The sequence below is a fragment of the Saccopteryx leptura genome, chromosome 9 (assembly GCF_036850995.1).
Source record: "Saccopteryx leptura isolate mSacLep1 chromosome 9, mSacLep1_pri_phased_curated, whole genome shotgun sequence".
Taxonomy (NCBI): domain Eukaryota; kingdom Metazoa; phylum Chordata; class Mammalia; order Chiroptera; family Emballonuridae; genus Saccopteryx; species Saccopteryx leptura.
Window position 1 is genome coordinate 27165339 of NC_089511.1, and position 288358 is coordinate 27453696.

Here is a 288358-nt window from a genome sequence, read left to right on the forward strand (position 1 = left end):
TACATTTGTCACTCTGGGAGAAACCGTGCCAGTGACAGTGGCAACGGGTATAAATTTCACGCCTTCCAAAGAATATTAGATATTTAATTAGATCTTGAAAACCCTCCCCTATTCACTTAGTACCTTAAGGGTCTCCAGGTCCTCTTCTGAGGCTGATAATTAAAGGAAGAACTCCCCCCCACCCCCGCCCAAGTCTGCTGTATTTCTCTGGGGCTCAGAAAATGCGCAGCAGTCAACACAGGCTGCAGACTGGCCTGGCTGAGGTAGGCGCAAGAAGGAACAAAGGACATTTAAGTGCCACCATTGGCCCACAAATAAATTCCCAAGCTAACTGTCCATTTATTTATTCAAGAAAAAAATAATGATTCCCCCCAAAAAGTATACCTCCTAATCCCCAGAACCTGCGAATATGTTAAATTACATAGCCAAGGGGAAATAAGGTTATAGACGGAATAAAAAGTGTGAAGCTGAGCCCTGGCCTGTTAGTTCAGTCAGTTAAAAGCGTCGTCCTGAAATAACAAGGTGCGGGTTCAATCCCCGGTCAGAGCACACAGGGAAGCAGCCAATGAATGCCCGACCGAGTGAAACAAGTGAATGCTTCCCTTCTCCCTCTCCTTTCTCTCCCTTCTTCTCTCTACCTCTAAAAAAAAAAAGTAAATAAATAAAAATTAAAAAAAAAAAACCCAGCCAGATAGCTCAATTGGTGGAGCATCGTCCCAGAGCACGGATGTTACTGGTTCAATTCCCTGGTCAGGGCATATACAGAAGCAGCTTCTCTTCCTGCCTCACTCAAAAATAAATAAATAAATAAATAAATAAATAAATAAATAAATAAATAAATAAAAGAGAGAGATTGCTGACTTTAAAATAGTGAGATCAGCCTGGATTATCCAGGTGCACCCCGCAGAACCATGAGGTCCTCGCAAGTGGAGGAGGAGGCAGGAGAGCCAATGGGAGACACTCTGAAACAACGGCACCCAGAGATGCAGCACCGCGGCTTCTGACGATGGACAAAGGGGCCATGAGCCCGAGTGCAGGCGGCCTCTGCGGATGGAGGTGACAGGAACAGGGAGGGGGTTCTCCCCCAGAGCCACAGCCTCCTGAGCCCGCCTGTGACACCTTAATTCCGGCCCAGAACTTTTGTCCTTCTGACCCCTGCCACTGTAAGGTAATCAATGGGTGTTGTTTTCAGCCACAAAGGTGTGGCAATTTGTTACAGCAGCCATGGGAACCGATACAAGTACCTCCTGGGGGTGTACTTCACAGCTCAGTGCTCAGTACGGGGGCCCACAACAGTGATGAGACGGCCACCACCTTCATCCTCACGCAGTCCTTCCTCTGGTGGTACAGGGGGCAACACACATCATCACAGGCTGTAACGTGGGCAACGAAGAAAAACCACAGAGCGGCGGACAGAGAGTCTAACAGAATGGGGGTGGGGGACATAGATGGGATTGAAGGGAGGCATTCCTGTGAATGTGATGTCTCAGTCTAGAGAAAGAGCAGGCATTGGGGGGAGAAAATTCCAGCCTGAGGGGACAACTTGTGCAAAGGCCCTGAGGTGGGAAAGAGCTTGGCACATTCCAGGCACTGGGAGGAAACGAATGAGGTTGGAGAACAACAGGCCAAAGAAGGAAAAGCAGGAGATGACATTAATGAGCTAAGAAAGGGCCCAGCATTCTGGGTCTTAAAGGCCTCAGTGCCCGTTTGGAGTATCTGCAAAGAGGTCTGGGTTTAAAGGATTCTGAATAGAAGACTGGCGTGTGATTCATGTTTATAAGGACCCCTTCTGTTGCTGTGCAGAGGAATGGATTAAGATGGAATGACACAGGGGCACCAGGCTTTTGTTATTTATTCTCCATGTAAGGAGGTGACAATGGTTTAGACTTGGCTAACAGCTACGGAGATGGAGATGGGGATGGAGATGTAGAAGTAGATGGAGAGGAAGAGGGAGATGGAGATGATGGAGATGGAGATGATGGAGATGGAGAAGGAGATGGGGATGGAGATGTAGAAGGAGATGGAGATGATGGAGATGGAGATGATGGAGATGGAGAAGGAGATGGAGATGGAGAAGGAGAAGGAAATGGAGATGATGGAGATGATGGAGATGATGGAGATAATGGAGATGAAGATGATGGAGATGATGGAGAAGGAGATGATGGAGATGATGGAGAAGGAGATGATGGAGATGATGGAGAAGGAGAGGATGGAGATGATGGAGAAGGAGAGGATGGAGATGATGGAGAAGGAGAGGATGGAGATGATGGAGAAGGAGAGGATGGAGATGGAGATGGAGATGGAGATGGGCAGGCTCAAGACAGACGTTGAGAATAGAACCCAGACTTGCTGGTGAGCTACATGTGAGAAGGCATGGATAAGAAAAGTATAGCACCTTTCTTGGTGCTTGTTTCTATGGCTACAGCTATTGCTTTCTCAAGCAAGAGGGAGATAAGAGGTGGGGTGTATCTTTCTCTACACACTCGTCACTTCTTGCATGTGTATTCATTCATTCAACAAATATTTACCGAATACTGACTATGCACCATGTTGTTTTAGGTATCGGGGACATGGCAGTAAACCCCATAAAAAGCCCTTCTCCCTTGGTGTTCAAAGTCTAGTGGGTTCCATAGACAGTGTACAGATAAGTGTAAAAATGTATAGTGACATTTCAGGAAGTCAGGCTATAAAAAAATAAATCAAAGAATTGGCACTTTCAATGCAAATTCTGGCTAACTCATAGAAACCATGAGTTCGTTATTGAGCCTCATTAGGAAATTGAGATGTTAATTGTGGGGTTAAGGTCATCGGTAAAAACTGCAACAGGAGTTGAGGCAGCTACCTCTTTTTCTGTCAAAAAGGGTTCCATGGTGAATCTTGAATTGGGCCCTGGAGGATGCCTTTATTTTTGATAGAAGAAAAGGAGAGGACAGAAAGAAGAGTAAGAATAAAAGTGGAGGGGAGAGGGAGGGGAAAAAATGGGAAGAACACAACCAGGTGTCAATGTACCCCAGACTTTTCTGACCTAATCACTGATGACCAGACCACACTTTCTCAGTGACATACAAGTACCGATTTCCGATTTCCTCATTTCAAGACAAAGAAAGAATTGAGCAGGAGGTCCAATCAGGCTAAGAAATTACTTTAACAAACATGTCTGAACTATATAAATTTTGCAGAATATTTAAATCTAGAACTCTCCAACAAAATTAAATTTCCTTTTTATTCTGATATTACTGAAACTGGTAAGACCAGACAATCACTGCTTCCCAAACTGGAGGCTTACCAGCCCAAAACAATAACTGTTGTCATATAGCTAAAGCCTTTTGAAATTTCTCCGTGCTAAAAACGGAAAACTAGCAAAATGCGGAGCACATCACAAACACAGAAGATGTCAGAGTTTGGGCTTCTTGAGGGCAGGGCAGTGCAGGTGACGATGTAATAATATCGGTCAGTCCATATATTTGAGCAATAAATTAGTAAAACAATGAAGTGTTACTGTATAACTAATGGATACAAAAGTCACCTGTTCCTTGAAGCAATGCCTGTGACATGGAGTTGAGTGAAAATGTTTGCCATCTATATACAGATCAGGGAAAAGACTTATGAAATAATTGAACATTCATTAAGCAGCTACAACTAAGTATGGGACACTATGTCAGATGAAGATAAGTCAAGATATATATCATGGTAGAACTTTTATTTTTTGAGAGATTTCTATATTCGAGAGAGATGGAAAAAAAAGTAATACATGAAAATGATCATGGTGACCGATGGTGATATAAAGGAAGACGAGGAGGAGAAGGAGAATATCCACCATTTTTTGAGGTCTTACTACTTGTTTAGAATTCATTTACATTGTTTCATATTTATCATCCCATCTTATCCCTAAACCACCCTATCATAAAACCACTAGTTTTATCCATTCATACAGATGAGAAAACAGAGAGGGTAAGTAACTTGCCCAAAGTCACACAGCCTATATAACTGCAGAACTGGGGTACAAATGCCTATAGCCCAACCTCAAAACTCGTGTTTTATGCTGCTTGCCTACCTGTCAGGTAATGAGAAGGCACTTGATCTGCAGAGAAAGTATTAGTGAGTGTGAACTTCAGCCTTATATTTCATACATTCCTTATATTAAATACATGAAAAGTCACCCTATCAAATTGTACACAAAGATTCCTGCTCTCTAGCAGGAAGGGGAAGGAACAAGCACTTTTTTTCAGGGGTTGTAATTAGCAACATCACAACCATGTGGAGAGAGAATGACTTTAATGACATCATAGTTCCAGCCCCCACTGTTAAAACAAGAACCAACTCAAACGTCAGCCATCAAAGATGCAGATTTTGTTATCCAACTGTAGAAATTATATTTTTGAAAACAAATGATCTGGAGAAAAGTTCATGATGACCTGAATGTTTAGTGATAAAAATCAGGATACAAAACCATATATATTATTTACCCTATGCCAATTTTACATAGTAAAAAACCTTTTAGGCATATATGAGTTAAAATGTATTTTTAAAAACTATAGAAATCACTGTGGTGATTTCTTTGTGATAATATTTGGGGTTATTTCTATTTTTACCTTTAATTATCTTCTATTCTCCAAGTTTTCTATGTAGTTACAGTATTTATTGGGAAAAAGTTTAATTTCAAAATCTACACACAAATCTACAGGAATTATTAGAAATTAAATAGAAATGATACTGATATTATAAACAGATTATTTCTAAACATATAGAAGTCCATAAGATATACTGAAAAATAATCTAGAAATAGCAAGGATAATTATACTATTTCTTCTTGATTCATTAAGTCTAATCTATAACTTCATTAATATGATGAAAGACTATTTTCCTAGCCCAGGAGAGTGTGAAATAGACTTTTCTCCTCTAGATGAATGACCTTTACCTGGAGTCAGAGACTCAAATACAGTGGGGAAAAAACACAAACACACTTTAAGGCTTCCTCTAATTTTTCCAGAAATCTTGTATGAAAGAGAAGAGACAGATCTTAGCAGAAGGGGAAACAAGTTATTTAATTATATAAACAAGTTATATAATTTCTCACCACTTCAGAAAGAATCACATGTGCCAGAGGAAGGAGGGGAACTTTGGACCTTGGTTGGATGAACACCAACTCCCATGGCTGGAGGGGTCACCCACATCACCCCCTCCTTCATCCTAATGAAGCAGGATGGATTAGGTCATCATGATTCATGACTCCTGCATATTACCTAACGAACACTTAGAATATATTCTGTCTTTCAAGATGAGTGAAAAGGTGTATTTGTGGAAGTAAAGATGGTTCCTTGCCCTGGCTAGTTGGCTCAGTGGTAGAGCATCAGCCTGGCGTGCAGGAGTCCCGGGTTTGACTCCCGGCCAGGGCACACAGGAGAAGCACCCATCTGCTTCTCCACCCCTCCCCCTCTTCTTCCTCTCTGTCTCTCTCTTCCCCTCCCGCAGCCAAGGCTCCACTGGAGCAAAGTTGACCCGGGTGCTGAGGATGGCTCTGTGGCCTCTGCCCCAGGTGTTAGAATGGCTCTGTGGCCTCTGCCTCAGGTGCTAGAATGGCTCTGGTTGCAACAGAGCGACGCCCCAGATGGGCAGAGCATCGCCCCCTGGTGGGCATGCCGGGTAGATCCCGGTCGGGCGCATGCAGGAATCTGTCTGACTGCCTCCCCATTTCCAGCTTCAGAAAAATAAAAAAAAAAAAAAAAAAAAAAAAAAAAAAGATGGTTCCTTTTTTTTTTTTTAGATGTTTGAGATGTAGGTAAATAAAAACATTTTACTCTCATCTTTGTCTCACTTGTACTGATGACTATCTTAAGACAAATGGCAAGGAATGCTCAGCTTCGATATCTGGAGTAGTGGGGAATGGTGGTGACTGTGGCTAACTCGAGGAGCAGCATCCAGCTAACTAGTACCATGTTCTAATCTCAAATGCTATCTGTAACAGAATTACCTGGGAATCTCTTTAAAATTAAAGTCCCTGAACCACAAAACCAAACATTCCATTCACTTGGTCTAGAGCAGAGTTCTGAGATCTGTATTTTAATAATTGCCGTAGACCAGTACTATCTAATGAAAATATGTGCACCACAACTGTAAGCCACATACATAACTTGATGTTTTCTGGTAGCCAGATTTTTATAAGTAAAAAGAAATGGCAAAAATTAATTTTAATGTATTTCCTTCTATTATTTCAACATGTAATTATTATTAATAAAATTATTAATTTTTTTTCTACTAAGTCTTCAAAATGTGGAGTGCATTATACACTCCCAGTGGACCTCAGTTCACAGTAGCCATGTTTCAAGTGCTCTGTTGTTACTATTGCAAGAGAGTTCTCTTTTACGTTCAGTTCTGTGTCATACTTTCGTTGATGTCCATTGCTTGAGCATAAGCTGCTTGTCTGAGTCTGTTGGAGCTGCTGTAACATAATACCACACACTGGGGGGAATATAAGCAACAGCAGTTTATTTCTCAAAGTTCTGGAGGCTGGAGGTCCCAGGTCAGGGTGCCAGGGGTCCTGTTCCCTGTAGACCTCTCATTGTGTCTGTCCTCACAAGGTGGAAGGGCTGGTGAACTCCGTGGGGTCTTTTTTTTTTTTTTTTTTGTATCTTTCTGAAGCTGGAAACGGGGAGAGACAGTCAGACTCCCGCATGTGCCCGACCGGGATCCACCTGGCACGCCCACCAGAGACGATGCTCTGCCCACCAGGGGGCGATGCTCCGCCCCTCTGGGGCATCGCTCCACCGCGACCAGAGCCACTCTAGCGCCCGGGGCAGAGGCCAAGGAGCCATCCCCAGTGCCTGGGCCATCTTTGCTCCAATGGAGCCTTGGCTGCGGGAGGGGAAGAGAGAGACAGAGAGGAAGGGGGGGGGGTGGAGAAGCAAATGGGCGCTTCTCCTATGTGCCCTGGCCGGGAATCGAACCTGGGTCCCGTGGGGTCTCTTTTATAAGAGCACTAATCCCATTCATGAGGGCACTGCCCTCATGACTTAAAATGCCCCACTTCCTAATACCAACACATGAGATTTTAGGCTTTCAACATATAAATGGGGGGGGGGGCAGATGACACAAATTCAAACCATAGCAGTGCTCAGAACTAAACAATGTATTTGGCCACTATCACTTGCTCCAACCATCCCCCAGCAGACTGGAATAGGAGACCCAGGTCCCAATCCCGTCTCTGCCTTCCGTGAACTCCCATGACCTTGGACAAGTAGCCACTTCACCAGTCAAGACCACAATTTCCTCACCTATATGCAAATCACTTGAATGAGAAGCACTCTGAGACCCTTCTTTGAAATTCAGTAGTGCTAACGAATGGATTATCTGCCCTTTGGTCCCAAGAGAAGAGCATTTTTCTTTTCTTCCTTCCTTTGTTTTGCGATTCTTAGAGAGTTAAAGGTCCTCCATTGAGCACAGAGGACCTGCCAGCCCTTCCCATAGCCAACCAGGTATTCCTGGCTCTGTGAGGCTATGTGCAAGTGAGTCATCGCCAACCTCGAAGGCAGTCCTACCTGACAGAACCACCACACAGAAGAAATGCTACCCTCAACCTCATGCCCAATTACGGGCAAACTGATGACTTCCTGTATGCAAATAATTTAACCTTCTGGTATTAAGACAAGTGAGACACTGGTGAGATAACAAAAACCCCTAAATCTCAGTTGTTGAAACCAGGACAAGAGTTTATTTTTCTCTCATGCAACTGTGGGGGATCAGAGCTAGTCACCTCAAAATGTGCCTCTGTGGTGTGCAAATTGTATCGAGCTAAGAACAACGTTAGCTGTGGGCGCAAGAGAAACTTCTGACCCTCCCGTGACTACCTGGGATAACTTAACTTAGGGACCTTGCCCATAATGGGATATTAAATAGATAACCTATTTTGACTTGTTTGTAGGGAAGGAAAAACTTCTATTTACTAAATTCGTGTTCTCATCATTCTGCCATGACCCTTGGAAGCCCCAGAGGTACATTACCTCATCCCTAGCTCATGACCCTGCCTGCACACGAAGTGACCATACCTGTGTATATATTAAATTTGGTGTTTTGCTCTTGTGAACCTGTCTCATGTCTCTGATTATCAGACCAGCTGAAAGAACCTGGGGAGTAGAGGAATTTCTCCTCCTCCAGACAACCCATCCAATATGGGTTGATGCTGTCTGTTGTGGGTTGAATTATGTGCCCCCCCCAATTCATATGTTGAAGTCCTAACCCCCTATATCTCAGAATGAGACTTTATTTCAAAGTAAGGTTGTCATAGATATAATTAGTTCAGATGAGGTCAACTGGAGTAGGTGAGTCCCTAATCCAGTACGATTGGGTATCCTCATCAAAAGGGGAAGTTTGGAGACAGGCATGCAGAAGAGGAGAGAGTCCTGTGAGGATGAAGGCAGATTGTCATGGCGCTTCTACCAGCCAAAAGCCACCAAAGATGGCCAGCAAACCACCAGAAGCTGGGTGAGATTCTTCCTCATAGCCCTCAGAAGGCACCAACCCCGACATCATCTTGATCTTACACGTCTAGCCTCCAGAACTGAGACAATTCATTTCTGTTATTTGTTTACAGTGGCCCCAGCACACTACATGCTGCCCCTCAGGAGCCCGAGATAATGCAGACTTTACTGTCCTGGGCCCTGGCCATTTTGCTTAGTGGTAAAGTGCCAGCCCAGCATGTGGATGTCCCGGGTTCAATTCTCAGTCAAGGCACACAGGAGAAGTGACCATTTGCTTCTCTACTCTTTTGTCTCCTTTCTTTCTTTTTCTTTCTCTCTCTCTCCCTCTCTCTCTCTCTCTCTTCCCCTCCTGTAGCCATGGCTTAATTGATTCCAGCACATTGGCCCCAGGTGCTAAGGATGGCTCTGCAGAGACTCTGCCTCAGGTGCTAAAAATAGCTTGGTTGTGAGCATGGTCCCAGATGGGCAGAGCATCGGCCCCAGATGGGAACTGCCAGGTGGATCCCAGTCGGGGCACATGTGGGAGTCTGTCTCTCTACCTTTCCTCCTCTCACTTGGAAAAAGAAAAAAAGTAGTATACCAGGGAAGGGCTGCCAGGGGCTCCTCTGTGCTTTGGCCCAGAAGTGACACAGGCCACTTCTAGTTAGTGGCTGTTGGCCAGCACTAGTGCTATAGGTCCTAACTGCAAGTCCAGGAAATACAGAAAATGTTTGGTAAGCGTCACCCTTCCCAATAGGGACCCTCCCCAGAGAGCAAATTACTTTCTTGAGTAAAAGAACGCTATGCTGGTAGAACTACAGTCATTCCAGCCCTCCTCTTTGTAAGTTCCAGGGATTGAGCTGAGGTATGAAGGTACTGAGGGACCCAGGAGTCAGAGTCTGCACAGGTTTCAGTTCATTTCAGATGATGATCATCGTCGAACTGTCTTAATTACAACTGGCTATCGAGAGCATCACACTGAGACAGACTCGGGTCTGGGTGAGTTGGGAGGTCGATGAATATCAATTATAATGGGGAATGAGGAAAGAGAGAGAGAGTCTGTATACCATGCACGTGGCCCTCCGCTTCTAGGGGAGCAGGCACGGATAAGGAGACAATGTTTGTGTCTGGGTTGGCAGAGCAAGGAGGTCAGAATGCCTGATTCTCGGCCTCAGTCCCAAAGAACGTGATGAAGTCCTCCCCCAGACAGGTGCACCCCTTTATGGTGTTCAGGCTGCTTTATTGCGTTCTGTCATCTGGTATTCTCAACATTCTTGGAAGGCACACATTTTAGATAAGGGGGGGGGGGAGATTGCTTCACAGAGTTTAAAAGATTTTCCTGAAGTCATGCAGTAATAGTGGCTTATAAAACCTGCATCAGAGCCTACATTTCTCAGAGCTCCTGCCAGGGGTCCCCTCCATAACCCCGGGACAGAGGTTAGTGTCATTGCTGATCAACAAACCTCCTGGTCTCTGTTGCATAAAGACTGTTGAAACAGGAGAAGGAAACACTTCATTCAGCAGTGCATTAGTAAGCTACACTCTTCAACCAAGTACTGTGTAGGAAGTTCTTAAAGCGATTTAAATAGAGTAGGTTGCCATTATTTCTTTTGACCTTAGGACTCACCTGATCCTGCTGGTTCTGAAGGGTACCTGGTGAAAGCGCTTTTGTTCTGATATACCTGGGGTTCACCATTAAAAAGGAGGCCAGAGACGCACTGCTCCAGAATTCAACAGAGGTCCACATAGGAACGTAACCACTGAAACTCCATTTCTTCAACCTTTCTTTCTCCTTTCTGTCTGTCCCCTCCCTCCTTTAATCCTTAAGCCCTTAGGGCATCAGATTCTAGTAGGCATCAATCTATCTTAAGAACAAAGCCTCAGGTCAGTTGCCCACAGAAACAAGAGTGGTCAAGCAAACAATAATACAGTGACTTCAGTTGTGTTTCGGCCCCAGGCCCACAGAAGCTAACCCTACTGACCACATCTTCACAGAACCAGACAAAACAATGCCATGGCTGACATCAGGACCCAGTACAATAACAACTGCTCCTTACCCTCGCCCAGACAATCAGTAAGGTCCACACCCCCAACGCCTGTAGCCACCAGGATGAATGATTTTTCCCTGTATACCCAACGACCCCCTGGAAGCCAGCAGGGAGCCACATCTTTGAGCACTAGCTCACCTGGGACTCCGGGCTTGGTGCTACTTCCTCGACTAGCAACCCCTCACTTTCCTGGCTGCCAACTCCTGTTCCCACTTGGTTGGGCTCCGATGCACACAGGCAAACGACCCCCTTCATCCCGGAACAGAAAACACACACAGAAGCTCCACGCTTTGAGATGTGCAGGTAACACGATCAGGTAGATCAGGTAACACGTCCCTCCTGAAAACGCTGGCTTGAGAAGCTTCCCTCACGGGCAGCTCAGGGAAGATGGTTAAAGTGGTCCCTTTTAAGATGACCTTTCTAAATGCAAAACGATGACATCCCAGCGCCTCTGCCTCGCTGAGTTCTGGGAAATACTCAGAAAGTATCTGTGGGTCCTGAGAGAGAGGCTGGTACATAATTGCTAACTATGACCACTTCTGCAGGTCACACTGACATGCTTAGCTCCCAGCAGGCTGACGATATCAGACGTCTGCTCCTATTCGGGTGGGTCTGTGCAGCTGGCCACCTGCCTCTTTCTGCTCAGAGAGGATGGAGATTAGTGTTCCAGGCTTGCGCCTGCCGCTTCCATGGGCCATTTATCATATCAAAGCCCATTCCGTTCGGCGGTGGACCAGCCTGACCAAATCAGGTAGACAGGGTTCCTGGAGGAACCAACAGCTGTTGGAGAAGCAAGCACTCACACCACACACAGCCTCCGTGCAGCCACTGCCTCAGAATCACGGCTTTCAAAAATACGGCTGCTAAGAGGCGGCTTAAGGGGAGCATCGTCAGGGGACTGCCTCTAATGCCCATGACAGTTTGAAATGGAGGCTTACAACCCCAATTCTTTGATATGGTGGGAGAAGCCCTGCGATTCTGGCTCTCCTCCCCCAGCCCTTCCCAGCCTGCAGGGTGACCGACAGAGTGCTAAATGCATTCCAAGCAGTATTTCATTTATTCCTCAAAACAGCACCCCTTCGACAGGTGTATCTCTTACTGCCATCTTCCAGATGAGGAAACTGTGGTTCAGAGAGGTGAAGTGACCTGCCCAGGGTCACACAGCTAGAAAGGGACAGAACTTCCTGAATCTAAACACTCCCCATTCTTACGGGTCACATTATCACGGGCCATACACTGTGCTTGGGTCTGGGGATAGTTAAAGAAAAAGTTATCCTGATATGTGTTAGAATGGTAAGGAATTGGTTCAGGACTATTGCAACAGTGTCCAAACTATCCCACGAGGGGAGAGAGGTCGGGCTCAGCGGCAAATACAGTAAAGAAGCCTGGGATTGAGAGCCATTCAGCAGTGTGGAGGGTCAGTGGGTGAAAAATTACTGAGGGAAGCATCTAGGGGGATTCTCGCGGAAGGCAGGTAAGGACTTACATATCAAAGGGGAGGGGTGAGGAACTTGATTACTATCAAGGGTGAGTAGGATCCTCACTAAACGGACTTAGCAGGATGTTAGGTAAAACTGGGCTTGGAAAGCCAAAAAAGGACAAGGATCAAGATTGAGGCTTCATAGAAGAGAGGGCTGTGGGAAGCGTGACTACAGTTTGGTCAAGGAGAGTCTTTGCCAGGATACTGAAGTGAACAAAATAGGCAACTCCTACCCTCACGGTGTGAAGAGTCTAGAGTCAAAGTGACAGTCTCACCGTCTGTGGTGTGACAGCTGTCCATCCTGGGACCCTCTCTAGGGTTTTCTCTCCTCTCATCATTACGTGACCAGGATGGTAGGGGGTGAAGTTAGTGGTAGTGGAGAGGGGAAGGGATGAGAGAGGGCAGGGCAGCTCCCCAGGCGAGGTGAGTATCAGGACCTGCACAGCGTGATCCATTCAGCCCTGGAGAGAGTGGGAGGCGGCCAGCCTAGGGCTGCGTTTTGGTCTCAGCTCCCCATATCCCTTGGTGTCTGACCCTTTCTTCCTGGCTGTCTTGTCCCGGGTATGTCTTCGAACTCTGATGTACCACTGAGATTTGGATAGCACCCTAACTTGCTCTTCTCTGATAGTTTTCTACAAGAGCAGGGAGACTGGGGAGACCATTTCCTGCTTGGTTATACTGGGTCTTTCTCAGTCCTACATTCTGTGGTCCAGAGAAACCCACATCCCAGCCCGGTAGCGCAAGCACACACACAGTGCACACGCCTGCATGTTCACTCATTCAGCCAACACTTAACGAGCGCCTAGCATATGAGAGGACTTGTGCTAAGTGCTAGCAAGACGCAGAGCTGAATGAGACATTCATTCGCAAGTCCGGCAGCCAGCACCGTTCACAGTTTGTGTTCAGACGACTATATAGGAAATCACGATAGAGGCCGAGTCTCAAAAAGCATTATTATAGAAGAATATAAACATGGCTACCCTTTAGGGAATACTCACTCTAGGCCCACAGTTGTTCTAGGGATTTGATGTACATTAGCAATACCCAACAATCCTAAGAGGTAAATCCTATTACTGGGCTCCTTTTAAAAGGAGGCTTAGGGAGATTATCTTGTCTAAAGCCAGAGCGATGAAGCCGCGAAGCCGGGACTGGAACACCAAGCTGGTCCACCTCACAAAGGAGAACGCACTGTGGACGGGCGGCACCCTCTACCGCAGCGCTGTGCGAACAGGTAACTCCCGCTGGGCACTCAGAGCTGAGCAGCTCATCTCCACCCGGGGATTAGAAAAGCACGAAAGCCTATTCAGTATGATCACGAAGCAGAAACAGACAATGCCTGAACTTAGCAGACGCCAGGGAACCGGAGCCATGACTGGCAGCGGTCGAGTCCTCAAACGCTGACATTGTGCTAGAAAAATAGGTCTCTTTTCTCTGATGCAACACTTCTCAGGCCTCACTGCGCACACAGAGCTCACCCGGAAGTCTTGGTAAAACTCAGGCTCTGATTCTGTGGGTGTGGGATGGGGCTGGAGACTCTGCACACCTGACGAGCTCCCAGGTGAGGCCGAGGCGGTCCATCTGCAGACCGCATCTGGGCGAAGAAGGCTCTGGGGCAGTGGTTCTCAGAGAGCGGCTCTAGGAATGGCAGCAGCAGCAGCATCGCTGTTAGAAATGCAAACTGGCCTGACCAGGAGGTGGCGCAGTGCATAGAGCGTCAGACTGGGATGTGGAAGGACCCAGGTTCGAGACCCCGAGGTCGCCAGCTTGAGTGCAGACTCATCTGGTTTGAGCAAAGCTCACCAGATTGGACCCAAAGTCGCTGGCTCAAGCAAGGGGTTGCTTGGTCTGCTGAAGGCCCACGGTCAAAGCACATATGAGAAAGCAATCAATGAACAACTAAGGTGTAGCAACATGCAATGAAAAACTAATGATTGATGCTTCTCATCTCTCTCCATTCCTGTCTGTCTGTCCCTGTCTATCCCTCTCTCTGACTCACTCTCTGTCTCTGTGTCTCTGTAATAAATAAATAAATAGAAATGCAAACTGTCCGCCTCACCCCAGACCAACGGGATCAGAATCTCTGGATGCGGCCCAGCAATCTGTGTTTAGTAAGATCTCCAGTGACAAGGATGCGTTCTGAAGATACACAGCATATACAGGCTTCGTACCACGGGGTGGATTTATGGTGAAATATACACGTGCTGTAAGAAATATTTCCAGGATCTACATGTAACTACAACAACATAATAGAAATGAAAACTGCTTTCATGTGTAGAAAAACATCTCACTCTAATTAACACGATCTCAGTATTTGGTAGATGGAAGGTTATAATTTCGCAGTAAGAGTACAGACACACTTATTATCATAATTTTATGAGCCTTGAGTTTAATTTCGATGGAAATTGAGATGTTTGCTTCCACTGTATCAAATTTGCCTCTGGGTCTTGGGAATTAAGATAGGTTTATCATAAGTAAATAGAAATTTTCAGCCGTTTGTTTTCTCTTTATGCTCACATTATGTGTCCAGCATGGAGTGTGTGTATGTGTATGTGTATGTGTATGTATGTGTATGTGTATGTGTATGTGTGTGTATGTGTATGTGTGTATGTGTATGTGTATGTGTGTATGTGTATGTATGTGTATGTGTATGTGTGTATGTGTATGTGTATATGTGTGTATGTGTATGTGTATATGTGTGTATGTGTATATGTGTTTATGTGTATGTGTGTGTATGTGTATGTGTATGTGTGTGTATGTGTATGTGTGTATGTGTATGTGTATGTGTATGTATGTGTGTATGTGTATGTGTGTGTATGTGAATGTGTATGTGTATGTGTATGTATGTGTATGTAAATGTGTATGTGTATGTGTATGTGTATGTGAATGTGTATGTGTATGTATGTGTATGTAAATGTGTATGTGTATGTGTATGTGTATGTGTATGGCAGTGGTTCTCAACCTTTCTAATGCCATGACCCCGCAATACAGTTCCTCATGTTGCGGTGACCCCAGACCAAAAAATAATTTTGGTGGCTACTTCATAACTGTAATTTTGCTACAGTTATGATTCGGAATGTAAATACCTGATATGCATTATGTATTTCCGATAGCTTTAGGCGACCCCTGTGTTTTGGTCATTCAACCCCCGCCGGGGTCGCAACCCACAGGTTGAGAACTGCTGGTGTATGTATATGTGTATGTGTATGTGTATGTGTATGTGTATGTGTATGTGTATGTGGTGGGGGTAGGGAGGAGTGCTCTGGTCTACCTACTCACTCAGGACCCCAGGCTAAGAGAGCTCTACCTTCATGGGACACAGCTATCTCAACCTATGGCTGCAAGATACTGGTGCAGGGTGGAAACTGAAGACTTAGCTGAGGCTCTTTCACGCTCTCACCTGGAAGCGATGCATATCACTTCCACTCACATTTCATTGGCCAGATGAGTCTTGTGACTCTGCCTAGCTGCAAGGGAAGCTGGAAGAACGGTCCCCTACATGTCCAGGAAAAAAAGAGAACTAAAAATTGATGAATAATAGTAGTATTCCACATGAAGCTGAAATATGTTGCATTTGAATCCCTCATAAGCATCATAAGTTATAAAAATGGTCAACAATCAACAATAAGATCTCTATAAATCAGCATGTGTGACACTGCCATTTAGGAGTAATTTGTTATGTGCCAGACACTGACTATTCTATTTTACGTATATCATCTCAACTGGTGCTAAAGTAGCCTATGAGGTAGTCAGACCCGTTATTTATTTAGTCAGCATAAAACGCTAGTCAGGCTAAGGCAGGATTTGAACCCAGTTCCATCTGACTCCAGAGAACTCAGACCCAACCCCTAGACAGTACTCCTGGGTAAATAAATCTTCCATTTCTTGAAAGCTCTCTCCAGTGACACATCGCCTTTCTGTGGTCTACAGAGTGATTTAAATCAGATGCTAGGAGGAATGAACCCCTGAGGACCTTCCTTAGTGTACTAGAACGAGTCCAGGATGATGCCCAGTTAGGGCTTTTTACAGCCAGGTCCTAGCACAGCCTGAAATCTCAGATGCTGATCTACTCTCTCACATTCTCTCTGTCCTTCTGACAGGGACAGGGGGCCTGGTTTTCTCCAGCAGCTAGAAGAGCCCATCATCTGTGGACACAACATAAAGAAAATACAAGTGGGAAACAGCAGGATGTGGACGTGGAATAAAAAAGAGAAAAAACTTCCTGTTTTCTTCTACCTAGAAGTTCAAAGACAAAACGTGCAGCGAATATCTTGCCACCTTGCCCTCAGCTTCTGGTTCAATTTCCTCCCTTTCCCATGTCAATGATTCATGTTCTCCAGTCATTTTTAGCTTTAATATCAGGCCAACCACCCAAGCCGTTGTTTTAATAGGTAGAGTGTGCATTACAAATAAAGGACATCTTAGGGTATATAGATACACACACACACACACACATATGTATTATATGTATATATCATGTGACTATCAAGTGGACACTTACAAAAATAAAACCGGTATGTTGACATTGGAGGAAATGATTTTAATTCCTATCCTAGCTCCAGCTATAGCTGCCCTATGACAGCAGCTGTGTGTATCTGCTGCCTGCCTCAGCACACTCACCTGCCCGAGGAAAGAAGAGTAGCTCAGCCTGGGAGGGTGGTTATGAGGATTAATGAAGCCCCATCACGAAAAGCAATAAGCACACTTTCCTCCACCGCCTCACACACAGGCCGTCGGCATAACGGGTGGGGAAAAACTGATGTGACTGTGGCAGGAGGCTAGGAAAAAAAAAAAAAAAACTAGACTCCCTGGGGCTGCCGTGTGGAGGGTGAGATAGGGAATACATTTTTACCCACATGAAACAGGACATACATTTTAATCCCTACACAAGATCGGAAAAGGACTCTCATTGTTGAAACTGTAAACATCTCATTTTCCATGAGGCTATACAATTAGGCCAGTTAGCTGCCCAGAGTCTATTTGGAGAACAAAATGTACATTTAACTATGAAGAAAGACAAACACCGTTAATGGTGGAAGAAACACGTTCCGCCTTTTACCCCCGCTTCTGAAGCACATCTGTATTCTGAATGACAAAGCAGAAAGGAAAAGCAGTCTGGCGGCCCATGTCCTTTCCCAGAAAGATGACTCACCTCTCCAGTGAATGTCCCGGGGAGACATGTTTATGAGGATGGCACGCTCTGGGAGCCTCTCATCGTGCATGCTTGATGCTATGTATTTTGCTTCCGTTAGATAAACCGAAGCAAGTTCATTCTATGTGCACAATCTCTGTAAAAAATTTCGTAAAGGCAGATAATGCCCATATCGTGTGTACGTATATGTATCAGTGAATGTGCTGTGGGTGGTAACCCAGCCAGAATTCCAGAAAATAGACTGTGGCCACAGCTCACACTGCCTCGTCCTCAGTGGAGAACCCCGCACTCTCCAGAGCTGTGGAGGTGCCCCCGACATCTCGCCCCCGCCACTGGGAGTTGCTCCAGAAAGCCAGACAGTCCTCCCCTCTGGCTCTCTCCATGGAAGCGCCACAGTGGGTCTCAGTAGTCTCATCTCCTGCCACTAGGCCCCCCCTTTCTTTAATCAAAGCCAGCTTGCACATGACAATTCCACGTGCTTTTATTCTGCTGGGGCTCACCTCGAATGAACATCACCTCCCCACCAGCCCAGCAAAATCCTTCCTCTTCTTCAAAGCCCAGTAGGAATGTTTTTCCATATCTCTATTCAGTCCAAAAAAAATATGTATTGATTACCCAGGTGCTGAGGCCAGAGCAGATGCTTTGCTCCCCTCCTCCCGGAGCTCAGATTTTAGTGGCGGGAGGCAGAGAATTAGGGAGAAGAACTAACTGTGTATTAATTAGACCATCTAGTGATGAGTGCTATGAAGAACAATAAAGCAGGTGACGGGAAGAAGGAATGACAGTATTTTGGACACCATTTGGGGCAGCATCATCAGGCTTCCCCATAAGATTTTCCTTTAGCCCCGGGAGAAAATAATTCACCCTTTCCCCATATGCCTACCCATGGCTCTCTTGTAGCAACATGTGTCGAAGTGCCTTGAACAAAACACCAACCAGTTCAGATCAATGTCAGCGGGGATTATGGCAACAAAAAGAACTCTGTGACCAAGGTCATCAGAGGAGAGTGGGGCTAAACAAAGTTTGGAAACTTTGCCATGTTAACGGATCGTGTATCTGTGAGAGGCGGTATGGAATACAGCCTTCTCAAAGTGTGTTTGACATCAGCGCCCTCCCACAGGGCACGTCACAGGTCTAAGCTTGCTTGGAACACATTTTGGGAAATACTGTATTTCCCCTTCCACAATATTAACTCTTTAAAGACAAGTATGGCATCCAATCACTGTGTCCAGCATTTGGCTCAACACAACTCATGCCATGTAGTAGGCACAAACAAATAAGTCCTTTTGTCGTTAACAGCATATTGTCTTAGGTAAATATCAATATGAAGGCCTGTTTCACACCCCTCCTGCCGTGATGGGAGGTAGGACAAGAGTGGGTGCCTACCGGGGGTAATGTGAGCTTACTTTTTTTAAAAAAAGAAAAGAATTACTGACACTTGCTTCTAGCCTCTATTCCCCAAAAATACCTGGAAAGAAGGCTCTGAGAATTTTTTTCCCAAAGCATGTGTTTATCCTGGAAGATGCTGTCTGTCCCCTTTATGGAGGTCTTGAGCTGCTATTTCCAGGAAGTTTACAGGACGGAAGGGAACTGAGAAACTGCAACACTACCTGTGCCAATAGGGTAGCCCTTAGCCACATTTAAGTACCTAAAAGTAAATAAATTTTTTCTTTTTTACAGGGACAGAGAGAGAGTCAGAGAGAGGGATAGATAGGGACAGACAGACAGGAACGGAGAGAGAGAGATGAGAATCAATCATCAGTTCTTCGTTGCTAGGCCTTAGTTGTTCGTTGATTGCTTTCTCATATGTGCCTTGACCGTGGGGCTACAGCAGACTGAGTAACCCCTTGCTCAAGCCAGCGACCTTGGGTCCAAGCTGGTGAGCTTTTTTGCTCAAGCCAGATGAGCCCGTGCTCAAGCTGGCGACCTCAGGGTCTCAAACCTGGGTCTTCCGCATTCCAGTCTGACGCTCTATCCACTGCACCACTGCCTGGTCAGGCAAAAGTAAATAAAATTTAAACTTTAGTCCCTCAGTCACACTAGCCACATTTCAGGCGCCCAGACTCCATATTTGGTCAGGGCCACTGGGTTAGAAAGCACAGACATAGAAAATTTCCACCGCTGCAGAAAGTTCTATTGGACAGTGTTGTAAGAAGTACAGTCCTCCACCATCAGGTCTGAACTTGCTCCATGACAGCCCACATTGCTTCTGGCTCTCACAAAAGACTTCAAGCAATGACCAATGCCCACCTCTTCCCCTCCACAAGAGTATTGTGTGGCCATCTTCAGACAGACAGCCACAGGAGAGCCCAGAGGCTAGCAGCAAATGGACAGCATCCTTCTCAAAGGGTATGTCCATCTGATTCTCTGCCCGCCTGGTAGTATTTACTACCCCAGATACACCAGGAGGCTGCACACCACAGTATAACCCTGGAAGCAGAGCACAGGTGGCCTGGCTTTCCTTGCGGTGCAAACAAGGGGTTGAGTAAGTTGCCACGCCAGGTAAGTGGCGGAGTCCGGATTTGGGGAGGGACGTGAGTTTCTACCTCCCCTCACTAATCCACAAAAGCAAGAGTTGAACCAGGGTTGATTGTGAGTTCCTGGTGGGCAGACCCAAAGTCAGGGTGGGGACACAGGGGATAAATCCCCGTAGAGCAGAGTTTGTGCTTTTATCACAGACGCTGAACTTCCCTGTGCGCTGGAAAAATCTCAAGCCAATTTCACAATTAATTTATGAGCTAATTGAGACCAGACTGTGTTTCATTGTACAGCATAGTTACACCATTACACACATTCTAGGCTGAGCCTTCTTTGAGATGACAAATTTCCCAGCACGGTTGTTATTGGTAATTAAACCTACCAGAACGTTCCATGCCACAGAGCTTCCATGACAGTAAAGGAATCAGACATCACTCATCTTCAGCTCATTTATAAAGGTGCACAGAAATGAGGACCGACAATGGTATGAAATATGTGAACGATGTGTACCCATCGGTTTGTGTCAGTTTTGGGCAGGCCTCGCTCATGGAAACTCAGAGATTTAAGAGATCCTAATACACAAGCATTTATTTGTTTTATTGCTACACAATAAAAATTAAACATGGATGAAAACACCACGAATGACTTTGAAAAATCACATTTGCAGCGCCCAGCTGTAAATTCCCAGCAATTTACATTTTTGAAATCCAGGGTGGCTCTATAAGCATCTTCCCTCTAATCTGTGTCTAACCGTTAGTTCTCAGTCTGCACCTGCTACCAGACATTAAGGTCTGTGTCAGGTCATGACTTCCTGGCTAAACTGTCTATCTAGACTTCCTGGGCCTGGTTGATTTCCACTCTCTTAATTTTTCAGATTCAAGTTTCTTTTCTTTCCCCCACTCCCCACCCCTTCAAAGCGGGGACATACCAAAATCACCCAAGGGTCTGGCTGCAAATGCCGCTGCTTCGGGCCCATCTGCGTCAGCTGCCCTGAGGCTGTGGCCCAAGAACTTACATGTACAATCAGCCCACAGGAGATGCCTGTGCAGACGGAAGTCACTCAGCGCCACATGCGACACCAATTCTCTCCAGAGCGGGAATCAACTGTCCTGCCTCTTTAATAGCTCTAACATCCAATTCCATGCCAACAACGGGGATCAGTAGACCGTGCTGACCCAAACTCACACACGTTCTTTTCTTTTTAAAATGAGTCTTTAAAAAACTGAACAAACCACAACAAAAACAAAAGCCACTTTCTGTAGGGTCTAGCCACTGTTTTCTACAGAGCAGGCCACTTCCCTTCCCTGGAGCCTCCCCTGAGATGGACCTGCCCGGGTTGCCAACTCTCAAGACCAGAAAGAAAGATTGTTCCAATGCTAACAGGAATGGTGCCTCCTGGCACTGGTGGCCACCATCTTCTCTTTCTTCTAGGACAAGGAAGTAGCTTATGTCCTCAACACCAAATGTCTCTCTCTGGAGCACTTAAACCAGTGTGTTTGACCTCTACATCAGAATCACCTAGAAGAATCACCAGCTCAGAAACGCATGGTCCTAGGTCCACCCTGAGGTGAGTACCCGCGAGGTGGGGTGTGCAGCACTGAGTTGTCCGTGCACCCTGGATGATTTTGATGCTAAGGACCCTGACCCACTCATAAAGAAATTCCTGTTTAAACCCAGGCCTCAAAGAACTCCCTCAACTTTCACTTCTCAAAACATGGGAAGGCTATGCCTCCTCAGCTCTCTTTGGCAGGAGGAGGGCGGGGAGTAGACAGAGATGAATGCTCAGCCCAGCAATTATAACCATTATGCTCTGATGGACACGGTATTTAATATAAAATTCTTCCCCTGAGACTACCCTCCAAGAGCTTAGAGACTTTCTTGCAAATTGAGGAAGGAATAGAAGAAACTCACATTTCTTAGGGAAATAATGCTAAGTGCTAAATATAGGCAGTCCTGGAGTTATAAACATTGGTTCTGTATATTTGAAATGTTTAAATAGGCCTTGGCAAGTTGGCTCACCAGTAGAGCGTTGGCCTGGCGTGTGAAAGTCCCAGGTTTGATTTCTGGTCGTGGCACACAGGAGAAGGCCCATCTGCTTCTCCACCCCCCCCCCTCTCTTCTCTTTTTCTCTCTTCCTCTCTCTCTCTCTCCCTCCTGTAGCCAGGGCTTGAATGAGCAAGTTGGCCTGGGGCACTGAGGATGGCTCCAAGGCCTCACCTCAGGCATGAAAATAGCTTGGTTGCTGAGCAACAGAGCTGCAGCCGATGATGGGCAGAACATCAGCCCCAGACGGGAGTTGCTGCGTGGATCCTGGTCAGGGCGCATGTGGCAGTCTGTCTCTCCATCTCCCTGCCTCTCACTTCTTAAAAAAAAAAAAAAAGAAAGAAAATGTTTAAATAGTTATATGCACAGAAAAGTAAAAATAAATACCAGTAGTATGCTAAGACAAACATCTGTCTAAGTTGCATTTAATAGGCAAATGTACCTGTTCCAACTTACATACAAATTCAACTTAAGAACAAACCTACAGAACCTATCTCGCTCATAACCGGGCACTGCCTCTACTCCGTATTATCTCCATAGCCTATCTAGACCTCACTGTCTGCTTCCAGGAAGAATTAATTGCTTGCCTGCTGCTCCTCGCTCCACAGAGCACTTAGCCCCCTTCCTGGATTAGAGCATTTATCTGGCATTAAAGCTAATTGTTTGTTGTAGGTCTTTTCCCCTGACATTCTCTGCTCTCAGAGACTGGCTGGAGCTTCTTTATTCCTGTAGCACCCGCTTGGCCATACGGTACCACTCAAATAAAGGTTCCAGGAGGGTGACCTAATCCACAGTCCACCTGGAGCTGATCCTTTGAGAGCACCGCACACTGAGGTGCGGGCTTTGCCTGCCGCCCTGGACCTGTCCATAGCTTTGTTTCTCTTAATACATTTTCTAGAATTATATCACTACCGACAAATCTGTATACAAAAGCTACAGAGACAAGTCATTTACCCTAAAGACACTGCCCATTAACCTTGAAGCCTGTGTTGTTTTGCAGGTTTGGAGATGTACACACACGTGTACATGTATGTATATTATATATATAATCTTATTATGATGCATTTCACCTTGTGAAGTTCCCTGTGCTATGACTTCCAGCCTTACAAAACCCATGAAAAACAAGCTTTTTTTTTTTTTTTTTTTTTTTTGGTATTTTTCTGAAGTTGGAAATGGGGAGGCAGTGAGACAGACTCCCATATGTAACCAACCAGGATCCACCAAGCATGCCCACCAGGGGGCGATGCTCTGCCCATCTGGGGTGTTGCTCTGTTGGACCAGAGCCATCCTTCCGCCTGAGGCAGAGGCCATGGAGCCATCCTCAGTGCCAGGGCCAACTTTGCTCCAATGGAGCCACGGCTGCGGGAGGGGAAGAAAAACGAGCATTTTTTATAGCACTCTTTCTGATCTTGAAAGAAGGTGCTGCGCATTCAGCCTTGGTACACGGCAAAGCATCTCGAACCTGCTTTTTATATTAAGACCGTCCCCTGCTATACTCTGACTTTCTGATGTCGGGAGTACAGTATGGGGGCTTTTCAGAAGGTTTAAAGCATCTTTTTCTGGTTCCTTGAGTCCAGAGTTTCAGAAGAGCCCCCTAATTGGCTTCAGTCTCTCCCTATTTCCAATTCATTCACCTTGATTCCACAGAGATTTTCCTGCAAACCCAGACCATTTATTCCTCCCTTTAGGAAGAAAGTCAACTTCCATCTTGCTGTGGCTTCCAAAGCCTTTTCACCAGTTTCCAGGGCTCTGCTCTGCAAAATGCCCTTTTTGTTCCAGCTAAGTCATACTCTCTGCCCCTCTAAACAAGGCTCTTCACTCATGCCTGGCTTCTAATGTTCCCTCTGCCCAGAATGCTGTCTCCCCTTCTTTGGCCTCCTGAAATCCCACCTTATCCCTCACAACCTACCAGAGAGACAGCTGCAGCCAATGCATAGGACCAATTCCTGGTTCCACAATTCACCCGCTATGTGACCATGGACAAGGCACTAGACTACGCAGAGCCTTGGTTTGCTTATCTTCCAATCGAGGATTCAATCAGAGGATGTCTGAAGGAAGAGAATAATCAAATCCCCAGACAATGATTTTCAGTTCCCCATTCAACCCTCTGAACTGCTCTCCCTTCCCTCCTCATTCAGAACTGGGAACACACTGTGCTTTACTAGACCTGAGTCCTGTTTATTACCATCCCAGTAGACTAAAAGGCTTTAAATTAAAGGTCAAGGGGTGGCATCTCAGACATGCCTAGCACAGAGCAAGCTTGCAGTGGATATTGGATGATGGGTTCATTTATCTCCTTCTCAAATTTATAATCAGACCCATACAATTCACAGAGCAGTTCCTTCTGAGAGGTGATGTCAAAATAAATGAACTCAGAGGTCAGAATGATCTAACCTTGAACCCTAGCTATGTGAACCTAAGCAAGACATTTTTTTTATTTCCTAACCTGGAAAGTGAGGACAATACTGCCTCTGTGAAGATAACCCTACTTCGTGGGGTTGCTCAGAGGATTAAGTGTACTAATGTGGGTGAGGTGCCATCACTGTTATTATTAGGATGGCATCAAGCTTTTGGTTTGGGCTCTCTCGGCTGTGGAAGACTCATCACATAAACATCTTAGTTCATGGTTTTTAGACGCCTTGGGAACTGTGGCCCATGCCCCACAACCCAGGGCCACACTGTGAGTTTCACAGGCCCTAGGCAATTTTGGTTTTATAGATCCCTTCCTCCATAAAGTAAAAATGATGAAATAAATTCTATTTTATGACCGCATTGGTATAAAGATGAATGCAATCCCAGCTGGATTTATTATTTTATATCGCTTATTATTATATTCATTTTCTTCTGATTTTAAAAGTAATTAAAATTAAAGCATTATTGTGGGTCCCAGGCATTGCTCCTCCTGTACGGGGTAGAGACATCAGCCTGGCCTTAAGTCTCTGAAATCTGTCCCCCTTCAGTGTCAGCTTGATCAAGGCTCCCTCTCACCACCTCGTCCGGAACCACTCCTCTGGGGTCCTTGCACAAACTTGTCCTTCTTCCTAGAACTCTCTCCCCTGCCCCCTGGCCTTGCTTACCTTCCACACATACCTGAGAGCAGTGGCTGTAAGCATCACAATCTCCTAGGCACGGATCACTGGGCCTTACCCCCAGTTTCTGATCCAGCAGCTCTGGGAGGGTACTCAAGAGTCTGTATTTTAACAGCACCCAGGTGCTGCTGACGCTGATGCTGCTGGCCCTGAACTCCACCTGGAGAACAGCTGTTTGGGAGTTCTGCGCCGTTTCTATTCTTTCTGATACGCCTTCCCTGAGCAGATCTGGTCACGTTTACCCTCGGGTGCTCTCCAAGGAATAAAGGCCTCTGATTTATGTAGTTTTTTTATTCCTGTCTCTCTTTCTCTCTCCCATTTGCTAGCTGTGGAATCTGCACCCTGCACTTAGCAGGTGTTCAGCAAATGCGTGTTGCGGGCTGTTCAGAAAAGGTGAACCAACTTAATCTCCTAGCAACAGTGAATGGGAGTGTCAGAATCCTCTCAACTCACCAGCACTGCATTTTTCACTTCTCTTTCATTTGTTTTACAATTGTCAATTTCAAAATTCCTCATATGCCTGCTGTTTTAGGTGCAGAGCAAGGTGCTGGAAAGAAACTGCTTCGCGGGACCCGGAAGGCTGGGACTTACGCCAGGCCAGCCCCGTTCTCACGGGTCGTCCCGCCCCGATTCTCCTCCTACGGCGCCAGGCCCCTCCCATTTCTCCTGGGCCCCGCCCATTCTGTCTCGGCCATAGGCCCCGCCTCTCTCTCCTCCGGCTCATTGCCATTCTGCGCATGCCCATCCGGGCTGATCTCCTGCGAGAAGTCTCTAACTGGAAACAAACTTTCTCTGGAACAATGTCGCGACCCTGTCCTCCGGAGCCAGTCAGGTAAAGCCTTCCGCGACCCTGGCACACTGTGCCCATCTTTGATCCGGGCAGGGCCAAACAGATCACAGGCAGCCGGTCGCCGGGGCTTTTTGCCTGCGATTGTTTTTGCTGAGCCCGCGTCCGGTGCACTCATCTTCTTGGTCGGTCGCCCGCAGTGTCCGGGGACCTCTGCACCTTCTCCGGCCCAAGACAGAACCGGACTTTGGCCATCTTGAGTTCACCCATTATCATGGGTTTACTTCCACGTTCCCCAAGGTCAAAGCGTTTCCCCCTGACCTGCTGGCTTTCTTCTGCTCCAGACGTCTCCAGAGTTTGAACTCAGGAACCGCGAGCCCGCACCAGGCAACCCAGGGTTGAAGTCCCCGGGTGGCTACTTCCAGCGAGGCCCTTAGGGCGCTAGGTTACATAACTTCTCTGGGCCCGGACCAGATAACGCTCTCTGGGCCTGCCGGGCTGTTGAGAGGATGAAAAGAGAAAATCAAGGCTGAGAGCGTGGGGTAAGCCCATGCTTACAACAGGGTGGCTGCTACTGTTGGTGGAGTTTTTATAATGGTCATTACAAGGATCAGTCCCTAAGGTGGACAGACACGTTTTCTGCAGACTTTGCATCTGCGGGACTCTTCAAATAGTTGTGGGGGCCTCTGAGAAGCCGCACCAGGTCAAGTCCATGTTGACTGGGTGGACCAGTTTCCTCTTCTAGATGCAGGCTGTGTGCTTGGGATGTGCCCTGAAGTTGGGGGGGGGGGCGCATCCGGTGATTCTCCAGGAGCCTTTGACAGGTCATTGCCATCGTCCTCCCACTTTTAGTGAGCATTCTGCCGTGTAGAAAGAGGCAAAAAAATAGCAAATACCTCCTGCAAAAATAACCGCCCATTTAATGGTGGCGACATCTATGACATTGTCACCATTCATAGGCTGCTAGCTGAGAACCAGCCACAGTATATGAATTATGTCATTAAATCCTCACAAATATTTTCAAACCTGTCACAAGTGATGAAAGGAGGGCTCAGGGGTCATTCCTAAACAGTTTGAAACCAATTCTAGCTGACTTAAACATCTGATTTTGCCCACTATGCAAAACGGCCTTTCCCATGGAAAAATTAAAATTAAACTGTTAGTTTATTGGGTTGTCAATAACAAAGTGCCACAAACTGGCTGGCTTAAAAAACAAAAATTTGTTCTCTCACAGTTTCTGGCAGCATCACATCCAGCCCCTGCCTCTGTCTTCACATGGCCTTGTTCTCTGTGTGTATCTATCTCCCTGCATCCTTTCCTCTGTTTAGAAGGGTAGCAGTCACTGGAATTAGGGCCCACCCTAAATCCAGGATGATTTCATCTTAAATCCTAAATTACATGTACAAAAATCCCACTTCCAAGTAAAGTCACATTTTGAAGTTTTGGGGGGATACTGTTTAATCCACTATGCAAACCACCAACAAAATACAGCTTTCAAAATGAACAAAACAAATTCACAGTCATGGATTCGGGGACCATTTGTGGTCATAAATCTGAATAGTTGTATATTATCAGCTAATACTTTTCATGGTGTGTTCCCCTGGTCTGTAGCACCACCATCACCTGGGAGTTTGATATTCAGGCAAATGCTCAGGCCCCACCCCGAACGAATGGAGTCACAGTTTTGGGGTGGGCCCAGCAATCTGTGTTGTAGCAAGCCCTCAGGGTGATTCCATTGCTGCTAGAGTTTGGGAACCACTGTCAGAATACAGTTGGATATTTGATAACAAATGGAATGCCTGATAACATGACAAAAGGGCCAGATTAAGAGAAAGTCCTTAACTTTACAATGGTTGAAATTTACAGTGACTTACTCAAGGAACATGTCCTACCTGAATCTAATTATGTCTTTCAGCAGTTAACTATTGCATTGTTAAAAAATATATTTTACCATAATTTAAACTCAATTTAGTTTTCAAGTGAACTTGTTTACTAATTCCTACGTCTCACCTATGGGGGATATCTCCCAAGACCCCCAGTAGATGCCTGAAACCGCAGAGAGTACCAAACCATATATACACTATGTTTTTTCTATACATACATACCTATGGAAAAGTTTAATTATAAATTAGGCAGAATAAGAGATTAGCAACAATAACTAATAATGAAATAGAACAATTATAATAACATACTATAATAAAACTTAAGTGAGTGTTTTCTCTCTCAACATACCATATTGTATTATACCGGGGTCCTCGGGTTATGACAGTCTCGACATACGACGTTTAGAGTTTATGATGCTCACTCATAAAAACTTTAAAAAATTGAGACGTGAGTGTTTCAGCTTACGCCGTTAGCGTCATACTTGGGGACTACATGGGCAAACTAGTTTGGTTGCATGTGGCGGAAGAATTTACAGTATTCTTTTTCTGTGGCTTAGTTGTGTTTTTATGTTCTAGATTATGATCTTACAACTGTGTGAGGATAGGTAAGTGACTTAGGCTAGGGCGTGTTTTGACTTACACCAAAATTTGGGTTATGTCACTGTCGTAGGAACAGAACTGTGTCATAACCTGAAGACCCCTATACTCACCTTTTCCTGTAAATGAGCATTTTATGGCTTCTCTTTGGCATATCCAAATTTCCAGCATCACAGCTCTTGTGCTTTGGGGCCATTGTTAAGTAAAGTAAGGGTGACATGAACACAAGCACCACAATACTGCAACAGTCCATCTGATCACCAAGAAGGCTACTAAGTGACTAACGGGCAGGGAGCATATACAGCCTGGATGACCTGGATACTGGGGTGATTCACGTCCCGGGTGGGATGGAGTTGGACAGGGCAAGATTTCATCATGCTTCTCAGAACGCCGCGCAGACTTTAAAATTTGTGAATTGTGTATTTCTGGAATTTTTCATTTAATATTATTGGACTGAGGTTGACCGTGGGTAATTGAACCTGTGAAAAGTGAAACTGCAGATAAGGGGGGACTGCTGTAGATTTTTGCCTCATTTTATCTTGCCCCAAATCATGCCATTTGGCTATTATAATTTCTGCCCTGTTATTGAAAAGTACACCGAGACCCAGAAATGGTAAACCTCAAGATACACAACCAAGCAGAAACAGAGGCAGGACAAGGAGATGCTTACCATAACTCTGGTACTACAATGTTTGGTTTTCTTCCTTTTTAGAAACAGTTTGATAGATGATGCTAAGGCCAGCTTAAAAAAGCATGATGTTGGGACCAAATATTCTCACTTGCCGTCTAATAAATATTCCATCCTTATACCATTGTTGGCTAAAGAAGGAAAACTTCATCTGTTGTTCACCCTCCGGTCAGAGAAGGTAGGTGACAAAAAGTTCTGCCATTAAAGCCTCAGAACAATTGAAAACCCCACAGAATTTTGTCACTTGCACACATTTTGGGGCCAAAGATTCCCAAATGGACTTTCAATATTGTGATGTCAAGGGGCCACTGGGTAACATGGCATATTTTGGAGAAGTTTTAGAAAGTGGAAGTAAGTCATTTAAAATACTTTTAGGCCAGGGTTTTTAACCTTGGTGCCATTGGCATTTGAGCTGGATAATTCCTTATGGTGGGAGTTGCCCTGTGCATTATGGGATGAATGTTTAGTGCCATCCCTTGCCTCTACCCACCCGACGCCAGTAACACACACACAAACACCTTTGTGACAACCACAAATGTCTCCAGAGATTGACTCCTGTCCTGGCAGGAATGGGAAGGGGGCAATTGTGCCACTGTTTTAGACAAATCCCACCCCAGGTATAATGTGAAAATTTGGGAGCAGAGAGGTTAACATTCTGGGCCCTGAGACTGGCTGCCCACGTTTGAATGCAGACTCCTTGCCAGCTGTGTGACTTTATCCTATTTGGTTACCCTCTCTGTGCTGCAGTCTCTTCACTTGTAAAATGAGGACAAAATTTTAATACCTGTTTAATAGGGCTGCTGTGAGGATTTCACAGAATAATAAATGTAAAGCCCCTAAAACAGCCAAAGCACTTGGCAAGGATTTGGTAAGTTTTAGCAGTCATCAACATTAGTGCCATTAGCGGACAGGGCCTGAGGCTTTAACATAAACCGTTCAAGCCCTGGCCAGTTGGCTCAGTGGTAGAGTGTCTGCCCAGCATGTGGAAGTCCTGGGCCCACAGCCATTGGCTGCATTGGAGCAAGTTGCCCCAGGGGATAAATTGGCTCTGGTTGCAACAGAGCAAGGTCCCCAGATGGGCAGAGCATCGCCACCTAGTGGGCATGCTGGGTGGATCCTGGTCGGGCGCATGTGGGAGTCTGGCTCTGCCTCCCCGCTTCTCACTTGAGGAAGACAATTTGACTTTGGGTGATGGGTATGCAACATAATCAGATGTCAAAATAACCTGGAGATGTTTTCTCTGAACATATGTACCCTGATTTATCAATGTCACCCCATTAAAATTAATAATAATAATAAAAAAGAAAAATTTAAAAAAAAAAGATAAACTGTTCAACTTTAAAGAAATGTTGGGCTGGGATGGAGTTCCTTAGGTACCATCACTGTCACTTACTGGTAGGGGCACTTCTGAGGAGAAGTTGGGAAGCAGTTAATCCAAGCACCAAAAAGAAAATGGGCATTAGAAAGGGTCTTTCTAAGCAGAATAACAAAAAGTATCTCCATGGGGGAAGAAAACCAAGCTGAGAAATCAGCGGAAGTTTTGTGGATTTGAGGTTAGACTTGTGTAGATTTCTTTCCTGTCTGGGTCAGATGATGACAACCCAGTTTCCAAGGGGAGATACTTAACTCGGAACCAAGGAACTGGGGTCTGTTCCCAGCTGTGCCAAAAAGCACGGGAGCAGCACCTTATTTTTTGAATGATCAGACAAACAATAATGTAGAAAATCAAGACCACAGTGGGCCTCTGGTCTCTGCCTAGAATACCTTTGCCTATTGATTATTAAGTGAGATTATTTTAGACCATAAATTCTGATATGCAAAGGTCACTTTTTATTTTAAGTATTTAAATCTAAATCACACTCTCCGAGCCTATCTGGCTGGGGGGGGGGGGCGGCGGCGAGAAATTCCCTTGGGCTTACCTGAGCTTGGCCCCTCCCTGGAGTCACTGAAGCTGGGGTCCATGATTTTCTCTAGGGAGACCGAGAAGGGAGCACGTGTCACCAGTCCCTCCTGCTTAAGGGTGGGCTCTCCTGCTAGCTCTGGGAACTGGAGCAAAGTGCTTCATCTCTGAGCCCCAGTTTCTTATTCCTAAAATGGGTCTGAAGACAGAGCCTAATGTTATGAGGGTAAAGGACAGCACTCTCCTCTCCATAGGCCCCCTCTTCTCTACTCCCTCTTCCCTCTCCCCTTCTCCCTCTCTCCCCTTCTCCCCCTCTCCTCTCCCTCCTCTCCCTTTAATTCTCCCTCTCCTCTGTTCCCTGCTCTCTATGGCTTGAAATAGGCAAGAGGAAATTCAAGACAAACGCATAGATGGAAGTCTTAGGAAATTTGGTTGCAACCTCATTTGGCTTTGAATAGAATCCCATATGGTTTTGCTTAATAAAAACTGTTACGATATTTACCAAAAAAAAAAAAAAAAAAGATTGAACACTTCTGTCCTTAGATAGGGCCCTTTCTGGTACTGACAGTTTTGTGAATAATCATGAACAGGTCTATTTTCTTTAAAACTACATGGCATTTTCTTCCAAGTATTTAAAATAGTCATTAAAGCAGGTCTGTCTTTCTGTCAAGCCGGGTGCGTCCCTGCAGGTGCCTCTGTCGCGGATGCCCTGCTGCTGAATGTGCTGACGCTCTGCAGTGAGTTCTCAAGAGGTGCTGCCACGTTACGTCTAGTGCTTACGCAGTTGGGAGGTGAATGGTCAAGACAATAGAAGCACGTCCATCAACCTGGCTTTCACCTACTCTTATAACTATAATTGATGTGAAGATGTGGGAGGTTTCTGCGCAGTGTAGCAATTCCTGCCTTGTTACTGATCTTAAAATTTTTTTTTTTGTTGTTCTGATGTATTAGCAGAGAGGAACTTTAATGTGTTTTCTTTCACATTTTTATAAAGCTTGCTCAAATGGGCCTTTAAACTGTAGGATATTACAAAATTTATCACAGCATCGACTTTATTCTTACATGGATATTTTGGCCCTGGTGCTAAAAGTGCCTTACACAGCCCCTTGATTTAGCTTTTCAATATCGAGAATTGAACTTCCAAGTTCTCATTATTGGCCCTGCAGAAGAGAGAGAGGGATGGAGGGCCTGTGCTTCTCTATCCCCTGCCCAAGATGAGAGAGAAATCATTCTAAAGACAGATATAAAAAAGGAGAAAATATTTAGGACGCTACAGACGGAGACACAGACAGTTCTCCAGAAGTCAGGAAGTCATGGGATCAAGGACGTAGGGGGACGGGGCAATGCTGGGAAGGAGAGGCCCCTGCTCCTTTCCTCGTGTGCAAAGGCACGGAGGTGTTAACACAGGGCAGTGCTGATGGTGCCTCTGACCACAGTTTCTGTGTGCCATCATAGTGCATGTATGGTGTGCTGATTAAAGGCATGCTGTAGAATTAAATCCTGGTTTACATTCCAGCTCCACTACTCACCCCTGTGTGAACCTGGTCAGGTTATTTAATCTCTTTGAGCCTTAGTTCCCTTATCTAAAGGTGGAAATAATAATAACAACATTGTAGTAGCCTGTATGTCCATCCAAGGAAAGACAGATAAACAAACTGATATATACATACTGCGGAAAACTAGTCAGCCACAAAAAGGAAAGGGGTGCTGATCCATGGTATGATGTGGGAGAACTTCAAAGACACAATGACGCCTGGCCTGTAGTGAAGCAGCGGATAGAGCAGGGGTCCCCAAACTATGCCCACAAGCCACATGGCGGCCCTCTGAGGCCATTTATCCGGCCCCCGCCGCACTTCCGGAAGGGGCACCTCTTTCATTGGTGGTCAGTGAGAGGAGCACAGGATGTGGATGCCGCAAAGCACGCGTCGCTCACATACAGTACTACTTCCGGTGACGCAGGACACACGCGTCACGGCTCCAGAAGCACGTCATATCACTTGTTACGACTAGCAGTGACAAATATGGAACCGGACATTGACCATCTCATTAGCCAAAAGCAGGCCCATAGTTCCCATCGAAATACTGGTCAGTTTGTTGATTTAAATTTACTTGTTCTTTATTTTAAATATTGTATTTGTTCCCTTTTTTTTTTTTTAACTTTAAAATAAGATATGTGCAGTGTGCATAGGGATTTGTTCATAGTTTTTTTTATAGTCTGGCCCTCCAACAGTCTGAGGGACAGTGAACTGGCCCCCTGTGTAAAAAGTTTGGGGACACCTGGGATAGAGCATCGACCTAGAACACTGAGGTCCCAGGTTTGAAACCCTGGGCTTACCCAACCAAGGCACATACGAGAAGCAATCAATGAACGACTAAAGTGAAGCAACTATAAGTTGATACTTCTTGTTCCACCCACCCCCATAAAATCGATAAATAAAAGACTTTTTAAAAAACGATGCTAAGTGAAAGAAGCATTCACCAGAGGTCACACGTCATACAACCCCATTCACAGGGAATACGCAGGATAGGTAACTCCACGGTGACAGAAAGTGAGGGCAGGGAGATGAGAGGAATGGGTGCTGCTCAGTGGTACAGAGTGTCCTTTAGCGGGGATGAAAATGTTCTGGAACGAGATAGCGGTAATTGTACAACACTGCGAATGCATTAAATGTCACTGATTTGTTCATTTTAATTTTATGTTCTGAATTTCACCTCAATTGAAAAAAAAATAAAGAACAGCTTATGAAACTATCTGATAAAGTCAGTGAAAACAAAGTCCGTGTGAAGCAACACGTCCAGAACATGGTAAGCACTCATGGTCTCCGCTATGGCAAGGATGGTCTTCGCACAGACTAGACATTCAGTGATGACTTGTTGAGTGAGCAGACGGGTTCCAAAGTTGGAATCACTCTCAGTGCCGCTCCGTTCTTTCCCTGTGCAGCTAAGACGGTCACCTGGAGAAGTGTGCTTCCCCGGAGGCAAGGGGGAACCGACAGATGCGGACAGTGTGGCCACGGCCCTCCGGGAAGCCCAGGAGGAAGTGGGGCTCTGTCCTGAGCAAGTGGAGGTCGTCTGCCGCCTGGTGCCGTGTCTGCTGGATGTAAAGGTTGGAGTGGAACTGGGTTTCTTAGCGTCATGAGCTCCCAGTGTGGCCACTCTTCCAGATGGCCAAACGGGACCCTTAAGAGTGCTGTACAGAGAGTGGTTTTGTGTGGACTTTGCCTCTTATGGGCCACGTGGCCTTGGCAAAGCCCTGTTCTTGGCTGGGCCCCTCTTTCTCCATCCGGAAATGAAAGGGGAACTCCATCGATGGATTTCAAACTGGGTGCTATGGACTCCTATAGATGCTTCTATACCAAACCCCAGGCCTCCTCCTCTAAATTCCCAGTAGAATCTTTCACTGAACAGCACCCTGCACTTACTTGCAAGCAGTTGTGATTGTAAATATGTAGAAATCCTCCCACATATAAACATATGTGTCCTTGTCTATACTGATAGGAAAAGTTATCTGTTGCATTTTTTTTTTTGAGGGTTGCATAGAATCCCATTATATGCCTATACTCATACTTGATCGACCCTAAATGTCCATCATCTGAGGAGTTGTAACTTTAGAGTTTGGGACTATTGTAAATAATGCTTCGGTCTCGTGCAGTAGGCTCTCACTGAACATTGCCGATAGGTTCTGTAAGTTTAAGCAAAACAATGTATAATGAAACCACTTTTATCAATTATATTGAGGAAGTTCCTACAGCCTCTCATTCAATGTTATAATGAAATGATGTTATCAGAGGACCTGATGTATTTTATCTTTTCTCACAGGTAGGGATTTGTCATTCAGACATGCTTACACAAATACAATTGCCAAGTGAGAGGGGCCACATTTTTATAAAGCCAAATTGCCATTCCAAAATATTTTACCTACTGATGTTCACACAATAATTTCAGGGTTATTTCACAGATGCCACCCAAGGTAGGACATCATGTAGGACATGAGGGGCATAAGGTTTACATATGTGGTGAGTTCTTTCCCCTTCCTGACCCCCCCCCTGTGCACTGACTGCTTTGGCTGTTGTCTTAGTTCACGTGGAAGTGGTATGGCTTTAGCACTGGCAACAATATCTATTCACTTCTTAATTTGGGTATTTTGTTTTCTGCTTTTAGGGAAATACATTGGTAACAGCAGTTGTAGGGTTTATAGACCACAACTTCCAGGCCCAGCCTAATCCCGATGAAGTCAAGGATGTGTTCCTGGTGCCGCTGGACTATTTCCTGCATCCACTTGCCTACCACCAGAATTATCTGACACAATCTGGTCATCCCTTTATTATGCATTGCTTTGAGTACACAAACCCAGAGGATGGTGTGACTTACTATATCAGAGGACTAACTGCAAAATACGCTCTGTTGGTTGCTTTAATTATTTTGGGACAAAAACCCACCTTTGAGGTTGAATTTAATCTCGATGATCTAATATCGTCCTCTGAAGAATCCTTCCTGAAGCTTTATAAACATGCAACAAGCAAGTTGTGATTTATGAAACCAGCATCCAAAATAACTATCTAAGCGGCTTTGGCGTGTGCTTATCCGCAGAACAACAATCATGCCAGCTGGTGGAATTTGACAGGTGCGAATATTTTTCCCTGCAATACGAAGATAAAAACCTGGCCTGGTTTTTGGTTGCCCTCCATTATCTGAAAAAGCAAAAAGTCTTTCAAAAGTGGAAAATGTGTTTATAGTATTGCATCATTGCGCCCTCGATACCTTAACACCATTTCTCTTGCGCATTGCAAGGAAAAGTATCTGGCACACAGTAGGCACTTAAATAAATATTTGTTGAATATATGAACATGTGACATTAATCTTATTTGTAAGAGGTACTATCTCTTTCTGTCTGATGTACATGTGACAGGAACCTCTGGCCAGCCTTCGAAATCTATTGTCCCTTTCTTCCAGGGAAGGAGGATTGAAGCTGAGTCCAAAGCTCCCACATAGAAACAAGCATTACCTGGGGCCCCTTGTCATTAATGCATCGTGGCTCCGGAACTTAGTTAAGGCCAATGAGAGGTGAATGAAAGTTGACTTTGCAGGTCATCTCCAATTTAAAGATAAGCCAGCTTCCCTGGATTCCTTTTCCCCTGTCCATGAGCTGCAACATGGATTTATCTGCAACCCCAGATTTGACCATACAGGGGACGACCGTCCTTGGGGGAATGGCAGAACCAAAAGGTGGCAAGAGCTTGGATCTCTGAATGACTCTGTGGAGCAGAGCAACCTGCCACCCTGGGCTGTTCATGGTGGAGTTGGGGCTATTACCTGGGAGAGAATAAAATTCTGCCACTCTAATTTGTTATGTTTCTGCCACTCTTAATTTGGAGTCACTGCTTGAGCAGAGCTATAACCTTAAATAATATACCATAACTCTTAAAAATGGCAAGATGGATAGTCACCCAGACTTGAGGTGTTTACCGCAGTTAGAATTTAGGAAGAGCTGTGACATTTTAATACATGGGCTCTGAGATAGGCACAGGATGCTCTTGGATGTTGGTGGGGTTTGGCTGACATCCAGAGCAGCTGAAATGAAGGAATACGAGAGGCCCATGTGCCTGCCAATCAGGACAAATACCACTATCTACCTCCAGATGATGAGAGCAGGGAAACACCAATTCCTGGTATCAGCCCCACATCAAGTCAGAAGGACAATCGTTCTGAATTGCACACCTTGAGATCCACCATTTCTTACCTGGGCATCTGCATATGTCCTGTTTTATACTGAACAGGGATTTTTTAGTTTAGTTATGGTCTTAGCCATCCTGCACAAGGTCAGGGAAGCAGGTAAGTAAAGCAACATAACCTCAATTGTTTGATGGCAACTGCCCGTCTTCTTGACTTGCTTAATTTTTAGAAAGCCAAACCATATTTAATAGACTTTTTGAATGCTGAAAACATGGTCCCCGCATTAAACCCATCAATCAGCCATTCAACTGCCCACTGCTGCTGACTTTTTATTTTCTGAGAGTTGGCAGAGGAAAATATCCGTTCTGTTGTTTTATACCCATAAGTGTTGAAATGGCACAAGTCTGGCTCCAACCATGAGAGCAGATGTTGGTAAGGTCCCCCATTAACCCCCGGTTCTGTAACCGGGGCTGCATGAACATGCCTGAAGTGTTTCTGAACAATTATAGAGGCATTTGCAAATGTGTACTTACCGTCTGACAGCAGTGTAATTGCCAGGTAGGTTTGTTGACCTCTCGGGCAGTGCAGGAAGTCGCCTTTCTGAACTGTGTTTGTGAACTCCACAGACCTGCCTGGTGTCTAAGAGGACTTGGCCCAGCTGAAGTCTACCATCTGAATGACACTTGTGGCCACTCAACTGAAGGTGCTAAATATTTAGTGATGGAGGTACTGTCCTCCCCTCCCCCCCCCTGTCCCCCGCCTCCTGTCGCTTTTTTTAGTAGTGTATTTTACGACATCTATGTTCAAGGTTCTAGTTAAACATCCTTTGGTGAAAAGGTAAAGAAGTCTATCCAATCTGGCTCAAATAAAAGAAACAGTGATTGGCCGAGTACTGATCTCAGGGAATCTACCAAAACTACAGCAAATCGGGCTCAGGAAGCATAGCCACGGGGGTGTGACCACAACAGCACAAGCTTGTGAACCTTCTTCACTTTTGCCTCCAGTCATATTGTGACAGTAACCATCTTTTGGGTCAGCTGATGCGAACATAGAAAGGCCACAGCTCAGTAATTCAGTTCCCAGTTTCTTGGAGACAGCTTCACTTGGCCTAGTTTGGTCACCTGACAGGTTTCCAGTAACCTGCAGACATGTTCGAAGGGCAGGGGTCAGAGTCAGGACCCCAAAGGCGGACATCGCCCTAAGTCACCTGAGCCCACAGGCTGTGGGTCGGAGCATTTCTGAAATCAGATGCAAGTCCCAGAACATCTATTCTCTCCAGGCCCTGAAGCCTGCGAACCTCCGTGGACCCTGCCATCCAGAAAGCCCAGCTCTGTCTCCTTTGCATCCCGCGGCTTTGGTAAACAGGTGGTTAAGACCCCCAAGTCTGGAGTCAGAATGCCTAGACTTGAACCCCAGCTGCAGCATCGACCCACTCAGGGACCTTAAGCAAGTTACTCATCGTCCACAGGCCTCAGTTCCCTCTTCTGTAATGGGGGAGAAATAAACTTTTCCTATTAGGGATGTTCAGAGGATTGAAGGGGCTAATACACGCGACTCCGTTAAGCACACCCACATGCTCATAGCAGTTTCTGGGAAGTAATAAGGGCTCAGTGACCTGTGAGCTAGTAGTTACATCATTACTAGAACTGTGGCTTTTATTATAACAACATAATAAGCACCGTCATTTCTCTAGTTCAGAACATCCCTATTTTTCTGAACAGAAGTTCCCAGATCCTTGTTCACGGTGAGCACCCTCAGCATCTCAGTAATATTTTTCACAGCACAACTGGGCCAAAGGAAACACCGAATTTTTTTATGTTGTTATAGCCAAACAATTTACTAAGTGTTTATGTCCTACTAACTTGGTAGTCATTTGAAAATATACTGTATGGACACAAAAATACTTATATACTTCAATTTTTTTTTTTTTTTTTTTGTATTTTTCTGAAGTTGGAAACTGGGAGGCAGTCAGACAGACTCCCGCATGTGCCCGACCGGATCCACCCACCATGCCGCGCCACTCTGTTGCGACCAGAGCCATCCTAGCGCCTGAGGCAGAGGCCATGGAGCCATCCCCAGCACCAGGCCCACTTTGCTTCAATGGAGCCTCAGCTGCGGGAGGGGAAGAGAGAGACATAGAGGAAGGAGAGGGGGAAGGGTGGAGAAGCAGATGGGCGCTTCTCCTGTGTGCTCTGGCCGGGAATCAAACCCGGGACTCCCGCACTCCAGGCCGACGCTCTACCACTGAGCCAACTGGCCAGGGCCTATACTTCAATCTTAACCAATTGCCCATTAGTCGGGGACCCCAGTTGGGCACACGAGGAAATGGAAGATTCAGATACAGTCATTTGATCGGGATAAACAAACACATAGTCAGAGAGAAGAGGGACACGTCCCCAGATCTGGGACTCAGGGAAGACACCACAGAGGAGGTGGTGGCTAAGCTGAACCCTGACAGGTAGGATATGTCACCCCAGGTGAGAAGGATGGTGGTCATCTCAACGGGGACTCTGACACCCCTGCTCCTTTGCTTTCGTGATTTCATTTAACCCTCACAACAAATCTCTGCAGTGAGTACTGTTAGTGTTCCCATTTTTAGATAGGAGAACTTGCGGATCAAAGAAGTTAAATATTTGCCCATGGTCACACAGTTCGTAAACAGCAGAGCCAACATGTGAACCCACATGTATGAGCTCCGAAGCCCGTGCTCTCTCTACTACAGCCGCTTACTCCAAGGTGAGGCGTATTTCGTAGGCAGAGAGGCAAGGACAGAGGTTAAATTCGTGTTTCCTTTGCATCACCACCGGCGGAAGGACAAGAACTACAAACTCAATAAATGAAAGAGGGGGCAGTGCTTATTCTTACCCTCGTCATGTCCTTCAGCTTAATCAGCTGGTGCTGCATGCACACAGTGAAATGAGTAATTAGCTAGGATGACTTTAATTGAAGTGGAACATACCCATTAATAAATGAAAGTGCTGGCACACTTGTTAATTTAACAACTCCGTTCACAGTGCCAGCTTTCCAGTTCAAGAACTGAGACGGGCAACTATTCCTTATCCTTTAGACAAGATAATTACATATATATAATTCAGGTCTTTTTCTGGTTTCCAGTTCGTTTCTTATCTAAGACTAGCACAAGGTGTTTGTTTGTTTTGTTTCGTTTGTAAGTGAGAGGAGGGGAGATAGAGAGACAGACTCCTGCATATGCCCCGACCGGGATCCACCTGGCAACCCCTGTCTGGGGACAATGCTCAAATCAATTGAGTTATTTTTAGTGCCTGAGGCTGATGCTGGGACCAACCAAGCTATCCTCAGCACCCAGGTGGATGCTCAAACCAATCGAGCCACTGCTGCAGGAGGGGAAGAAGAAGAGAAAGGAGACACAGATGGTAAAAGAAGCAGATGGTCACTCCTCTTCTGTTCCTTGACGAGGAAATCAAACCAGGACATCCATGCACTGGGTCGAAGCTTTATCTGCTGAGTCAATTGGCCAGTGTCTAACACAAGGTTTTGTAAAAATCACTGGAGTGATCGCCCCCGGTCCAGCAATCTTTGATGTGGCATACTTGGGGGTCCTTAATGAGGGTCTCTGTGTATCCTCCATTCAGAATTCTTGACTCCCCCACCATGACCCCTCAGCCACATCCCTGTGCTTTCCCTCTGCTGAACACTACTCAGACGTGGAGTCAATTCCTATACGCTCTCTTCTTCAGCCAGTCCTGCTCAACAGCATGTACACTGTTTCACTGCCCCCCTTTGCATACCTATTTAATATACGTACAATTTTGTGCTTAGTCCAGCCACAGTTCTGAAAGGGACATAGCATAAGACCCCTTAGTCCAACTTGCCCTGACCTACGGTGAATGAATGAACCAGGGGTCAATGGCCAACCCATTAAATTAGCATCTAATTTAATTGTCAGTAATCTATAACTTGTACAGTCTACTTAAATAACTGAGCTTAGTCTATTAGATTTTCCAAAGAATTCGAACTATGCCAGAAGCTAATAGATGCTTGGGAACTATGTATTTTGGCCAAGGGCATGCTGATGAGTAAGTCCAAGAAGCCGGAGTTTCAAGATTAGTGGGCCAGTGATTGGTGGAAGCGTGTATTTGATTTCGGCAGTAGTTGTTTTGTCAGAGACGCCACCAGATCCAACTGGAAGAAGAACTATCCTAAAGCAACTTAAAGAACCTTTTTAAAGTTTCATACACAAGTCCATAAATTTTTATTTTATAGGTGTAGCCTTGGTCTGATACTCTCTTGACTAGAACTTTGATTTTTCATTTTATATCTTTAAAACTTTATTCCTTACACCTTCGTGATTGTTAATAGCACTTCAGTTTCCTTTTTTCTCTCTATTTTTTACTCATTTCCCATGTGAATCTTGAAGTTTTCCTTCTGGTTATTTTGTTCTAACTTCTTAATTCACTTGTGTTTCCTTGTTAATTTGTGAACAGATTCTGCTCTGGGCTCAGCCTGGAGTTTTTCCTTCTAAACCTGCTGCATCCAACGAAGCCCATAAAGCAATCCGAGAAGTTACCCACATTTTTTTTTCCTGACTATAAATCCGTAGGGCCTGACATCAGATCAAATAATAAACTAAAGGTAGTTTTGCTAGAACTCCTAACCTGTTATAAACATATTTCACTCTATCTTAGTGCCTTGTAGTGAATTGAATAGTTGTCCCCAAAAGATATGTCCAATTCTGAATCCATAGTACCGTATTTCCCCATGTATAAGATGCTCCCATGGGCCCTGGCCGGTTGGCTCAGCGGTAGAGCATCGGCCTGGCATGTGGGGGACCCGGGTTCGATTCCCGGCCAGGGCACATAGGAGAGGCGCCCATTTGCCTCTCCACCCCCCCTCCTTCCTCTCTGTCTCTCTCTTCCCCTCCCGCAGCCAAGGCTCCGTTGGAGCAAAGATGGCCCGGGCGCTGGGGATGGCTCCTTGGCCTCTGCCCCAGGCGCTGGAGTGGCTCTGGTCGCGGCAGAGCGACGCCCCGGAGGGGCAGAGTATCGCCCCCTGGTGGGCAGAGCGTCGCCCCTGGTGGGCGTGCCGGGTGGATCCCGGTCGGGCGCATGCGGGAGTCTGTCTGACTGTCTCTCCCCATTTCCAGCTTAAAAAAAAAAGATGCTCCCATGTATAAGACGCACCTTAATTTTGGGGTCCAAAATTTGAAAACAAATGTATTACATAAAGTTATTGAACTCAAGCTTTGTTCAGCATAAAATTCATACAACTCCTTATCTGTGCAAAAGAACGGGAAATGCAAGTAAAAAAAAAATCTACAACCACTATATAAGACACACTGTTGGGCAGATAAAATATATTATGCTCACTTTGTTAAAGATGGCGCTGCCCACATGGAAGCCCGTCACCCAGGTGATATAAATGTGTGTTGGGGGCGGGCTGTAGGCAGGCTGGATCCTTATAGCCTGGGACTTGGTTTTAGGACTAAGCCTTACCCACCCTTTTTGATGTGGAGTGGTGCAATCCCATCATGCCTCAGATAAGTGACTTTGTATTAGAGACTTCCCTATTTTGTATATTGGATTAAAGGTTTTGATTTCGCCCTGGCTGGTTGGCTCAGTGGTAGAGCATTGGCCTGGCGTGCGGAGGTCCCGGGTTCGATTCCCAGCCAGGGCACACAAGAGAGGCGCCCATCTGCTTCTCCACCCCTCCCCCTCTCCTTCCTCTCTGTCTCTCTCTTCCCCTCCCGCAGCCGAGGCTCCATTGGAGCAAAAGATGGCCCAGGCACTGAGCATCACCCCCTGGTGGGTGTGCCGGGTGGATCCCAGTCAGGCGCATGCGGGAGTCTGTCTGACTGCCTCCCCGTTTCCAGCTTCAGAAAAAATACACACACACACACACACACACAAAAAAGGTTTTGATTTCTACACTATAAAATGGGGGCAGACCAGGAGCTTGCTCTCTCTTGGTTCCTGAGATTAGCATTAGAGAGGAGAGCAGAGAAAGGCCACGTGGAGGAGGCCAGGAGAAGCAGCCAAGATGGTTGAGTGCTGAAGGAAAAGCCAGTTTGTGCAGAGTTCGTGCAGGGAGAAGGAAGGAGATGGGGAACAGAATTGAATAAGTCTGGTGAGCTAGAAACCTTTGATTCTAGGAAACTCGGATAAGTCAGTAGTTTTGTGAGCTCTGAATGAGTGGGTTTTGGAGCCCAGTGTGTGTTTTACTTGCATGCAGGGTGCAAGCTAGGATTAAAGATGATGGCCCACCAGTTTTTGGCTTCACTGTTTCATTACCATCTGTCCGAATCCAATGCGAACCTGCATAGGCCAGGCTGCTGTGATGGTGGCTGGAGATACTGGCTTTACACACACCTAGTTTTTAGACCCCCAATTTTTTGAAAAAAGGTGCATCTTATACATGGGGAAATACAGTACTTGTGAATGTGACTTGATTCGGGAAGCGGGTCTTTGTAGACATAATTAGGGATCTTGAAATGAAATCCTCCTGGATTTACCGTGGGCCTTAAACCCAATGATTGGATTTATCAATGCGTATGAAATGATAAGGATTTGCCCCCTTCTCAGTGAAAGAGGAAGAGAACTGGCATGGAGACACAGGGAAGAGGCTGTGTGGAAAGAGGGGTGGAGCTTAGAATGAGGCTGCCCTGGGCAGGGAACTCCCTGAGCCACCAGAGGCTGTGAGAGGCGCGGAAGGCTCCTCCCCTGGAGACAACACCTTGACTTTGGACTCCTGGCCTCCAGAACTGCTAAGGAATACATTTCTGTAGTTTAAAGCCACCACATCTGTGATAATTTGTGACACCAGCCCTAGGACCCTCCCCCACCTCTGAACCCACCCCTTCTTTGAGCACTAGCTCTCTCCCCTCTGTCTCAGGATTCAGATGGAAGCAGCTCCCTGTGGACGGTCCAGGAGCTGGCACCAGCCCAAGCCCAGTTACTCGGGTTGATTCCCCCAGTAACTCGTTTGCACTGAGGATCGAGCAGTGCCAGCGTCTGTCTGCCTGCTCCCTGAGCACATCCTTGGGCGTTCTCACCAGAGAGCCTCGTTGCTAGCCCTTAACACCCACAAGGGCAGGGACTGTAGACCTTGTTGGCATTCCCAGGGCCTGGCACTGTCTAGCATGCAGCGCTTACCACACCGTTCCTGATCTCAGTAGTTTGACCCAGAGATCTGAGTTGTCCTTGACACTCACCCTCACCTCTGTAGCAGGCACAGTCAGCGTCAGCCCATATCCCTCCGGCTCCGCCATTGCATTGAGCTCCAGTCCACTTCCAACAGCCAGTTCTTACATCTCTGTTCCTAAAGAACTTTTCTAGATCCCCAGTAGGCAGGTCAGAAGTGCCCCCTTAGCAGCCCTTAACCACTGACGAGTGGAATTGGGTATATCGGTAGCACGGCTCCTTGCCCCTCGGGAGGGATAATCCTAAGGTATCATCACTTCTTCACTGGCTCCCAGAATGAGCTGAGCTTCAGCTGCCCGCTCTGGTAGCTGGCTTAATACCTCACTTTCAGAGGCTGCCTTCCCACTTCCGTACTAATGTGCCCTATACATTTCAATATATTACTTAATCTTTGTCTCAGAGTTTGTTTCTAGGTAAGCCCAAACTAAGATACTCCTATACCCAAACTGTCACCAAATCTTATTAAATCTACTTTCCAAATATCTGTCAAATCTATTCTCCTTATCTCTAGTGACATGAACTTAGTTTAAGCCCTCACAGACTTCTGCAAAATATCTATCTGGTAACCACTGCTCCATGTCATTTCCTGCAAGTTATAGTTATTTTTTCAACATTTAAATGTGATATTTTCCTTGAGACACCCAGATGGCTTCCCATTGCTTTTATGAGGAAGTCTAATGAAGCGTGTAAGCTCGGTGTTCTGGCTCCTGTCTGTGCCTCCCCGTTCATCCCTCTCCGATAATGCTGGCCCTGGTTCAGTTCATGGACGTCACAGGACTCTTGCACAAGCTGATCCCTCAATCTGGAAGGATTTCCCACTTGCCTTTGCCTATTGTTAACTCTTACTCATCATTCAGGCCTTAGCTTCTCAGGAAAGCCTCCTCTGGCATCTTAATTAGGTCAGTTCCCCTGGTTACATATAAGTTCTCTTGTTACCATTTACTTCTCTTTCATAACTCCTCTCACTGTTACAATATTATATCCCTTTGTCTGATTCTTCGACTGATGCTCCCCTCCTCCTCTAGACTCTGAACTCTACAATGGAGAAATCATGTCTCAATTTTGGTCCATCAGTGTACCCCAAGCACTTACTGCAGTGCTTGGCGAAAAGTAGATACTCAGTAGGTAGTTATTAAGTGAAAAAATAAAGAGAAATAAGTAAAAATAGCCAATTCAGTGAGCAAAGAAAAAATTCAGTCTCTTCCCAACAGTCTACCTGACAAATGTCAATCTAAGGTGGCCAACCTTGTTGTTAGTCGTCTCCCATTTACTGCATAAAGTGTATAAAGTGCCCTACCAAAAGTGAACATGAATGAACAGCTCCTGTCTTTAATCGATTTTTGCCTTGTGACTTAGTTATTTCCATCCCCAGCTGTCTTGATAAACTCCTCCAGGACAAGAATTAGACCCTCTTCACTCTTCTATCCTCAATGCGGGTCATATGTTTAGGGCCCATGCCCCTTCACATCCAGAATAACTTGACTTGAATCCCCATAGTAATTCCAGGACAAAGCTCAATTTTCTCCTAAGATTTATTCAAATGCTTAAGGGCTTACATTCCTTCTAATCACCTCTGGTTCAATTTCCAGCTTCAATGAATCTTAGTTCTACATTCTGCCCATTAACCCAAGTGTCAACCCAAATGCAGGATGGAACCTGCTTCTTGTTTTTCCCAAGACTGTCCTTTATATAAATCACAAAGTCACTTTAGTTGGAGACATAGGGCTGTCAGCCAGGTAAACTTATGCCACAACATGAGGGAGCAAAACAAAATTTGAAAAAAGAAAAAAAAAGAAAAGAAACACCCAAAATGTGGATATTGTGTTCTCTTGTTCTTTTTTTTTTTTTTTTTACAGAGACAGGGAGTGAGTCGGAGAGAGGGATAGACAGGGACAGACAGACAGGAACAGAGAGAGATGAGAAGCATCAATCATTAGTTTTCCATTGAGCATTGCAACACCTTAGTTGTTCATTGATTGCTTTCTCATATGTGCCTTGACCGCGGGCCTTCAGCAGGCCGAGAGTAACCCCTTGCTGGAGCCAGTGACATTGGGTTCAAGCTGGTGGGCTTTTGCTTAAACCAGATGAGCCTGAGCTCAAGCTGGCGACCTCGGGGTCTCAAACCTGGGTCCTCTGCATCCCAGTCCAACGCTCTATCCACTGCGCCACCGCCTGGTCAGGCTGTGTTCTCTTGTTCTTAAAAGTGTTCTGTCCCCTTCTGCCCAATCAGGCGCCAGGCTGATGCTGCATTCGTCAGTACTCTTACCCACCCCTGTCTCTTCTCTGTTTGCTTGCAAACCCAAGTGGCTCTCATTTCTTTTGCAGAAGGCTTGTCTCTTCCTGTTTGACTCCTTGCCTCTCCTGCCCCCTGGGACTCACCTTCCACATCAAATAAGCCTAGCAGTGAGGTTTTCTAAATAAGAGGACTTTATCTATACACGGTACATTGATTCTAATCATACTTTTCCTCACTCCACTGCGTCTTTTTTTTTTTTTCCTGTAATGAAATGACAGGGTTAAGTGAGGACAGCCCTATAGCAAAACCCATGGGCGCTAGATTGGAAAAGACACATTTATGCGGAAACACGTTTGATGTATAAAGGCGTCGATCTCCTCAGGAGATAGATGAGCCCGAGAAAGGGTGACGGGAGTGGATGATACGATCAGAGGTTGGACGTGAAGTAAGAGGCTGCATGGAGCAGTGGGCGGGGGAAGCGAGGAATGAACAGCGAGGATCAGGCTGAAGTGATCAGGTGAAACAGGGTAGGAGGAGAGGAGTCGACACTAGAGGAGTAGTCAGGGCAACTTTTAGAAGAAGGGTAGTGAGAGGAACAACCTCGAAACAAACAAAGATGATATCGGGTCTCCAGCCAAGGCAAGGGGGCATTGGCCCTGGCATCGCCCATCCGTATGTACGTGACCCCGGAGGTACCATTCAGTCTTCCTGGACCTCGGCTTCCTCATGTGTAGGGCAGATTTGAACTAAGTGCTCTCTACATAACTTCTACTTCTGAAACCTCTACTCTAGACTTTCTCCAGTCGTATTTGAACATATACAGGTATGTAAACAGTTTTGCTTAATGGTTCACAAAGGAAAAATCGGGACTGTGGACAAGAAAAGAATGGCCTGTTTGTCTACTGTTTGAAGCTAGCAGCATGCAGAGAGTTCCTTATGCAAAAATACCATTTGGGGGAGATTAATTAAAAATTCTGACATTCAGAACAGGGATTTGGGACAGGAATGTACGAGTACAGCACTCTGGGTAGAATTAGACAGGCATTTAGACATTGAACCTTATTAGGTATATAGTTAGGCATTAAGAAGGGGACATTTGGAGCCAATATTCCAAACCCCAGTGCCGGTTGTCTTTGTGTGTTTTGTTTGAATTATTGCATGTTTAATAGGATTTAGCTACAGTGCCTCTGCTTAACAATCTGTTTCCTTGGCAATGCAATCCTCAGTGGGGCAAAGGCCATATGGAAAACATGGGTCATTTTGTAATTTAGTAAGTGAGATGAAAGGAATAGAATTTAATTCAATGCACATCGTTGTATCTTCCCTGCACACACAGTAAGGAAAACAGCGGCCAACGTCGCTGGCATTCAATAAATGGAAGGTACTATTTTTACTCTTAGAAGAAAAATCCACAATATGCTCTGTTTTATAATAGATGCCCAAACATGCTATTTTTCCAAAAAAAAAAAAAATGATTATCAGACAAAATATTCTTCTCAGTAGTTCCATTGGTATTATCCTTCATTCTGTTTATTTTTCTCCTGCATCCTTCACTTGCATTTCATAAATAAGTCTTATTCACTTAGCATCCAATTCATACTCCAAATTCATCCATTTCCTCCCATTTCCCATGGGACACATGGTCCCAGCCACTATCCTCTCCCAGCTAGACCTACAATAACCTCCTGTTTGGTCTCCCCCTCATTGCTACTCTTGCCCTCGACACTCTATCCTTCACTTAACATCTTGAATGATCTTTTGAAAATAAGAGTAACACCACGTCACTTCTTGGCTTCAAACCTTCTAGTACCTTTCAAGTAATGAAGTTCGACCTTCTTTCCTCGGTGACAAAATTAACACACTCTGGACCCTGCCTACCTCTGACCCTTCTCACTCTGGGCCACTTTTCTGGCTTCATTCGTGAACTGAAATGTACATGATCTTCCTGTCCTTCCTGAAACGTTCCAAGACCATCCCCCCCATGATAGAACTTTCACATGAGCTGTCCCCTCTCCCTGGAATGGGTTTCATCTTGGTTTTTGCACAACTGGCTCCAGTTTTTATTTCTTTATCAATTCTTATTCTTTCCTGGGTGAGTCCTACCACATGATGCTTTAGTACACACCCATATTTTCATTTTCTGCACACCTCCTCTATATCTGATATTTTTATGATTTTATTTATTTATATGTATTTGTTATTTTCTTCCCCTCTTCCACCAGAACATAAGCTCTAGGAGTGTGGAGACTTTTTATTACATTTTCTTTTCTGCCAGGAACTTAATAAATAAATCTTGAAGAGATGAATGAATTACTTTTGTTGGAAACTAAATGGTCAGGTCATTTTTCTACAGAGAAGTAGATCAACACAATAATGAAATCATATCAAAGATTAGGTAAAAAGATACTCCCAAGCACTTCAATATTTATTTTTATTATTTTTTACTATTGACAATTTGTTTCATTAAGAGATAATTTTGTAACCATTTATGTGTTTTAATTATGGTTTATAATTGCTACTGTTTTTCTTTTTGAAAAATGTCTGATTTACTCCATCTAATTATCCTGGCTCCATATGTGCATACATCAGGAAAAAAAAAAAACAGGACCAGCCTAGTCACCCAACAACTTGCAAACCATTTAAATAAATTATAGTAAATCATAGAAAAGTACATATGGTCAATTATAGAAACGAATATTCACAGAAATATTTTAAAAAGTCTCTTCTTGGAAAGGAGGTTAAGATTATGACTATCTTTTACAACAAAAAACCTTGAATGACTATAAAATATAAGGAATGCTTCAAGTAGAATGAGAGAGTTATCCCCTCCCCCCCAAAATAAAACAAAAACCTAATCCCTAAGTTTAAAAAATACAGAAAATAAAAATTTAAATTCCAAAACCAAGACTTCCAGCCAAAGAACTCAGCTGGGTGATGACATAAAGGTGACCTTTGGTGCGTCTCTGGTGGCACTGGCTTGGCTGGTGACTAAGCATGCCAGCCCCAGCGTGGGGCAGCATCAATGACTTTGAGACCATCTCTGCTTCTGCTTCCTCTCCTGCTCACCCCTGCATGCCCTGCAATAGCATCCTTCTTCACCCCAGCCTATTACATTCAAGCACCTGCCTTACAAACTGGTCATGTGCAGAGAAGAAGTGTGAGAAGGTTATTCAACGTGAGGAAGATCCGTGAGGCTGTGACCGCTCCCTCTCTTGGGCACCTATTTTTATCAATTAATTCACGCATCGGTGCTGAGTCATGTTCTGAAAAAGTAAATGAAAACGTGCCAGGGTCCGGCTATGTGCTGGCATATCAGAACTTGGGGGCGGGGGGGGGGCACTGCAAACAAGTTGCCAGGAGAACCACACGGGCTCCAGGAGAAGCTCAACCTGAAAGGCGGAAAGGAAAGGCTCAGAGAGCAGGAGGAGGCCGGGCAAAGGAACCAGAGAGAATTCATTTGAATTTTTGAAAAGGGCAATCGTGCTACAAGATGAACAGTACTGTGTGGTGTCTCCCCGGCCCTGTGAGCGGGGCACAACGTGGGGAGCCTCAGAGAAGAAAGCATGAGCCTTCAGAGATCTGCCCTTTAGGGAGGGACCTCCAGGGGCTCTGAAGTTCTCGTTGCTCCCCTGTCTTCAACAATGGGGTGTGCAGCTATCCCCAGACCATCCCCTAAGATTAGCTCACCAAGATGGGGAAAAACACTTTGTTACCATGCGAAGTTTCAAGGCCGCTCGACAATCACAAGCGTCTTGAAGACATGGGTTTAAATCAGGGGTCCCCAAACTTTTTACACAGGGGGCCAGTTCACTGTCCCTCAGACCGTTGGAGGGCCGGACTATAAAAAAAACTATGAACAAATCCCTATGCATACTGCACATATCTTATTTTAAAGTAAAAAAAAAAAAAAGGAACAAATACAATATTTAAAATAAAGAACAAGTAAATTTAAATCAACAAACTGACCAGTATTTCAATGGGAACAATGGACCTGCTTTTGGCTAATGAGATGGTCAATGTGCTCCTCTCACTGACCACCAATGAAAGAGGTGCCCCTTCCGGAAGTGCGGCGGGGGCCGGATAAATGGCCTCAGGGGGCTGCATGTGGCCCGCGGGCTGTAGTTTGGGGACCCCTGGTTTAAATAACGGCCAGGTATGGGTATTTAGAAAAAAAAAAAAAACATAACTGAAAAAGAGCCTGAGACTTCACACACAGAAGACACTTGCTTCTCATTCTGCATATATGTATACATTTTTTTTGTGTGTAAGAGAGACAAAGAGACAGACAGGAAGGGAAAGAGATGAGAAGCATCAACTCATAATTGCGTCACTTTGGTTGTTCATTGATTGCTTCTCATATGTGCCTTGATGGTGGGGGGGGGGTAGAAGGGGGTGACTCACACTGAGCCAGTGACCCGTTGCTCAAGCCAGCGACCTTGGGTACAAGCCAGTGAACATGGGATCATATCTATGATCCCACGCTCAAGCCAGCAACCTCAGGGTTTTTCAAACCTGGATCCTCAGTGTCCCAGGCCAACACTGTATCTGCTGCACCACCATCAGTCAGGCTCATTCCACAGATTTCTAATATGAAACCAGGAGCCAGATCCATCCACAGGATGTATAGATTTTGAAAACCTTCATTCCTCCTTCCACACTGATTAGGCAACTCTTTCCCTGTGGCCTCCTTTTCCACCAACTCCTACTGGAAACAAATAGGTGGGTCAAGGACCCAAATAACAAATACAATGGACAATTATGTGTATTTACAGAGCGCTTTCACACGGTGGCTTGTTTAGTCCTTACCATCCCATGTGCAAGCCTGGAACAGCTGGATAGTGCAAGTAAGATGATTTGGTGAGGTTCAGGGGTTGCCCAAGAACACAAGGCTACTTAAGTGAGGAGTGCTACTGCGGAACCTATGTTCCCATTCCACCTGCGTCAAATTTCCCGTGAAGGACGAAAAGGAGAGAAAGCAGGGACATTACTGCAGGACTCGGCGGTAGCCACGCACTGATCTTCCCAGCACGTGTTCCCCTCTCCCTTGGCCATCCGTCATTCGTGGACTTCCTGGCCCCATGTGTCCATAAAATTACGTTTTGCTTAAGCCAGTCTGAATTGGGTGTCAGTCGTTGCCAACCAAAGGGATTCTAATTTCAAATACCAATGCCTTCGACTTTCCCCCATCACTCCTATTGTGGTTCCTGCCAGATCCCAGGGCTATTTTTTCCTGCCAGGGATCAGTTCAGAAGACCCTTAGGAGTGATACTAAGAAAAAAACTCTGAGCAGATGACAAAGTGGAAATAGACTGCCAAAGAATTCTGTCCTTTCCTGCCTCAACTCCAGGCAATATGATAAGATTCCTTCATTTTGCTTTCCAGCTAATCACACATCAGGAGGGAGGCTCTGAGGAAGCTTCCTGTTCAGGGCATCAGTGTTCACAGGGCACACAGCACTCAAACGACTGCTTCTGCTCTGCTGGCTGGGGGAAAATAAAGCTGTGTTTCTAGGACCAAGCTCACTAAATTAATTCTCTTGGCTGTAATAACTCAGACTCCAGGAATAGCTAAAAATAAACAAAGTAGATTATCTTAATTCTGCTCATATTTTGCAGTTAATTTTTCTATACTATAAAATTCTTTCTCCAACTCTGCAGGTGAATCTTGGCTATATTCATGAGAAATGAACCATGCTGTTTATCATTTATTTCTCAAATTATCCTCAGTGACTCTCAGGTTTGATCAATAAAATTAAATCATTAAGGGGCTGACCTATTAAAAAAGCAATTCCAAAACCCTTGGGTTATAGAATTCTTTCCTTAGGTTTAAAGCCCAAAGGAAAGAACCCACTCCCTCCTGCCAGCACTTCCACACAAGGAATCACTCTGTTCACGTACAGAGTGCCTATGGCTGTCTGTTCCTACTCCATGAAGTATTGCCATAGAAACCTGTGACCTGCAAAATATTAACTCTTGACCCTTAAAAGAACCCTGGCCAAAATGCTCCTCCAGCACTTTCCTATTTAACCTTCATGTAGACCAGGGGTCCCCAAACTACGGCTCGCGGGCCGCATGCGGCCCCCTGAGGCCGTTTATCCGGCCCCCGCTGCACTTTCGGAAGGGGCACCTCTTTCATTGGTGGAAAGTGAGAGTACTGTATGTGGTGGTGCCACAAAGTGTGGCGTCGCTCACGTACAGTACTACTTCCAGTGACGTGGGAGGCACGCGTCATGACTCTGGAAGCACGTCACATCACTTGTTACAGCTAGCAGTGACAAATATGGAACCGGACATTGACCATCTCATTAGCCAAAAGCAGGCCCATAGTTCCCATTGAAATACTGGTCAGTTTGTTGATTTAAATTTACTTGTTCTTTATTTTAAATATTGTATTTGTTCCCGTTTTGTTTTTTTACTTTAAAATAAGATATGTGCAGTGTGCATAGAGATTTGTTCATAGTTTTTTTTATAGTCCAGCCCTCCAACGGTCTGAGGGACAGTGAACTGGCCCCCTGTGTAAAAAGTTTGGGGGCCCTGGCCAGTTGGCTCAGCGGTAGAGCGTCGGCCTGGTGTGCGGGGGACCCGGGTTCGATTCCCGGCCAGGGCACATAGGAGAAGCGCCCATTTGCTTCTCCACCCACCCCCCTTCCTTCCTCTCTGTCTCTCTCTTCCCCTCCTGCAGCCAAGGCTCCATTGGAGCAAAGATGGCCCAGGCGCTGGGGATGGCTCCTTGGCCTCTGCCCCAGGCGCTAGAGTGGCTCTGGTCGCGGCAGAGCGACACCCCGGAGGGGCAGAGCATCACCCCCTGGTGGGCAGAGCATCGCCCCTGGTGGGCATGCCGGGTGGATCCGGTCGGGCGCATGCGGGAGTCTGTCTGACTGTCTCTCCCCGTTTCCAGCTTCAGAAAAGTACAAAAAGAAAAAAAAATAAAATAAAATAAAATAAAATGAAAAGTTTGGGGACCCCTGATGTAGACTGTCAGGTAAGTTGATGCTATTTCCATTCCCTCTTTACAGATAAATAAATGGAGGCCCAGACAGGACAGAGTAACCTCCCCAAGTAAAGTTGGGGCTCAATCCACTTCTTTTTTTTTTTTTTTTTTTTTTCTTTTTTCATTTTTCTGAAGCTGGAAACAGGGAGAGACAGTCAGACAGACTCCCGCATGCGCCTGACCGGGATCCACCCTGCACGCCCACCAGAGGGCGACGCTCTGCCCACCAGGAGGCGATGCTCTGCCCATCCTGGGCGTCGCCATGCTGCGACCAGAGCCACTCTAGTGCCTGAGGCAGAGGCCACAGAGCCATCCCCAGCGCCCGGGCCATCTTTGCTCCAATGGAGCCTTGGCTGCGGGAGGGGAAGAGAGAGACAGAGAGGAAAGCGCGGCGGAGGGGTGGAAAAGCAAATGGGCGCTTCTCCTATGTGCCCTGGCCGGGAATCGAACCCGGGTCCTCCGCATGCTAGGCTGACGCTCTACCGCTGAGCCAACCGGCCAGGGCTCAATCCACTTCTAATGGTAGGACTTAGGATAAATGGTAACAATTCATTATTCTTAATGAATTCATAATGCTGCCTCCCTAATGCCTATGATACAATTCTCTTTCCTCACTGCTAGTTCCCTCTACAATCTATAAAATCTGCTGCCCAGGCAAGAAGAGTAGCCTTGAGAACTGGGCTAGGAGCCTCTGAAAGGTGGAGTGAGGGGGTGGGTGCAGGAGAAGTGAGAGGGAAGGGCTTTGTGCATCATGCAAATATCAGGTCAAAGGTGTCAACACAAAATTAAGAAATCTCTGCCCAAACTTACTCTCTTCTTTCTCCTCCTATCCTCTGATGTTCTTGAAAATTTTAAGAAAAATTCTAGAATTTTCCTCTATGTTTTATGCCACAGAACAACACAACACACAAAAAACCTTGCTGATGCAGGACTTGGTCGTTCAGAACTCATAGGTACTCTGGCAACCACGTAGCTTAGGTCATCCTGTTCCGTTCGGGACCATAAAACTAATAACGCATAAAGACCAACAACAGATAGCACGGCTATTGGAAGGCATCCGTCATTTTCCTGACAGCTTGAGAACAACAGGAGCTTCGTGTAGTTTAGTTCTGATCGTCCTCACCACCTTCAGCACCAGTATAACCATTCCCATCATGAGAAGACCTGTTAGGTTCGGGTCCAGGGCCCCTTATCAAAACCTCAATTAGCCAGGAGAAACTTCAAGCAATTTGGCTGCAGGGTAGTTCACGTAGCTCTCATCCCATCACCCATCCAAACACGCTGTTGCTTAGTGATCAACCCTCACCCCACCCCAGGGTTCCCCGTTAAGGCTAGCCACCTAGCTAATACAGTGTATCCGTAAAGTCATGGTGCACTTTTGACTGGTCACAGGAAAGCAACAAAAGATGATAGAAAGTGAAATCTGCACCAAATAAAAGAAAAACTCTCCCAGTTTCATACCTATTCAGTGCAGTTCTATGTGGGCTCACGCACAGATTTTTAAGGGCTCCTTAGCTAGCTATCCCGTATAGCCTCTATAGACTTGTCACTGACTGATGGCCTACCAGAACGGGGTTTCTCCACCAAACTGCCGGTTTCCTTCAACTGCTTATCCCACCGAGTAATGGTATTAAACGCGCCGATATTCACATTGCACTTTGGTCATGGATTTGAATTTAGCGAGCCACAGAACACACTGAACTTTCTTCTGTACCATCCACATCTCGACTGGCATGGCTGTGGGCTGCTCTGCTGTATACACGGTGTTATGTCATCATCTGCGCATGCATGCATGCTGCCGTAACATCCTACAGAAACTGGGAGGGTTTTCCTTTTATTTGGTGCAGATTTCACATTTCTATCGTCTTTTGTTGCTTTCCTGTGACCGGTCAAAAGTGCACTATGGCCCTGGCCGGTTGGCTCAGCGGTAGAGCGTCGGCCTAGCGTGCGGAGGACCCGGGTTCGATTCCCGGCCAGGGCACACAGGAGAAGCGCTCATTTGCTTCTCCACCCCTCCGCCGCGCTTTCCTCTCTGTCTCTCTCTTCCCCTCCCGCAGCCAAGGCTCCATTGGAGCAAAGATGGCCCGGGCGCTGGGGATGGCTCTGTGGCCTCTGCCTCAGGCGCTAGAGTGGCTCTGGTCGCAACATGGCGATGCCCAGGATGGGCAGAGCATCGCCCCCTGGTGGGCAGAGCATTGCCCCTGGTGGGCGTGCCGGGTGGATCCCGGTCGGGCGCATGCGGGAGTCTGTCTGACTGTCTCTCCCTGTTTCCAGCTTCAGAAAAAAAAAAAAAAAAAAAATGAAAAAAAAAAAAAAAAAAAAGTGCACAATGGGCCCTGGCCAGTTGGCTCAGCGGTAGAGCGTCGGCCAGGCGTGCGGGGGACCCGGGTTCGATTCCCGGCCAGGGCACATAGGAGAAGCGCCCATTTGCTTCTCCACCACCCCCCCTCCTTCCTCTCTGTCTCTCTCTTCCCCTCCCGCAGCCAAGGCTCCATTGGAGCAAAGATGGCCCGGGCGCTGGGGATGGCTCTTTGGCCTCTGCCTCAGGTGCTAGACTGGCTCTGGTTGCAACAGAGCGATGCCCCAGAGGGGCAGAGCATCGCCCCCTGGTGGGCAGAGCGTCGCCCCTGGTGGGCGTGCCGGGTGGATCCCTGTCGGGCGCATGCAGAAGTCTGTCTGACTGTCTCTCCCCGTTTCCAGCTTCAGAAAAATACAAAAAAAAAAAGAAAGAAAGAAAGAAAAAACAAAAGTGCACTATGACTTTACGGACACACTGTACTGTTCACAATGTTAGAGGCTTGAATCCCCAGACGCTCGGTGCTGACACCACTCGGGTCTCAAAAACGCATCTGTCCCAATAAAGTATTTATTTAAACGCAGATGCCCCAATAAAGTATTTTATCCCCATGTTTCTCCTGCTTCCTTCTCGGCGTGACCTAACAGGACCCATCAGAGCCACAGACCAGGTGTGGGTTGTAACGGACATGGTCTTCCCCCAGTGGCTGCTGTCTGGCTCCTGATGCCACTGCTGTCCATTCTAGTTTTGAATCTGCACTTTCTCTTCTTATTTTATCCCCGCTCCTGCCCCTCAGACTTGCTAACTGCCCTTGGCTTCCCTGCTAGAACTCTCTGGGAGCCTTTCTCAGTCTCCCTTCTCCTGGCCCACCTCTCCTGCTGCCCTGTACCCCTCCACCTCTCAGCCTCAGGCTCTGACCCTCACTCAACATTTGGACTGTCAGTTCACCTAAAAGGATGCCCTGGCGAAAGCTCACTCCTTCTCAGCCTGGGTCTTGGCAAGCCCAGGGTCAATCCTTGGCAATACGAGGATATGTCATCAGGGGATTTGAAGATGTCCACTAAGGTGGACCCCAGACATGACAGGAAAACAGAAAGATACTGCTCCCCGCAAAGCCCCGTAGCACACGCATATGGCTGATGATCAAGAGAAGACGCTGGCGGAAAGCAGGGGGGAAACCACTGACTCTGGAGTCAGATCATTCTGGCTCATCACACCTGACCCCTTGCTGGTGCAGCCAAAGCCCTTCAACCCTGCGAGACGCCACGCCCATATCCGCCAAAGCAGCATGAAGGTGCTACTCTTCGGGGTAGTTGGAAGTGATGAAGACAATAAAAGTGCCGACCAAGGCACTGGGGCATCACTGGTCACACACCCAGCCCAGGGCCATCACTACACAGACTCCCGCCCATCAGATTTTTGTCTCTAAAACTATGTGCTCATAGCCCTGGCCGGTTGGCTCAGTGGTAGAGCGTCGGCCTGGCGTGCAGAAGTCCCGGGTTCGATTCCCAGCCAGGGCACACAGGAGAAGCGCCCATCTGCTTCTCTACCCCCCCCCTCCTTCCTCTCTGTCTCTCTCTTCCCCTCCCACAGCCAAGGCTCCATTGGAGCAAAGATGGCCCGGGCGCTGGGGATGGCTCTGTGGCCTCTGCCCCAGGCGCTAGAGTGGCTCTGGTCGCAACAGGGCAACGTACCGGAGGGGCAGAGCATCGCCCCCTGGTGGGCAGAGCATCGCCCCCTGGTGGGCAGAGCGTCGCCCCCTGGTGGGCGTGCCGGGTGGATCCCGGTCGGGCGCATGCGGGAGTCTGTCTGACTGTCTCTCCCCGTTTCCAGCTTCAGAGAAATACCCCCCCAAAAATAAATAAATAAAATAAAATAAAATAAAACTATGTGCTCATAACTGCCTCTCTAAAACTCTTCAGTTTGATCAGTCCACCAGTGTCCACCCCACTGCTCTCTAGTCCATTGCTCCTCAGAGCCTGGTTCCTGGGCAAGCCACATGCTCCTCCCTCGGGCGCTTGTGAGAAACTCAGACTCTCAGACCCTTCCCGACCCTGTGGGCCAGACTCTGCGCTCCCCCCCGGGAAACATTCCCGGTGGCCCTGGTGCCTGCTGAAGTTTGAGAAGCAGCGCTCTGTTTCACTCGTCCTCTCTAATTACATCTGTAATGTGTGTTCTCTCATACACGCTAGCTGGTGTATTAGGTTTCTATGGCTGCTGTAACAAATGATCACACATTTAGTGCCTTCAAACCACACAAGTCTATTCTCTTGAACTTCCGGGGGCCAGAAGTCCACGAGCAGTTTCCTGAGTTGAAACCGAAGTGTCGGCAGGACCCTGCTCCCTCCAGGGGCTCTCGGCGAGAAGCTGTTCTGTGGCTTTTTCCAGCTTTTAGAACAGTGTTCCTTGGCTGTGGCTCTTTTCCCTGTGTTCAAACAGAGCAGCGTGGCATCCTGTTTCCGTCTCCACGCTGCTTTGTGTCTCTCCCTCTGTCACCTCTTATAAGGACACTTGTGATTATTATATAAGACCCAGCAGAGAATCCAGGATCCTCTCCGGATTATAATGTGAAGATTCTTAACTTAATCACATATTCAAGGTTTCTTTTGCCATATACGTTCATATTCACAGGTCCCAGGGGTGAGGGTGTGGATATTTCAGGGGGCCATCATATAGCCTACTAACCCTGGGTCTCTAATTTGGCACTCCGTAGGTCTTTTAATAAAGGTTGGTTGACATTTTTATTTACTTGCTGGATGTCCAAATTAGTATATGCCCACCTGGAGATGCCTTTATGGAGACAGGCAACGAAATAAATTGACTATAATTTACCATAATTATTTATGAACGTGTCCCTTAGGCTCACAAGTTTTCAATGGAAAAAGTAATTAACCTTGAAGGGGTCACAAAGGAAGTGAACTGTGCCCTGAAAAATGAATGGAAATTCAGCAGGTGTCTGAGCTAGGGAGAGACATTCCAAGCAGAGGGAAAGCATTTTGAACAGCACAGAGACACACACACAAAGCCTATTCGGGGTTGTAGCTATGAGTGGAAACGGAGTGTAAGTATGAAGCCAGGAGATCAGAGGGTAAAGCAAAGGGCGTCAGGAAGGATCATGTTAGGGACGGTTTTGAAGGCTTCATTCAGGAAATTCATGTCTATCTTGTAGGTAACGGGCAATTATGGAAGGGCTAGAATCGGGAGATGGACAAGGGCATGGTGGAAGAAAGGTCAATCTGCTGACAGTGCGGAAGCTCTTTTGCAAAAGGTAGGCACACTAAATCAACACTTCAGTTCACAGTTAGGTGTTTGATAAATATCTGTTCGGTGTCTCTCACATGTCTCATCACGCCTGCACCGCCGTAGGGAAAGGGGCCCAGAATAACAAGACGTTCTGTTCCAAGCAGATGCCACTCTGATCTGAGCTGGGGACACAGCTGCTCAGTAGTAATCAACATGCCAGTTGCTGTTTCCATCCTTTTTGACTGGAGAGAGGGGACACCAGGGATTCCACAGTGAGAGATACCTGGGCACAGCGTACTGGGAAGGCACCTCGATCCCTTCAAGACGAGTTCAGTCTGCGCTCTGCTAGGTGTTCAGGTTGAGAAGGTCTGTGCTGGCCTTTGTCATCTGCCCTTTGAGTGGGCATCTCCAGGCAGTCCTGAGGTCAGCAGAGCTCAGGAGCACTGGCCCAGGCACCTGAGCTGTCCTTTGGTTGTCTGAGCAGTGGACCATCTGGTTCAACACAGCTAGCCAAGGACTCCCCTGCCTTGTCTGGAGATGGGGATGATGATGACAGCAACGACCACTTGATCACACACTATGTGCTTAGCACTTACTTTACCTAAATTGGCTCTAATCTTTAAAACATTGTCTCTAAAACTGTTGAGTATCACCCACACTAAGAGATCTATTTGATACTGCAAATACAGATGCTTGGAAACATCCCGTCAAACCAACCTGCATGAAATGTACTATGGCATTTTCTATTCCATTCTGCTCTGGGTTTTTTTTTTCATTTAATTAATTGTGTTTACATAGATTCTAGGGTCACCCCGAATGCATCCTCCCCTCCCCCATATTCCCCTCAACATCTCCTTTGCCCCCCTCCCCACACCACCCTCCCCACTTTCCTTCAGGTTATTTTATTTATTTAGATTACTAAACCAACTTGGTGATCTACAGTTCAAGAGTCAAAGGTGAGTATGGTTGTCCTTATTATCCTAGCAAAGCAAGCAGGGGTGAGAAGGATTAAGCAACAGGCTCAAAGCCACACAAATCCTAGTCTGCTGCCAACTCCATGATCTTCTCATCGTGTCATCTCTCCAACCGGAGTCTCTGCTATTGGGACAAATGTCCCAGTGCAGCAGAGAAAAGTGACGGTAACAACCACAGGCAGTGACATGAAAAATAGTAATAGCTGACACTTTATGAGCCCTGATGACATGGTAGCCACTGTGCTAAGTAGAAGTGTTATGTGCTTACCTAATTTAGTTTTCAGTTAGCAATGAGCGCGCCTCGGGTAAACCTCACTGGCTATGATACTGCAGCTGCGCAAGGCTTCTTATTTAATTTAAATGTTGGAGAAAGAGCACCAGAGAGACAACACAAAGAATGCAATGAAACATGTACTGAATCGAGCACTGGAAGATTTGCCTTTGTTCAACTCCGACCCTTGCTAAGATTACTCAACTGTGTACAGAGATCAATGCCTTGTCTGACGCCAGCTAACTACACCGGTCCCTCCTGTTAGTTACATTAAGAATCAAAAGTGCTGGTGCCCTTTGTAAAGTGTACCAATGTCAGTTCTTTACTTGTGTAACATTCTTGAAAGGCCCACTTTGCAAAGAGGTTGGAAAAATGTAAAGCCTTCAGCTTTGTCCTTTTATTAAAGAAGGTAAATACGAAAGCCATGTTCAGAATAAAGAACCTAACACAACAGGGCATTTTGCCAAAGACCAAAAAAAAAAAAACAAAAACCACTTGTTTCTTTGCAAGAAAGGTAACACAGTGATCTCCTGGCTAACATGTACCCTTCAAGTAGGGGCTTGTCCCTCCCAGAGCCACTTGGGATGTCAGTCCCTTAACTGCCGTGCCATACAGGCCATGATGATAAAATCAGTGATGTAGGGCCACAGTGTTGAGTTTTAATTTTGGCTGTGGCATGTAGCAGCACTTAGAATGTAGTACATTTCACCTTGGCTGGTTGGCTCAGTGGATAGAGCATTGACCTGGCGTATGGATGTCCTGGGTTCATTTCCTGGTCAGGGCGCACAAGTGAAGCAACTAGCTGCTTCTCTCCTCCCATTTCCCCTTCTTTCCCTCTTCCTCTACCACAGCCAGTGGTTCAGTTGGTCTGACCATCAACCTCAGGCACTAAAAATAGCCTGGTTGATTCAAGCATCATCCCCAGACAGGGGTTGCAGGTTGATCCTTATTGGGACACATGCAGGATTCTGTCACACTATCTTTCCCCTCTTCTCCCATAAAAGAAATTATAAAAATTAGAATGCAGTACATTTTGGCATGTCACTAATCTCTCCAAGTCTCATCATCCACACCTGTAAATTGAGGAAATGGTGATATCTTCTTCTCGGTATAGCTGTGAGGATTGGCACATTAATAGCCCATGTGTGACAACATCATCACTAGCTGTCTAAGACTCAGTTTCCCCAGTTCAGAACTGTTGTGAGGATTGCAAGGCAGGCTGTATGTGAGGTGCCTAGAACTGTTCATGGCAGAATGAATGGCTCAGTAGCTGTGATCCCTGTTCTTGGCTGGGGAAACGGGAGCCTTCGTTCCTTCTTGCTTGTTCTCAGGGGCTCTCTCTGTGCCAAATGATTTGCTTTGCACAGAGTAGTTTCTTGGTTAGTACTGTGAAGATTAGAGGACCATTTCAGGAGACACTTAGCCAAGATACCAAAGGAGTGAGGGGCCCAGGCTGGACCAAATCTCCTAAAGCAGGTCCCAGGAGAGGAGACGATGCCACAGGAAGTCAAGTTGCTGCTGGTGAGGACTCGTCAGGAGGCATAAGGGCAGGGCACCACAACCAGGGATAGGTTAAGACTCCCCTCAAGTTTCCCTGAATTCATTCATTCATTCATTCATTCATGCACTAGTAAATGAGATCTCTCTTTGCCTGCTCCAAGCTAACTAACCCCAAGGAGAAGTCTCATCTCTATCACCACCATCTGAAACAGCAATGCGGCCAGATTCAAGGGCCTTCACTCCAGCCTTCCGAAAACAGAACGCATAGCAACAAGCAGGGTCAGGGCTAATGCAGCTTTTCCTCTGCACACAGTGCTGCTGCACCCACAGTCCCAGCAGAAACACAGGGCATGGGGCCAGGTTCCTGCATTCCAGCCCAGCTTCTTCTCTCCCTTGCTGTGCACCCAAGGGTAAGTTACTTTACCTCTCTGGGTCAACGATGGGGTGCAGACTTGTTAATATGTAAATATGACACAGCTTTGCAAAAGAATGGGGAAAAGTAAAAATAACGTTCTCACAAAGTGACTGGTGTTATATCACATCATGGCAATATGCCAAGGACTAACCTGTTGTGTGTGTGTGTGTGTGTGTGTGTGTGTACGCGCGCACGCGCCCCATGCTTTGGGAAAACCTGCTATAAGGTAAACCACTGTAGCGGCCAGTAGAGACAGGAGTAGGGGCAGGAGAGTGAGGCACTCCCCTCGAGATGCAAAATTTAAGGGGGTGAGCAATAAGAAAAACAATCTAGGTGAATACCATTCTAATGCATAATTTCTAGACATAAAAATGAATGCAAAAATCCATGATGACTGGAACATCAATATTTTAATAAAGAGAGGACCCACCCCTGTTTGCACAACTCAGTCCCACTGGCCTCCTCCTAATCCTGGATGTAGGTAGTGTCTGTTCGTGGTGGGCGTGGTGACACGAGTACTTTTATTTTATTTTTTTTTACAGAGACAGAGAGTCAGAGTGAGGGATAGATAGGGACAGACAGTCAGGAACGGAGAGATGAGAAGCATCAATCATTAGTTTTTTCGTTGCACACTGTGACACCTTAGTTGTTCATTGATTGCTTTCTCATATGTGCCTTGACCGCGGGCCTTCAGCAGACCGAGTAACCCCTTGCTGGAGCCAGCGACCTTGGGTCCAAGCTGGTGAATTTTTGCTCAAACCAGATGAGCCCACGCTCAAGCTGGCGACCTCGGGGTCTCGAACCTGGGTCTTGTGCATCCCAGTCTGACACTCTATCCACTGTGCCACCGCCTGGTCAAGCGACACGAGTACTTTTCACATCTTCACAGTACTCTTTAATCCCCAAGCTGTTATTAGCATCCTGTTTGGATTTCCCAACCAATCCCAGGGGTAGGCAGGAAAAGGAAAGTCATTCCTACTTCATAGTCTTAGAGGGGTAGCTTTAATCAGAGAGAACGGGGTCCGAACCCTGTATCTATCTGCCTCTTAGAAGTGTGCGGCCTCTAGCAATTTGCAAATTGGCCTTTCGGGAGCCTCCAGACCTTCCTCTGCCCCATTGCCTCCTGCCCTCCCCCACCAGTGCAGAGCCCTCTGTGCACCCCCAGAAAGGTCGTTCCAGAAGAAGAGCATCGCTTTACTTTAGACCAGTGGTCCCCAATCCCCGGGCCACGTCCGTGGGCCATTTGGTACTGGTCCTCAGAGAAAGAATAAATAACTTACATTATTTCTGTTTTATTTATATTTAAGTCTGAATGATGTTTTATTTTTTAAAAATGACCAGATTCCCTCTGTTACATCCGTCTAAGACTCACTCTGGATGCTTGTCTCGGTCACGTGTTACATTTATCCATCCCACCCTAAAGGCCGGTCCGAGAAAATATTTTCTGACATTAAACCGGTCCGTGGCTCAAAAAAGGTTGGGGACCACTGCTTTAGACTCTTCGTCTCTTACTAAACTCACTCACACTTATTCACTGTAGAGGCTTCTACTGGTTGACTTATTTCCTTTCTTAATGCATGAACGGAGCTGAAGGTCTACACAATCATTTTGCACCATATGCACAGAGAGCAAAGAAAAGAAGGAGGGGGAAAAAAAGCCAGTTTTCAGAAAGCAGCCAAGAGAAAACATCACACTGCCCCCAAGCTGGAAAAAGTAGCAGTTTGGATTCCAGGAGTCTTCCTTGTTCAGCTCCCCCCATCGGCCCTCAGTGTCCTTCCAGAGATACCACCTCGCTTTCTCTTTAAGTTCATTGTTAAAGGTTTTCATTTACTTTGAAGAAGACGGTGGTGACAAAAAAGCAACTCCTGCTTTCACAATCAGTCCCATTAACCCACCTCGTGCCCTTCTCAGAGTGTTCATGGCTTCTCCTTCTATTTGGAATGAGGTTGCCCCTCTCCCAACCAAGAAGTGAAACTGAATTATGTTATCTGTCAAATACACCAAATAAATGCCCATCATTGCTTCATCTGCTCATTCAAAATCACTCCTGGGGATTACAGGTTTACCTGTACAGACTCTACAGCATGTCATACGTTGGACTGCTCTGTGCTTCCTAAGCTTTGAACAGAGTGACAAACACACCAAAGTGTATTTTCAAACTCTCTGAAAGGTTGTGATATCCATGATCATGAACTTACCACGCCACCAACTATTGAAAAGTATTACTCTTTGGAGAAGATGGTCTAAGGGTTTGTGAGTCAGACATAGGGTATCACCCTCAGTTTTGCCACTTATTTGCTGTGTGTTATTGGACAAGAAACTTAGTATCTCTGGATCTTATATATTTGAAGTGGAAATAATATTTTCCTGGCAGGAGTTCTGTAAGAATGAAACAGAATAGTGGATATAAAGGGGAAATGAATTTAGCTCCACCACAGGGTGTAAGAAATGTTACATTTGTTTCTCTGAGTAAAATTTGAACAACTAATAGTCTTCTGCATCTCAGTGGCAAACAAGAAAGTAAATGCAGAGAGAGAAAGTCTATGGTGATCCCTCAGCCCACTAGGATGACAGAAACATGATAATCGGGCTCCCTTCAACTTATGAAAGCCCTGGAGGTCTTCCAAAGGGCAGAGCATTCATCCAGGAGGCTCCCGAAGGGGGATTTCTTTACTGATTCCATGCACGGAGTAAGTGCTGGGGCTTCGTGGAGGCTGAGGATCCCGGTACCTGGAGCTCAGCCTCCTCCCCCAGCCACTCCCTCTGATGTCCGTCACCTCTCTGGTGCACTGTGAGGAAGTGGGTGAGGGTCCCAACCACTTGGGGCGCCCACGGCCCTCTCTCCGTTCTCAGCCCTCATCTATGCGCTGCCTGGTTCTGCCTCTACCATTTCCCAACCCCAGAGATCTCCCCTTCCCTTGGCGACGTTCCGACCCATACAAAATGCATGGGACAGAGATGATAAACGCCCAGCCCACAGATGTGTTTTATCCTATTTTAAAAATTGAATTAGTTGCCAAGATTTAAAAACTGGGTAAGAATAAACTTGAGTACATATCCACAACGGATTCCTAAGCAACTGTAAAAAGAATTAAGAAAGATATCTCTGGACTGATTATAGAATGATTTCCAGGACAGACTGTTAAATAAAAAGAGCAAAGTGTGAAAACTGCATATATAAAATGCTACCTTCTGTCTTAGAAGAGAGGAGATGAAAACATACATATATACACACTAATCTTTTCAAAAACAAACACAAAGGATAAGTTAGAAAATGATGAACTCAGGGTAGGTGAGGAACAGGGCAGAGGGAGGCAGAGCGGAGCCACATTTTTGTGAGTAGACCTTTTTTTTTTTGTATAGTGATGACTTTTGAAAGCATGTTAATGCTCCACACACTCAAAAATAAAGTTAAATCAACGAGGGCAAGAAGGGAGGAGCGGTACAGCCCAATGTTGAGCAACCTAATGTCAGTCAATCATTTACTCATTCAAGGTCATTGTGAGGTAAGGTTTGACATGTGCCAAATAGTCTTTGATTTGGGGTTCAAGTTATACCATGCAAGCCCTACAACCCTAGGGTCAACGGCTCCTCTCTTTCTTCAATTTGCACCAGCCCTCCCAGCAAATGCGTAGAGATGGGACTTTCCTCCTAAGCATTTGAGGTCATGCCTGAGCACTACCTATTTGCAGTTAGGAAGTAAAAAACTACCTTCATCCTCAAGAAATTCTCCCCGTTCCTTCCGTTCAGTGTCCTTGGTATCTCTAATCCTTTCACTCTTTCCACCCTGGGGTGAAGGGCTCCCACTCCTCATTCATTCACCAAGTTTCTACTGGCTGGGCCCACTGGAAGTGAAGATGCACGTTCATCGTGGACTCCACCTGCGAACCGTCTGCAGGGCAGCGGGCTCTGCACTGTCCTGCGTGACCTTTCCCCTGAGCCGTCCTTCTCCACCTTGTGTCCTGTTGCCATAACTTTTTTTTCTAGACTTGGTTCACAGTTGGTCCCAGAATAAGGGGCTGGGGGGGGGGGCTAATCCCACCCCAAGGGTAAATATTTGTTGGGTATTTAAAATCAGATAAACTCAACTCTTGTCCTTTTTCTTCCTCCCTCCCTCCCTCCCTCCCTCCCTCCCTCCCTCTTTTCCTTCCTTCCTTCCTTCCTTCCTTCCTTCCTTCCTTCCTTCCTTCCTTCCTTCCTTTTCTGAAAAGGAGCCTTAGCTCTTCAAAGCCAATTTGAAGGCTAAACTTGGGAATGAAAAGCTGAGGAGCCTGACCTGTGGTGGCGCAATGAATAGAGCATTGACCTGGAATGCTGAGGTCACTGGTACAAAACCCCAGGCTTGCCTAGTCAAGGCGCATGTGAGAAGCAATCAATGAACAACTAAAGTGAAGCAACTATGAGTTGATGCTTCTGGCTCCTCCTCCATCCCCATAAAATCAATAAATAAAACCTTTTTTATTTTATTTATTTATTTTTTTATATAAAACCTTTTTTAAAATGTTTAAAGTATAACATTAATATATGGATATATTAATGGTAGAAAAATTAGAAAAGAAAAGATGCAGAAAATATAAAACTTTTAGGATATTCAGAAAGTCATCAACTAGGATAAATCACCATTAAGACCTTTCTTGGTCTTTTCAGATCTTAACATCAAGCACATATACATGCGCATGGACAGGTATCTATCTGGTGCTGTTTCAAGCTGCTTAAAATATCCTTGCATTGAAACATTTTCAAAGGCCCCATGGGTTTCAGTTGTATGGTCATGAGAAACAAATCCCTTATCTCCTGTTGTTAGAACTTTAGGTTTAGAATGTTATAATTAATGCTGCAACAGAAATGCTTGGAGCTGGAATATTTGCACGTTTTTATTTTATTTTTTTATTTGCACGTTTTTAATTATTTATTTATTATATCTTTCTGAAAAGAGAACTGCTGAGTCAAAAGTTTACATTATCGAAAGGCAGTTGATTCACAGGCAGAAATTCCCCTCTCAAATGTGTGCACCGCTTCCAAACACCCTCCGTGCACAACCTCCGCCCTGGACCTACCTCCCTGCACTGCAGCAAAGACACCCAGAGACACACAGACACGCTCTCACACACCTTCTCAAGTTTACTTGCAAAAGAAAGGAGGTCAGCATTTAAATGTGTACTTATTTCAGCCTATGTTTTCAGACACTGCTTGCTCACCAACTGGAACCTTCTTAAATAAATTGCGTCCCTGACCAGACTATCTCTCTTGGGCCTTTGGTATGAACAGGGCTGTCTTCTCACTTGAGCTGCGTCTGTCTGAAAATGACGTTTACTTCTGAGCAGTTGCCCTCCTTGTGAAATCCCGAGTTAACACCCAGATGTCCAAAATCACAGACGGACGGGAAAGTCTTCGAAAGATTATGCCGCCCACCGGTTTCTCATACTCTTCTTATGGGAATAATTGGATTTTTATATCATTTGAGAAAATTTGGCAAGGTAAATTTACCTGGGATTCTAAAATTTCTTTTTTTTTTTAATAATAAAACCTTCATTAAACTCTAATGTGTTAACTGAAGTCGGTAAGAGCTGCTGCGCTAAGGGTCTCGATCAATAATAGATTCCCTTGGAGTTTTAGTTCCAGGGCGAGGGCTGTGGAAAGCCAAGGTGCCCCAAACATTCCCCTGGCACTGACTTCCTGGAGAACATCTGGTGCTCTCACACACACCTTGGCCTTTCTTGGTCCTGTATCTGCACGGCCTTTCTTCAAACCACAGCTGAAGTCCCCTAGGCTCTAATCCAGGGTCCCTTTCCTCTTCTTACACCGAGTGGAACTGTTTTCTGCTCCCTTCGAGAAACCGCACTTCTCCCCTCCTTCCTGCTAACTCCTTGCCCGATCTGTTGGTGTCTCGGCGCTGGAGACTCGGTATAAACCGTTTGCTTTCCTCCCTTGCCACCTCCCTCTCCTTTAAAGCATGAACTCAATGCCCGTTCTTATTCACAAGGAAACAAACAAGACACGCCGCTGGCCTTCTAGGAGGAGATGCAGTAACGGGCGTGCAGGGAAGAGACTACACTGGCCTTGTGTACTGAGCTTTTCAGTTCCCTGTATTTGCAACTTGAAAAAAAGTTTTAGTCGACCCCTTCAATAACTTGTGGTGATACTTTCAGTAGATGGCGACCAGCTCACCAAAGTTTTCCTTCACTTCTTTAATTGTGAGACCCTAATGAAAAAATGAAAAGGAAGGACTATAGTGGGCCTCAGTCACCTTTTTTTTTTGGCTTCCCAGGATCTCAATATCATTCTTACGTCTGGGGAATGCCCTGCCTTGAACCCAAGTCCCACTCTGGAACCTGATGATACAGATGTTGTCTCCGGTTAGGATGCAGGCTCCTGGTCCAAGCCCCACGAATCAGATTCGCACCCAGCCTGGGCTTTGCAGCAAGGTAACAGAGCACTGACCCGGCAAATGGTTGGAGCAGCGGCAGCACGTCAGGGCCTCAGTAACAGGAGGGCCACGGCCAGCAATGGCACCCGCATCTGCTGGTGGTGGTGGAGGCACAAGCACCGCACCGGTGTTCCTGTTAACCAGAAATGGGTCGAGCAGTAGCCTCGCCCCAGAGGTTTCACGGCGTAGCTTTGCTGGGGTCTTAGCTGCTTCCTAGTTGCCATCGTTCCCAAGGGACCACGGGGCTGACTCTTTCATCTTCCCAGTGGTCCTGTGAGCTACACAGCACCTCTCCAATAAACCCCTTCCCTGACGTGTTACATCAGCCAGTTTCATGAAAAGTCTTTGCCTGATAAAAAGACAGTACAGAATGATACATGTATGTCATGCAAAGACCAAATGAGCTCAAAGCTGTGGAAGTAACTTGTGCAGCAGCTGGAGCACCGAAAAGTGGGAGGGGAGGGGGGGGGGGGTCTAGGTATAACGGGATCTCACTGAGAACCTGGATTCGAAACCCGGCCCCCTTGGCAGTCACTACCACCTGCATCGCAAAGATTGATTTTGTTTGGCCCAAATAACACCAGCCATCACGTCGAGTTACTGTTGTAATTTTAAATTTCATTGCTTTTTTTACTGCTTAAAAGACGTAATATGTAAGTGTGCTTTGCTGTGTTGGAGTTGTTGATAAGCGCTGTAAGTTTAAGGGTATTACCATCGGCTCGCGTTCACAGAGGCAGTATGATGACAGTAATGGCTGAAATCAATACGCTGCAGCAGGTGCCGGGGCTGCCCAACCCGTCTTTCCTTGGCGCGCACCTCTGCACTCCTGAAGCTGCCTGCAACGGTGCCTGCTGCTCCCGGCCTGGGGGCTTTGGCTGTGGAATCCCGCTCGGCCAGAAAGCAGGGCAGGCTGGAAGTTCTGGAAAGTTAATGCTCCTGAGAGCAGCTCTCCATAAATGATAGGAGGGAAAGTATGGGTGTAGAAACACCCCCGCTTTATCCTGCACGTGGGATAACTGAACAGCGTGGCCAACATTGCCTTCTGGAGTGTCCCAGCGGGGTGCACTATTTATCCACTTCCTTTCCTTCCCCATCTAACAACAAGTGCTTCCTGGCATCCTCTCCCAAATAAACAGCGTGTGCTCCCATCCTAGTCTCAGGGGCTGCTTCTGGGGAAACCTTCACCGAGACCCCGGCACTCCGGTGGGCACGGTACCACCAGCTGCTTCCAGTGTGCTAGGGACTGGCAGGGATTGCCCGCACTTGCTCACACACCTGCTGCACACTTAGATCTAGTTCTCAGCTCTGTAGGCTAAGCGTACAGGAAGCTATTGAAGAGTGGTTGCTACCCAGGTCAGGGGCAGATGTAGCCGGTTCTGGTGGCGCAGTTCCTCTGGGCCCCAGAACCTCCAACAGGGGCGCATCTGCTGATGACACTGCCACACAGCGTGGGGGTGTGCTTTGCTGCTGCTCCACGTCCTCCAGCCCGTCTCACCGGTCCAGAGGGAACGACCCTACCAACCCATATGCTGCCATGAAAGCAAACGCCTGGCCTGCTGGCTCCTTAATGAAACTCAGCGACACAAAGCAGGGGTGTGGGCGACAGGATGGGGGCCCGTGCCCGGAACCCCTAAACAACATCTTGCCTCTCCCTCTCTGGGACTGTAGAAAGCCCTTTCTCCCCAGCAATTTATCCCAGGTTGAGAAACCCTGCAGCAGGTCAAGAAAAGGAGAAATGATGTCACACAAAGGCAGCCTGAGGAAATGGGTGACTCACACACTGTCTAGAGATGGGGTTAGAGTTGACATTAGCAGTAATGTACTGAGTGTATGTATTGGAGACTCCTGTCTTTTTTATTTTTTTGGAAGTGAGAGGAGGGGAGGCAGAGAGACAGACTCCCGCATGCACCCTGACCAGGATCCTCCCGGCAATGCCATCTAGGGCCGATGCTCCAGTATCAAGCTATTTTTAGTGACTTAGGCTGTCACACTCAGCCAGAACTATCCTCAGAGCCTGGGGCCACGCTCAACCAAATGAACCACCAGCTGCAAGAGGGGGAAGAGAGAAGAGGGGAGATGATGGGGGAAGAAGAGATGGTTGCCTCTCCTCTGTGCCCTAACTGAGAATTGAACCTCGAATATCCATAAGCTAGACTGATCTTCTATCCGCTGAGCCACCAGCCGGGGCTGAGAGCCCTATCTTTACTGCCCTCATTTAGTCTCTATTCTGTTCTCCCCTCATCATGGCTTGTGCTGCTCAAAAAGTCAAACCCTCTCCATTCACCTCATCCTACAGCCTGCCGTGGGCATGATTGAATTAAATCATTAAGGTTACGAAAAACAAACTCTGCTCATGATAACCAACCGGATAAACAGGCTCATGCACTGCCAAAACTCAAAATCAATATCCGGGAGACTCTCCCTCTTCGGAAAGTCTGTGGTGTATTAAATTAAATATGTCCTTTGATTTTTCCTTCAACACAATATGAACAGTCTCTAAAACAAAATTGCCCAAATGATTTAGTAGCCTTCCAAAACCAGCTTCAAATTTATTCCACTGTCTGGAGGGAGACCTGCATAAAACAGGCCTTTGACTGCATCCAAAGGACAAGCTGTGTTCCACGTTCCCCTTGTGTGTGCTGTCATCTCGGTAGTCATCATTCCTGATCAATGTCGTTGCTGCCGAGAGAGCCCCTATGCCAGGCCACTGCCAACATTGATGACTGATGCAACCTCAGTCCTGGGCTGAAAAGTCCCCCGAGAATCAATTAGTCCAAGTGTCCTCTTTTACCACCTAGAACAAGGACATTTCCAAAGTCACATCGGCAGCAAATCAAAGCCAAAAGTCTCTTTCCTTGCAGGATCTGAGGATGGCTGGCTTAGAGCAGGATTTCTCAACTTTGACCTTATTGATATTGGGGACTGGATAATTCTTTGTTCTGTGCATCGTAAAATGTTTAGCAGCATCCCTACCCTCAGCCCTTTAGATGTCTGTAGCACCAGCTGCGACAACCAAAGATGTCTCTAGACATTGCCAAATGTCCTGGAGGGGGTGGGGGAGGCAAAATCACCCCTGGCTGAGAACTACTGGCTTAGAGCAAAAACTGCAGTTGGTGTCACATGGGCTAAATTTGGATCACAGATATGTTTTGTTCATTCTATGTAATATTTTCAGGATATTTAAAAATTGGGAGATTTCAGAGCTGTTGTTTGTGAATATCAACTCCCATTTGGTCGGCTGTCTTTTTATTTCATTATTGGTTTCCTTTGCTGTGCAGAGCCTTTTAGTTTAATATAGTCCCATTTATTTATTTTTGCCTTTACTTCCCTTGTCTTTGGGTTAATATCTAAAATATATAAAGAACTCACAAATCTCAACAACAAGCAAGGAAGCAAACAATACAATTAAAAAATAGGGAAAGGACCTGAACAGACACTTCTCTCATGAAGACATTAAAACAACAAATAGATATATGAAAAGATGCTCATCTTTGCTAGCTATTAGAGAAATGCAAATCAAAACTACAATGAGATATCATCTCACACCCATTAGATTGGCTGTTATCCACAAGACAGGTAGTAACAAGTGCTGGAGAGGTTGTGGAGAAAATAAAACCCTCATCCACTGCTGGTGGGAATGTAAACTGGTACAGCCATTATGAAAGACAATATGGTGGTTTCTCAAAATATTAAGAATAGAATTATCATATGACCCAGCCATTCCTCTACTAGATATCTACTCCGAAAAACTTGAAAACATTGGTACACAAAGACACATGCACCCCCATGTTCATTGCAGCATTATTCATGGTGGCCAAGACATGGAAACAACCAAAGTGTCCCTCCATAGAAGATTGGATAAAGAATACTACTCAGCCATAAGAAATAATGACATTGTGACATTTACAACAACATGGATGGACTTTGAGAATATGATACTGAATAATAAATCAGAAAAAGCTAATAACTATAGGATTTCACACATAGGTGGGATATAAAACTGAGACTCATGGACATAGAGAAAAGTGAAGTGATTACTGGGGGATGAAAGTGGGGAGGGGAGTAAAAAGGGACAAATATACGGTGACGGTCACACAAAGCAATCAATAGTTCCAATGCTATAGAGACGTTCACCTGGAACCTATGTGCTTTTATTGACCAATGTCACCCCATTAAATTTAATTTCTAAATTAAAAAAAATAGGAGATTTCACACAAAACCCAGACTTCTGCTTTCTCTTAAACATTTGGAAGACATGGCAGCCCTGAGCATACATAGCAATGACGAATGGCTATCCTCGCTCCTGGTTGTCATAGTCCCCACCACTCTCTATTGTGACCCACATCAGACCCATTGTATTTGTTTCACAATCTTCCTGGGTTCCTGTTTAGTGTTTAGGTCTCTCAAAACTGTGTGTTGATTTATTTTCTGTTAAGGGCGCCTCTCAACTCACGGAGGGTGGGTTATGTCATTCCCCCTGTGTTCCCTCTACCGCGCCTCACCCCAGGAAGACACTCAGAAATAGCTACCCGTTGATGGTTTAGAGCAGCTTTTCCCAAAAGATATCCTGCAGAATGCTAGTCTTTTGGACTTCAAGTGAAAAGGGCTGGAAGTGAAGTAAGTTTGGGTGAAGGTGTATTCTGTAGCCCCCTTTAGAGATTCAAAAGTCACATCAACATATTCTAGAGCAAGTATCCTACCCTAAAAAAAAAAAAAGCTGGTTAACCACATTTGACCAAGAGTGTCCCAAGCCAATTTGACCACAGAACTCGCTTTGCCCCAGAACCAACCATTATCCCAAGAAACTACTGTCTTTTGAATTGCTTTGAAAAAGCCTGGACCAGAACTCTAACATTCTCACATTAAACACAGTTGTTGAAATATTAAGTGCCATGACAAAGGCAGTTACAAAGTACAAACATAAAGGGAGTGATTTTTCCCAAGCATCAACATTTATTTGGATTACCTCTTTTAAATACCCGCTCCCAATTTGAGACGCAGGTGTAACCAAGATCCACATCTTGTAGATTAGAAAAACAAAGCAACAGTAAGATTAAGGAACGTGCCCATGGTTGCACAGTTAGGACGAGGTCAGACCAGGACTGGAACACAGCCTGTCCAACCCCAGGGCCTATGCACGTGTTGACTGCCGACATTGTCCTGCCTCCCTGGGACGCTGTGCCATATTGGTTATGTGTCTGTCCCCCCTCAGGAAGGGAACTGTTGTCCGTTCACCAACCGCTACGTGTGGGAAATAATACTTGGAAGAGTTGTCACTATATCTCATGCAGTGTTTCATGTGATGTCTGAAAATTAGGTATTTTGGTTCTCACTTAATTTGGGCAACTCTTACCTTGGAGCCTAAGCGCCACACAGCTAGTAAATGGAAAACTGGGATCTGAACACATTCTTGAAACAAGGTGTGCGTTCCTTCCAATTGGCTTGTGGCATAGCAAGAATACAGGAACTGGATGGATAGGTGGGTGGATGATGAGTGAAGGACGGCCATTATTTCTTGCTCACTTTCTGTGTATAGAGCATCCCTCCAAGCTCTGTGAAGAGAGAGGCACACTAGAAGGAGTTGGGTAGGATGTCTGCTCTTGAAGAGCTTTCCTCTGACCTCAGAGCAGGTAGGCAATGTGCCCTTCTCATAAGGAGCATTTGTAGTTTACACTGACGTCTTACAGTTTTACACAGTCATGACTCTGAGAAAGTCTCAACCAACTAGCTACAGGCCATTAAAATAATAAAGGAAACAAAACTCTCAGGGAAATCATCTCTTAGCCCAAACCAGAGACATCAGGGAAATAAGAGCCTGAGTTCCCTGGAGGATTAGTTCATCCTGACTTATATCGTGTGATGGGTTAGCTTGTAAGAAAAAAAAAAAGATGGTGGTGATGGGGTAAGGGAGGGAATTCTCCTACTTTCTGGTTTCTCCTCGACTCCAGCGGAGGAGTAAATGCTTTGTTTACTTCTGAACCTGAATTTTACATTCCCATTCCATTACCGTTATTCACAATGATCCATAGCAAAGTGCTTTGGGGAGCACACAGCTCTCGGCAGCAGTTGAAAGAGGCAGACAGCACCATTGTAGAGATGATTCATACATGAAATCATATAGCCTCCCACTAGGGGGAAAACCTGAGATAATATTCAGGGAAGGGGGTAAAAGCAATCCTTCAGAAATTATCTTTCAGCATAAACAAGGCTTCAAAAACATAAACTGCTTGATTTAAATCCCTTCCTCAGTCCTATGTGGTATATTCTCTTTCTCACTCAGTGACCATGTTTACCAAGTGATACTAAACAATTCATAGGTTATCTCTCTATGGATAACAGCCACTTATGGATAAAAGAATAAGAGCAGGTACAATGTTTCTAATGCTATTCATACGTGATCAGGTTCATAAAGCTCTGAAATGATTGTCAGTGTCTTGCTACTGGCATCTTTTGGTTATGGAAGGAAAATTGGGGTTCCCCATTAAATTCCATCATAAAATTTGAATGAAAGTTTAATGCCTATGGAGAGAAAATCAAATAGGGAGAAACTCTCTTTAAAAAGTTGTGGAGACAGCCCTGGCTGGTTGTCTCAGTGGTAGAGTATCAGCCTGGCATATAGATGTCCCGGGTTTGATTCCTGGTCAGGGAACACAGGAGAAGTGACCATCTGCTTTTCCATCCTTCCCCCTTCTCTCTCTCTGTTTCTCTCTTTGTCTCTCTCTCTCTCTCCTCTTTCTGCAGCCGTGGCTCAACTGCTTTGAGTGCATCGGCCCTGGGCGCTGAGAATTGCTCCATGGAGCCTCTGTTTCAGGCACTAAAAATAGCTCAGTTGAGAGCATGGCCCCAGATGGGCAGAGCATCGGTTCCAGATGGGGGTTGCTGAGTGGATCCCAGTTGGGGCTCATGTGAGAGTCAGTCTTTCTATCTCCCCTCCTCTCACTTGAAAAAGAAGGGGGAAAAAGGTTGTGAAGAGGATGGCATTTGAGTCCCGGGGTTGAAGTCGGGCACAGTGTTGTGTTTTCACAAGGCACGGGGACTAGCCTCCATTCTCCCTGCAGGCTAGTAGGCTAACATTCATTTGTTAAAAGCCCTTCAGTGGCATCTGCCGTATAGCACTGCTATACTTTCCAATATTATCTCTCCGCTTCCACATTGTTGATAGAATCCTGACTTTTCCCTGGGACACTGTCACTACATTTCCCAGTCTCTTTTGCAACGACCTGTGGCCATGAGAGTTAAATAGATTCAGGTGAGGACTCCTGAAGCCTCCTTTAAACGGAGGATGTGAGCCTTCCTCCCCCTCCATTCATCTCCATCCTGCCCCCTGAAACATGGACGCCACGGCTGTATCTTGAACCATGAGGAGGAGGGTCGATCTACATTCTCTCTTACAGATGGAAGCAATATTGATTCTTGGTGAATTTGTGGAGCCTTGATACCATGCTTATGTACTCTATCTTCTTTAAACCACTTTTTTATTTTGGGTTTTTTTAAATTCAATTTTTTTTTAATTTAATGCTTTACCATCACTTCATAGTGAAGCCTTCCATGACTTTCCAGACAACACCTAACATTTCTTTTTTTTTATTATTCATTTTTAGAGAGGAGAGAGAGAGAGAGACAGAGAGGGAGAGAGAGAGAGACAGAGAGAGAGAAGGGGGGAGGAGCTGGAAGCATCAACTCCCATATGTGCCTTGACCAGGCAAGCCCAGGGTTTCGAACCGGCAACCTCAGCATTTCCAGGTTGACGCTTTATCCACTGCGCCACCACAGGTCAGGCTCTAACATTTCTTTTTATAGCACTTATCATACTGGTAAATGATGAATTATTTATATGACTTTTTTGGTTTAATATCTGTAGCAGAGACTGTTGATGCTGTACCTACACCCTCTTGGAACTCATCGTTGCTACACACAGTGAGCCAATGGTTTCAATGGAAACACCTGCAACTCTATCGGGGGAGCTGGGTCTAGGTGCCAGTTTTCAAACAGCCCATGTACCGGGCAGACCAGAAGAGGCAGGTGAAGTGCCCTCTAGAAACATCCCTCAACCACGGGCTGATAGGAGTTGGTGGACACTCCATTTTCCCTGCCTCTTGATGGGGATACTTTGGTGTGTTCTATATTGCAGTCATCCAGAGTTATCTGGCAGGACTTAACCTGAGTTAATGACAGTGATAACCTGTGAAATAATACATCTTGGACTGACTTCTTATGCTTTCCTATCTCATTTCCGCAGACTCTGACTTCCTGGAATCAACACACAAATAACCCATTGACACTGAGATCCTACAATTAAGAAATGTTTGTTTCTGGGGAATCCAATCTAAACCAATATGTTTTTCTTCGTTTAGAATACTAGCTCCATTAGAACTGAGAATATGTTTGTCTTATTCACCATTTTATCTCTAGTACCCAGCAATAGCCCAAGGTCAGTACTCAAAAGATGCTGGATAAATATGATTTATTCCTCCCACCCCCGACACATCTAGAGTTTGTCGCTGATAACTGGCCCTACAAGGTACAAACAGGCAGTTTATTCCACCACATTCAGCATGGGCTGCACACCTCTCCAGGACTTCTCTGAAGATAATGCTGTGCTCATGGCATTCATGCTCCATTATTCCGTAAATTGCATCAACACAAACTGTAAGAAATGCTGCACACGTCCTTTAATATGAGCCCCTGGATTTTACAAAGATATTTTATTGTCAGAATCTGCTGCCTCTCTCCATTATTGACCTTCTAAATGTATCTCTTTCCTCCTGGACTACTCAATGTCATTTCTGAAAGGTACAGCGGCATATAAAACCACAGACATTATAGCATGGTGGTGAAGAATTCGTGTTTTAGAGTCAAATGGTTCCCACTTCAAATCCCAACTCTGCCACTGGCTAAGAGGGTGACCTTGAGGAAGTCACTTTGTTTCTATTAAATTTTCTCCTGTGTAAAATATGGAAGATAATACGTATGACACAGAATTATTTTAAAGATTAAATAATATATGTACAATAAATGATTCTCATTGTGTTGAGTAAACTACAACCGATATTAAAGAATAGAGTTGAAGACATTGTATTCTGCCCCAGGTAATATATTTCTTTGGAAAATGACTCAACCATTCCAAGTTATTAAATACCCATTCCTAAAACCGTAACAAAATTACTTCCGATATATGCCTATTCAAATATCGAACCTTTGTTGGATGACTCTCCTCTCAGATGGCCAACACCTTGAAGAGTTCCTGAATTTGACCCCCTACACTCCTCTCACAGGCACATACACCTGTTCCCAGACTATATGCAAGTTCATTGAGCTGAGGTGTAATGCTGTGTTTCACCAGGAGGGGACACTGCTGGATACTGCCCTACATGTAAGACATATAACAGAAGCTCTAAATGAATGTCCACAGAGTCGATTTTATACACTGAAAATAGATTTATTGTGTTTATTTTGAGAAATGCTTTGCAGTATGGCTCTTGAAACATTCCTCTAGGGAGGAGCAGATTTGGGAATACTTAGACATCCCAATAGTGGTATACAGCAGTGGAGTTCAACATTTTACACTTGGGGATGGGTGAAAATAGGAGAATTATTTTGGGGAACACTAAAGCAGGAATTACTCTGAGCATAATCAAATTCAACTAACTAAGATCATTGGGTCTAAAATCTTCATACAACATCAAGGTGGTTAACTCTTTTTGGACCAGCACTGGTCCACAGACTGGCGGTTGAAAAACATCGGTATAGTATAGGACTCCGAGAAAGTATTCCTCCCCAAACTGCACTGACTGTGGTGTTTCCGTTCAGCTGCTGTGACAGTCAGCAGCATACCAATTATAATGTGGGGTTTGTAAACAGCTAGAAGATTCCCTTGGAGAGAGCAATTACATTTTCCTTAACACACTATAGGGCAAACATTTTCTCTGAAACACGCTGAGTGCCAAGTAGATTCACTTTCATGATGCTAAAAGGAAACCTTCAGAACCAAGGAAAGGGGTCTTAATGGGGCAGAGACACGAGGAAGCCTATAAAAGACCAGAGAATGTCAAAATGCCATGGAATATTTTAGTCAGGGGCAGAACTGATTTGGCCCATCCAAATTACCATGAATGATGAGATGTGAAGAGCATCAATTTGGAGCTGGAAGTCGTATCTATCTCAGCACAATCACTGTGTTTCTTTGAGCATGATAATTCACCATGTTAAGATTCATTTTCCTCTTCTGAAAAGTGGGAATAATAATGCTTATCTGAGAAGGTTATGCTAAAAATCAAATTACAAAACATCCCTGAAGTGTCTAGGACAGCAGACACCCCCCCCAAAATACCATATACCAGATGTTATCGCTGCTGAGCTCATATCGCCTAGAGTAGAACTCACCGTCACCTATATAGATCATGGCCTCTGACCGAGAGAGTCTGAAGCTCTTTGATTTGGGGAGTCTCTCAGGCCAGGGACATGGAGCGATAAGAAAGTGCCAGGGAGGGGACGCTTCCAGGAACAGACCTTAGCTAATCACCCAGGAGACTTAGTGGTGAAAACGCTTTTCCTCATTTCTCGAGCAGGACAACTAACTCGGAGGCTTGTTCCACACCGCCCCTCGAGCGTCTCCTGTGGGTTCGAGCCCCATTTTCCCCGCAGGAGTCTGCTCATGAGAGCACCTGCATTGGCTTCTATCACGTTCCTGTCTCACTTGCTTTCTTCCTGATGGGAGCTTCCTGGGATTTCCTCCAAAATAAATGGACGGCACTCAAAATCTTGTTTTGGGATAAAATACAACCTAACCTCATACCCACAATGTAAGCAGGCTTAATGATTTGGACAGTTGGGTTCACAGTGCAATGTTCCCATTTGCTAACCAAGCCTGGTCTATTCTGCCTCCTTTCAAGCCCTTCTCCACCCCACAGCCATTGCCTCGCTGGAGGTTCTTCTCATTTATTTTTTCTGCGCCATAGTCTCTGACTGCTCTCCATGCTCCCGGTACCTGTGCCGTCTAATCCATCACCACTTACTGCCACAGCTGTCATCCTAAAATGCAGTTCTGGTGATGCCATTCCCTCGCTGTTGTATTTTAAGGCTTCAGTGGCACTCGTTGCCTCTGTGATTATGTGATCAATTTTATAAAATGGTTTGTAAAACCCCTCAAAAGCTGGTTCCAGGCAACCTCTCAGTTTCTTCTCCAGTGATTGCTAAACACAGCTGATGCTCAGCCCACACAGAAAGAGCCAGTGTTATCTCAAGGGCCTACTGTCTGTCACCTTTTGATGTATTTGAACGTTCGAGTGATCTTCCCTATCTGAAGGACTGGGTTCATCCTTCATGGTCTGGCTCCAATGCCCCCTCCTCCATGAAGATTTCTCCACCCACCCCACCCCACACTCCTGGGGAAGTTAATGTTTCCCTCCTCTGGCCTCCATCCGCTGATGGAGCGTGTTTCAGAGAATCCATCCAACCATAGCATCTCCACCCGCCGATTCATTTGTTCATTCAATAAGCATTTTCTGAGCATATGCTACTATACACCAATCATGTGCTTAGTCCTGGGGAAACCTCGCTGGAGGAAAAACAGAAAATGCATGAAGAGCACAGCTGGGCAAAGGCAACAGACATCATTAGGAAACCATATATGTACAAGTTTGTTACACGCTGCCATGAGTTTATCATAAAGGATGCTGACCCAACCTGGGGGTTGGAGGGCCTTCTACAAGGAATGGACGCTTGAGTAGTTGAGAGTGGAGTAGGAGTTGTCACCAGATGAAAGATATGGGACACAGGTTCCAGGACTGGGGACAGCAGGAGGGAGGAGGAAACACAATAGTCTTGAGGGATAGAAGGCCAGGCTGCTTAAAGCAGAGAAGAAGCCCAGGGAAATGGAGGAAGACACGTTCATTATGTGTGTCTGTTTGTTAGCTGTGTCATCCTTCCTCATGCTCCCGGAATGAGCTCCTCACCAGTAAGGACCATGTGTCACTGAAAGTCATACAGATCCCAGCACTTAGCACAGTGCAAATTGATGAAATTAACGTATCCACTTTACAAATGAGGGAGCTGGGGCTCAGAGAGGTTGAGTTTCCCAAAACCCAGAGGCTGGCAGTGGCTGCCCAGTGACTAGGATATACACCTACCATTCCTCAACTGTATCTTTTCTGTAAACTGGCACAAGGTAACCCCCCAGCTTTTTATATTGAAACCCCAAGTTTTTCTGTGAGCTCTTTTTTGAAGGGCTCTACAACAAAAAATAAAGCATAAAGCCAGTTACTGGTGTGCGTGTGTGTGTGTGTGTGTGTGTGTGTGTGTGTGTGTGCATGTCCCCGTGTGTGTGTCCTGAAGTGATAAGGCGGTGAGAATTAGCCATCCTAAGATACTCCAAGTGATGCCAGGAAAAGAGCATCCATGCTGACCCAGGATGTCCCGAGCAAAACGAGTCTGAGTTTGGACTCTTCAGACGAGTGCAGAATCTCGTGTGTCCTGCTTCCGGAACCTCTCTGCCTTTCCAGCCAGGACCTGCGGTTTGGGGAACAGCCCAATTTCCTGTGTATCCTGTGGGCTCTCAAAGATCGGTGGGAGAGGAGGCAACCACGTCACGGGAGGCATCCTCCAGGCCCAGGCATTCATTTCTGTCCATTTCAAGGCCCCGAGCCTGTGCCGTATATAACCAAGTACTGCGTTCACCACGGAGGACACGGCAGCCTTTCTACATGTTTTATCCACAAATTTTGGAGAAATCTGGCTCTGGGGCTGCGATCAAGATCCTAGTTTAAGACTGGTTTGAAAACTGGAGTTGAGGCTTCGTTTGGCAAGGAAGAGAGGAGGGGAGCGAGCGCTGGCGCGGCTCTTGCGAAGATTACGGCGGAGGCTGTGGACCGCGGAGCCACTCGCAGAGGCTGCAGCCATTGCACAGCCGAGCATCCCACATTCAACAGGAGGAACCCGCGGGAGAGGAGCTCCGAGCCCCCCGCACCGCAGCCGCTGCAGCCCGTGCGCCCCGCGCCCTCTCGCGCCATGGCCAAGGAAGGCGTGGAGAAGGCGGAAGAGACGGAGCAGATGATCGAGAAGGAGGCAGGCAAGGAGCCGGCGGAGGGCGGCGGCGGCGGCGGCTCGCACCGACTCGGGGACGCCCAAGAGATGCGCGCCGTGGTGCTGACAGGCTTCGGGGGGCTCAACAAGCTGCGGGTCACCAGGAAGGCCATGCCCGAGCCGCAGGACGGCGAGCTCAAGATCCGCGTCAAAGCCTGGTCCAGTATCCGCTCCTTTCTCTCTTGCTCTCTCTTTGCGCGCTCGGCGCTCCGGGGAGGAGGTGGCAGAGCGTCTTTGCGCGCTGGGCGCTCCCAGGGAGGAGGTGACAGAGCTCGGCGGGGACGCTGACGGGGGTGTCTCAGCCGCGGGCGCCTCTCTCCGCACCCTGACCCGGGTCTCAGAGCCTCCCCGCCGCCAGCCGCCGCCAATACTGGGGAGGATGCTGAGAAGTGGTCCTTCTCCTCCCCAAGCCGGATCTAGGGGTGACGAGAGGAGACTGTGCGCTCTCTGAAGGGGACGCGAGGGGTGGATGGTGGCGACCAGCACTCAGGGTCTGGCAGATTGTGCTGTGGGAGCAGCCGCCAGGATAGGGGGTTTGATGGTGACACAGTTAGAAAAAAATAATAGTAACCGCCAGCTTACTGTGTACCAGCCATCATTTTTAAGAGTTTTATGTGAGCGATCTTATTTAATGCTTCCTGGGAGTTAGGTACCATCAGCATCGCCGTCACAGGTACGGAAAGCAGGGCGCAGAGAGTGAGTGATTTGCCCAAGATCACACTGCCACCACTAAGTGCCATGGCCAGGATTTGATCATCGATCTTTGTAACCTCTGCGTGACGTCCTGATGGGGCTGGAGACGGGATGCAGGGCTGGGGAAATGGGTCCTTCCTCCCAGCTCCTGCACACTTCCCTCTTTGTGGCCCGGATTGGGGCAAGGAACTGGGAAGCGGGAGATAAGTACCAAGCATCTAAGCTTGGTGGGGGGTGAGGTCAAGGCTGAAGTCTAACACTCCCTCATCCCCACTAGCATCTTCTGTCTTTCTCGGAAGAGAAGGAGAAAAAAACCCAAACCTGATCAATCATCTCTGAACTCGTGCTCCTGTCTCAGATGGAGCTCATTAATCTGAGTGCCCTTCTATCCCCCACTCCTTCTGGGGGGTGGGGGGAGTTGGGATCCCCCCCCGGGGGGGGGAGTATTTAAGTCTCTCTGATTGCTGTCACTATAGGATCATTTCCCTGCATTTCTGAGGGGAGGGCTCACCTGGAGTGTTCACTGGACCCAGTTCTCTGAGTTCCCTATTAGCAGACTGGCGAGCTCAGAAGAGGAACTTGCTGTCCACACAGATGGGCCTATCCTTTCCCATCTGTACGGTTTAAATCCCCCGACAGACACTGCTCCTTAACATAGCAGCCAGCTGAACTGAACGGTTCCCAGGTTAGAGGCCCAAGCCCAAATTCTGGGACCGCATCTAAAGGCAGGAGAAAGGCAAAGGAGAGTCCCCTGCCCTTGCTATTTTGAGAGCAGGTGCAGGTTTCATTTGCCAGACTGGAAGGCAGCTGGTGAGAGAAGCAGGAGCCGGTCTCTGGCTTACTCTGCATATATGTAGCTGGTCATGTTTGACTCTAAAAGGGACTCTCGTGGGCCTCTCCCTGGAGAATTCAGGGCAAGGGAAGAAGCTTTTGCAAACTGGGGCTCCTGTGCAGTTCTGTTTTGTTAACTCTTGCTATGCCAAGCTGGTTGATCCCTGAGGGCAGAGCTTATGTCGGCCCTTTGCACAGATGAATCCCCAATGCACGGCATAGTACCTCCTAGATAAGTTATTGCGGAATGAATGGATTGAGGAAAGACATTTGGAGGTGGACTGCTGCATCATGACTTTCTTCATTTGCTGGTGGAAAAGAATGCCTAGTAAAGTTAAAACTGTGTATTGATAATTCACCCTCCTTAACCATCAATCAAAGATAGTGTGTGTGTGTGTGTACATATGGATAATTTATGACTCTATCCAAATTGAGGATTGGGTTCTAGGACTCCCAACAGGGTTTGTATCCAGGGAGTGAAAATGTTGAAGCTACTTTTTAAAGAAAAGAGCATCATCTGTGATGCCAATAGGTCTGGGTTGCCTAGCCTTACACTAAGTGCACAAATGCTGATAGGAGTTGAAGCATTTTGAAATAATAAATGTCAAGATGAAGGCTAGGAGATTGATTTTTTTAAAGCCAGACACACAATGCTGTTCTTCATTGGAGCTGTATGTGTGCGCACCGCGCATGCACGCGTGCACACACACACACGCACAAACACACACACAGGAATCACTGCAGATCTCCCATCTCAATTGTTCAGGAAGTCAGCCAGGCCCCAGGGAGCATTTGGAATACAGTATTGCAAAGGTCCCAGATTGATTTCCATTTCACCAAGCCGGAAGCAGAGTTAATCGGTTTTGTGAGAGGGGATTGGAATAGGTTTGTGAAGATTGCCCGCTGGGCCCCTCCTCCTCCACTGTGGTGGGACTGACTGGCCAAAGATGCCCACTGATTGTAAGGTTAGCCTTGGAAGCCAGGATGACTCATTCTGTGTTTTTATGAATCAGTTGATGACCTCGTGCATGAAGGTCCCCCTTTTATCTGCTCTCTATTTTTCATGGAAACCTTTTTATCAAATAGGATACGCTTTTGCTTGGGAATAAAACATAGTCCATCTGAAATAGTATTCAAACCTAGAATGAAGGGCCAAGTTGGGTTCTCTATAAATTTTATAGAAATGGAAGAGAAGAGGTGGGGGAATACATATGATATCTTACTTGCACCCTCTTCTTTATGGTCCAATGAGATAGGTATCATGGTAGAGCCACTTGGGGCTTAGAGAGATTGAGTAATTTGCTAAAAACATCACACAGATAGTAGTAGAGTTAGGATTTGAATCCTGGTCTGTCTCTCCTTAAAACTCTTTATGTTTTCCTTTTATTCTGTTTTGTCACTCTCCATGGTAAAGCCACAAGAAATGTGACTTACCTCTGCAGACCTCTGGGAGGTAAGCTTGCTTTCCCTTTTTCAGTGAATGCAGCTCCTTTGATCTTTTGATATTTCAAAGGGACACTCTGGCTGTTTCCAAAGTAATATGGTTTTCCCCCTAAAGTGGATATATGATGGTCAAATACAGCTCAAAAGAACCACCCTGGGGACTAAGGGATAGGAGGGATAGGAGAGTTTTCTGTCTAAATTGTTACAAGAACTCCAGCTTTGATGGGAGCCCATTTCATCAACCATTCATTGAACAATTTACACAGCAAGTGATTTAAGCAGCCAAATGGAAGAAGCAAGTGGCCTTTGGAGAAAGATGGATGTGGATGGATGTTACACCACTTTCTTTTTTTTTTTTTTTTTTTGTATTTTTCTGAAGCTGGAAACGGGAGGCAGTCAGACAGACTCCCGCATGCGCCTGACCAGGATCCACCCGGCATGCCCACCAGGGGGCGATGCTCTGCCCATCCAGGGCGTCGCTCTGCCGCAATCAGAGTCATTCTAGCGCCTGGGGCAGAGGCCACAGAGCCATCCCCAGCGCCCAGGCCATTTTTGCTCCAATGGAGCTTTGGCTGTGGAGGGGAAGAGAGAGACAGAGAGGAAGGAGAGGAGGAGGGGTAGAGAAGCAGATGGGCGCTTCTCCTGTGTGCCCTGGCCGGGAATCAAACCCAGGACTTCCGCACACCAGGCCGATGCTCTACCACTGAGCCAACCAGCCAGGGCCAACACCACTTTCTGTGTAACATCAGTAGACCTGTCTCTTAACCTCTCAGAGCTTTCCAGGCCTTGGCCGCAAAATGAGGAGAATAAGGTGAACTTCACGGTGTTGAGAGGATCAGATGCAAGAAAGAGACTGGTCCACTGTGGGTGCTAAATAAATCGTAGCTATTGTTGTGACTCTTGTCGTCACTGTGCCTATATGACAGAGCTCTTGGCAGCTTGATAACCTGGAGGCTATCATTTCAATCACTTATATAATTAGGCAACATCATGTCACATCTGCTTAATGATTAAAATTAAGACCTTCCTAGACATGAGTCCCAGCTCTGCCACTTGCTAACTGGGTGTCTCAGGTCTGGTTCCTGGGAGTGGAGCCTGAGAGGAGGATGCTTTCTTTTTTTTTTTTTTTTTGTATATTTTTGAAGTTGGAAACGGGGAGGCAGTCAGACAGACTCCCGCATGTACCCGACTGGGATCCACCCGGCACGCCCACCAGGGGGCGATGCTCTGCCCATCCGGGGGTTGCTCTGTTGCAACCAGAGCCATTCTAGTGCCTGAGGTAGAGGCCACAGAGCCATCCCCAGCGCCCAGGCCAACTTTGCTTCAATGGAGCCTTGGCTGTGGGAGGGGAAGAGAGAGACAGAGAGGAAGGAGAGGGAGAGGGGTGGAGAAGCACATGGGCGCTTCTCCTGTGTGCCCTGGCTGGGAATTGAACCCAGGACTCCCACACGCCAGGCCAATGCTCTACCACTGAGCCAACCGGCCAGGACCGAGACGAGGATGCTTTTTAAAAGTGGTCTATCGAGGATGCTTTCCAGAGAGTGGGAGCAAGAGGAGCGAGAAGCTGAGGAAGGATTTGGTTTCTGCTGGAGCCCATCGAGAGTCTGGAGCACGAGTCCTGCCACGGACTCAATCTGACCTAGAGGCAACGGGGGAAGTCTTTCGTATCCCTACACTGACCCTCCTTCCCGCGTTGTTCTTCAGTTCGTTTTGGGCTGTGGGCCACTTCCTGTGTGGGGGCATGGGACTTTTCAAGTAGAGGTGGCTTCTGTGTGACCGAGGGCAGTTCCCCTTGCAAGTGGGGAAGCAGGGTAGGGGACTGCTCCGAGCGAGCAGCCAGCCCTCCCAGCAGTGGGGTGGATGGGTGCGCTGCCTAGTAAAATGGGTGGGGCGAGGCACAGCCTGCTCTCTGCACTGGTTAACCTTGCACGTGTGGCTTACTCCTGTAAACCTCAGTCTCCTATAAGATGGAGATAATAGCAGCACCTCCCTTTGCAGTGCTGTAATGGAGATCCAGGGAGATCCAGTGCATAGGGACCCTCTGGTCATGCCTGGCATGTAGCAAGTGGTTGGTAAATGATACCTATTATCATTTGAACTATTATCTTTGGTTTCCACAGACATTCTCTATAGTTTATCATTTGAACTGGCACTTTTTTTTGAAAGGGGCACTAAGACAATTACTCTAGGACTAGAGGAGCGAACTGGAATAGGCAAACCAGGTGTGTGGCCCCCCCACTGATAAAGAACAGATCTACGCCCTTGCTGTCAGCAGTCTTGTCGCAGGAGAGCTCCTCTTGGGAAGGAGCTAGTAGAATCTGAGGCCGAGGGTCTCCAGGTTGGGCTGCTGGAATGTATTTAAGTGGCCATTAACAAGTCTTGTCTGGTCTGTGGCTTCAGTTGGCTTGTGGTGAAAAGGCGCTAATAGGTTGGGGACGTTTATTTTCCCAGAATGATTTACAGCAACAGGCCTCGTGAAACTGCTGGAATAAGACCAATTGTATGAAAAATGGTCCCGGCCAGCCATGGCTCCATTGGCTGATCTGAAAATGGGCTGAGGGCAGGCCACAGTAAAGGAAGCCAACACCTTGATGGCATCCTATATATAATGAGGGTGAAGTATATTGGAGATATGGGAGGAAACTAGCATTAAGAGCGGAGTAAAAATCCAAGTTCTGCTTTGTTCCTGGACTCTTTACATTTGGGAGTTGGAAAATCAGAGAGACACAGTGACAATGGCACGGGGGAGAGAGAAAGAGAAAGAGAGAACAAAGAGACGATGAGAAACCAAGAGACACAGCCAGGCAGACGAAGACTGGCATCAGGAATGCAGAGAGAGAACCACGACCGCATGCGGCCGACTTAAAGTATAACCAATAAGACAGAGTTGCACAGTCCATCCTGCCCCCCAAAAATGTGTTTCTGTACCACTATTACTTTCCCTCTCTCCACTTCTGATGTGTGAGATGTTTTGAGGATTCATGTTATAACCCTTGACCAGAATACCCATGCTCATTAAGTACAGTCACCACTCGGATCCACTCAAGGCATTCGAGTTCCTTCCTGTGCCCCCTTTGCCTCAGTTTGGCTATTACTACACTGGCAGCTGAAGTGTAGGATGTCCCCACATAACACAGCATTGAACTGTCTGTCACTGATAAGGTCAACACAAGGAAGTATGGCCAATATGATTTTCCCTGTGTTGATCAAGTAAACAAATGGAGTGCATGAGGTTAAGTGGCACAGATGTTTGTAAAACTGAGAAATTGCTTGGCGTGTGTCTAATACCCAAGCCAGGAGCCACTCTGGCACAGGGATTGGAAGACAGTATTCTGAATCACTCCGTGTTGGATGGAGATGTCGGGATTTGACGGGGAAGGGTGACTGTGCTGAGTCACACTGAGCCCCACTTGGTGATGGGAAGGTGGAGATGCTACCTCAGGGTTCTTCCTTATTCATCCAAGTTTGCATATGCCCGTTAACTCTGTTCTCACTGGTGAGGGCTGGGGATAGTGACAATATCTGCTCTTTAACCAATAATGGAATGGACTTCTTGTCTCCCCACAATTCAACGAAAGAAAGGAAGCCCAGAATCAGTGATTCTTCCACTTCATAGAAAAGGGAAGTGTCGAACATCTGACATATATATAGTACATTCCTGTAAACAGCAGCCTGATAATGATACAGGCACTAGTGAGAGACCAAGGGCAGGTGGCCCGTGTTGGGCAAAGGGGATGAGGACTGATGATTATGGATGCTCAGCCTACCTGCTACTCACAGCATCTTGGCGGGAACAAAGCCTAATATTCTCGTCCACTTTTCAGCTGACCCCCCACAACTCCATGGGGTTATTGCCCTTACTACCGAAGAGAAAACCCTGGGACTCGGAGATGGAGTGCAAACAGCGAGACACTACAACAGATGTGAGTGCAGACCCTCACTCTGCCGCTCCATGGCAGTGTGGTCATGAGCAAACAACACTTTCTACTTGCCCACGCCACCACCTTGGTGATAATACCCACTTTTTGGTATTGTTATGGAGACCAGCTGAGAGTCCGTGAAGTCCTGACTGTTGTTTGCCTACAGTGGGTCCTCAATAAAGGTTACATGCCTTCCTATGTCACTCGGGCTGGGAAAGACAGAATGAGGATTGATGCCATCGACTTGTTCCTTGTCTTCCCACCAGACAACATAGGGTGCTGCTGGCTTTCGAATCTTACTCCCAGGGTTGGGAATGGATTTGAACTGATCACACCAGGTGTGCTACCCTCACACCAGTTGTCTGCATGCCCACCCATGAGTGGCAGCAGTGGTTTCTCTGAGAGCAAGCTGTGCATAGACAGTCCAGCCTGTGGAGTCTGGCTCACTCTCATTGACAGGAACCAAAATCCATGACCTTTTTGGCACATCACTGACATTCAGCACTGACAACAGGACTCAGCCAGGCATGGGAAAATAGCCCCCCCTGCTCCAGCCAGCCCCAAGTTTCTGACACTTCTCATCTTTAATAGGGATCTTTTTTGGTATCCTGGCATTTGTCACGGAAGAAAAAGTTTAATTAGAAGCAAGAAGAGACTCCTCATCGGAAAGGGCAGCGGGCATGTAATCTCAAATTAGTCTGATTCCTCTGTGTGTGTTCTCACACAGAAGATCGGTTGGAGCCACGGTATTAAAATGAGTAAATTTAAAGTCTGAAGGCCCAGGAGACAAAACAGATGCTTCAGTGAAGGGGACTGTTTCATCTTTAAATGTGATATTTTCTTGATCAGAGAATGCAGTGAGCTTCTGACCTCAATCTCCTTCAGCGAGTGACCCTTGACCCCTTAGCCAAGCCTCCTCCCAGCATTGTTCAGGAGCTGTGAACTCCCTCGGCAAATAGCGTGTTAGTTCCTTTTACCCCTGACTTCTCTAAATGGATGCGGTCCCCAGAGCCTAGTGTAGGATAATTCTCTCCTGTGAGAGGAATGATAATGATTTATTTCTTAGACAGGAACTGTACACACAAATTGGATGGCAGGCAGGATGATTTTTTTGGTTATAAAAGAGTTACTGTTATTATAAGTGAGATAGACCTGGATTCAAACCCTGAGTCTGGTCATCGTAGCAACCTCTCTAACCGTAGGAAAAGAATTTAGTCTTTTAAAACTTCAGTTTTCTCATCTGTGATATGGGTCTGTGATAATATCTATGGGGCAAAATTTTGTGTGTGTGACAATAAAATGTAATGCATCTGAAGTACCTGGCAATGATACGGGTACATTTAATATTTATTGACTGAATGAAGTCCTTTGTCACATAGTATGTGTTTAATATGTATTAATGGTGGAGAAGAAATGCAAAGAAATAAGACAGTAGAAATTTCCTCCATACTTCATAAAGTTTGCTGAATAGAGTTCCTATTTAGATTCCATATCTCTTATACCCTAACACCAAAAGTGGCCTAGATAAAAACTGCCACTAGGCCGTGACATAAGCAAGAAGATCCAGATGTATTCCTGAAAAAAAAAAAAAGAGGAAAGAAAACCCAAATGCATCATGCTCCTACTATGTGTCAGAAACGGGCCAGACTTAGTTATCTTCAAAATGAAGACCAGTCACTCTGCCCTGACTTCTTCTTTCTTTATTTTGGCCATGCTGACCACCATGATGAATTTGTTGCTGGACTTCTTGGCTCTTCCCTCCCTTTCCCTTCCATCTTTAATCTTCTCTTCCTCATGAGTTAGCTTCAGGTGCCCCCACTGCACTGAGCTTCCTTCTCGGGACTAGAAAAGATGGCAGCCCTTTGCTCCAGCTGCCTGGTGCAGGGTTAACAATACCCGGTGCGAAGAAACTTTTCCTCCCAATTTCCATATGTCAAGGAAGGAATCTGATTGGCCCGTTGTGACTCACATACCAGCCCCTGCATCTCTCTCTTTCTAGCCCAAAGGAATGAGGTGCTGTGATTGGGGCATCACAATTGATAGCTCCACCAAGAACACATAAAGTGTGTGTGAGTGTGTGTGTGTGTGTGTGTGTGTGTGTGTGCGCGCGCATGTGCGTGCATGTGTTGGGGTGGGGGTAGACACCCCAAAAGGAATGGAGGACAGTTACCACAAGACAAGACAGAGGAGTAAGAAACATGCTGAACTGATCGAAATGGAAGCCGTCATGGGGGATAAGAGACTTCCGCACCAGGAAAGCTGAAGGAGCAGAGAGGGATCGGAGAAGACAGCTCTGTTCTCCATCCCGGCACTGAACATTTCTCAGCACAGAGTTACTGAACCGTATTAAATAACATATATGAGATCTTCAACTTGGAGGCCCATCAGCTTTTAAATCTCTGGTAATCTTGGAAATTCCAGAAGCTTTCTCCATTTTCATTTACTGATGAATGCCAAGCCTGCTGCTTGGTTAACAGTAGGCACTCAATACATTTTTGGAGGATGAGTGAATATATTACTGACATTTCCCAGAACATTAGGTGTGCATTTCTGCAGAAGTTGCCATTTAACTTGTAAATGTGACTTTCCTAATACAATCAGCGGCCATCCCAAGCCAGGGTGGCTTCAAGCTCCCCTCTGTCATCTCAGCTTTCTCTGATAAGATGCTGAAATCTCTCTAGCACAGTGGTCCCCAACCTTTTTTGGGCCACGGACCAGTTTAATGTCAGAAAATATTTTCACGGACCGGCCTTTAGGGTGGGACGGATAAATGTATCACGTGACCGAGACAAGCGTCAAGAGTGAGTCTTAGATGTAACAGAGGGAATCTGGTCATTTTTTAAAAATAAAACATCATTCAGACTTAAATATAAATAAAATGGAAATAATGTAAGTTATTTATTCTTTCTCTGTGGACCAGTACCAAATGGCCCACGGTACCGGTCCACGGCCTGGGGGTTGGGGACCACTGCTCTAGCATACAGGTCCCTTAGGGGAAACTTACAAAGATGCTAAAGGAGCTATATTTTCAGGGCAATTTACCTCTCCTTAACTTGGTCTGTTCTCTTGAAATTCCAAGTTCATCTCTAATAACTACTTTCTCCAGGCTGGGAAGTGTGGGTTTCTGACTTCTCAAGAAGCTCTGTAATTTTCTCCTTATCTACATCGGAGGCAAGTGCTGGAGGCCAGGGCTCTCCGCTCGGAGAGAACCCACGGTGCGGCTTCTGACGTGGTTGTTCCGCCCCCTCCTTCCAGCACATGCTCAGGCATTCCTGTGTGCCCACACACCTGGGAACCCTGGGGCTCACCGCCTGGGTGTTAACACAGTGCTTAACTGTAAACTCACTGTGAGAACCGTTTCACATTATAGGCATGTATCAAAATCATTATGTTGTACACTTTAACCTAATACAATGTCAACCATATCGCAATAAAACTTGAAAATAAATAACTATTCCTAACTATTGGGGTAAAAAAAAAATTAAAACAGAAAGTATGTCCGTAACTCTGTCCTGACCTTTCTTGGTAGGTATCAGGACCCCAAACCCCACCCTTCCGTCACTCCCACTAGTTGCAGGAGTTCCCTAGGGGCTGCTGCTCTGCGCTCAGAAACAGCCCTCCAGGCTCCCCCAATGATTCTGAGCCTCTCCCGCTGCTCCGGGCTGCTCCTCCTACCACACTCTGAAGCCATGGATGTCTTTCCCTTTTCCTCACCACTGCAGGGGGCGTCCGGCCCTCTGCTTGGACTGTGGCCCTCTTTCCCAACCAGCACAGGTTACAAAGCAACATATGCCGCCTCTATTTAAGAGGCCAGCTATTTGGAGTTAATAATGACACTCTTGGCACTAATTATTTCTCATCATTATTATCCTAATGACCTTTGCTGAGTACTTTCTGTGTGCCACAGGTACTAGGTGAAGTGTGTTAGGGGAATCTCTATGATAACTTGTTAGAGATCATGCCACTAATAAAGAAGAGAGAGCTGGGAGGTGAGCCACGGTTTGTCTCCTTCCGCCTGCCTTCCATCGACATAAGGTCCTGGAGCAGAGGGTGACCTGAGTACGTAGTGACAAACACCAGAGTCGGAATCAAGCCTTCCTCTTGCACTGCCACAATCTTCTTCATCCAGGCTCATATTCACTTCCTCACATTTCCCTTAGGATGAGTTTTTGTTTCTCCTTTCCCCCAAAAGGCTTCTCTGCTCTTCATGCAAGTAGGTATATATCATGGGGCAGCCCCACTGGCCGAGATAGTCTGAATTCTGCAGGGAACTCTGATGAGGCTCTCAGCTGCCCTTGACACAGCCCCTCTGCTTCCTCCCAACACAGACACCTTGCTTCTTTAAACAGCCTATCCATCAAGTTACAGATTTCCTTTAGAAAAAAAAAAAAATCCCTTGTCTAAGATTAGAAAGAATTGCTTTTCATTTATCTATGCTACATCTAGTTCAATCAGCTAATGAGATGCTATTAAATCTACCGTTCCTATGATTCATCTGAGTGACTTTGTGATTGGAGTCTCTTTATCCTCCTGACTAAACTTGCTAAAAGGTTCCAATCAGGAACCCTGTAATAAACTCTGACTCAACATTTGGCAGCCGGAACCGGAACCAGGGATGCGTAACCCAGCTAGCGATGTGCCCACCTCCCTGAAGCAGTGCTTTCAGGTTTATCTGCCTTCAGATCCTCGAGAACCTTCTCGGTGTGACCCCAGAGACGGCCCATGCCCCTGGGGCCGCTGCTTCAAGGGAGAAGAAGAGAATAGGCCATTTTCACCCTCTTACCCCCTGGGAGCCTCAACCCTCTTTATCCTCAGCTAGCAGCACTTTCCGGAGACTCGACTTCTGTCTCTGGCTCCTTTAACATTTTTCTTTCTTTCTTTTCCTATTCTTTTCCTCCTTCTTTTGTGACCTTGATGTAGCCAGGCCTGTTTGCTCTTGAATAGAAGCCCAACTTCCAACATAATTGAAAAGCACTGTCAAATTCTATCTGGCTCTTTAGGAAACACAAAAGCTGGATCCATCCGTGCTGCAGCGAGAAAGTTCTGAGAAATCTTCTCCTTCCGCTTACATCTGCCCAGGGTCTCCTGGGACCTCCAGACCTCCGCCCTGTGCTCTTCCAGTTCCCTCAGACTCTCAGCCCCCACCCACCATCTCTTGTCTTTCCTGTCTATCTCTGCTCACCTTTCACACCTATTCTTTTATGTTCAGGAGCAAATCTTTGCTCTCCCCAAAGCACATCCGTCCGCAGGTCTTTGATCTTACTTCCCCCCCCCCACACACACACACACCACCACCACTGTCAGTATACACACCAGGCAGTCTGCCCGGCGGGCGCAGCTCTGAGATAATTCCCTTTATTGAGAAGAAAAGAGAAGAAAGGACAGACGGGACGAAATGCTTCAGCCACTCCTCTTTGTTTTCCTAATCATGCCTTCAGTGGAGGGATGGTTGTTTGCGGGACTAGCACGTGCTAAGCAGTGAACACTGGAAAATGGGTTTTAAAACACTGCTGTGGAGGCGCCCACGGTGTGTGGGGAAGACAGCGGGATGGTGACTTTACTGCTGCCTCCTTCCTAGGCTAATTACATGCGTGTAAATATTAGTGAACTGAAATGAAAAATTCAGTCCCTCAATCACACCAGCTAGATCACAGGTGTTCTGTAATCCCGTGTGGCTAGCGGGCGCCGTAGGCAGCACACACATGCACAACATTTTTATCACTGAAGAATGGCCTATTTATTAGACATCGCTGCCTAGCCTTCGCCCCATGTCCCGTTAAAACAACTGTTTTGCTAAACGCTGCTTATATCAGCAGCAATGACATAGGGGATAACTGTCAGGTGATAGCAAAAATGGACTGTTTCTCGGTGGGGATCCTGCCCCCCCCAAGCAATAACCACTTTGCACTGTCTGACACTGCCTTGTCCCCTCCGTGGCGAGGCGGGATGAGGCTGGAGAGGTGGGAGAATGGGGACAAAGGACACACCCATTCCTAAGTGATACCCTCCTGTGGAATCCTCCCCGATTCTTGCAAAGTGTGCTAATAACAGCCCTCCCCCTTCTACCTATGACCCTTGCCCCACCTCCTGTGGGGAACTGTCACACTATGCAGCCGTTTGTTTGTTTGTTTATCTCTAAAGTCCTGGGAAGCACAGTTGTCATTGTCACTATTGTAACACTGGTGCCAAGCGCCAAGCCCTAAGCCATGTAGGATCTGCTGGATTTAAATTGAATTAGATGGAATGTTCTATGGAATGGACCACTGCCAGGCACTGGTTTGAAGTTGATCAATGATTTGGTTAACATCTAAGATGGAGCATAGAGATTTTAACCTTTTCAAGAACCTTCTTAGGAATAAATACCCATTGTGTCCCCAGGAGAGACTGAGAATAAATAAATGACTCTAGGTCCGAAAAATCAAGGGTTAGTCTTGGCTTCAAGGAGAACTTGTTTTGGACTATTTGTACCATGCTTTTCAATTTCTGTTGAAAACTGGCTCTTGATATTTAGATTCTTAATATATCCCCTTGGCCATTTTGTTCTGTGTTTGAAATACTCCTGAAATGTGTTTGGAATACAAATTTAGACATATTATCTGAACATAGTTCCTCTCTTAGAGGAAATAAAAGAGACTTGTACAACTATAGCCCGAGCCATAGTACCCTCTTTATCCATCCAGATTGTATGGCTAAAGGAGTACAGATGAGGAAACGACAAGCATTATTTACTTAATAAGTAAAGTAGTAGGTTATGAAAAACATCGGCTATGTCAAAGAACTTCATGTGTTTCATATGGCAGCAGTGGTCTGTTTATCTAAACAAACAGTGGTTAGGGAGAGCGTGACATAGGCTCATGTGTAGCTAGACACAGAGGGGACCAGAGGCAGGACTCATGGACCAGCAATGGGGGGAAGAGAGTCTGAGTATCCATAACACACTCTTTCCAACCTCTGACGGGGGGCAGATTCCTCTCTCCTGAGGTCCATTGAGGACAATTCTGGCTGGTCTCAAGTGAAAGATAACATTTGAGATTTGCCTAAAAGGTGTCCTTGCTTTAGACAATGAGTGTTTTTCCTTTCTTGGCAGATTGGTATCAGTCTAGAGATAACAAAACAGGTGCTCAAACAAACCCGAAAAGGGGAAAGAAAGAAGAATTGGGAAGAAGGTCTTTTGAGATCAATGCCTATTGTCTTAGGCACTTGCAAGTTATCAGCTGAGATGAACAAACAAACAGGAAAACTCTAGCAAGGGCAGTGAGGAAATGAGGGAGTTGTGCACACACCTGCTTCTCCCTGCCCATCTGGGTCTGGAGTTAGATGCGCTGACGATCACAGCCGCAGCCAGAGAGGAATGAGGGAGGGCACACCAGCCGGGGCTGCTCTTGCTCAGAGCCAAGCCTTGCATTCGGCTCTCGTGCTCCTGTTGCAGCCGGCGGAGGCTGCCATGGACGCCGGGTCATGCATGTGTACCAACCAAGCAGAGAGAAGTGCAAATTTCCCCTTTGGAATTGACAGTGTTATCCTGATGCCCAGGCCCCTTCCAGCATCCTGTGCTCTCTGACTCCCCACAGATGACACACAGAAAGCCCACAGCTAGTATTTTTCATGGCTTTTCCCAAGCAATTTACCAATCCTACATGTATTTTTTGAATAACTGAAAATTGTTTATAAAACCCTGTAAAAGGCTCTTCTTTTTCCCCCAGTGTTGAGATACAACTGACATATAATAAATACCATGTAAGTTTCAAGGCTACAGGGTGTTGATTTGATACATTTGTTAATTGCGAATTGATTACCACCATAGTGTTAGCTACGGCTTCCCCTCTGTTACAGTTACCATTTCTTTTTTGCAGTGACCACATTTAAGATCTGCACTGCATGCATTTTGACAGTTCATCTGCCTTTACCTTTCTTTTTTATCTTTGTCTCCATCTATTCTTTGATTATTTTATCTCTTCAATTCCTCTGTTTCCCTTCCTCTCATTCTTCCAGGTCTTAATTTAAAAATCTATTTCTCTTTTCTGCTTTCCCATCATTCGTGATAAGATCCCCCAGACCTCTTCTCCTCAGGGATTACTGTGCAAAGGAATTCTATAAATATTCACCATCAGTGACAACTTCTCCTTGACTACAAGGGAATAAAACCCTGAAAGGGAGATCATACCACCCTTCTTGTAGTGGACACTGGTTCACCACTCAGAATAGCCTGTTAGGACCAGGCCTTCATTTTCCCAGCGACTGGGAGTGATGGGGTGGGTACTGAGACTTGTGGCTGTGTCCCTCCCACGGAACTGCCCCCCTTGCCGAAAGCTGCATCACCCCCCACCCCAGGCAGCTCTCATCTGATGGCTAGCTGAGGCAGGGGTACAGAAGTCCAGTCCCCTTGCCTTGTTTTATGGTGACTTGAGGGAACATCCCTGGCTCTGAAATTTTCAGTGGAGACATTGAGTCCATTTTACTACTACTTTAGTGTTCGTCTTCTCCCTCTTCCCAGTCCAGATGCCCCCACACATATACAGCTGTCGCTCCCTAGAGCCTCCCTGTTAGACCTTCTGCATGCAAGTCTGAGTCTCAGAGCCTGCTTCCCAGGAAAGCTGATCCATGGCACCTTCTCCATGATCTTGATGATGATGGTGGTGATGGTGGTGATGGTGGTAGTGATGATGGTGGTGATGGTGGTGATGGTGATGGTGGTAGTGATGATGGTGGTGATGATGGTGGTGATGGTGGTGGTGATGATGGTGGTGATGGTGGTAGTGATGATGGTGGTGATGGTGATGATGATGATGGTGATGGTGGTGATGGTGATAGTGATGATAGTGGTGATGATGATGATGGTGATGGTGGTGATGGTGGTAGTGATGATGGTGGTGATGATGATGATGGTGATGGTGGTGATGGTGGTAGTGATGATAGTGGTGATGATGATGATGGTGATGGTGGTGATGGTGGTAGTGATGATGGTGCTGACCGAGGTGATGGTGGTGATGGTGGTGACAGAGGTGATGGAAGTGATGGTGGTGATGATGGTGGTAATGGGGGTGATAGTGATGATGGAAGTGATGGTGGTGGTGGTGATGGTGATGGTGATTATGGTGGTGATGACAATGGTGGTGGTAATGGAGGTGATGATGATAACAGCTCACACCTATCAAGCATGTCCTGTGTGTAAGGCACTCTGTTTTACATGTGCCATCACATGCAACCCACTCCAATGTCCCACAGGGTGAGTGTGCTACTATTCCATGTTTGAGATGAAAAAATGAAGAAATCAAGGAGGTCAAGCAACCTGCTTGAGGAGGAGTCAGAAAGCTAAAGCTAAAGCTAAGAATGAAATTCTGCTTTGACGCTTGCATAGGAAGAGTAGGACAATTCTTTGGGAAAACCTTCCTAGGGGGTCAATGTTTAGACTTCATGGGCTTCCATGGGTGTTCGCATGCCTTCTGTGAGCTGTGTGAGCACTCTGTATCATGTCTACAAACCACTCATCACTGCTTCATAATCAGCTTTGCTGACTCTTATTTCCCCATGAGAATTCTGAGCCCTTGTTAACTTTGGATACCCAGTATCTAATCTGCATTCAGCATATAGCCAGTGTTCAATGGAACCGATGAGTTGAGGCATCCCCTCTTTGTAACTGGGAAGACTGAGTGATGGTGTCCCAAGAGGAGAGCAAAGTACAGTAGCCAAGGGCAAAGCCACTGGAATCACAGCATGTGCTTTGGGACTTGGCCTTGTGACCTCCACGTGCCTCGATTTTGTCTCTGTAAATGTGGGTGGTATCATTTATCTCTAAGCATCATTGTGGCTGTTATAAAAATTAAACAATGTCATGCTTATAAAGCATTTAACACAATGCTTGATATGTAGTAAGCATTCCATAACTGTTATCTATTATAATTACTAGCCACAAAGAATCCCTTTTCTCCCCATGTCCATCTCAGAGAAATTGGAACAGGGGTTTGCAGATATCTGCTAGTTTCCTAAGGGCCCTTCACACTAGTCACAAAGCCCTCTGTGAGAAATGGTCCATCTCTTCCTGGACATTCTTCTTCACATGCACAGCTGATGTTGGGCCACTGAAGCCATTTCTTTCTATCCTAATGGCACAGGAGAGTGGGTTCAAGGGACTCTCAGAGTTGGGGCTGGGATGTGCACATTTTTGGAAAAAATGAGAATAAAATAAACACCGTGATGATCCAGACAGGCATCCAGCAGACTGGCTGTGCCAGAGGCTCAGTCAAGCTGCACCCCGCATGGTCAGCAGTTCCTGCTCTGAGGAGAGAGGGCTTAACTCCCGTCTCCTACAGAGCGAGGCTTCATGGTCCTCCTGAATACTTGTTACATACAAATTCAAAGTGTCTTAGAGATCGTTCATAGAATCATAAGAGCTCATGATTCGAGGAAACTTAAAAGCTGTCAGCTAGCCCGACCTGTGGTGGCGCAGTGGATAAAAGCATTGACCTGGAATGCTGAGGTCGTCAGGTCAAAACTCTGGGCTTGCCTGGTCTAGGCACATATCAGAAGCAACTATTACTTGTTGATTTTTCCCGCTTCTCCCCTCTTCCCTTTCTCTCTCTCTTCTCTCTAAGTCAATAAATAAAATCTTTAAAAAAAACCCCAAAAACACAAACAAAAAAAAAACACACCTGTCAGCCAGTCTTGTGTTTTAAATTCTCTCCATGACATCTTCATGAGTTTCACAAACACCCTCAGAAACCAGGAACGTGACAGCTCATCCAATATTTTTGTCAGCAATTTGTACAAAGATGTTAATGGCCTGATAAGCACATGTTCAGAGAATATAAATCCAGGAGGAAGAGCCAAGAACAGAAGAATTTAGGATTCAAGAAAGAGCCAAGCAAATTGGAATGATGGACAAAATCTAATAAGACCACGTTTAACAAGGGTAAACAGCATCCTCAGGACTAGGATCAAAAAATTCAACTGTCCTAGAGGACATGAGAGTGCTTTCTCATTTTCTTATGTATTTAATAATTGTCTATTAATTTTTACCTTGCTTCATTCCAAAAAGGCCTTGAAATAGCTTAAAAAGAAATGATCTACCAGCAATGGTCCTTACCCACACCACGAGCAGCAGTATCACCTGGACACGTGTTAAAGTGCAAGTTCTTGGACCTCCCCCTAGACTTCATGAGTCAGGGATTCAGGGACGGGGCCCAGCAACCTGTGATTTAATAAGCCCTCCTAAGAACTGCTATAATAAAGTTTAAGATTTTCAAAAATGGAAACTCCAAAGCATTCAGAAAGTTAAGAGCAAGTGGAGTGTTGAGAGGACACAGAGAATGAATGACTAATGCCCTGAAATTCTGGGATGGGGGTACTACAAATTTGACTCAGGGCTTTCTAATAGCCAATGCGAGAGAGAGAGAGAGAGAGAGAGAGAGAGAGAGAGAGAGAAATATAATCAGTTTATACACTGTACTCAGCCTTCAAGATTCATGCAAGCAATCCTTGTGCTGAGATTTGAAGAAGACTCCTGTCTTCATAAAGAAGCAAATTTGTATTATAACAAAGGATATGCTCACCAATATCCCTTTAGTAAGTGAAACAATAGATTTCGGAAGGTTATCTTTTTGGCTATCACTCTCTTAATTGAACCAATGATGGGTCAAGATTTGGGGTTTCTATGAGTGTGAGATCAAAATATATGATGGAGCTTTTTTTTTTTTTTTTTTGTATTTTTCTGAAGTTGGAAACGGGGAGGCAGTCAGACAGACTCCCGCATGCGCCCGACCGGGATCCACCCGGCACGCCCACCAGGGGGCGATGCTCTGCCCATCTTGGGGTATCGCTCTGCTGCAACCAGAGCCATTCTAGTGCCAGAGGCAGAGGCCATGGAGCCATCGCTGCAGCGCCCGGGCCAACTCTGCTCCAATGGAGCCTTGGCTGCGCGGGAGGGGAAGAGAGAGACAGAGAGGAAGGAGGGGGGGGTGGAGAAGCAGATGGGCGCTTCTCCTGTGTGCCCTGGCCGGGAATCGAACCCAGGACTCCTGCACGCCAAGCCGACACTCTACCACTGAGCCAACTGGCCAGGGCTGATGGAGCTTTATTGATCTACATCAATATGGAAGTATGCTGCTCGAAGAGGGAGATTTTCCTCATACTGTTCTTTGTGCAATGGTCTGATGGCGCTGGGATTCCCATGGTCACTGCTAAGACACCTACAACCTGAGGGAGGAACAAGATGGCAAGAGACCTAAAATCCTTTCATATGAAAAACCCCTGTCATCCATTCCACTGAATAATAAAGGACAAGGGACCTTGTTTGTATCAACTTGTCTCCTCTTTGTTTAACTCCTTTAGGTTAATGTTACCTCAGATTGGAAAATTAACAAACTGTAGCTGGGCTGATTCTTCTTTCCTCCATCCAGTGGTGTCCTTTAAGAAATCATTTGTGTCTTCTTTAATATTACTAGTGTATCTAAAAGAAATGAACAGATCTCAAACCACAACTCTGGGGAGAATGCACAGAAGCCTACCGTGCATAATGGGATGACAGCTTAGCGGTCCAAAATTCAAGCATGGTGCAGTCATATGAGAAGGGCTTGTATCCCAGTTCTGGCACCTACTTGCACAATGCACTTCTCTAGGCCTCACCTTCCTCTTGCAGAAAATAGAGATTAAAATGGCTCATACCTTATACCTAACACATAACATCATCATCATGGGAAATGGTGACTCTAGTAGTTTCCAGCAGCAAGCTCTACTAGAACACTAGTAGACTCCCATAGAACACAAATGAAGACAGCTAAACAACCCTGAGCCTTTACAGTGTTGACATCCATCACTTAACAGACAGCAGAAATTATAGAGGCCAAGGCTAGTTTGCCTTATTTTAGCTTCTAGATAGAATATAAGTATCCCAAGTTAGTGCCTTTTACCAAGACCACCAAGAACCTCTCCCTCTCTACCTAAGCTTTGATTTTGATAATATTTTAAGCAGAGCCCACAGGTTAAGGACCATCAGCGGACCAGAGTATGAGAGCTGGGCGGGCTCCAGAGACTCCGCCGGGGCCCACAGCTCTCTGACGGCAGCGTAGGAGCCGGAACCCAGGCACCCCGCACCTGTTTCCGTCCACCATTTCCTGTTAGTCTTCTTGTCCCTGAATTCTGAAGTATCGGTTTCAGTAACATTTAGTTTCCTTGCACTTGAGATGTCATGATGTCATGGGATACACAGTGAACAAGGAGTTTGAAGATTTTAATTCAAGTTTCGGTTCTGCCAGGTTCTAATTCTGTTGTCTTTGACAAGTCAGTTTTCTTATCTGAGTCTCAATGTTCACGTCTGTTTTATGGGAATAATAATAGCTGCATTTCCTAACTTCCCGGGATTGTTACAAGGTTTAATGAGATGTGTTTGAAAGCACACAGTGAACTGCCCTGTGCTATGCAAATGCAAGAGTGTTATTACGTGACCCGAAATTTCCCTGTGCCTTCTATCACACCCCTCATCCTGTGATTTGAGTGATTCTGAGTCCCTGCCTCACACCTCTGCTTCCATTCCTTCAGGACGCCATGTCTCAGTAATAGCCCTTTAAGCCTGGCTTTTGACTAGTAATTTAGTATGGGAAGAAAAAAAATTAAAGTCTTATTTAGTAAAATCATACTAATGTTTGATAAAAATGGGATTACCTGGCAGAACATTGTGTCAGGCACTTTCTAGCACTATTTATCTTGCAATGATTGCTGACATTTAAGAGCTGTATAAAAATTAGCTAAGGAAGACATCTTAATATCACCCCCTGTGTGGGGTCTGAGTCATCAGGCAGTCATTTGCCACCCCCCCCCCAAAATTTCCAGGTGTAAAATCAAATTATCTTAAAGAATACTGGAAACTATAATTATGAAGATGTACAGCTTGATATGCCCCTGTCTTTTTCCGGTTGTGGAAAAGAAAAGTTTTAGATAGACCCAAGTTTAAGTCCATGGCTTTACAATTCACTGTCCCTGTGGCTTCAGGCAAATAACTTATTATCTCTAAACAGTGTTACTGGTTTTGACTGAAAACACAATGAGGTCAATAACATCAGTCTAGTGGGTAAGATTCAGGGTTATTGATTATGGTATTGGTTTTAGTTTGTGTCTTTTGGTTTTATGAGACAGAGACCAACACACTAAAGAGCTTCTATTATAAAGACGCGCAAAGTCAACACAACAACAACAAAAACCTCTTAGAAATCAGAGAGCAGGAGGCACACTGGGGCTGGTCCTCACCAGGTAGAGAGACTGGCCCCTCCCATCCTTGGTAACGCAGTGAAGTTTGGAAAGCCTGACCCTGGCGTAGGTTGTTGGGTTGACTCTACTGCTCTTCATGTATTTTCTTTCCTCGTAATTCCCCTACCGACTGGCTTTTTTTCATGTATGCTTCCTGGAAGCTCAGCCGACTAGGTCTCTCTGGCTCAGTTCTATCTGTCGGCATCCTTTCTGATAGATGGTAAGCTGTTCACTTGCTGCATGTTCCCCAATTTATACTTTCTGAGCAAACATGCCATTCCTTTACTCCATGCTAAGGAATGGGTTCCTGCTTAGATTATTGGGGCCACCACTGCTGCAATCAGCTGTCCAGAGATAAGAAGTTCTAAACATGGCCCCTTGGGCATGCCCGTTCAGCCTGGGCAGTGGGTGAAATTCCCACAAAGAAGTCTGTTGTGTATAACGACTCAGCAGCTAGAATTTGCTTGAATTCTAATCCAGACTTTGACAGTTTCTAAAGATGTGCCCTTAAGCGAGTTGCTTAATCTGAAAAAACAGGTGTAATCATTCAGACATCGTAGGAGTAATGCTGAGTTTTAAAAAACAAAAGTAAAGCACTTAGCACAGATTGAACTCTCTTTTCCTAAAGATGGGGCAGCCATCTCCATGGCCCTGACGGGGTCCCTGCGTACCTTACAGAGGACGTGGGATGCTACAGGACATTACACAGTCGGTCTTAGTCCTTCTCCCTGGAAACGGGAGGCTGGTTCTCAGGTTTCCATCACCGTGCCCAGGTCATGCCGGATGGGGCTTGAAGGCATCCCTGTTCAGCGTGATGAGCGTCTGAACAACGCTCCTCGAGGGCTGGCATGTTCACTCAACTGTCAAGTAACTTCCTCTGGCATCTCTCCATCAGGGTCTCGGGAAATCGCAGGCTTTCATGCAAAGGAAAACACAGTGAGCTAAAACGTGTGTGAAATGAGATGAGTGTTTGATCCGAGACAGAGAAATCTCTTTTATTGTTATACAGTGACGCTTTATTTGGTAGTGTTGGAAAATGGGCTATTTCGCGAAATGATGCTGATAGGTAGCTGGAGTTTTCTCATTTCTGCTCTGAAACTATTTTTAACCCTTGTTTAATGGCATCATCCTAAAGTGTATTGCATACTTCTGCCTTCTTAACAGAGGTTGCAAATTTTAAGTTTAACAGATATTGAGTACTTACTATGCATGTGGCACCTTTTTTAAGTGCTTAACTCTTATGAATACTCCCCACAAGCCAGAGAGACAGATATTAGCGTAACCTCCAGTTCACAGATGAGAAAACGAGGCTTCAGGAGGGTAAGTACCTTACCCAAGGTTACACAGGGAGAAGTGATGGGGTTGGGATTTGTGTCCAGGACTCCCCAAGCTCTTTAGAAACTGGTCATGTGATTGGAGAACACTTGGGTTAATAAATGGCCCTCATGACTGTTCACCTTCAAAGTTGGACCTTTGGAAGTCTATGCACGCATTTCACAAGTGTGTCCATTTCTCTCAACATCCCTTGGCTGCTTTTGAAAAGCAGTTAGTATGCAAACTGGCAGCACGCATTTTTAAATAGTCAAGAATATTCCTTCCTTCAGCAGATGTTACTTGAGTACCTAGTGTGTTACTGTGCCAGGAACTCTGGAGGCAAAGAAATATGAGGCACACAGCTGCTTTCAAAGGGGGCACACATTAGAGGTACTCAGGGGGGACAATATGTGAAACATGCCTGATTCGTGGGCAGGGAAACCTTGAGCAGATGGTGATTCTTGGACACGCCTCTCAAGGAAGTGGTCCTCCTCATTAATATCCATTCTCTAGGTAGGAGACTGATGAGTCGAGACCGGGTGGAGTTAGATGCTTCCCAGGCTCCAAAAAGTCCAAGAAAGAAATAGGTAAACTGTGTTTAAGAAATAGTTCAGGCCCTGGCCAGTTGGCTCAGCGGTAGAGCGTCGGCCTAGCGTGCGGAGGACCCGGGTTCGATTCCGGCCAGGGCACACAGGAGAAGCGCCCATTTGCTTCTCCACCCCTCCGCCGCGCTTTCCTCTCTGTCTCTCTCTTCCCCTCCCGCAGCCAAGGCTCCATTGGAGCAAAGATGGCCCGGGCGCTGGGGATGGCTCTGTGGCCTCTGCCCCAGGCGCTAGAGTGGCTCTGGTCGCAACATGGCGACGCCCAGGATGGGCAGAGCATCGCCCCCTGGTGGGCAGAGCGTCGCCCCATGGTGGGCGTGCCGGGTGGATCCCGGTCGGGCGCATGCGGGAGTCTCTCTGACTGTCTCTCCCTGTTTCCAGCTTCAGAAAAAATGAAAAAAAAAAAAAAAAAAAAAAAAAAGAAATAGTTCAGGCGCTGGCTAGTTAGCTCTGTCAGTTAAGAGGGTTATCCCAAAAGGACAAGGTTGCAGGTTTGATCCCCGGTCAGGGCACACACGGGAAACACACGATGAATGCATGTCTGAGTGGAACAACAAATGAATGCTTCCCTCCCCTCCTCCCCTCTCTCTCCCTCCATCTCAATCAATCAGTAAAAAAATTAAGCCCTGGCCAATTGGTGCGGAGGTTGCTGGGTCGATTTCCTGGTCGGGACACATACAAGAGCATCTCTATGTTCCTGTCTCTCTCTCTCCCTGCCTCTTTCTCTCTCTCTCTCTCTCAAAAAAAAAAAAAAAAAAAAAAGTTCAAGTTGTCTTGCTTGGAAAAGATGATATGGTCAGATGTTAATGGGCTTTGTACCAGACCAAGGAGTTTGATTTCTATAACCTGAGTCTTTCTTAGATGGTGGTTTATAAAAACAGGAAGTCTGTTAAAACCACATTTGGCAGGAAAAAATACATGTTTAGTCGAATGTGTTTTCTCATTTGATTAGTAAATGGGTGTTAAATGTGATTCCCAATTGTAATTCTTAAGGATGGATGGATAGATAGATAAATAATAGAAAGGAAAGAAAGGAAAGAAAGGAAAGAAAGGAAGGAAGGAAGGAAGGAAGGAAGGAAGGAAGGAAGGAAGGAAGGAAGGAAGAAAGAAAGAAAGAAAGAAAGAAAGAAAGAAAGAAAGAAAGAAAGAAAAAGAAAGATTGATTGTTTCGACTCTAGAGCATTGGTAGCATCCTTAGAATCAAATATGATTTCCCAAGGTGATGCCTTTGAAACATTTTCATGATAATGTTCTTATTTTAATAGTAATATGTTAATAGAAAATACCAAATAACTTCTCTCGTTCCAAGATATCTAAAAAATTTGAAGCAAACCCTCCAGTTCTCCCATAGCCATGGGTCCATCCCTGAGGTCTCTCTTCCCGAGTCACCATCCTCCAGCTGGACACGATGTCATTGCTTGATGGCTCACAGTCACCCTTACGGTTGCTGTGCATGGCGCAGGGTTAGTGGAAGTCTGTGTGATGGCTGAGGTGCAACGGTTCTTTAGAGACCTTTTAAATTAGATCTTTCCTCTCTTTTCCTCTTTCTCATCGGTTGGCTGATGGCCACAGTGCCTGGCTGCTTTCCATGTGTCTTCTTACGACTTCTTCCTCCTGTATTTCCCACCCACAATCGAGTGCTAGACTGGCTAATGACCAGGCTAGTCAATACGTGTTTGCAAAGTAAGAGGAAGCGGGTTCTGAGAGCAGGCAAAGGAACTACCTTTAGAATTAGAGGGTAAGCTCGGTGATGGCTATTTGAACTGCCAGGAAAGCATTACTTGTCTATAGAGATCATTGAGTTTTGCTTTAATGGTGACACTGAGCTAAGTGACATTGATATTAGGCACCCTTTTCTCGAAAGAAAGAAGAAAGGAATGAGGGTGAAGGAGAAAGGGGGACTAGGGAAAGGGAGAGAAGAAAAGCCAGGACAGTGCTTGCTTTGGGATCTCACTTTGAATTTCTCTCTTTTCCCATTTGCTGATCACAGTGGTCTAAACTTCATTGACTTGATGGTGCGACAAGGGAATATTGACAACCCTCCCAAGACTCCCCTGGTGCCGGGTTTTGAGTGTTCGGGGATCGTGGAAGCTCTAGGGGACAGCGTGAAAGGATATGAGGTAAGGTTCTGACTTTTGACTGAAAGAATAATATTAATCTGGAATCCCAGTGAGATTAGAAAAGATCGTGCAAAATGCTTGACACAATCTATAAAGTGTACTATACTCGATGTCTTATTGTTTGGTTTGATTATCAATGTTTATCAATGATAGGACTTTCCAAATGTCTACTGCATTTCTCATGTACCACCTTGGTGCTCCTGGCAACAGCCTGGTGACCGGAGCAATCTTATCATCCCCTTTGTTCATGTTATATAGCTATTAAGTAAAGTATTTGGCCTTGGATTAACTAAAGTGAGCATACACCCCCACACACACACACTTGTGGTTCCCACTTTCCCATCACTTCCGGCTCAAAAATCAATTACAAAACATAAAGATTGGGGAGAAATAGCCTCCATATTTGTGTTATTCGATTCCTTTAAATATCTGCTTAACTGATGCATTTAAGTGGTCTTTTATAATCATTATGTCAGACATTGGTGAAGTGGCATTTGGGGGTGCAATTTTAAAGCCACAGGGTAGAGGTACCTGGCAGAGAAACAGAATTGGCCATGTACTGATGGATTTGGGAGCAGGACAATGGATAACAAAGGGTAATTGTATTATTCTGACTACTTTTGTCCACGTTTAAGATTCTCCACAATAAAAGCAATTTAAATGGTTAAAAGATATAGGACCCTTTCTACCATTGTAATGCAAACAAAATAGAATCCAGTCTATAAAAACTAAAAAAACTGTGGGCAAATCCATCACACAAAGTTGCTGTGGTTTAGAGTCAGAAAAACCAATGGAAATTAGGTACAAGAGCTCCTGTTTATAAAACTAAGCGTTTCCCCAAGGAGACATGAATAGAGCTAACATTTGAGAATCCACTATAACCAGAAACAGTGGCAAGTTATGGGTTTTCAGCCTCACCACAACCCTGCAAGGTAAAGATAGCAACTGTTTCCACAGACATGAGGTTCTGAAGGATTCGGTAATTTTCTGTGAGGTCCCAAAGGTAGTGAGTGGTAGTTGAACCTGGACTCAAGTCACCAGAGCCTTTTCGCTATCGTGTGATCTTTGCCCTTGCTCCCAATGGGCAAGAACTGCAATACCAAATGCAGGAAGAGAAATCCTGTCAAATGCAATGCTAAAGTGCCCTTGGAATTGAATTTGAGCCCACTGCTCAGTGTCAGTGCATCGGAGCCTCAGTGTACTCTGAAAATATCAATATGCTCTAAATTCGTTATGGTGACTGTCCGGAAATGTCTTCTCACCCATCTGTCTTTTGGTCAGTAGTTTTCAGATAATACATCAGAAAAAAAAAACGTTGAACAAGAAGTAAATGTGTTTTTTCTTTTCTCTTTTATGACTACAACTTCTGTCCCCACGTAAGCAATATAACCAGAGGCAGCACTATCTCTCCCTGAAAGTGCTGCATATGAGAAATAGTATCGGGTCTTCACTCCTCCACATAGTCCCAAAGGAAAAGATCATACTACTAACCCTGTCAATTCTGAGCCTTGGATAAATAACCCATGACTTTAGACTATAACAGTAGATAGGGATATGCTGGCTTTGGTTTGGAGGGAGGGCTTTCTCTGGTTGATCATATATATATATATATATATATATATTTTTTTTTTTTTTTTTTCCCTCATCTGTGACCTTTCTTCTGCTAGTGAGCTCTGGATTGCATATTGTCAAACCTTCTCTTCAGCCCCACTTCCCTCCAGGGACTCTCAGCTGCACACATAAAAGACGCCACCTGCAGATTTCCGGTCGGTCGGGGTGTGATTTGGGAGAAAACCAGCAGTGATATTTGCTCTATGATTTTGACTTGAGATTTTCAACCACGTTAGAGATGGCATTCCACGCGGAAGCACACGGTATAGCTCTCTTGTTTGACTGATGGCCAGAGAGGCTAAAGAAGTTGTTGCCAGAGATGTAGCAGTAAAGGAATAATTGGTCTCAGTCACCCAGGACTAATGTCTTTCTTTCTTTCTTAATAGAATCAAATAATGAAATGAATTGGGCTTTTATTTTTTAAGTTGCCTATCTCTGCACACTGAGATGGGCTGAACTGATGGCTTAGCCACATTTGCCTCTCTGGTAATGAAATGGAAATGAGGGAGGCAGTCCGCCCCACTGGGAGGGCAGGGACCCTCTCTGTCAAGGCCGTTGAAATACTCTTTGTTACACTCGGTGTTGACACTGGAGGCATTGGCTACTCTGGGATCCTGAGTCTGTATCTGCGTTTTCAGGAGTTTGTGCAAGAGAGGATGCCAGTGTTAGATCGCAGTGACCCTCTCGTCTAAGCCGTGGCATTTGAGAAATTCCCGACATTGGTCATTTGATCTTGAACACTGCCAGGGATTAAGACCCTCGTTGCCAGTGCGACAGCCTCTCCTTCCCATCAATGTCTTCATTAGATAGCTATTCTCTGCTTCATAAAGTGTAATGGGTCTATATTTAGCTTTTGATCCTTAAACTGTGACTTCCATGAGCTCAGGCACCAATCTGTTCTTTTTAAGAGTTAATGTTGATTGTTCTTTCCCCCTTTACATGCAGACTGCCTGGCGCATGACATGCATGTTACATTATTTAATCTCCACAAGGGCCCTTTCTAATAGTATACTCATTTTAAAGATGAGGAAACTGAGGCTTAAAGAGTTAAACTAGCCTGACCAGGCGATGGCACAGTAGATAGAGCGTCGGACTGGGATGCGGAAGACCCAGGTTCGAGACCCCGAGGTTGCCAGTTTGAGCGCAGGCTCATCTGGCTTCAGCAAAAAGCTCACCAGCTTGAACCCAAGGTCGCTGGCTTGAGCAAGGGGTTACTCGGTCTGCTGAAGGCCCGCGGTCAAGGCACAAATGAGAGAGCAATCAATGAACAACTAAGGTGTCGCAATGCGCAACGAAAAACTAATGATTGATGCTTCTTATCTCTCCGTTCCTGTCTGTCTATCCCTCACTCTGACTCTGTCTCTGTAAAAAAAATAAATAAATAAATTTAAAAAAAATTTTTAAAAAAAGAGTTAAACTAACATTTCCAGACTTGGTAGGTTCACCTGCTGTACACCCTTGTATGACTTTATGTTTTCTTTGTAGCTCTTACCCCAAGTATAAGGAATTCATTGTTTTATCTGAAGTCAGCTTGCCTAGATTCAAATCCTGGCCCAGTTTCTCTTTAGCTACATGACTTTGGGCATATGCTTTAATCTCTCTGTGCATCAATTTAAATGGCTGTAAAGTCTACAATCGTTCATCTGTGATACGGGATTCTTACAGAACCCATCTTATAGCGGGCTTTTGTTATTGTTTGTTAAGTAAAGGTCAAAGAGAAATGGTAAGCTCCAAAGAAATTAAAACAGTAGAATCTATTATAATTATATATATAAAACTATTATAACTATATATATATATATATATATATATATATATATATATATACTTATACTGTATACTAAAGCACATATATAGTAAATTTCTTCCAAATCACACCCTGACGGGGAAGGTGCTCACCTGCAGGTGGCATCTTTTATCTGTGTGGCTGAGAATCCCCGGAGGGAATTGGGGTTAAGGGAACGTTTAAAAATATGAAAGCCCCCTAGAATCTATGTAAACACAATTAATTAAATTTAAAAAAAAGAAAAAATATGCAAGCCATCATATATATATGTATGTATATATGTATTTATATGTATATATATGTATATGTGTGTGTATACTCTAAATCCATTAATTTTTTGAGAATCTAATATGACCACAGCAATTTGAATATTGCATTTGAAAGTCGTAGTACAAGGCAATAACATGAATAGCAGAATGGCTCGATTTAACTAGCACCTTGCAGCTCCTACAAGCTATTAGTACCTGTGTTGGTTCACTTATCTGTATTTCCCTTTATTAATGATTGCTATGGAGAAAACTTAGCATACCATCATAATCACTGAAAAGGGAAGACTGCTTCTTTCTTTTTTTTTACATGTTACCTGCCTATGTAAACTACTGATAAAACACAGTATTCAACCATGCCTTTCTAGGGGTTTTGTATAGATTACATGCACTAAAACATGCAACATCCTTAGAACAATGCCTGCCATATAATATGTGTCCAAGAAATGGTAGTTGTTCTCACACCCAGTGGCGTATTCCTATTTAGCTCTAAGCCCGGCTGCTCTTATTCAGTCTCCTCCACTTAGATTTACATGGCTCTTTCGATCCACTACATTCACGGTCACGTCTATAGCAATCAGCAATCCGGTGCTAAGCTTTGGTGCAAATACCCCCGTGAACGAGCCTGTCGGGGCATCCACGTGGGTGGCACTGAACAAGCAAGGGTCGATTCTGCTTCCAGCCTTGTCCCATTAACCTTTTCTGCGGCTTAGATTTTCTCAGCTCCAAAACAGAGAAATTAGATGAAAGGTTGAGTCAGTAAAGTGACCTTTTGACACAAGCATTCCGTGGTGTGTGACGTGCTCCGCATTGTATATTTATGTTCGAGAATGGAAGCAGAGAACCTGGTCTCCCTGGCCCCTGAGAACATTTTTATAGATGGGCTTCAGAGCATCCAAAAATGCCTAGAAATTGGGAGGCAGGTGAGATTGTGCATATGTGAGGGGTTTTTGTTTTTTTTCTGGGAGGAAGTCTATCATTCTTATCAGGTTATTGAATATTTGAGAAATCCCTCAGAAAAGAAAAAGAAACCTCCACTAACCTGGTGCTTCCCTCTGCCAGATCGGGGACCGTGTCATGGCATTCGTCAATTATAACGCCTGGGCAGAGGTGGTGTGCACACCAGTGGAGTTTGTCTACAAGATCCCAGATGACATGAGCTTCTCTGAGGCTGCGGCATTCCCCATGAACTTCGTCACAGCCTACATGATGCTCTTTGAAGTTGCCAACCTCCGAGAAGGGATGTCTGTGCTCGTGCACTCGGCTGGCGGCGGTGTGGTAAGTTGGTGGCTTGTGAGTCCTTTTCCTCGAGGTCATGATGGTGCAGGTGGACCCAAGTGGCAGCGAGCTTCCTATGTGAGCTATTTGCACGAATAGGAATGATCTCTGTAATTCTGGTGACAGTCCGTTGGTGGAGGAGGTTGTATGGATGACTGCATTGCGGACAGGGTGAACCTCAGAGATAGTCTTTCTAGAGTTTGAGAAGGTCTCCAAGGTGGCAGATTAGGACTCAGTGGGTCCCAAGATGCTTTCTGTGAGAAGCACTCTCAGTCTCGGTCTTACAAATGAACTGTTTCTCTCAATCATTGTGAGATGTGTCACGGTCCTATACTACTATTATTTGAAATGCCAAAATGGTGGATGATTTACTTTTTCAATAAACTGCCATGAATTCAAGATTGTTCCCATATTAACGACATCCTTATTCATTTGCGTTCTGATGTATTTCCTTGAGTGGGAGAGAGAAAGACTGAGATTGTACTAGCACAATGGGAATTTCACATAAGCTGAAGTACACCCGTGAGGGTAGTTGCATATGAGAATGTCATCTGTCAGGTGAGTCTTTGAGAAGGGGGAAAATAATGGAACTAAAAATTGCTACTCTGGAATTCAGGGATGACAGAGATTTCTTCCGTGGTTTGGATGTGTCTCTCAGTATGCACTGCACACCTGCTACCTGGCAGGCACTATGTCCCTGTCATGGTCTACTGTGGTTGGAGTAGAACTCCAGTCTTTCTGAGAGAGGTATTACTCATTAAGTCAACAAGTGCTTATTGAAAATATACTATGTTCTGGACTCTATGACTCAGAGATTAATAAGAGAAGGCCCTGATGTACCACCTAGTAGGGTTTGAAATGTTCTCAGTGTTGGTGATTGTGTGGTTTGGTGAACTCATGCGTGGGTCTGCCTTGAAGATATTTTCACCAGAGGTCATGCTCACAGTGACTTTTTCAAAATATTGGATTTCTACAATTTTAAAAACTCTACACAGTATAAAGCACATTTCTGTTTTTTTCATTCTGAGGAGACAAGCTAACATACAAAAAGCAGGAAGGCAAAAAGACATTAAACTTTAGGAATGTCCTTAAGAGGAATATCTTCAATCACTTTAGCAAATCTGCTAATGTCTTTTGACCATGAGTAAAGATATAATAAAAGCTAAGCATCCCTTAGAAAAGAAATAGATTTCAGTGCCAGCTAATGTGCTAGCAGCAAGCAAGCTATTTAGAATTCTGGCATTTATGATCTTAGTGTGCTCAGCCTACAAAGCATTAGAGACTTGTTTTCACATTAGCAACATAAGCGTCAGTCTTTACAAACCCAGTTCAGCTGAGAGTCAGTGTTTAAACACTGGCACTAATGATGTTTTATGTCTTCATATTTTTCATGTGAGTTTGTTTCTGGAACAAAGAAGAATGTGTCAGGAGCATGTGTCTCAGGGAAGAGAAAATAATAAGTTTTTACTATGCCTTATTTTGGGCTTACAGACATTAAAACAATAAGAACGAAAAAGTGGAACAGATGAATGAATTGGGGGAAAGGGACAATGGGGTGGGATAAATAAGTCGGCACACATAATGCAGGCTAGAATGACCTAATGCTTTGCTGAAGATGGACAACAGTCTTGGTACTTAGCTTTCTAAAACATACTGTGCACAAATAGGGGGGAAAGACCAGCTATGTGAGCTCGTGCCCACTGATGGAAATAACCAGTTCTTACAGAGAATCGTAACTAGTACCAGGGTTTTGAGACCGAGAATATGTATTTCTCGATGATTTCCTGTAAGAAACGTAGGCTGGAGTGTAATGAACATCCTCAACAAAGCTGTTACAGTAAATGCCATTATTTCCTTGATGCTTTTTCTTAAGGTGTATCTCTAGCATAGTCCAACAGCACCAAAGTAAAGCAAAATATAGTGGAAGCGAATATCCCGGGGCCAAAAGGAAGTAGTCTGGCTTCATGGGCAACCAGTGTATGGGAGTGGTTGGACTGCCTGTCTCTCCGGTGAGTGAGTCTCCTTGAATAGTGTTTCTCCCACCCAAGATTTTGGTAGGTGGTGTGAAGCACTGAGTTCAAGGTTACCATGAAAGGAAAGACTTTTGGCCAAGTGTACATTCATGTATGTAAACACTCAACCAAGCCATGGTTGAGTTAATGCTGTCTTACAAAATCTAGGGAGTCCTAAAGAGAATCCAACACCCCACGGTGGGAAGACCAGTGAGTCACCCCCAGGCAGAATTAGATTCCTTCCAAGAAGACGATCAGTCACTGCTCTTGTGGTGGAGCACCTTCAATGGGAGCACCTTCCCTGGGAGCACCTTCAGTGTATTATCCGTGTTACCCAGGAGAGGAATGGAGGTGCTTCCCATCACTGTTGGACAAGTCTGATGAGCACAGCCACTGGCTGCGTGATTACTATGGTAGGCAGGATAACAAGCCCTCCTCCCCTTCCAGACCTGCATGTCCTGGCACTGGTGAGCTTGATACCTTACATGGCAAAAGGAATTGTGCAAATGTGATTAAAGTAAGGACCTTAAGCCCAATGTAATCACAGGGGTCCTTAAAGATGGAAGAGGGACAGAAGAGGGTAGAAAGAGATTTAAAGATGCTATGCAGCTGGCTTTGAAGATGGAGGAGACACCATGAGCCAAGGAATGCAGGTGGCTATTAGATGCTGGAAGAGGCAAGGAAATGGATTCTCCCCCTGCAGCATTCAGAAGGAGCACAGCCCAGCTAGTACCTTGAGGTTGACCCACTGAGATCCATGTTGATGTGAGGTGATACCTCACTGGGATTTTAATTTGCATTTCTCTGATCATGAGTGACGTTGAACATTTTTTTATATGTCTATTGGCCATTTGTATGTCCTCTTTGTTAATGAGTGCCTTTTGAGAGGTGTGAGGTGTGGTATCTCATTGTTGTATGTCCTCTTTGGAGAAGTGTCTATTCAAGTCCTTTGCCCATTTTTTAAATTGGATTGTTTGTTTTCTTGGTATTGAGTTGTTTGAGTTCTTTATATATGCTGGAAATTAATCCCTTATCAGATATATCATTGGCAAATATGTTCTTCCATTCAACGGGTTGTCTTTTCACTCTGTTGATAGTTTCCTTAGCTGTGCAAAAGCTTTTTAGTTTGATGTAGTCCCTTTGTTTATTTTTCTTATGTTTCTCTTGCCTGAGGAGATATGTCAGAATAAACATTGCTACAGAAATGTCTGACTAACTATAGATATTTTAAAAGGGCCAAAAGATTGTGACCTGGACATGCATTTCCTAACTTGATGTTGGAGGGGTGACAAGAAGATTAAACCTAATTTGAATAAAGTTTCCTAAATTGAGTTAATAGCGTGTGTGCAGTTCTAATGGCCACCAAGATTTCTGTCTGCTTTTTATCAAAGTCCAGGATGGAGAATTTGCACACAGAATGACAAATGCCAGCCTTAAGCTGTAACTTTAATATAGTATAGGAAAATAATTTCATCCATAGCAGGTTACTTTCTCAATGGAATTGCCAAGTGTCTACACATCTTTGAAGGCTGTTGCTCTCTGACAATAGCACAACCAGACAGTCTGAGAGGGTAATACCCCGAAGCAAATCTTTTGAACTGGGTTGAAAATGGGTTTATAATCTCTTAAGGGAAAAGCAACAAAATAAACAACCAACTGGGACTCACGTTAGGAATTTCAAGATGAGGCTTTTGCTGCCAATTCCATTTCACAAGCTACTCTGACTTGGAGCACCTTGATTGGGGATGTGCTCCATTTCTGGAACATAACATTACTCTTACTGTGTGGTTGTTTGCACCTGTGGATGACATTTGATGCTCTCCAGTTTTAGAGTCCTATTATCTTTTTCATCACCTCATCTGAACAGAGAGTAGCAGCCTGCTTTGGGCCACAGAACTTGGAAAGGAGAGCAGAACTTCATTTTCAGATAGAGTTAAATGCCTACCACTCAATTATTAAATTCTATTCATTACGGATGGAGTATCACCCAGTGTTGTTCAAATCACTTCAAAGAAGAAACCACAGAAGGGAGGGGTGGACTCTATAGAGGGGGCACCATGAGGCTCCCCGACCTCACATATGAGCCCATATGCTGATGGTCCTCTCTGAATGACTGATTAGCCATACATTGTTTTAACATTAACCTGGGGGAAGCCTGGGGTGAGCAGGAATACTCGGTGTGTTTGAAGATTTGGACATATTGGCTAGTCATACCACTTCAGCAGAAAAGACATGACCATCTGCAGAATCACCATAGGAGAATATTTTGTTGAGATCAAACCACCCTTGATCATGAAAGGCACCAACATCTACCAAGCCACCAAGACAGCAACTCTAGAATCATGGTTAGCTCTTCTCCAACATATTAGTTACATGTTTCCAAATCCTATGATTCACTTCGTCATTCTTTCACTCATCAAACACGGGTGTGATGAGAGTCTACTCAGTTTAAGACATTGAATTAGGCACTAGGTATTCAATAGAGAGTATGACAGATGTTCTTCCAGAGAGAAGCTTGATAAATCAAAGGTAGGCAGATAAATAAAAAAACCACATGAATAAACTACCAAGTGCTATAAAAGGAGACACAAGCTGGTATGAATGCTTATAATAGGAGCTTGATCTGGGATAGAGGTGGGGGTGAAATCAGGGAAGGCTCCCCGAAGAAAATGGCATTTGTATTTCAGTCTGAGGCTCATAAGCAGGTAAATTAGGCATGAATGGAGGTGGAGTGGGCATTCATGACAAGTAGAGATGGGACTAGTAGGTTTTCAAGTAAAGAATTCCAGATAATAGGACATTTCTTCTATCTTCCTGCCTCTCCCTGCCCCATCAACTGTTGTCTTACTTTGGGCCCCGGTTTAACTGGCTTCCTGCCGCAGTTTCCTCTCTCAAGCAGCTCTCTTCTCACAGCCAGAGTGGTTGTCCCGACATGCCAGGCTGCTCTTGTCACTCCCTGCTTATAATCAACTCCCATGGTTGCCAAGATAAAGTGTTCCTTAGCTTCTTGGCACAAATGGCCTTTGTCAACTGGGCCTTGTCTCTGTCTCGGCTTCCACAGGGCAGTGGTTGAGATGGCTGCCCACCAAGCTCAGTGCTTTCCTTCTGTAGACAGAGTTGCAGCTACTGGGCGGCTGGCCAGCCAGGGACTGCCATTTCTAAGCCACCTTTCCCGCCCCTGCCGCTCCATCTAGCTGGGGCCATGCATGCATCTGAGCTTGTGCCATTGGAGTGAGGGCAGAGGCTACATCAGGGGTCCCCAAACTTTTTACACAGGGGGCCAGTTCACTGTCCCTCAGACCGTTGGAGGGCCAGACTATAAAAAAAAACAAATCCCTATGCACACTGCACATATCTTATTTTAAAGTAAAAAAACAAAACGGGAACAAATACAATATTTAAAATAAAGAACAAGTAAATTTAAATCAACAAACTGACCAGTATTTCAAGGGGAACTATGCTCCTCTCACTGACCACCAATGAAAGAGGTGCCCCTTCTGGAAGTGCAGTGGGGGCCGGATAAATGGCCTCAGGGGGCCGCATGCGGCCCGCGGGCCAGGCCGTAGTTTGGGGACCCCTGGGCTACATGATACGTATCCCTTCCAGGCCTGCCCCTTCTTATGAGATCCTCCGTGCGCTCTCTCTGCTGGCAGATGTCAAGGTCGCCCTGGGGAGCACATGATGGCAGAGCCTGCACCCTCCTGGGAACCTCAATCACTATTCTTCCATCCCCTGGCCTGTCCCTACCCCATTGCCACTTAGACTTTATGTAGAAAGAAGAAGAAAAAAACTGCTGTTATTTTAACTTCGAGTCCCATGGCTTACTTGTTGCAGCAGCTAGCATTCCCTTCACTCCACACACATGGCTTTTCCACCTCTCTGGGCTTCGCCTTCCTTCTCACTCTGCTCTCCTAAGGGCCCCCTGGATCCAGAAGATCTAAGACCAAAGCCCACTGCCATAGCTACTCAACTTCTCAGTTTCCTCATTCACATAATGGGAAGAATGACAATACACTTGTTCCTCAAAGGGTTCTCTGCAGGTTTAATGAGCTTATGCATAGGAAGCACTTAACATAGGGCCAGGCATTCAGTAACTGTCAGCTGTTATCATTACTGTTATTAATTGCTGGTTTACTCATCTTATCCTCTCCCCCAATCCATAAGCCCCTTCATCAGAGCAACTGGGTCCTAACTCTTTTTTTGTGCCAGTTTCCTGCCCCATAATAAATGCGGTAAACATTCGTGAGTCAAAAAGCTGTTGCAAGCCATTTTTCTGTGCTCTAGAAAGTTATCTGCTGAGCTAAGGAGGGCCCTGTTATTGCATTAATCCTGGAGGTCGGACATTCCTAGTGGTCTTGGAAACTTCAATTTATTAAAGAGTTTTTGGTGCCCCTGTTTATGCCATCCACATTGTGAATAGTCTCCCCCGATTTTTGTCGGTATCTGACGTGCATTATTAGGTGAAGGAGGTCCCTGCCCCCTGGCCCCTGAAGCTGCCCCAGCTGGTGCCCCATCCATCATCCCAGGTCCAGCTACGCCCAGTCTGTATCCTTCAGCACCCCGACTAGCAGGCGCATGCGTGAGATCTCAGGGAAGAAAGGGAACAAAGATGGACACCAACTTGTGTCAAACACTAGCTGTGTACGAAACTCTGAGAACAGTATTCATGTAGCCCTTATAACAAACCCTCCCCCATCGGATAGCATGTGACAGTGAAGAGATCAGATCATGAGTTCTAGAGGGAGGCTCCGTGGGTTTAGTCCTAGCTCCACCTTCCCAGCTATGCTAAGACTCAGTTTCCTCATCTGTCAAGTGGGATAATGATATTCATGCCAGCATGCTTGGAATATGAAAAACATCCAGTGAAATTTAGCTATTATAATTTCCCAGGTTAATTACGAGGTTCAGTGTTGTTTTTGTTTGTTTGTTTTTAGACAAACAAACAAACAAACCAACAAACCCTGGTATTCCAGGCGATGTTCTGTCTACTGCACCACCACTGGTCAGGCTGGCTAAGTCCTCTTTATTGATTGATTGATTGATTTCAGTGAGAGTGGAAGGGGAAGACAGACAGACAGGATCATTGATCTGTTCCTGTATATGTCCTGACTGGGGATCGAACCGGCAACCTCTGTATTTCTGGTCGATGCTCTCCTGCCAGGACTGGCTAAGTCCTTTGGAATGTGTGTTCTTTACTTGTTTTTCTATTTATTCTCTTTTAGTTTCTTCAAATAGGTGTCATGCCAAGTGTTTCAATTACTGTTCATCTTTAAATCAGCCCAATTATTTTACTCAGAAATGAATAGTCTTGAGGATATTGGAGGTTGGGGAAGTATGTTGGGCTAGCCTGCCATTTCTGTTTTCAAATTCAGGAATGGGTGCCTCTTATTCTTTTTCTCCAGCATTCTCTTTTATTTTATTTTTTTATTTTATTTTATTTTTTTAAATATTTTTCTGAAGTTGGAAATGGGGAGGCAGTCAGACAGACTCCCGCATGCGCCCGACTGGGATCCACCCGGCACGCCCACCAGGGGGCAATGCTCTGCCCATCTGGGGAGTCGCTCTGCTGCAACCAGAGCCATTCTAGCGCCTGAGGCAGAGGTCACAGAGCCATCCTCGGCACCCAGGCCAACTTTGCTCCAGTGGAGCCTTGGCTGTGGGAGGGGAAGAGAGACAGAGAGGAAGGAGAGGGGGAGGGGTGGAGAAGCAGATGGACGCTTCTCCTGTGTGCCCTGGCCAGGAATCGAAGCCGGGACTCCCACACGCCAGGCCAACGCTCTACCACTGAATCAACCGGCCAGGGCTCAGTGTTGTTTTTAAGGCTGCAATGTTAATTAGTACAGGGGTCATATTTAGACTCAAATATCCAGTGTCTTTAGCACTAAACCATAGCACTGGGCTCAGAAATATCTGTACCACCTTAATTTCTTCTGCTTGCCCTACCCTGTGCCCCTGCACAGGGGGGACTTCACTATAGCAAGACCTCGCGGTCCTTGGGCTTGCAAGTATAGGAAATGGAGGCTCTGAAAATTTAAAGAGAATTTAAATTTAAAGTGGCTCTATCTGATCCTTCATGAATAATCAAAGGGATGAGGAGTAACCGTATCTTGGCATCGACAGGCCTGGGGATGCACGGGAATGGATAAGACCCTCATCCTCTAACTGATGACCTTGAAAAAATGGTCCTCATCTTCCTAAATGCCAAAGATGCTTCAGGGACAAGTAATAAAGTAAGGGCCCATTTCCCTGCTTCTGGAAACCTCTGACGTCAGCCAATGCCTGGACTTCTCACAAGTCAGCAATATGTCTAAGGTTAAGACAAACTATATCTAAAAACATTTCTTCCAAGCTATGTCTATGCCTGTAAAAGCCTCACTTAATATTTATTCCAGATACTTTTAACTCCTTTATAGTAAATCATGACTGGATCCAAAGAAACAGTGTTTAGCATAAACATTATAAAAGTTAAATCTGGCCTCTGAGACGGGATTCATTCATTCAGTATTAGCTGAATTAATATATCAGTTCACAAGGGGATAAGAGTTCAATGGATTGAGCCCAGTAATTTCCATATACTGTCTATGAGGTAAATACTATTATGTCCTCATTTTAATGGAGGACACTGAGACACAGAGAGGTTAAGTAACTTGCTCCAGGTCACACAGCAATAAAGAGGAAGAGCTGGTGTGTGAACTCTTTGAATACAGAGCCCGTGTTTTTAAGCCCATGGCTGTGTGGATAGGTAGGTGGTGCTGAAAGCAGCCCTGCTCCTGCTTAGAGTAAGTTGAAATGGATTCCACTTCATGGGGCTTGTTGGTGGGCTTTCTCAGCCCCCCTCAGCCAGGGGTTTCCCAGGAACTGAGGGATCCTCAGGAGGCAGGGAGGAACTTCCATTTACACAGCCAACTTCTTGAAGAATCGGTCAGGTTGAGCCTGGAGCTGTCCTTGCTGTTAAACTGTCCAGTTGAACTTAAGCCTCAGGCCATCGTGTCCATGAACGCAAGGATGGTGCGATCTCATTATCCCTGTATCCTGAGCACTGAGCCCAGCGTCCAGCACATTGGGGATACTTAAAAATAGTTATATATTTGTAGAGGAAATAAAAGAAGAAAGAGAAAGGAGAAAAAGAAGGGCCCAAAAAGGCAGCGTGCAAGTTATGGAGATAGTCTGGAACTTAAGGGCCCAGATTGGTTTTCATCTTATGTCCTGTCCTGTGGTTTCCAGGTGAGGGAACTTGAATAAGTGTTTTAACTTCCTTGGGCCTTACTTCTCCACCCGTAAAACTGGGTAGAACACCTAGCTCAAAGCTTTTATTTGGTGTTTTCATGGGTTTAGCTTACTATCTGGCGCAAAGCCAACTCCTGTGTCAGCTGCTATTATTACTGATTATTACTGTTGTTATTATTATCTTTATCTGGTTAAAAAATATTATTCAATGGTTCTCTGGCATTTATAGCCAGAATCAAAAGAGCAGCGAATAGGATAACCAGCCAGCGGCCTGTTGACATTTTGGAGCCAGGGGCAGATGAAGTCAGTCCCCACTGCCTCTGCATAGCTGCCCCGACAGCCGGCTGCTCAGTGTTCTCGTGTAGGGGTGGGTTGTCACACTAGCCCCTTCCCGAACATCGCTTTCCTCAGACACATAAGACACCGTTAGACTTTAAGGCAAATTTAGCTCCATAGTTCCAGTCCTTGGACATGCACCAAGAACTCTAAACACAAGGACGAGTCTTTGCTGAGTTTATATGACCCCCAGGGACCCACCACTTCCCCAGCGACACACTTGAAAGGCTGCAGTTGCTTATCAGAATGCTTTTACCCTTACTATAGTCGGTCCATCAGGGAAAGATGAGTTACACAGCAAGAGGCAGGCTTGTCTGTTCTCGGGGGCCCCCACCAGGCCGTCAGCCGTGGCCCTGGGTACCCGCGCCCCCAGGCGGGTCACTGGTCACTCTGACTGTGTCCATCCTGCAGGCTCACCATAACAAGCCCAACAGTATCCCCTGTGATGCTGTTGGTCTACCTCCTCGACGAAAACGTCCCTGTTACTCACCTCACCAGCACCCCTCCCCTCACCTCATCCCCCACCATGATCCCCTTGTTGACATTCTTAGAGAGTCCGAGAAATAGTTAACAGCACTTGTTAAGCATTCCGTCTTTGGAGGAGACGTCCTGGGTTCAAATACTGATTTCCACGACTTACTGCTTGGCTGTGCTTTTGTTTCCTTGGCTTGAACAGAGTTATGACACTTAGCTCGGAGTACAGGGAGTCTCGAGTGAATCAATGTGTGTGAAACATTTAAACAGTACCTGGACATAATAAGTACTCCCTCGATGTTACCTAATGAAACTGTGGAGGATGCTGTGGTGTGCCGTCCACACAGCCTTCAGGACTCAGGTACACACTGCTCCTAGCTGCCGTGATTGTTGGTCACTTAGAGCTCACAGCTATACCCTCTCCAGTGACCGCCCTCGGGGGAGAGAGCTGCCTCCCTCCAGGGGTAGCCTGCTTCTAACCACTGCTGCAAGCGGGACTACATCCAGTTCTCTACAGTTCTGAAAAGCCAGCGAGTTCCCTACAGTTCTGAAGGGCCCAGCTTGGAGCTCCTTGTGGGACAGGCGTGTAGGCGTCCCCAAACTACGGCCCGCGGGCCACAATGCGGCCCCCTGAGGCCATTTATCCAGCCCCCACTGCACTTCTGGAAGGGGCACCTCTTTCATTGGTGGTCAGTGAGAGGACCACTGTATTTGGCAGCCCTCCAATGGTCTGAGGGACAGTGAACTGGCCCCCTGTGTAAAAAGTTTGGAGACTCCTGGAAAGTGTCTCTTACAAGATCACAGCTCAGCTACTCTCTCTGCCCAATCTTTCTTCCTCACTCCTTTGTAGATGCTGTTCCCAGAGTACTCCCCAATAAACACCCTGCATGCAGATCTCCACGCAGAGTCCTTTTCTGGGGTTCCTGCCGTACACTTATTATGGTGATCGTTTTGATTATCGGGCATCCTATCTGGAGCCCATGCAAAGCTGCTCGCCTACCTGGTCCATGGGTCGAATTCCCCCAGGGTGGCTCTCGTTTAGACCTCACTTCTCAGCCTTATGCTCACTTAGTTCAGGAAGACTGTCTTCTTGCTGAGCATCCCCCTGTTGTCTAGAACTCTGCTGAGTGCTCAGACGAAGCTCATAAATGCTATTGGGTTGAATAAATGGGTAGACAAGGGAGTTGGTGAATACTTGTTTCTAATTAAACCATTTGGGTTCCTCTCGGTATTAACAAACCCAGGATGTATGCCAGCCAAGATAACTTTACAACATGGCTCAACCAGGCCCTAGGCTCTAGACCCCGTATGGTGGGATTTGCTGGAGAGGGAAGTAAAGTTATTCTGTGCTCAGCTTGAAGAAGAGAAGCTCAAATAAAAGATTAAAGGTGTACTTCTCTTCATTTGGGCAAGTTACTTAATCTCTCAGAACCTCAGTTTTCTCATCTTTATAATGAGGACGGTAATGTTGATGTGAGAGGTCAGTGCGTTATTCACATAGAGCAGTGGTTTCCAAAGCGTGGTCCCTGGACCACCAGCATCACCTGAGGGCTTGTTAGAGATGCATGTTCTTTGTCCCCACCCTAGTCCTACTATGAAATCAGAAACTCTGGGGTGGGACTAACAACCTGTGTTTTAACAATCCCACCAGAAGACCCCAAGGCATGGTCAAGTTTGAGAGCCAAAGACAGAGAACGGAGAACAGAGCCCGGCACTAGGAATTAGATATCACTGCCATTGTGCGATGGTGCTTGGCAGTGCACATTAAATGCAGATTTAAGGGATATATTTGTATTTATTTCAATCCGCTGTGTTTGTATATGCTAGCTGAGCTTATTATGGCACAGAAGCCTCGAGTCTTGGAATTCAGAACAATCTGTATTTGCATCCCAGATTCAACAACTTACTTGGCGATCTTAACCGAGTTGCTTCTTTTTTCCCTTAAATTTTATTTTTCACTGACAGTTTACATTCAATAGTGTTTTGTAGTAGAGTCATGTGGACCGTATTGTGGTTAGACAGTCGTATCCTTTACAGAGTGGTCCCCTGATATTTCAAGTTGCTTAATCTCTCTACGTCTTAATTTCCACGTGTGGGAAATTGGCAGGAATAGCACCGTCCTTCCAAGGCGCTTGTGCCGTTAACGAGAGAGTGGAGAGAGCGTCCTTAGCACAATGTCGGCTCTGGGTGAGCATGCAGGAAATGATGCCTGTGATTACGTCCAAAGCACACCCTCCCTCGGAGATAATAGGTAATGGAATAATTATTTTGCACACGTTTTTATGTTTGCAAATAAAAGCAGATGGGTGACCCAGCTGATAGTGTGGGGAGGAGGGTGAGTCAGGTGGTCTTCATAAAATGGAACCCGTCTGTGTCACACGGGAATGAATGGTTATTGCAGAGTCTCTCAATGCCAAACCTGGGAATGCACCCACTTTTGAACTTTTGGTGCCCAGCTCTGCTGGCTGCTCGCCCGGCTGGTGGAAGGGCTGACCGGGCTGGAGCATAAGTCAATAGTTAGAGAGTGCCAGTAACACACGTCAGGGTCAAATGACGAGAAAACCCATAGGAGCATTTGGACACTAAGGGTGCTATTTATCCTCCGTGGTTTAATTTTTTATTTCTGGCTCCATAAAAAAACTGTCTAATCTGTCTGGCACGTATGTCCATGATCCTTTGCTTGGAGCAGGTGTCTAGTTTTGCATGCCAGGTGGTAGACTCGTGTGGTAGGAGGTGTAGTGGTTAGGGCTCTACATGAGGCAGACATTGGCTCAAACACTGACTCTCATTTTCACTTGCAAAATGAGAAAACGAATTTAATGTGCATCAAATAGTCAGCCCAGGGTATATCATGTCTACTTAACTATTCTTAGTTCTACTGGGGATGATGTTAGACTCTCCAGCATGGATGTAAGGAGGCAGAAATTCAGATTAACAGGCATGCTAGTTTTTGCACTATTTTTTTCCCTGTCCAATTTCAGGTTAAACTGGGGTCACAGTAACATCAGTCTCAAACCTGAAGTAAACTACATTGATTTAAAAGTTAATCATTAAATCTCAAAGGCCCTCCTATACACCCATAACATGTGTTTCGTGAGTATTTCTAAATGCCCTTATGTAAGTCTGATATCAGGCAGGCGTGCCCATTTGTACTTCCTCCTTGCTGACCCCTTGCCCACGAGGGCTTGTCAAACCCACCGACCTTGCCTTAAGGCAAGGGAGGGAGAAACTGCTGCCTCCTGTCCTCTCTCCACTCGAGGCCACATGTGGGCTGAGTCAGGGGTGCAGGAATGCCCTGCATGTCAAAGAGCTGATAGGAGGTTCCATCAAGCTACGGCCGCCTCCTGGACACCTGGCCGTTCAGAGTGGGCAGTGGGGTGGGGGCTTCCTTGTTCTGAGGAGGACAGAGGAAGGCATGGAGGACTTCCTGGTGGTGGCAGAGCCCGGAGGCTGGTTCCTCTGGAGGCCACTGTCCTGAGCTCGGCATGAGGTCAAAACAGGAATTTCAACTGAAGCGAGGACAAATCCGGCCTCCATTTTTTCTGAAAGCCATGGTGGCACCTAAGACTGTATCCACCAGGGGCAGGCACCAATGGCTTTCAAAGTCAGGCTGGGTGCTCTTTTAAGGGAAAATGTCTAAAGCATTTTCTGGGGCCAAATGACCCTGAGGGTTAGTGGAAACAGAGCCATACGAATGGGTGCCCACTCTGCACTGGACGCTGGATGGTGTCCTGGGGACACAGGGCTGGGAGAGACAGTCCTCACATTGGGAGGACGCCGTGTTCTTTGGAGGAGACGGATCAGCCACTAACTGAGAAGCAGAGGGACTACTCTGTTAAAGAATAATTCACTCTTTTTGGGGAGTGATGCTATATCAGCAGACTTCTTATGGACAAGTAGGGGTCTTCCATGTTGCCAGAAAACATGGCACCGGAGCCCGAGGAAAGCGTGAAGCCACAGGTGTTGGGTCACAAGCGGCAGAGATAGCAGGGATAAATCCCCAGTGCCCCGATCCACCTATGATGCTGGCTTCACAAGACTCATCCCCTCCTCATCTCCTAGCTCTCACTTATAAATTTTATTTATAACTCTGAATGGACGTATTGATGGGTGAATCAGAGCCAAAATAACACATAGGAGCAATTTCTCAAAGATTTAAAAGGATCGAATTTCAACATTTCAAATTGTACACATACTATGTATATGTATTATTTACATGAAATTAAGTGTGGAATTGCATTTTTTTTTTTTTGCTACTTCTTTTTTTACAAGCATTCTGCCGGTGCATTGCACTATGACATTATTTATGCTCATAACCACCCTATGAGATGTCAACCATTTTGAGATTGAGGAAAGTGAAGCTTGTTGAAAGAAAGTCAGCCCTGACAGGCCCCATGGTTGGCAAAGAAGATGGAGTTAAAATTCACACTTGGATCGGCCCTTCTCAAAGCCTGTGTTGTAAGCCACCAAGATAGGTCAGGAGACGAGGAGGAAGACAGCAGGTGCAGGTCTACCCATCTGCTCATCGCTTCTGCCTGCCCACCTATTTTTGGAGCATCAGAGCAACCTTGCTACAAGCTGTCTTTTTTGATGGCATAGGGTCAGGTTGTCCTGTGAGGAGCCAGGTAGGCAGAGAGAGGGCAGGAGTTGAAGTGTGTGGGGCAGGGCAAGGTGTGGGTGTGCGCTGAGCCACCCAGCTCAGAGGCTGGGCACGTCACTGCCCTCTCCCGAGAGCCCCCACGGAGGGGGGCTTACCAGATCTAGCAGGTATGGATTTTACCTGGCAAACCTTACTTCCCAGGGGCCCCCGAGTTCTCCCACAAGAAGTTCTAATCCCTCCAGGGAATTAATTACACTAGCGGGTCCGAAAACCTGGATTTGCGACGATTAGCAGTCACAGCCAGTCGGGAATGCATTAAGTAGGGCAAATATTTTAAGCCTCTAGAAAAGCGACCAAAGGGAGCCCTGTTCTCTCGAGCCCATCCCCGTGATGATACAATGGCCATGTGTTCAATGCCGAGACCTGGACCCCCCTGCCCAGGGCCAAGCGGAGGCCAATTTCACTCCCAGCTCCTTGGTGGGGGGCACCACCCTAGTCACACAACTCCACAGCATGGAGAGAGGATAGGGCCTTGCAGACCGAGGCGTTGAGGAGGGAAGGGACCATGAGGACCAGACTTCCTCTGCCAGAAAGTGCATGAGGCATGTGAACTACTCTATTTTTCATCCAACGGGTCTTTATTGAGAAATTACTAATAAAATAAAATAAAAAAGCCTGACCTGTGGTGGTGGAGTGGATAAAGCGTCGACCTGGAAATGCTGAGGTCGCCGGTTCGAAACCCTGGGCTTGCCTGGTCAAGGCACATATGGAAGTTGATGCCTCCAGCTCCTCCCCCCTGTCTCTCTCTCCTCTCTCTCTCTCCTCTCTAAAATGAATAAATAAAATAAAAATAAATAAATAAATAAAAAGAGAAATTACTTTGTACTAGGCAGCATGCTATGTGACTAAAATGCAATGGCGAATAAAGGAGACAGGCACATAGCCAAATAAATACCAAAACAAACATGGACGTACATATTTTATATGGGTATAAATAATACACGTGTGCTTATGTGTATGTTTATACACTGCTCACAAAAATTGGGATATTTTATAGCTTCATATTCATTTTGAAATATCTCCTAATTTTGATGAGCTGTATAAATATGCATGTGTATATATGATAAAGGGTTAAGTATATATACATACATATATATGTACATTATGTGTGTATGTATGTATGTATGTATATATAGATATTGATCAAGATGCTATCAGAGAGAACAAACGGAGAAAGCCGCACTGCATATTAAATCGTCAAAGATGAGCTCACTGAATGGGTGACATTTAGGCAGAGACAAGGAGCCAACGTTTTTCCCTCCAGCCATGCCTGTCTCTTTGTCTTCCTCTTGCAACTACACGGTTTGTCAACCTGACAGCCCTTGCTAGCTCTCCTTATTTCTCTGCCTGGAAAATTCCTATTTATCATTTAAATATCACCTTCTCTTGGAAGTATTCCCTGCTCTCTCATCTCTATACCCTCAACATTGTTTTACCGGTATTACCCTCACCAGACTCCATCCGTCTATCCACCCATCCGTTCATCCATTCATCCATCTAGCCAATAGGTATGCATTAACTATCTCAGTTTGCCTGGCAGGCACCAGCATACTGCGGTTGTCCACGGGTCTTCCTGTCTAGATGGATCTTTCTGAAGTCAGAGTAGGTTAGGTGTTAGATGTGCCTGTGTTTCCAGCACAGAGTACAGGGTCCAGCAGAGTGTGGGTGCTGGGCAATTGTTTGATCAAATTAAATTGATGAACTTTACCTGTTCCAGGCAGACAGCATCTGTGTAATGATAATGAGGTTCTTAATTACACAGAGGCAGATACATTTATTAAGTATGTGAAATTAACAAATGAGTTGTTATCATCAAAATGTGAATGACATGTAGCCAGTTTCATTACTTAAAATAGCTTGTAAGCCATTAAGCCAGTGACCACGCTTGGCTTCCCAGTACTGAAATTACCCTTCACAGCAGGAACAGCCCTTAGTGGACTCGACTCCATCACTCTGTGCACTGCAGAGTCTGAAATTCCTGCGCTGCCTACCAGATCTTCTCTTTAGAACTGTACTAAGCCGTCTGACCTTGTAATTCCATACTGGTAGGGTTGCCACAGAAAATACGAGTTACAACCTTATCTACTTGCAATCTCTTTTAAAGAAATAATCCGAGTTAGTCATGCAGGCAGCCAGTCTATATTCAAACACTGAACATCTTCATCTATCCTACAAAATATACAGATTTAGACTCTGCCTTCTAAAGAAAGATGGTTGTACAAAGATGTTCACTGAAATATGGTTTATAATAATATAGCATTCTCATTTCCTATAAAACAGGGATTGGGTAAAAAAAAAAAACCATATATAGGATAACCACACAATAGCATATAGATACCTCAGTCATTCAAAATGGCAGTGTTAAAGAATTTTCATGACCCACAAAAATGCTTATGATATAAACACAGAAAGAAAAAGTAGGGTAAACATGGTATGCTCAGTGTGGTGCCGATTCTATGGACAACCAGAGATTGATATGCTTCTCCATGTTAAAAAGCTCCTGGAAAAAAATAAGCCAAACGATGTAGAGTATTTATTTCTGAAATATGACATTAGAGTTCATATTTTTATAGTTTTCTATATTTTCCAAATTTCATTCTTTTCAGTTGGCATGAGCATGTGTTGCTTTCATCACAATATTTTTTCAGGGAACTTCAGGAGGGATTAGAATAGATCTTTCCTCTGTAAAATGCGGCATTCCATCATCTCGTATATCAGCAGAGTGCACTAAAATGTTAGGGTCTGTGCTGTGCTTTGGAAAGGAATGGCTTCGGGTCTGCCAAGAGCTTTTCGAGAATGAGGAAGAAGACAGGAAACTCTGGAACTGTGAGTGGTTCACCTTTAGCTCTTTTGTTGATTATGACCTATAAATATTCAGCGGCCAAAAGCTGAGTGTGTGGGGGAGGAAGGGAGTCAAAAGCCAAACGGCCCGCCCCTCCCTCTGTCCCTCATGCTGCTGACATATAAACCCGTGGTCCTCAAATTGTTTTGCCTTAATACTGTACCAGCAGTGCACTTCAGAACCCTGGCAACAATTGCCCATGTGTACCCCTGACTTTTGCTACAACTGAAGGATATGCAACTGCCTGTCCACCAGAGTGGGGACATGTGAGAGCTCTAAAATTCAGTGTAGCATGAGAAACACCTGCTGTGAGTAAAAGCAGCAGCTTAGGTTGACGCTGTTACCTCAGGAAGACAGCCTGTTTACTGGTCCATGCAAGAAACTTGTCTTGGCCCTGGCTGGTTGGTGCAGTGGTAGAGCGTCGGCCTGGCGTGCAGGAGTCCCGGGTTCAATTCTCGGCCAGGGCACACAGGAGAATCGCCCATCTGCTTCTCCACGCCTCCCCCTCTCCTTCCTGTCTATCTCTCTCTTCCCCTCCCACAGCCAAGTCGCCACTGGAGCAAAGTTGGCCTGGGTGCTGGGGATGGCTCCCTGCCTCAGGCGCTAGAATGGCTCTGGTTGCAACAGAGCAACACCCCAGATGGGCAGAGCATCGCCCCCTGGTGGGTGTGCCGGGTGGATCCCGGTCGGGCGCATGTGGGAGTCTGTCTGACTGCCTCCCCGTTTCCAACTTCAGAAAAATACAAAAAAAAAACCCAAAAAACTTGTCTTATGCGTACATGTAAAAAGAGCCTGGCTGGGCCACTAAGCAGTTCTAAAATCAAGTGGCAAAGCTAAGGGAACAGTAGGATGACTGTCTTTGCCTTCACAGACTGTAAAGATGATTGCTATGCTGTGGTTGTGAATAGCAACATAGCCCTCCCTATTTTTTTTGTGTTATTTTGACCTTTTGACTCATTCGGGTGTGCTAACCAAAATCTGTTATACAACAGGAGGCTAAGGGCAATGAAATGTCTAGAACTGTTAATGCTCTAGTGGAGGGAGATGGTCCCACTGTGCCACATGTAAGAGGAGTTTTACTCTATAGGCCAGTGTCTGCTGGACGTAATTTTATCGGCCGATGACAGTTGAATGGATCGAATATGGTCAGGCTGGAAAAAAGAAGATGTGAACATAATAATAAGGGTATGAGACACACAAGGCTATTTCTGTGTGTGTGCCATGCCTCCCAGGGGCAAAATCTATGGAGAGGCTACCCAGAGCACAATAAAAATAGACCCTTTGAAACAATTAAAACTACCCCAAAATAGAATGGGCTAACTTGGGAGGCAATTAGTTCACTATCATCATCTCATTAGTTTTTCTCTCAGAAATAGATGGGAGGGAGCTGAGTCGGGCTTCCTCCTGCAGCGAGGGGTGGTGTGGATGGTCCAGTAACGTGCGGGGGTCCTGAGAGTCTGCAGATCTGTGCTCCCAGCGCTCACCTTCATCTGCCCAGGTGTGGTTACCTGGTTGGAGGTCTTGTTGAAGAGACAGAGAGGAAGTGAAGTCCCTAAGCAATGGTATTAGCTGGTGCCAGGCAGGATGCCCAGCCCTTTATGGGGTCTCGTCCTTCACTCCTCACACCCACCTCCAGGAGGGCACGATTACCACACCTGTCTGCCAAGTGTAAAGGATACCATAAAGGAACAGGGTGCTGCTGCCTTACTGAGATGTGTCAAGAAAGGAAAAAATGTGAAGAGATTTTCATTCATTCATTCATCCTCACATTTTAGAATGCCTTCTGTGTGCTGGTGCTGTGAGGGGGTGGGGGTGGGAGACTCCAGAAAAAGATAACTCTTTACCTAGACCCAGATGTCACTGTTTCAGGGAGGAAGATGTCTTGATAGATGATATTAAGAGTGACATAATTTTTACATGTGTGGCATATACAAAGGAAGTCAGTTAGTTGAAATGTGTGTTAACATTCGTTGGGAAATGAGCTGTTCTTTAAAGAGAGCGGGTCTGAGGACGGAGAGTTGAAAAGTTCAGCGGATAGCACTAAACATCCTGTGGGGATCCCCATCTGGAGACCCAGCACGGCACTTCCGTTTCCTCCAGGACTGAATATAGTCAGGTACTCTCATCTGGAAGCTTTCCATGCCACCCTCCAGCTGGGAAGCGTTCTGCACCACTTCATTTAGAACCTCATATCCTCGGCTGTGGGATCTGAGGTTGCAGAAAGAGTCCCAATGTCTGATCTCTGGGGGCGGGCAGGGGAGAGCCATGATTGGAGAGCTTGTCTGTTTCACGTCCAGGGCGGATGCTTTCGGTGAAGTTGTTGATCGTGTCGGAAGGGTGCTGAAACCCAGGTCAGGCTCCTGTTTAATGGCCTGGTTAATAAGGTGCCTTCAACAAACAGGAACGCTCAGAAAAAGGCAGGAAAGTCAGACCGCTGAGTTGTGACAACTGTCATCCCAGGTCAGGGCCGTTCCGTCCTGCCAGGCGCTGGCGCACGTTGGTTTCACAAATGCTCGTGCTCTGCGCTCAGGCGATAAAGTAGACAGGCCAAGACGGGAGTAGGGAAGTGGGATTATACTTCCTAAGCCCCCACTTGGTGCCCAAACCTGTGCAGACCTTTCTTTATGTGAGTCTATTTAACACTCTGACAACCCAATGAGGCAGGTAACATCATCCCGACTTTAGAGATAAAGCTGTCAGTTCATGATAATTGGGTCACAGTCCTTCAAGTGATGAGTGGTAGATCCAGGGATCAAAACCCAGGTCTCACAATGCCTACGTTTTTGCTCTCCTCTCCGGCCATCCTATTAGTTCCTTTCCTTGACTTAAGGTGGCCACACCGTAGTAGGTAGGGTGACCCAATTTGTCTAGGACATTTCCAGTTTATGCCTGTTGAATGGACAAAATGAATAGTAGCATTCCCCCCTACTCTGAGTATCCTGACTTAGACAATGAATTGTATGATTACCCTACCTAACAAGTTTTTGTTTGAAATAGATGCATTTATTAAAACCACAAGCTTTAGACTGTGACTACAAATCATAATTTGGCTGGAAATGTGAATCTGGCATCCCACTTTACAAATGTAGTCATCCAGAAATTTATCCAGATGCACTGCATGGAAGGCAGCCAGCCTGGAATGGCCGTGACCCACCATGATGTAGAGCCCTGGTACGGGGACGTTGCCATCTGGTGGGCTGGACTCGCACCTGGCCAGAATTCTAACTATGTGGTTATTGGAGTCCAAGTCTTGGGCAATGTGAGCATCTGTGGGTGATGGGTTGTCCTGTGGCCACCCATGGTCTCCGTCAGTTGAAAAGTCATACTGATGACAGACACAGACTTGGTATGGTCCCCATGAGGGCTTGTTAGTAGAGTTACCATGGGCAGTTGGGCAAATTATGCACTGCACAAGAAGAACACAACTCCTGGGGCAAGCGAGGAATGCTGTTTTGTATTCTTTTATGAGAAGGTCAGATGTGGCCACAATAAGAGAGAGGAGAGGGTCAGGAAAACCATGTTATTATATCATAAGGCCTAGGGACCAAGGCACAACACGTCAGTGGGGAAAACACCAGGGTGGTCAGAATGCAGAAGACAGAAGCAGAGGCAACAGTTAGACCATGGCTTTTACTGGGCTATCTGCAGAAAAGGCAAGGCAAGGGAGGTGGACAGGTTAGGATTGGCTTATTTGAACAATGTCAGTGGGGTTGGGACTATAGGGGTCATATCTACTGCCTAGTATGTGGGTCTGGGATGGTTAAGGCAGAGGAATATTGCCTTCTGGGGTGCATGGGCCAGATAAAGAAGTCTGGCTCAGGTATGGTTAGTTTGTAACATCAATGGCATGCTCCCAGTTGGGCCCTTTGTTATTTCTAAATATTGGCTAGCTCAGGAAAGGGCAAGTTCTTCCAAGCCAGAAAGGTGTTTTAAGATGTGAAAACAGGCCTTGGCTAGGTAGCACAGTTGGTTAGAGCATCATCCCAATACGTCAAGGTTGCGGGCTTGATCCCTGGTCAGGGCACATACAAGAAGCAACCAATGAATGCATAAATAAGTAAACAACATATCCATAGCTCTCTCTCTCTCTCTCTTTCTCTGTCTTCCTCTCTCCTCTCCCTTTCTTCTCTCTCTGAAATAAATAAAAATTTTTAAGATGCCAAAACATCATTAATATACAAAATTTTAAAAAAATGAACAATATAGATACTCAGACTCCAGTTGCCAGGGTTCACAGCTTTGCCTGGCAGGAGGCAGGGCAGTGGGGAGTCTTGGCCATAAATCAAACCCTTCCAAACCAGCTACCTGCCCTGCAGTGGGCCATCACAAAGCCCCGAGGGCCCGGGAAACATCTGCTGAATCGGGAATGAGTAGACTGAAGATCACAACGCAGCCCATGCGTTCTTTAGTGGGAAAGGGCCAAGGGGCCCTGAGAGTTAGGGAAGGTCTGCTCGGCCTGGCACAGGACTAAGTGCTGCGGTCTGTACCGACCAGCACTTTGCATTGTTCGCCCCTTCTCTGTGTTATAGATGAAATCATTGAGGCGCAGGGTGAGATATCTTCCCACAGTCACTCAGCCCATCTGTGTATCAAGGTTTCAAATTCAGGTTTGCCTGACTCAGGATGTGCTCAACATCACTAATAGTCAGGGAAATGCAAATCAAAACCACAGTGAGGTGTCACCTCACACTTGTTAGGATAGCTATTATTTAAAAAAAAAAAAAAAAAAGGTAAGTGTCAGAGTATAAAGAAACGAGAACCTTTGTACATTGTTGGTGGGAATGTAAATTGGTACTGTCAGTATGGAAAACAGTATGGAGGTTCCTGAAAAAAAAAATTAACACTAGAACTACCGTATGATGCAGCAATTCTACTTCTGGGTATCCGTCCTAAGGAAGTGAAACCAGGGTCTTTTTTTTTTTTTTTTTTCAGAGACAGAGAGAGAGTCAGAGAGAGAGAGAGGGATAGACAGGGACAGACAGACAGGAACAGAGAGATAAGAAGCATCAATCATTAGTTTTCTGTGGCACGTTGCAACATTTTAGTTGTTCATTGATTGCTTTCTCATATGCGCCTTGACCACAGGCCTACAGCAGACCGAGTGAGTAACTCCTTGCTCAAGCCAGCGACCTTGGGTCCAAGCTGGTGAGCTTTTGCTCAAACCAAATGAGCCCACGCTCAAGCTGGTGACCTCGGGGTCTTAAACCTGGGTCCTCGGCATCCCAGTCCGATGCTCTATCCACTGTGCCACAGCCTGGTCAGGTGAAACCAGGGTCTTAAGGTGATAGCTGCACTCCTTGTTCACTGCAGCATTATTCACGACAGGAAAGACATGGAAGCCACCTCAATGTCCACGAACAGGTGAGGAATGGACAAACAGAATGTGGTATAGGCAGACAACAGAACATCATTCACCTTGCCCTTTGCTACAACATGGACGAGCCTGAAGGACGTTATGCTAACTGAAATAAGGCAGATGCAGATAAGTCCTACATAGTCCCACTTACGGCGGGAATCTGGAATAATCCAAGTCACAGAAGCACAGACTAGAATGGTGGTGACCAAGGTCTGAGGGAGGGGCAGCGAGGAGGGGTTGGCGGAGGGAGCATAGTTTCAGTCATGCAGGATGAGTAAGTGCTAGCGAGCCACTGTACAGCGCAGAGCCTACAGGGAACAGTCCTGCGTGGCATCTTTACAAATTTGTGAAGAAGGGGGTCGATCTCATGTTAAATGTTATTAAAAAAAGGAAAGGAGGAAATTTTAGAGGTGATGGTTAAGTTCATTGTGACAGTTTCATGGGTACTCATCTTCAAACTCATCAAGATGTATACATCTCAATTTTTTTATTTATTCATTTTATTTTTATTTTTATTTTTTATTTTTTTTGTATTTTTCTGAAGCTAGAAATGGGGAGAGACAGTCAGACAGACTCCCCCATGCGCCCGACCGGAATCCACCCGGCACACCCACCAGGGGCAACGTTCTGCCCACCAGGGGGTGATGCTCTGCCCATCCTGGGCGTCGCTCTGCCGTGACCAGAGCCACTCTAGCGCCTGGGGCAGAGGCCAAGGAGCCATCCCCAGCGCCCGGGCCATCTTTGCTCCAATGGAACCTTGGCTGCGGGAGGGGAAGAGAGAGACAGAGAGGAAGGAGGGGGGGGTGGAGAAGCAAATGGGCGCTTCTCCTATGTGCCCTGGCCGGGAATCGAACCCGGGTCCCCCGCACGCCAGGCTGACGCTCTACCGCTGAGCCAACCGGCCAGGGCTATTTATTCATTTTAGAGAGGATAGCGAGAGAGAGAGAGAGAGAGAGAGAGAGAGAGAGAGAGAGAAGGGGGGAGGAGCAGGAAGCATCAACTCCCATAAGTGCCTTGACCAGACAAGTACAGGGTTTTGAACCAGCGATCTTAGCATTCCAGGTCGATGCTTTATCCACTGCGCCACCACAGGTCAGGCTGATACATCTCAATGTTTTTTAAAAGTCCATGTTCCCCTGTCCCTGTGTGCCGAGCTGCCTGGCGTAGGTCCTCAGAGAGGCCGCACCAGCCCTTCCAGTTCATAGGAGCCACTTGAGGTGGAAAGGGCTTCAATGGTGAGAGGAGGATCAGGACTGAGTTTTCTGTCCCATGTGTCCAAGGGTCCCCTCAGAGCCAGCCTGCTCTGGGTCTTTTTTTTTTTTTTTTTTTGAAGTTGGAAACGGGGAGACAGTCAGACAGACTCCCACATGCACCGCATGCCCACCAGGGGGCGATGCTCTGCCCATCTGGGGCGGTGCTCTGTTGCAACCAGAGTCATTCTAGAGCCTGAGGCAGAAGCCATAGAGCCATCCTCAGCACCATCTTTGCTCCAATGGAGCCTTGGCTGCAGGAGGGGAAGAGAGACAGAGAGGAAGGAGAGGGGGACGGGTGGAGAAGCAGATGGGCGCTTCTCCTGTGTGCCCTGGCCGGGAATCAAACCCAGGACTCCTGCATGCCAGGCCGACATTCTACCACTGAGCCAACTGGCCAAGGCCCTGCTCTGGGTCTTATTCTGAAGAGGGGACCTCTTCCAGTTTGAGCCCCTAAGGCCCACCTCTGTTTCTCCAACTCCCTGCCTTGGGCCTGTCTCTCTTAATTGTTCAAACAAACAAACACATGTTGTCTGACCCACAAACATACCATGAAGTGAATGAAACCAGACCGACCTCTGTCTCAGCCAGAGCACAAGGCTGACCTGTCACCCGTTATCATCGCAGTAAGCACAGTGCTCATGGGACCACCTCCTTAGACTAGAAACTTTGAGAAAGTGAGAGTCACCCCCCTCCTGCACTCCACCCCGAAGCAGCCTGCTGTGCTCAGCAAGGACGCGGTTTCAGGCACCAAGTAGGGATCTAGGCTCGTGCTGGGTGGTGGGAGTCGTTTCCACCAAACCCCTCCATGCATCTCCCTATGTCCCCACAGGTGACCGGATTCTCGGGAGCAGGCCTCCGCTGGCAGCTGGTATGTGTGGCTGACAGGTCCACCTCAGCCCTGCCCAGGGAGCGTCTGCAAATTACCTTAGGGGGAACCAGTGCCACGGTCTAACTGTCGGTGGCTCTTTGAGAAATAACATAACATTTCTATGCCCAAACCTGTTTCATCCTAACTTTTATGCTACCATTCCCTCTGTATTCCTCCCTCAGATGTGTTACCCACACCTTACCCTTCTCCCCACTCCGCGTGCTGTTGAAAAGAAAGCAAGAAAATGTTTCCTCTTGGAAAGCACACAAATTGCGCCCCATCCTTGGTGGAAAGTTGTACCGGTGCTGCTAACAAGCTGTGGGGCGGATCGCGTGCACCTCCAGCCAAGGGGCCGGGCAGGCGCTGGCTGAGCAGCCGCCGGGCGCACCTGCCTCTGAAGGTGACCCTGCTCCGGAAAGGGCACACGGCCCGGCCTCAGCCCGCAGTCGTCCTCTGACACTGTTGGGCAGGGGTCCCCAAACTTTTTACACAGGGGGCCAGTTCACTGTCCCTCAGACCACTGGAGGGCCAGACTATAAAAAAAACTATGAACAAATCCCTATGCACGCTGCACATATCTTATTTTAAAGTAAAAAAACAAAACGGGAATAAATACAATATTTAAAATAAAGAACAAGTAAATTTAAATCAACAAACTGACCAGTATTTCAATGGGAACTATGCTCCTCTCACTGACTACCAATGAAAGAGGTGCCCTTCCAGAAGTGCGGCGGGGCCGGATAAATGGCCTCAGGGGGCCGCATGCGGCCTGCAGGCCGTAGTTTGGGGACCCCTGCTGTAGGGCCTCTCTGGCCACCTTGTTTTCTGCTCTTTTCCCCATTTCTGCATATGGTCGCTGGGACCCAACGCTGTGGATGTAGAGGGGGGATGAGGTGTGGACCTCCCCTAAAGGCCTTGACAGTCTACTGGAAGATAGCAAAAGAAAGAGATTGTTTAAAGGAAGAGAGACAGAGGAGGAGGAAGGGGAGGAAGAGAGGAGAGAGGGAAGGAGAGGAATGGGGAAGGGAGAGAAGAAGAATGGTTGAGCAGTGAAGTGTGCGAGTTTGGGAGCAAAGCAGGAGATAGAAAGTCTTCTGGGGACCTCTAGGAAGGGTTCCCAGACGAGGTGGCTTTAAGGGTCTTGGGGAGAAAAACCCAACTTATTAAGCACCTGCTCTGGGTCATCTCTAGTGAGCCACAGGACATATGCTACCTCCTGGGACCCACACTGGGCTTCCTGGAGTCGATATTGTCGTCCCTGGTTTTGGAAGAGAAGTCTGAGGCCTGGCCAGGGTGAGTGGCAGCTCCCGGATCGAATCAGGATCCCGGAGCTCTCCCTTGTTCTGCAGCCTCTGAAGTGTCTCATTGCTATTGAACTTGGTGCTCAATAACAACAAAGGATTCGGCCGTAGCGACAAGGAGGCTTGGGTTTAATTCCATCACTTCCAGTTGCTAGTACTTAGCGTTTCTGAGCTGCAGTTCCCGATTGCTAGCAGGATAGCCTTGAGTAAGGTCACTTGTTCTTTCTGAGCCTCCATCTCTGTCTTCATCATGGGAAGTGGGGTGTTGGGAGGGTAAAATGAGATGCGTGTCAAGTACCTAGCACAGTGGTTGACGAAGAGTAACCAGCCAGTGAGGGATGGTTCTCCTCCCTTCTCTCCTGTCGGCCTCCAGACATACTACTGTCTTGCAGCTCAAGGCAGTGGTTAAGATTGTGAATGCTGAAGCCAGACAATGCAGGTTCAAATGTTGTGTCTGCTGTTTACTTGCTGTGTGACTCTGGGCAGTTACACAGCTGCTCTGTGCCCCCTGTTCTTTCATCTGGGAAATGAGGATGTGATAGTCCCCCAACTCACAGAGGTCATGATGCAGATCACCTGAGCTGGTGCTTCCAGAGCATGGCGGCCTACCTGGCACACAGGGGGCTCTGTGCAGACGAGGGTGAGTAACTAAATCAACTCTCTGCACCCCTTGGTCCTACTGCTTTCAGCTGAGTGACTGTGCAATGACCTCGGCGCAGTCTGAGCAGGGGGAAAGGTCTAAATATTCACCCTTGTAGTCGACTGATGGGCAGAGCCGTGAGTGGCTGGGAAATCCTGCGGGGCTGGGCAGCAAAGCTGAGGGCCAGGGAACAGGGAGACTGACCTTCTCCAAGCATCCGGAGCGCCAGACCTTGCGAATAGGGATGGGGTGCTTTCCTCCTGGGGCATCTCTGACTCACAGAAGACTGTTAGTCATGCCCTGATCTACAGGGTCCCACCTACTAAACCCACGTGCTCTGATGTCAACCTCCAGCAGGAAAAGAGGATTGTGACTATGCCAAAATTGACCAAGTTAGAAGGAAAACTTTATAGACTGCTGGATCTCAGTCCTGGCTGCCCATTGGAGTCACCCCAAGGAACTTATTGGCTTTAAATAAAATATCTGATATTAAGATTAAGACACCGTAAGCATCATGGGGGCCTTCGCATCTAAGTCCCGTGGAGTAGGGCCACTACAGACGGTTCTCTCTGACGGAGAACTGAGCTGCAGGAGACTCTCCTGTGGGGCTGGTTAAGATTCTTGATTGCCAGGCTGCTCCCCAGAGTTTCTGAATCTGCAGGGCTGGGCTGGGCCTGAGAATATGCATTTCCAATGAGTCTCCAGACAGTGTGGAGGCTGCTGGCTCTGGCACTGCAAATTGAGAAGCACTGATCTACATAATCAATCAAAGAGAAAAGAAAAGATATTGTTTTTTTTTCACAAAGAATGTGTCTACTGCTCTTTTGGATTTAAAATAAGGTTTCTGTACACAGGCTGTTTCTGTACACAATGCTTAGCACATGTATGTTACAGGGGTGTCAGGTATAGTTCAACTGTTTTGCAGTGACAAACAAGATACAAAGAAAAGCTGACTGACGCTTAGTGAGTCCCAGGCAAGAACACGGAAGATTCTTTGCTGCCTCAGATGGCAGTCATGTGGCTCAGCCCACACCGTGGGATTTGAATTTCCTCTCCTTACAACAACCGAGTCAACTAAACTGTTGACAGGCTAATGACAGCACTGATCTGAAAAAAAAAAAAAATTTCTAACCTTGTGTTTAGATTCCAACGTGGGAGTTCGTATTGTCACAAGTAAAGCATAAGTGTGGCTCAGGTACTGGATGCACCAGCTTTCATGGTGACATTCAGTTATCTTATCTTTGCATTGATGAAGCTGAAAAAGGAAACTGACAATTCTCTGGAAGAAAAACAACTCACCTCACCATTTCCTCTGGGCGCCTTCTCAGTACAGTCACAGCTCATTCTGCTCATCCTTTTCCATTCTTTGACTACATGAATGGCCTGTGGTTTCCATGAGCTGTTGACAAGTGAAAACAACTTTTGGAAGAGATATTCACAATTCTATTTAAAAGGTGATCTTGGAAATGGTCAAGCTAGCCATTGAGGGTTGTATTTTCCACCAAACTTGGGGAAACATGTAAACTGTCATTCTCTTTGGGGGACTTCTTCAAATAAACTTCCTTTAGCCCAATTAAAGAGCCAGTCAGTGTGGCCGACAGATCATCAGGTCCAAGTTCTCACTTTATCTGGTCTCTCCCACTGCGTGTCCACATGACTCGAGGGCATGCTGCTCATCTGCACATTTGCAAGAATGTAGTAGTGCACAAACATGGTCTTATTCTAGGGGTTCAATGGTTGGAATTGGTGTTTGCACTCTATTAATATAGATGTATAATTATACTTCTAATAGCATATTTATTTTATTTTTATTAGTATCTGTTGCACCTATAAGAATGCAAGCTACAAGATAACAGGAACCATATATGACTTTGTTCACCTTTGCATTTCTAGCACCTCTTCTAGTGTCTAATCTATTACAGACACTTGTTAAATAGCCTTATCATGATAGAACGAATGACTCAGTGAACTAACAGAAAGGCTAAGATTCAAAGGATGACTAGCAATCAGCCAAGAGAAAAGACCCAGGAGAGGATTTCAAGCAGTGGAAACTGTACGTGCAAAGGTCCTGTGGTGAGGAAGTGAGTGGCCATTAGGAAAGACTGAGCATCTTTCCATGTGAGTCAAAGCTAGAATTCTGGCATACTATGAGAAACAGCTGGGGTGATAGATTGTGTCTACATTAGAGGCCCTTTTAAGCCATCCATTCTTTGCCTCTTACTTAGTTGAATCTCTTTGGCTGAATCCTAAATTTCAGTGCACTGACAGAATCATCTATCCTAAGTTCCCATTTAGAGATTGTGTGACCAGAATTTCAACCAGGTTCAGCCCTGAGTCCAGGGTAGTTAGGGCTAACAATTGGCATTTATTGAGTACTTAGTGTGTAACAGGCAGCATATTAGGCCTTTTACATAGATGTATTGGCTCTTCTCACCATTTGTCTACTGCGCCTAACTTTTCTGGAAAAGGATTGTGCTTTGAGCTGCCAGTGTGTTGCTATGAGTCAGATTTTAAGGATGCAAAACAGCTCCCTCGTAACAACTGTTTCTGGATTCCCCAGTCTGTGCTCTGCTTGAGGGGACCCCTACAGGCCTGGCCTCAGGACTGATCTGGTTGAAATGCATTCACCCATGTGAATCCTAGTGGCGCAGTGAAGCCTTACAGAGCGATGCCAAGAACCGGGGTTTTTCACTAAGACTTCAGTTCCGTGCCAGCAGCTTGACTGCTCAGCTGGACGGATGAGAGGCTAACAGCAGAGCGGCCTTGCAGCTCCGTTGGTCTCCCATTACAAGCCGTATGACCTCGGACGAGCTCCTTTCCCTCTCAGAATCCCCCGTTGCAGGTATAAAAGGGAGCCAGGAATACCCTAAGAGCGGTCTGAGGATTTAAGGGAGCACACAGCACAGTGCCTGGCACAGGGGGAGACAAAGGGAACCGCAGCTGCCGCCGCTGCCATGTCGGAGCCGTGGGGAAGCGGGGCAGAGGCTGCCGCCGGATCTGCACACCCTAAAGAGGGGAAGGAAAATCAATTAAAAACAAGTGCATGCATGTCTCCATTTATTGCTGCTGCTGGGAGAATGGATTGTCTTGTTCATTTTATGTTCTGGGTCTGCAGGTAAATTGCAAAATCCTTTTTATTGAAAATTCATTCCGTCTTCCACAAATGTTTATTGAGTCCGTGCTATTTGCCAGGCATGTGGGAGAAACAAGGATAAATTAGGTGCTGATCCTGCACTCACCTTGGGATTTGGAGAAGGGAGAGGACAGCTTTTCTATAAACGTGAGGGAAGGCACACTGCTGCTTCAATACAGAATGCTGAGCATTGTTTACTCTAGAAAACCACTGAGGAGCTGCAAGGGCCTCTCACTGCCCGACTGAAATAAGACAGACCTAAAAGGCGGGGAGAGCTGCTGCAAATGATATAAGGCATAATACTTGTATATTATACTAATTATATTAAATATATTATGTAGCATATATAGTGGTCTTATGAACCATACTAATTATTATATTACAGTAGCCCTTCCCTTATCCACAAGGCAAACATTCCAAGACCCCCAGTGGATGCCTGATACAGCAGACAGTACTGAACCATATATATAATATATATATATAGCCTGACCAGGTGGTGGCGCAGTGAATAGAGCGTCGGACTGGGATGCGGAAGGACCCAGGTTCGAGACCCCGAGGTTGCCAGCTTGAGCGTGGGCTCATCTGGCTTGAGCCAAAAAAAGCTCACCAGCTTGGACCCAAGGTCGCTGGCTAGAGCAAGGGGTTGCTCAGTTTGCTGAAGGCCCGCGGTCAAGACACATATGAGAAAGCAATCAATGAACAACTAAGGAGTCCCAACGAAAAAACTAATGATTGATGCTTCTCATCTCTCTCCGTTCCTGTCTGTCTGTCCCTATCTATCCCTCTTTCTGACTCTATCTCTGTCCCTGTAAAAAATAATAATAAATAAAAATTAAAAAAAATATATATAACCATATATATATATAACATTTTGTCATATATATATAATAAAGTTTAATTTATAAATTAGGCACAGTAAGCTTGACAACAACAATAAAAAATAGAACAATTGTGACAATAAAAGAAAAGTTACTTGAACACAAACACTGTGATACCGTGACAGTCAATTTGATAACTGAGATGGCACGTAAGTGACTAATGGGTGGCAGTGTGTACGGCACAGACACAGCCGGACACAGGGACAAGTCACACCCTGAGCAGGATGCAGTGGGACACCATGAAATTTCATCATGCTGCTCAGAACGGTGCACAATTTAAAACTTATGAGTTGTTTACTTCTGGAGTTTTTGATTGAATGTCTTTGAACTGCGGTTGACCTCAGGTAACTGAAACCATGAAAACTGAAACCGCGAATAAGGGGTGGGGCATACTGTCTTATTATAGTAATTATATATTAGAAATGGAATATTATGTAACAGATAGTAATTATATATGTACACAAATATATAATAATTATACATTATTCTAATTATATTATATAATATTCATAGATCAATGTATATTACAGGTGTAATATTCATGTATTATATATTAAATAACAGTATAAATATGTAAGTAACTCAGTTACTTACATCAGCTCATTTTACTACCACACGTATCTTTCTCATTAAAATGGAAACAGTATAGTTCTGCCTGGGTCAGAAACTAGATGCATTAATTAAATATATGCTTTATTCCCACTCTGCAGTAGTAACGGACCTAGAAATCTGCAAAATGATGAGGGGGCTTTCCCATCCTATGAAACTACTTGAGTTTCTCCCGCATCCTTTCAAGAAGTTTTAGCAAACACCTGCTATGTGCCAGGCCAGGCTCTGCCCTGAGCACGGGGATACAAAACCAAATGAGACACAGTCCCTGACTTCATGGAGCTCACAGATGAATCAGTTAGCAGCCACCGAAGGCTGTGGTGGCCGCTGTCCTGGAGGAAAGAACCACAGATCTATGGTGGCACAAAAAGAGGCAAGAGACTCTGCCTGGGTGGCTGGGAAGGATTTGTAGACGAGGTGCTTCCCGGGGAGTGGCTGTGATCTGAAGAAGTGGGTGGATAGGCAAGATCAGGAGGGGGAAGCAAGGAGAAAGCTAGCACTGATGCGAAATTAGCGTGAGACATTCAGGGGCTGATGGTGGGTAGTGGGTATGCTCCTACTGCTGATGTAATAAAGGCACCAAGAAAAAAAGTAATTGTAGTCATAGAGTAGTGATAGCAAATGTTTATTGCCATTCACTGTTCTAAGTCTGTGGGTGCATTATGTTGTATAATCCCACAACAATCTTAGAGACCATATAGTATTACAATCCACATATTGAGATGAAGGACTAGAGGAATTGACATGTTACACAAGGTTGCTCAGCTGATAAGTACAGAGATTTAAGGTCGGCCATTTTTACCCTAATGCCCTTGGACCAGGAATTTAACCTCCGTGAACCTCAGTTTCTTCCTCAGTGAGGTAAGGTTAAAGACGCATTGTGGGAATGCGATGAGGGCTGCCGGCACCGGGCTCATGGCAAATGTCAATCAGTGATGACTCAAGTTCTGTGTGTCGTTAGGAAGTAGATATTGGAACAGTGAAGGGAAAGCATGTTAATGAGGTAGACTGGGTCAGATCGGTGAGGGCTGGCCTTGTGCGATAAAGGGTATGCCTTTCATCTCAAAAGACAGGGGAAGTAATGGGAAGCGTGGAAACAGATAGTGAAATGCTCAGTGTTGTGTTTGAGAAAAATCACTCTGCCCACAGTGTGAAAGTGTACATGGAAACAGCCAGGCCAATTAGAAGAGTGTTGTCATAACCCAGGGGAGGAAGTATGACAACCCAGACTAAGAAGAGGCAGTCATAAGAAATACTGAGTGGAAATAACATACTTACTGACTAATTAAATGTGGGAGCAGCCTGACCGGGCGGTGGCGCAGTGGATAGAGCGTCGGACTGGGATGCAGAGGACCCAGGTTCGAGACCCTGAGGTTGCCATCTTGAGCGCAGGATCATCTGGTTTGAGCAAAGCTCACCAGCTTGGATCCAAGGGCGCTGGCTCCAGCAAGGGGTTACTCAATCTGCTGAAGGCCTGCAGTCAAGGCACATATGAGAAAGCAATCAATGAACAACTAAGGTGTCGCAACAAAAAACTAATGATTGATGCTTCTCATCTCTCTCCATTCCTATCTGTCTATCCCTATCTATCCCTCTCTCTGACTCTCTGTCTCTGTAAAAATAAATAAATAAATAAATAAAATGCACAGTGTAACCCTCTGACTTTAAAAAAAAATGTGGGAGCAAGAGCAGAAAAGGAGTCTAGAATAACCCCAGATTCCTAGCTCTAGCGATAGGTAGACGGTGCAGTTCCACCCACTGAAGCAGAAAATGCAGAAAGAGGAGTGTTATGAGTTGAAACATCTCTTCCCAAAATTCATATGATGAAATCATCACCCCGACACCTCAGAATGGGTCTTCAGTTGGAGGCAGGGTCTTTACAGAGGTAATCAAATTAAAATGAGGCCATTAGGGTGAGCTCTACTCCGATATACTTGGCGTCTTTATAAGAAGGGGAAATTTGGTCATCTATAAGCCAAGGAGAGAGGCCTGGATCAGACCTTTTCCCTTGAAAGGCAGGAGCCAACCCTGCCAATACCTTGATTTCAGACTTCTAGCTTCAAGAACTGGGAAGCAATAATTTGTTTTTTAATCCACCCAATTTGTGGAACTTCGTTACACCAGTCTTAACAAACTAATACAGGGAGAAACTCATTTGGAGGTAGCCCTGTGTTCTGTTTTAGATCAGCTGAGTGTGATGTAGTTTTGGATAACCAGGCAGAGATAGGTGCCCAAGTGGTAGCTCAACACACAAGCCTGGGACTCAGTGAGGGTTTGGGACTAGAGCCAGAGGTGAAGGTGTGTCAGTCCTTCTGACACTCCAGCATTTATAGCACAGTGTGACTAGTACATAATAGGAATCTGAAAAAGAGTTGAGTGGATCGATGTAATGTCTGCTTAAGGCCAGAGGGCAGGAGGGACTACCCAGATGCTGGGACTCGTTCTCATCTCCCATCCCAGGACTAACAAGGTTGGCTCAAGCCCTGTCACATTTGAGAGGATCGCTATGTCTATGGCTGATATTTATACTCTCCAGTGAAGATGGTCCCCTCTTTGTTCTCTAAAATCAGGGGATAAAACACTTAGCCAAATATCAAAGCTATTAGAATAGAGAACTATCGGCCCTGGCCGGTTGGCTTGGCAGTAGAGCGTCGGCCTGGCGTGCAGGAGTCCCGGGTTCGATTCCTGGCCAGGGCACACAGGAGAGGTGCCCATTTGCTTCTCCACCCCTCCCCTTCTCCTTCCTCTCTGTCTCTCTCTTCCCCTCCTGCAGCAAGGCTCCATTGGAGCAAAGATGGCCCAAGCGCTGGGGATGGCTCTGTGGCCTCTCCCTCAGGTGCTAGAATGGCTCTGGATGCAACAGAGCAATGCCCCAGAGGGGCAAAGCATCGCCTCCTGGTGGGCGTGCCGGGTGGATCCCGGCCGGGCGCATGCGGGAGTCTGTCTGACTGCCTCCCCATTTCCAGCTTCAGAAAAATGAAAAAAAAAAAAAAAAAAAAAAAGAATAGAGAACTATCTAGCCTATCTGGAGGCTTCGGTTCTCACCCATGTTCTGAAATGTTGACCTCCACATGAGCATGTCCGTACTGTGTCTGTTTTAGGTCACAACTTGAAAGTCTTTTTAGTTTAAGTGTCAAAATAACTTGGCATAACAGAAAATGGCAATAACTGGAAATCAGGAGGTCTTGCTCTAAATCTCAGATCTGTCTCTGAAGAACTGGGTCACCTTAACCTTCTTGAGTCCCCTTCCCCCATCCATAAAACAATGATGGGAAATGGTAATTGGATGACCTTCCAAGTCTGACATTCTGATTCTCTCCATGTTGCCTTTGATTGTAAATGTTGGAAGAATTAAATTGTCACAAACTGATCTGCCAACCTAATTTCGCCCATCAATATGAAGAAGACATATACATGAAGTGATACGTAGAAATAAATACCACAGATGACTTTGATAGAATAAGTTCCCCCCATGATAATTTATGCCTCCTAAAGATGACAGAGGAAATACTGGGAAGAGACAGTACTTCGTTTTAGAATGCATCGTATTTACTAGCAACTTGGGGTTTTGTGGAAGGTTTCTGTATATACACGGTCACAGTATTTTGTCCAAACACTTTTATTTTCAAGCATACTGAAAAAGGGCATGGAAAAATCATCCATTTCTCACTGCATTTGTGATTTCTCCTGGATCATTTAATATTTAAATCTCATGCATTGACCTTTTCTTTATACACCTGGATATCTCAGCCCTGGACGTAATAAGCCACTAATGGGTACAGATGATTAAGATTTACTGAATACCTATTAAGTGTCCTGTTTTGTGCCAGGTGCTTAGTCTGTGTTATATATTGCCTCATTTAATACCCTTGTAGCAGATGCTGTCGGCTGCACTATATCTTCTCTGCACTCAGCTCAACATGCTAAAGGTTGCTTGCTTAGGGCTTCTGTCTGGCTGTCCAAAAGGACAAGCCAGACATGCACAAGAGTTACTGCTGCAGAAGCAACCCTCAGCCAATACCTGATTGAAATTTGGTGAATAAATATTCCAGCTTTCTCCCCACTTGGTTGGGGTAAGTCAGAAGTATATTCTCCATTTGCTGCCGGAGTTCTTCAGAGGGCCTGAGTTCCCCCTGCCCATGTTTGAAACGGGCTTGACAACATATCTTTCATTGACTGCCTTCTATTTCTGTCTTCACACCTTGGTAGTCCCTGCAATTATATTTCTGATAAAGTACTAACACTTGCATCTTTGCCTCCGGGTCTGCTTCTGGGGGATCCAAACTAAGATCCCCCAAGATCCCCGCGGAGTGTGTGCCATTACTGAGAGCTTACAGAGAGGAATCTGAGGCTCAGTATAGTTAATAGTTGTTAAGTCTTGGTGCTGGGGTTTAGCTGGCTTACACCAACACTCCTCTACAGCAATGCTTCTCAATCAAGGGACGTATTATCCCCTAGGGGGGCATTTTGAAATGTCTGCAAACAGTTTTGGTTGTCACAACAGGGGGTGCTCCTGGCTCCTGATAAGTTGAGACCAGGGAGGCTGCTAGACATTCTGTAATGCACAGTTCAGCTTCCTACAACCAAGACTAATTCGGCCTCACAAGGGCCCACGGTGGCAAGGTTGAGAAATCCTGCTCTCCACCCAGCAACACCGGCTGTTGGATGGTAGCTCTCCTGTGTGACCTGTTTATTGTATTCTACTTCCAGGGCCAAGCTGTTGCTCAGCTGTGTTCCACGATCCCCAATGTGACTGTCTTTGGAACAGCTTCTACTTTCAAGCATGAGGCCATCAAAGAGTCTGTGACCCACCTGTTTGACCGAAATGCAGACTATGTGCAAGAAGTGAAAAGGTAAGGTGTTTGCTTAGAAGAGCACTAGGTTGGCCCTTGCTCTTTTCTCTCTGAAAGAACAGGTGCATCCATCTAGAGGGAGGCTAATACTACTAATAGCAGTAATAGTAGTAAACATATATTAGAGGCTTAGTATGACTGGCTCTGTGCTAAATACATAACCTGTATTGGCTCATTCAATCCTCTCAGCAACCCTATTATTGGCCCCCTTTTGCAGAAGCTAAAACCCAGGTATAGAGCAGTGAAGTAACTTGGAAAGCTAATTTATAACTTGCAAAGCCAAGCTGTTAATGCTCGCTGCTGTAACACCTGCCTTAACACAAGAGACATTTATTTCTCATTCATTCACACAACAGCCTGCAGAAATGTGGACTCCAGCCTGGGTATGACTGAGAGCCAACAAAGGACCGATGTGGTGACGTGATCAGACTTGGGTTCTGAACAGTCACTGGTGGTGTGCAGAGAATGAATGGGAAAGGGGAGGCTGGAGGCAGAGAGATCGGTCTCCTGACTGCTGCAGTCACCCAGGGGGACGCTGGCTTCCAACCCGATCCATTTCTACCTGTGATCCCGACGCTATTGATCATGGATAGCTGTGTGCATGCCAACACGGGGAGTCAGGTGGGAAACCCAGCTGCCTCCGTGTTCTCAGATGATTTGTGCATCTCACCCCTCCCGCTGCCCAGAGTTCAAGGCTGGTTCTCAGGTTCTGCTCCACTCACAGCCCCGGAGGGGATTCGGGGATGTCCCGGAGCCAGTGTTTCTGTATCTTCATTCATCAGCAGCAAATTGTAAGGTACAAAGGGATAAAGTTGTCCAGCTAGCAACATAATAACAGCACCACGGTTTTCTGCAAATCACACATGAAGACAGAAAACCGGGGGACTAGAGGGATGGCAGATGTGGTTGTCTGAGGAGATAGATTTAGACCAGATTAAGTGAAAGTTTCTTGGAAAGGAGAGTCTTCTGATGATCTGAATTTTCAGATTTATTTTTTAAGTTTTAAACAAAGAGATTCTCCTTTAATTCAAAATTGTCCCAATATTTCCAATAGAGCATGAAATGAGAGCTTCACAGCTAGATATTAGTTCACCCCCTGGTTCTCAGATGTCTAGAGACTGAAGGCATCTTTTAAGACTTCCAGGATTTACCTCTGCTTAGCTGCAAAACCCTTAGGCAGTTCTTTTTCTTTTAACTAGTGTCTATCAAACTGTGGTCTGAAAATGAACTACCATTGTCCCCTCAGCAATCTTTTCTTTCATCCTCTTATTATTTTTATAAGCATCCTTTCCTTTATTCACATACCGACCGCTTAATAAATACTGACTGTGTGTGTTGGGCCAGGTACTGGGCTGAAGCGGAAGATACAGCCAGACCACCTCGAGAGTCACTGTTTTCATGGAGTTTGAGTCTAGTTGGGGAAGAGGGGTCAAAAAAAATTTTTTAGTTCATTGATTTACAGTTTCAATACGTGCCTGGTGAGGAAATGCAAGGTGCTAGTAAACATATGCAGATGGGGAAATCAGACACATCGTCCATCGAAGAGCGAGATTTGGGCTGAGAATTGAAGGATGAGAATTTGGCCAAAGGAAGAGCCTCTCTGACCAGGGGAGCGGCAGGCGCTAGGGCCCTGCGTCGGAAAAGGCTTGGGAAATGTGAGAATCTGAAAGGACACCAGTGCAGCCGGAGGTGGAAGGATGTGGGAGGTCATGAGAGAAGAGAGTCAGCCTATGACCAGGGAGCTCCTGCTGTCCCCATTTCCCAGGTAGCTGTTCCATGCCCTTGTCCCTCTCTATCCTTGACCTGATACTTTTAGCCCCTGAATCAATGATTTCTACTGAGGTCAGAAAAGCAGAAAGCAACCGCAGCTGAGACCCAGCTTACCACCACCTTCTTTCAGGTGCGATGTCCCACATTCCTTATGTTTTCAAGTAGAGACCCTGGAATTGGACTGAAGATGACCTGGAAGCCACAAATATGTTTCTGCCCTCTGTCCCACTAACCCTATTCTCAGGAAATAGTCCCAAAGAAGAACAAAGCAACAGGTTCCCAGCTGCCTGCTGCAAAGCCGGGCACTGCTTCTGACCCGGTGCAGGGGTGCGGCACCTGTCAGCTGAGATCGCTCCGAGGCAGAAGCAGCCCGCCTGCGTCACCAACAGGAGGCGCAGGGCTCGGCGGCGTAAGCTACGCCCACACACTTGAGCATTATGCAGGCCCTAAAAAAAGATAATTATGAAGACTCTGTCACAAAATAAAAAAAATACCCGTGGTAGCATACTGAGTGCAAAAAAGCAGAATGCCAAATTTCATCTACACTGTGATCACAGCTTTGTATAAATTCTCAATTCAGAAGCACATAAAATGAAAGGGGAGGGGGAAAAAAATCCAGCTGCTACCATGCGGTGGGAGGGGCAGCCATCAAGGCGAACGCCCTCGGAAAGTGGGGAAACGGGAGTGACTTCTCTTTATTGTTTTGATCATGGATAGTGTTTGTTACATTATTATGTGTCTGATAAGCTAGGAAAAAAATAATAAGAAAATTCTCTGAGATGAGAAGTCTTTCATAAACCAGTCGGTAGGTAAGGTTCTTTGGGGGCACATTCTCAGCCTTGAGCCAGGCGTGGGAAAGGGAGCAGAAAAAACATATTCCTAGTGCAGACCTAACCTTCACATCACTTCATCCTTCTCTGTTTGCGAGGAGAGAAAGGACTGTGATTGAAATCAAGTATAAGGGTAAGAAGACTTGAATCGTGCGCATCTGACTGTATAGGGGCCATAAAAATAAAGAGAGAGATCAGAGAGAGCACCAGGGTGGACCGCCCCTAGGGTGTGCTTAAAGGACGGGAGTGATTTCATTAGGTAGAGGGAGGTAGGAAGTGAGTCCCAGGCAAGGCGAGTGATCCCAGGGAAAGGTGGATAATAGTACCAGGTTGGGTTGGCCCCCTCTCACTCTGCTGAGCACTGCTGTTAGACCACTTTATGTCAGACAACGCTGCAAGGTGAAACTTCCTCATTCACAGAGGAAGAAACCAAGATGTGGTGGAAATTAATGACCGTCTAAATCACCTGGAGAAAACAGGAAGTGATCAAGAAAGGATTCTTACAGGCGGTATTGCTAAGTATTTATATATGTGGGAGTCAGTGGTAGTAAACATTTCCTGAGAAACCTACTATGTGCCAGGCACTGTGCTCGGCACCCTGTGAAGAGCCTGTAGTTCACGGGGTGCTGTACTCAGCCCTCTGTGAGAGGCCTATTGTGTGCCCGGCTCTGTGCTAAGCATGCTTCAATAGCCTCATCCCTCCGTCCTGAGCCCAGAGGTAATGGTTAAAGCTACGGCACTGGCAAGTTCTCAAAGGAAAGGAATTCAGACAAACAACTGAGCAGAGAGCCAAGGATCCAACTGCAAGTGATAGTTACAATAAAGCAAATTTAATGTCTTAGCAAAGCCAGAGAATTTCTCTCCCAGCCATGGTGCTATAGAACCTGCTACCACTCAGGAGAAATTCTTCACTGATCCACGTGGGTGGGGAGCAAAGAGAGGGCATGCCCGGTGAAGGGGTGAGGAGTGGGGAACCAGGGAAGGACAGGCCGGAAAGTCTTGGATCAGCAATTCCAAAATATCTTGTTGCTGCTGAATCTGGCCCAGAGCACCCCTGAGCTGGGGCTATTTGTGTTTGTCTCGGACCTGGAGGGATTTATGACTGGAGGAGAAAGCAGACGGAGCAGCTGTGGCTCTTGGCTCTCTGCCCCCCCCACATTTGTGTAATTATGATTTTATATGCAGAGGCAAGGCAGACGCCCCCAGAAATTGGAGCCTAAGAAATAAGGCTGGCCCTGTGCCCCTCAGAAGCTACCCCCCTCTGCCAGTGCTCCTCACAATTACTCCATTTAAAGGAGCCGCTAGGGTGCTTTACAATGTGAGCATGATGAGAGAGGACCCATCCCAAAGCTACCCTTGGGGCAGGAAGCCTTTTAAATAGACCCAGCGGAGGCCAGTTCGGTTGAGGGATTGGGCTTGTAATGAGTGAGAGCTGGAGCGCTTTCCAGTTCTGAAATCCTCACCTGAAGAAACAGCTAACCCCCAAAGGAGCCGTGTCTGCTTAAAGGTCTGACAGAAATGGCCAAAGCACCTTCACTCTAGGGGCCCAAGGAATGACATCTGCCTCTACCCGACTTTTCTTTCTCAGGATTCATCTCACCCCGCCACGCCACTGACCTTCTAAACAGGGTGCAACAACAGCAGGGAGTAATGAATTGGGGCATACCTGACCCTGTGCATATGCAGACCGTTTTACCCGATTCACCTACAGAAATGCTGAGGGAGGTGTGGGGATGAGTCGGTGGCCTGAATACACAGGAGATCCACAGCAGGTGCTTCCAGCGGGATGCCCAGGGACTTGCCCCCGCTTTGCTCAGCCCCTGCTGGGAGGCTGTGTAGCCTAGACGTGCCAGTGGTGGTCACCGTGGGGCTGGCCACAGCTCACATGGGAAAACCCTACTCTGCTCTGGGCCCTCACCTGGTATCTAGATGCCACAGTCAAACCATCCCATCACTTGTAGTGGGCCCTGGGGTAAGTCGCCTGAACCCACTGAGTCTCATCAGATGGGAGTAAGTGGCCCCTGAGTCACAGGGCTGGCATATTGTGTCAATGAGATGAGATGTCAGAAGTGCTCACCACTGTGCCTGGCGCCTAGTAGGTGCTCTTGAATGTGGGACATCGAGACTCTGTCCTGACGGTTTCTGGGCTGGTGGCTCTCCACACCCTGAAGGATCCTCAGGCTGATGGTTGGGTTGTTGAGACTTTGCACAGTCTTTTGTGGTCTTTTACTAAACCAAAAGAACTCTCTTTAATTTAGACCACTCTGGAAAATGGTAATGAAAGCTGTCTTGGACCCAGAGCCACCGTGAGCCGGGCCCAGTGTTCCATGTGCATCAACTCACTCAAGCTTTGCAAAGAAGCCAGGGAGAGGCATTATCACCATCGTCTCCCTCCACAGTTGGGGAAACAGAGGCACAGAGATATCAAGTAACTCACTTGAGGTTACACAGCAAGTAAGGGGAAGAACTAAACTGCACACTGAGATGAGATTCACGTTCCTACGCCCAGGGCTATACTGCTGTTTCCCCGCTCGCACAGCCGCTCACTGTCCCCGTAGCAGTTGTCGGTTGTGGCAGCCAGTCTTGGGGCCTTCCGGCAGGAGAGAGTAGCCAGGGCCCCTTATTAGTGCGGTTGGTCTCCCCAGGCCTCCTCGGGTCTACTCGGTGCTGATTACCTGAAGGTAGGCCGTTGGCACCGTTCTCAGTGAAATGCCTTCCCTTTGCCGCCTGACCAATTTCTGCTCAGCCATCAGCACTCAAGAGAAGACTGTCCCCTGGCCGGTTGGCTCAGCGGTAGAGCGTCGGCCTAGCGTGCGGAGGACCCGGGTTCGATTCCCGGCCAGGGCACACAGGAGAAGCGCCCATTTGCTTCTCCACCCCTCCGCCGCACTTTCCTCTCTGTCTCTCTCTTCCCCTCCCGCAGCCAAGGCTCCATTGGAGCAAAGATGGCCCGGGCGCTGGGGATGGCTCTGTGGCCTCTGCCCCAGGCGCTAGAGTGGCTCTGGTCGCAATATGGCGACGCCCAGGATGGGCAGAGCATCACCCCCTGGTGGGCAGAGCGTCGCCCCATGGTGGGCGTGCCGGGTGGATCCCGGTCGGGCGCATGCGGGAGTCTGTCTGACTGTCTCTCCCTGTTTCCAGCTTCAGAAAAATGGAAAAAAAAATAAAAAAAAATAAAAAGAGAAGACTGTCTTCCGCAGCCCCCCGCGTCACTCTGTTGAAGCTGTGTTCACTCTGTTTGGGCTGTCCGTTTATAATCTAACCGCCAGTAACCCACGGGCACCTGGGTAGCGGCGATAAACTTGAACCTTCGCCTGTGCGTTCCCAGCTCAGCATGCACAGAGCCTAGCCTGAAGCAAGTACTCAATGAATGGCTGTCCAGTGGCCGGAGATTTAGAGCCAGCATGTAGGACCCTGACCTTGGGTGTGTCCCGTACTCCAAGATGAAAAAAAGCAGCTTGAAAATAGAAACCACTTGGCTTACCTGTATGGAGAAAACATGGTCTGACTCTGGATACATGTATATTTACTTTTAAAAGACAAAATTTAAACCTGACTTCTTCAAAGACTAAATTAAATTGACTGCATTCCCCAGAGCTGCTTGCTGAAGCAGTGCTTCCGTAATTATACTGGCTTGAGTGTTTATGAAGTCCTAAATTCCAAGTGGTGAAAAGGCCATCAGCATTACACTTAAACTAGACGGACATTTGAATTCCTGCTGTGCCAGTTACATCAGCCTGGGCAAGGCACCGCTCCTGTGAGCCTTCACTACCCCACCACGGCAGTGGAGTTAAAATGCCAGCCTCATATACTGGTCATGATGCTCTGTTGGGAAATGCCTGGGGTACAGCAGAACTCGGAATGTGGAAATGTCCTTCGAAGGACACACAAGTAGAGAGATTTGGAATACCAGTCTAAACTGTTTTCTGCACTTTCATTTATTCATTTACTTATCCATTTACTCATTCATACATTTCTTGAGAACTCATGCTATGTCGAGCAGGATGGGAAAGGCTAAAGACACAACAATTAGCAGCACAAGCATGGACCCTCTGCCATGGGGCTTATGTTTTGGTGGGAGAGGCAGTCAGTGAATAAACGAATCCATCAGGCAAGAAGTGAGGATTAGGGCTGGGCAGGTCCATCAGGAGTGCCCTGGGAGGTGTGCACAGCCTAGCATTTGGGACGCTGCTCCTGAGCGTGGCCATTCTGCAGGCAAAGAGAGAGATCTTGGGAAAATGGAGTTCACAGGGAGGACATGCTGGCCCAGGGGACTGGCTAGTAGAAGCAGAGCAGAGTCCCACTTCCAGAGGAATGAGCAAAGTTGGCAGAAAATGGACCTGGTAAAATGGAGGAAGGCAGAAGCATAATTACTCATCCCACAACACAAGGTGGAGACCCAATTGCCAAGTATGGGGCATCAGTTTAAAGCCCACCAACAGTCTGTGCATTTCAACTCCCTCCTGTCTCTCCAGCTTCACCTGACAGCAAGCTTGCTCTCATTATCTCTACTCCATCCTCACGACTTCCCAGACTTCCTGCTCACCAGGCTCCTCCCACTGTGGGGCTTTTGCACACACTGTTCCCTCTGCCGGGAACACTATTGCCACCACTATTTACCCAGCTAACTCCTTCACCCTCCACTCATCACTTCCCTGGGACCTCTCCTTTGGCAGCCCTGACTGAGCAAACTCTTGAATTAAATCGTCTTGTAATACCTTTGTGACCTTAGACCCACATTCTGTTTCAACTTAATTTTTATTTGTTTAATTATTGGTTAATGTCTACCTAATGAAAACACCAAAAGGGGAGAAATATAATCTGTTTGGGATTACCACTATTTCTCCCAGTGCCTAGTGCAGTGCCCATGCTAAATATTTAAGGAACAAATTAATTACTAATTTAAAAAATTGTTGGCTTGGCTCTTGAGTAACTGGCTTAGACCAGAGGTTCTCTGAGTGTGGGGGTAGAATCAGCACCATCGGCATCTCCTGGGAACTTTTTAGAAATGCACATCCTTGGGCCCCACCCCAGGTTAACTGAAGCTCGATGGAGAGGGGGAGGGAGGCAGTTACAATCTGTGTTTTAGTGAGCCCTCTGGGAGATAGCCGTGCACACTTCTGTTAGCGATTCACTGGCCAAATTCCCTAGTTCTGAACTCACAGGTGGGACTTGAAAGGGCACACCTGTGCAGATAAGAGCTCTATTAGGTGGAAGAGAAACTGATCATTTTGGAGCCTTTGTAATGGGATTGACTTGGGGTTTTGAAAGGCATTTTCACATCTACTCGGCTGTCCATTTAGTGTCTGGACACAGGAGAGACGCATGAAATTCCCTAGTTAGTGACATCATGGGCAGAGCTGCTGACATGCACTGCAATGCCTAAATTTTGCTGGAGGGGGTGTGTGAGAGTGGGGATATAACAACTGATCTATGTGCTAAAACAAGGTAATCCTGTGAACTCACACATCTGGAAATGCCATTCTTTTCTGAGTAGAGCAGAACCCAGCCACAATCAGGAGCTCTGTGGGCATAAATATTTTCCCTACAATCTTCAGGGTTCCGTCCTACATATCTTCTAACAGTGGAAGCCCAGTGGATGTTTGTTAAATGCGTGAGTGAATGTATACATACATGAATGGAAAAAGGAATCTTGTTCTTAATAGAGTACTGCTTAATAGAGCACAAATGTGGATTCTTTCTAGTCTAGAACCTTCCATTACTGCAGGAAGATCCTCTCTATTTAACCCTCTTTCTCTAAGACAGTGTTTGAGATTGAGCAAATAGAAGTTTGCAAGTTAAATTAACATGATTTTTATAGCTTCACTGAAAAGGGAGGTAGAGAGAGAAGAAAGCCAGTCCCTCCAAGACCAGAAGCCCCATGAAGAAAGGGAACACCTTAGTTTTAGTCACCACTTTACTTTCAGCACCTTGGACAGAGCTTAGCACGTAAATCATGGCCCACAAATATGGATTGTTGACTGACTTATGAGGTGATCGTTAGGTGGCTGGCAATGGGCCACGCATTTCATTGGTCACCTCATTTCATTTTTAGCACAAAGAAACATGCCAGCTCCACTTTATAAAGGAGAAAGCTAAGGCGTGGAAAAGTTGAGTGAGGCAGCTCTATGAAAACACAGACTTTCTGTGATGTGCATGCTCCTCCTAGCCCAGGCTGTTCCCAATACCAGCTGCCAGCCAGATTCCTAGCTGCCTCCTGCTTTGTGAAATTCTTATAGTTGCACCCAGGAGGATAAATCTACCTCCTGGGCTTCTGCTCTATTTATTGCGACTCCTAAGAGCTCTCGTTCTTCCTGATTCTGGGAGTAAAGAGTATGACACAGGAAGGGAATGGGATTGATAGTTTTGTCCCTGAAAGGTTACTGTATTGTCCTCTGTCTTCTCACCTTTTAGAATCTCTGCTGAAGGAGTGGACATTGTTTTGGATTGCCTCTGTGGGGACAACACTGGAAAAGGTCTCAGCCTTCTGAAACCACTGGGAACCTACATTTTATATGGTGAGTGCTAAACAGTAGCAGGGAACAAGGTCACTGACAGGGAGCACTGCACATGAGCTTATAGACAAAGGCTCCGAAAAATGAAACATGTTGCTATGTTAGGGCAATGAGGTTGGGGGTTTACCTTTTTTTTTTAATGTTTTCCAAAATACTGCTATTGCCATTAGTTGTTTCCAATGATAAAAGTAACATGTGCCCTGGCCAGTTGACTCAGTGGTAGAGCGTCGGCCTGGCGTGCGGGAGTCCCGGGTTCGATTCCTGGCCAGGGCACACAGGAGAAGCGCCCATCTGCTTCTCCACCCCTCCCCCTCTCTTTCCTCTCTGTCTCTCTCTTCCCCTCCCGCAGCCAAGGCTCCATTGGAGCAAAGTTTGCCCGGGCGCTGAGGATGCCTCCATGGCCTCTGCCTCAGGCGCTAGAATGGCTCTGATTGTGGCAGAGCGACACCCCAGATGGGCAGAGCATCACCCCCTGGTGGGCATGCCGGGTGGATCCCGGTTGGGTGCATGCGGGAGTCTGTCTGACTGCCTCCCCATTTCCAGCTTTGGAAAAATACAAAAAAAAAAAAAGTAACATGTGTGCCTATGGTCCTATTACTCACATGAGTACCTCTTATTCCAAAAGGGACCACACCAAGTCAAGCTAATGTAGTCACTGAGATGGGACATGGCCCACAGAAAGTGGCAAAGGTGGGAAATAAAGGAATAAAGGACCCACAGTAGGAGGGAGAGGAGTGGCTGGGATATGAGGATGGGGGTTTTAAAGGAGGTTCTTCAGTACTGGAGATGAAATTACAAAGAACAGATTCTCCTTCCTCTAAACTATCCTTGTCTGTCCCAATCAAGACAGAATCCCTGGGTAGATGGAGCACAGATCTGTTTCTGTGTCTTGGGTTTAGGAGAGTTTAGGAAAGACATCTGGGAGCTGGTTTCCTCTCGCAGAATGAGACCCTAGAGCCCCCTCCCTCTTCTTCTCTTCTTTCATAGGCATGCAAAGTAATTTAAACGTTAGTCTCCACAAAGTCAATAAAGCATATCTGAAGCCAGATGTCACATTCCAAAGCCAAATGATATCGGGCTATCCAACGCTGGAAATTTGTGGGACCTCTGTGTCCTGTAGATGCAGTAGAAAACTGAGCCCTAGCTCTGGGTACTCCGAAAAAAATACTTACTTTCTTGCTATTAGCTGAGAAGCTTACAGAAGAGATATTTGAGAGGTATAGGTATTCAAGCATTGCTATCATCAGATCATTATGAAAGAGAGGGAATAAGCTTTCCACTGCTGAGGCATTTCAGCATTTTCAATGGTAGCCACACATTTGAAAGTCTTTGGAGGTGGACACATCATTTTAAAATTATTGTTATTGATAAGAATCTGAGCATCAATGCACAATTTAGGGATATTGGATATGACTAACATGTGAGTCAGATCCAGATGGACAATTTATTCATTTTTTTAATTTACTGATTCTATTTTTGCTGAGTTTTATGTCATTTTGGTGAACTACAGCTTGATCGTATTACAACTTGATCAATTATAGTTGGTGGAATTCAATTAATTCCATTACACTGATTACTTGATTACTAAGTAGTTGAAGCCTAGTGCCGTGATGCTTGGTGGTAGTCACCACATAAAATTAAAAGCAGAGATTAACTCACACTGGCCAACTAATTAAATTTAAAAGTATACTTTTTTATCATTAAATAGCAGTTTTCTGAGAACTTCCTCCTAGTTCTCTGGTTATAAGGAAGGAAAAATCCTTGAAAGGGCCCCATTGTGGCATCTGACCTGTTCAGAGCTCTCTCGTTCACCCCCCTGGGAACCCCACAGGGAGTCATCTGTAAGATGTTCCTCTGAGGGGTTCTTTCCCAACTTCACTTGCCATCTCCCTTCCAAGAGTGCTTATTCTAATTAGCAAAGCTTGGTCTCCCATGCTCTTTGTGTCCAGTGGTTTTTACCTTCCTGCTCAGACCTCCTTGGAGCTAAGGCATTGGTCACACTATTTCTGCGGCTTCTGAACCGGTTTCCCTCTCACCTGCTCCTCTGTATGCCATTTTCCCCATCCATCTACATTCTAGCTCAGTCCAATCTCTTCCTAACCACTTCAGAGCCCTGCCTAGGCCAAAGCCCTAAGCCCCTCACTTGCCAAAAAAAACAAATTCAAGCCCTAAAGGAGGCTCAGATAGGGGTTCATTTCTCAGTCTCGGAGAACAGAGCTGACATTTCAGCCACCTCATCATTTTATTAGAATGTTGGCTCAAATCACATTTTTGCCACATGTCCAACTTTCCAAAGTAATGAAATGTCGAGAAAGGTTCCTTCCTCTTTGATCCAGTGTAACTTAGATAAAATTAAGTCAGCTTGACATCACCTCCCCCCCCCCCACATTATCCTCATTTCCCCCTGGCTGACTCAAGCTTTTGACAGTTCTGGTCCAGATAACTTGCCACTCTTTCATGCGTAACAAGAGATGTTGATTTTCAATAGCAGTCACTTAATTTGGGAATCTTCCATTTCAGGCTCATCCAACATGGTGACTGGAGAGACCAAGAGCTTCTTTAGCTTTGCAAAATCAGTAAGTATCCACACACAGCTAACGTACTATGGTGGCACGATGCTTTGAATGTTGTGAGCTCTTCCATCTATGGACACTGACCTAATAACCTAAACCTTGTTATTCCGTCACCTTCATCAATCATCTTCCGTGAAGCCTGCATTCCACCTTGCTCACTACACATGGGCGGGGCTGTGACTTGGGTTGCTATTGTCTAAATGAGGCAGAGAGAGGGGAGTGTCAGAAAGCTTTACTATTTTTATTTCAACGGAGATTGCTTATGTGTTGATATGTTTAATCACTGGTCAAAAAAGAAACTGAGCTAATTAGTGCATTTTATTTGCTCCATGAAGCAAACTCTCTGACCAGGTTTCTGCAGGTCCTTGAGATTTCTCTGAATCCTCGTTTTGTTGAGTTGGAGATACAAATGAGATCCTTTTGAGCAAGTGCCAGAGGTGATTTTGAGATCTGGACACATTTATGAACCATGATCTTAGAGTATCGTGTTCTGAACATAGTGGATACTTTGTCTGCAATGGAAAAGCCACATCCCTGGGCATTCACCTCATTATGAACCCGCTCAGACCTACATTCCCATCCAGAGCTACACTTGCTTGAATTAAAGAATTTGGGTTTGAGCTTTGATTTTATCCCCTTTCCTCTGACAACAGGGGATTGCTGTTTCTCATAAGCTTGCTTTTGTCTTCTCTTCTCTCAGACTCCTAAGCAGCCAGTGCAGCTCTGATGCTTCCCTTACTTTGAAAGCATCTTCTGAGCACCTGCTGTTTGTGGCTTTGAGCCAGGCACAGGGTATCACAGCACATGGGACAGGTGCATCCTAGTCCCTCGTGACTCTTATATTGTAATGAGAAAAACAACTGAAATAGGTAAAACATATTAAGAACATGATTGTAAATGGTCGTAAAAGCTCTGAAGGAACTAAAAACAGGGTGCTGAAATAGAAAATGGCAGGATAGGCTAGAGGCATTCTGAATAGGTGGTCAGGTAAAGCTATGATAAGGGGTTTAGATTCGTTCTAAGCATGACTACAGGGTATTCATATGCCTTTTAAGTGCCAACACTGGCTGCCAGAACTTCACCCCTAAACACTCCCTGATTCTGGGATGATTATTACTTCCTGTCCTGTGAAATCAGAATTAAAAGGCCTCTGTTTGCACTTGAACTTTAAAGTTCAGGTCAAGGATCGTCTGAACTGCAGAGTAAACAGGAAGCAGGAATAGAGTCTAATGAAGGATGCTGTCTGGAGCATGTCCCCTGAAGACAGGCTTTGTGTCCTTCACAGCTGCTTTGTTGCTGTGGCCGTAATTAACGTGATGCTGACAGCCTGCTGTGGGTAACCAGATCGGTCCCAAATTACATACTATTGTAAGGAGTGTTTTCCCTTTCATCCCCAAATGCACAATCACGACACGGTTTTAATGAAATAATTGCGGAGCGCCCAGATTCCGTGAAGGCGCGCACAAAAACACAGCCAGCGTGGAGGGTGAGACTCTGCTGCCTAAACCAAAGGTGCTGATTACCAGACCGCTTTACAGTTGGAGGTCAAGGATGAAGGTTGTTCCCTTTCAGAGGCCTGGTCCAATACTAGTTGGTCAGTTAGAAGCAAATTGAAGATAGGGCATGCCAAAGAGTGGAATGATGCCTTTGTTCTGAAAGGTTCTATAGAGTCCGAGGGGCTCAGAAATTAAAGCACGTTTGTAAGCACACAGGAATTTCTCACTCAGCTATCTTAATTATGTTCTACCTTAAAACTCCCATGGAGCTTGTGCACACTCTTTGACAAGCGTGTCATTTGCTTTCGGAACAACGACAATGCTAGTAGCAGGCGAATTCAGCATTTAGAGGGCAGTCTGCCCACCAATTCAGAGGCTGTTCACTACATCCAAACCATCCCTTCTGACATTGGAGAATAATAAAGCTGGTTTATATTTATAGAACACGTCATACACATCAGACACCGAGCTAAGCACTTTGTACATCTTAACACATTTATTCCTCAAGACAGCCCCACCAGGTACAGCGAGGAAACTGCACACAGAGAGGTGACATGACTTGCTTACGGTTGCACAGCGGCTAAGTGGCAGAACAGGGACTCGAAACCAGGCATTTGGGTCTGGAACTCAACCACAACTGTGCAGCCACTGTAGATTCAGCCAGCATTCATTTCACAAATATTTATTGAGGCTTTGCAGATACACTTTGAGTTGAATTATTAATGATTTCTTTTGCTATTTTTTGGCAAGTAAACTCATGGCCAACTACATGGCTCTGCGGCAGCTGGCTCTCAGGTCCTCAGGGCATGTACTTCAATGAAGAATTCTGTGCGTGAACATTAGCCCTATTTAAACCTATCTTTTCTCACATTTATTTTCCTAACAATATGATTTTCCCACTTGAGAAAAATCAGATCTTTGTCTTTTTTGAGTCTCTTCAATCCTGGAAAGAAACAGGGTGTAAATAAACTGAGCAATAGCACTCACCTCTCAAAACCTATAGAAACTGGAGCTTAGATTTCTAAATTCAAACAGGCACCAAAGGAACACAGTTGAATCAGAGCAAAGCAGGTGGATAACTATGTCTGTAGTTTGTTAGTGGATTATTTACTGGCCTTCATGTCTGGTTGGGAGCTGAGAGATTGGGAAAGAAGCAGCTATGTTTGCCAGTTGTGTGTATCCCCTGGGGGACTTTAGTCCAAGGCTTCTCAACTTTAGGGCCATTGACATTTTGGGGTGGATGTGTAATTCTTTGTTGCAAGGCGCCGCCCTGTGCAATGTAGGATGTTTAGCAGCATCCCTGGCATCTACACACTAGAAGCCAGTAGATTCCCTCCCCTGTGCCACCCAGTCATCACAATAAAAATGTCCCTAAACATTATCAAATGTCCCCTCAGGGCAACACTGCCCCTAGTTGAAAACCACAGACTTGGGCCCAACACCGTAGTCCTCCCGCTCTGTCACGCCATACTTCTCCCTGTATTACACTTCCTTACTCTCCCTGGTCGGATGCATTCCTAGTTACCCCTCCAGCCTTGTCGTTATTCCCCCTAGGAAAGTTGCACCTGCAGTCAGTGTCATCACCCCCATCATGTCCCCACCATGCTTTGTAAACTTCCATGCCACCCTTCCCGTCACCAATCCCATAACCACCACCCCTGTTCTGTTCGTTAAGCCACGTGCTTGACACTAAATCCTCCCAGGAAACATTCGAGGCAATATCCTGCCACTGATCAGCACTGAGAAAAGTGAAGCCGAGAATCACAGGGAGCAGGCTGTACAGCCAGAGGTCAACTCCAGAGCTGATGATCCTAACCATGCGCCTTAACATTCCAAGTACATGTGGCCGAGTGGTTGTCTTATCAAGCAAGGGCTCCCTCTCCCACTTCATCCCGAGCTCTTCTCATAAGCATCACGTCTGTAGTTCCCCATGCACTCACCAAATAGATGCTTTGAAAAACACACCAACCAGAGCTACCCCTTGGCCACTGGTAGAATCTGGTCCACTGCAGCCCCATTCTCTGCCCGTGATACAGGGAATGCAGCGTGGCACTGAGTCCTCCTAACCTGGCTCTTTCTCTCTTCCCAGTGGTGGCAGGTGGAGAAAGTGAACCCCATCAAGCTATATGAAGAGAACAAAGTCATCGCGGGGTTTTCCCTCTTAAATCTGCTCTTCAAACAGGGCCGCGCGGGCCTCATTCGAGGAGTGGTGGACAAACTCATAGGGCTCTACAACCAGAAGAAGATCAAGCCCGTTGTGGACTCCCTCTGGGCCCTGGAGGAGGTAAGAATGGTGTTTTTCCCCAGAAAATAAACCCATTTTAGTCCAGGAAGTTTTGGGCAGCCAAATGCAATTTTGTATTAAATGATTTTTCTCCAGGTTTGTTTTAAATGACAGTTCTAAAAGTCACTGTCCCATAGTATGGCGCTTTGGATGTAAGAAATACTTTAAGTTCCCTAGTGGGTCTATTTTTCTGTTTTTAATTTAATTTCTTGTGTGACATTGGTTAATAAAGTTAAATAGGTTTCAGGTGTATAGTTGTATTATATTATCATGTCTATACTGACTTGGGTGTTCCCCACCCCAGCTCAAGTGTCCTTCCGTCAGTGTGAATCCCCCTATGCACTCTTCCCCTCCCCCACCCCCCCTCCCTCTGGTAATCACCACACTGTTGTCTGTGTCTATGAGTTTTTCATTTGTTGGGTTTTTGTTTGTTTGTTTGTTTTTTGCTTCATCGCTTCGCCTTTTTCACCCAGCCCCCAGCACCCCTAACAGCTGTCAGTCTGTTTTCTGTATCTATACATCTTTTTATTTTGTTGGTAGTTTATAATTTTTGCATTAGATTCCACATGTAAATCAAATCATATGGTATTTGTCTTTCTCTGACTGGCTTATTTCATTTAGCATAATACTCTCCAGGTCCCTCCATGCTGTCACAAAAGGTAAGATTTCCTTCTCTTTTTATAATTGAGTAATATTCCACTGTATAAATGTACCACAGCTTTTTCATCCATTCATCTACTGGTGGACACTTGGCTTCTCCCAGATCTTGACTGTTGTAAATAATGCTGCAATGAACATATTCTTTCAAATAGTGTTTCGGGTTTCTTCGGCTATATTCCCAGAAGTGGGATCACTGGATCATAAGGCAGTTCCATTTTTAATGTTTTGCTGTGACTCCATACTGCTTTCCACAGTGGATGTACCAATCTGAATTCCCACCAACAGTGCACAAGGGTTCCTTTTCTTCACATCCTTGCCAACACTTGTCATTTGTGGATTTATTGGTGATAGCCATTATGACAGGTGTGAAATGCTATCTCATTATGCTTTTAGTTTGCATTTTTCTGACAATTAGTGACATTGAGCATCTTTTCATATGTCTACTGGCCATCTGCATGTCCTCTTTTGAGAATTGTCTATTCAGGTCCTTTTCCCAGTTTTAATTGAATTGTTTGTTTTTTGGTGTTGGACTTTATAAGTTTTTTATAAATTTTGGATATTAATCTCTTATCAGATGTATCATTGGCAAATATGTTCTCCCATTCAGTAGGCTTTTTGTTTTGTTGATGGTTTCTTTGCTGTGCAAAAACTTTTTAATTTGATGTAATCTCATTTGTTTATTTTTTATTTTTGTTTCCCTTGCCCAAGGAGATATGTTAGAAAAAATATTGCTATGAGAAATAGCTGAGATTTTACTGCTTATGATTTCTTCCAGGACTTTTATGGTTTCAACTCTTACATTTAAGTCTTTAACCACTTTTGAGTTTATTTTTGTGTATGGTGTAAGAAAATGGTCTAGTTTCATTTTGTTGCAAGTATCTATCCAATTTTTCCAAACACCATTTATTGAATAGACTACCTTTACCCCATTTTGTATTCTTGTTTCAACTGTCAAATATTAATTGATCATAAATGCATGAGTTTATTTCTGGACTGTGTATTCTGTTCCATTGATCTATATGCCTGTTTTTATGTCAGTACCATGCTGTTTTGTTTGATATCAGGTGGCATGATTCCTTCAATTTCATTTTCCTTCCTAAGATTGCTGTGTCTTCTGTGGTTCCATATAAATTTTTGGAATATTTGTTCTAGTTCTTTGAAATATGTCATTGGTATCTTAATAGAAATTACATTGAAGCTGTACATTGCTTTGGGTGGTATGAACATTTTCATGATATTATTTCTGTCCATTACTACACTCTTGTACTTCTTGTATCGTCTTGAATTTCTTTCTTCACTGTCTTATAACTTTTTAAGCATAGGTTTTTTATATCCTTGATTAAATTTATTTTTAGGGTTAGGTTTTGTTTTTGATGCAATTGTAAGTAAAAGGGATTGTTTTGTTCAGTTTCCCTTTTTGATAGTTTATTATTGATATATAAAAATGCAACTGATTTCTGGATATTTGTTTTGTATCCTGCTACTTTATTAAATTTATTTACCAGTTCTAGTAGTTTTTTGGTGGAATCTTAAGTGTTCTCTATATTGGCTACAAAAAATTACAGTTTTTCTTCTTTCTTTCCAAATAGATGCCTTTTATTTCATTTTGTTTTTTGATTGCTATGGCTAGGACTTCCAGTACTATGTTGAATAAGAGTAGTGAGAGGGGCCTGACCAGTGATGGCATAATGGATAATGCATTGACCTGGGACACTGAAGTCCCAAGTTTGAAACCCCCGAGGTCGCCAGCTTGAGTGTGGGCTCATCCAGCTTGAGCTCAGGCTCGTCAGCTTGAGTGTGGGATTGTTGGCTTGAGTGTGGGATCATAGACATGACTCCATGGTTTCTGGCTTGAGCCCAAAGTCACTGGCTTGGAGCCCAAGGTCACTGGCTTGAGTCAGGGGTCACTGGTTTACCTGGTGCCCCCAGTTAAGGCACATTTGAGAAGCAATCAAGGAACAACAAAAGTGCTGCAACTACAAGTTAATATTTCTCCTCTCTCTCTCTCTCTCTTTTTCTCTCTCTCTCAAAAAAAAAAAAAAGTGGTGAAAGGGGACACCCCTTTCTTGTTTTCTATCTTAGGCAAATGCTAGTAGTTTTTGCCCATTGCGTATGATGTTAGCTGTAGGTTTGTCCTTTATTACATTGAGGTATGTTCCCTCTATTCCCACTTTGTTGAGTGTTTTTATCATAAGTGGATGCTGAATTTTGTCAAAGGTTTTATCCACATCCATTGATGTGATCATGTGATTTTTATCCTTCATTTTGTTTATATGATGTATCACATTTATTGATTTGCGAATATTGTACCAACCTTGCCTCCCTGGAATGAATCCTGCTTGACCATGGTGTATGGTCTTTTTAATGTATTACCAGATCCAGTTTACAAATAATTTGTTGAGGATTTTAGCATCTACGTTCATTGAGGATATTAGCCTATAATTTTCTTCCTTAGTAGTGTCTTTTTCTGGTTTTGGAATGAGGATAATGCTGGCCTTGTAAAATGAGCTTGGGAGTCTTCCCTTCGCTTGAATTTTTTGGAATAGTCTGAGAAGGATAAGTGTCAGTTCATCTTTGAATGTTTGGTAAAATTCACCTATTAAGCCATCTGGGTCAGGACTTATGTCTGTTGGCAGTTTTTTATTACTGCTTCTAGTTCATTAGTTGTATTGTTCTATTCAGATTTTCTGATTCTTCCTGATTTAGTTTTGGAAGATTGTAAGTTTCTAGGAATTAATCCATTTTGCCCAGGTTATCCTATTTGTTGGCATATAGTTGTTCATAATTTTTACTTACAATCCTTTGTATTTCTTTGTTGTCAGTTGTTACTTCTCCTCTTTCATCTCTGATTTTATTTATTTGGGTCCTCTCTCTTTCTTGATGAGTCTGGTTAAAAGTTTGTTAATCTTGTTTATCTTTTCAAAGAACCAGCTCTTGCTTTCATTGGCTTTTTATATTATTTCTGCTCTGAATCTTTGTTATTTCCTTTCTCCTACTCACTTTGGGTTTTGTTTATTGTTCTTTTTCTAGTTCCTTTGAGTATAAAGCTAGGTTGTTTATTTGAGATTTTTCTTGTTTCTTGAGGTTGCTATAAATTTCCCACTTAGGACAGCTTTCACTACGTACCATAGATTTTGGATTGTTGTGGTCTCATTTTTATTTGTTTCAAGGTATCTTTTGACTTGTTCCTTGATCTCACGGTTAACCTATTCATTGTTTAATAACGTGTTATTTAGCCTCCATGTGTTTGGGTGTTTTTCAGTTTATTTTTTCTTGTGATTGATTTCTAGTATTATACCATTATGATCAGAGAAGATGCTTATTATGATTTCAACCTCTTTAAATTTATTGAGACTTTTTTTGTTCCCTAACATGTAGTGTATGTTAGAAAATGTTCCATGGGCATTTGAAAAGAATGTATATTCTGCTTTGAGGTGAAAAGCTCTGAAGATATCAGTTAAATCCATCTGATCTAGTATGTCATTTAAGACCGTCATTTCCTTGTTGATTTTCTGCCTGGAAGATATATCCGTTGGTGCCAATGGGTTGTTAAAATCCCCTACAATGACTGTATTACTGTTGATCTCTCCCTTTATAACCAGCACTATTTGCTTTAAATGTTTAGGTGTTTCTATGTTGGGTGGATAAATGTTTATAAGGGTTAGATCCTCTTTTTGGATTGTCCCCTTTATCATTATGTACTGTCCTTTCTCTCTTTCTATATATAGTAAATTTCTTGCCTTCATTTTATTTAGCTCTTTTTATGGAGATTTCTTTTATTCTTTCATTCTGGACATTTTCTTTGTCCCTGCATTTTGGCTGTCTCTTTCTGTTTGTTTCTATGTATTAGGTAGATCTGCTATGACTCCCACTCTTGGTAGGATGGCTTTATGTAGTAGGTGTCCTGTGGGACCCAGTGGCACCACCTCCTTGATCACCTGAGCTGGGTGCTCCTGGAATGTCCCTTCTGTGGATTATGTGGGCCCTCCTGTTGTAAATTGAGTCTTAATTGCTATTGGTTCCTGCGTGGACTGAGTGTTTTCATTAATTGATCTACCAAAAGTTCTAGTAATTAAAAATCATTCCTTGATCATGAAAAAAATTAAGAACCTTTAATGCAACCTTTAAGGATACTGAAGACATGTGGGAAGCCAGTCATGATAGCTACCTGTGAGGAGAAAATGAAGAGGTGTGGCCTAAGTGTCCAGAGGTATTTTACTAAGTAATCTTCCTAAGCCAAGATTTATAACCTTGACTTCAGGGAGCCATGAAGCCACTAAGAAATATTTTTAAATATATGAGAATGTGTGGGGTTTTTTGTTTGTTTTTTCATTTTGCATGGGCAAGTGCTTAATAGTACCAATACTTTTTTGTACTTTAGGAGTCAGGGGCACCTTTGAAAACCTTAACAAGCACAAAGTTCATAGGGCATCCTCCTGGCAAGAAGGCTCATGCTATTTGCCTAATGGACAAGGCTGGCCAAATCCTATGGCTTCCCTCAATACAGAAATCACCCTAGAAAGCTTTGTGGAGAATCACTGTAATAAAATAAGATGGGCCCCAGATCCAGATACCAGGACTCATCTCTGATCCTCTGCAGTATTATGAATGCCCTTGAAAAACCCAACCACTAAAACCCTTGTTTCTTATGATAATAGACAGAAATGTTTATGGTAGGAAACTCCTATATTAACCAAAGCATAAGGAGAAAATTAACTACAAGTCCACATTCCAGAAATGGATAACATTGTTAACATTTATGGATAACAGGAAGGTTTGCTTCCTTCCTGTCTTTTTTCTATTACAGATGCTCACTGTGATTCAGTTTACTGATAAATCAAATCAGATAATCATTTCTTCCCTCTGCTGTGTAATTTCCAAGATTGTTAGCCTATCATTGTACTTTTCTTGAAAATATTTTTTAATTTAATGAGTCAGACATCCACATGGTATTCACTATGGTGTCTCAGTGCAATAGAGGACAGCTGGATTCCACTGTTACCAGAGTCTCGGTGATCAGGAAGGAGAGAAAACTGGGAATAGTCAAGATCAGGGATGAGAGATTAACTTGACCAAAGGCGCTAAAAGGGGCTTATACTTAGACTCAATGCCCAAAAGAAACCCAGTAAAACTGGTAGCATTTCAGCAGAGTTTGAAACCCAAGAGAGATCCTGTTGGCCCAATGGTTCCTTATTCTAGTATTTAAAATTAGTCTTTGGTCATAATGGTAATAATTGAATTACCAAATGTGTATTGAATAACTACTATGTGCCTACCACTGTGCAGATGCTGAAGATACAGTGGTGAACAGATGGCCAAGACCCCTGGGTTTCATGGAGCTTATATTCAGAAGGGTGGGAAAGGGCATAAAACACTGAAGCGAACAACAATAAACAGGGTATTCACCAATTGTAATGAGTTCTTGGAAGGAGTTAAATTAAGTCATATGTTGACAAGTAAGTGGGGTGAAGTTTCTATAAAGCAGTGTTTTCTACCTCTATTTCATTTTAGCCCATAAGGAGAAATTTTAGATTTCTTTTCCCTAATTAAACCCCCTATGAAATTTTATTACCATAGGTATATCATCTATATTTGTCTATCTACCCACCTATCATCTATTTGTCTGTTTACGTCATGTATGTATATCTGTACTTCATACACTAAAAGAATAAGATTTTTTTTATCATCCTCCAAAAACCAGTTTTTACCCTTTCGGGTATGGAATCATGCCCATTGAGAATGCATGCTGTAGAGTGACTTTAGAGAAGAGAGGTTAGGTGTCATAGGACATAAAAGAGGCAAAAAAAAAAAAAACTGTAAAAGGGGAATACAGGGCAGAGAGACCCTCAAAAGCAAAGGGATGAGGAAAGAAAGACCATGATAGATTCAAGAGACCAGTTTTCCTGTATTGTGAGCGAAAGAGGGAATGGTTCTAGGAGAGCTTGAATGGATAGGTCATTAGGGGCTGAATGGAAATCTAGATTTTACTCTAAGTCCCACCGGAGGCCACTAAAATGTCATGGTTAGGAGGTACTACATCACGGTCTTAAGGGTGTTATTTACTGGGGAAGAAGCAAAAATTATTAGGCTCCAACTGCAGAAGTCTGATGATATTCAAAGGAGGTCTCAATCCAACTCAGGAATGGGAGGGGGAACCAGGCTAGCTTAGCTCTCATCAGAGAGGGTCTGACCAGCCATGGCCACTGCCTGGAAGGCAGCTAGGGAAAGGGGAGCTCTGAGAATACTGGAGCTAAGTCGGGATTGGTTCAAGAACTGAGTTGACCAAGGATGCAGAGCAGAGCGTCTCAGGACCCACTGAGTAGAGATGGGAAAGCTAAGGCTGACAGTTGACTAAATAGTGGCTCATATGCAAGTCCAGGACTCTATTCCCACTGCTTCCCAAATTCACACACTTCCTTTCTTCCCCACTCAGGGCACTGCAGCCTAAGCTGGATTCTCCCCTATAAGGAACTCCTGTTGGGCCCCACGCCTCCATCTTGCCCTTCTATAGGACATTCAGTACCCAGCTGTCTGAATGAACTTATCACTACCGAACATAGATCATGTCTACCCTGCTTAAACCCCTCCCATGGCTTTCCATGGCACCTGGAGTAGAGTCTAAATTCCTCTCCCAGGCCTGTAGGGCCCTGCCCAGACTGAAGTCCTAACTTCTGATCAACCTCATGCTGTCTACCTCGCGTGCTATATCCAAGCTTCAGTGGCTTGCATGTCCCTGGTGCTTGAACCCACTCAAGCCTTTCCTGTCTTGGGCTGTTGAATCTATTGCTCCCCCTACTTTGAACATTTCCCCTCCAGATTTGCAGAGCTTCCTTCTCATCACTGTGTTTCAGCTTTAATGCAACCTATAAAGAGAGGCCTTCCCAGACCCCCTCCTGAAAGTAGCTTCCCACACAATCACCCCTGCCTGGGTCATCCTCTCCTCCTTTACCTTGTTTGATAACCTCCACTGTATTTATCATTGGTTGAAATTATCTTGTTCACTTATTTGTCATCTTGTTTAAACTCTTGTCTCCCTTCCAGTAAAATATAAACCCTAGATGAGAAGAGGCCCTGGCGATGCCGTTCAAGATCCCAGTGCCTGGGATGGAATAGATAACCAATAAACTTCTATTACATGAGTGAATTAATGAATTCACCAACAAACAGAAATATGAATACTTGGATATTTTCCATGTTTAACAACAAACATTTTTTGAATGAATGAGTGAATGAATGAATACAAGCAATCCTAAAACAAGATATTACTATAAAACAACTGGGGCACAATTGACATTTTGAGTGAATAATTCTTTTTTGGGGGGGCTATCCGGTGTATTGCAGCATCTTTAGCAGCATCTCTGGCTTCTATCCACTGGATTCCAGTAGCTGTGACAATAAAAAATATCTCCTGATATTGTCAAAATCGCCCCTAACAGAAGCCATCTTGGTTAAGACAGTCACAGAGAAACAAAGGAATTAATTATAAGTCCCATAGCAGGCTAGGCATGCACAGAGGGGAGACAGACGGCCGCTGCCTGTTTGCCAACAAAAACATCCACAGGCGCTCATCAGTAACACCCACCAACTTTCTGAGGGTTCTTTTCTGCAATATTTACAGACATCTGTTTAGAGCTCCAGTTGAGCCAAACCCAGCTATTTATCAAGCCCACGCAGCTCTTCTGGGCTTGACGAGAGTCGAGTATGCTTATTACTTACGAACTTCGGAAGGAGGACTATAACGATTTTTCCCCTCCCCTTCGGTAAATGATTTCCCAAAATTGCTTTTCAGACCAGCTCTATAATTTCATCTATGGACTATAAATCCCATAGGGACTAAAAGAAAATTTTCTTGGGCTCTCTGAGCCCTCCGACTAGATTTAATAATATCAGAGATGATTAGGGTTTCTTTTTAGCCATCTGTCTTTGACTTTACTGTAAATTTAAGACACGAAGCAGAGTGGATACACTGCAGCCTTAGGTTTGCCTCTGGATATTAAATGCACAGCTGTATAGTAAATTGGAAAAAAGCTGATCTCTCCAAACAGTTCAGAGATGGGGAAGGGATGAAAAATACAATTGTCAACCAGGCAGCAGTGATATTATTGAGCACCTACTCTGTGCTAATAGGATGCCAACTCTATTTTAGGTTGTCTAGTCTACAGAAGGGATAGACCCTGTGTTCACCAACCCTTGAGTTTGTGATTTAGTTTTTGAGACAACCGTGAAACAATTAAAGAATACTTCAGGGTCCAATCATGGGTGTTGGTTTCAAATGCCTCTGGATTTGGAAATGAGAAAGAATGCTGTTAAAGAAGAATGCCTATTCAGAAATGGTCTCAAGAATGAGGTGGGGCTTGGTTGAGATTGGAAGGATATAAATTCTTTGGATGATGTTGAGGTTAAAAAACAAGGTATTGGCCCTGGCCGGTTGGCTCAGCGGTAGAGCGTCGGCCTGGCGTGCGGGGGACCCGGGTTCGATTCCCGGCCAGGGCACATAGGGGAAGCGCCCATTTGCTTCTCCACCCCCACCCCCTCCTTCCTCTCTGTCTCTCTCTTCCCCTCCCGCAGCCAAGGCTCCATTGGAGCAAGGATGGCCCGGGCGCTGGGGATGGCTCCTTGGCCTCTGCCCCAGGCGCTAGAGTGGCTCTGGTCGAGGCAGAGCGATGCCCCGGAGGGGCAGAGCATCGCCCCCTGGTGGGCAGAGCGTCGCCCCTGGTGGGCGTGCCGGGTGGATCCCGGTCGGGCGCATGCGGGAGTCTGTCTGACTGTCTCTCTCCGTTTCCAGCTTCAGAAAAATACAAAAAAAAAAACAAAAAACAACCCCCCAAAAAAACAAGAACAAGGTATTACAAGCAGGAGGGAAAGAAATCACAGGAGTAGGAGTGAGTATGGGGTAGGTTGGGTTTGGAGGTCTAAGCTAATCAAAGCAGAGATTGCTAACTGAGGAGGAGAGGAAAACTGGTTGGGTCAGTGGAGTCAAATCTTGGAGACTTTCGCTGACAGGCAGAGGAGCTGGAGTCAACTTCTGAATTGGGGGCTTCCTGTGAGAGAGCGTGACCTAAGGAACATGTACCATTTGATCTTGTCAATTCCCAGAAGCCCATTCTGGTCTCAAGTATGACACTTGAAACATACACACTCGGACTATGCAGCTGTAGCCTCTGATTAAAAATGTATTTTTGGCGGCCCTGGCCAGTGGCTCAGTGGATAGAGCATCAGCCTGGCTTATGGGCATTCTAAATTTGATTCTCAGTCAGGGCACACAGGAGAAACAACCATCTGCTTCTCCCTGTTTCTACCTCTTCCCCTTTTTTCCTTCTTCCCCTCCTGCAACCAGTGGCTTGATTGGTTCAAGCATGGCACTGGACACCGAGAATAGCTCAATTGGTCACAGAGTATGTCAGCCTCAGGCACTAAAAATAGCTCGGTTGATTCAAGCGTCAGCCTAGATGGGTTGCCAGGTGAATTCCAGTTCGGGTGTATGTGGGAGTCTGCCTCACTATCTCTCTTCCTCTCACCTAAAAAAAAGAAAAGAAAAGAAAAGAAAATGTATTTGCCCATCTGCCATTTAATAGTACACAGAGGACTCTGTTATGAGCTGAAGTGTGTCCTCCTCAAATTCATATGTTGAAACCCTAACCCCCGGTTCCTCAGAATATGATTGTATTTGGATATAGGGCCTTTAAAGAGGTAATTAAGTTCAAATGAGGCCTTTGGGTAAGCTCCAATCCAATCTGACTGATGTACCTACAAGAAGAGGAGACTAGGACACACAGAGAGACACCAGGCCTGTGTGCACAGAGGAAAGACCGTGTGAGGATGCAGTGAAAAGATGGCCATCTGTAAGCCCAGGAGAGAGACCCCAGAATGGAGCCAATGCCGCTGGCACCAAGATCTTGGACTTCTAACCACCAGAATTGTAGGAAATAAATTTCTGTTGTTTAAGCCACATTGCCTGTGGTATATTTTTATGGCTGTCCTAGAAAACTGATACAGGGTTGCATGGAGATCTTGGCAGCTTTAAAATCTTCTACTAACAGTGTTATCTATGGTATTTCACAACATACTTAAATAAAGGTCTACGACTGCACTCTCTAAGATTGTACCCCCTAGCCAGCCACATGTGGCTATTTAAATTTAAATTAAGATTACATCAAACTAAAAATTCAGTTCCTTAGTTGTACTGGCCACTCAAGTGGCCAGTGTTCACATGTGGTCAGTAGCTACTCTATGAAGATAGAAGAACATCTCTATCACTGCAGATATTCTGCTGCAGCTGGTCTATGAGGTGATATCATCCTTCTGTTTGAAGGTAGGAAAGAATTTGCCTCGCCAGCAATCGGGCATGATTACCTTTTAGTAAACTAGGTTAATTGTGCCCTTCCTTGTATATCTCCCTTTGCCTTGGCTGCAGTGACGGTTACTGCCCAAATGCAGTCCATTATTTGATTTAAGCACCTCTAATTCCTCCTTATGTGTCCACCGCATTTTTGCCTTCATGTTAGTAAGTGTGGTTTAGCGATATGTCTTGCATTCTATGCCATCAGAAAACTTATAGAGAGATAGGTCTATCTAAAAGAATAAATGAAGGAAAAACACTGTGATGCTGAGTGTGAAAGAGACCCTTACTTGTCCCAGAGCAAGAGGGTGACTTGATAAAAGGAAGATTAACGTTGAACTAGCAACAGGGAGGGTGGAATGATCCAAGAGACACGGCTGAGTAGGGGTGGGATAGTCTGTTTTATAAAAAGCTACAAGCTTTGGCTCCAACACCAGACTGGAAAATTAGGAGAGGATGAAGCCACACATCTGAAACAGATGCCCAAGCCCAAACTAAGAGGCAGACACTCAAAGAGAAACCATGGAAGGCACCATTTGATTATGACAGAAAGCAACTGGCTGGCATAGACCTTCTTTAAAGATTTAGAAGATCCTTCCAAGACACAGCTGGGGGTAGGGAGTGTATTTTAAAAGAATCACCAAAAAGCAGGTCATGTGTGACGTATTCCGTGTAGCTTGTCTGGCCAGGAGCCCATTGCAGATTTTGAGACCAGACCGTAGGTAAGCCCTGGCCTCAAATGAGGGCAGTAGGAAGGGAGAGAGTGAGCAAATCCAAGTCACTGGAAAGGATGGAAATTGGAACTAAAGGACAAAGGAGGAGCAAGAGTCAGGGATGACTGATATAGTCTTACAACCTGGGAGAGCAGGAATGGGGTGGCAGCCAGATCATGTGATAGGTGCGGTGTGACAGATGTGATGAGTGATGAGCTGAAATGTGAGTCTGGTTTATGGTTACAGTAGAACATGCAGGTGGAGACGTCCACAGGTTCAAACCTGCAGTCACACTGAGGTGAGTGAAGAGGGCTAGATGGTCACTCCCTCTGCTGCCACCCCTGGAGGACTCACTCTGTGCCAGTCGTCACTCTGTGTGTCTGGCACGTATTATCTCATATACACACTCCAGCAACCCTGAGACCCAGTGACTACTGTCCCCGTCTCACAGTCTCAACAGTGAGGGTTTGGCGAAGTGATCCTTGCCCAGAGTCCTTGCTTTTAAAGGAATTTAATAGAAATCTAAAGTTCAGGGAATATATAGAAGTTGTTGAAAAAAATGACAATGAATAAACTCCTTTGAACAAAATAATCAGCAAAATAATTATATGAGCAAACAGTATATAGCATGTGCCAAGTACTTTTCCAAGCCCTTCCCTTAATTAGCTCGTGCACTCACCGCTGTGGGACAGATGACGGAAACGGGTTGCCAGGGAGGTGAAGCTGTTCCAGGTCACCCGGCTGGCATGTGGGAGGCTGGCATTCAGACCAAGACAGTCTGGCTCTCGGGCCTTGCCAAGGGCATTAACGTCTTTACTGCAGAGGGAAGAGGGCTAAAGCCAGAGCCCTAGCATCCCCCACCCTTCACACAACAGGCAAAAGGGGAGGCATTCACAAACAGGACAGCAGGGAGGGGACCATCGTGACCATCTGACGGGTCTTAGTGTCGGCTGCTGCCGGTGAGGCAGGAAGCACACGGAGGAACAGCCTTCGGATCTGGCCCCAGGGTGACCGCTGCCCTTTCAGGAGGCAGTGGAGGACAGCAGTCCGCATGCAGAGGGTCAGGTAGGGAATGCACACGTAGGGGAGGCTGACCGGCAGCGTAAGTCTCTCACTTGGCACTGAGCAGAACAAGCCTGGAAGAGAGCCGGGAGGAGCAGGGTCCACAGGAGGGTTGTTTAGAAAGTAGATTAGTGGTTGCCTAGGGCTGGCAGAGTTGGGGGAGGAGTTGGAGAGAAACTGGAAGTGACGGCGAATGGGTAGATAGTTCTTTTTGGCAGCAAAGGAATGTTCTAAAATTAATGTTGATTGCTGCACAAGTCTGTGCACTGTACACTTTACATGAGTGACTTGTAGGGTGTGCAGTTATATCTCAGTAAAGCTGTTGTACAGAGGAAGAGAGAAAGGGGTGCTCCTCAGCATTGGGAGAAGGGGACTTGGGAGACGGCGAGAAGCTTGGGAAGTCCATGTCCCTGGCCTCAGTCCTTACCAATATCCCAGTCACAGGGCCTGGCGAAACCACTCATTCCACCTGGTCCATTCTCCTGTTTCCAGGTGAGGAAGCTAAGGTTTGGGAAGTGCCCACTGTGCATGTTGATGTTCCTGGCCTCTTTCTTTTAAATCTTTGCTGCATATCCCCCTTTCTCTCAAGTAGAATTCTAGATTTTTCAGTTCAACTGAATCATCTTCCAGCCCAGCCCATGTACACATTCCCAGTTTCCATACACACTCTCTCAGCGTGCCCAGGTCATGTGTCTTTTCTGCAGGTCAAACCGATCAGCACTGTCATGCCCTCGAGCCCTGTGACATATCTGCCCTCAGCTCTGCCCCGATCTACCCAACATGTCAGATGAACTGAGGCCCAGCTCTGGTTCAGGTTGCTCATCTGTGGCAGGCTGAATAGCAGCCCCCTCATGATGCCTGTATCGTAATCCTTCAAGTCTTTCAGTATGTTTCCTTACACGGCAAAGGGGACCTTGAAAGTGTGATTAAATTAGGACTATAAAATGAAGAGGTTACTGTGGATTATTTGGGTGGCCTGATGTCGCCACAAAGGTCTTCATAGGAGGGAGACAGGAGGCTCAGAGTCAGAGAAGGCGATGTGACTAAGGTCTTAGAGGGAGAAAAGGTGATGTGATGCAGCCACAAGCCAAGGGGTGCGGGTAGCCTCCAAAAGCCAGAAAAGGCAAGGAAACAGATTCGCCCCTAGAGCCTCGGAAGGAAGCAGCCTCACCAACACTTTGATTTTAACCCTGAGACCTATTCCAAGCTTCTGATCTGCAGCACTGTGAAGAGAATAAATTTGTGTTGTGTTCAGCTCCTAAGTTTGTTACGATTTGTTATAGCAGCAGTTGAAAAATTAATATATCATCCATTCAACAAATATTGGCAGAGGCTGGACTCGGAGGACATACTTGTAAGTGAGAAGGCCTGGGTCTGAGCACAAGGAGCAGCCACGGGGGCAGAATTGAGCAGCCAGACAATTACGTAAGCAGGAAGTGTGACCTGAAGGATGAGAGTAGGGGTGGGACGGGGTATGACCTAGTCCCAGGCGTGTGTCGCAGCCTGGGCAAGAGCCTAGGAGCTGGAGAGGGAGGGAGGAGGAAACGGAGCATCTGGCTGGGCACAGGGTGATGAGGAGGGGGGGAGGGCCGCCCTGGGTGGGAGGGGAGAGGGAACGGGGTAAGGTTCAGCTGCACCCACCACCCCAGCCTCCCTGGGGCACTGTGGTTCTTCGGAAAACCTCAGTGGCTGCTGTCTTCTTGCCTTTATTCATGCTGTTGTCTCCACCCGTTCTGCCTTCCCTCATCCTTATCCTCCTGAAAAATTCCTGCTCCCCTTGCACAATCCAGGGACCGTGTTAAGTCCTCTGCAAAAGTAACCCCAACATTCCCCCGTCTCGCCATGATCCCAGTCCTAGGTGACCAACTCCCGATTCGGGGCCCCCATGGGCTTGCCTCTCGCATTGACATGTGCATGAGCAGTTACCTGTGAAAACGGAAAAATAAAGGTACCTTCCACCAATTCCCAAATGGAGGAATTAAATGACCTACAGGAACGAAATGTGCAAAAGGTGCTTGACCCAATGCTGGACGGAGAGTAAGCGATCACTAGCGTGGCAGACAGTACGTGTCTCCTAGCTCTTATTCTTCCAGTGCATTGCAAGTGTGCCCTCCTCCCAGAGCTGAGGTCTTTGGGAGCAGGGCCTCAGGCAAGACAGCAAGCAGGGAGAACAGACATGTGCCGTGCAAAAGACTGCCGGGGTCTCGGGGCAGGCGTTCTGGTCAGCCTGGTGCGTCGTCTGCCATCCAGGCCCGAGGCAGACAATTTCATCTCCACCAGAAACCACAGCATGCTGCAGGATTCGGTTCCTTCACAGCTCAGCGCACCTCGTGAGACATCTGGAAGCTTAGCTCTCAGTACACCTCTGTTATGAAGCAAGTGATCATGCTTGCCTTCATTCCCATCCTTTGGCTGAAAATAACATCACGACACTGGGTTTCCTTGGGAGCCAGAGAGACCTAGGCGATGCAGGCTGCTCTTGGATGTGATTTTTTAAAAGACCCAGGCGAGGTTCTGCGGCTTCCCAAGGCTGGGAATATCTGCTTGCTTCCCTCGCCTTCCCAGTCAGGGGAGGAATCGCTTTCTATGTCTTACTCGCCAGGCGGCACCAGGAAAAAACCGCTGCCCAGTATTTGCTGAGGGGTCTGTATTGATGCGTTATCACAGGTTCTGACCCATCCTCTAGACCAGATAGGAAAGGGAGCGGTGCTACAGCCCAAGATCGTTTGAATACTGGAATATACATTCAGGTCAGAGAATGCACGAGGGTTAAGGCACATGCTGGCCGGTAAACACGCTGAAGATGATGCCTTCCTTGCCACCCATGTTCCTCCCTCTGCCTCACTTGCCTCCACTGGAAACAGTGCCACTCACATCCACTGTTCCTGCAAAGGATCTATGGCCATTGTACAACCTATTGAGTCCACACGTGTTGAACTCGTATGAACTGTAAACCACTCTGCCAACACGAGGCATGTTATGCTATGAAGAAGCAGCTGCAACCAGGTGTGATAAGCATTTGAGCAGGAGACCCACACACTGGATTCTTAACCCTTGCTGTTGAGCTGCAAACACTTCATTCCTCTGGGCCTCCTTTTCCCTCACCCAGGAAGCAGAAACAAAGCACCCCATTTACCAGAGAAGTTGTGCATGTGTTTCCTGGGGCTGCCATGAAAACATACCCCAAACTGAATGGTTTGGAACAACAGAAATACATTGTATCACAGTCCAGGAGGCCCGAAGTACAAAAAGCTATGTGTGGGCAGGGCTGGTTCCCCGTGAGGCTGGGAGAAGGCTCTGCTCCTCCCCCTGAGGCTGGGAGAAGGCTCTGCTCCTCCCCCTGAGGCTGGGAGAAGGCTCTGCTCCTCCCGGTGAGGCTGGGAGAAGGCTCTGCTCCTCCCCGTGAGGCTGGGAGAAGGCTCTGTTCGTGCCTCTCCCCCGGCTTCTGCTGGCCAGCTCTGCTGCTCCTCTGCTGGTGGAAGCGACTTCCCAGCCTCTGCCTTTGTGTGCTTGCCCTCAAATCTCCCCTTCTCGTAATGACAGTCATAGGTGGTCATAGGTGATAGGGGATTTTCTCATCTGGGTCACCTGATTTATTTTTTAATTTTTATTTATTGATTTCAGCAAGAGAGGAAGGAAGAGAGTGAAAGAGACAGGAACGTCACGTTGTTCCTGTATATGCCCTGCAGGCATCAAACCGGCAACCTCTGCGCTTCGGGATGATGCTCTAACCAACCGAGCTTTCTGGCCAGGGCTAGGGTCACCTCATCTTAACAAATTACGTCTGCAATGACCCTATTTTCAACAAAGATCATATTCTAAGGTTCTGGGGCTTAGCACTTCAACATGTGAATTTGCCAGGGGTCGGGGATGAAATGAACATGATTCAATCCATAAAAAATGGTGAGTCAGAGAAGGTCAAAATGGGAAACTATTTAGTGAGGGGCTGAAAAAACAAAATGTAGCGTAAGGATTAAAGGGGTGGGTTTCGAGAATAGTTCAAGTCTCCCTTCCTCCAGTTATATGTAGTTGTGAGTCCTCCCAACAGTTGCTTCACTTTCTCTTTCACGGGGATAGGAGCAGTGCCTCTTCTAGGGGCTGGCTGTGAAAATGTCAAGAGGCTGTGCGGGGAGAGCCGTCAGGGCACGCCCGCCCGGGCACACAGTGAGGCCGGCCTCTGTGGTCCTCTCGGATGGTTGGGATGGGGGGGGGGGCATCTTTCTATCCTCTTGCAATTAAACCTTCCCAGACCGGTTTTCTCCTGGATCTACCATTGCCAAGATGCAGAAGGCTTGCTGGTGCTCCTGCCTTCTGCTTTTAGTCACTTCCAGACACTTGTGGGAGCTGTTTTAACAGAAGCTCTGAGCGGCACAAATGATAAACACATGCTGGTGTTTGGATCCCGCGTCCTCCAACCATCTAGTTGCTTACTAACCACTAAACCATCTGATTACTAAACTGTTCGCCTGTCTGAGGAGGTGCTGCCAGGAACTTGCCATGCTCCGGTTAGTCATTTAATACACTACATGAACAGCTGCCTCGGGAGCCCTGGACACAGGACAAAGTAACAACAGTGGCTAAACTTTGGTGTTTACACTGAGCCAGGCACTGTCCCGAGAACACGGGCTCAGCTAGACTTACAGCAATCCTGTCAGGGACTACTACTTCCCCATTGAACAGGTGAGGAGACTGAGGCTCAGAGAAAAAGGTAAGGGGCCTGGGCAAGGTCACATAGCCAAGAGGTGGTGAAGGCACATTGGACTCTCGGGCTGGCTCTTGCCTGAAGCCATGCTCGTATCCAAGGCTCCGACCTTCTCCAGGAGTGGGATGACTCTGTCCCAGGCCCTTCACTCTGCTTGCCCCATCTCCCTGGTCCCAAGTGGCCTGGTTCAGGGGAAGAAGACTGGTGTTCCGGAGCCTGGGTTGTCCATTCCTATTTTCTGCATCTGTAAAATGGGACTGATACCCTTGCTATTCATCCCAGTTTTAAAATGGGACTGATGACTCTTGCTATTCCTGCCAGTGTTGCAAGCCACATGTGAGCTGTAACATGAATACTGGACAGAAATGCCTCAGAGTGGGTGCTTGCTCCAACTTGAGTGTTTCTTCCTTTCCGTTTATCCTCCCAAACACATGTCACTGTCCCAGCTCCTCCGGCACATCTGCCTAACCATTCCACAAGTCTGCTCAACCAGCATCAAAAATCAGCTGGGGATGGGGACGCGGGGACGTGGTGATTAAGCTGACAGCCATGTGATGCTCACCCCAACCCCCTGGGGTTGGTGTCTTTGTGCCCATGTCTCAGATGAGGCAAGGATACTTGATGCCTCCTCCGAGCCACAGGCTGCTAAGTGGCAGCACAAATGTCCCGCACTCCAGGGCCCCAGTACTGGGATTTCACCACCTCCCTCTCTGCTTGCCTCAATGTCTACGAATTATGAACGAGCTGGGTTCCTATTTTACTGCATTTTTATTGCTTGGCAATTGGACACACTCCAAATAATCACCTTTATTATCTAAGCCACTGAACGCTAGGCTGTGCTGGGAAGAAGAGAGGTGTCAATTCACTGAGGCCACACCTCACCACACACCTATTTGCACAGCATTTTCCTTGCCTTGTGGAATCAAGCCTCACAGTATACCCTCAGAGACAGGCAGGACAAGTGGCGTTGTGCCCATTGTACAGATATTTAAAAAGAGGGACTGAGGTCATTTGTACCAGGAATCCAAGCCAGGTTTCTTATTCTGGAGCTCCTATGTGTTTGTGAATATGTATGGACTTTGCTCATGTGTTTGTTTTGCTTCCCCCCCCCAGCATAATTTTTCCTTGCAGTTAAAAGGACAAATATATAAATATGGAACCACACTACACAACATTTAGAAATTAGTAAACAGAACATCCATAATTGTGCCACCCTAAACAAAGCTGCTGTTACTCTATTGATGTACCGCATTCCCGGCTTTATTCCGATACATCTTTTTCCTCCCACAGTTGTAAGTGTAAGTGCCAGATCTGCTCATGAGCATGTGTGAGGACATCAGGAGTAGGTTATGGCGCTCGTTTAGGGACAGACAGGGGGTCACAGCAAAATGGAGGCGGTGTCTGCTCTGGATACATGGGGATTGGGGCTTCAACGTATGAAATTGGGGATAAAACACACATTCAGCCCATAATACTTCCTAACTTCCCTAGAGAGACTCAGAATAATCCTTTTTTTAATTTTCTTTCTAACTAATATAAGAATTTCGAGTAAAGAAGTATGCTTTCAATATTGTTTGGACCACTTATGAATTCATTTTCTTGACCCTTTTTTTTTTTTTTGCAATTTTCATGTAGTGCCACGAAATAGTCTTCAATTCAATTTGTAAACCAACTTATAAGTACTGATCACCTACTATTTACCAAGCCCAGAGCCACACTCTGGAGAGACAGAAAAGCGAAGCACCGGTGTAGACAGGAAAACAGATGATTCAACTACAGTGTTGCAAGTTTAATAACAGGACAGGTTCATAAAGGAAATACTGATGGCAACCGGGGACTTCAACTCATGCGGCTGTGGTTCGGAAAGACCCTTAGAAACCCTCCCCTTGCCTCTCAAGGTACAGGGCTTTCATTCGTGCGCCTCCTACTGGCACCTTAAAAAGACAATTCAGTGTTTAGGTGCTCTAGATCTTGAAATAATTTTCCTATGGTTAAAAAACCAGATAGCATAAATGTGTTGGCATGGCCTCATTATCTTTAAGGAAGAAAAGAATCTGAAGCAGAATCAAAAAAAAAAAAGCAACTGAAAGGAGATGCCTGTTGTCATGCTCACTGTCCTTGGCGTTTTGTCAAGATTCTAACCTTGTAGGCCCTGGCCGGTTGGCTCAGCGGTAGAGCGTTGGCCTGGCGTGCGGGGGATGCCGGTTCGATTCCCGGCCAGGGCACATAGGAGAAGCGCCCATTTGCTTCTCCACCCCCACCCCCCTCCTTCCTCTCTGTCTCTCTCTTCCCCTCCCGCAGCCAAGGCTCCATTGGAGCAAGGATGGCCCGGGCGCTGGGGATGGCTCCTTGGCCTCTGCCCCAGGCGGCAGAGCGACGCCCCGAAGGGGCAGAGCATCGCCCCCTGGTGGGCAGAGCGTCGCCCCTGGTGGGCGTGCCGGGTGGATCCCGGTTGGGCGCATGCGGAGTCTGTCTGACTGTCTCCCCGTTTCCAGCTTCAGAAAAATACAAAAAAAAAAAAAGATTCTAACCTTGTGTGTGTGTGCGCGCGTGCATGTGCGTGCATGTGTGTTTAAAAATTTGACAAGAAGCATTCTTCAGATTTTCCCTGGAAGAAGCTGCTGAGAGCAAATCCCCGGAGTGGTCCCTGCGACCCCTGCCGAGATCATTTTCCTGCTCAGATCGATGTGGTTTTTGTTCCTGTTTCTGGCTTCCACTTGGCTGCCATTTGTCAGTGTCCTCTGTGGTCCTGTGCTTCAAAGGTCGACTGGCTTTGTTCTGTTTTCTAGGTTGGCAGGCTTTCCCGCATCGTTATTTTGTTTCTATCATTAGATGCAATTTAGGTTTGTTAGGTTTGTTGTGTAACAAGATCTCGCCTCGATGCTTTGCAAATATGACTCACCCTCCGTAACTTTCATCACCTAGGTTTGTGCCTCCCCTAAAGTGTTTATAAGCTTATCACAGATCGGCAGTGTTGAGAAACACGCCTTGTAAAAAAAACAGTCATTAAAAACCGTCAATAGCAGTGGCGACTGTTTCTCTCATTGGCCTTCTAAGCATTGTGCTAGATCTAGGTCTGGGGGAACCAGGCAAACATTCAAAAAGAAGGTAGCATTGACTGGTCCTCCATTGTACTTACTTCTTATCACTGTATATATCACACAACAAGACCATCATGTGATTAATAGGCAGATGTCAACAGACTCCAGGGGTCTCTTAGGCTGGGATCCTCTCAATGCAGAGCCTGGGATTCAGGCTTGAGTGCAAGAATGTATGTGAGAAGTAATCCGAGGAAGATAGAATTTAGGAAATGAAGGAAGGACACGTATCAAAGGCAGCATCTGCTATGATAAGTGGTTTTCAGCTATGTTCTTCCAAGAGCCCCAGGTGATCCAGTAGAAGCCACCCTCAGGAGGTGGGAGGGGAGGGTAAGCTGGCAGGACTCGATTGACAGGCAGAGGCAATATGCAGGCTTGGAAAGATTCAGAGTGAATCTTTGAATTTGAACCCACTGGTGTGGGTTCAAATCCCACTTCCTCTGTCAAGCAGATGCATGATCTTCCTCTATTAAGAGATGCAAGTAATTGCAACTCTCTGTGGCTTTGTCTCCTTCCCTGCTAAAGTCAGGTTGCAGGAGAACATACAGGCGGACTGCTCAGTTACTAGGGAGATTTAGGAAATGCATCTCAGCACTGTCTTCCTGGGAAACCAAAGGGGGACACATTGTCAGTGACTGTCATTCCCTGTTAGTCGAGGTGGCAGCCTAGGCACCGGCTCCCCAGGACCTCTGGGCTATACATGCTTGTGAGTCGGCTCCCCACTGTCACATCAGCTACGCCTCAGGGTGAAGCACAGGTACAAGCAGGACCCAAGGCCCTGTCAGGTTGCATCTGCGTGAAGCCGCTCAACCAATGCCTGTGTGTGGTCCCCAAAGCAGTAGCAAGAGGATGAAGAGGACTCAGAAGATTTCAATGCAAGTAGTGCCCAATACAGTGGAAATAAAATTATATGCACCCCAGTGGAAATAGATATAGAGACCTATAAAGTGGTTACACCTTGCAAGAGGCAGCATAGAAAATGGAGGTAGACACATTGGCATAATGGTAAATGTTCTAACAACCAGTCCTAGAAATGAAAGCCCTGATATTTCACACTGGCCAATTTCCATGGTGTAAATACTCTCCACCATGACCAATACCGAGTTACCAATATGACGTCACTGAATGCGCAGTTAGGATGAGACACACGCGCACAATCACTGTGGGAGTTAGCCTCCGGGACACACTTCCTAGTCCCGAGTTCTGTGAGTTGACTGATGACAGGATCACTTGGAGGGTGGGTTTCGTCAGGCATAGAGCTCACTTTTGCTACTCTCTTGTATGGAGAAACCCTGACTATGTGCCTGCTTGATCACCTGGTACAACTTAACTGAGAGAAACAATCTCAGAACATTCTAGAATTTTACTATGAGGCTGTGTAAAAAAACATTAATATCTAGGCAGAACCTCCCTCAGCAGCCTCAGGACCATTTCAACATAATTCCTCATGCCTCTGTTTAGCTCCCATTTCTTGGATGACGACCCCCCCCAGTTCAAGTGCCATCTGTGTGCCCCCAGCACCCTGTACTCCCAACACTGAGATATCATATATGTTGTCTTTTTTATTGTCCACATCCCCCATCAAACCTTAAGCTCCCCAGAGGCAGGAATAGACATTGCCCTTAATTTTATATTCCCAGCATTGATTTACTAACACGGTGCCTGAAACCATAAATATCAGTTCTCCTCAGAGCTGGGCTTGCTCACGAGCTGGGCAGTAACCTTCTATGAAAAGCAAAAGCCAGCAGCTATGTCTCCGCCACCAGTGATGAGAGAGAGGGCATGGAGCCGCTGTTTAGTTCCTGTTTAGAGGGAATGGAATAAAAGCATAGAGTAGCAATGAAAACACGGAAGTAACAACTCAGACAACAAAAGAGAAGGCATCGTATTTGTCCCGTGATTAATTATCCAGTGAAGGCACAGATAACAGGAGCTGTGAGAATTTAGAAAAAAAAAAATGAAGAACCCTTGCAGAAGGGTTGGTGGTTATCTTCTGACAGGATGATCTGTTTCAGTGGCTTAAAACAGCGAAGGAGAGTAGAACTGAGAGAGAAGAAAGGGAAACAGGAGGATGTGGGCGAAGAATGACAATAACAACAATATGTCATCATCATCAACAACGCATAGCGAGCACTCACTAGGAACTGGGCACCGTCCTAAGCACTTTCTATGCATCAGACCCCTTCCACCCTTACAATCGCTGCAGGAAGGAGAGTCTATGATTTGTCCCTGCTCCAAAAGAAGGAGAAGGAGACACAGAGGAGGAAAGCACCTTGCCTCCGGTCACATCATAAGACATGAAAATTAAGGCAATCACTTATTTTTAAAGATCAATTTAACTTTTAATTAATTGTACATTGTTTTATAGCAGTTCTTTCTCAAATTATCTCTTTCTTCCAACCCTCTCCCCTTCTTCACTTCTTCGCTTCTCTGCAGTAAGGATTGTAAAGACTCCTTGTGCTACTAAGTGCTGGGCAATTCCACCTGGGTTTTCTCAGATGGGCCACTCACAGCCCAAACCACTTCAGCAGGTCAGGAGACGGAAGTACAGCGACATTCAGTCCCTTGTCCGAGACTAGACATTTACTCAGTGGAGGAGCCGGGATTTGAACCCACCTTGCTGGCTCACTGATTCTTTCCACGCCAGCATACTGCATCTGTCCATCCACCTGTCCTGCCAGCTCACCCCGCCCCCCTCCTCTCAGCATGGCTTCCACAGGAGCACCACAGGCTTAGGGAGGAACACAACCGGAAACCATTTCTCACATACATGTCCGCAGCCAGATTGCTAGAGAGAGAATAGATTCCTCTTCTGATTGCTTTTGGAGAATAAGGACGACCGATAAGGTGAAGTGTAATTACAGTTGGAATAGTCTTTGCAAACATATCAACTCTTCTAAGGAAAACAAGGATCCTCAAAACTCCACTTGGTTCCCTGGGGCTCTGAGCAGGGTCCCAGGAGACGCCTTGTCAGCATGAATAACATTGCTGCTTCAAGGCACGGGAACATGAAAAGTTGGGAAGCAGCAGCTGCTTTTTTCTCCTGAAGGGAAATTTCAAAGGTTTCCAGATAAAGCTAAAAATGAGCTTCTCCCACTGGTGTGTTTCACAAACACCAGTGGTTTTGAAAATTCAGCACACAATGTCACTTTTTAGAAATACACTAGGCATTCTGAATCTTAAAGACTGAGAAGTCCTGCATTAAGGAAACCTCATCAATGCCAGTTAATCTACCAATTCCCAAAGTTGTTAGTATGTTACTATTGTTATTATTGTCATCTTACATTATTGGAGCTCATACTACATGACAGGCATTGCGCTAAGAGCTTTACGTGAAATTTTACGTTGAATCCTTATAAGTCCATGAGGTACAATTACTATCCCCATATTATAGATGAGCAAAGGCTTAGAGTGATTAAATCCTTTTCTTGGGGTCATGTTGGTCATCACTGACGTCTGAACCCAAACAGTCTGGCTCCAAAGCCTTGCTCGTAACCATTATGTGTGAGCATTTACCATCATCCTACATGACAGGGTCCCCGACAGGGCAGGGTCTCAGACTCTAGTTGGCAGTAAACAACCAGTGTCTAAAGCAGCCTGCACTGCCCAGTAACACCAAAGTCCAAACTAGAATCCTGGCTTATTAACTAACAGTGAGAAGCATACCCTCAACTTCAGACATACAATTATCTTTGGAATTGTCCCTGGTGTTCCTATTGAGGAGAAAATAGGGGATCCCCAAAAAGGAATTAACAAAGAGGTAATTGGCAGTTTCTATCACATGCTCATTTTCCACGCTATCAGCCCAGGGACCAGACCTGCCCATCCTCTGGCTTGGTGCCCTAAGCAGTTCAGCAACAACATTCACTGAGACAATGTCTGAGGGCCGCCATATTTTCTCAGTTTCTTTGGCCATCTGCTTTTTTTGAAAGCTAAAGCCACTCCCCCACACTAGAAGTGTTCCGAGAACTCTTACTGCAGCCCAGCACCGTGAGAGACACTCCGAATCACAGAGCAGACGCAGTGGTGCGCTGCAGCGGGCTCACAGCAGCTCACAAGAGTCTGTTGTTAAATATTTACAATTTTTGTGAGCCAATCATTCAACAGAGCTATTATATTGAACATTAAAGTATATCTGGTTACAATTCAAAAGTATACGGGTTCGATTCCTGGCCAGGGCACACAGGAGAAGCGCCCATTTGCTTCTCCACCCCTCCGCCGCGCTTTCCTCTCTGTCTCTCTCGTCCCCTCCCGCAGCCGAGGCTCCATTGGAGCAAAGATGGCCCGGGCGCTGGGGATGGCTCTGTGGCCTCTGCCTCAGGCGCTAGAGTGGCTCTGGTCGCAACATGGCGACGCCCAGGATGGGCAGAGCACCGCCCCCTGGTGGGCAGAGCATCGCCCCATGGTGGGCGTGCCGGGTGGATCCCGGTCGGGCGCATGCGGGAGTCTGTCTGACTGTCTCTCCCTGTTTCCAGCTTCAGAAAAATGAAAAAAAAAAAAAAAAGTATAAAGGTACCAAATACTTAAAACTCATCACTTCTTAATTATTTTACTCTATTTGATGACCTGTGCTCTTGACGTTATTGACGTGTACTTGTGTGAATGGGGGGAAGTACTGTATGAGGGTGTGCTGTTGCAAAAGGCCTGGTAAGTGGATGGGAGGGAGCCGTGCAGGAGTCATCAGGGAAAGCCTCTCAGGGGGGCTGGACTCGAGCAAAGCCTTGGTGGAAGCAGAGAGCATGACAGGGGAAAGCGTGGGTGAGAACAGCACAGCAGAGGCTGGGAGGCAGGAGACCAGGTGGCTGGCGTTCCCGCACCATGTAAATTATAAGCCCGGACCTACAGGAATGGGGGTGGGGGTGGGGAAATGGGTGGGGAACTACAGCAAGGAAGGGTTGAAAAGATGAGACGGGGACAGCCGGAGGGTCTCACAAGTCAGAAGCAGAGCTGGAAGAAGGATTCAAGTGCAAGGTATTTATTTGGGATCTAGAACACCCTGGTGGGAGAGGTGGGAAAGTGAATCAGGAAAGGAAAGGCAGTCACTACAAGGTGCGTTAGCGAGCCGGCTACACCTGTCTGCAACTGGAGGTTCGCGCCGCAGGGGAATGATGAATGACACTGTAAGATGCCCAGCACAGAGTAATCCCACCTAGGGATGAGAGAACCGGAGTACTTAAGCACCAGCTCCCAGCAGTCATCAGCTGAAAGCTGTTGTGAACATGGGGAACATGAATTCCTTGGTACTTCCTGCCTTCTGTGCAGGCAGCCTCAGCAAGAGAAAGCTTTCGGACAAAGAACCAGGTGACTGACACTATGAGGTCAGTAAGACTGAGGGGCCAAGGACAGCACAGGGAAAGCATCGCTACACCTGTTCAGTCAGTTTCAGTTTGGTGAGCTCAACAACAGTGATTCACGGTACGGGGTGGGCAGAGTGGGTTTACAGTGGTTTGTATGAAAAATAATACAATAATTACTAAGTAATTCAAGAATAAACTCTGTGTTTCACATACTCACAACTATAAACCTACTTTTGCCCCACCTGGTATGTTCTTGATCAGAGCCGTGTCCTTGAAAATGCTACCTCCCCAAGGACTTTCCCCATGATAGGATCCCTATGACATGGTACAGAAGAAAGTGCAAGGGGGTTTAGTTCAGAAGATCGGAGTTCAAGTCCTGCTGCTGCCACTTAGTAGCTGTATGATTATGAAATTTAGAGGGTTCTTGTCTCCTCCTCATCTGTGAAATGGGAACATTTCTATCTACCTCATACGGTTGGTCTGGGGATTAAGAAATATATAAGAGGGGTGTTTTGTACATTGGTATTTTATTACTGTTATCACATGCAGAAATTTCAAGGAAAGAGGAAAGACTTTACAGCAGAGTTGTTCTAATCTACTCTTAAAGGGGTCCTTCCTATGACATATAAAGTTCTCTTTTTTAAAGGTAGGTACATCTTCAAAGAGATATTTCTCCACTCCACGGTTGGCATTCTGGGCAAAGAATAGCCTCTGATTGGTGGTGATTGTGCTTATGGTGACATTAGTCACTTTCACAGTGGCAGCCATGCCCATCTGCAGGAGTACTAACAGACACTACTTTGATTTAAAAAAATAAATCGTTTCTATGTATTACTTCAATGAATCAAAGTTTATTATTCATCCACCAGCACTTGAAGGATTTAGATAAGAGATAGTCTTGAGTAATCTGTCTCCTTGGCCTGATTCTGCCCCTGAAATATAAGCTAGGTTCTCCATGGCGCCTTGGAAGCCTCAGTTCCACTAATGGAGGGCCAACATGGAAGGATGAGGTTAAAGAGAATTTAGGCTCATCTTCCCGGTAAGGCTTAGGGTGGAAGATGGAAGGTGGAATTTCTCAGAAGTGGAGAAAAACTGGAAGAACTGAAAAAGGGAAGGGCAAGCCACATTGATCCCAAAGATGTAGTAGAACAGTCCCCCCTTACCCATCGGGATATGTGCAGGACCTCCAATGGAGGCCTGAAACTGCAGATCGTACCGAACCTTATATACACTGTTTGTTCCTATTCGTACATACCCATGGTAAAGTTTAATGTATACATTAGGCACAGGAAGAGATTTACAACAATAGTAAAATAGAACAATTATAGCAATATACTGTAATAAAAGTTATTTGACTATGGTCTCTCTCTCTCTCAAACTATCTTATTGAACTATACTCACCTTTCATTTGAAGGAAGCACTTTACAGCTTCTCTTCGGCATATCTGAATTGCCAGCATCACCCCCCCCCCGTGTGCTTTGGGGCCATTATTAAGTGGCCCATTATAAAATAAGGGCCACTTGAACACAAACACTGCGACTCCACTACAGCTGACCAGCTCCTCGAGACTTCTGTTACGTGACTAGCAGGCAGGAGGTGCATACAGCATTGGATACACTGGGCAAAGGGAGGATCCACATCCTAGGCAGGATGAAGCAGGATGGTGAGAGATTTCATCACATTACTCAGAGCAGGATACAATTTAAACCTTGTGAATTGTTGATTTCTGGACATTTCCATTTAATGTTTCAGACCATGCTTGACCACAGGTAACTGAAACCCCAGAAAGTGAAACCACAAATGGGGGGGTTGCTGTATTATGGGGAAAGTCACATCTGTGCTTTATCATTTCCATGAGATTACCTTTTATTAAACTATTTCCTTTAACCAGATCACCTTTATTATTTGATAATAAAAATTGCTAAAGGGCTTGGGTTTCGATGCAAATTTAGCAGAGATATTTAAATTCAACCCAGTGGAGTCCCAAAGATCCCTTTTCAACTCAAAATCATTGCAATTAGGAAGGCACTTTTCAAATAAAAAAATAAAATAAAAAGAGAAGGCTACTTTTCGACCCAACTCAGTACCCTCACAGCATTTTCTGGGGTTTGCTTTGTCTTTAGTTTCCATTAACAGACAGTTTACAAGGCTATACAGACAGCGAAACCGAGGCTCAGGAAGACTGGTATTGGGTGGAGAACGATTCGGATTCTTTCTGTCTAATCTAAGTGTCCCTCCACGCCGCCGCCTTGCTTTTCTGGATCCAGTGAATCTTTCAGAATGTAGGAGAGATTATTACTGAAGCACACTGAGGAGTAATGAGGGCAGTGTATGACTTGTTCTGCTCTTGTGTGGGAGACACATGGGTAGGAAGGATTCTGAATTCCCAAACTTCCCTGTCTTCCCACATGGGAAGGAAATCATCTGAAGCCAGATACTGAAGTTCTGGCTCGATACGACCTTTTAGATCTAAGTGTCCCCTTTCTGTCATCCTAGGAAACAATCAATTAGTTTATACTCAACTAGTCAGGGAAATAAAGAACAGAGATATAATCCTGGATTTTATTTTATTTTATTTTTTTACCAAAAAGATATACTTTGAAGAATTTCATGGTCCAGTAAGTGTGTGAATGGGGAGCTATGGGGATGTAAAGCAAAGGCATTAAGGAATTCGCTAATTGGCTCAAGAAACTAGAAGCTTCTCTCACTGACCTTACACCAATTGGCCCGGCAAGCTGATTATGTTGTCTCAGAGACCAAGAGAAGGTGGTACAAGCATAATAAGGTAGTCACTGACTCAGACATTTGGAAATGTTCTCATTACATCCTAATTAACGGCACACCCATGCACACAGACGGCCATGGTAGAAAACTCTCCTCCAAAGACACATATTCAAACATATATTTTGTCCACTCTTGCCTCTAAATTTCTCTTGAATCTAGTCCTTTCTCTTCACTCTAACAGCCACTGCTATAATTCTACCCACCACATTTCTTAAGTTAGGTTACTTTGCTGGCCACTTGTATCCCTGCCTCCTGTCCACTTGACCCCTGCTGTCCTACAGCCAACACTAGAATATCAGGTCCAAATGCCTCCTGAGAATGCAACTACCCATAGTGCATTTGGTTGCCCTGAAAAGATAGGCTTACAATGGGAAGGAATGCATTAGCCCTCCCAAGCTGACCATGAGCACGCCTTCCACAGGACGTTGAAAGTTTCTTAAAACCTTCAGTCTTTAAACAGGCTACTTGGCATAGAACTTCCAGAGGTTCCTTGTCTTTTGTCCTCCCCACAGTCTCCTGGGTCATTCCCCTGCCCCGATACCCTATAGGGCCATGGCTTCATCCTGGGGTAGCATACCTGGGCATCACCCCGGTCTCCATCCTCTTGTGTAGTCAAAGAATCATACTGCCTTTTACTCTCTTCAAAAGGAGCATCTATGAGTCACACACACCTTTCCCTTGCTGACACTGACATCCTTCCGAATACAGTTTCAATATGCTGTTGTCCTAATAAGGTATCTGTTTCTTTTTAGTCTCTTACTTAGAGGCAAACCCACTCCAACACACATACTATGATGAAAAGGGGAAGGAAAGAACGACAAGAGAAGAGAAAGAAATTCCTGTTGTACTAGGAATTCTTTCAGACTCAAACCAAACATCACCTCCTCCAGAGTGCCTTCTTTGCTTGCTCCTCAACAACAGCCAACCATCCCTTTGCCATGCTCCCAGGACCCCTGGGTTGCCTCTGCCTCACCTCCTTACCACACTCCACATAATTCTTACTCTGCCTGTCTTTGTCCTCTATCCAATTTTGAGCTCCTTGGGGAAAGAATATTTATTAATCTAAGGGTTTAGACTGTGTAGCATAATACCTGGCTCAGGAGAGGCTCCCAGGAAATGTTGGTTCAATGGAATCGTCTCTCTCTCTCTCTCTCTCTCTCTCTCTCCCTCCCTCTCATTTAGCATGGCTATTAGTTAAAATGAAGTTGCTCCAGAAACAGGTGTTATCCATCATTCCTTCTTATCTAGCTGCTTGTTTATTCAAGAAAGCCTTGGCCAGCTAAACAATGCTGAGGCTTCCATATCGCTTGTCAGTGTAGAGGCTGAGCCAGTGGGGAAGGGGAAGGGCATTGAAACCAAGCAGCCACTGATAAAAGGCTAAAAGTCCCCCGAGAGCTTGTGAGTGAGTGAGTGTGTGTGTGTGTGTGTGTGTGTGTGTGTGTGTGCGCGCGCGCGCGCACGCCTGCTGGATGCTCTGCCTGCAGCCTGGGTGTCCAGAGGAAACACAAAGTTACTATGCTTCCTGATTTGCAAACCCGATCAGGCCCTTCCTTGATGGGTGTTTTACCTAGACCAGAATGCTGTTTTGATTGGAAAGAATTTTGGGTTGATTAGTTGAAACAAAACAGGCTCCAATTAACAGAAATAGAGTCTGGAGCTGGAATGGGAAGTGTTCAGCAGTAGCGTTGCCAGGCAGCCTATTTAAAATTAATTAGAGGTGAAGATACGTAGAAACAAAAAAAAAACCCCACCCCGTGGGGTGTGTTAGATAGAGGATGTGGGAATATACCAGTGTTCTTGAGTGAGTTTGTGCTGCCTTCTCAACCCCGTGTCGCAAGTGCTGGCTCTCGTGTAGCATATGAGCTAAAGTGGGTCTATATGTGAAAAGATGGCTGTGCCAGAGAAAGGAAGAGAACGTATAAAATTTCCCTTGCTATCTAAATCGCCTTGGCTGCTAGATTTGCAGATGAAGAGTTCAGGAAGCAAGAAATAGATGGAACTATTAAGACAGGCTCAATATACCTCATTTAACCAAAACATAAACTGTGTCTAGACACAGCCATGATTCCAGAAGGAAGAGCAAAGTGATCGCTGTTGGGACCACCCAGAGGTACCCAAAGTGTATGTCCAGTCAGGGGAGACCTGGCTCTGCTCCTGGGGACTTAGACATGTCATACACATCTAATCACTGCAAATCTTGGCTGCCTCTCACCTGGTCTGGTGTGGGGTATGACGTTTCAAAGGTGGAGGACACTGACAGAGGCAGGTCCCTGACAACTGCCAGAGTGACAGCCAGTAAACCAGCAAAGGGAGAGGAAAAGCTGAGTAGACCTCCAAAGAGCTTTCCAAAGGTCTCACCCAAATATAGCCACCATGCATGGCAGGGGCAAAATGCTCAGTCAAAAACCCCACTGAGTTATATAGTTCAAGACATTACCAGATGATCATAACGGTGGCCTTGTTTTGTGTCTTCTAAGAATGAATATCTCAATGCATGTATTACTCAGCACACTGTCTCCATATGTGTGTGTATACCTAATATGTCCTTGTACGGATATATGTATAGAATATGTATGCATGTATCCTATAAATATACATTGTGTGTGTGTGTAATGTGCACAGACACACAGAAACACACACGTACATACAGGGAATCCACCATAGGCTAACACAAATATCCATTCTTCTAGATCAGCCGAGGCAAATTCAGTTTTATCTCATATAGCAAGTTCAGTAGTTGGTCAGTGGCTACCGGGAAGTCTATGCTGGGAAAGAGTCTGAGGCCAAACCTTAGAAGAAAGAAGGGCTCTTACTAATAGGGGGTGGGCATGTATGCTATGGGTGTGGAGGGAAGTGGGCGATGACGGGCTTCCTGCTCTTTCCTCTCTGGGGCAGGTAGAGGCCCAAAGACACCATAAGTCAACATCCTCTTGCTCCGATTCCTCATAGGATTGCTTTAACTGAACCGCATTGACAGTTTCCTGTCAGGCACTGAGAGATATTGCAATAAGAAATCCTATGTGTACCTCACGGGGGTGTTTGGAGAACTTTATCCACGTCAGAGATTCCCCTTTTAAGGACCCCTGGGACAAAGGCATCCAGTGGGAGAGGAAACTGCCTCTGTCTTAAGACACGGGTGGCTCGGGTCTTCTGGGGACCACAACCCTGTAGTGAGTTACGGCTCCCTCTGCCGTGCTGTGGGAGCCAGAGTGGGCTGTCCCGTAAACCTGCGCAGGACCTGCTGTGTGTATACTACCTGCTCCTCTTACCCATGACTCAGTATTATGTCTCTGTTAATACTTCTCCCTTTGTCCTCATTTGATCGCTGTATTGGAGACTCTTGGGCATTGATATTTTTCTAAGTCACCTCAAATCCTACTGGAATATATAACAACCAGGAAATCATGTGCACTTTAGAAAAGCTTATTTTTTTTTTTCACAGCAGCACCTCCTGAGACAAGTCGTTACTCTCTGGAAAATTCAAGCACGTGTAATACTATATTCGATGAATGAAGAATAATCGTGTGAGTGTGTGCACGCACGGGCGTGCACAAGTGTGTATAAAATACACGTGGCCTTATTAGGTCTTGGGATTAGAAGGCACAATGTGAGCTACTCAGCGCCACAGAATCATGGTAATTACCAAGGCAGGGTCCATCAAGGCCGCTGAGCCAGACATGTTTCAACCGAACAAAGGAAGCCTAGGCCATTGTTAGAAATGTGCTGCTTGTTAATGGCTGCAAGCGAACATTCTTTCCCTGCCTTGGTCTCAAAATGAAAGGACAGTAGGTCCTTACAATGAGAAGATAGGCAGCTGCGGCAGGCCTGTCACCACTGGAAGAGTGAGGAAGCCGGAAGTGGCTCGGCGTGTGCCGCAGGGACCGCGCTTCCAGACGGAGAGGCAGGAGAGCAAGCAGCCTCTCAAGCAGAGGCAGAGCGGGAAAGGTATCAACACTTATGAAGCTCCTACTGTGTGCCAGGCACTGTGTTAGGCACTTTGTAGAAATTCTCATTCAACTTTCACACCCTACAATACATTTGAGACACGAAGAAGCTTAAGGACCATCGACACTCTTCTTTTTATTGTATACTTTTTTTTTTTTACTAAATTTTGGATTTCCGATTGAATCAACAAAAGAATAATAATAAGAAGAAACTTGGTTAAGCACAAAGGGTCAAGGCCCCTTCGGCACAACCATGTAGCTACTATGAGGCAAAGCCAGAATTTCAACCTAGGTTTGTTCAGCTTTCACATCCATGTGACTTGCACGGTACCAATTTCCCTTAGAATGTGGCCTGGGAACCACCTGGGTGAGCAGTCCTGGGAGAGGCATAATGCAGATTCCAGGGCCCCAATCCGGACATATTCATCCAGAATCTTGGTTGATTTCTTTTTTTTTTTTTTTTTTCATTTTTCTGAAGCTGGAAACAGGGAGAGACAGTCAGACAGACTCCCGCATGCGCCCGACTGGGATCCACCCGGCACGCCCACCAGGGGCGATGCTCTGCCCACCAGGAGGCGATGCTCTGCCCATCCTGGGCGTCGCCATGTTGCGACCAGAGCCACTCTAGTGCCTGAGGCAGAGGCCACAGAGCCATCCCCAACGCCCGTGCCATCTTTGCTCCAATGGAGCCTTGGCTGCGGGAGGGGAAGAGAGAGACAGAGAGGAAAGCGCGGCGGAGGGGTGGAGAAGCAAATGGGCGCTTCTCCTGTGTGCCCTGGCCGGGAATCGAACCCGGGTCCTCCGCACGCTAGGCCGACGCTCTACCACCAGAATCTTGGTTGATTTCTATATGCACTAAGTCTCAAGGACCACGACACTAAACCTGGTGGCCTCTCAAAGCCTGCACTATCTTGCCACAATGGTAGGCTTTGAAAAGCCCCCTCAGCCCCACTCAGAAGCCCCCCCCCCCAATCAGGCAATGGAGCCCTAAGACCCGCCCCCACAGGGACTCAGCTTCTGGAGGGCAGTGCTGTGGAGAAGGGGCAGCTGTGAGTTTCAGCCCACTGCGTCCGCTGAAAGAGCACATAGTAAATATTTCAATGTCTAATAACTGTAGTAGTTAGATAACTTATATAAACTAATGAAACTAATATAAATATAAAAGTATACTGAATGTCCACTGTAATTAAAAAAAAAGGAGCCACCTCACAGGCCCTGACTCAGGTCTTCAGGTCCCTGTCCCTGGCAGGACTGGTTTGGACAACATCAAGCCGACCTCCTCCCTGGCCAGGCCTCTGCTCTCTGTTGGGCTTCCACAGAATCCCCTTGGCATCAGGAGCCAGGCTCCTGCCCGGGTACTGAGCTTTTTCCTCTGGGCCTTGGTTTCCCAGCCCTTAAAATGAGGGGGAGGGACAAGAATCCCTAAGGCCTCTTCTTGCTCAAAGTTTCTACCCAAGTGGGTAGACTCAGCTTCTGAAAACAAACTGCCTTCTCTGGGGAAGAAAAACATGGCCCCTGAGAACACTGTCCCAGCGCAGCTATTTTAAGCTCCGTGGCCAGACACTGGCATGGACGAGACTCATTTATCAAACTAGCCCTTGCTCCACAGGCCCTGATGTCTCCCTCCTCGTTTGGAGCCTGTCTTCCCACCTTCCCCGCCCCGCCCCCCCCCCCCCCCCCCCCCCCGGCTCTGAAGCCAGGCACAGGAGAGGCTGGATCCTCTGTCTCTTACCAATGGTGGGTGGGACATTGAGCAGTTGACTCAACCTCTCTGGACCTTATTTTCTCCCTCGGTACATGACACAGATGTCTGCTGGGGGCTCCCTTTCCCTTAAAGGGCCACTTTGACTCAGACTCTCAGCCAATTCTGTGGTCTGTGAAAGTGTGAAACTCTTCTTTCTATATTTGCTATTTCCTGGGACTTATAATCTGGTGGCCTTCCTTGTGACTTTGGGTAGGGTCCCTGTTCACCTGGGAGCACCCTGATATCAACTCAGCTCCTTCTCTGAGTTCCATAGTACACCTGCCACCCCCCCACCACCACCACCACCATGCATACATCAAGCATACTGAGCTTTAGCAGAAGTTGCTTGAGACTCAGGGGCATACGAGCATGGGGATAGGGATCACTCTGGTGCCTGAACCCTCAGCTTCTTTAAGTCTCCACCAGCGCCCTCTTTTTCCAGCTCCCCTCAATCCTGCCTCCCTTCCCTCTGTCTCGCTAAGTAATTTCTTTCCTCCTAAGACTTGGTATCAGCAAACACATAAGCCCTGAGGCAGGGAGGAGGCCATCTTGTTCTCTGTTTCTTTTTGTTTTATCACAGTATTTTATTCCAAACACATGGCCCTCTCCGAAAGAGAAATTCTGGTGCATGAAACTGTCTCTATCTAATCGTGTGTACACTGAAAGCAAACGTGTCCTCTCTCAAAGTATTTGAGACCATGGGTGATCCTTTCCAGAGAACTCCCAGAAGATTAGAAAGAAGCCCCTTCAACCCCCCACCCACCACCACCACCACCAATGCTGACAGCAGGGTGGATGGGCAGGATGAGGCAGATGAGGCACTCAGCATGCACAATTTAAGGAGGTCCTCACTGTCAGATTCATGCACAACCTTGAGAGTGAGTGCCTCCTTAAATGGTGCCTCCCCCTGGTCCTGGCCCTGGGCGTAGCACTGCCTGCCCCTTATGGCTATTTGAATCTGACAGGTGTGTATTTGATTCCAGCTTCACTAAACACTCACTATCTGAACTTAATCAAGTCGCTTAAGCTCCACCTATTTATCAAATCGGGCTCAGACCCCTGAAACATAAAGGGTTTTTGAGGGAAGTAAAGGTGTCCACATAAATGGAGAACACCTTGTTCGGGAAGGACTACTTTCCTCTGCCCAGGAAGAAAGGGAGGGTATCAGCTTCCCAGGTTCCGTTATTTCCTTTGTTTCATTTAATGAAATGAACTAAGCAGGAGATGGGACTAACCCAGAGCCGCTTTTCAGAGTTTCCCTTCCTAAAATCAATGTTGCTTTTTGCCAGCACTGTGAATGACCTGAAAATCCAGAGGGGAGACAAAAGGAAATTGAGAGTGAAATAGATTGTGGACTTGGGGAGTCATTACTCGATCATAAGGCAGTGCCTTTGGAGAAATCTTGAAAACAACATAAAAAGCCGGAAACATCATCTTTCTTTAATCCTCCCCCCCCCCCTTGCTTTGAAAGTCCTTGACCATGAAATTGACTAGATGCTTTATTTGGTCCTTTGATGATCAATGGTACATGTTTATTTGATCCTTTCCTGGTAATGATACATTATTAAAAAAATAATGAAAAAAATAAAACACTCAGAGATGTGGTAGTTGATAAGGCATGTGAAAATATGGTCAGATTTTTTTTTTTTTAAATATCTCAGAGCAAAAAAGAAAATTGGCTTCACGGCCCTCCCCCGCTCACTAGCTTTTCGGACGGTGCCGATTACCAACCTAGAGCTCGGCCGGAGCCTATACTCCCCTCCCAGAGACACAGCCCTGTCTCATTCCTCTTGCAGTCTCCCTCTGTGGGGACATGCCTCCCTCCACATGTCACCTGGAAAGAAACTCTGCCTCATCAAGCTACTCCATCATAGCTGCCCTTGAAGTCACAGATCAACCAGTCAATTCCTCCAGATTTTCAAGGACCGATACACATTTATATATTCTACCTGTCTGTTTAGGAATGTGCAATACAATAGAACAATTATTAGCTATTTATTGAGAACTTAGTACCTATCACGTGGTTAGGAGGGTTCTGCACACAGTAAGTACTGCTATTGCCCCCATATACGGATGGAGAAACTGAGTCTCAGTAAAGTTAAATAACTGGACAAAGGTTGAACAGCTAGTAAGAAGAAGAACCAAGATCGAAACCAGTCAGTCCATCTCCTCAATCTGCACTCTTAGCCAGGAATCGGGGCTTCGTCCCTCGGGTCACCCTGGATACACCCATTCATTTATATCACTCCTGAACTGCAGTTCAGAACTAGAACTGCTGTCACACCCAAGTTTTCAAAATTCTTTTCAAATTCTTACAGTTAGCATTCCTGATCTATGGTTCCAACTAACACTTTTCATGGAACTCAAAAGTCCTTTGACCCCTTAGTTCAACAATCCTTTCCCTTTACCACAAAATGCATCCTCTTCACAGAATAATAAAGTCATTTAGTATCTTTGGTGTTTTCTTAGCTTATGTAGAATGTTTTCACAGCAGGACTTATTGACAAGGTCGTTTGTTTTTTTTATGTAGTTAAGCTCAATCAAGGATGCCAGAGCCAACCTTCCTTTGTGAAGATTCGTGAATAACTCTAAATGAGAAAAACTATATAATCACCTAGCATAGTGCCTGGCACTTATAGAAACTCAGTAACTGTTCACTAATCCTACAATTACTACTGCTATTATGTTCCTCTTACTATTATTCCATTCTGGATGGGGGGAGACTCAGGGATGGAGGGAGGTTGCTTCTCAGCTCTTATAAGTTCATTATCAAGTGTTGAGACTTTTTATAACGCTACATTATGTATGAGACAAAAGTCTTATCCAAATGTTCCATAATCAACATCAAAGAAACTTAGGTTCAGGTGTTACATTCAACATTTAGTGACATTTAAAGAAACAGTTATGATCAAGGAAATAACACTTGAAAGCAAGCCCCTCTTAAATGACTTGTTTCATGTTACCAAAATTAATTATAAAAACAACTACGCAAAATGGCTAATATTGATAGAGGAGTCAGAGAAGTTTTGCTTGTTTTGTTTTGTTTTGTTTTGTTTTTTGCATTTTTCTGAAGCTGGAAACAGGGAGAGACAGTCAGACAGACTCCCGCATGCGCCCGACCGGGATCCGCCCGGCACGCCCACCAGGGGCAATGCTCTGCCCACCAGGGGGCAATGCTCTGCCCATCCTGGGCATCGCCATGTTGCGACCAGAGCCACTCTAGCGCCTGGGGCAGAGGCCACAGAGCCATCCCCAGCGCCCGGGCCATCTTTGCTCCAATGGAGCCTTGGCTGCGGGAGGGGAAGAGAGAGACAGAGAGGAAGGCGCGGCGGAGGGGTGGAGAAGCAAATATGCGCTTCTCCTGTGTGCCCTGGCCCGGAATCGAACCCGGGTCCTCCGCACGCTAGGCCGACGCTCTACCGCTGAGCCAACCGGCCAGGGCTTGTTTTGGTTTTTTAATGAGCATTTTAAACCTTCCAGGCTGCTGTACCAGGATGCTCTGGTATTGTCATGCTGCATGGTACTGATGTACTTTGAATGTTCCTTATTTGAGCTCTGAATTCTTTAGATGAATGGAATACGACATTCCTTCTTTGTCTAAAGAAATCCCCATCCCTCTCCTTCGATAATTAGTCTCTTGGCTCATTGCCACCTGAACAATGGGGCACTCTCTTCCAGGCAGTCATTAGTGAGGGAAAGATCAGCAACATTTTTTCTACTTGGGTAGAAACAGGAGTTATCTGAGGGCGTGTGTGTGTGTGTGTGTGTGTGTGTGTGTGTGTGTGTGTGTAAGACCGTATCTTTATATTATTCCCTAAGGGGTTTTGAGACATGCTGAATTTCTTTCAGTGTTTAATACTTCATAAATAAAGCCTTAGTAGCAATTCTCTGCTCTAGCAAATCATGGATGTGTTCCAGAGAACATTTAAAATATAAAAGTCAATTCCAAATGGAAGAAAAGAACCCCATTTTCTCAGGTAGTTAACATATCTCAAAGCACTGACATCTTCAGAATGGAGAGGAAGGCAGATAGGGAATCGGATGGGAACTGTTCGGTGGGATGGAGACCCCTCATAGAACGTAGCAAAGGCCTCCCTCACCCTTACTAAGGGCTTTCATACTCACAAGATGGCATGGCATAGGTGCTGTAATTACCCCCATTGAGGAAATACTTAGAAGCTAAGCAGCTTGTCTGAGGAGACCTAGTTGGTAAGGGATAGAACTGGGCTTTGAAGCCAGCAGACGGATTTCAAATCCTGCTCTCCAAGCTACTGCCCCATGTGGCACACTATCCTCCACTGCCTGCATGTCTGTCCAGACAAGGTGCCCTATTTCCAAATGACCCTCCAACCCACACCCACAGCTTATATAGCTTATCCTTTCTGAAATGGACCACCAATGCAGCCCTTCCCCCAGCCCGTATCCCTTATCCTTCTTAGACTGAGCCACCAACATCTCCCCCCAAGCCCAAATTCCTTATCTTTCTTGGAATGACTCACCGACGCCCCCAGCTCATATTTCTTATACTTCCTGAAATAAATCACCAACACCCACTCCTGGGCGGGGATTCCTTATCACTCTTGGAATGAACCACAAGATTCCCCCCCCCCCCCGCCCGTATTCTGTTTCCTGGCCATGCGTAGCTGCAGTGGCAGCCATTAGGTTTTTCCCAGTGGCAGCCATTACTGGTGTTCTTTGGAGCGCACTGCTCCCCTCTTTTGTGTACCGTGGTCACTCCCCTACCCCATCCATTGGTTCTGTCCCTCGCCCCAGTGAAAAGGGTGTAAAGCCAGCAGCCACGGCCAGGGCCACCATCACAGCAGCCTTCTGGCCCATGCAGGTTCGCATTGGATTCGGACAGTCGGTAAAGAAACAACGGAGCCACAAACTGGTGGGCCATAGTCTTTAATCCTAGCTTGCACCCGGCGGGCAAGTAAAAACACACACTGGGCTCCAAAACCCACTCACATTCAGTGCTCACAAAGCCACTGACTTATCCGAGTTTCCTAGAATCAAAGGTTTCTAGCTCACCAGCCTTATTCTCCTCAGTTCCCCATCTCCTTCTTTATCCCAGATACAAACTCTGCACAAACTGGCATCTCACTCAGCACTCCGCCATCTTGGCTGCTTCTCCTGGCCTCCTCCACGTGGCCTTTCTCTGCTCTCCTCTGCTCTCTCTTCTAATGATAATCTCAGGAACCAAGAGCCAAGTCCCGTTCTGCCCCCATTTTATAGTGTAGCTTCACAACCTTTAATCCAATATACAAAATAGGGAAGTCTCTAATACAAAGTCACTTCTCTGAGGCATGATTGGATTGTACCACCCCACATCAAAAAGGGTGGGAAAGGCCCAATCCCAAAACCAAGCCCCAGGCTACAACAATCCTGCCTGCCCCCAACACACATTAATATCACCTGGGCGACGGCCTCCTTGTGTCATCTTTAACAAAGTGAGCACAATACATTTTACCTGCCCAACAAAGGGCCAGAAGGAATTTAGTCTGACCCAGTCCATTGAGCAACTTTCTGGCATGGGTGGTGAGACACGTTCCCAGGGGAATGTCATATAGATGACATCTTGCTGAATCATACTCAACAACACAACCCTAAATCCTGTTCCAGTGTTCTAGATGGGTCCCGGGGCTCCTGTCTCATTTACAACTGAGGGTAAACTCCCTGACGCCCAATAAAACCCCGTGTAAGGCATGGATCACCTTTTGGTGCTTAGATGATGTTGATCCCAGAGCACGGAAAGGCTTGACTGATAGGAAAACCCTTCATATTGCTCCCAGGAGACGGACCTCTCCTCTTGGCCTGCCTCAATACTGCCAGCTTATCCAAGGGAGCAGGCAGACGAGCACTCCCCTCTCTCCGATCTAGTGTGTTTGTCTTTCTAGAAAGAACAGGTAGAGAAAGGTTGTCTGGTCTCCAGACACTTCGTTCTCTCTGGCTTGACCGTGACCCAACCCAAGACATACATTTAATATAGTTTCCTGGGTGTTTACAATGTGCCAACCACTATACTAAGTACTTAAATTCAATCTCCTGAAACCTCACAGCTATAGAGGGTAGGCAATGTATTATCCCCATTTTACAGGTGAGGCAAGGAAAAAAAAAAAAAGGTCACTTACTCAGGAGCACACAGCCCGTCAGTGGTGGCACTGAAATTCAAACCGAGGTCATTTTACTCAGGAGGTCAATGGCTTAATCGATTTATGACATTGCCTTCTAGGTCAGAATTATTGCTGCATAAGGACATTCTTCCATTGGAAGGAGTGAATGGACATTAAGCAGCTTAGTTTCATATGAAATTACATCAGTGCTAACAGAATGATAAAATGTCAGAAGTGAGAGGTTCTGGGCTTTAAATGTTTCAATAGCTCCTTTTTTTTTTTTTTAATATATAGGTAAGAAACCTGAGGGCCAGAGAGAGGACATCACTCAGTCATTTTACCCTTGGGAAACGAACAGCAGCCTATATAGAATTAGCTTTTACACTGGATTTTCCAACATGTATTCCACGGGAGGGAGAGGGAGGCCTGTGAGGTGTTACGAGGTAGATCAGGGAAGCAGGAGAGAAGGGCCCCGGGATTCGTTACTATATTTGCTGGTGTGCAGAATTCCCCAGTTATCTGAGACAAATCCCAATTCCATAAATTTTGTGCAAAACAGTACCTTTCCTCGTGCTTTTTGGATAGTGATTTCATAAAGGGGGAAAAAACTTATACAAAGAGATGCAGAATATTGTATTGGAATCCTAGCTGGGAACCGTAAAGTCTAGATCCCTGAGGGGATATGAAAGTTGCATAGCTGAAAGAAATATATTGGCCTTAGTGAATGCTGGCATGTGGTGGGCTTAATAATAATATATTTAAGTTGAAGATATTAGGGAAAATATCCAAATTCTACACCAAAGCACTATGTGGATTTTAACTTGCTGGGGTTTATTTTGTTGTTGTTGTTTTTTGTTTTTGTTTTTTTGATAAGAAAACTTCTGATCTAATGTGGAAAAAAAATACACTGTATGTCTTGATGGCGATGTTTTTAGGCTGCCTGTCTTCCTACTAAGGAAATCATTGTATGTTATATTGCCTTGGGTTTTCACTCATTCATCCATACCTGGGCATGTAGAGCAATGTAACTTTGGATTCTTATTCTTTTTGTTGCAATGTGGGGAGAGGAAATACAGGAAACCCACTGTAGAAGCTACAAATAAACTACATGTAAGAAACCCAAATTAAACCAAGTTCAACAGGTTTCTTTCCTACAGGACTTTTTGTCGAGAGAGGATACTGCACTGTCTTACTTATCTAACTGTGCAAATGTTTGTCGTTGTAGCTCACTTAATAAAATGTCCTGAGGCATGCATAATCCATGGAACACAGGTTTGAAAACTAACTTCTTTACCAACATAAAAGTATGCCTCTGCCATCAGAGTGTCAGATTCTAGCAAAGCAACAGTTCAGATGGGATGGAAGAGCTGGAAGTGCTTCACCATTTAGAGCCCACAGAGATCCTGGGGGAAGGAATGTTGCCTCCTACCAATGACGCAGTTCTTGAGATACCAACACTCATTCTGTGTGCCGGCTATAGCACCCCCAGCTTCTCCTTTCAGCTGCCCACAGACCTGCATTCTTGTTTGCTGCCAGGAATTCACAGAAATCCAAAGGGAAGGAACAAAGGTGGTCATTCTTAACCAGGAGTACAGAGATAGCACACAAGAGAATAAACGTTGGGACCCAAGAACTCTACCCAGAGGGACAATGTACTAGAATTCCAAGCACTTGGGGAATAGTCTCCCACACAGATCTCATTGGCTAACACTTGTCACGTGGTCCAGCCTAACCTAAGGAGGATGGGAAATACAGTTTTCCTAACTGTTCACAAAGGAGAGTACCCATATGGGTAGCAGAAGTGTCTCTACCTCAAGCCCCTATGTTCTTGACAAATTCAGTGGCCTAGAGAAAAGAAGTAAATTAATGTGATAGAATACTTCACGTATCACATCTTGCCATTTTATCACTGTCTCATCTGAACTTAGACTAAACCTATAATATAGCTTAGTTTTTGTTTTCAACTGGGGAAACTGTAGCTCAGAATCAAAGTCCTCCAGCTAATAAGTGGTAGAGCCAGAATCAAACCCATATCCACCTGACCGTAAAAACTGCATTTACCCCATAGGGCTGTTGTGAAGACTGTTAAATAGAAATACATTCATTCTTTTGAATATGTATGAAACACCTTACAGGTACCATTTCCTACTCAGGATGTGGGGGATTTGGGAGACACTGCCCTGATAGAGCTTAAGTTTCTATTAGGACAAAATAATAAACAAGAAAATACCCAGACAAGGTAAGTTAATAACATTTTCCAGGAAGAAAACTCAAACCAGCTAAGGAGATGAAGGTGGGGGTGATGAACAGAGCGGCTATTTCAGACAGGGAGTCAGGGGAAGCCTGAAGAAGTGATTTGTAGACAGGAACCTGAAGGAAGTGAGAAAGCAGCCTTAAGCAGAGCAAGAAGAAGAGGGAATATCAAATGCAAAGGCCCTGAGGTAGGAATGGGCTGGGCGCATTTAAAAAAATAGCAATAAAGCAAATATGGCTAGGGTAAGGGAGTAAGGGAGTACTATGGTCTGGATATTTGTGTTTTCCCAAAATTCATATGTTGAAACCTAACTCTCCCCAAGCTAATGGTATTGAGAATTGGGGTCTTTGGTAGGTGATCAGGTCAAGAAGGGTCTGCCCTAAAAAGCCCCCTTGCCCCTTCCACCACGTGAGGATATACCAAAAAAGTGTCTATGAGCCAGGAAATGTGCTTCCAACAGACACCTGACTGCATCATGATCTATCATGATCTTTTTCTTTTTTTTTTTTTCTTTTTTTTTTTTCATTTTTCTTAAGCTGGGAACAGGGAGAGACAGTCAGACAGACTCCTGCATGCGCCCGACCGGGATCCACCCGGCACGCCCACCATGGAGCGACGCTCTGCCCACCAGGGGGCGATGCTCTGCCCACCAGGGGCGATGCTCTGCCCACGGGGGGTGATGCTCTGCCCATCCTGGGCGTCGCCATGTTGCGACCAGAGCCACTCTAGCGCCTGAGGCAGAGGCCACAGAGCCATCCCCAGCACCCGGGGCATCTTTGCTCCAATGGAGCCTTGGCTGCGGGAGGGGAAGAGAGAGATAGAGAGGAAGGCCCGGCGGAGGGGTGGAGAAGCAAATGGGCACTTCTCCTGTGTGCCCTGGCCGGGAATCGAACCCGGGTCCTCCGCACGCTAGGCCGATGCTCTACCGCTGAGCCAACCAGCTAGGGCTGCATCATGATCTTCGACTTGTCTCCAAAACCATGAGAAAGAAATTTCTGTTTGTTTATAAGCCACTCAGTCTATGATATTTCATTATAGCAGCCCGAACAGACTGAGCCAGGGAAGGAACAGGAAGTAGGTGATGTCAGAGAAGCAGGCAGAAGTAGTGAGGAGGGTGCCATATAAACCGGGAATTTTCTAACTATGATGGGGAAAAAAAGCCATTGAAGTGCTTTGAGCAACAGATTAACGTGGTCTTATTTTCTTGTTCTTAAAAGTCCTCTGGTTTCTTTGTGCAGAACAGACTGTTTTGAGACAGGAGGAATAAGAGTAGAACTGGGAGAGCAATTAGGAGGCTACTGAAGTCATCCAGACAAAAGCGTGCAGTCAGTGACACAGCTAAGTGAAACGACCAGTTGATGGTTTTCTCTCTCCCTTCCTCTCTCTCAAAAAATGAAACAAAGCAACAACAACAAAAAAAAACCTCCCAGAAAAAAACAGATGAATAGTGGTTATCTTAGAGTAATGGCCCCTCAACATGTCTATGTTCTAATCCCTGGGACCTATGAATATTTTATTTTACATGACAAAAGGGACTTGACAGAATTGATTAAGTTAAGGATCTTGAGTTGGGGAGATTTTCCTGGATGACCCACATGGGTCCATTGTAATCATAAGGGTCCTTAGAACAGGGAGCCAGAGGGTTAGAGTCAGAGAGAGAGTTGAAGATGCCGTTGGCTTTGAAGAAGGAAGAAGGGGCCAGGAGCCAAGGAATGAGAGGGGAGTCCAGAGAAACTGACTCTCCTCTCGAGCAGCCAGAAGGAACATCGCGCTGCTGACACGCTGATTTCATAGCCCAGTGAAACCACTGGGCTTCTGACCTCAGAACTGTAAGAAAATAATCTGTGTTGCTTTAAGCCACGAAGTCTGGGGTAACTGGTTAGAGCAGTCAGAGGAAACGCAGAGAGTGGTATGCGGAACAGTGCTTTGAAAACTGTGAAACACTAAACAGTGGTCACCGCGGAAGACTAGGGATCACAGCAGAGGACAGAGGGAGCTGGGATGGATTGATTGTTAACCCAGAAATGGAAGAGGACTTCATTGTGTGGTGCCGCAGTGTCCAAGCCAAGCGGGAGGTGTCCATTTAGGACAGGTCCCGCCTCAGATGATGGAGGGGTAAGGATGGGTAAGAGGCAGGGACGGGTCTCGTGGGCAAGTTTAATGAACCTGCCTCTCATTTTATTGCTAAAAAGGACTCTGATCTAGTTTGCATTTCTTAATGTTTTTTTTTTTTATTATTATTGATTTTAGGGAGGAAGGAGAGAGGGAGAGAGAGACAGGAACATTAGTCTTGTGCCTGTACGTGCCCTGACCGGGGATCAAACTGGCAACCTCTGTGCTTTAAGATGATGCTCTAACCAACCGAGCTTTCTGGCTAGGACTACTTTGCATTTTTTGAGCGGAGAAGAAAATGCCTCGTGATGCTCACATAACATTTCCTGTGCTCCTCTGTGGTCCCCCAGGCCGTTTCTTCAGGCAGGTCTTCCCTCTCTCTCTCACTTCCGCCCCACCAGTGTAGTTCAGTCTACTCGGTTCTAACTTCCGCCTGAAACCGGCAAAATGATTCCCAGGGTGTATGGCAACCTGAAAAAAATAACAAAAGATTCGCTTGAAGTGTGAATTTTCTTTTTGGTTGTAGGAGATGTCTCTTCATCTAATCTGATATAATTCTAAAGTGGTAATTTAGATTTTTATGGAGTGCAATTAAGAAATTGCATTACTGGCTTATTACAGATAATGAAATAAATTGGCAGTGCAGGTAACAGCATTGATAGCCTACAGAATTACGGCTCTTAGGGAAACCAGCCGTGAGCAGCCTCTGGGGGCACCAGGATTTATTTTAACACCTTGCAGTCAGTGGGAACCTGGTACCCCATACCCCCTCCACTGCTCACTCACTCAATGAAGTTTCTGAGAAAATCCTGCCCGTATTCTAAGTCTCCGAGGGACAGAGAGAAAGAGAGAGAGAAGGTCAGCAAGGGGAGTGAGACGTGTGGGAACGAGGTTCAGATTTACCGGATTGCCGACAGCCGTCGCCGGAGACAGGCCCGCTCAGTAAAATCAGCACAGACTGTAAAGTCGAGCTGACTGGAATAAAAGCCCATCTCTGGCATAAATTACTTGTGTGACCGTGGACAGGCATCTAAGCCCTCTGTACTTCCGTTTTTCCATCCATCGAATAGGAGTAATGACACCAGTTTGCAGGGCTGTTGAGAATTCTGATGTGATCATGTATCTAAAGTGCCCAGCACTGTCTAGAATATAGCAGAAGCCTAATAAATATTCATTTCGTTCTTCAGAGAGTCCCAATTCTCTCTCTTCTTGACACCCCCTGATTTTTCTGTTCCGGGAGAGTCGGTGACGTATGCCTGGGTGAGGTGGAAGCAGCTAGGGAGACAGTGGGAGGCATAGTGAGGTTCTGAGACCAGGAGAAAGACCTGTTTGACAAGGTGGGTTGGAGCTCTAGTCACATGAATAGAGAAGACAAGCTGAGCTTTAAATCAACACTGATGCCCCTACTCAATGAGGATTCAGATAAAGCTGTTAAGCCAGATGTTTAAAGGGAATTGATAGTTACCTAGGAACGTGCCCATAGACTTCAGATGGAACCACAGTCTGGTGAAGGAAGATGCTAAGTCATTGCAGGTTTAGGGACCGGAAAAGTGGACAATTCCAAAAATGAAAAGCATTGCTCTGGATGGATACTTTCATCAGCAAGTCTATTTGAGGCTGGTATCAGACTCTGGAAAAGCCACCGATAATTAAAGTGGGTCTGAACCCATCCAGAGGGAAGACTGTTCGGCTCATGTCTTCCCAGCTGGACACCCCCTGGGCAGGTCCACTCAGATTCCTGCCCCAACCTAGGAAGGGTGACTCTAAGAGTATGCAGGGCAGAACCTTTCCTCTTAAGAATATTACTCACTGTTGCCAGAGCGGATTTAATGGCGGGCACACCGAGTGTGCGCCCTGGGCCCCAACTTCTGAAGGGCCCCGCAAAACCCCAACTTTACACTTTTTTCTAATGACACCAAGTTTGGTTTCATATGTGCAATTTTAACATTAATAGTACATAATATTTTTTATTTATTTAAAAATATGGTTAACATGTATTTTTATTTTCTCTGTCTCTCTCTCTCTCTCTCTTTGTATTTTTCTGAAGTTGGAAACGGGGAGGCAGTCAGACAGACTCCCGCATGCGCCCGACCGGGATCCACCTGGCATGCCCACCAGGGGTTGATGCTCTGCCCATCTGGGACGTTGCTCTGTTGCAACCAGAGCCATTCTAGCGCCTGAGGCAGAGGCCATAGAGCCATCCCCAGCGCCCAGGCCAACTCTGCTCCAATAGAGCCCTGGCTGCAGGAGGGAAAGAGAGAGACAGAGAGGAAGGAGAGGGGGAGGGGTGGAGAAGCAGATGGGTGCTTCTCCTGTGTGCCGTGGCCGGGAATCAAACCCGGGACTCCCACATGCCAGGCCGACGCTCTACCACTGAGCCAACCGTCCAGGGCTCTCTCTTTTTTTAAGGGGCCTAATGTTTTCTTCCGTGCCCGGGGCCTCAACCGACCTTAATCGGCCCCTGACAGTTGCCTACTCCCTCCAACAATAGAGGCCTGGTTTCTATAGGAGTAGACCACCTGGGGCCCATTCCCAAGCCCCACCTCTGAACCAATGAATCAGAAGTTATGGGAAATGGGTCCAGGGTCTTCCATTTTATTAGGCTCCCTGGCGACCCTAATTCCCACTGCAAGTATGGCACCTCTGCTCTCAACCGCTGTCTGTCTTTCCCTTGCCTCAACCGCTGTCTGCGTCTTTCCCTTGCCTCCTGGGTCCTGATTCAACAGATACTTACGGAATTCCAACTATTTACCAGGCTCTGTTTTAAATACGTGAGCTACATCTGTAAACAACATTGACAAAAAAGGGGGGAAAAATCTCTAGAGCTTACTTACATTCTACTGTGTGGGGACAGGTGAGTGGAGGAGAAAAAAAAAGCAATTAACGTAGTAAGTAATTGTATTCCACTTTATGTTAGGAGGCGATAGATAGCAAGGAAAAATATGCAGAAGCGTAAAGTGGGAACATGAGCACGGGGATGGGAGAGAAGGGGTGAGCTGGCTCAGGGGTTTCCTGGAGCCTTCCTCACGCCTGGAATGAGGCTTCAGACCTCGGCCAGCGGGACCCACCCGCCTGGGCTGCACAGATCCGGGCTTCCTCCTTGTAGCTGCTCCCTGCCCCGAGAGAGCTCTGCTGCCCCCTGTGGTTCCCATGGGCTCCCTCCCAGGGGACTGTGTGGTAACCCCGCTGGAATCTGTCACCACCTCTCCAAGCTAACTGGGAAAGTGCCTGTCTAATTGTCCCAAGCTAACTGGGAAAGTCCCAGTTTTCTGGAATGTCAGAAGGACTGGAGATTTATTTGAGCCACACTCAGTGGTCGCTGGAGCCAGTGCCATTGTTAAACATCAGTGACATTACACTGTATAACCCAGCTATGGGGTTGCCCTGGCTGGAGAGCTCCAGTTGGTTAGAGTGTTGTCCCGATACAAAAAGGTTGCTGGTTCAATCCCCAGTCAGGGTATATAAACAGATCAAGGCTTCTGTCTCTCTCCCTTTCTCTCTTCTCTCTCTAAAATCAATAAATAAACTAAAAAAAAAAACCAAAAACAAAAAAAAAACTCAGCTGTGGTGGGGGTAGGTGGGCCAAGAAATCAGCGAGTGCTACCAATCAGGGTTCCCCATCCCCAAACCAGAGATTCCACACAAAAAGGTTATTACCCATTTACTGTCACACCAATGGTGGTGACACTGTGTGCCAGGTACAGCCACATGGAAACTTAATGCCAAAGCCCTGCACCCTTTCCCCTACATGGGGTAATCTGGGTGTGGTCCTTACATGCTTCCTGGCTAAGTAAGGTAAGATCAAAGGGTTTGACATTCTGGACCAAAAAGATACACAGAAAAGCTTGAATAAAAGAGACAGCAGTGACACGAGGGAATACAAAGGGTGAAAAATTCCTGCCCTCGATTTACTGTCTTATATCTTATTTTTTTGTTGTCTTTTCATAATAGTCATCACACCCTCCAAAATCTATGAGTTCCAGGGCATGATAAATATTAAACATTTAGCAGAACCAGCATGAAAATAGCTCATGGAGGAGTTTGGGCAGGATAGCAGGATTGTCAGTGTACGTAATATACAGTAATCAATCACAGCAAATTCCTCAGCAGTGGTTTCTATTACTCTTCTTTAAGATGCAATAGTGAAAATGAGATCACCCGGCTTCCGATATTACTCGGTGTATCTCAGGTTTTCCAACGCAGGAGGAGAGGAACAGACACCCCCAGCAATCTAAGGCTATGGCCTAAAGGGATTTTAACAAGTTCAGGCTGGTGTGGACAGCTCTAGCTAGTGGCATACTAGTAAATGGTTTAACAGTCACATCTTGGAGTGTGGGAAGCTCGGATTTGTAATATTTGCCAGTTTACATGGTGTAAAGCTTCCCACCATGGCCAGTTTCAGTCTACCAATGTGCTGTCTAGCGATGCTCAGTTTCTGAAAATTGACCCATCGCTTCTCATGAGCTAGTACAAGCCAAGTCCAACACACTGCTGGCTTTGGCTTCAAAGTTAATATGAATATTGCATTCAGTGATACACCTGTGCATAATTTAAAAATTATAATGGTTTCCTTTCTGCCTTCAGGTGTTTTAGCATCATCTAATACAGTGTTTCCCAAGTGAGCTCTACTCCCATGTGTGCTGATGTGGAACAGGGCATGAGCACAAAAGGGCCTCACACTGAGTCGCCTGGTAGGAAAGGTACTTTTCTCTCAGTCCTTCTGATTATGTCAAGACTGAAGTCTCAGGGGCACTAATGTGCTTTAAATCCCCTTGTTCTTCTCCCTTTTTAACAAGGAAGGAGCCGGCTTCAGGTTCGAACCTTCAGGCAGGCAATAGGATCAAGCTAGAATGTAATAAAAAATAGTTTCTTTTTATTTTACTTACCATGTTTAGCTTTTCATGGCAAGTAATACTGACTTTTCTCTCTTTATGGAAGTAGCAGAGAGTTTTCTTTTAAACAGTTTACTAAATATGCTACTTGTACTTAGGAAGTAACTCGATGGGGCAAAAGTCACTTGCAGTTGGGCATCTTCAAAAGATAAGACCCAGCTGCTTATGGGGTATACCTGTCAGGCCCCCTGGGAGCAGAAAGGCCTAGAGCAGCTTGGTTGCATTAGCAGTTGATTCCCTGCCTTTGGGACCTTCTGTTCCCATTTGTCTAAATCAGAGGTAGTCAACCTTTTTATACCGCCCACTTTTGTATCTCAGTAGTAAAATTTTCTAACCGCCCACCGGTTCCACAGTAATGGTGATTTATAAAGTAGGGAAGTAACTTTACTTTATAAAATTTATAAAGCAGAGTTACAGCAAGTTCAAGCATATAATAATAATTACTTACCAAGTACTTTATGTCGGATTTTTGCTAAGTTTGCCAGAATAAATCTTTATAAAACAACTTACTGTAGTTAGATCTATCTTCTTATTTGTACTTTGGTTGCTCTGCTACCGCCCACCATGAAAGCTGGAACGCCCCCTAGTGGGCGGTAGGGATCAGGTTGACTACCACTGGTAAATCAAACACATTTAGATTCAAGCACTGGTATGCTGTCATACGTTGATTTGTGGCAGTTGCCAATTCCCATGGTGTGAATATCCCTACTGTGGCTGATTTCACGCAACCAACAGAACATCACTGAGCCCAGAATTGGGAAGTAATGCACACGATCAGCTTTCATAAAGCAGTAGGAGCCATCTTGAGCACACCACTGAAATGAACCACCACTTACAGTGGGTTTGGGATTATGTGGAAGGCACCATGCAGGGCACTTTCCCGTGCCATCTCCTGCAAGCCCCCAAAGCTGTAGTTGCTGATCATGATTGTCACCATTTTTCAGAGAAGTAACTTTGAGGCACAGAGGTTACAGGACATGCCCAAGCTCATACAGCTCATGAGTGACGGAGTGGGGACTTGAACCCACGGGTACTTTACTCCAGCCCTGGGCCAGGCACCAGTCCACTCAGTGTATCACCCTCCAGCATCCCTCAGATGCACCCCCCCTCAGGAGTGGGTGCAGCTCCCTTTCTTTGACCACTGGAGCCCTAAACACTCTTTGTGGCATGTGGCAGTTGAAGCTCTGCACCTTGTCCCTCCTGCCTTCTCTCTCTTGAGACACACCTTCTTTCCCAGGTCCCCATGTAAGCATTCAAGAAAAACAAAAATATTTTACCCACCAGGTCTTTCCTAGGGTTCTTGTTTAGGCCCCGGAAGTCCCCAGTCATCTCCCTGCTGCTAAAGCTCACCGCGCACTCTCCCTGCCCAGGGCACGCCGTGCCTTCTCCTTTCCCCCTTCCTCCCCTTCCCTCTCTTCATTTGCCCTCTTCTTCCCCTGCCCCCTCCCCTTCCCTTTCCCCATCTTCTTTCCCTTCCTTTTCCCCCCACACATATGCACCTTCTAAACTCTGAGGGTCCTCACAAGACTTGCAACCAGGAGACAGTGGGCAGCGGCTGCTCATGCCGGGCTAACCCCCTGAACCTGACTCTGAGCCCCCCTTTCTTCTGACTTCCCAGGGAGCCAGAGCAGCCCACCTAGGCTCTCCTGTTGCTTCTTCTATTCCAGGCTCTTCCTTGGTTACTATCTCCAGCTTTCATAAATGTACTCTCAAAATATAAACAAACAAATAAATAATAAAGCTCACCTTCCCCCTGGCTATGACACTGAATCTCCTTCCAGTAGGGCACAGAGGATTTACTGAGTTCTAGCCATACTCCTGACTGTGGCTGTGGCTTTACCCCATTGTCACATTCTGTCCTCACAACCATCCTACAAGGAAGGCATTTTTTTTTTTTCAGTGACAGAGAGAGAGTCAGAGAGAGGGACAGATAGGGACAGACAGACAGGAACGGAGAGAGATGAGAGGCATCAATCATCAGTTTTTTGTTGCAACAGCTTAGTTGTTCATTGATTGCTTTCTCATATGTGCCTTGACCATGGGCCTTCAGCAGACCGAGTAACCCCTTGCTTGAGCCATTGACCTTGGGTCCAAGCTGGTGAGCTTTTTGCTTAAGCCAGATGAGCCCGCACTCAAGCTGGCGAACTCGAGGTCTCGAACCTGGGTCCTCCGTGTCCCAGACTGACGCTCTATCCACTGTGCCACCGCCTGGTCAGGCAGGCATTCTTATGTCACTTTTAGAGTAGAAACCTGGGGCTCTTGAGAGTTTGAGTGACCTATTGGAGGTCACGCAGCTTGAAAGCGACGAGGCTGGACTTGGAGCATGAACGCCCACAATGTCTCCACTCAGCTCGTTCTGCCCCAGGGCCCAGCACAAGCCCAGAGACACTAAATTCAGGTGTCATCTTCTGTGACAAGGCGCAGGGCAGGAGGGCAGGAGAGCAGTAGAGGCAGTCCACTGACCTTAGAAAGCTGGGCTTTCCAGGGCAATGGCTCCGGAACTCCCGCTGACAAAGGTATCCCAGCATTTATTGAGCCAGGTCATTCTGGAAGGTGTATGTGGTCCTGTGGTATTAGAGGGACTGCACAGGTTCCCATCCTGAGAAGGCGCTGCATGGCCCCTGTGTGTTGTAACTAAACCTCGCAGTCCCCTTGCGGAGGGAGGGACCATCTTCTGGGGATGCCAACAGAGCTGGCTTCGTCCCCCTGCAGTAGCTGCCACCACTCAGTAGGTAAGTGTTTATCTCTCTGGCCCTCCTGCTCCCAACAGTCAGCCTAAGGCCAGGGAGGAGGCGGTACCCCCTGCAGATGTCTGTTGAGCGGATGGGTTGGATGGGCTGACATTGGTCACGTTGGTGTCTCCCATCCGCCCAGGTGCTCTGTCTCAGAGACAAGCTCTCAGAAGTGAGGACAGACTTGAGCTCAGGGGACAGGGAACCTCTGCAAGTGGGTGTCTAACCCTGTGGCAGGTGGCTGCACCCCTGGCCACTCATCTAAGCCTTCCCAAACGCAGTCATTCCTAGAAAGGTCACCATGGCCCTGTCGGTTCCGGAGGCAAGGAGGGTGAGGGTGTCAGAACCCTCCAGCGAAAGCAGCAAACACGTCCGCATTGGCTCCTGGAACAATTCACGGGATACACAGGGCGGGACTTCTGAAACACCCACACCTAGGCATCAGACAGACATTCCTCTGCTCCCCCCCCCCCATCCTATGTCAGGCGAAACACAGAGGCAGGAAAGTGAGGTGACTGGCAGAAGGTCAAAATTCCTCTGAGGTGTCAAAGCCGCAACTCTACTGGAGGTCTTCCGAGAACTAGACCAGCTCCTCCCTCGTGCGGACGTGGATGGCCATGGCTGCTGTCACTCAGTCAGCTGGCCTGGGTTTGACAACGCCCCCTCAGCTTCGGTCATTTTAAGACTAGCAGAAAAAGCCAGGCTTTCCAAGTCAAACTCGCATTAATCCCAACGGTGTCACACTTACTATCTGCGCGTCCTTTGGCAACTCACTTTATCTCTCACGGCTAATTTCCTCTTGGTGTTCTTTATTGTCTATCACTGCAGGGTTGTCTGAGGCCCAGAGGGGATGCCATGGTCTTAATCGTGTCCCAGTCCTTAGTTAAGTCTTATTTACATGCTACAACCAATTCTCAACTGATTCAATAATTAAGTAAAAATTACAATTTACACATGGGTCAGACAGTGGAGAACAGCAGCGCCCTCCACAGGTCAGAGTGGTAATGGCAGTGGTGATCATGAAATCTTTGTAGGGGCTATTACTCCATGGGAAACAGGAATTTGCACCCACAGCCCTCTCTCCCCTTCTCCAATTAGTGACCCTTCCAACTCAGGAGGATCAAGTTAGGGGAGGCCGCAGGATCACTTGTCTATGTAGGCAGTGCTGTGTAGTGGTTTGAACTCAGAGACCTCCCGCTTACTAGCTTGTGGCCCCCGGCAAGTCATTTAACCTCCTGGAGCAGTTTGCTTCTAGGAGCCCAGAGCAGGGGCTTCCTCATCACAAATGACAGCTACTAGCTAGGATCACCACCCCTATTTGCCTCCCCTTTGCAGAACAACCCAGGCAAAGGGGAACTGTTTAAAGATGATATACCTTCTGTCTCCACCTGTGCTTGCTTGCCTGAGGTCACTGACCTGGCTCCCCTTCAGCCTCTTGTTAATTCCTTTTTTTTTTTTTTTTAGTGAGAAGAGGGCAGATAGGGAGACTCCTGCATGTGCTCTGACTGGGATCCACCCAGCAACCCCCACCTGGGGCCGATGCTCAAATCAACTGAGCTATCCTCAGGGCCTGGGGTCGACGCTCGAACCAGTCAAGACACTGGCTGTGAGAAAGGAAGAGGGAAAGAAGGGAGAGGGAGATGGGACAGAAGCAGATGGTCACTTCTCCTGTGTGCCCTGACTGGGAATCGAACCAGGATGTCCGCACACCAGGCTGACATTCTATCCACTGAGCAAACTGGTCAGAGCCACCAGTCTCTTGTTTCTGTTGCCTACTTCTAAGGCAGTGGTTCTCAACTGAGAGTGACTCTGCTGTCCAGGGGATAGTTAGCAATGTCTGGGGCATTTTTGGTTCTCACAACTGGGGACTACCAGCATCTAGTGGGCAGAGGCCAAGGATGTTGCTAAGCATTCCATAATACAAAGGACAGCCTCCTACCACAAAGAATTATTCAACCCAGCCTGACCAAGTAGTGGGCGCAGTGGTTAGAGCATCAAACTGGGACATGAAGGACCCAGGTTCGAAACCCTGAGGTCACCAGCTTGAGTGCAGGCTTATCTGGCTTGGGCTTGGGCTCACCAGCTTAAGCGCGGGGTTGCTGGCTTGAGCATGGGATCATAGACATGACCAGTGATCACTAGCTTGAGCCCAAAGGTCACTGGCTTGAAGCCCAAGGTTACTGGCTTGAGCCCAAGGTTGCTGGCCTGAGCAAAGGATCACTCAATCTGCTGTAGCCCACCCCTACCCCCGTCAAGGCACATATGAGAAAGCAATCAATGAACATCTAAGGTGCCACAATGAAGAATTGATGCTTCTCATCTCTCTCCCTTTCTGTCTGTCCCTATCTGTCCCTCTCTGTAACTCTCTCTCTCTCTCTGTCAAAAAAAAAAAAATTATTAGACCCAAAATGCCACTAATACTAAAGTTGGAAAACCCCACTGTGAGGATTTAGTGAGGTCGGTCACTTTAGAAGATGTGCTTACTCTGCCAGAGGTTAGAATGCCCACCCTGAAAAGGAATGGCACTGCCCCTGGGGCTGGAGTGAATAGCCCACTCCCCAGGCAGAGTCGGGGACCCTGTTCCCTCATCTGTGCCTCCACCCGGGGGCTTCCCCTGCGCCTCCTCTGGGTGCCTGCCTCCCATCCAGCCCCGTGGAGCAGCCCCTCGTTTCTGGAAGAGCAAAGCCAATCACTCAGAGCGTGAAATGACTTGACTCTCAGTCATACACTTTGGAGGGAGACCCTGATGCCTACTATCCAACACTCTTTCAGTAGTGATTCAAGGACACTTTTGTTCGGTTGGTTGATGATTCTGTATGGAATGGGTGGCTGCACCTGAACTCTCTCTCTCCCTGCTTTGCTTCGAGAATCTCAGCCTCCCTTTGTCACTTGCTCATCCCTTCCACACATCTTTTTAAGCCCTGGCTCTGTACTGGATCCAGCGTTAAGTGTGAGAAATGAAATATTTACCTGACGTTCTAGGCCACGCTTAGGTGACCGGGCCACGGTGCTGCAGCGAGGGGGGAGGGAGCAGGCTCTAGTCGGGTGGACACTCGCTGAGTTTGAACCCCAGCTGTGCTCCTGTGAGCTGTGTAACATCTGGGGAGGTCCTCAACCCTCTTGGCTTCGGTTTTCTTGTTCTTAAAAAGTGCACTGATGCTCCACACTTCTCGGGGTTATGAGAAGCACTAAATAACAAAATGGTTGTGATTGAACTGATGTTGAGTACCCTGGTTAAATCCTAGTTCTAGTTCTTCCTCTTTTTTTTTTTTTTTTTTTTTTTTTTTTTTTTTCAGCTATGTGACCTTGACCATATTCAGGTATAGGGTCCTTAATGTCCTCCTTAATGTCCTCCTCTGTAAAGTAGAAGATAAGGTACCTGCCGTGCACAAAGTTGTGAACATTAGGAAGAGGAGGCCTGTAAACCAGTTAGGTGGTTACTGCAGACACGTTGTAAATACTCAGTGCACATAACCGTTATCACCATGACTGCTACTATTATACTGCCTACAGTAATCAGAGCTCAAATAGCTATTTTTGTCCACATTATTATTCTGGCTTTGTCTTGGTTTCTTAAATAGCTATGGGTGGCTGACAGGCACGTGTCCTTGCCTCTTCTTTATGCCAAAACTCTGATGAACAGGAAAACAATGCAGGCAGATGGGACCTGCACGGGGGCAGGTGTCTAATAATTCCACCTGCACAGGCGCAGAGATGAACTGAACAGTCTCCCAAGCGATCTTCATCCGTGAGATAATTTCTTTAAAACCAGCCTGGAACCCCAAGTAACGAGGAATGATGAGGCTCATTATAGACTCCGTGCGCTCCACAGCCCTGTCTGATGTGTGTCCTATAGATTATCTGGGTTGAGCCAAAGTCCATTCAACAACATTCAGAAGTCAACAATCTGTCAAGTCAATGGGGGCAAAGACGACATAGCATTTGGTTTTGTGATTCCCGCAATGCCAACAGTGCTCTGACACATAGAACCCCCCCCCCCAGATAGAGAGTATAAAGTGGCTTGTGGTAGCCGCACTTGGTGAAGACCATCGGCTCGTACACTCGGAAACACGACTCATTCCTGATTGCACAATTTATTTTTTAATTAAGAAATGTTCCAATAGTAAAAATGATACACACTCAGTAAACACACTTAAAATAGTCCCCTTCAAAAAAAATCTATGTTTACCCAACAATAACCCTTGTTTATATTTTGTTGGTTTTTTCCTCCAATATTTTCTCTTTGTACATTTGGGGGGTTTGTATTGCTTTTCTTTTGTTTGAGCATTTGACAAGTTATAATCACACTGTGTCCAAAAATGTGTGGACTGTTTTTTTCTCCTCTCATGGACTCTTATAAGCATTTTAAACTATCATGGCCACATAATATTTTAACAAATGGGTATATCAGCTGTGGCCCTGTTCCTAGACATCTAGATTTTATTTCATTTGTATGACTTTAACTGTAACAAACATTTTGGATATAAAGCTGGTGTTCTTATTATTCCAGATGTAAGATTATTTCCTTAGGACACATTCCCAAAAGTAGGATTACTAGGTTAGAGAATTTTAAAGATTTTTGTAAGGCATTTTAAAGACCCTGGAAAGACTTCATGTACTTTTGCCATGCTACATGACTTCAGTGTCCTGTTAGTGTGAGTGAGTTGCCACCCACCTCCCCGACTCCTACCAGACATTTTGTCTGTCGTGGGCACCTTCGCAGATCCACTCTCTCATGACTCCAGAGGGTCTGACTCTTCTCCACAGCTGCCCCTCGGGAATCCGTCCAGTCTGACCCCACAGTGAGCCCCAGTTCAGAAGAAGAGTGGCCCAGTCTCTCGGTCTCCTACAAGCTGCCCTGTCGGCTGAGGCAGGGAGCCCCCTGAGTAGGAATAAAAAGTTGCTGGAAGACAACACCTATCTCTGGGCTATTTCCTTTTTTTTTTTCCCCTATAGAAGAAAAGCCTGTTCTGGCTTTTGTTTGTGTTTTTTTTTTTTTTTCCTTTGTCTTGTTGCCATGGCAACACAACCTCGAGACAATAGCTATTAGCCTTGATGTTTAAGAGGAAAAAAGCTCAGCAGACAGACAAGGGAGAAGGACCAGAAAGACACAGGAGAGAAACGGCTAGCCCCCTGGTTCTCCTCTGTGCCTCTCTGCCCATGAGCAGAGGTAATTAAAAATCAGACTTTGGAGTCACACAGACACTGGCATAAGGAAGGTTCCGGGTCATCTGTTTCCAAAGCTAATTAAAACGGATGAAGATAAATCAAATTTCCTCCGCCCTCGTCTCTGCTTGATGGAGAATCTTTCAGAACATAGGTCGTTTTGAGAATCCTTCCACCCTTGGGGAGCGATGCAGTTGCCGAGCAGCCGGGAATGATCTCAAAGACGACGCGGGGGCTTCACAGCGTTCTGTCTGCCTTCCTCCTTCGAATCTTACCAGCTCTACTGCACGAGCATCCCTCACTCCCGTTCTCACTGATCTCCCAGTCTCTCCTCCACTGGGGCCCCGCAGGTCAACATCACTACCTGGGTCATCTTCCCAAGGCACACCTTCTAGCTCCCTGGTCACCCCAGAAAGGAACCCAGCACCCAAGCTCGGCACCCGGTGTCCTCCAGGCACATGGCACCCCCCTCACCCGCTCGCAGTCCCTGGATGACCCTCTGCTCCCTTTCAGAACTGTTCTTGCCTTGAGCACGTGCATTTTTTCCTCTTCCTAGAAAACGCCTCCCCACTCTTGCAAACCCAACATGAACGCCATTTCTCTCTAAATTGAGTCATTTCCTCCCCTGCGCTCCCACACCTCTTCTTTCACACCTGGACTATAGCTCTTCCCATGCTCTACTGCACTTGACTGGTTAGTGGCCTCCGCTCCTTGGCAGCCTGGGGGCTTGTCTAGGGCGGGGATATATGTGTTTATCTCCCTGGAGGGCCGCCTCGCACATGGTGGGCATTCAATACTGGAAGTTATTACCCTCACATAGCGGGGTTATTTGGTTTAAAGGGTCCATTTTTCTATGTGGGGAGAAGAGAGTAACACCTTGAACTTGTCTAGCACCAAGCTTCTACGGAACCCAAACCCTTCTTTTATAATATCATCATCATCAAACATGTGCTGGGGTCCTAACAGGTTGGGCATTTGAGTACTGAAATTGTTTGTATAGTTGTTGTTTGGAGAACAAAGCTCAAAATCCTCATTCATAAACTTTTTGGAAAATTCCGAACATATCAAGGTGGCAGTAATAGAATACTGAGCCATGTACCCATCAACCCAGCTTCCTCAGTGGTTAACATTTGGCCAAATTCATTTGTTGCCTCCCTTCCTCCACTGTTTTTCTGGAGTATTTTAAGGCAACTCACAAACATACTATCATCTCATTTGTCAATATTTCATAAATAACCTAGATTCAAATTCTAGCCTGGCCTGACCAGGTGGTGGCACGGTGGATAGAGCATCGACCTGGGATGCTGAGGACCCAGGTTGAAACCCTGAGGTTACAGGATTGAGCATGTGTTCATCCGGCCTGAATGCAGGCTCACAAACTTAACCCCAAGGTCGCTGGCTTAAGCAATGGGTCCCTGGCATGGCTGGTTCTGCCCCAAGCCCATTCAAGGCACATATGAGAAGCAATCAATGAACAACTAAAGTGCCACACCTATGAGTTGAATCTTCTCATCTCTCTCCCTTCCTGTCTCTCTCTCTCACTAAAAAAAAATTCTAGCCTGTCTACTTATTACATCTGTGACCTTAGGCAGGTTAATTAACCTCCCTGATCCTCATTTTCTATATGTGTAAAATGAGAACAATTATGAATCATGCACCACTGGGTTCTAATGAGGAGCGGGGGCCTATTTAGTGAAAAATACGTGCCCAGCTCACATGCTGAGTGGTCGGTGTTAATCATCAGAAGCACTCTTGTTATCATCACTAAATTACAGCATGGTCTCGAGCATTTGTGACAGAAAAGACGTTTGACTGTAACAATAATCGTGACTCTGGAAGTGGAAGGAGGGCAGATTGGCGTGTGGGAAAACTCAGGCCTTAGAGAACAAATAGGAGGCTGGAGGAATCGTTCCGGAGGGAGACGGCGGGGTCCTGAGCTGGGCAGCGACCAAGAGCAGAGTCAACACTCAGAGGCAGATGACACCGTGCACACACATATGTACACACGCACACACATGCATGCATACTGTGCCCACATGTGTGCATATACACTAACACACACACACACACACACACACGAGGAACGCCAGCACCACCAGAAGCTCAGAGAGGGACACGGAGAAGATTCTCCCTCCAAGCTTTCAGTAGGACCCAGTCCTGCTGACACCGTGACTTCCGCCTCCTGGCCTCCAGAGCTGTGCAAGTGATGTCCGGTGTTCTCAGCCACCCTGTCTGATGTACGTTGTTTCACCAGCCCTAGAAAACTCATACACTACCCCGACATCCCCAGGTTTGTGTGGTTTTTTAATTTTTTTACACTTATTGACTGATTTTAGAGAGAGAGGAAGGGAGAGAGGGACAGGAACGTCGATCTGCTCCTGTGTGTGCCCTGACCAGGGCTCGAACCCACAACCTGTGCATATGGAGATGATGCTCTAAGCCAACCAAGCTATCCAACCAGGGCTATTTGTGATTTTTTTTAAGTGAAAAGAATCATTAGGTTAGCTGTACACCAGGTAGGATTTTTCAAGATATTATTTCCAGCTTCCTGTCTATATGCAAAGAGTTATTTACGTGGTGGTAGTTAGAGTCCAATGCAGTTTTATTTCTGGGCTTTTTGTTTCATTTGACAGAGCACTATTTGCGTTTTTTAATTCACGGATATACATCTCTCCAAGCCATTGGATCACACTAGATCCTACGGTTTCCCTCCTCGGAATGAGACAGGCCTTCCCACTGCATTTCCAGGAAGCCAGTCGGCTGGTTTTTCAGCCCACATCACAGTGAGATCTGGCTCATTCATTGCACCGTTTGTGGGTTGCCCGAGTAACCCGCTCATTCTAACTTACGCATACCTGTCCTATGGCCCCACCACAGAGATCATCCCCTTGAACCGTAAGCAGATGAAACGCAACTGCCGAGTTCTTTGAGGGGCCACATGGAGACACTGCGTGGGTTTAACTAACAGTCAAGCAATAGCCTGCAGGTTTCTTAATGCACAGAGCAGAAATTGTGCAGAACGGAAGCTGAGACCTGACTCCTTGTCAGTTGCCCTAGAACGGGAGCTGTAGCTGTGGCTCTCGCCACCTTCCAACATGCAATGATGCTAACGCCCACTGTTAAAGTGGGTCCTATTCATATACCTGCCCAGCCTCTCAGAGGATCTTAGTCAGCCAAGCGGGGGGCTTGTCCTTCCTGTCCCCGCCATGAGTCAGCCAAGCCCAGTGCCTGACTCACAGTGCGCAGTCAATATCTATCAAATGAAACACCAGGAAAGTTCAAGAGTCTAAAACTTCAGAGCCCCTGAATCACCGTCATGACAAATGAGTGCAAGGCGGAGCCAACGCACACCTTTACAGCCACCCTCGGGGATGTTGATGCAGGTAGCCTTCAGGCCATGCTTTGAGAAAACCTAATCAAAGGTCAGAGACCGCATTGTGTTTTTCTATTACTGAGCACCTACTGTGTACCACACAGCCTTCCCCGTCCTGGGTGTAGAGTAGAACCCAGTCTCCTGTGAGCAAGCCCCTGTCCACGGTGCCATGTCGGTACTGAGGAGAGGCAGGTGCCCACCTGGGAGATCCCACAGATGGAGCTGGGGAACTTGCTCCTGTCACACCATAGGCCTCAACTGGAGGCAATTTTGCCTTCCAGGGGCCATTGCCAATGTCTGGAAACATTTTGGTTTGTCACACTGGGAAGTGCTATTGACATCTAGTGAGTAGGGGCCAGAGATGCTACTGAACATCTGGTAATGCACAGGACAGCCCCCCACAACCAAGAATTATTTGATGAAAATGTCAATAGTTCCTAGGTTGAGGCCCTGGCTGGTTGGCTCAGTGGTAGAGTGTCGGCCTGGCGTCCAGGAGTCCCGGGTTCAATTCCCGGCCAGGGCACACAGGAGAAGCGCCCATCTGCTTCTCCACCCCTCCCCCTCTCCTTCCTCTCTGTCTCTCTCTTCCCCTCCCGCAGCCAAGGCTCCATTGGAGCAAAGATGGCCCGGGCGCTGGGGATGGCTCCATGGCCTCTGCCTCAGGCGCTAGACTGGCTCTGGTTGCAACAGAGCGACGCCCCAGATGGGCAGAGCATCGCCCCCTGGTGGGCGTGCCAGGTGGATCCCGGTCGGGCGCATGCGGGAGTCTGTCTGACTGCCTCCTTGTTTCCAGCTTCAGAAAAATACAAAAAAAAAAAAAGTTCCTAGGTTGAGAAATTCCTCCAAAGAGAGAATGGAGTGTCATAACCAAGGAGGAAGCTGGCTGCACGTTAAAGTACAGAGGAAACAGTGCGTTCCTGGTTCTACACACAGTGCGGTACCCAGAGCCCTGCATCCTTGCCCCCTCTCTCCCTAGCCCTCCCTCCCTGGGTCCATCCTGCTCTCGCTTACCTGGCCACAGTGCATCGAGCCCTGGGGTTACACAGGGCTCGGTGTGAAGCCCGGCTTCTCCACATCTCACCGTTTGACCCTGGGCACACCATTTAACCCTGCTGTACCTCAGTTTTATCTCCTCCACAAGCAACAGGGGCTCAAGAAGAAAAGGGAGAATATTTTATGTACTTCTGATTGACAGTCTGACAGACTCCCACGTACACCCATGGTTGCTGCAACACGATGAGATCATGCACAGAGGGTGCTTTGCTCAGTGTCAGCACCTGCTAAGCATTCGTTACATGTCAGCTGCTGTGATAACAATGAACCACGTCCCCCGCCAACCCCGCTGCCTCCTTTTAAGTTCACCTGATTTTTAGATTCCGCTCTTTGAGACTCTCACCTAATACACTCTGTGGGCAGCTGGTGACTCATAGCACTCCGGTCCTGGGTCCAGAGCCCACAGCCCTTGTGTATCCTTCCCTCTGTGTGGAAGGATCTATGAGAAACCCCCAACTGATGGAGGACCAGCTTTCTATAGGAGTACGTTGTCGGCACATGCCTCTTACACAATCACTCTTTCATTTCCACTCTGTACTTCAGACCATCCCACAGGTCCCAGACAGTGTGTCTCAGGCAGAGCTGCCTCCGTTGGCCACCTCTAATTTTGCACTGTAGGCACTCCAGCGCCTGTCTTAAGTACAGCTGTGTCTGTATGACATAGTCAATGTATGTCTCAATTCCCTTAAGGCACTAAAAATGCCCCGAACACCTGCAGAATAGTCCTTTCTCTCCATGCCTAAGGAAAGACGACCTCTGCTTTCTACTGGACTCTTCTAAATGTCAGCCGGTATGGCTGTCATTCTTCTGAAAAGATGGCTACTCATATGAGAAATTTCAAGACTTTGAAGGGTCTGTGGGCTACTTATGGTTCTAACCCTCGCCCACAAATCCTCATATTTGGCAATGCCAGGTGAAAACATTCAGGGAGTATGGAATGAGATAGTTTGTGATCTGTGAATAAATAAAACCAAAATTATCTGGAAGAAAGGTAATTACATGATTAATAAGGAACTAGAGTCTCTGTCACCTGAGTGCTCAGGGACAAAGGACCAGGCACCCCATTCACGTTCTCCTGTCTTGCTTTCTGCCTTCCTTCCTCCTCACTCTCAGAATGTTCTTGACCTCTTCTAAGCCGGTATTCATACAAATGGCCCCTTAAAAAAATCCTCCTGGAGCATCCATCCCCATTGTCTGTCCTGTGGCCAAGCAGATACTTTTCTTGTGAGAGCGACTTACTGTTTCCCTTCCTTTAACAATAATAACCATCCTTGCAGGGCTGGGACTAGGCTGAGGCAGTAAAGGGTGCTTTAAGGAGGTGCTCACTCTCAGGTTCTGACCCAGCACTTGCACGACATTGGGAGTGAGTACCACCTTAAACTTTGTGCCCTTGTCACCTCCCTCCTTCCATCCTACTCCCAACAAGAGAAAATAACCAAATTTCATATGTATGTGTTTATGGGAACTCCACATGCACAAGCGGTTCCTCCCTGCTTCGTTGCAGAGAACCCACACACAACTCATCCCACAAGAACGTGAGTGTTGGAGTCTTTTCTCCGCCTTTCCGGCGGGTCAGTCCATGATCCCTGACGTTCTACATTTCCTGTCACTCTCCCATCGAGGTCAAAATCTCGGGGCTCACTCACTTCAGATCCCTGCAGCTACCTGACGGAACACAGAAATTCCAGATTCCAAGTCTACGTGCAATGAATGTGTTACTTTTCAACACCTGCTTTGGATTTTACACAATCCCAAAGATGGCTGTTGTTAATATCAGTAACCTTCCACAGATGACTTTGGTAGATGTGCCTCTTAATTGTAGTATTGCTCATTTCTTATCTTCAGATCTTTTAATTTACTATCTAACAGGCACAGTGATCTGGGGGATAATCTGTCTTTATTTTATTCCTGTTTTAGGTGGCTAGGATTATTACTATTCATAGTGCAAGCTCAATGCTTTGATTATTAAGTGATGTCCTTTGTACCCTAATAACTTTGTGCCTTACACACCATTCAAAAGGAAATAGAAAATTACGAAACATTAAACGAGACCCCAAACAAAAATTGAGCAGTGTTAACACTCATTACCCAAATGCGAAGGAGCTGGCTCTTCATTTAGAAGGGGACTGGAAGGTATTCTAGCATTGTGCGATCTGGCGTGGGCAACTGCTTCTGCAGGAACGCTTTGGAATACAGCACCAAAGGCCCCAACCGACGTCCCCAGCATCTCGTCTCCTGTCAGTTCTGCTCTTTGTCCTCACGCCCACTGGCCTCGCTTCAGTCTGGCCTGTCACATTCTTCCCTCTGTGCGTGGAATGGTCCTCTCTCCCTTCTTGTCTCACGTACATCCTACTCATCCTGTAAATCCCAGCTCAGTTATCACTTCTTTAGAGAACCCATCTCTGATCTTCCTAGCCAGGTCAAATGCCCCGCCCACATTCTCCTAACACCGTCCCATAGCTACCAAGGGCAACCTTACATTGATATGAGTCATCCTTTGCTTAAGTCTGTGTCTCCTGTAGGATCATAAACTTCCTGAGAGCTGAGGATCTCGCAGGTGTTTGCTCGCCGTCGTTTTTACCAGGCTTCCAGAAACCCCACCTCTTCTAGTTCCAATGCGGACAGAGATAAGAACGATCATGACCGTTGCTCCTCTGCAGACGTGGTCCGAGCCAATTACACTTTCCTTGTGGGTCATGCTTGAATGCTATCTTGAATGCCAAATGGATCAACTTCGATAGGTTGAAATTCATGGGAGGGCTCAATAAACAAATCAGGAACATGGTTTTTTTTTAATTGTGAATTCTTACTGTGATGATCAGCTGACTTAATAAATGAAACTGTGATTCCCTTGGGACAGAGAAAGCACATCTGTTTCACCCATTACTCTATCCACAGCTCCTGGGAGAGGTCTTTGGCACTGTTGAACGAGTGAATGAGTAACTGACTAAATGAATGGATGGATGGAATAACAATTATCACTTAACATGTTAAAAAGTGGAGGGACAAAGAGATGAAATGACTTGCTGGAACAAAATTACTGAGTCAAAGCAGAGCCTAGGACTTGGTGATGTCCCCACTGCCTCTGGCGACCATCTACTTGGGATGGTATTGAGGTGGCCTCCCGAGGACAAGAAGTATCAGGAAAGGCTCAGATGGCTCCTGTACTCAGGATTTCGATACCTTAAAGTATTTGAATGATGTGACTCAAATTTCCTCCCACTGTCTCGATGGGAAACCAGCTCCAATGGAAATGGCCTGAGTGTGCCCTGAATTCCTAGTTCTAAAAAATCCAGCTACTAAGACCAGATCTAGCCAGCAGGCAGCTGACAGTGGAGTCTCAGCCTGGCTGTGGGGAGCCACATCCTGATTACAAACAGACTCTACTGGGCCACCCAGGCAGCACTGAGCAGGCCACCAAGGGACAGCCCCTGGGCCAGGGGCTTCGGGATGTGGGATAGACAGGACAGAAAACTTTGGGTCCAGCTCAGCCACGTGGCTTTTCACCCCCTCCATGTGTCCATCTGCTCTCTCATTCATTCATTCTAGAGTCTATCACATGCCAGATACCTCTCGGCACTGGGGCCGTGGAGGCTGATGCCACTGGCCTGCCCATCTAGAGCTGCCCTCTCCCCTGTGGTGGTCATGGGCCCCGTGCCGCCCCTGGGCACGTGCAGGGTGGTTAGTCTGAACTGAGACATGCTGTAAATATAAAATCCACCCTGGGTTCTAAACGCGTCCTTGGGAATTCAAAATAGCTCATGAGCACTTTATTGAGCATATCTTGAAATTATATTTTGGATAGATAGGGTTACAAAGTGTATTATTACCAATTAATTTCGCCGATTTCCTTTTACATTTCTTACTGTGACTAATTAGAGAAAATTCAGTGGCATCTTGAGGCACAGCGCTGGGCTAGAGGCCTGCACCATAGAGAAAGGCTGGTGAGTGAGTTTCAAGCCGGAGGGCGAGGGTAACGTCACCAGCTGGCCTAATGTGCTGAGGGGCAGGGGGAAGGGGGGGGGGGCTGAGCAGCTTCCTAGAGAGTTCACATCCACTGGACAAATCTGAGCTAGCTCAGGACCAGCGCACTCAGGAAGGGACCCAGTCTATACAGAGGCTCAAAGCTGAGAGACCCCGGGAACTTCAGATATGTCTCCAGTGGCAGGAATGAGAGAGGAAGAGGGGAAGAAGAAGTAATGCAGCCGAAAGGCCAAGATGTCAACTCTGGGAAATGATTCCGGTGCTGTTCAGCAGAGTTTTAATGTGAGCCACATACAAAGTTTTAAATTTCGTAGTAGCCTCATTCCGAAAGGTAAAAATGGTCGGTGAAATTAACTTTAGTAGTATGTTTGATTCGGCCCATTTAAAAAGTTATCATTTCAACAAGTACTTGATGCCAACCATTCTTAATGAGATAGTTTGTATTCTCTTTTATTAGTAGTAAGTCTTCGAAATCTCCTGTGTATTTTATACTCCGCACATCGCAGGGTGTGCTAGCCACATTTCAAGTACGGCGTGCCACATGTGTCTAGTAGATGTTGTATTAAGCACTGCAGGTCTGCTAGACTTCTGTCTTGAGTACAATGGGAAAAGGTTTCAAGCAGAAGTGTGCCTTAGAAAAATCTCTCTGTTCCCTGAGGGCCAAGGGGGATCAATGGTGATGGAAGGATGCTTGACTTGGGGCAGTAAACACACACTACAATATATAGATGATGGATTGTAGAATTGTACCCCTGAAACCTATCTAATTTTATTAGCCAATGTCACCCCCAATAAATTCTATTTAAAAAAAAATCTGGTAGCAGCAAGAGAGACAAATAGCCTTCTGGAGGCTGTCACCACCATCTGGGTGCTGTCACCTACTGGAGCACCTCATTTGTAAAGAGGCAATTTAGGAGCAAGATTTTTTTTTATTTTTTTGCAGCCTTTACCCTGCATTGGTGTTCTTTGTGGGCAGTGTTGGGATGCAGACTGCAGAGCCCTGTCCTGGGTTTTGTCCAGAGTTCTGAAAAGGGGGAAGCTGCTTGCTAACTCCCACCTGGGTCTGACCACCTTTCAGATGCTGACCGGGGACAGATGCCTCAGGTTTTTTACCTCCGGGTTTCTCATCTATGACACCGTGATGCCAAGACTCGCTGCAAAGGCTTAGTGTACAGATAAAATCAAGCAGCAAAACACACACACACACACACACACACACACACACACATACATATCAAGCAACATATGTAAAATGCCTCACACAGTTGCCTGATAAAAATGATCCCCAAAAGATGGTGGTTTCTTTCTTTCTACGTTCTCATCCAAAGGACACTTTCACATCTCCAAGAGCAGCTAAGAGAATGGCAACCCCAACCGCGTGACTGCGGGTCAGACTGCCTCGGTCATCTCCTGGAAAGACTCCCAACCCTTTCTTTGTCTCCCACATAAAGACATAAGGACATAAGGGACTTCGGGGACTCAGTTTATTTGAAAGAAATGACTAAAAAATATGCAGATTACAGCCAGCCCTGCAGGGGGCTTCTTTTCTAGCATAACAGGAAGCATTAACTGGTGAGAAAACAGCTTTTTCATTTCCCTGGGCTCTATCTTATTGGAGAAGCAGCTTAAAAATTGTTCCTTATCTCCAAGGAGTTTCCAGGTGTTCAATGACTTGCCAGGGTAATAAACTACTGAATTCTGGGAAACCATTATGTGAGATGTTAGCTACCACCTTCCTCTGCCTTTGATAATCAAATCAAGCAGTGAAGTCAGGGAAGAATGGGGAAAAAAGCATCCTTTTTGTAATCTGACAAACTTGAGTTTGAGCCACAATTCTGCTGTCTATAGCCATGTAATCTCTGGAGAAATTGCTTATCCTTTTCAGCATCAAGGTACTTATCTGTAAAAACGGGTATGATGTATATGTATACATGTATATATGTATCTTGCAAAAAATTATGTGTGCAAGGTAAGAATGTCTTAATTATCTGTTGCTGCATAACAAATTACCCCCAAAAACTTATTAGCTTAAAACAACATTTATGCCTTCACAGTTTCTGTGTATGAATAACCTGGGCATGGCTTAACTGGGTCCGTCCTTCGGCTCAGAATCTCTCCCAAGGCTGTGATCCAGGTGTCAGCCAGGGTTCTGGTCTCATTTCAAGGCTCAACTGGGGAAGGACCTGTTTCTCATTGGCTGTCGGCCTTGCCCTGAGGGCCTATGCCTGTGGGGCAGCTCACAACAGGACAGCTGGTGTCATCAGAGCAAGAAGTCTAGAAGGGTCAGAGAAAGAGAGAGACTGCAAGACAGAAGTCATGGTACAATATTTAAAGATACTCAATAGTAGCTGTTATTATAACCAAATATAAGAGTACTCTCTAAAGCAACATTCACTACAGAAATAGAAGAAATTCAACTAGATTATGTATTAGGGTCAAGAATTTAACAATCATTATGACACTATCAGTCTATAAATGATGTTTATTCTAACCAATGCTAGATTATTCAAATATCACATTCAGAGATGCATTTAATTTATACTAAATGCATATTTGATAACTTATTACCAAATAATAATGTTTGGACACTTGAGTTAAAAGGCACACATAGCCCTGGTGGGATAGCTCTGTTGGTTAGAGTATTGTCCTGAAGGGCCGAGGTTGCCGGTTCAATCCCTAGTCAGAGCACATACAGGAACAGATTGATGTTCCTCTCTCTCTCTCTCTCTCTCTCCCCCTTCCTCTCTCACTAAAATCAATCAATTAAAAAAATTTTAAAGGCACACATTTCCCCTACATGATGTTTTAGCATATATCTAGTTATTTTAGGATGTCCGTATTTTTATGAGGATGTAAATAAAAATATGCATCTTGATTTTCTCATTTAGCAATATTATAGAGGCATTTGCTCCTGCAGTAAATTCTGCATAATTAGCACTTTAACAGCTGTGTAACATTTCCATTCAGTAGATAAATGTAAAAGTCAGGGTTTACTTAACCATTCCCTTTTTCTGTGACATAGAAGTTGCTTTAATGTTTTGCCATTAAAAGCAATGCTATGGTTCAGTATCTTTTGTGTGGTGAGTTTTTTCTCCCCATAATTTGAATTATGTCTTTAGGATAAAAATCCCAGGAAAAGCAATTAGAATACACACATGTTCATGGCTCTGTCAAGTTTTTACCCAAATGAGAAAACGGCTCTGGCTTTCATATAAGCAAACACTGCTGCTCTATCAGCCCCAGATTGGATTCCTCAGAGGCAGATAGCATCGCTTGGTTTTTCCTTTTTTCTTTAAGCATGGCATCTTGCCTCTAAGCAACATTTAATGAGTATTGTGGGCTGAAAGAATAAACAGAAATATTTTAAAATCTGAGACTATAGGGAAAATATTTAAGCTAATTCTATTGAAAAAAATATTTTTTTAATTGGGAGATGTTGAATTTCCGTTTAGAAATCACTTGGCCCTGGCTGGTTGGCTCAGCGGTAGAGCGTCGGCCTGGCGTGTGGGGGACCCGGGTTCGATTCCTGGCCAGGGCACATACGAGAAGCGCCCATTTGCTTCTCCACCCCCCCCCTTCCTCTCTGTCTCTCTCTTCCCCTCCCGCAGCCAAGGCTCCATTGGAGCAAAGATGGCCCGGGCGCTGGGGATGGCTCCTTGGCCTCTGCCCCAGGCACTAGAGTGGCTCTGGTTGCGGCAGAGCGATGCCCCAGAGGGGCAGAGCATCGCCCCCTGGTGGGCAGAGCTTCGCCCCTGGTGGGCGTGCCGGGTGGATCCCGGTCAGGCGCATGTGGGAGTCTGTCTGACTGTCTCTCCCCGTTTCCAGCTTCAGAAAAATACAAAAAAAAAAAAAAAAAAATCACTAAGAGTCGTGAAGGACGCACCCATGCCAAGCACTGGGCTCTCCTTTGCCCTTTTCTTATTTCATTTCAACTTCACAGCACCCCCTACAGTTCATTTTTTACAGAGCAACAATGAAATGCTCAAAGCACCCATCGGATTATGTCAACCCAGATGTCTGTTGGCCCCCATCATTACAACAAACAAAAAACAGTAGGTCCTCTTTTCTGCGGAGAATACTAGCTCTTTGGGAACTTCTACTTAGTCGAACACAAAATTTTTACCGAATACCAGTAACCATAAGAATTTTCTTGAATGCAGCCCGGGAAATGAGTCATTTGAACCAAACTGCAAGTCAAAGTGGTAAAACATAAGCAAGACACAATTGACCCTCAGGAACTAATTTGATTGGTCAGAACTGACTCTGGCTGATGTGTCCCGCCCCACCGCAGCACGTAAGCCTGGGAACTCTCCAGTCCCCTCCTCCCCCACGTCGCTCCTCCCAGGGCCCACTTTTTAAAAGAAATTTGCGTTTACTTATTTCAGGAGTTATCATCCTCATTTTTCAGACTCAAGAGACCAAGTTGCTTGTACAGATCAGAATGTGTGAGTGACACAACCAGAATTTATTTGCACCCAATGTCTAAAATCATCTCAGGTTTTACCACTAAACTTGAACCACAGCGCCCCCTGGTGGGTATCCTGCGGCTTGGCTTTTCCAGGCCCTTGGCACTCAGGAGACATCTCATCCAGTCCGCGCTTCCTTTTTTTCTCCCTATCAGGTGAAGGAGGCCATGCAGCGGATCCACGACCGAGGGAACATCGGCAAGTTAATTCTGGATGTAGAGAAAACCCCGACTCCACTGGTGAGTCAAGAGCAGAGGGATCCAACAACACAAGAGGGTCTGATCAGCTGCAGGCACAGGAGGGGCAGAGGGAAATACAGGCAGCTCACGGGCTGGTGGAGACGACCAGCAATAATCAAAAGACTCCCCAAATAAGGGATGTCACCAACTGAGATAAAGTCTGGGAAAAAAGGGAAAATTCTTCAGTGAGAGCATTTCAAGATCAATCTGAGGGCAGTCTGGAAAAGGATAGAAACAATCGAACTATCTATGACAAATGATATCTATTGCAGGGGTCGGGAACCTTTTTAGCTGAGAGAGCCATGAACGCCACATATTTTAAAATGTAATTCCTTGAGAGCCATACAATGGCCCGTGTACGTTAGGCATTATCCAATAAAAATTTGATGTTGTCCCGGAGCACAGCTGTGATTGGCTCCAGCCACCCGCAACCATGAACATGAGCGGTAGGAAATGAATGGATCGTAATACATGAGAATATTTTATATTTTTAATGTTATTATTTTTTTATTAAAGATGTGTCTGCGAGCCAGATGCAGCCATCAAAAGAGCCACATCTGGCTCGCGAGCCATAGATTCCTGACCCCTGATCTATTGGCTGCAACGAATAGGAGGAATTCCTGGTTAAAAAAAAAAAAAGTCTTCACAAATTCACATTCACGTAGTCAACAGATTCAGATTCGTGTCAAGTGCCTCTGACATGCCTCCTGATGATTCCATTGATTTTGTGGGGTTTTTAAAGCCGGATAAAACCCTTCTATCCGTGGATCTCACCAGGAGTGCAGCAAGTCCAACTCACATCCCAGACACTCTTGCAATGGCCACCTGGGGGGGGCCTCTATAGCAGGGGTCCCCAAACTACGGCCCGAGGGCCGCATGCGGCCCCCTGAGGCCATTTATCCAGCCCCCGCTGCACTTCCAGAAGGGGCACCTCTTTCATTGGTGGTCAGTGAGAGGAGCATAGTTCCCATTGAAATACTGGTCAGTTTGTTGATTTAAATTTACTTGTTCTTTATTTTAAATAGTGTATTTGTTCCCGTTTTGGTTTTTTTTACTTTAAAATAAGATATGTTCTGAGCTCGCTTCGGCAGCACATATACTAAAATAAGATATGTGCAGTATGCATAGGGATTTGTTCATAGCTTTTTTTATAGTCCGGCCCTCCAACGGTCTGAGGGACAGTGAACTGGCCCCCTGTATAAAAAGTTTGGGGACCCTTGCTCTATAGTATGGTGATCAACAACACAGAAGCACCACCCGACTGCATGATTCAAAGTGCAGCTCAGCTCCTGGGTGTGACCTGGGCACTCATTTTGCCTCTCTGCCTTCAGCCCCCTGTCTGTAAATCGGAGATTGATAAATTCTCAATTAGAATGATAGGCATAAAACACTGTCTCATACACACTAAATTCTAGGAAAGTTTTGACAAAAAAAAAATACTCAGGAGGTTTTTTGTTTTCTCACATGTTTAACCCTTTGAGTAGTGAGTTTTTTTTATGCTCACTGACCCCCAGGACTTTGTGATTTTTTTTTCAAAAAAATGAAATTAGTTCCAGTTCCAGTTTTATTAACTTAAAATCATGTTTGTTTGATAACCAATTTATGGAAACAAGAAGAACATACATTTGCCTTTTCTTAATGTTGCCTTACACATTTTTAAAATAAGTCGATCGTACTCTGGATGGTCAGGAGGCACGAGGACGTACATGAACGTTCATACTACTCAAAGGCTTAATTCTGAGGCTGCCTTAATCATTTAGAAAAGAGGAAGATCTCAAGTGTCTTGCATGTTTTAGTCCAGAGCGTGTATTTTTAAAAGTGTTTACTGGGTTTTTACAACCATAATGTAGTTTAGGTCTGATGGCCATTTCACTCAGTGAAGGACAGTTAAATGAGGGGACATTTTACAGCGTGTAAGTGACTGATAACAACCTGGGTATAGTTTATTAAAGGACCTGGCCCACAAATGCTTTAAGGCGGAGGAGTGGGCCAGGTTAAGGAGGACAAGGCAGCTGTGATCCTGCTTCTGTGCACCTGTCTTGAGTTCTTTAAACATGTGACCAAGTCTGTTTGAATCACGTTAGTGTAAGGCAGACAGGTCTAGAGACATCCTGGACTGCTGCTGCTTTCAAGGCAAACAGCTCTCACTGGCTTCCTACCTGTCTCCACCACAAGAGGTCCTGCCTCTAGGGATGGTGGGAAGGCCTGTTTGACCCAGAGGCAGTGGAGGGGCGTGGTTCTTACCAGAGCAAAAGCTGAAAAGCACCCCTTCCAAGGTGAGAACTGAAAACCTGCCTTGGCATTTATCATTGGCCTTGTTCCTGAACCTCAGAGGACTTTTACCCTGGGGCTTAAGGACACCAAGAGATGATGGAGAATGGGCCAACTCAGACCCATATTTGGAGCATTCTGGGGTGGGTGGAGGCCACAGCCCACCAGGATGGAAGACGAGGCTCAAGGGACTCATCTCCCAAATTCCAAATGCTTGCACTCAAATCCTTACCTCAGAGCCTGCTTCTTGGAGTGTCCAGCATAAGGTGCTAACACCACACTGCCCTGCTGGGGAAGCAGCAACCCCTGGGTCTGGACCCTGAAAGAAGTCCTCCCAAGTGGCTTCATCAGACGCCCAGAGGAGGTGGGGTTGGGCTGCAGAGCCCACGCCCAGAGGAGGTGGGGTTGGGCTGCAGAGCCCACGCCCAGAGGAGGTGGGGTTGGGCTGCAGAGCCCACGCCCAGAGGAGGTGGGGTTGGGCTGCAGAGCCCACGCCCAGAGGAGGTGGGGTTGGGCTGCAGAGCCCACGCCCAGAGGAGGTGGGGTTGGGCTGCAGAGCCCTCGCCCAGAGGAGCTGGGGTTGGGCTGCAGAGCCCTCGCCCAGAGGAGCTGGGGTTGGGCTGCAGAGCCCACGCCCAGAGGAGGTGGGGTTGGGCTGCAGAGCCCACGCCCAGAGGAGGTGGGGTTGGGCTGCAGAGCCCTCGCCCAGAGGAGGTGGGGTTGGGCTGCAGAGCCCACGCCCAGAGGAGGTGGGGTTGGGCTGCAGAGCCCTCGCCCAGAGGAGGTGGGGTTGGGCTGCAGAGCCCTCGCCCAGAGGAGGTGGGGTTGGGCTGCAGAGCCCTCGCCCAGAGGAGGTGGGGTTGGGCTGCAGAGCCCACGCCCAGAGGAGGTGGGGTTGGGCTGCAGAGCCCACGCCCAGAGGAGGTGGGGTTGGGCTGCAGAGCCCACGCCCAGAGGAGGTGGGGTTGGGCTGCAGAGCCCACGCCCAGAGGAGGTGGGGTTGGGCTGCAGAGCCCACGCCCAGAGGAGGTGGGGTTGGGCTGCAGAGCCCACGCCCAGAGGAGGTGGGGTTGGGCTGCAGAGCCCACGCCCAGAGGAGGTGGGGTTAGGCTGCAGAGCCCTCTCACGAGTCTGCTGTTGAATTGCAGATGGCCAATGACAGCACGGAGACCAGCGAGGCGGGGGAGGAGGAGGAGGACCACGAGGGTGACGGCGAGAACAAGGAGCGGATGCCCTTCATCCAGTAGCCCAGGAGCCGCCGGAAGAACGGAGGGCGGTCTGGAAGAAGAGGAGCCGGCTGCGGAAGCTCTCCTGTGCCCCAGTGAACAAACGCTGTAGTCCCGTGTGTCGTGTTTGTCTGCAGTCAGCTGAGCTAAAAAAGCTTTTGATCACTGTTGTTTTCTGAAATTAAGTGCCAATCCCATTCCATGCAGTATTATGTCCTCCCCCTGTGTAGGACACTCTCCCCTCTCCCCTGTTTCAAAACCTTCCATCGTTGGGTCCTTCTCGACAGTTCTAGAACAGCCTTGCTAATGGATACAAGCCCACGGGCCCAATGCCTAAGAGACCAGAGGTGGGCAAAGACGAGTTGGGATTGGAAGGTGTGATCACGGAGCACTACCCAGATCCTAGCATTCTTCAGGCCAACGACACCTTTCGCTGCCAGCCACGGACGCCTCCAATGAGAGCATGCGCCAGTTGGGCTGGCAGAAAGAGGGAAGGCCAGGTGATGTCATGAGCCCCTAAATTTAAGATCTCTCCAAACAGTACTTTCCCTCTCCCCCCTTAAAGAGGCAGCATCCTTACATTCATTGATTCGTTGCACAGTCAGGAGGTGGAACCACTGCCTTCTCACCCTCTGAGGCCTGTTTCCTTCGCTGGGTCTCATCCTTAAACACAGGGAAACAGATGCGAAGTTTTCAGGGTAGAAGATGGGTCAACAGCATGGGTGTGAGGACCCACCACAGAGATTTCTCCTCTGAAACCACATCTCATGAGCAAAACCCTCTCCTCCCCCACCATCCATTGTAACTTTAGGAGAGCTCACCAAGCGTGAGTCGCATTCGGAAACCCTTAGACTCGCCTGTGTTTGCCCACTTGCCAAAGGCATTGCCAGTTTTGCTACAGTCATTTCCTAGTATTGAGCAGCCACCTTCAGGCTGGACCCCCGCCCCCCAGCCCAGGGACTCCCTGGTAGGCCATATTTGGAAAAAGAAAAATCAGTGAGCATCCCTTAACTTGCCAAAGCATGCTCCAACATGTAACAAATTCTAGGGGTACAAAGGTTTTGACATTCAGTATCAGATGCCAAACGCACAGTTCCTCTCTTCCAAACTATAAAATTATGGTGCAGACACTCGGCAAGGCCCCTGCATTGAGGGAACTGGGGTCCTAATTACCTGATTACACACCCTTGATCCGTTTCCAGCTCCTAAACTTCTAAGAGCCCTGCCTTTTTCCACCCACTTGGCGTGGCTGAGGTGTACAATCCCCCCCTCACCCCCCTACAGGAAGAGAAAGAGGCTCCATGTCTCCACCAGGGGGCTCCTCATTCCCCCTCTGACTCCTTTTGTCCTGAAGGGTTGATCCCATCCCGCCTAAACACAGGTGGAGACGCAGAAACCCACAGAGGTAGCACCCCAATCCCTTTACACTCCGGGGGATGCTGGAGGGTCCGCCCACTGTCCGATCTCTCCACCAATGAGCCTCAGGGTAGACCCAACTCTTCCCAGTGATGGGAATGAATGCCTTCCAGCAATTACCAGTTTTATTTCCAAAGTCCTTTTGTAACCAATGTCACCCATTAATCATGTTCTTTTTCTCCTCCCCCCCCCCCAAGCTTGTGATGATGACTTATTTATGCCAAATATTGACCTGAAGGGAGAGTCTGACTGTGAATGTACACGTAAGATAGGAAGACGAGTAAGGGTGTTGCCGCCCGATGTGCTGTGTGGAGAGATGAGGGTGTCAGCGAGGACGCCTGCATCCCCTTCCCTCCCTCCCTCCCTCCCCCAGGCCTCACCACCCCTTCGGTCCTGTGCCACAGAGAGAGTGTTGAGGTTTTCTCCCTACACCCTTGCCAAAGGCTGTACTATTGGTCAGGTTTCTCCCATAACAAAGCTGACCAGGGGGGGTCTTAGAAGACCATTTCTGCCACTTCCATCCAGCTACCCAAGTGACATTCCTGGTGAACTAGACAGAAATGACATGTCCAAAGGCTGGAGGAGCAGAGCCACTGGCTGTGTGTCAGGGCTCTCCGCTGCCAGGTGAGTGGGAGCTCTATTCGGAATCCAGCTGGGCTTTGTTAGGGCCAGAGGAGACAGCGACAGTCATTCCTCCCCTGATCTGTTCTTCCGACTAGCCAGAGGAATACAGTACTCACAAATAATGGCCGTGGGTTAAAGAAAACCCTTCCATCTCCTCAGAATACAGGCTGAGAAGAGAAAACTGGAGTTTGACCAATATGATCAATCTATGTCACAAAGAACAGAATAAAAAGAAAAAAAAAAGGCTCAAAATGAGCGGTGTAACGTACTCTCGCCCAAAGCACCTTCTTTCTGGTTAGGTGGCCGTTTTTCTGAAGGAAGTGTAAAGAACGGCTCAGTTTGCCTTAAAGGAACTGTGAAGGCTTCTCTGTCATTTAAGCTTGATTGGAGTGAACTGAAACATTGTCTAATGTATTTGTGGCTTTAGAGCTTTTGTTATATTGTGCCTACAAAGCAAATTATGTTTACACAAAAAATATAAATAAAGTATTCGGCATAGCATAACCTCGCTTGGCGTCAGTTCCTCCACATAAATAGTTGCTGGAAAAGCAAACCCCCATCTCCACTGAAATGTAAGGAACGAATAACTGGAAAAGGGGGAACAAAAAAACATGTGATAGAAGAATCTCCAAAGGAGGAACGAAAGACTAAGTAGAAAATGTGGGGTAGAGATGAGACAAGCCTTTAAAAAGACATTCAACGTTCAGGTTTCCTCAAGAGAGAAAATAAAACCACTAAATAAAAGTACTAAAGATTAGCATATAGTAATAATAGTAAAAACAATAATTGCAATTCATAAGGCACCTACTACATGCTGTTGAAACAGCTATATACGTGTGTGTTGACTTGCTTACCTTCCCAACAGTCCTGAGAGGTAGGCTTTATTGTTCCACCCACTTTAGAGGTGACAAGCCTAAGGGAGGTTTTGCCCTTGCTTCCGATCACACAGCTAGTAAGTGAAGGAGCCAGGGTTCTTGAAACAAGCGGGGATTCATGCTCTTAACTGCCCCAGCGTGCTCTCTTGTCTTAGATAAGGTGAGACTATGATTTATTTCAAATTACCATCCCTTGGTCATTAGAAACTCTTCAGGGATTCTATTTCCTCTGATTTCAAGGATATGTCTGTCAATTTGTTTTGGTTTGTAGCAAATAATATGCATATCAAGAAGCGCTTTTTCTTCCCCCTGGCCCTCCCTCCAAGTGTTTGGTAGAGTGCTGATTTTAAAACACACATCTCGACCATTTTTATTTTCATGATCTGATCTCCTCAAGGCTATCAAAGAGATACACAAAAGTTAATCTTCAAAGGCTAAAATTTCACTAAAGAGGAATTCATGATTAGAGAGGCTTTACCGTGTTTACCGTAATTCTCGGCAGAAAGCAAAAAAGAAAGAAGAAAATAGAGCTCGTCCCATGTCAATACAATGCCACATGTACACTTGGTTTTGGAAAGATTGTCCCTTTTCCCATAGCCTAACTTTAAAAGGACAGTTTTCATCCAAGTGTCCCAGATAAATAGGAACCCTGCGACAGGCAAACAGAAATCAAAGCCAACCAGAACGTGCTCGTCACATGCTGTAGTGACTGCGTTCAGCCTGAGCCGCCCGAGCACGTGGTGTCTGTCAGCGCAGGCTCCTGGTACAGTCATATTGTCACTGAAATTCGTACAAAGTCTCTGCACAGAGGATGTTCTCGTTCGTCATTTAAAGCTCATGTACTCCCTGTAAATCTCATGGTCGCATGTAGCTAATGTGGTGCCAGCATGTAAACACGGGCCAGCAACAAAAACTGGAATCTAAACTAAAATCCAATCTTCACTTATTCCTCTGAGAATGGGCAAGAGGTCTAGCCGTCGGAACCAAGATTCTTTTCAGCAGTGTGGATCAGGATAGGGCGGTAATGGAGGTGAACCTTTCAAAAGCCATTTAGGGCACAGCGAAACACTTGTGTAAAAGCAGAGCTGAGAACTTTGGAAGGGAGTATCGGAGGAACGGAGAGCAGAGCAGTACAGCTGAGAGACACACGAGCAGGAATGGAGTGGAAGAGAAGACATGCATGCTGGGAAGTTCGTACCGGGCTTGGAGACCTCTGAATGCCAGCATGATAATCTTGGATTGCTATGGAAAGGAAGGAGGATGTACAATGGTGTGATGGGGAAGCTTGGGGTGTGCAGGCAATTACTAAGAGTATATGCAGGGTTTAAGGGAAAGAGGGATTTAACAGGAGCCTGAAGGTGGTCTGGAGTTGGCTATCAAGCACCTTGCCCTAGTCTGGGTCCTCCAGAATCAGATGCTGAAACAAGGATTTGAATGTCATCGGTGTTGGGAGCTGATCCTGAGGAACACAGACAGGGGAGGAGGCACGTGAAACAGGAAAGGGAAGAAGGCACTTCAGGGTGTGTCGATGAGCCGGTTACCACTGTGGGAGACCACAGACATGCCCCACAGGGTCCCGTTTGAGAGGTAAGGAAGTTGTCATATTTATCCACCAATTTCCATGCATCGTTGGTTGAGGGCTACTCCCAACAAGCATATTCCTTCCCTGACACTCTTGACCTTCCCCTTGTGTGAGCTGAGCACATTGCCGTGGCCGGACAGTGCCCTCAGACGGTGACAAGGAGCCGCTGATGTGTACGGGAGCAGTGAAAAGATGTGGCACAAGTGCCCACAGCTCCTGCACCCTTTTCTGTGCAATTACGGAGGGAAGTGTTCACGGCTTCCCACAAACTACATCCAGTCGTACTGACCACGCCCCACTCCAGCTACCCCATTAGCTCACACCACCCCTTCTTTCCTGCTTTTCTTTCGTTGTCCCTTGACTTAGTACCGTTTCTGCTCAGGAGGGACAGACAAAACGCCCTCCATCACACCATGATGACTGACTTCACTGGGACCTTCTTGATAAATGTCAGGTCTTCTTCACCTGGGGCAAGAAAACCTGGAGTTCTCTGTTAAGTAAAACCACATGTTTGTGCAACACAATTTTAATAACAATTACTGTGTGCAAGACCCTGTTCTGGATTCTAGAAATAGAAAAAAATAAGATACAGACCTTTCCTCAATGAATTTACAGTCTAGAACAGTGGTTTTCAACCTTTTCACACTTGGTTGGGGACCAGTAAAAACAGAATTATTTTTGGGGACCGCTAAGGTAGAAATCAACCTGAGCAAAAGTGAATTCGACTAAGATCATTGGGTCTCTAATCTACATACAACATCAGGGTGGTCCATTCTTTCGTGGACCGGCATGAGATTTCTGGCAGATGGGCACCTGTCCACGGACCAGCGGTTTAAAAACACTGGGCTAGAACTATGTAATCCAATAAAAATATACAGGGTGGGGTAAAGTAGCTTTGTAGTTGTTCATATGGAAAATAACACAATAATAAATAGTAACACAAGAATAAACTCTGTGTTTTACGTAGTCACAACTGTAAAGCTACTTTTGCTCCACCCTGTATGTGAGCCACATACGAAGTTAAATTTTCTTGTCGTCACATTAAAAAAGTTAAGAGAAACAAGAAAATTTAATTGTAATATTTTACTTAATCCAATATATTCAGAATGTTATCATTTCAACGTATAGTTAACATAGAGGTTATTAATGAGCTATTTAACATTCGGTTTTTCATATTAAGACTTCGAAATCTGGTATGTTGGGTTCACATCTCAGTTAGAACTAGACACTTTCAAATGCCCCATAGCACTTCTGACTGGTGCTTCCATTCTGTATATAGATAGGATAAAAGGAAAGAGAGAAATGGACACCAAGATCTGTAACACTGAGTCTCATGAGGTGACGTTAGAGGGCAGAGGGCAGCACAAGGGGTAGGGGTCAGTTCCACCATGGAAGGGATGGCGAGGACATTGCACAGGGCGAAAGTGATGAGGGGTCAGTTCCACCATGGAGGGGATGGTGAGGACATTGTACAGGGCGAAAGTGATGAGGGGTCAATTCCACCATGAAAGGGATAGCGAGGACATTGTACAGGGCGAAAGTAATGAGGGGTCAATTCCACCGTGGAAGGGATGGCGGAGACATTGTACAGGGCGAAAGTGATGAGGGGTCAGTTCCACCATGGAGGGGATGGTGAGGACATTGTACAGGGCGAAAGTGATGAGGGGTCAATTCCACCATGAAAGGGATAGCGAGGACATTGTACAGGGCGAAAGTGATGAGGGGTCAGTTCCACCATGGAGGGATGGCGAGGACATTGTACAGGGCGAAAGTGATGAGGGGTCAGTTCCACCATGAAAGGGATGACGAGGACATTGTACAGGGCGAAAGTGATGAGGGGTCAGTTCCACCATGGAGGGGATGGCGGAGACACTGCACAGGGCGAAAGTGATGAGGGGTCAGTTCCACCATGGAGGGATGGCGGAGACACTGCACAGGGCGAAAGTGATGAGGGGTCAGTTCCACCATGGAAGGGATGACGAGGACATTGTACAGGGTGAAAGTGATGAGGGGTCAGTTCCACCATGGAGGGGATGGCGAGGACATTGTACAGGGTGAAAGTGATGAGGGGTCAGTTCCACCATGGAAGGGATGACGAGGACATTGTACAGGGTGAAAGTAATGAGGGGTCAGTTCCACCATGGAGGGATGGCGAGGACATTGTACAGGGTGAAAGTGATGAGGGGTCAGTTCCACCATGGAAGGGATGACGAGGACATTGTACAGGGTGAAAGTGATGAGGGGTCAGTTCCACCATGGAAGGGATGACGAGGACATTGTACAGGGTGAAAGTAATGAGGGGTCAATTCCACCATGGAAGGGATGGCGAGGACATTGTACAGGGTGAAAGTGATGCTTGAATAGTCTTTTAAGATGATGGGTGTTGCTAATGAGCAAACATACTTCAAGCACACAGCTAGTCCCTGTTATATAGTAAGCATGCAATAAATATCGGCTTCTTTTCCCTACCCCACCCCACCGCCCTGTGCCAGTGATGAAAGAACGAGATAACTGGGAAATGTTCAGTAGCTTTCCTCCTTTTTATAACAACAGGGAATGTATAGGTCTCTGTATTCTGCGTCTAGATTTGCTTGTAGGAGAAAATAAAAGGCTGTTATGGACTGAGTGTTTGTGTCCCCTGCCCCCCCACCTGCCCAGTTCATATGATAAAATCCTACCACTCACCAGAAGATAGTATTAGGAAGTGGGCCTTTGGTAATCAGGATGAGATGAGGTCATGCAGGTAGGGCCCTCATGAATGGGATTAGTGCCCCTATCAGAGTCCTGAGAGAGTTTGCTTCCTCTCTTTCTCCCTTGTGTGAGGACACAATGAGAGGTCCACAGTCTGCAGCCCAGAAGAAGGTGGGCCCTCCAGAGAGTTAGACCAAGCTGGCACCCCAATCTGGGACTTCCAGCCTCCAGACTATAAGAATTAAACTTCTGCCTGATCAGGCGGTGACGCAGTGGATAGAGTGATGGACTGGGATGCGGAGGACCCAGGTTTGAAACCCTGAGGTCAGCAGCTTGAGCACGGGCTCATCCGCTTGAGTGGGGGCTCACCAACTGGATCACGGGGTCACTGGCTTGAGCGTGGGATCATAGACATGACCCCATGGTAGCTGGCTTGAGCCCAAGTTCGCTGGCTTGAAGCCCAAGGTCGCTGGCTTGAGCAAGGGGTCACTCACTCTGCTTTAGCCCACCCCCAGCCCCCAACCCCAACCTCTGGTCAAGGCACAGAGGAGAACACAATCGATGAACAACTAAGGAGACTAAGGAGCTGCAACAAAGAATTGATGCTTCTCATCTCTCTCCCTTCCTTCCTGTCTATCTCTCGCTCTGTCATTCTGTCTCTTTCTCTGTCTCTGTCACACAAGAAAAGAAAAAAGAAAAGAAACTTCTGATAAGCCACTGAGTTGATGATGCTTTCTTAGAGCCGCCTGGACTGCCTAAGACGTGAGTGTGTCTGAGTTCTGGCATCAGCAGACTGGGCAGAGCTCCTTTACCAGCAAAACAAAAATGCTGGGAAAAGCATCCTGTCAGTTCTTCAGATTGGCACCCAAACACCCGCACAAAGGAGTGACCCAGCCACGTCAGCCACATGCACATGCACCCGCACATGTGTTTATGGTGAAGAGAGTAGTAAGCCTTGGAATCTTGCAAATCAAGGATCAAATTTGGGCAAATTGCTCAGCATTTGAGCTTTCCTTTACTAAAATGTGGATGATCACATTGTCTATTTCCTAGAATTGTTATAAAGATCAAATGTAACAGTGTATATGTAACCAAACTGAAACCATGATCCACAATTTCCAGTTTAGAAGCCAGACAGTGAATGCTTTCAAAACAAGTTGTGGTTTCTGTCTTTCATTCAACAAACAGAGATTAAATACCTAGAATATTTCCTATACAGTATTTTTAATGTCTTATAGTAGGAAAAATAAGAAATACATAGACTTGGCCATCCAGGACCTTACTGTTTAATGACTTGATAACAATAAACTTTATCTCTTGCACAAATGGCGATTTGTTTGTACATCCTGACTTGGAACTGAGAGCGTATTTGGGTAGAATGGTAAAGAATGGTGTAATTCGGTGTTTTTTCAATTGCCAGTCCCCAGACAAAGTCTGCCAGAAATTTCATGCTAGTTCACAAAAGAGTTAACCACCCTGATATTGTGTGAAGATTATAGACTCAATGATGTTAATCAAATTCGCTTATGCTCAGGGTGATTTCTGCCTGGTCCCTGAAAGAATTCTCCTATTTTCACCGGTCCCCAAGAGTAAAAAGGTTGAAAACCCCTGGTGTAAACTGATGAAAACTGTCCATCAGGACCAGGTCAAGAGAGCTGTCTAGGAGAAGGAACTATCTTTAGGCTCATCAGTGAGGAAGGACAGGGTAGGTTAATAGAATGGTCCATGTAGCTATTGCATGTATCAAGAGAAGAAACAAAATATTAAAAAGACTGGATTGTAGAAATCTAAAATGTCCCTTCAAGGGTTCTGGATTTTGTATGAAAAGCAAAGAGATTTATCAAGGAACTACTGGAGAAGGACTATAGGAAATCTTCCCAAAATGAACTTCACCATCCTACGTGGCCCAGTTTCAGAGGCAGGACAGATAGCTGGGCCATACTGGAATAACAGTCCCCCAGGACCCATCCATAGTCTATTTGCTCATCAGTTAAGGTGGCAACTAACTGGCATGAGTGGGAGGAAAGGGGCACCTCTCCCTTCCAGGAGTGGAAAACAAAGAGGGGTTTCTGGTACAGTCCTTTCCTGGGGAGTGGGCAGGCTTGTCCATGGGAGGCCCCCAGGAAATAAATCACCACCCATCAGAGCTGAGAGTCAAAACTAACAGTGTTCCCAAGCAAGGGCTTGCTGCCTGATGTGCCTAGAATTCAATACTATGGCACCAGCTTTCTGAAAAGAAAAAAGCTTGTACTGTGAGGTCCACCAGCAAGGAGACAGGAGGCAACATCCCCAATTCAGGGTTCGGGGCAAGATTTAAGGGGTTTCAGCCTCAGGTCTTCCTGGATATTGGTCCCTTCACCTCTGAAAGGGTGTTGGTGTTCAGGTTCTGGTTACGTCCTGGTCCTTTGGTTCCACTGGGGCAGCAGTTAAGGGTTCATAAAGCGTAACTCATAAGTTTAAACTCAAAGGGTTAAACTTTAGTTCCAGGTCTTGCTGGAAACAGGATGGGCCAGTTGGAGCTGGTTCTGTGGTTACAATCAGACCATGAAACCCATGTGACAGACTCATAAACACTCACACTCATAAAGATCAGAACCATTATCAGAAAACTGTCCCAGCTTCGAGTTCAGAGATTTCTATAGAGGGAACTCAAATCAAGGCAAACGATGAGTACAAAGCTACACTTGCTCAGGATGTGCTGTTTGCCAGAAACTTTAAACTACCCTCACTGGACCAAAACCATACCCTGGACATTAGACACCATCCCCACTTACAGACAAGGACACTAATTTCAGAGAAGTGAGGTGGCCTGCCCATGTCTACCCAGCTAGGAGGAGGAATTCTACTTAGAACCCAGGACTCCACCTGGCAGAAAGGTTTCTTCCCAGTAGCTGGGAGAGACAGGGCTCAAGGTTCCAAATTAACATCCCCCTGGCAAGGTGCTCACTCCCACTACCACCCCACACTCCTGATCCCTTTACCCTCCACTCCCAAAGGAAAGAGAACTTGTTCTCCACCAGTTCTGGTCTCTCATCAGCCCATCTTGGGTCACATGTCCATCCTAAACCAATCACTGAGGCAGAGGGATGGCTATTCTGATTGGCTAGCCTGGGTCATGGGACCACCCCTGCGACTGGTCATGGTAGGAGGGGCACCCTGATTGAAAACCCTAGAGAACGGCATCCAGTGAGAGGGGTAGATCCCCGTAGGAGGGGATGATGGACAGTTAACAGTGTGTTCACTGTAGCTATGGACATGGAGTACTAATAGTGCACCAGAGACTGTTTCATGCCCACATAGCAGTCACCATTGATGCCCCAGCACATGCTGTCTTGGTACACCGAGATCACCTGCAGCTGTAGACAGTTCCTGGCATGCTGCCAGCTCCCCACCTCAAGCACCTGTACTTGTCTTTCTTCTTCTGTGCCTGCAGGCTTACTCCAGGACCATGGGGCACAAATGCACAAAATTAACCCAGAATTACTAGGGTGGAGTGAAGGTTAATACTTCCAGGGGCAGCCTTGACCATGGAGGATGGGAACCAGTGGATAAACCCCAGACTCCCTTTCTTCTGGTGTCATAATTCTGAACCATGTTCCACATAGCATCTCAAGGGTCCCCTGATGGCATCAAGCCAAAAATATCCACAATGGTCACATGTTCATTAGCATGTCTACTGGCTGTCTTCCTTCCTTATCTCTTCTCTTCTCTCCCCTACTCCTGCTTCTTGACACCACCTTCCAAATAAACTACCTGAACCCAAGTCCTTATCTTAGGGGCTACTTTGGGGGAACCCAAATGAAAAATAGCATTTTTTATGTATTAACTTGCCAAATACTCATAACAACACTATAAAGTGTCCTGAATTTTACTGATGACAAAACGAGTCTCAGAAAAGTTAAATAAAATGCCAAAAACTACATATAGCCATTCACCCTCCTGAATTTGGGCCCAGAAATCAAGTTAAGCTCTTTTTAATTCCCAAGTCACTTGAGAAAATAAACAATGCTAGTTAACAAGTTGGAAAAGGTGTTCAAAAGCTAAGCTACTGTCAATTAAGATAACTTCTGGGGCCAGCCTTTCTCAGATTTTCAAAGAATGCCCAGGGAGTGAGACGGGGTTATTACTGTATTCCTGACTCTGGAGAATTCTATCCAAGGCCAGCAGGAGGGGGCCCAGCAGCCCTGATGAGTTAAGGGCTATGCTGTGAAACAGGGAATCAGATCAACACACACATTCACTATGCATTTCATCTTTTTATCCTTTGCAAAAACAAGTATAAATGCCTATTTACAGTGTCCAGGCTAACGCTCGGGTTGACAGTTGATGTTAAGAGCTGGTCTGGGCCCTGGCCGGTTGACTCAGCGGTAGAGCATCGGCCTGGCGTGCAGGAGTCCCGGGTTCGATTCCCGGCCAGGGCACACAGGAGAGGCGCCCATTTGCTTCTCCACCCCTCCCCCTCTCCTTCCTCTCTGTCTCTCTCTTCCCCTCCCGCAGCCAAGGCTCCATTGGAGCAAAGATGGCCCGGGTGCTGGGGATGGCTCTGTGGCCTCTGCCTCAGGCTCTAGAATGGCTCTGGACGCAACAGAGTGACGCCCCAGAGGGGCAGAGCATCGCCCCCTGGTGGGCATGCTGGGTGGATCCCGGACGGGCGCATGCGGGAGTCTGTCTGACTGCCTCCCCGTTTCCAGCTTTGGAAAAATGAAAAAAAAAAAAAAAAGAGCTGGTCTGATTATTGTCCTTGTTGAGGGGCACAAGTCTGTATATCCTAAGGATTCTTTGTAGTTGATTGACCAGCAAGGCAGGAAGTCAGTGCACCATCAAATTGACACAGAGTAAGGCCCTGGCCGGTTGGCTCAGCGGTAGAGCATCGGCCTGGCGTGCAGGACACCCGGGTTCGATTCCCGGCCAGGGCACATAGGAGAAGCGCCCATTTGCTTCTCCACCCCCCCCTTCCTCTCTGTCTCTCTCTTCCCCTCCCGCAGCCAAAGCTCCATTGGAGCAAAGATGGCCCGGGCGCTGGGGATAGCTCCTTGGCCTCTGCCCCAGGCGCTAGAGTGGCTCTGGTCGTGGCAGAGCGACGCCCCGGAGGGGCAGAGCATCGCCCCCTGGTGGGCAGAGTGGATCCCGGTCAGGTGCATGCGGGAGTCTGTCTGACTGTCTCTCCCCGTTTCCAGCTTCAGAAAAATACAAAAAAAAACAAAAAATTGGCACAGAGTATTTAATTATTAACTGGATGAATGAAGAGTATATCATATTAACTGGATGAATGAAGAGTATATCAAAACTCCCATTCTTACTCTGGATCTCTCTCTCTCTCTATGTGCTAAAGTAAATATTATCAAAAATATTAAATTCAATTCTACAAATATTTCCTAGGCTTTGGCTATGTGCTGGCCCTGTTTCATGTGTTGTAAAGGAGCCAGAGATAAATACAGCCCAGTCGCTGCTGGCCACGAGCCTGCTGTCTAGAACAGCAACTTCCAACCTGTTTGTTGCACAGCACACATAAACCAACTACTAAAATTCTGCAGCAGGCCCAAAAAAATCTTTTTTTTTTTTTTTTTTTTTTTTTGCCAATCTGACAAAAAAAAAATTATAATTTCGATTCATTCAAACCAGGCAGCTATTGTTGTATTTAATACTGTTATTTTTTTATTTGACAATCTAAAGAAAAAGAAGTCAGTGTCTCTGACTAAACAGGTAATGCATGTTTTAAAAATTCTTGTGGCACAACAGTTGAAAATCACTGGTCTAGAAGACAGAGTGAGACAGGGACACAAATCACCAGGAAAAAAGAAAAAAAAAACAACAAACTAGCAACCTAAAAGGGAGAGGTGCAATGCCCATAGGGTACAAAATTGGGAGAGGTGTCATTTGGACAGAGGATAAGACAGTCTCTATGGAATGGATGTGGTTGGACCCTGGAGGATTTGCCCACCAAAAATTGACTTTACCCTACTTACAGTTCTGTGGTCAGAAGCAGGACTCTGAAGACAGACGGCCTGAATCTGAATCCTGACTCTTACAGTAACAGCTGCATTACCTTGAACAAGTTCTTTAATCTCTGGGCTTTTGCTGCCTTTTCTGTAAAGAGGGACGATAACATTAAAATGTTATCAGGTTGTGGCGTACATTAACTAAAGAAATAGATCTAAACTGTTTAAATAAATGCCTGATATGGAGAATAAGCACTTGTAATGATGAGGCATTGTGTCAACGACTTCTTACTTTCCTTTGGGGAATGACCCCATCCATTGTATGTTGTGTTGGGAATCCTGGGAATAAAAGCACTCAATCCTCCTCTGCCAAATGGGACTCAGAAGCCAGGGCAACACCTGACCAGGTGGTGGCTCGGTGGATAGAGCGTCGGACTGGGATGCAGAGGACCCAGGTTCAAAACCCCAAGGTCGCTGACTTGAGCGTGGGCTCACCAGCTTGAGGGAGGGGGTCGCTGGCTTGAGCATGGGCTCATAGACATGACCCCATGGTCACTGGCTTGAGCCCAAAGGTGGTTGGCTTGAAGCCCAAGGTCATTGGCTTGAACTCAAGGTTGCTAGCTTGAGTAAGGGGTCACTTGCTCTGCTGTAGCTCCCCAGTCAAAGCACATTTGAGAAAGCAATCAATGAACAACTAAGGTGCCGCAATGAAGAATTGATGCTTCTCATCTCCCTTCCTGCCTGTCTATCCCTATCTGTCCAGCTCTCTGTCTCTGCCAATAAATAAATAAATAAATAAATAAATAACCCAGGGAAGGTACCATGGATGGTCTCTTAGTAACGCGAAGCTTAAGAAGGAAGATGTAAACACAGAAAAATGAATGGAGCCCATTTGTCCTGAAGGCGGTGCCCTGAAAAGATTCCCCAGGACTCCCTGCTACCGTAATTCCTAAAGCTGCCCGTCTCCAGGTTTTTCCCAAGCCGAGACTTTAGGTTTTGCTTGGATTATGTGAGCAATTCATTCACAGAGCCTAAGTAAGTCAACCTGATTTCTATTTTATGTAACTAAAGAACCCCACCTGATACAAAGAAGGACTTCAAACTGGGCCTTGAATAACTTGGTAGTGTTGTTACTAGAATAGTTCATCTTCCTGGCTGTATCCATGTATATATACAGCACCTTTATTTCCCAAAGGTAGGTCAGGACATGTGTCCTGTCAAAAGGTTATTACTGTGCATGAGGCTAAGGGGCAGTGTAAGAGACAGAGTACACATGCCAAAACATGGGCATCTCAGAAACGTGGCAAGTTTTTAATTGGGACCCAATGGTCAAATATTTGAAGTATGTATATAAAAAAAAAAAATAGAGCTAAAATACCCATAACACAAGAGCAGTATTGTGCAAATTTCAAAAGTCCTTGAGGGCAAGTTCCTCTTGTTTATTATCTTGTTAATAAAAAAAAGAGATTAGCAAGTTTTAGCAAGATTTTAAAAGACATACCACCATCCAATTAAAACTGTCTCTTTGACACCATGATCAGGATTCAAAGAGAACTGGAACAGGACCAGCTTTCTTGCCACGTGGCCCAGTGTTCCCCAACGTATGTGCCCCAGTGGTATGAATCTCAATGTTTAGGGAAACCTGCCCTCGGAAAAACATGCCTTGGAGAAGCTCTGACAGCTGGAACAGCTAGCAGCCAGGGGTGGTGGGAGGCCGGGGGCTGACTTCGTGGTGAGCGCTTGGCTGAGAAGACAGGTCAGTGCATATCACTGAGCACTCAGGTTCCCTCTGTACAAAACCCACTTTGCTCACAACAGCTCTGAAACAGATCTGGCTCCTGGGTGATGACTATATTTTCTGCAGCCAGCCATTTCTATTTAAATGCTGGCTAACACCCGTTTCAACAATGACTCACTGACAGAAGTTTTGTTTTCTCCGCACCAGGAAACTCAGATGGGAAGACAAATCATTGGTCCGCCACTTTTACAGCCCATTTCTAGCTGCCAAGCACCTGCACTCCCCAGATTGAGCCAGAATCCCCCAAAAGAACCTTAACATGGTCCCCTAACTTTGAAAGGGCTAAATTTTAATGGCAACAGAGTGCTGGAAACGAAACCAACACAGTCATGTCCCTCAAAAGCTTAACTGTGTGTGGGGAGCGTAGGAACTCCCAATCACCCTCACTGATGGCAGGACCCCGTCATGCACCTCGCCCAGATTATTCCATCGAGTCCTTTCACTATATGCTCTCGTTCTACAGATGAAGGGACCGAGGCTGGAAGAAGTATAACTCTTCCATTGTAAAACCCTGGTTTTACAGCCAGCCGTGCAGTGCCAGGATTCAGACCCAAGCCGTCTGCTTCCAGAGTGCGTGTGCTCACCCACCATCAGCCACCAAGCTGTGCTGCCCCACGGAAGACAAAAGAGGCGCCTAGCCAGGGGTTGCCAGAGTAACTACGGGGTGCCCGGTTAAATATGAATTTCCAACAAGCAATAACTTGTTAGTAAAGTATGTCCCAAATATTTCATGAGACACGCTTACACTAGAACATTATTTCTTGTTTATCTGGGCAGTCCATCCTGCATTTTGATTTGCTCATCCGGAAACCATACGCTCACTAGGACCCAAACCCGTAACCCCTGGCTCAGGAAACAGGTGGCTTAACGACTACGGTATGGGCTCAGCTACCCTAGTGTGATCTTCTGGAATCTCTCACCAAAGTCGGTACGCCCCGGTGCTCCTCTGGTCATTTCAGAACTTTTTCGAGGGGGTGGTGATATCTGATTTCCAGGAAGATGCCACAGAATCCAACAGGTAATTATTATACGTAGGGAACTGCGGTGTGCCTGCGGGCTGACCCTGCAGCGCTGGGTCTGGCGGGTGGGACGGCTGGCGAGGGGGGGGGGGGGTGTGTCTCAAAGAGCGGTCCCCAGGCCACTTGAACTGGAATCACCCAGAGGACTTTTCAAACAGGTGGATGCTTGGTTCCCATCACAGACCAACTGAACCAGAAATTTTAGGGGGAGAGTCAGGAAAACTACATTTTGATAAGCTCTCCAATGAATTCTGAAGCCTCCTGAAGTCTAAGACCAATTGCACTAATTAAGAAACCTTGAAAACAGTATGCTAATTGAAAGAAGCCAAACACAAAAGGCCACCTACTGTACAATTCCATTCATAGGAAATGTCCAGAATAAACAAATTTATAGAAACAAAAAGTAGATCCAGGTATGGGCTGGAGGCAGGAAATGAGGAGTAACTGCTTCATGTGTGTGGGGTTTCCTTTTGGGTGATGAAAATGTTCCGGAATTTGATCATGATGGTTGCATAGCCTTGTGGGTATACTAAAAACCGCTGAATTATGTGCCTTAAAATGGTGAATTTTATGAGATGTGAATTATATCTCAATTTAAAAAAAATACTACAAAATTGAAAGTGGTTATAAAAGCAAAAGAGTGGGACTATATGATCCTAGATCAGGACTCTCAGAATGTGGGCCCAGAATTCTGATAAAAGCCTCTATGGGAATGAAGTATGAAAGCCCCTCCCAGAGGTCATGAGCAGGTACTGGGGGGGAGAGTTCTGTCACTTACCTTCCTCCTCAGGAACACATGACTAAACATGCATGAAGTGGCCAAATGTAAGTGGGTCTGTGAGACTTCATAGCCTCAGTCCACAGCCAATCTGTGCAGTTGGTGTACAAATTTGAGGAGCCCTGGCATTATTGTGCATGTAATCAGAAAAATAAACACAACCTGTGTGTGTGTGTGTGTGTGTGTATGTGTGTGTGTGTGTATCTATGCTAATGTGTGTGTGTGTGAAACTGGAGGCAGCTAGGCATCACTAGACCTCTGAGAGATCCAATGGAGTCCCAGAAAAGCTCCCAAGAAAGCCTAAGGGCCTGGTTCCCAAGCTTCAATTGTACATGAGAATCACAGGGAGCTCGTTAAAGCCAATGCAACTGCAGACTAAAGCACTTCAAGAGGTTCCTGGTTTAAAATTCCGGTGCCTTCTAGGAATCTGCATTTTCATGCACACCAGCCCCAGGTGATTCCCCTGCATTAGGAAGAACCCTGCACAGGAGCGAGCCTCCTCTTGCAATGGGAATGAGCTCAGAGACAGAAGGGCCCAGTGGCATTTCACAGTCGGGAGGCCTGTTCCACACCTGGCTCTGGAGGTCAGGAGTGCAGGACTTCTCAGGTGTGTGTACTGGGGAAGGTGGTGGGAGAGAGGAGGAAGGGCTTGCCGCTTCTGTTTTGAGGCAGTTCATATATTTATTTATTTTATTTTATTTTATTTTATTTTGTGTGACAGAGACAGAGAGAGGGACAGATAGAAACAGACAGACATGAAGGGAGAGCGAAGAGAAGCATCAATTCTTTGTTGCAGTACCTTAGTTGTTCATTGATTGCTTTTCTCATATATGCCTTGACCAGGGGGCTCCAGCAGAACGAGTGACCCCTTGCTCAAGCCAGCGACCTTGGGTACAAGCCAGTAACCTTGGGCTTCAAGCCAGCGACCTTTGGGCTCAAGCCAGCAACTATAGGGTCATGTCTATTATCCCATGCTCAAGCCAGTGACTCCGCATTCAAGCCAGCGACCCCACGCTCAAGCTGGTGAGCCCACACTCAAGCCGACAACCTTGGAGTTTTGAACCTAGTCATTTGCATTCCAGTCCAATGCTCTATCCACCGAGCCAGCGCCTGGTCAGGCGAGACAGTTCAGATATTTAAAGAATATCATCAATGCTAAATTTACAAAAATATAAACAGTTGCATCAATATTTTTCAAGCCTGTCTATGAATTTCTAAGACAGTGGAAATAAACTCATTTGTCTAATAATGAGGCCTTTGTGAAAGAGGCCTCCTGGTCCCCTCCCCCCTTCCCACGCCAAGCCTTAGCCTAGAAGGACATTCAAGGCTCCCAGTCAGGTGCCCCATTGCCACCCAAGGCCCCTGGGCACCAGAGCTTGACCCTCCTGCCACCTAGTGGTCACTCAAAACCACGCTGCTAATTTATCTTACTCTCCACTCAACTCTCATTCATTGATCCAGCAAACCTTTGTGGGGCACCTATGGTGTTGCCAGTCCCTTTGTTGGGCTCTGGAGGAAACTAAGACTGTTTATAGAGCTGGAAGCAACCCTACTAATTATTTAGGTCAGTCAAATCATTCCCAGTGGTGAAGGTGAGGCCTGGGGGACACGGGGGACTTACACAAGGTCCCACATCAACTCTTCTGACAGCTCATCGCAAACATTCTGACCTTCATGAAATATGGAGTGTAAGTTTGAATCATCTGCAGGCTTTAAAAAAATGCGTCTGCCCAGGGCCCACTCCTAGAGTTTTGAATTCAGAAAACCTAAAATGGGCTCTCTCATAGTAAATATACATATTATATATTTTTTAAACTCCACAGACATTTATTTCTTATGTGTACAAACACAGAGACACACACACACACACAAAGTTGAAACCATAGTTTTATATCTGAAGACTCTTACCTAGTTTTCTATGTGACAATGATCTCTTCCCATATGGCATTTTACATTTACAAATTCCCTGGACATCCATTATTGCATCCAACCTTCACACAACAACATGCAAACATAACATAAGCTCTATCTTGCAGATGAGAAACTGGACCTCACTAAGGTTGATTCTTCAGGGTCACATAACTAACCAGCAATAAGGCCAGGTCTCAAACCGAGGTTGTGACAGCTTCCAAATCCCATAGCTTTCTGCTACATTGGGCTGCCTTTGGACAGTTAGCTGGACAATCCTAGCCGTGAGGCCAACACTGGAGGACTGACCCATCTGGGAGGGTTGTTAAAGAATAATATATTTCAAAGTGGGAATCCACAATGTGCAAAGCACAGGGAAGGAACAGTTTTAGAGATGAACAAGACACGGCCTCTGACTGCAATAATGGCCTTAGAATGTCCCCCGGAAATATTGTCACATACACCACTTGGTCCCAGTTGCCCCCTATACCCCTGCTATCACACAACCAAACGAGCTCTCCAGCACTTTTTTAACCCTAATTTGTTGCTGCTGACTTCTGCAAATAATCCCAACATGGTCAACTGCATGCTATCAAGACTTTGACAATGAGCTCGTAAAATTCCCAGTTACTTAACAATTGGTTCTGGAGTGCTGACAGGGGCTGATTCCTGCACACACTATGGCCGCACATAGAACACAATACCACATCAGACGAGGACTATCTTAGATTAGAATTTCTGCTATAAAGAATGACCACAGTTTTGCAGCTTAAAACAACACACATTTATTATCTTACCATTCGACAGGTCAGACGTTCATTAAGGAGTCTTATGGGCCACAGTCAAGGTGTTTGCAGGGCTGCATTCCTGCTGGAGGCTCTAGAGAAGAATTGACTCCTTGGCTTTCTCGGCTTCTGGAGGCCACCCACCTTCCCGAGCTGGGGTCCCTCCCAACCATGGCCTCACTGTAATCTCTGCTTCCATCACCTTCCCCCAAATGCTGACCCTGCTGCCTCACTCTCCATAGAGACGTTGAGCCCACCCACACACTCCAGGATAGTCCCTCCATCTAAGATCTTTAACAATATCACTTTGGGAAAGTCGCTTCTGCCATGTAACCTGACATATCCATAGGTCTCCAGGGAATAGCGTGCGGGCATCTTTGAGTGGCCATCATTTGGGCGACCACAAACACTTTGATGAAAGACTGCATAAGATGCTGGAAGGACTAGCACTTGTTTAGCACATTCTGTGTGTATCGGGCACCTGAGAAGCAGAGGTGCTAAGAAAGGGTGGAGTCCCCACTCTCAAGATGTTTGCTTTGGGAAGATCCAGGTAAACCACCACTTGGCACAGAAAGGTTCTGTAGATCTCTGATGTTGGTTCTGGTCTCCAAATACCATTAGTCATAATCACCCAGCTCTATAACTAGTCCTCTAAATATTGTCACATATGAACCACGCAAAATGGGCCTATAGTGGACAGGTACTATGTTCACTTCAAAGATGAGAAAACTGAGGCTATGTCTGCCTAAGGTCAGACAATCTGTAAATGGTGGAGCCAAGATAAGAGACAATCTCACCCCAAAGTCTTACCCTATTCCATGGCTAAGGGCCTGTAATTGGACCCTGGACTTCTACAACCTATATACTTATCCCACCTACAAAATAGAGTTGTATCATGCAGGATTCTTTCTAATGCCAGGAGATTCAAGCTAGCTGAAAAACAAAACAAAGAAACTGGAGAAGAGGGAGCATTTCATTGGCTTATAGAGTTTACAAACTCCAAGGTTATAAGAATGGAAGCTTTAAGAAGGCAGGAACTCTATCTCTTTTTCATTTTGGCATTCCTCAAAGTGGTGCATAGAGCCTGGTACCTAAAGCAGGTGTTTGTGGCAGACACACTTATTACTAACCCCCAAAGAGTCACATTCTTGTATAATCCCTTTCCCTTGAGTGGGAGCAGAACTCGTGGCTTGTCTCTAACCAGTGAACCAGTGGAACATGGCAAATGTGATGATGGCATCCCCTAGATTAGGTTACATTGTATAAAACTCTATTTTAGCAAACCAGAGCAAGAGATTCTCCTTGTTTTTGTGGGTTTTGTTTTTGTTTTGTTTTTCATTTAGAGATTAAACTAGGCCCTGGCTGGTTGGCTCAGTGAATAGAGCATGCAGATGTACTGGGTTCAATCCCTGGTCAAGGCACACATGAGAAGCAACCATCTGCTTCTCTCTCTTTCCCTCTGTCCTTTCTCTCTTTCTCTTCCTTTCTTGCAGCCAGTGACTCAGTTGGTTCAAGTGTTGACCCCAGGCACTGAGGATAGCTTGGTTGATTCGAGCATTGGTCCCAGACAGGGGTTGCCAGATGGATCTTGGTCTGTTTCTCTATCTCCCCTCCTCTCATTAAAAAAAGAAGCATTAAAAAAATATTAGATGTAATAGGGTGACATTGGTGTGAAGAAGAAGTTACGTTACCATACTGTAAGAGAGCCTGTGAGTGGACCACATGGCCAACAGCTCTAGGTGGCCTCTAGGAGCTGAGAATGGACCCTGGCTGACAATCACCATAAAGTGGGGTCTCAGTCATACAGCTACAAGGACATGATTTTTGCCAACAATCTGAATGAGTGTGGAAGCAGAGTATTCCCCAGTCAAGCACCCAGTTGAAAACACAGCCCAGCTGATATCTTGACTAGGGCCTGAGGAACAGACCAGCTAAGGGCAGACTCCTGACCCACACAAATTGAGACAAGAATCTTATGTTTATAAAAAGCAAACAGGCCCTGGCCGGTTGGCTCAGGGGTAGAGCGTCGGCCTAGCGTGTGGAGGACCCGGGTTCGATTCCCGGCCAGGGCACACAGGAGAAGCGCCCATTTGCTTCTCCACCACTCCGTCGCGCTTTCCTCTCTGTCTCTCTCTTCCCCTCCCGCAGCCGAGGCTCCATTGGAGCAAAAATGGCCCGGGCGCTGGGGATGGCTCTGTGGCCTCTGCCTCAGGCGCTAGAGTGGCTCTGGTCGCAACATGGCGATGCCCAGGATGGGCAGAGCATTGCCCCCTGGTGGGCAGAGCGTTGCCCCTGGTGGGCGTGCCGGGTGGATCCCGGTCGGGCGCATGCGGGAGTCTGTCTGACTGTCTCTCCCTGTTTCCAGCTTCAGAAAAATGAAAAAAAAAAAAAAAAAAAAAGCAAACAGGCCCTGGCCGGTTGGCTCAGTGGTAGAGCATCAGCCTGGCGTGCAGAAGTCCTGGGTTCAATTCCCGGCCAGGGCATACAGGAGAAGCGCCCATCTGCTTCTCCACCCCTCCCCCTCTCCTTCCTCTCTGTCTCTGTCTTCCCCTCCCGCAGCGAGGCTCCATTGGAGCAAAGATGGCCCGGGCGCTGGGGATGGCTCCTTGGCCTCTGCCCCAGGCGCTAGAGTGGCTCTGGTCACAACAGAGCAACGCCCTGGAGGGGCAGAGCATCGCCCCCTGGTGGGTGTGCTGGGTGGATCCCAGTCGGGCGCATGCAGGAGTCTGACTGTCTCTCCCTGTTTCCAGCTTCAGAAAAATAGAATAAAATAAAATAAAATAAAATAAAATAAAATAAAAATAAAAAGCAAACAAACAAGAAAACCATGCCTCTGAGTTTGTGGTAATTTGTTACATAGCAATAGGAAACTAAAACAGTATTTCAGTAAATATTTGCTGGAAAGTGGAAAAGTGAGGTAGGAAAGTAGAAAGAGGGGAATGAGGGAGAGAAACAGTAAATTGGTGGGACAGTTCTGGAAGACAGTTGACTTTAGCACAACTGAATCCAGAACCTCAAAAGAGGTAAGACACACTCTCTCTTCTCTTCTCTTCTCTTCTCTTCTCTTCTCTTCTCTTCTCTTCTCTTCTCTTCTCTCTCTCTCTCTCTTTCTCGTGTGTGTGTGTGTGTGTGTGTGTGTGTGTGTGTGTGTACACATAGGGGAGGGGGAGATAGTATGTGAACCTTTGGCTGCTAGGGACTCTCTCTCCAGCAATCTCAGCAGGGGGAAATCAAAGCCCGCTGACAGGGCTGGTGCTGAGGCCCGGGAAGGACTTCGGCTGACCTGGGAGAAGACTCCCTGGTGGCTCCTAGCTCATGTACTCGTCTTTCTCGGGAACGCTGTTGGGATGGGGCTGTTCATCTCCACCTGAACCACAAAGAACGTGTTTCTTCCAGCAGAGGTTTTGCAACTAGGAGGAGAAAAACCTGCTGGGTAGATAAGGCTGCCTTTGTTCATCATGGGAAATGATAAATTATATCTCCTGGGTGAATTGTGAACACCAATTGAGAATTCATGGTCTCAAGATAGTAGGGATGGGAAAACATTAGAATCTAAGCTCTTTGCAGGCAGGGATTTTGTCTGTGCAGTTTACTGTTGTACCCTGGCACCTGGAACACCTCCTGGCCCACAGCAGGGCCCTACCTACCTTTAGCAAATGGACCAATCTGACATAGGGATGCAGGCAGGGACCACATTCTAGTCAGAACTAATTAGAGGTCTTCTCTTTCTACGGCCCTGCAAGCCAGGTCTGACACATGTCATCTGCTCGACCCTCTCTATCAATTCCCCTCGACTTGACAAGCCTTGGGGGAAATGGCATTATTATTCCAGAGGAAGCAGTTAAGGAGCATGAATCCTAACTGATGAGTATGAGCCACAATTGTATCACAAAACTCAGGCTCTGTTTCCAGGAGAGGCCGATTAATATTTAATCAAGCCTTGTCAGTTATATAAAGTCAGGAATACATCCAATTCCCCCGTCATGGGACTTCTCGTAGTAGAACATTGCATTTGTTAAACATTCAATGTCTTGCTTTATTAAATAGTTATGCCCAACAAGTCAATTGAACATCCAGGGACAGATATACAAATAAAAGTCAGCAGAAAACTGAAAATGTTACTTCTCAGAATGGTGTCAATCGATCAGAAAGAGCAAAAAAAAAAGAACAAGAGAGGAGGTGGGAGGAGAGTCAAGTTTCTGGTGTCACACATGCCACATCTTGTGTCCTCAGGCATGAATCATGCGATGTGCAGTCTATCGAGAGACACAGGCATTGTGAAATAACAAACTACCCAGATTACAGGGACTGTTGTTCCTAAAAGAAAGTACCCAATACTTCACATCCTCAAGAGTTAAAAAGAAAAAAGTTCTGACACAGAGAAGTTCTTTCTGAAGGTGTGGTAATCTGAAAGATTTGGGCTGGAAAGTTTGTGGCGGCTCCTGCTGGCTGTTTACTCAAAAGCATCCCCTTCCCGCCCTTTTCCTTGCTCACAGAACTCCTGTTTTGCTCAAGTATCTGGGAAAGCACCTGTCAAGTCAGGGAAAGTGGGCGTGGCACCTATCTAGGGCCTCTGTGGCCCAATTCTGGCCCATGAAACATGAAGGGGCAATCTGCTAGGGAACATCTGAGCACATGTGTCCTTCCCTGAATAAGGGAGGCATGTGAGGACCACACGGCTGTCCCACAAAGGCCGCTGCTCACTGCTTTCAATGGGATGCTGGGAAGATGTGACGCCTGAAGCTACTGCAAACATCTTATACCCAGAGAACTGCAAAGAGGACCGAACTGACACCCAAACATGGAGCCGCTGGGGTCACACTGGACTATCTCCCTCTGGATTTCTTACTATGTAAGAAAAAGGTTCCCCTCCCGTTTGTTCCAGATGCCGTTACTCACAGCAGAACTTGCCCCTAACTGATTCAGATTTGTACCACGACTATCAGGATTTTAGAAAGGGCTTTTACAGCTGTTGCTAGGTAACACACCACCTCACAACTTAGAGGCCTTAAATAACCACCACTTCATTAACTCACAATTCTGTGGATCTAATTCTATGTAGCCAAGTACCCCACAACTTAGCAACTCAAAATAACAACATATAGGTATTATTTTACGCAGCTTTTGTGGGTCAGGGATTTGAGTGGTTTGGCTGAGCGGTTCTGGATCAGGGCGAGCCAGCTGGGTATCTTCATGATATGATGGCCGGCTTCTCCCAGAGCAAGAACTTTGAGAGAGAGAGAAGTGAAGAGTCGGAATGTCGTGTATGACTTAATCTCAGAAGTCACATACTACCATATCCTATTAGTGACCCAGGTCAGTCCTGCTCATAGGAGGGGACTACACACGTGTGTGAGGACACCAACAAGTAAGGGCCATCTTGAAGACGGGCCACCATCATCCACCCTCTAAATCTATTAACAGACAGTTCAATCAAGGAAGCAAAACCATTAGGAGACAGACACGGGTGCGTGCACATGTAGCCAGTAAAGAGTTTAGGACAGGGAGCTGGCCTGATGCCCTTGTGGACACTGGTCAAACCGTCTCCATACGGCTGTGGTCTTCACATCTGAGGCTGGAGCCGGAGGTCCACAGGCTGGCGGCGGGTCGGGAAGATGGAAGGAAAGTGGGAGAGAAGGAAGACAAGCTAGGACCCGCGAGCGAGGGCCGGCACCCTTGTCAACCCCTCCCTGCCCCTCCTTTGATGATGTGGTGTCTCACAGGGAAGCTGGTGCCTCACCACAATCCAAAGCACATAGGGAAAGGAATTTTGGGAAACACAGTCGAGCCAGGCTGAGTTGACGTCTTCCAAAGTCACGGCAGCAGCTTGCCCTTTAAGGGACAGTGACTTGGACAGGGCACAAAGAAGCTCGGGGGTGCTCGGCTGTTCTCATTTCATCTAGGTACTGGTTGCATGGCCATACTTAAATTTTAGGAAGAACAAGAAAGCTGTAGACTTATAATTTGGGCATGTTTCTGTATGTGTGTTATACTTCAGTAAAATGCTTACATTTAAAATAATATTGATGTAGCCTGACCTGTGGTGGCACAGCGGATAAAGTGTCAACCTGGAAACGCTGAGGTTGCCGGTTCAAAACCCTGGGCTTGCCTGGTCGAGGCACATATGGGAGTTGACGCTTCCTGCTCCTCCCCCCTTCTCTCTCTCTCTCTCTCTCTCTCTCTCTCTCCCTCTCTCTCTCTCCTCTCTCTATAATGAATAAATAAAATCTAAAAAAAAAAAAGTTAAAATAATATTGATGTATGTTTTACTCAGAAGACTTAGGAAATCAAAAAGAAAAAATAAATAATCTCAGCACCCAGAAGTAACCATTATTGCTACTGGTTCTATCCCTAATCTACGCAGATCACCACATACAGACCTGTTACTCCCCAACCCATAAGTTCTATTTTATAACTGCTTTTTCCCCTTTATATTTAGAAATATACTATGGGCATTTTCCCTGTCGACCAATATTCTTTCACAACAGAAATTTAAGGATGGCATAGAAGATTAATTAAAACTAGATTAATCCCCTTTGAGTCTTCGTCTTTCAATGCTTGGTTGTTAGAAATAATTATTTTGCTTACTCTTTCTGAACTACTGTCAGCAGACCCAAGCCTGGACCATTTGCTTCTTTATTTACAATAAGGGACACTTCAAGCAAGGGCTGGGTTTTCCACCACCGTCCCAGCTATCTGGTATATATTTTGGAGGGTGGCCTAGTCTCCTTGGGCAGAAATAAACTACAGAAGGAAGTGGGTGTGGTGAATGTGGGTCCTTCAGAGACATCAGCCTGTCTCCTGGACTTGCTGTCTCCACACCCCAGCAGCCAAGCTCTGGGAATATTTCCTGTCTGGTTTTCACTGGAAGGAACCCTTCAGAAAAAAGAAGAAGAAAGAAAGATAGAAAAAAAAACAAAAAACAAACAGCATCCAATGCAAACTGAATGGCCCTCGGCTCATCAGAGGGAAATAGGAGCTGGAGAAGATTCCCGAGATGAACATTAGACATTCACAGAACACTGACTCCCTCCCTGTTTTCCAGACATGCAAACTGGATGTGCTGGTGGCTTCCTGAAAGGAAAGAAACACTGGCTCGTGTTCAAAAGCCCCAGAGGCTTTCACCTCTGAGGAAGAGAGCCGTGTTTTCTAGGCACCAGCACAACTCTCCATTGAGTCTGCCACCTTGCTCCGTAACCTGAGGGACATCTCCACACTGCTAAGAAAAGATATCAAGTTTTTTACTGTGGGAAAATGGGTTCACCCCTTTCCAATAGAGTTACGTATGAATGGCAGCATTTGGGGCCATTATTACACAACAGGATGGTCAGGGACCACAGAAATACCAGAATCCTGCCGTGGCCACCCAACCCTCCTCTTCCATGCACGAGGGACAATGATGAGTGGACACAAGGACCTACTCGGCTAGTACAGAGCTTGTGTCCCAAATTCCACTACAGAGCATGGATTGGACTAAAGGTTTTGATTTCTATACTATAAAGTGGGGCAGACCGGGAGCTTGCTCTCTCGGTTCCTGCTATCACCATTGCAGGGACCTCCCTGATTCCTTACCCTTCATGGGAAAAGCAGGTTTTCTGCTTTTCCTTGTCTTCTCTTATGGCTTGCCTGTCTTGGTGAGACACCAATAAACAGAATGGCCCCCCCATCCTCCGACTCTGCCGTTACTTTACCGTCTGCCCGAATCCGATGGGAACCTGCATGTGAATGGCCACGATGGCGGCTCCTGGCCTTACAACTGGCCTTACCCTGGGTTAGAATCCCACAACATTCCCACCTCTTTAATAAAAGCATTGTTAGCATTTGCATCCTGCAGTAGACTGGGCTGGAACACAGAAAATGGCCCCAAAATTTGGAGTTTCTGAGAGGAGACCCACATGCCAGGACCTTAACACCATCCATCCAGCTGCATATTACAGAGGAGCAACGAGATGAGCAGAAACGCTCGGGAAAAGAGGCAAAGGGGAAGAGTCGGCCATCTCCGTGCGGAACCCTTGTAAGAATCAGGGACCCTGCTGGCCAGCCCGGTCTTGTGTTGAGAGTGAGGTACGTGCGGGATTGCGGGTCAGGACGGGCGGCAGCAGGGACCGGCCAGCCCGGTCTTGTGTTGAGAGTGAGGTACGTGCGGGATGGCGGGTCAGGACAGGTGGCCGCAGGGACCGGATGCGGAGACTGCAGAGGGATGGGTTCCCCGCTTCTTGCGCACAAACACACCCTCCCGTCCGCCCCAACGTGCAAGCAGCCGTGTGCAGGGGGCGGGGAGGTAGGGAGCTCTCTGTACCTTCCCCTCAACTTCGGTCTTAACCTGAAATCACCCTGAAAGAAAAAAAAGCTCTTTGGAAATTTAACTTTCTAATCTCTACTTACTGTTGTGTTTTGTTTTTTCACTTCCATGTCTCATGCATTACAGAAATCACGTGAGTCATTTTCTAACTCCCAGGACCAGTGTTTATTTTAGTCTTTTTCTTATTTCATTTCTTTGACATAGTTGCCACTTCTGACCTCGCCCTCCTCTCTAAGAACCTCCGTTTTAGGTTCAAATAATGTTTGTTGAATCGGTGAAAGGAAACGCAGTTTTTCCCTAGCGTGCCTGACCACTTAATCCCTTTCCTGTCTCCACCCGCCCCTGAAATATCTGGGACCCTAAGGACTTGTCTCTGATCCTCCTCTTTTATCCTTATAAGTATCACGGCTTTGTACACATCATTGGTTTTCCACTATGGACATACCATTGATTCTCTACTAAAAAATTACTGATTCACTCATTCAACTCTTTTCACCTCGATCAAGTGTCTAACTCATCATATATATATATATATATATATATATATATATATATATATATATATATATATTCTATTTTATTTTCATTTATTATTTTTTTTTATTTAGCGAGAAGAGAGGAGGCAGAGACAGACTCTCACATGCACCCAGACCTAGATCCACCCGGCATGTCCACTAGGGGGCAATGCTGTGCCCATCTCGGGCCCTTGTTCTGTTGCAACCAGAGCCATTTTTTAGCACCTGAGGCAGAGACCATGGAGCCATCCTTAGAGCCCAGGGACAACTCATTCTAATCGAGCCATGGCTGCAGGAGGGGAGGAAGAGGGGGAGAGGAGGCGAGAGAGAGAGAGAGAGAGAGAGAGAGAGAAGCAAGAGGGGGAGGGGTGGAGAAGTAGATGGGCGCTTCTCCTGTGTGCTCTGACCAGGAATTGAACTCAGGACATCTACACATTGGTCCGATGCTTTACTACTGAGCCAACCAGCCAGGGCCAATCTAACTCTTATTTCCAATCATCAACTAGACATATGCAGCTGTGTGTCCCATGAACACCTTAAGACCAGTGTGTCCAATACCACATTTGTTTCAACCTTTCCATCCTCCCTGTCTGCTGATTCTCTTCCTTTTCCTCTTTATTCATCTCAGATTCAAAAGAAATGTAAGTATGTAGTACCTTCTATAGCCAACTTACCTACTTGATTCTTTTTCCTATTCTTTGTGAAAAACAGATCTCATGGACACAATCTCCATGGTTTACCCCTGAAAGACAATTTCAGTTTCCCCATCCAGGGTTTCAGCCACAGGAAGAACTTCCTGGAAAGGTGACCCAGAAGCAATCCCATTCGATGTCATCTGAACCAAAGAGCACAATCTGACTGTTGATTTGAGCTAGCTCAAGGGGCACCCGGGGTGACTTTAGTCCTGTCACTAAATTTTCACCAGTAAAATGGTAATGGATTGAAAGCTGAAAAATGAGTTCGTGCCCAGAAAGAGCAATGCTCCCCTCTGTAAGCTGCGACCCCCCAGAAAGGCAGATCTTTGCCGTGGTCCCCTCTGTAAGCTGCGACCCCCCCAGAAAGGCAGATCTTTGCCGTGGTCCCCTCTGTAAGCTGTGACCCCCCCCAGAAAGGCAGATCTTTGCCGTGGTCCCTTCTGTAAGCTGCAACCCCCCCAGAAAGGTAGATCTTTGCCGTGGTCCCCTCTGTAAGCTGCGACCCCCCCCCCAGAAAGGCAGATCTTTGCCATGGTCCCCTCTGTAAGCTGCGACCCCCCCCCCAGGAAAGCAGATCTTTGCCGTGGTCCCTTCTGTAAGCTGCAACCCCCCTAGAAAGGCAGATCTTTGCCATGGTCCCCTCTGCAAGCTGCGACCCCCCACCCAGAAAGGCAGATCTTTGCCGTGGTCCCTTCTGTAAGCTGCGACCCCCCCAGAAAGGCAGATCTTTGCCGTGGTCCCCTCTGTAAGCTGCGACCTCCCCAGAAAGGCAGATCTGTGCCGTGGTCCCCTCTGCAAGCTGCGACCCCCTTGCTCCCAGCACAGGCAGAGCCTGCAAGTCAGTCTCTGAACTCCGGGGAAGAACAAAGGCCTCCCTGTTGTCACCTGAAGGTCGAAAACTCTTTCCACCAAGTCCACCCTTGGGAGGCCCACAGAGAGGAATTATGAAGGTTTTCCGCTGTGGGCTGTCCTTGCTCTGGGTGGAAGGGAGGTGAATACTGACTGACTTGTATTCTTAGACTATCCTGGCGGCAGGGCCAGGCAAAACTCACAATAAATTTGGAATGCCTGTACACCTAGGGAAAACAGACCAACGGAAAGTTTGCCTTCCTTAAAAAACGCACTGTTCCCTGCAGTAAGTGCTTAGAGAATGGGGCCCAGGGGTAGCAGATGGGCCAGGTGGGGTGGCTGGAGAGGAATGATTTCATGGTGAAGTCATAAGAACCAGGACATTGTTATACTAATGTTGGTGATAATGGTGGTTAATTTATTAATGGTACGTTTACATATGAGATAGCTCCCCTGTATCAGACGTTAAGTATATTGCTTATTTTTAGGGCATCTTTTTAATGTTCTTAATAATGCTGGCAAGTAGTCATTATGATGCCCAGTCCATAGGCACATGAGGCTCAGAGAGGTTAATGAGTTTACTCAAATCACACAGCTGGCAAATGGGAGAACCCCGAGTCAAGCCCAGGTCTGTGTGATGGCGCACATGCCATGTCCACCACTGCAGGTCGCTGTGGGAAGGAAGGAAGAGCTTCAGCGAGGTGTCTGCCTGGAGCCAGGATGCTTGGCTACAGCCCCTGTCGGAGAAGCCCCTACCTGAAGGCCACCTGGGACGGAGTCACAAGGGCACGTGACCCTAGAAGAGGGGAGGGGGCCAGTTCAAGGTGAGATCACACACTGGAAACCAGCTCAGAGAAGAAACTACCCAAGGCCTGAAGCAGAGGAACTCGGGCAGAGGCCGCTGTCACTAACATCAGGAAGAACCCCGAGAAACCGGGGCGATGATGGAAACAGTGTGCAAATGGGGCAAGCCGGACGCAGCAACGTCAGGGGGCATTCATGAATTAAACTGGTGCTGACACCCTTCCTGACAGGCTGCCAGGAAAGAAAGCTGGTCACAATCAGAGGCAGGAAGACATGGGGGAGAAGGAGAGGGGTCTTCTGGGTGAGGCCAAAGCTGCTAGCAATAGAACTGGCTGCCTGGCTGAGAAGTGGATGTTCCATCATGGGAACTGCTCAAAGCAGACACTCGTCCCTCCCAAAGTTGGATTCCATTGTTGTAATCCCACCACCTTGATTTTACCGGAAATATCCACAGGGACCTCCTTTTGGAGCCCACGGAAGCTCCAAACCCCCTTTACCTCCAGGGGGCCTCACACCTCAGCTGAGCCCTGATACGGGACTAACACGTAGAGCAGGGGTCCCCAAACTTTTTACACAGGGGGCCAGTTCACTGTCCCTCAGACTGTTGGAGGGCCGTACTATAAAAAAAACCATGAACAAATCCCTATGCACACTGCATATATCTTATTTTAAAGTAAAAAAACAAAACAGGAACAAATACAATATTTAAAATAAAGAACAAGTAAATTTAAATGAACAAACTGACCAGAATTTCAATGGGAACTATGCTCCTCTCACTGACCACCAATGAAAGAGGTGCCCCTTCCAGAAGTGCAGCGGGGGCCGGATAAATGGACTCAAGGGGCCGCATGCGGCCCGCAGGCCGTAGTTTGGGGACCCCTGATGTAGAAACTGAGAAGTCTAAGTCACTTCACTCTCTAAGGCTAGGTCTCATCTACTAGCAAACAAGCATAGCAACGCCTTCCTTCCTGGATGTAGATGAAAAATCTTAGTGCAGCAATTAGGATGAGATTAACTGAATTTAAATCACACCTCTCTTTACTCCAAATATTCATGATTGGAGAACCATTTCATGTAATACACATTTATTAAATGTGCGCTAAGTAATATTCATTTTGTTAGGAACAAAAAGTGTGCTATACCAGTGGTTCCCAACCTTTTTTTGGGCCACGGACCAATTTAATGTCAGAAAATATTTTCACAGACGGGCCTTTAGGGTGGGACGGATAAATGTATCACGTGACCAAGACAAGCGTCAAGAGTGAGTCTTAAGATGGATGTAACAGAGGGAATCTGGTCATTTTTTAAAAATAAAACATCGTTCAGACTTAAATATAAATAAAAAGGAAATAATGTGAGTTATTTATTCTTTCTCTGCGGATCGGTACCAAATGGCCCACAGACCAGGGGTTGGGGACCACTGTGCTATATACAATATGGCAGCCACCAGCCACTGTCAGATAGCCCTGGTCCAGTAAATCAAAAGGGGATAAGACAAGATCCAGTCCAAGGTAAAAAATGTGGGGAGACTAATATCAAATAAGTATATGATGTTCAGAGGTTCTATGATAAACGTATGTTCAGTGTGGGTGCAAATGAGACCGAACCTGTGGAGACACGGTCAGAGGAAGGGCGGTTCTGAGGACCTTCCATGGGTCTGATGCCTCATGCATCCAATGCTTTGATTGATCACCTACTGCAACAAGATGTGACTTGAATGTTTTACAGATATGCTCAAATTTTTTCAACCATTCTGCAAGACAGTCACCCAGGTTAAAAGAGATGACAAAGTCTGACCATTGCCACAAACCTTATAAGTAACAGATCTGAGTTTTAACCCCATTTTATCACAGTATTTGTTCTCTACCTATATTCAGTGCAGCCCCATTCAGTCTCTGAACCACCTTCCCTAAAACCTGTCCCAGCCTTCTCTTCAAATGCCCTGACACACCTGCCAGTCACAGCTGCAAGCAACAGCCTTCAGTAGAAATCGGGAAACTTGCACATGTACCGTAACCAATCTTTCCTCCAAGCATTTCAACTTGTGCCACTTGCACTATATTCAAATTTGGTGTTCTCGCTTCTGCTAAATGCTGCCCTTGAATCTCTGAAACACAGCCTCCAAACATACTCAGACTTGAATATTAACAGCCAAACAGCAATGAAGCCAGATGGTCTTATTTATTAGAATTCAACACTGGAAAACAGCTTAGAGCGACTTTAAAATAGCAACTGGTGGAATAAGTACCCCAATTACACAGGATGGTCAGGGGATGCGCTGTAAACAGCAATTTATTAAAGAAAGTAAAACCCTGGTGACAGGTTTTAAATCCTCACCCAAAGACTTTTTGACTAAAGGCAATATTTTTATAGTTCCTATTCCCTGCCTATAAATATGTGCTACTTCTTAAATAGCTCTTTCAGAAGCCCAGGTCCAGCCCAGGAGATGAGCTGGTGACATCATCCTGCTGAACAAAAAAGGGATTGTTAAGCCTCCAAGAAAACCGGGTGAGGCCGGACTTCCCTAAGGTCCAGGTGGGAAGAGGGCCGCTCGCCCTCATTATCTTTGATGTGTGTACAGCTCCTGGTGTGATTCTTTTTCAGGTATCTTCAGTTCTTTTCCTGCCTCTGTTGATGTTTCAGGGGTAGGGCTGAACCAAAGGGCCATGTTTGATGGAGAGGCCATGTCTGATGGTGGGACAAGGACAAAAATCCTTCCTTGAGAAAGTTCTCAGTTCCCACTCTACCCCCTGACCACCATCCCTCCTCCTCCTCTTCTAGCCAACCCTGCAGCCATTCAGTTTCCATGGGTTCTTCCCTGAAAGAGGGTGAACTGGACTTGGAATCGCTGCAGGAGGAAGAGAAATTACAGGAAAGTTCCCATTCCCGCCTGGCCTCAGGTCCGAGTACCTACAAGACAATTGGAACTTCCCCAGTGTTGGGAGTGATGGTTTTTAGCATGACTCCTGGTGGTATTAGGCCAAACGAGTCTTGGCCTCTTGACTCTTCCATGAGTTGAGTTGCTATTTCCTTGATCAAAGAGCCTTACTGTGGGAGCCTTGGGGCAGAGGTGGAAAGACAGGGAAGCAAAAGCAAAACTGTCCTGCCACACATTGGTAAATATTGACTGAACAAACACTGCCTGCGGTGCTACATGCAGGATGAGCTAACCTGGGATAGCCCCTGCCCTCCAGCGCTCACAGCCCAGCCAGAGAGACTGAGATCCAGCAAGGAAACTCATTAAGAACAGAAAATCTCAGATGAGTACCAAACTGTAATGCAGGCTACAAAGCAGGCGTGGTACTTTAACAAAGAAAACCAAGCAGGACCTTCCTAGATTGTGCAGATAGAGAAGGTGTGTCTGCGATGGCCATCTCTGAATTCAGACCTGGAGGACAGAGGGAGTCAGTCAGAAAGAAAGAAATGGTATTAATTGAGACTATGTGCCAAGAGTTCAAGTTTTGGAAAGGGGTGGGGTATAGTGACAGAGAAAAAGCACGTGGAAAGGCATAGTTTGGTAGAAGGAGAGAATTAAACATGACTCAAAGTTGGCAAAGGTCTCTCTGCAACTGGAGAAAGTCATGAGGAAGAAGCATGTAAGGTCGCACGAGGAACCAGGGCCTCAGACACCACGATAGGCAGTCTGGGCTTCATTTTAAGTACAATGGAAAGATTTGGAAGATTTGAAGTAGGAGAGGAACAACCACATTAGTGATGTGTGGTGTATTCCTCTGAGTTGGGCAGGAGCTTGGTTACGACAAGAGCTCTTGGGGACTTAGGATGAGTGAAGGCATCAGAGAGAAACAATGTATGTAGAGGTAGAAACCAAACCATTTTCAACTGACAAGGTCATAAGAAAGGATGTTGAGGCTAAAGGAACGGGGGCTCAAAGATGACTCCCAGGTTTTGGAACTGGCCCACTGAGTAGACGATGGAGACATGAACTGTGACAGGGAAGACTGAGGAGGACAGGAGCTTTTCTAAATTTATGGGACATTAATGAGAGAGGAACCTGGAATTAATTTTAACCATCACAAGTGTAATATGTCTCTGAGACATCCAACTGGAAACGTCACATGAACGACAGGAACTATGAGGCCGAAGAAGGCGATCCTAAGTTGAGAAGTTAGTGTGAGGAAGTCCCAGACGGAATGTGAATCCATGAGAAGGAATAAGATGATCTAGGTAGAGAGTGGAGGAGATTAGAGCAGTTAGGAGAGAATCCGAGAGTGCCAGGCAGCACAGATGAGGAACAGGTGAATCCTCGGATGTTTCATTAGAACAAAAAGTGCGGGCTTCACACTGTGGAAAACAGTATGGAGGCTCCTCAAAAAAAAATTAAAAATGGAGCCCTGGCCGGTTGGCTCAGCGGTAGAGCGTCGGCCTAGCGTGCGGAGGACCCAGGTTCGATTCCCGGCCAGGGCACACAGGAGAAGCGCCCATTTGCTTCTCCACCCCTCCGCCGCGCTTTCCTCTCTGTCTCTCTCTTCCCCTCCCGCAGCCAAGGCTCCACTGGAGCAAAGATGGCCCGGGCGCTGGGGATGGCTCTGTGGCCTCTGCCTCAGGCGCTAGAGTGGCTCTGGTCGCAACATGGCGACGCCCAGGATGGGCAGATTATCGCCCCCTGGTGGGCAGAGCTTCGCCCCTGGTGGGCGTGCCGGGTGGATCCCGGTCGGGCGCATGCGGGAGTCTGTCTGACTGTCTCTCCCTGTTTCCAGCTTCAGAAAAATGAAAAAAAAAAAAAATTAAAAATGGAACTGCTTATGGCGCAGTGATCCCACTCTGGGTACATGTTCAAAGAAACCTAAGACACTAATTCAAAAGAATATAAGCACCCCTATGTTTATTGTAGCATTATTTACAATAGCCATGATATGGAAGCAACCCAAGTGCCCATCAATAAACAAGTAGATTAAAAAAAAGCTGTGGTACATATATATATATATACAGTGGAATATTATGTGGCCATAAAAAAGAATGAAATCTTACCATTTGGAACAGCATGGATGGACCCAGAAGTATTACGCTAAGTGAAATAAGTCAGAGAAAGACAAATATCATGTGGTTTCACTTATATGTGGAATCTAAAGAACAAAATAAAATTGAAACAGACTCAGAGAACAGGAGACTGGTGGTTGTGAGAGGAGGGGCAGTGGGGGACTGGGTAAAAAAGGTGAAGGGATTAAGAAGTACAAACTAGTTATAAAGTGGTCATGTTGTTATGAGGAGTAGAGTCAGTAACAGTGTAATAACTATACATGGAGCTAGGTGGGTATTGGAACTATCAGAGAAACACTTTGTAAAGTACATGATTGACCACTATGCTGTACACCTGAAACTAATACAAAATAATATTGAATGTAAACAGTAATTGAAAATTTTTTAAGTGTGGGCTTCAGTGAAACTGTTCTGTATGTTATTATAATGGTGGGTACATGACATTATACACTTATTTCCTAAAACCCATAGAGCTGCATAACACAAAGAATGAATGCTAATGTAAACAACAGACTTTAGTTAATAATAACATATTAATGTCTATTCATTAATTACAAGAAATATGCCACACAAATGCAAGATGTTGATAACAGGAGAAATCAAGAGGTCAGAGAGAGGGGTTAAAAGGGAGCCCTCTCTATTTTCTGATCAATTTTTCTGTAAATCTAAACTGCTCTAAAAAAAAATAAAGTCTATTAATTATTAAAGAAGAAAGCATGGGCTTTAAGGTCTGGTTAAAAGTGTCAGAGGTTTTCCTGGAAAAGGAAAGAGTTTAAAAACATAGATTTAATTTGAAGAAGAAAGACACCTTGTTCTTATAAGTTCAGGTTGAACACAATACATATCAAAGATCCAAGAGAAATCTTTAGCTTTCTATCAGTATTCTGTAACTTGAAATCTCAGTGTAAAGGATTGAGACACTCGCAAAAAGCATTTTTGAGCAATCATAAGATCGATTGTAAAACATTGATCCTTTCCCCTATTCAAATCAAACCACATGTTTCCAGTCTGGGTTAAAAGAGAAGTCTTCTGGGGTCAAAAATAGATTTTAATTTTTACTCTTACCCTTGGGTTCTGAGTGACATTAAACAAATTCACTTAACTTTTCTGAGGTTTGGTTGGTTTAAATCATCTATAAAATGCAGAGATTACTTATTCCATAGGCTTGCTTTGAAGACTACAAAGATCTGGCATTCCAGAAACTGTACATTACTATTATAACTAACGATAAGGATATTACAGCTATAACCATTATTATTATTATTATTATTATTATTATCATCATCATCACCATCAAGCACTGGACATTGTGCTAAGTGCTCATACCCATTATCTTGTTTAATCTTTCGTACAGCCTTGAAAACTAAGCATTCCTAGCCCCCTCATTAAGATCCAGAGAGGTGCAATGACTTGCCCAAGATTACACAGCTGATAAATGGTGAAAGCATGATGTGAACCCAGCTCAGCTTGTTTCCAGTGCCCTCAAATGCCTACTCGTAGGCTGCCCATATCAGCAAAAGACTTTTGCATAAGTAAAATGTTTAGTTTTTTATTTCACACTTACCTTGCTAAGTTAGGTCTGACTTCCCCACATCAGTAGCCTTACTCTGCTGTCATTGTGGGAAGGTTACAAAACGACTTCAGCAGGGAGAAAGTATAGATGAATTAGGCTGTGGTTTTCCTTACTGAGATTCAGAGGGAATCAATCAGCCCTTGATTCTTCCCTTATTGTCTAAAAAGAAGAAGAAGAAGAGGAAGGGAGAAGAGAGAAGAAGAAGAAGGAGGAGGAGGAGGAGGAAGAGGAGGAGGAGGGAGAAGGAGAGGAGGGAGAGGAGGAGGAGGAGGGAGAGGGGAGAGGAGGGAGAGGAGGAGGAGGAGGAAGAGGAGGAGGAAGAGGAGGAGGAGGAGGGAGAAGGAGAGGAGGGAGAGGAGGAGGAGGAGGAGGAAGAGGAGGAGGAGGAGGAGGGAGAGGGGAGAGGAGGAGGAGGAGGAGGAGGGAGAGGGGAGAGGAGGAGGAGGAGGAGGGAGAGGGAGAGGAGGAGGAGGGAGAGGAGAAGGAGGAAGAGGAGGAGGAGGGAGAGGGAGAGGAGAAGGAGGAAGAGGAGGAGGAGGAGGAGGGAGAGGGAGAGGAGGAGGAAGAGGAGGAGGAGGAGTCGTAGTAGTAGTGGTAGTAGTAGTAGTAGTGGTGGTGGTAGTAGTAGTACTAGCAGTGGTAGTAGTAGTAGTAGTGGTAGTAGCAGTAGTAGTAGTGGTAGTAGCAGTAGTAGTAGTGGTAGTAGCAGTAGTAGTAGTGGTGGTAGTAGTAGTAGTAGTAGTAGTGGTAGTAGTAGTAGTAGTAGTGGTAGTGGCAGTAGTAGTAGTGGTAGTAGTAGTAGTATGGTCCTTCAGACTTCCAAACTCTGCAAGCCCTGCTCTCTATCTGCACCCAGTCACCCAGATAACAACGGGGATGGAATCAATCCACTGGGGCCTTTCTCTGAGGTCTAACTTACTCCAACTTGGTTGCACTTGTATGGAAGTCTCTTGCTTTTGATACAAAATTCTATATCTGGCTCCCAATACTTGTCCTCAAAGCCCCTTGTTAGATAAGAGTAATTACACCAAGTCTTTCATTATAGGTCTCTGTTATTGCTATATTTCACTTGAAAGTGTTATTTAAGTTTTGGGGGTAGTTTCAAGGTTAAAAGTATTGGGTGGTGGCGATCTCCCATAAGATAACTATAGTTGATATCTTACATTAATTCTTGTGAAAGTAACTCACTGTTATAATTTGTTTTCATTGTAAGAAAGTAATTCTTAATGAATCCATGAAACCCTTATAAAAAGAGCACTTATACCTCATCATGAACCCTCCACTTCAGCTGCCTCCATTCCATCCTGTAAGCAAGCCATTCCCAAGCTGGACTTTCGCTTGCAGATGCTCCAGTGGGTATAGACACACAGGTGGTGCTGTAGCCTCTCTCTCTCTCTCTCTCTCTCACACACACACACACACACACACACACACACACACACACACACACAGAGTAACTTTCTTATTTGGGGGTGGGTTTATTTTTTTGGTCATTTGGAATTGAGTACATTTCCCAGAACATTAAGTGAATCCTGAGCTCCTCCAAATGCAAGACTTAAATGTTGGGGTCTTTGCAGAGACCCCAAGCTTCCTGGACTTTAAATTTAAAATAAAAGAAAGAAAAACAGGCAAAACCTTTTGTCCTTAGTTCACTCTGATACACTCTGAGAAGGCAAGTCGGCTGGGTAATGCAGCAGCAATATTAAAATAGCAAAGTCTGACATGAGGAAGGAGAACAAGGGGTCGCCTATGCTGTGGCCAGCGAGGCAGCCCGACGTTTCGTCAGCGGGACTGCCGCCAGCCTTCCCGGCTCACTTTTATAAAGCTGGCTCCTGGCACTCCTGAGCAAGATGTGGCTGTGCTGTCTACTTGTCCCTTAGTGACTTCAGAGGAGCTGGCAAAGTGGCCAGAGGACTTGCCCGAGAGCCATGGCAAAGAGTGGACTTGTAATTTACGTCCTGGTTATCACCCTACTCCTGGACCAGACCACCAGCCACACGTCCAAAATCAAAGCCAGGAAGCACAGCAAACGCCGAGTGAAAGGTAACGGGGCTTCTCAGTCCAGCAAAATATTAGGCTTGCTCAGGGTGAGCACCGTCCCTGGTGACAGTACCATGCCATCAGAGGGGTGTGGTGTTTCATGAGATTGACTGACCTTTTAATTCTCTGGAGGATTTTTTTCAGGAAAAAAAGCTTTTGTAATGTAATATATATATATATGGTATAACCTTTGTCAGGTGGGGTTAGATACGCAGAATGTTTTTCAGATGGAGTCATTTGGATATATGGACAGCTGATATTATGAATGAGGGGTCAAGCAGAAAATGTTTATTATAGAGTACACTGTTTCACTCATTGAGATTGTGTAAGTTTATTCAAAGATAATTCTGAGATAATTATAATCTTATTACATGGGTAGTATAGAGCTATTGGTAATTGTGATTTTCTTTTTGTCACCAATTACCATATAGATATATTTTCACATCCCTTGCAATGTAAGGACAGTCTATACTATCCAAATAAGCTTTTTCATGTCAGGGAGAAATTGAACCACTCTTTAACTTAAACATATTTTAACTTGCAAAATCATATAGTGTTTGAAGATATTTTAATGCAAAACTAAATCTACAATCAATCTCAAATTTTGGGTGGCTTGAATTAGGGTAAGAGGTTAAAAAAATAGTAAACGTTGCAAAGAAAACAGATGATGGCAATTTATTTGCAACATGCTGAAACCAAAACAAAAGGGAAAACATGGGTAATGTTTTATTTCATTCTTTGAGTCATTTTCATATCAGGATAATTTTAGATAAATATTATAACACTATTTCCTTTATCACTTGCACTTTAATAATAACAAAACATATAAAGCAATACCAACAAGGTTAGTCTTGATTTGACACAACACAGATGGTTGGTTGGTAGAAAGGTGGTTTGTTTTAAGTTGTGTTTTGATGATTACAAAGTGTCTTTATCTAGAGGAATTTATACAGTTTAAGTCTGATCCAAGGTTTCTTAAGTAGAAATTTTTTTTCTTATTAACTATCACACCGCCCTGTTTCCTCTTTTAATGGAAGACTGAAATACTTCCCACGTGTAGGTCAAGTCTGTCGCTGAAGATGAGGCAGGGGAAGGAGGAGAGATGGTACCGGGTGATGTGGCATATTTTTGCAGCCAGCCTCTCTTTACCAACGGAGGGGAGTGGCAAAGTGGTGACCACCCAATGGGGACGTGGGGAGGGGTATGATCATGGGAACGTGCATGTGTGCTGTGTGGTTGTTTCTGAGTTAACTGCAGTTCAGTCATAGAAAGCTGCCCACTTCCCCTCCTCTGCACACATACACCCCACATACACATGCCTTTTTTTTTAAATGGCTGGGTACACATCTTATTTTTTTTTTTTTTTATTTATTCATTATAGAGAGGAGAGAGAGAGAGAGAGAAGGGGGAGGAGCAAGAAGCATCAACTCCCATATGTGCCTTGACCAGGCAAGCCCAGGGTTTTGAACCGGCAACCTCAGCGTTTCCAGGTTGATGGGTACACATCTTAAATACCATCTTGTCAAAGCAGTTTTTTCTTTGCTAGTTTTTGCCATTAGGTCTCAAAAAGCAGATTCTACAGTGGGTGAGGTAGTAGGCCTAGACTCACAGAACAGTCTCCCCCAACTTCTAACACATTTGAAGTATTTTAAGTACCTGTAAGTAATATAAATACTTTATGAAATCAAAAGTGAACCCCCTTTTCTCCTTCCCAATCATCTCCACGGTCTTACCCACTATTAACTGTTGGGAGGTAATAGTACCAGTTTTTTAAATGCACATTTAAAAATTGATATTTTTAACAACATAAGCATTGACTATACAAAGTGCCCGATAGACAAACTAATGAATTTCATCTGTTAAATCTTGGATCTAGATCAACACGAGGCATACCTCGGTCGTTCGAAGAGCTGCATACTATTCTGTCGTGTAGATGGGTCATGACTAATGTAATCTGTTCTCTTGGTGAACTTTTGTGTGCTTTCCAATACTTCTCTTTTTGATTAAGAACCTCAGTGGCCTGCTTTGTACACATATAATGATGCTCCCGGACTTACGATGGGGTTACATCCTGATTAACCCATCATAAATTGAAAATATCATAAGTTGAAAATGTATCTAACACATAAAACCTACTAAATATTATATAGCTTAGCCTAAACTATGTTAAATGTGCTCATAACACAATATATTTTTTAAATGCTGACAACGCAGTATACTACAGAGTATGGCTTGTTTACCCTCTTGACCACCTGGCTGACCAGGAGCTGTGGCTCTCGGCCTCTGCCCAGCACCAAAGAGGAAATGATACCACACAGTGCTCGCCCAGGAAAAGATCAAAATTTTAAAAAATACCATTTCTACTAAAAGCATTTGGTTTTCACACCATCATAAAATAAAATAAAAAATCATACATTGAACCATCCTGTCAGGGACTGTCTATAAGTATACCAATCGCCATGCTAGGATGTTATGATACATTTCTAGAAGCAAAACCCCTGGCTAATCCCACTTTCTAATCATCTCCCAAAATAACAGCATCAATCTATGATCCTGTTGTCAGGGTGAGACTGCCCATTTCCACACACCGTGGCAACCAACACCAGGCCATCAGTTTAGGTTTAAGCCCTGACAAACTAACCAAATAACAAAATACTTTTTAAAATTTTGTATTTAATTGATGGTTAATGAGGGTGAGGTATTTTTCATATGTTTACTGGTCATTTCATATGTTTATTAGGAATTATTTTTGCATAGTTTCTGTATTGTACCTATTTTGGAGAACACTAATAATAAAATGAAAAGGAGCCTTTTTTTAAAAACTCAAAATGGCAATTAAATAATTTAGCTCCAAACAAAAGATTTCTCTGGTACTTACTTCCAAGGTCTCAAATAATTGTATGCTGCAATAATGAATAAAATATAATTTTTACAGTGAAATAGTTGTTCCCTGAATTCACTGTAGACAAACACTCTCACATTTGTCATGAAGGAGAGAAGCAGAAACCAAGCCACCTGCACCATGACTTCCATAAAGATCTCTCAGTGGCCTGATATTAATTCTTGTGTCTTTATCCAAATTACAATGTTTACAGCTTCTCTGTGGAGGTCACCTGTTTAGATGGAGTGGCGCAGGAAGCTGAGAGGAATGGGGGATGACATTTATAGACGGACAACTTGTAACTGGAAAGCGCATCTTCAGGTCTTTGCAAACCTGGACCCGAACAATGAATGGTTTTGCATTCTCAGTATTTCCTTATATTTATTCTGGATTGAATGATCCCACTGAGGAAACCCTTGGACTATTGTATTTCCGAGCTGAGCTGTTGGACACTTTGAGAATTGACAAGCAATAGTGAAACAGAGGTGTGAGCCACCCTGGGTACCCCAGAAGGCATTTTCCTAACCAGTGCTCGGCAAACTCATTAGTCAACAGAGCCAAATATCAACAGTACAGCGACTGAAATTTCTTTTGAGAGCCAATTTTTTTTAACTTAAACTATATAGGTAGGTACATTCCTTATCGAGGTAGCGCCCGCACATGGTATTTTGTGGAAGAGCCACAGTCAAGGGGTCAAAGAGCCCCGGTTTGCCAACCAGCATCTTTACCCAACTGTGGAAATACCTGGCTTGAAAACACATGTTTAAAGGGGTGGTGAATTTGCAGGTTTGGGTTTGGGGCTGTCCTGAAAAACCCAGGGCAGAGCATAGATTCACTATCTGGCACCCCCATGAAGAGGGATCTGGGGGCAGCTCAGATCAAGCTTTAAGTGTTTTCTCTGCCTGAGACCATGTGTTAAGGACCGAGCAGGTGAAGGTGATCACTGTGCAGAAGCAGACGGGAGGCAGGGGAAGAAAAGAGACATGGGGTCAGTGAGAGTCAATCCTGACTGTATCTTATGAGCTGGGTGACCTTCCACAGGTTAATTCAGCTGTCCGTGCCTTTATTTCTTCTTCTGTGAAATGCGGATAGTGATGGCGTCTCTCTCACAGGAATATTGAAAGAATTAAGCTCTTGGCCATGGCCAGTTAGCTCAGCAGTAGAGCATCAGCCTGGCGTGTAATTCAATTCCCAGTCAGGACACACAAGAGAAGCAATCATCTGGTTTTCCACCCTTCTCCCTCCCCTTTCTCTCTCTCTCTCTCTCACCTCCCACAGTTCAAGCGAGCTGGCTCCGGGCTCTGAGGACAGCTACATGGTCTCACCTCAGGTGATAAAATAGCTCAGTTGCTAAGCAACAGAGCAGCAGCCCCAGATAGTCAGAGCATCACCTGGTAGGGGGCTTGCTGGTGGGTCCTGGGGGGGAGCTCATGCAGGAGTGTGTCTCTTTGCCTCCTCACCTCTCACTTAATAAAAATAAATAAATAAATAAAGAATTAAGCTCTTGGAGCACAGGGTATGGTAGCTTTCAGTACTTTTTATTTTTATTATAATTTATTACAATTTCTGCCTTTGAAGAGCTCACTAGCCTTCAATTTCTAAAACAATCTCCACCAGTTCTAGAATTTTGTTGATTCATTCAACAATTATAAATGTCTATTATATGCCAAGTACTGTGTTAAGCATCAAGAAATACTCTTGGTAAACAGATTAAGTAAAATAAGTACAGATTGGAGAAAGTCCTTTGAAAAAAAATAAAGTTTCAAAGAAAGAGATTAGCCAGAGGGATGCCAATGTCAAGAGGATGATCAGAAAATTTTTTCTTAGAGGAATTGTTTAAACTCAACAAAGAGATGAGTAAGAGTGTTCCAGGCAGAAGGGACTCTAAGGAAAGGGTCCCGAGATGAGACAGCTTGCTGTAGGATGTGTCTGAAAGTCAGTCTGAAAGCTGAGAGTCCCACAGGCAGGGGCTAGAGAGACAGAGCGGAGCCCAATCACCAAACTCTTATGACTCCTGGCCAACTTATGTTCATGCTTTATTTTTCATGTACATTGGGTTCAATTTCATTAAAACCACCCCTACCTTAGGTTCTGGATTCCAAGGCTTTATTTTATTTTCATATTATTTTGGTCATATGCTTTTTATTTTTCCTATACCATCCCACCTGAAAATATCCCCAGAAAAGGATGGAGACCTAAAGACTCAAGTTGAAAAGCTCTGGAGAGAAGTCAACGCCCTGAAGGAAATGCAGGCCCTGCAGACAGGTAAGACCCTGTCTCATCAATGCCTTCTCTCAAAGGAGGCCAGGGCAGATCTGTGGCTTGCCAGCCGTTCAAACCACATGCAAAGTGTATGTCAAGTTCTAGGTGACGCCTTTCTAAAAGAGATATTGATAAGCCAGATGGATCCATAAGCATCCCAAAGCTGGGGAGACAATTGTCTTGAGAAATCAGCTTGATTTTCCACTCCCTCATTCTATATATGGGTGGTATAGAAATAAAAATAGGTATATCAATAAAACACGTAAAAAGTCTGTTTCTAATTCTTCTGTCATAGGCAATGAAACAGAACTGAGGCAAGTAATAACTACATTAAATAATTGGCATTCATTAGATATTTACTACATGCTCATGGGAAGATCTGCTGAGATTCTACTAAACCTGGGGTCACGGGACTCTGGCCGACACATCGCATGCACAGGAAAGGACACTGGTTAGAACCACGGTTTGCCAGCAGAGGGCAGCATCTCGTCTGCCTTGCTTTCTGGAGCAGAGCTCCCAGCAGTGTAGGAAGCCATACACACCATTGTCCAGGAGCTACTGTCCCAGGTTCCCAGGGGTGAGGAAATGAGAGCCCCACTGGGTGGTTCAGGGACAGCCCTGCCTTGCAAGGCTCGTACTCCTCCCACATATACTCTCATAACAACTGCTAAAGCAGAGCTTTGAGGGCCCCACAAGAGACCTGCCCAGTTACAAGAGTTACAGCCTTCAGCTAAGACTGAAGTTACGGCTTTCATTCAAGTACTTAAAATTCACAGACCATCCACGTTACCAATTCAAGGTCATTTTTTTTTTTTTTTTTTTTACCGTAAACAATATTGCCTAGTAACACTGACGATATATTTCGTTTACCAGGTTTCCGGAGAAACAGAATTAGAAAGTTTAAAGCAGGTCAAATGCACATGCAGAAGGGGAAAGTTTTGTTAATGCTTTACCTATAGTCAGGCACTACAAGTACTTTATAAACATTAACACGTTAATCCTCTAACAATTTACAAGATATGTGCCATTATAATGATCCTCATTTTATAGATGAGGAAACTGAGGCACAGAAAAATTAAATAATTTGTCCATGGTTTACAAAGCTAATAAATGCCAGAGCCTGATTCTCCACTGCTTTCCCTAAATTACTTGTTTGATTAATCCTGGATGACCTAACAATACTACCAGGGCTAAGTTATCTGCATTTAAAAAAATATTATCTCTCTATATGCACACTCAGACTGCTGTTTTTGTTTTTAATGATTATAAAATATCATTTCAGTTCCAAAAGTCTCAAGCAAATTCAGGACATAATAGAGCTACACTAACAAGCATGTGTATATCAAAGAAGCAAGAGGTTAAAAGCCATGTTTTTTTGTTTGTTTTAATTAATTTTTAATTTTTTTATTTTAGTGAGTGAGGAAGGGAGAGAGAGAGCCAGGAGCATAGATCTGTTCCTGTATGTGCCCTTACCGGGGATCAAACCGTCAACCTCTGTGCTTCAGGACGATGCTCTGACCAATCGAGCTATCTGGCCAGGGCTAAAGGCCATGTTTTAAGAGCGGGACAGACCTGGGTGTGTGTAGTTGTGACCTTACATGCTACATAAGTTACATTCTTATTTGCTAAGTTGTTGCAAGTAACAACTTCTCTAAGCTTCAATATCCTGGTATGTAAAGATGGGAGTAATAAAATCTCAGTAATAAAATCCACTTCATTTGTTGTGATAATTACCTGAGTTCATCTATGTAAAGTGTTTGGCACATTATCCAACACATACAAAATCTCCAATAAGTAAATGTTAACTCAGCATTACCATCACATGTCATTCATTCCACAAATATGTATTGCTATTTGTCAGGTCCAGTCCTGGATGAATTACTCTCAAAAAGCAATTTAACATGTAAATTTCACATCTTTACAGTCTGTCTCCGAGGCACGAAAGTTCACAGAAAATGCTACCTTGCGTCAGAAGGCTCAAAGCACTTCCATGAAGCCAACGAAGACTGCATTTCCAAGGGAGGGACCCTGGTAATCCCCAGAAACTCAGAAGAAATCAATGCCCTTCGAGACTACGGTAAAAGGAGCCTGCCAGGTGTCAATGACTTCTGGCTGGGCATCAATGACCTGATCACAGAAGGCAAGTTTGTTGATGTCAATGGAATTGCCATCTCCTTCCTCAACTGGGACCGAGCACAGCCTAATGGCGGCAAACGGGAAAACTGTGCCCTGTTCTCCCAGTCAGCTCAGGGTAAATGGAGCGATGAGGTCTGTCGCAGCAGCAAGAGGTACATATGCGAGTTCATCATCCCTTAATACATAGATCCTTCTCCAATGTATCTTCCAAGCAAGATCGGTCATGATTTATAGACTAGTGATCCTCAAGAATAAGTCAAATTGATCTTAGGAATACAAGAGCCAGCCAATTTTGCTACCATATTGCATTGTGAGTTTTCTTTCTCTATGGTATGGGGTGGGGTCAGAAAATAGGGATCCAGCTATGTACACATACCGTTAAAGTGGCTTTTGCAAAACGGGCTATCAAACTGCCTCTTTCCTAGTCCGTCTCACTTGTATAAACCAGGTCGTTATGAAGCAAGCAATAGCCAGAAAAGCAAGCTTCTCTTGAAAGTTTAGTATATATATACTTTATTAATGAGAATTCTCTCTAAGTCAGAGATTCTAGGTGCTATAGAATCCAAAAACTTTTCAGTCTGATGCTCAATCTGTCCCACCCTGGTCATAGTACCTCATTAGCTCATTATTTCTTTGCATTGAGGCAGTTCCTGGTGGAACTCGCATCTTGTCTGCCACGTCAGAACATGAATGTCTCAGATTCTCAATCACACTTTTTTCTTCAAGTTCCCTGCCCCATACACAAAGTTTCCAATCAAGACCTGAAACAAACGATAAGGTAGCGTATGTGATCAATTTCCCCTTCCAGCATTACATGACAGTTTCCAATATGAATGGGTAACCTTAAGGCAGAACAAGAGCAGAGAATTGTATGAGAAAACAGAAAAAGAAAAATGTCTACTTTTTCCATGCGTTAGCATCCTACTCTCCTTTATGAAACTGAAGGTGGACATTACATATGTTAGTTTCCTCTTTCACATACTTTATGTTTCAATAATCATATATTTAAGTCTATTAGGGGCAATCTATCTTTGGAGGTTGAAAACTAGATTTAAACAAAACTATTTGGAAGTCACATGTCTATACAATTTCTTATCCTGTCAAATGCTATTGCCATTAAGCAGTTAATGGCATTAATCTTGTTTCGTTAGATTGCATAAAATAACTTCATTGCTTACTATGAAATTACAAAGTTTAGGCTTGGGAGAATTGGCCTTTTTACACTTGATCTTAGCCAAGACGCCAAGAAGCAACTGAAAATAGGCTTTTTAAAAGCAAACAAATTTGTTTGTTCCGTTCTTCAAATGTCACTATTTTTCTTTAAACATTGAATTTTTTTGTGACTAAATACCCTTTTCCGCACTCTTTAACTACATGTGCTTGGAATTAAGTTTTGGTTCTTTCCATTGTAATAATAAAGCCTGAATTCTGATAAATATGGATGTATTTGGATGTTGAGTAGTTATTCAAACTATACTGGTTTATATCAAATTTGGCACAATTTTAGGGGGAAACACCCCATATTTGATCAAACTCATAATTTACATGCACTAGATTAACTTTACCTGACAATAAAGAGAAAAAGTCTATGAGGGAGAAGAGGAACGTTAAAAATAAATTGTACTTGCCATTGTTTTTGGTTGACCCTGGCCAATTCTCTACTTCAATACAACTCTAATTTCTTTAAAGATGATGACAGTAATGAAATTAGTAGACATTAATGGTATATGATGTTGATCATATTTCAGATACTGTGCTAACTTTTATATAATTATTAATCTCCAGAACAACTCTGGGAATCAGGCTCTAGAATGATTTCATTTTCTTATTAGAGAGATGTATTAACTTGCCCTAAGTCACATGCCAGAAAGTAGTGGAGTTGTCACCAGAACCCAACAACTTGCTCAGATCCTATACCCTTAGTAACTATAGGAGAGCTATGACAAGGTGTCCCAGTAGAGCCTGAGCTCTACATTGATCAGGCGTCCCTGATTTGACTTCCCTGTGCAGTGGGACACTCCTGCTTATCAGCAGGGCTGGCAGCCTCTTCGAGACTACTCTTGAGGTGGCTGTGAGGATGCTACTGATAAGTGCCGACACTAACTGCCACCGGAGGAAAAACACAACCGACACACAAATTAGTTGCAAGAATCACACAGGTCATTTATTACTCACAAATCCTTTTGGCGTGCCTGGGTACAGCTTAAGGGGGCCCCATTAGTGTGCTCCTCTCAGCTGTCTTTGGTCAGAGCAGCGTGGAGACAATCCACGTTCACTTTGGAGTCTGAGTGACTACCTCAGCAAGGGGCCCTCAGCTTTAGTACCTTTTCTGGCCAATGCCTTTTAACAGGTGTCAATCTACAGGATTATCACCTCAAACCACCTTTTTGGGAGTTCCTCCCAGAGAATTCCTTTTATGTTAATCAAAATGTTACATCAAAATACTTTTTAAGATGTTCTTATTTACATTAACTTACAAAGTTATGACATCAAGCCACTTCTTATCTATGTATAACTTCACACACACACTAACTGGGCCCTGCTCGAAAGTCAGAGTCTGTTTATCACATCTGCACCCACTACATTAATTTCTATCCAGATGGCATAACTTTAATTTTCTTAATTATTTGTAATATTATATCTTTTTTTTTTTTTTTTTTTTTTTTTTTTTTTTTTTTTTACAGAGGCAGAGATAGACAGGGACAGACAGACAGGAACGGAGAGAGATGAGAAGCATCAATCATCAGTTTCTCGTTGCGCGTTGCGACTTCTTAGTTGTTCATTGATTGCTTTCTCATATGTGCCTTGACCACGGGCCTTCAGCAGACCGAGTAACCCCCTGCTGGAGCCAGCAACCTTGGGTCCAAGCTGGTGAGCTCTTAGCTCAAGCCAGATGAGCCTGCGCTCAAGCTGGCGACCTCGGGGTCTCGAACCTGGGTCCTTCCGCATCCCAGTCTGACGCTCTATCCACTGCGCCACCACCTGGTCAGGCTGTAATATTATATCTTAATTACTTTTATATATCTTCCATATTTTTGTTTTTTGTATTTCTATATATTTAATTACTATAACATTATATTACTACAACACAAGGTCAAGCCTGTTCACCTAAGCAATGGAAGCAGACTTTAACCTGGTTTCCCAATCCCCTCATCTAGGGTAGCTATTTGGGTAAACACTGGATCTTGGTAAGGCATTCAGTCTGAGGCTGCTTCAGAAGGGCTGAATAAAGACAACCATGGCTCACATAAGTCAGTGTCAGAGTTAGAGTTTCTAGGAGATGGGGTTAAACAATATTATTGCCCTCCAAAACCCCAATCAGAAAGTTAAAGAGGAAAAGCTTAATGCAAAAGAATAGATGAAATTTAGAGAGGAAAATGAGTTAGCAAAACAATGAGCAGGTGGATGGGAGACACAGCAGGACTAGAAGAAGTGGGTTAAGGGATTCTCTGGTTGGCCCAAGGTCAAACTCATGACCTTGAGTTTATTATTTAGCCAATCAACCAAAGGCCATACCTACAAGATTCACTAATCTAGAGTTCCCTTTGGTCCATTTTGCCTGTTGGGCACCAGTTAGCAAACAATTAATTGGTTTTCAGGCAAGACTGGTAAATGGGTCTTTACTCTTAGGCCAACTTTTCTCCAGGAGAGCTGCCTGGACTACAGAGTGGAGAAACCTCCTGAAGCTTGGTGGAAAGAGTGCCGGGAGCAATTCACAATGTTTCTCACCAACTCATAGCTGGGGGATGTCAACATCTGTACCACATAACTGTCACTCCCACTGTTAACATCTGGCTTTCTGCAGATACCTATTGCAGTGAAAGCTCAACAGACCTCACCAGGAAACAGTGTTGCACAACTTTTTTTGAGTTTACAGACCACCTGGGAACCTGTAGATTCCTGTAGGTCTGGGTGGTGACCCCAAACTCTGCATTTGTAAAAGCCAACAGTGGGAGCCAACAATACTAGACCACACATGACAGCCTGATGGCAAGGGCCTAGGCCTTTAATTACTTACCCAGCAACAGTCTCTGATGGATTCCAGCAATTTTGCTTCCCTTTAAATCAAAAATCAAGGGTAGGATCTACAGTGTGAGTGAACAACAATACTAAGCAATCTCCCCCGCAGATGTTTCCATCCATACCATTAAATGAGGTACAGAGTAAAAATGAACTAGTTAAAGAAAACACCAATAACAGAGACTCAAATTAGTGAGCTGAAGGAGGATCTATTGCAAGGCTCAATGGTTCCTTTCTCTTCCCTAGCACTGTTGAACGCATTTCTTAAACTAAAAATAGAGATATAGTCTTTCCTACTTTCGGATGAGTGGAAAACTTTAAGATCCTCACCAAATAAAACAAGTCTAATGAATTAAGAACCCCACAAATTTAGCTAGTTAAGTAGCTAATTTAATCTGATGTAAGTAATTTAAAGGATACTAACTAAAGCAATATGCTAGGTACCATGGAAGGAAAGGAAGTAAGTCATGGTACCTACACTCAAGGATATTACGACTTGGCACACAGAAAGAGAGCAAGACTAACTAACCACTGGAGTCTATAAAGAAAGAATCAGTAGTGTTAATTGAATATGGAAGTTAAGTGATTTACAGATTATTTCTATCTGGTTTTACCTAAGCTTATACCCACAAAATGGGCAACAATTTAACTACATTTCTTCAAAGAAACACTAAATTGAGTATATATACAGTAACAATAAAAAGCACATGCACATATGCAGGTAAGTGCAGCTGACACTTCTGCTCCTGAGATTGGT

The 288358-nt window shown here is 45.9% G+C and overlaps 3 protein-coding genes, 1 non-coding gene and 1 pseudogene across 4 annotated transcripts; 3 read left to right on the forward strand and 2 right to left on the reverse strand.

The window, feature by feature from the left end:
* Nucleotides 1-25454: 25454 nt before the first annotated feature.
* On the forward strand, nt 25455-35437 carry NUDT7 (nudix hydrolase 7). Its single transcript, XM_066349652.1, has 4 exons — nt 25455-25572; nt 28720-28873; nt 33537-33701; nt 34757-35437. The coding sequence occupies exons 1-4, from the start codon at nt 25478-25480 to the stop codon at nt 35123-35125; spliced, it is 783 nt and encodes a 260-aa protein (XP_066205749.1). The 5' UTR covers nt 25455-25477; the 3' UTR covers nt 35126-35437.
* A 24013-nt stretch (nt 35438-59450) lies between these two features.
* On the reverse strand, nt 59451-59527 carry LOC136381586 (U4 spliceosomal RNA; annotated as a pseudogene).
* Nucleotides 59528-80691: 21164 nt separating this feature from the next.
* VAT1L (vesicle amine transport 1 like) lies at nt 80692-239655 on the forward strand. The gene is made up of 9 exons (XM_066349153.1): nt 80692-81033; nt 105907-106036; nt 110762-110977; nt 147277-147419; nt 156434-156537; nt 159055-159110; nt 162693-162887; nt 233531-233614; nt 237034-239655. The coding sequence occupies exons 1-9, from the start codon at nt 80801-80803 to the stop codon at nt 237130-237132; spliced, it is 1260 nt and encodes a 419-aa protein (XP_066205250.1). The 5' UTR covers nt 80692-80800; the 3' UTR covers nt 237133-239655.
* LOC136381644 (small nucleolar RNA SNORA15) lies at nt 109914-110059 on the reverse strand. The gene has a single exon (XR_010747129.1). It is a non-coding gene; the product is annotated as a small nucleolar RNA SNORA15 (small nucleolar RNA).
* A 36535-nt stretch (nt 239656-276190) lies between the features above and the next one.
* CLEC3A (C-type lectin domain family 3 member A) lies at nt 276191-283761 on the forward strand. Its single transcript, XM_066349901.1, has 3 exons — nt 276191-276305; nt 281365-281448; nt 283370-283761. The coding sequence occupies exons 1-3, from the start codon at nt 276191-276193 to the stop codon at nt 283759-283761; spliced, it is 591 nt and encodes a 196-aa protein (XP_066205998.1).
* Nucleotides 283762-288358: the final 4597 nt, after the last annotated feature.

What these genes read in the sequence shown, in the direction of transcription:
- NUDT7 (XM_066349652.1), top strand. Translation starts at nt 25,478, where the DNA reads ATGCCCATCCGGGCTGATCTCCTGCGAGAAGTCTCTAACTGGAAACAA. An exon ending in TCACCCTCCGGTCAGAGAAG is followed by an intron (nt 28,874 to 33,536) that starts GTAGGTGACAAA and finishes TTCCCTGTGCAG; the next exon opens with CTAAGACGGTCACCTGGAGA. An exon ending in CGTGTCTGCTGGATGTAAAG is followed by an intron (nt 33,702 to 34,756) that starts GTTGGAGTGGAA and finishes TTCTGCTTTTAG; the next exon opens with GGAAATACATTGGTAACAGC.
- VAT1L (XM_066349153.1), top strand. Translation starts at nt 80,801, where the DNA reads ATGGCCAAGGAAGGCGTGGAGAAGGCGGAAGAGACGGAGCAGATGATC. An exon ending in ACAGCGTGAAAGGATATGAG is followed by an intron (nt 106,037 to 110,761) that starts GTAAGGTTCTGA and finishes TCCCTCTGCCAG; the next exon opens with ATCGGGGACCGTGTCATGGC. An exon ending in AGAAAACCCCGACTCCACTG is followed by an intron (nt 233,615 to 237,033) that starts GTGAGTCAAGAG and finishes GTTGAATTGCAG; the next exon opens with ATGGCCAATGACAGCACGGA.
- CLEC3A (XM_066349901.1), top strand. Translation starts at nt 276,191, where the DNA reads ATGGCAAAGAGTGGACTTGTAATTTACGTCCTGGTTATCACCCTACTC. An exon ending in CAGCAAACGCCGAGTGAAAG is followed by an intron (nt 276,306 to 281,364) that starts GTAACGGGGCTT and finishes AAATATCCCCAG; the next exon opens with AAAAGGATGGAGACCTAAAG. An exon ending in AATGCAGGCCCTGCAGACAG is followed by an intron (nt 281,449 to 283,369) that starts GTAAGACCCTGT and finishes ACATCTTTACAG; the next exon opens with TCTGTCTCCGAGGCACGAAA.